Source organism: Alternaria ethzedia (genome assembly GCF_023757985.1).
Source record: "Alternaria ethzedia strain BMP 0044 chromosome Unknown scaffold_30, whole genome shotgun sequence".
NCBI lineage: Eukaryota > Fungi > Ascomycota > Dothideomycetes > Pleosporales > Pleosporaceae > Alternaria > Alternaria ethzedia.
This window is the reverse complement of record NW_026056223.1, coordinates 110,847-369,308: the sequence shown is the minus strand read 5'-3', so window position 1 is coordinate 369,308 and position 258,462 is coordinate 110,847. Positions and strand designations below refer to the sequence as shown.

Genomic DNA, 258,462 nt, shown 5'->3' with positions numbered 1-258,462 from the left:
CTATACTAGTTAATTACTAGTTAAAATCTAGTTCTTTTATTAGAATTAGAGCTTCTAATATAGTAAACTCTTTTATTCTAGAAAGTAAAGAATTATATATAACTTCTAGTAATATATATATTATAACTAGACCTCTAGAACTAATTTACTAAAGATACTATTATCTATACTAATTAACTATATTAAGCTAAAAAGAATTATTAGAATAATACTAAAAAGATATACTATAAAAAGCTTTAACTTAGTAATTTAGTTCTTCTATAGAACTCTATATAAAAGATTAATATATTTAGAAATAAAAAGCTTAACGCTAGATAGATAGATCTTTATTATATTTAATAACTATAGCTAGAGTAAGATATTTACTAGATTAAGAATCTTAATAGAACTTTACTTTTATATACTATTTCTAGTAAGAAGCTAAAGCGCTTTTACTAATAAATACTAAAAGATATTACTAAGTAATATTATAGCTAGATAAAGCTCTATAATCTATATAATTAGAAGAATACTAACGTTTCTACTAATATACTAGCTAGCTCTATTAATAATAATAAGAAGAATAGCTATAATACTTCTTTCTAACTATAACTTAAAAAAGAGAAGATAAGTAATACTTTAAAGCTTATTAATTAGCTAAGTATTCTTTTAAGACTTATTAGTTAGCTAAGTATAGTTATTACTAAGTATTTTATAAAAGAAGAATAGAAAGTATTTAGACTAGACTTTATTTCTTTTTTTAATTCTAATATATTATTAGTAGTAGATACTAGTAAAGAAAGAGCTTAGACTATAAAATAGCCTTTACTTAAAAAAGAAAAGAAAAAGCTTACTATAAACTCTCTTATCTAAAAGTTCTTAAAATTATATATAGTAGATAATTACTAAGTATTTAAAGTATACTTTTTTATTCTCTTTTTATTTCTTTTTTTTTATTATCTAGGTAGTGCGTATTAATAAAAATCTCTCTTTCTTTTTTTTTTCTTTATATTCTCTTTACTTAAAGAAACTATTCTCTAATAGTATAATATAGTACTTACTTTTTAATAAGTATAGATATAAGTATAACTTAAAAGTAGATAGTAGATATTATCTTCTAGATATTATAGTATTAGATAATAAAAAAAAATTATAAACTAATTCTATCTCTTTTATCTTTAAAGCTAAGAGTAATAGTATCTAGTATTTTAATTCTATACTATTAAAAAGAAAGTATTAAAGTAAAAATATCTATAGATATAGTAAAGAGTATAAGAGGTAGAGCTTAGTTAGTATTTTTATCTAAGACTTCTAGAAAGTAATAGGCTTCTAAAGAGTAAAGGCTATTAAGTAATAATATAGAATTTAGCTCTAATATAACTATATCTATATAAGAAAAGAATTTAGATAAATAGAAATCTAAAACTTATAATATCTATAGTATCTAGTATACTATTAACCTATATAAGACTAGCTAATTTTTTTTTTTTTTTTTTTATTAAAAAAGCTCTTTTTTCTTCTTACTCTATGCTTATAAAGAAAGTGTCTAACTCTTTCTATAGTTATATACTATACTAGATAATATATTATAAACTATAAAATAAGTAGTAATAAAGATAGAGTAGAAGCTACTACTAGAGCCTAAGGTAAACGCTACTCTAAGTACTTTCTACTTACTAGTAGTAGGTAGTATATATTTAGATACTTTTAGTAAAAGTTAAGAAAGTAGAGTATAAGTACTATAAGCTTTAAGATAAAGTAGAGAAGATAGCTTTTTTTCTTACTATTTTACTATATTCTATTTTATATTAGATTTCTATCTTCTATTAACTAGACTACTAAAGTATACTACTACCTAGTAATAACTATCTAGATATAGTCTACTCTTCTACTAGTTTCTACTATCTAGACTATTCTAAGCTTTTTAAGCTACTTAAATTAAAGCTTAGAATAGTATATTTTAGTTATATTAGTCTACTTCTAGTTAGGTCTCTAGAAAGTATTTACTACTAAATAGATAAAGACGTTTATATTCTACTACTATCTTAATATACTTAGAATTTCTAAAAAGGTATAGCTACTATAGCTACTATAAGTAACTATCTAGAAACTACTACTACTACTACTACTATTATAATAGGTATTTAAGTACCTATTAGATTAATTATGTACTTTCTCTTTTTTATACTAGTGTTTTACGCGCTTACCTATATATATTATACTACTTTTATCTAATCTTATAAGAGTAGTAATTATAATTCTAATTATCTAAATTTATTATTTCTAGCTTAATTTTCTCTATAGTTATAAGCCTAGCGCTTTAAAGTATAGATTTTATTCTTTTTATATAATAATAATACTATAAATAATATATTTAGACACTTCTCTAATCTTTATTTAAACTCTCTTTTTATAATAAGTAAAGTAACTAGCTATTACTAGCTCTCTACGTATTAACTATATACGCTTACTATAGTACTTTTATATTAACTACTTACGCCTATAGTAGCACTTCTCTCTAATAACTCTAAGTACGTTAGTAATATATATACTACTTACTACTTTACTTATATATAGCTATAAGTAACTATAGCCTCTTAGTAAGCTTAATACTTATTTTAATAAGTAGTGTAATTCTTAAGAGATACTTTACTTAGCTTAAGTAGTTTATATAGCTTAAATTTAATACACGCTCTCTAGAAGTATAGAAGAAAATTAATCTAGTAATATCTTTTTCTAGAAATAGCTTTTTTAAAGCTTTTAATTATTCTATCTATTTAGAGAGAGAAGCTAGTAAGTATAATAAGAAAGTACTCTAGAATAAGAAACTAGTAGTATAAAAGCTTAAATCTACTCTTCTAGTAAGTACCTAAAGTAGACTTAGAAAGCTTAAGAGGTAAGTTAATATAACTATTAATCTACTTCTACTACTTCTAGTGTAGATTAAGCTAGCTAAGAGCTAAGACTAGTCTCTTTATATAATTATAAAGTCTCTTAAGACATAACTATAGCTTTATAATAATATAACTAAAGAGTAGATTAGAGAGAACTACTATACTTACTTAGGTAAGGCTAAGCTAGTAAAGACTAACCTAGAGTAGTAGTACTATAAGTAGAATATACTTTATATACACGTAAAGGCTTATAAGCTTTCTAAAGTAAATAGTATACTTACTATCTATAACTTTCTTAATACGCTAATACTTAGAATAGCTATAGACTAAGTAATTTAGATAAAGCGTAATATAATTACTACTTAGGCGCTTAGTATAAAGATCTTTATACTTTCTTAGCTTAGAATTTTCTTTTTAGCGCTTATATAGTATTAGGTAGTCTACTCTAAGTTATATAAGATCTTTACTTCTATTAGAAAAGCTCTATCTACTAATAAGGCTAGCGCTAAGTCTAAGTTACTAAACTAAGCTAAGCCTACTATCTACTCTTACGCTACTCTAGAATCTTAAACCTACTACTAGCCTATTAAAAAGTGCTATAATATACTTACTACTATTAGAGCTAAGTAGAAGCGCCTTTAATAGCTCTTATAAGAGAATAAAAACGCTATTATTAAATACTTAGGTATAAAGTACTTTAGAAAGGCGCGTATAAAGCTTATTAGTAAGAGATACTTTATTCTAAGCTTCTTAGAAAGCTTATATAATAATAATAGGTACTCTAGAAGTATAGTTACTACGCTTCTTAATCTAGATATACTTTAGCTAACGCTAGGTATCTACTCTACTATAAACTATAACGCTTACTCTTTCTTAGCTAGTACTATTCTTAATAATAGAGTAGCTATCTACTTAGTTAACTACTTCTTTCTATTATTAGACTTTAAACTAGCTAAAACTCTTAAGATAGTTAAAGTAGATATATAGACTTTTTCTATTCTTAGTTATAGTACGCGCGTTTTAAAGAGCTTTATTAAGCTTATAAGTAGTAAACGCGTTAATCTTATACTTACTAGTATTATAGTTATAGAGCGCTTCTATATTAATATAGTCTTAGAAGCTTATCTTAACTAATCTAGAATCTAGTACCTAGATCTTAATAATACTCTTTATACTAGGTTACTAGTAAGAAGTACTATAGTAGCTACTTTATAGCGTAGGCTAAACTTTATATTTATAGAATATAAGCTAATTACTATTTATAATACTTCTATTATAAATATAATATCTAAAATAAGATCTAGCTTTACCTCTTAGCTACGTAGTAATTTAAAAGACTTTTAGTATACTTATACTAGTTACTTAGACTCTAAGACGCTTAAGATACTTATATATAATACTTAGAGAGTAAGAATTAAAAAGCCTATATATATATAGTGTAAGTTCTACGCTTTATCTTATATAAAGTAAGTTATTTCTTATTAGCTAAAGAAGTAAGCTCTTTAACTCTTTTAAAGAATTACGTAGAACTTTTTTAATATATCTAAAGAGCGCTTAGAAAAGAAGTAGATTTTACTTATTAAGAATAAGTATAGTAGTAAAGTCTATCTTTACCTACTCTTTTCTAAGAAGATAGAGAAAATAATAAGAGCTCTTAAGAAGTTTTAAGCGCTTATCTAGATTTATTATTATCTACTTATTATAAGAATTAGCTTTAATAATAACTCTTTAACTAATCTATAGCGTAGTAACTTACGCTATAAAGTATAGATAAGAAAGTATAGTATTACGCTAGAGCCTACTTCTTTTTATACTTATAAGCCTAATAGAGTAGCTAAAAGAGCTAGATAAGAGATTATTACTAAATAGATTAAGATAAAGAAAGAGGCTAATCTACCTAAGTACTTCTAGATAGAAGTAGTGCTTACTACTACTTAGCTCTATAATATAAGCCTCTTATATATCTATACTCTACGCTCTTCTAATAAGAAGTTAGAGTAGTAGTTTATAGAATACTTTAGATAGTATTAGCCTAAGCTTATAAGAAAAGCTTCTACTAATTTATAATCTAATTAGAGTAGTGTATACGTCTATAGATATTACGCTTATTTCTTAAATAAGAATAGAGTAGCTAAGCGTAAGCTAAAGAGCTTTAAAACACTACTTAGAGAATATATTAGTTATTTAGTAGACTATTAAGCTTCTAATATATACTATATATAAGTTCTATTACTAAGAGAAGTGTTTACTACGCGTAACGTAACGTTTAATAAGTAGCTCTTCTATAGTAGTAGAAAGTAGAAGCTTTCTAAGAAGAATACTTATATTATAGTTAATATTCTCTATAAGAATAAGTAAAAGAATATAGTAGAGGCTTATAATAAGCTTCTATTACTCTCTTAGTAAGATAATATAGATAATAGTAAGCTACTATCTAACTAAATAGATAAGCTACTTAATAGCCTATTAGAAGCTTATCTAGAAGAGTTAGATCTTATATAAGTAGATCTCTAGGCTAAAGAAATATAGAGAGTACGTATAAGGCTTACTAAACGCGCTATAGAACTACTATTACTAAAGGCTACACTAGAGCCTTTTAATATAATAAGTATTACTAAGTAGCTTAGTAATAGACATATTAATTCTAGTAAGTACTAGTCTATAGTAACTAGATTAGTAAGCTTATTAGGTGCGTAGAGAAATAACTTCTAAGATAATAGACTTCTATTACCTATAGTAATAAATGTTTCTTAAAATAGAGAAGTATCTAATAGCTTTCTACCTAATCTATAAAATCTACCTACTAAGCGTAAGTATATAAAAAAGGTCTATAGACTTTCTATACGTAGAAGTAAGTATTATTTAAGTAGTTATAATAATTATAATAATCTTAGAGAAGTAGATATCTACGTCTTACTATTTAACTCTAAGTAGCTTAATAACTTAGAGACTTACTATAGCGCTTCTAATTAGTTATTAAACTATACGCACATAATACTATACTATATTATTACTACTATAATTATAGATAAGTTTAATAAAGGCTAAGTCTATTAAAATAATCTTCTAGTACTTCTAATGCTTTAGAAGTACCTCTATAACTATTTCTATAGAAATAAGTTTAAGGTAGTAGCGCGTTAGAAGATTAATATACTACTTATAGCTAATATCTAAAAGAAAGTAGAGTATATAAGTAGTAAAGAATACTTTTTACTACTTAAGTAGGTCTTTACGTATAAAGTAGATAAGAATAGCTACTTTATAAAGTATAAAGTACGCTTTATAGTACGTAGAGATATATAGGCTAAGAATACGCTCTACTTAATCTATACTACTACGCTTACTACGTAATTCTTCTATCTAGTAATAGCTATTATTACTAAATTTAATATAGAGATCTAGTAGCTTAATATTATAGTAGCTTTCTTAAACGCTAAAGTAAGTAATAATAAACTAGTGTACTATAAGCTTCTAGATAGCTTTTAGAGAAAGAGCTACTACGCTAAGCTTAAGAAAGCTCTTTATAGTATACGTAAGAGCTCTCTTCTCTAGTATAATAACTTCTTAAATACTTTTTTAAAGCTTAGCCTATAAGCTAGTAAGAAGAAGCTTTATTTATACTATAATACTACTTAATAAGTCTTTATACTCTTCTACGTAGATAATATTCTACTTATATTTACTAAGTTATACTATCTAGAGGTAACTAAGCTACTTAGTAGAATTAAGAAAACCTATAAGATTAATAATAAAGAAGTAGTAAACTAGTTCTTAGAGGTGCGTATTATACGTAATTACTCTATAAGCACTATTTTACTACTTTATAATACCTACCTTAATAAGATTATAAAGAAGTTTAGTTTTAAAAATAGTAGCTACTTTTTAAAGATACTACTACTAGCTAGTAAGCTTCTAAAGTACTAAGAAAACACTTTAAAGTAGAAGATAAAGGCCTATTAAGAGCGTATTAGCTTAGTATTATACTCTACTATTATAATACACTCTAACGTTACGTATATAGTTTTCTAGCTCTTTTAGTTTCTAACTAATTCTTCTCTAGCTTACTTTAAAGTAGTAGAGTATCTTATTATATATCTATACTACTTATAATATAAGAGTATTATGTATAGTAAAGAGGTAAAATTAGATAAAGAGCTCTAGATCTATAGAGATATAAGCTTTATAAATAATACTAAGACACGCTACTTCTTTTATAGGTTTATTATAATACTCTTTAGAGGCCTAATTATATAGTAAGCTACTTACTAGTTAACTATTATAACCTTAACTACTAAGGCAAAGCTTTTTACTCTTAAAGCTATTACTAAAGAGACTATAGCTTTAAAGCGCTTATTTACTAAGCTTTAGCTACTAGTTACTAGCGTTTAGTAGATTTTCTATAATAATTAATAGACTATTAGACTTATAGTAGAAAGTAATAAAAGAATCTCTACTAAGCTCTGCTATATTAATATCTAGAATATATAGCTTTACTAAAAGTATAGTAAGAGCTCTTTTAAAGTGCTCTATAAGCCTACTATTAATATATTAGTAAATAGACTTACTAAGTACTTATCTAAGTAGAAGTTTAAGGCCTTTAAAAAGTAGCTAAATCTAAGATAGGTAGCTTATAAGAATACTAATTAAGGCTTATAGGCAAGTAATAAGTATAAAAAAGATTAGTAAGTCTAATTATATATTTATAAAGTAGTACTAGGCTCTACTCTAGGCGCTCTATAACTAGATAAAAGAATCTTACTTTCTCTTTAGATGCTTACTACCTCTCTATATAGCTAGCGTAAAGAAGCTTCTATTAAGCTACTATATACTCTAACTACCTAGTTTTACTAGTTAAAACTAGAGGTATAAGTAGAAAAGATACTTACTTAGAGCTCTTAACTTTACTAGAGGCTATTAAAGCTATATTATCTACTTTAGCTTTAGCTTCTATATAACTATAAGCTACTCTATACTACTTAGTCTATATTAGTAGAGTACTAATTCTATAGACTCTCTCTTTATTTAGAAGAAACTTAATAGCTATATATAGTTTATTTTATTTCTACTTACTTCTAAACTAAAGAAAGTAAATAAACTTAAGAGCTATTAGCTCTATAATTTTAGGCCTATAAATAGTTAGCGTAAGTAAATAGTAGTTTAGAAGCTTAAAGACTTATATAGAGTTATATAAGTACTTATAACTATACTACTTATACTAGATATTCTTTTTATCTACTTAGTTAAAGTAAAGTTCTTTACTATAACTAGTAAGCGCGCTTTAGACGTATCTAACATAGAGTATTACTTTTAGTAGATATAATAGAAGAAGAGTACTAATAAAGAGCTTAGGCTACTTCTTCTTTTCTTTTTATTCTTTGTGTACTACTACGCCTAAAGCTTACTTCTTTTTATTTTAAAAAGTAAAGGCCTCTTTAGTAGTAGTAGTAGTAGCAGCGTTATAGTAGGTGTAGGTAGCTTAGCTAGTAGCTATAGCTACTAGATACTATTAAACTTATTTTTACTACTTATTAGCTAAAGAATCTATATAAATAGCTATAGTAAGTGTTTACTAATAGGTTAGGCAGCTTATAAACTAATAAGCTATTAGCTTATAGTTAGACTACTTACTAGAAGTAGTAACTAGTACTATAAGTATCTAGAGTACTTTAGAGATAATCTTATAAGCTACTAAAGCTTTATATAGTAACTAGTAGGCGCTTTAGAGTAAGATAGAAGCTTCTAGAAAGTACTTATAGTTAGTATTTTAGTAATTATTAAAGCTAAAAATATTAGTAGGCGCTAGCCTTATTATTATTACGCGCGCCTAGGTGCGTATAGCTCTACTTAATTATATAACACTTACGTAAGTAGCGCGTAGCTAAAAAATAGATAACTTACATATAATATAGCTTACCTAAAGAGTATATTATAATAGGTGTTTAAGTACTTATTAAGTTAATTATATACTTTCTCTCTTTTATACTAGTGTTTTACGCGCTTATCTATATATATTACACTACTCTTATTTAATCTTATAAGAGTAGTAATTATAATTCTAATTACCTAAATTTATTATTTCTAGCTTAATTTCCTCTACATTTACTTTACTATAAGTAATACTAAAATAAAGTTTAACTAAAAACTTTTATTTACTAGAGTTTTAATAGACTCTAATTAACTAAGTAATACTTTTACTATTAGTAGCTTTACTAGCTTTAAGTAAAGCGCGTTATAAAGAAGTTCTAATTTCTAAAATACTAAGTCTAAAGTAATATAAGTAGCTAAGAAGAACTCTAGCTTTTCTATTTACTACTTTTTTTTAATTCTTAACTAGATAAGCTTTTAGAGTTTTTTTTAGACTTTAAATAGTCTTTTTAAAAGTATCTAGTTTTATTATACTTCTAATAAGTTATATTAGAGTTTTTTAAACTATTTTAGTTTAATTTAGCTAATTATAAGTTAGATTTTACTAAACTAGTTTTTTTAGCTTTTTTTTAAGTCTAAAAAAGCTTTAAAAAAAAGTTCTAGGCCTAATAGCTATAAGACCTTTTCTTATAAGCTAGATACTTAAAAAGTATAGTAGTACGCTTTATCTTACTTTAATAGTAGTAAGCTAAAGTATTAAGCTTAAAAACTATATTATAGTCTTTTTAGTCTTAAAGTAGAAGTTCTTTTTAAATATTAAAAAGAAGAGTGCTTATAAAGTTTATATAGCGCTACTTTTTTAAATAGTTATTTAGTTTACTTTAAAGCGTATTAAGATAGGCTAAGAGAAAGTTAAAATTCTAATTTAGCTTCTATTTAGTTTACTTAAGTCTATTATAAGCTATAAGACGCTATAATAACTTAGAACTAAGTATATTAAGTATAACTATCTTAAGTTCTTTCTAAGTAGATATTTAAGATATCTTAAGCCTTATATAGTTTTAGAAGTAGATATTTTAAGTAGAGTAAGTAGTTTTACTAAGAAATTTTATAATAAAGTTTACTTTTTAAGTACTTATTAGAAAGGTAAAAAGTACTTCTTTAAAAATAGCTTTATAATTATATACTTAGTAGTTATACTATAAGTAATTATATATAGTAAATATCTTTAAGTTCTTAGAGTATAGAGCTTCTAAATTTAACTAGAACTTATCTTTTATAGTTAAAGTATAGTAAGTAATATCTACTTTAAGAGCTAAGTAGTTATTTATAAGTATTTTATACTTTAATTCTTTAAGATAAGCTATATCTTAATAAGTGCGCTCTAATTATTTTTACTTATATAACTTCTTAAGTTTATAGGTTAAAGTAGCTTATTTATTTTTACTTTTAGTAGTAGTAGTTTATAAAAGCTTAGTTAGCTCTAAAATAAGCTCTAATAGCGCGTTACTATCTTTAATAATTAAAGCTAAGTTAGTAATACTTAAAGAGGCTTCTAATAAGTCTATAAGTTTCTTAGTAAGTAGTATTACTACCTTTAAAAATATAGAAGCTAATTTCTTCTAGTTATTATTTATTACGCGTAAAAATAGTATAGCTTACTTACTACTACGTTATATTACGCTAAAGAGACTTACTTTAGAGCTTATTATATCTAAATAGTATATATAAAAGTATTATAAAGTAGAGTAATTTAAATATTAAATAATAAGGTTAGTTAAATACTAGATATATAATATTAAACTATAATTAGGTATATTATTTTAAAAAAACTAGAGATAAATTACTACTAAGCTATAATAGTAATTTTAAGATATTTATAGCTAATACTAAGTTAGCCTAAGCTCTTTAGAGCTAGAACCTAACACTTTAGCTTTATACTTATAGTAGTAAGATTCTTAGAAACTAAATAAGTAAGTTAGAAAGACTATAAAAGTAAAGCTAAAGAGTTACTACTATAGCTTATAAAAGAATTAGATTATATAAGTAGAGCTAGTAGTAAACTAGTAGATATAGTAGAATAGTGTTAATTATCTAGTAGCTAGCTAGTACTATTAAGATAAGTATAACTACTAGTAGTACTACTACTTAGATTAATACTACTATTAGTAGAAACTCTAGCGCGCTACTATAACTAGTTCTTTTTATTTATAAGCTTAGTAATATAAGTCTAAAAATAAATATTAGAGTTACGTAATACTTTTATTTTATTATTAATAATTTTAATATAAATAGTATAGTTATTCTTTATCTTAGTTATATAAGTATACTTCTTAGTAAGTACTTTAAGATTAATATTAGTAGTAGCTTTAACTTAAGCCTTTACACGCTTAATATATATAGTAACTTCTTTCTTTTAAAGATAAGTATTATTATAAAGTTATTTAAGCTTCTTATTATAGATAATATAGTTATTTATAATATTAATAAAGTAGCTAAAAATAGCGTCTAAATATTTATTAATAGCTTTCTTAAGCTAGTTAGAAGTATAGATATTATAAAGATACTTCTCTTTACTATTCTTATAAATATTATAAAAGTAGACGTATATAGTATTAGTATTATTATTTTAGATAATAGAAAAAATAGTCTAGCTCTTAGACTTAAGTATAGTCTAAAGAAACTATTAGTATAAGTTATAATAGTGTTAAGTAGCGTAGTTATTAGTATTATTACTACTACTACTACTTTTACTATTACTATCTTTAAAGTATACTTTATAAGTATACTAATACTCTTAGAGAGTAGCTACGCGCTAGTAGTAGAAGCTAGTCTTCTTATTATTATTAAAGTTATTATTATTTTTAAAGTTACTAAAGCTATTATTAAAGCTCTAGTTAATATCTAGCTAAGTTTAAGTATTAGTAAAATTAATAGGCTTACTACTACTACTACTACTACTACTAGTAAAGTTCTTAGTATTCTAAACTATATCTTAGTAGCGTAAAGATATAAAATATAGAGCTACTATAACTAGTTAGTATTACGCGCTTATTAAGTAAGCTATAGTAACTTATTAGTGTTACGCACTAATATATTAGTTAATATTATTTATAACTATAATATAATTTATATATAAAATATTAGACTTATTTTAAAAAAAAGCTTATATAATATAAGAGATATAATTAAATAGATATATAATAGAATATAAGCTATTAAGTAGAATATAAAAATATAAAGACCTTTATATTCTAGAGCTAGCGCTAGTTTAACTTAATTAAGCTAGGCTAGTTATATAATAATATAATTAAGTAAGTATAGATAGAACTATAATAGTTATATAAAGTAATTAATAGTAAAGTTAGTAGTATAAAAATATTTTATTTAAGTTTTATTAAATTATTTAAAATTAAGTTTTTAGCTTATATAGTAGTACTAGTAAACTATATTATTATAGTAAGTATATAAAAGCTTAGCTTTAGCTTATATAATTTATACTATTATATAGTAGTAGTAAAATAAGTTATACTTAAATTAGTTTAAATTTATATAAAAAAGTTAATTTTAATATACTATAGTAGCTATATTTATAGTAGTTTATATAAGTAAAAATTTATAAGTAAAAGTTTTAGCTATTTATACTTTTTTTATAATAAGTAGTAGTAGTAATATAACTAATAGTTACTTTAAGTAGTATACTAGTTTTTAGTAAAGAGAGCTAATAATAACCTTAGTAATCTACCTTGTTAAGCGCTCTTTTTATAGCTATACGTGGGCATTGCGCGTCTCCGGACGTATATCATAGGGCAACCGTTCAAAGAGGCGACGTGAACATATCGCCTCTCACGATATATGCCAATAGAAAGCGGAAGACATGTCATCTATCTTGATTGTATGAGGGCAATCTGCATTTGCATGCTGTGCAAGATGGAGTCCTTCGAGTTGGCGCGACCTGCACCTGTGATTGGCTCCAATCCAGCAGTATGAGTATGCCTCACTCAGCCTCATGGTCTATCAGCATGCTTTATAATTATAGTATGGTCTGTCTCTGGCTGCCTCGAAATAACTCTTTCATTGTTGAGTAGCCTTACACCGGCGATATGGCCCCCATCGTCTTCGCTGTCCGCTCCGCAATTCTGCATGATGCGCCTTCTCGGAGCAAACGAGCCTTACCTGCGGCCAACGCTCCTGCAACCGTAATTGGCATCACTGTCTTAGTCACTTGCTGTGCCGTCGCTATTGGAGTAACATGCTGGCTATTCTGGTGGAAGAAAAGAAGGGGGAGCAAGACGCAGTCAAGCGTGTCCGAGCTTGGAGGGACAATTGTTCACGAGCTCAAAAGTGAATCGATCGGATCCCAGTCCGCATCTGAGCTCATACCCGAGCCTCAACCCGAGGTACACGAGCTAGCTGCAGCCTCAAGCTTAGCAGACGAGAAGGCTGCCCTACCACCTGAATACTCGGAACCACAACACTGCCAACACCCGGCCTTAAATAGAGCTCCGACGTCTCAGCCGACCACTTCGACAACACTTGACACTTCAAAGACCGAAAAGCGTAGTGCCATCGAGCGGATTCTTGGTATTAGCACGAGGTTTGGCTTAGAACGATCATCAATTTACGGAGGTAAGTCTGGCCATAATTACTCTCCAACGTCAGCTGATAAGATATTTGCAGCCCGACCAAGCCTATATATTGCTCCTGCAAATGTTTGGAACAGTAACAGTTCAGAAATCTTGCAGAATCATCCGCCTCAACAAGCTTATGTTGATCCACATGAAGTTGAGTTTCGCCCAAACCCCGTGATTTTCCCAACGTCGCGGCCCAGCCCATCGAACAAACCAGACGCGACTTCGCCTATCGAGGTGATCTCATCTATCGAGGGGCTTTCTCCGGAGACTGAGGTGCAAAGGCTCGGCGAGTACGTTACGTTCGATTTTGATCTGCCTCTACCAGAGACACAAATGTCTGATCACAACGAGCTCGATATGCGCCAGTCAACGCCTGATGGTAACAGAACGTACATCGATACCACACAAGAAGAAGTCACACCGCCGCGAAGTCACGATCTCGCAAAAGCTTATTCAGACGATGCGATGGAAATGCAAATTGACCATTCAAGGAGTCCCAGTACCCAACGGGAAACGATATTTGATGTAGTCTCGAGCGATTCTCCCAATCCACGAGCAGAAGAGCATGTTTCAGTATTTGTTCCAGCATCCACTCCCGACCTGGCACCACGCAAGAGAGTAGCAGGCCGTGACCTAAGCCGGTTAGAGACCAACAACTCAGAGCCCGAGTCATTCGACAACCGCGAGCGCACGGATATCGATCGGTCAAGGCAACGGCGGCGTCACCATCAACGTGCGTTGATGCCTAAAACGTCTTCACCACGGAGCGCGAATGTCACAGCAAGTCCGCAGTCCAGCAAGTCCACGCCTGGTTCTGCAAGAACAGACTTGAGTCTCGCTTCGACAGCCACACATATCCCCTCGCCAGGTTCATCGGTTATCACAACACCGTCAACAGGTGCTGACTCTCCCGCGACACCGTTCACCCCGTCAGACAACAAATTAATCTGCCGAGACTGTGGGCAAGTATTCAGCACTCCAGGCCAGCAAAAGTATGTAGCCTCCTTGGCTTCCCAGTCTCAAGACAACCTTCACTTCTCATTCAATCCATGCTAACTTCGTCCCTGCAGAAAACACTACAACCGCCAACATAATCTCCGCTACGTCTGCGACATCTCCAGCTGTTTGCGCCCTTTTGGGGTACGCGCCGATCTCGAACGCCACGAACATACAGTACATGAAGATTTATTCCGGTCCAACAAGCGCTCTTGGTGTACTGTACCCGGTTGTCCGACGCCGAACAAGGAGTGGAAGCGGAAGGACAATTTTACGAGACATGTGAGGAGCTGTGAGGCGAGGGCGGCCGGGATGGCAGGTATCTATAGAGGATATGGCAAAGGAAAAGAACGAGCTTTGGATGTGGAGTGAGGCTATCGGGCTGGATGTTTTCCAGTAAGTCATCAGTGAACTTGCATATTGACACCAATAAGAAAGGAAGTAGTTATATTTTAGGTGTACTATATTCTTCCCCAAATCCAAGAAAACCGCTCGTTGATCATCATCTTTCCTTTCTACCTTCAGACAACTGCGCATACAGCCGAATCCATGTCCGCATGCGCCGTACTACCCGAACCTCGTATTCCACACAAGCACGGGAAGCTACACGCAGCATCAAGTTTGGTACGCCTAAAGTCACTGTGGATATGATATGGCAAGGGTCAGCATGTGTAGCTTATCGTAAGCAGACTTCTGTAGCTATCCACAGGTCCATCCATGTTACTCACACACCACATGGCATCTCGCACAGCAGCCCGTAGTACAACGCTACACTAGACATTAACGACACCAAAACTCTTATCCCCAGGGTCAAGTGAAAGACTTGCTTTTGCGAAGCTATGCCAAACTCATAGTATGCTGCCTTAAAAAAGCAAACGTAACCCCCATGGGTGCCCGTCGATCAGCACCCGATCTACGATATCCTTCATGCACGACACCTTCAGCTTCTTCTAGAATCGCCACTGGGGCGTTCGAGGAAGTAGTCTTCCGTCCAATACTTTCATGGTTGGCAATCGGCAGATCGCCATGCACGGCACGTGCCGCACAGTTGGCTGATCTTGGGCTAGCTAGGGCTGAGAGTATGTGGAGTGTTGGGGGTTTACCCGATGATATCCCGGGTGGTTGTGGTTGTGGTTATGTGTCTTTCTTCTTCGCCCTCATTCTACCTCCTTCCTGTTCGATCGCCAGAACGAGTGAGATTTTGTGGGACTAGATGTCGATGATGCCTCGACTAGAGGACGTAGACACCGGCATGGAACATGCTTCTCTTTTGGTGACATGCATGAATGAGGCTGCATTCTGTTCGGTAGAAGCCACATCAAGATAGCTTCAGTGAGATTAGCGAAAGCCGTGTTGTAGTGAACACAAACCCCGTATACGAGCAAGCCAATAGACCTGGCACTATGCCTTCACACTCCGTTCAAAACACGGTGAGTCGCCACCGCCTTCCCTCGCCCCTCATAGACTCACGCTCTTCGCAGCGGATATGCTGGTAGTGTTTGGGTCTACGCGGGTCCATGCAGATCCGACTGCACTCGCTACACACCACTATCCCAAGTCTACAGTGCGTCCGTTCTCGCATGGAGAGTGTTCGAGACCAGAAGCCAGTCAAGTGACTGGCTCAGTAGTAAGAGAGCTCCAGGCTGTGAAAAAGAACACCATCTATTCCTTCCCTCATCTTCTGCACACATATGCCGTAGAACAACCAACGGCACCGTTAGCCTGTTCGTGGGCACACAAAACAACCATATCGCATGCTGCCTGAGTCTTGTGGGCTTCGCGCTCGAACTTGAAATCTTTTCGCGAGGGACTTTGGGTGTGTACATTGGTGGGCTGATAAGTTGATCATGGTGGTTGCTGCCTGAGTCTGGGTCTGGGCCCTCGTTCACATCGCATCACTTGTTCCGTCTTCCTCTGCCTACACCACTGCATCTCGGCTGCAAGACGACAATGCCTGCGCAGAACCGAGACGCCACTCCTGCCCTCAATGCATCAAACGCCATCCTTGAAACCATCGCTAGCTTGCTCTTCCTCGTTGCTGTTATTTCCTTCTTTGTATTCGTTGGGTATTTCTGCAGGCAGATACTTTTCCGCTGAATACCATCGATGCGACATGTAGGTAACGTCAGTCCCACACTTACTCTACGACATGAGTTCTAGGGGGTTGAAATCACTTGTAGACTACTTGTTGTGACACAGGAACCCTTGAGTCGTGGACTATGAGGTAAAGCTGCGTATTGTTGGTTCTTGACCTTTTACTCATCGAGTGTGGGTCAGGAAAGGTGGGGGTTTGTTGTTTATCAACTAATCTTTTCTTGCTTAGGTCTTCGTCGATGATGATTCGTTTATCCTACTTTCTCATCGGTACAGATAGGCTTGATGAAGGAGATTGCCTGGAGTTCCTGATGGACCAACCATCTGTGTTTGTGCTATTGTCTAGGAAACGATCGGCCCCTTCAGAGTACGTCGTCCTGATTTTGCCACCTATCGTCGGAGTGCGAGCGTGTTCTAGATTCTTAGGTAACTGTTACAAGGCTATCAAAGTGGTTGCCCATAGTTATTTACAGCAAGTCGTTGAAGACCCTTTTGACCTCGATGTATTGCTCAAAATGCGATGCCGTATGGTGGCGGATCGTTGTCGGGACGAGAATAGATCGCTCCCTATTCAAGGGGAAGACTAATCACCTGGTGATAGACTGTAGAAGCCTACGTTAATTCCTTGATCTACATGCTCCACCCCGGTACAAGCTGCAGAGATCTGTCCAATCTTTCCCTTGCATGGTGTACTCGTGATCACGTTGGCGGTGTGCTCCACTTATGAGAATATGGACAGGGTATGGGCGATCATTCCTTCAATACCGGCCTCGACTCTTTTCTGGCAGTTTTCCGGGGTATATGCAAGCCACAATCATCGATTCTTTTGCCCGTCAATACAGCGATCAGCACGATTTTTCCCGTGCTAGACTATGCATACTATTGTGGTACAGGAATTCATCTGCAACCCCTCCGAAATCGTACGTGCTGGGATATCCATAGCTGACGTGCATGAAGTGGAGGTATTGCACCTAAGCGATGTAGGGATGTAAAGACAGTTTTCGTCAGGCTTTTCAGCCACGTTAATGGCGACATAATCGACTCCCCAAATTTGGTTCTGGGGAGAAGGCTTCCAGCATCTCATCCGTGGCATGAGTCCAGACACTGCAGGACCACTCTGTGCGGGACGTTATTCAAACGCCACACACTCTTATATGTAGTCCGTGTCAACAGGCTCTGGTTCCGATGGCGCTAACAATAGGCAAAAGCACTGCTCGCAGGGCGAGCTCAGCTGGAATGTCGAAGATAAGTGCATCACATCCTGTGGGTGGTCGTGAGATGCATAATAGCGCTAGTACGAGACTGGAGTTTCCGGATGTGATGCATTCGGTAGTTAGCATTGCGGGATGTCGATCCAGCCAATGAAGGCAACGGGGGACCACCAAGGGGCTCTTGACGCCCGCCTGTTGCAGATTAATGGATCCTTGTGTTAAGCGAGAGTCGCAGAGGAGGTAGCTCATCGTGATCCTGATGTTCATGGTATTCGAGTTGGTTGTGCCGCCCGAGCGCATTTCTGTAGGGCTGACACCCAAGACACTGGATAGCAGCGATCGATAGCCGTAACACCACTGACTGGATAGACATTGGACTCCATCGCGGGTGTGAAACCAGCAACAAGGCCTTGGGAACGGGGAAGCTGTGGGTAGAATACCGTTGCTCGAAGATTGGCTGCCAACGCATAGGGGGCTGCGTCAGGAGTTTGCTGTGCCGCATGCAAGCAGGACGGGCGTCCGAAGGGTTGCCCTGGCATTAAGGTACCGACACGAGGTGTATGCGTCTAGGGAAATGAGCCACAACTGTAGCCGGATCCAAAGGTGATTTGGAGACAGCACTAGGGTGGGCGCACTGCAGCAATAGGGACTGACGAGGCTGAAGAAACCCACCTGGCTGCATGAAGCACGCAGTAGCCGCGTGGTTGTGTCCACACTGCTGCACGTTCGGAGGAAGCGGAAGTCTTCTAGAACGCGACCTCTTTAGCCTGGTGTGGGTGTAGTCAGCCGAAACTTTGTCCTTACGCGCACGCGAACAGACACGTGCAACTGCAGCGGAGTGCATCCGCGAAAGGGTCTGTTGTCTGTGCCACGGTTGATGAGGTGTCGTGCAACATTATGTCAGTGGGAGGAACTGTTCGGGCCGGAGCGGTGGTGGACAGGGATTTATGCATGTCGACTCAGAAGGTCCCGAGAACAAGAATGCCATGACAGTGAGGCCGTGGTGTTCGTCGCGAGGAGTGAGAAGTGAGAGTTAGTCCCGGAGAAGGCGCGAGGGGCCGCCAAGACTATTACGCCTAGGGCATAGAGGAGAGATTTGAAAGTTTATACAATGCGCCGCCGCTCTTCGTCGAGGTCTGCATGTGAGCACTGGCTCGTGCTATTCCCCGCCTGCATTGCTAGGGTGCACATATCTGATGAGCTTGGCGACTGTTTGTTCTCTTGGGCTTTTCGTCGAGGCTGCGCGAAGGATGCCAAAGCAATTCCGCTTGACGTGGAGTGGACTCGGCGGCTTGAGTACCCGCAGCTGGCTGGAGGCAGAGGTGGTCGCCCGTGGCACGGTTCTACGTTGTTACCTAGTAGAAGAAAGCGGGTCTAGAAAGAAGAAACTAGGAGACGCCAATCGGCGCCGGCTCCGCGAGGGCTCTGGGGTCTGTCAACGACGATGAAGGCTGTAGACAGGCTAACATCGGCGAGAAGGCCGTTTGCTGCCAGCGTCGACGAGATGGTTGCAGAAGGAAATTGTCACGAACGCCGGACAAATGCATCGCGTGCTATGACTGCGCTGCGTCCTTGTGGTTGAAGATGTGTTTCAGCACGTGTCCGAGCTTAGCTAGGTAGTGCAGATCAGACGGGAGCAGAGCAAGACGACGACGTCCGTCTCGCTCCACCCCGGAAACCTTGGGCTCAGATAGAGTGCCCGTCCCGTGACAGCTCCGCGTGGGAGGCCGGTGGATTGCACATGGCAGACGAGGGGGGGGATGTTGCGTGCTGCAGCTGTACCCCAATATGGGCAGCCCTAAATCTAGACATGCCATGGCGCTCGATTATCGTGCGGCCAGGCGTTGTGGTGTGGCTGGCACGCCATGACTCTAGGGAGCGTCGACGCTTAGCTCTGGGGGGGTTCGGTCGCCTTTGATAGCCACTCGTGTGAAAGCAAGGATGCGACTCAAACGTGTTACCCATGCTAGTTCCTGCCGACGCTAAGGGCCACGCCTGCGAAACGTGCCTCTTCAATCCTGTCGGGCCCTCCTTTCGACGTGCTGCTCACTGCCATCACGAGTCCGACACCTGTTGCTTCTGCCTTAATAATCCCCGACTACCCGCCCGCCCAAGCCTGCCATCCCTCACCGCCGCCCGCAACCACGGCCCCGTCCCCACCCGATCCCCCCGGCCAGCTTTCCCAGTCGCCTGATGCATTACTAGACACGCATTCCACTCTCCAGGCAGTCTGCCATAGAAGCATCCAATGGGTCAGAGCAACGGCAAGCCCGTCGTCTTTACCGACCAAGGTGCGTGCCATCGTCTGGCTTAAGAGAAGGGCGTCGAAGAGCATCCATGGACCACCAAGACTAACACCATCAGTAAACCTCAACCACTTCCGGCTGCTGCGAGTCGTCGGCAAGGGCGCATTCGGCAAGGTGCGCATTGTCGAGCGCAAAGACACGGGTCTCACCTTTGCGCTCAAGTACATACGCAAAGATGAAGGTTCGTCTCCATGCCCTGTGCATCCTCCCAGCCCTACTCGAGCTGACGTCGTGTCACAGTCGTACGCTCGGAAAGCGTCCGCAACATCATTCGCGAGCGGCGCATGCTCGAGCACCTGAACCACCCCTTCCTCTGCAACTTGCGCTACAGTTTCCAGGACATCGAATACCTGTACGTCATACCTACCAGCGATGAGTTAGCACGCGGCTGACAAGGGCAGATATATCGTGGTCGATCTAATGAATGGCGGTGACCTGCGCTTCCACATCTCGCGAAAGACATTTACAGAGGAGGCTGTGCGCTTCTGGATAGCCCAGCTAGGCTGCGCTGTGCGCTACATCCACCAGCAGGGCATCGTGCACAGGGATATCAAGCCAGACAACGTGCTGTTGGATTCCGAAGGTCATGTCCATCTGGCAGATTTCGTAAGCTCGGTCCTCATCATGTCTCCAGCCATTATTAACATGCCCAGAACGTCGCTTCCGACTTTGTCCCCACCAAGCCGCTGACGAGCAAGTCCGGCACGCTCGCCTATCTCGCGCCCGAGGTCTACGAAGGCAAAGGATACTCGTGCGAGGTCGACTGGTGGTCACTGGGCGTGCTCTTCTACGAGTGCATCTACAACAAGCGACCCTTCGAGGCTAGCAGCCACGACTCTCTCGCCGCCAAGATCTCCAAGGGAGAGCCCACATACCCCGTTACCAGTCCGCCCGTATCCATGCCCTGTCTACATGCCATCAGCTCGCTTTTGGAGAAGAACAGGTCAAAGCGCATCGGCGCCATCGGATTTGAGTCCTTCACCGACAACCCCTTCTTCCGTCCCATCGATTTCATCGCGTTAGAGCGCAAAGAGATCCCGCCCGTCTTTATCCCGTCGAGCGACAAGACCAACTTCGATGCCACCTACGATCTGGAGGAGCTGTTGTTGGAAGAAGCACCGCTTGAGGCAAGAGCGCGGAGACAGAAGCCTAGAGAGGCGCTCAAGGACGATGCCACCGAGCAGGAGATCAGGGCTGAAGAGCTGCACAGGATGATTGAGACCCTCTTCGAGCCCTTCAACTACACCACCGCTGGTGACCAACGAACGCCTGCCGCCGTCGCAGTCGTAGATCCTCAAGATTCCGTCGGCGGCTCAAGGACGAGCAATCAAAGCGCACCGGACCAACCTCCCACTCCATCAGTAGATCCCTGGGGTCGCCCAGTTGCGAACAATCCCCAGGACGCAGAACTCCATCCCACACGCTCCGCCGCTACTGGCCGATCGACGCAATCTCCCAACGGCAGCCCTCCCCTCGCAACCAACATACTGAACCAGACCGCCAACACCGGCTCACCCACCTCGCAACGCGGCGAGCACGTCGACTACTTCCCCAACGACGGCTCCGAAGTCCCCACTCCCTCCTTCTCCCGCCCGATGAACAACCGCCAGCGAGGCTCGCAACGCAGCATCAGCACCAGCGGAGGCGTACAGGTAGTTCTCAACGAGACCGGTTCTTGGACTGAGATGGCTAACCAAAGTTCCGCCCTCGTACAGAAAGATGCCCAAGCTGAGAAACCCTCCGGAATGCTCGGCTTCCTCAGTCGTAAAAAGGGCCGGGACAGGAGTCCCAAGGCGAAAGAGAGGGGTGTGCTGGGTAAAGAAGGCGCCAGAGTCATCATCAGCAATACTTGAGATGCCTGCTCTCCTTTCCACACCTTTTTCCGCCCACCTGCCTTCTTTCACGTCACGCCCACACAACACGCCCTTTCTTCCAACGAGTTCCCTTGCCGTAGATGATGTCTTCCCAGGAGACTTTCTTTTCCGAGGCCGATTTCTTCTCTCCTGCCCGGCGTTTTCTGGCGTGTTGTCTTGGACTTCACACATGCCAGTCCCTCCTACATCTTCAGCGATGACGCCTGGAACATTATGATCATCGCTTCCTCTCCTTATCCGACCGCATCGAAGTTGCATAGTTCCACCACCCTGAGAAAAAAGAGGTGTGCGCGAAACGGGCGTTGTAGGCATTTGTTATTTTTCCATAAGAGAGATCGAAGGACACATGGGGCAGCTGTTGCCCCGTAAGCACAACGAGCGAAGAACGAGATTAGGGTATAGATTGCGGAAGGCAAGAGAAGAGAAGGGACAGATGAGGCGTCGACTTTTTCCTCTTCCCGAAGAGAAAGGTCGCGCTGTTGTACATTTGGATGTGTGGGTATAGAGATGTCGGGACGCTGAATGCATGGGCTATGGGCAACGCTATGTGCCGCCGCTGCTGTCGCCGCTATGAGATCTTATGAGTGGAGGTTATGCTGGGGATGGATGTTGTATTCGATAATTGTGCGCGAAACGTTAAATACCCATATTCCTACTCTTCATATGCGCTTCTACTGGACTACATTCTTCGAGTGTAATGCTGGCTAAGGAGCAATGGACTGCGACAGATCTCTATGCTGCTCACAAGAGCCGTGCAATGGTTGCTTGTCTCATTCCTCCTTGATTTCACATTCCGCACGCTCTTTTCCCTTGCCTTTCCCAATCCGTTTGCGACATCGTCTCATGTGTCTGTTGAAGTTGTCTTTCCGTCTGTAAATCTTGTCAGGTGTCAAGCAACCAGGGATGGTGCAGTGATACGTCTCGTCGCCGCCGAGAAGTTGTTGGTGTACTTGTCGTTTATGACGTTTTAGATCCGCAGCTAGACCGAAAGAGATGTCCTGACATAGATCGCATGTGTAGCGGAGGTTGTGTGTACGGTTGTAGTGGTTTCTTCGAATAGATTAGTGAAGCAGTCCAATAAGGGGGCGGGCATGGGTAAACCCCAAGTACCTTCGGAGGCCTGATGTGCGGAATACTTTAGGACAGTCTGGACATGGGTACGGCAGTCTGACCCAGTCTTCGGTGTTCCTTTGTGGTGATTGCAGGACAAATGGCGAGGATCTCATTGCAAATGCAAGCTCAGGACAAAGCGTATTCCCTTCCACGCTTGTATGTTCGTGTTCTTGGTTGGGCGTAGTTGCGGCAGATCTCGTTGCAGTAAGCACCTCGAGAGCCTCGTCATGGTTACTTGGTATCGTAACATATGGTTCTGGAATCATTCCGTTATCACTGGGCAACCATGGAAGACTGTGCCTATCTATATGAGTTCCTGTCCAGCCAAAGTCATGCCAGAAATACTCACTGGTGGGCATCGTTATCTTGGTCTTTCTCGATCAGGCTTACAACACCATTGTCTTCTGAAGTTCGACTCAAGTTCAGGTCTGAGAGGCTACTCAAACTAGTTGTATTGTCGAGTGAGGAAGAGGATGACCCTGCGAGCGACGAAGTCCCAGTGCTTTCGCTGTCATCCATATGCGCTCCAATCGTCGTCTCGGCGTGCTCCGGAAGGACGGAATGCAATGATGGTGGTCGTTTTGCTAGATGAGCAAAAATGACGGGGTTCGGCTCGTATTCGAGATCCCAAGGGTTGACACCATTCTCTATATGTCTGTTGCGTCTGGATGTTCTTGATCCGCTTCCATATCCGATAGGATAAACAGCTAGAGGTTGTCCGTTGTGATGCACTGATAATGATATTGTCAGTACTCCACGATATCGTCCGCGACAGGGGGTGCTTACGTTCGTGATACCGCAGGAATTCCAGATACGAGTCTGCGTCTGGCTCTTGGAGAAGCTTTGGGTACAGATTGGCCTTTTTTGTTCGCTCCTGCATGTACTTTCCATTATTTGCGACTGTCGCATTTTCGACACATAGCCAGTTCTTTCTTCGAGAGAGACGTTGGCGCCATCGTATAATCGCAGCTACAGAAAAGATGAACACAGTAACAAGAATAGAAATGAAGAAGATAAGGGCTACAGTTGAAAATCCCATCTTAGCTACTTCAAACCTTGGAAGGTTTGAGGTCAACTACTAACTACACTTTCTGTTTTGAAAGGAGATATGAGCGGGAAAGACGATACTTGTAGGTTGCATCGTTTCGTAAAGCTGTGCGAGGCATACTGATATCGCTTGGCATGGCCACCTGCCCAATCATGCCTGCATGCCACCACAGACAACAGTGCAAACTAAGCGACATGCACGCCACAGCCGTCTGTGGTATATATCATAACTGGAACGGCGGCTATTGCCACACAGCTTTAGTTAGCATAAGGTATTGGGCATAAAGGAAGTGCTAGTACTATTGGCAGAGAAAGACCTTTTCTAGGTTGTCGATGTCGCGCTCTTCTCTGGAACGATGTCACCATCTTGCAGACAGGCGAAAGCATGTGTCGATTCCAATAAGTCACCTGTATGTAGAAACGAATCGTGAAAGATAGAGGACGCCCACGAATATTGTCGCGCATCGTTTCGTAGATTGCGAAAACCGCTTGTTGGATTCTTTCACCTAAATGTGTTGTTGATGGTACGAGGTTGGTGGTGTTGGCCGGGGGTCTGCTTCCGAGGAACCTTAACACGTCGCGACTGCCCAGCACCACTTTGAGCAATACACGATGCACTCAACCAGCAAATTGAGCCCCTCACGCCATGAACGGGGCAGAAACACGGATATACGGTGAATCGCATACGACGGGCCAGCTCCCCACGCCTTCCTCGACGCCCGAACCGGACGATGTGGCACCTCCGAGTGGCCGCCGCGCCCATGAAGCCAAAAGCGAGGAACCGCTGCAGAACATGACGAATGGCGCCAAAGCCGAGCCAAATAGCGCAATCAGCTCCAGTGCGCCGAGCAGGAGGCCCAGCGTGCACGAAGAGGCCATTCTCTCCGACACCAGCGAGAAGATACGGCCTATCAAGCGGCCTGGAGATGGGCGGCGGAGGAGCAGCGTGTCGGAGCACGAGAAGATTCTCAAGCTCAGTCCCCGCCAGATCCAGGAACTCACGAGCGAGCCTGCGAGCATACCTGTCCGAGCAGCCACACCGATTCTCGAAGATGAGCTGGAGGACGCCACACCGCTGGAAGATGGCGATGGCCAGGGCAGCAATAAGCTCTTGGGTGTTGTGCTGGAGCGGCCAGTGGAGCTGAATGGTGATTCGAGGAGAGAGAAGGGCTCAAGAGGGCGGGACGGGCCGCGAGAGAAGGAAGTCGTCCTGATCAAGACACCTGCAACCGAATTGCGCAACGGCCGCCCGGTGCTTTCCTCACGATCCGTCACTACGCCCTCGCTCCCACGAAGGACCACGTCAAGGTCGCGCTCCCGAACACATAACCAGACACAAGAGACAGAAGATCGGAGGCATGGCAGGCATATTCCTCCGCCATTGAGTCTGGACCACAGAGATGGCACGTCCAAGGGCCACGACCGACACAAGGAGGCTCGCGAGATACGTGAGCAGGTTTCCCCAACACCAATCGCTCTACCGCTGCCGCCAATGTCGATGCCTACCTTTCTTTCTCTAGAACTCTCCGCGAGCCGTCCCTCCCCGTTGTACATATACCGCCCAGCGACGACAGACTTTCCCTACGAAACATCCGAGATAAAGTACGAGCGCTTGCTCAACTTCCTGAGGATACCGCTGAAGATCGAGGGCATACTTGGGTTTGGAGCGCTGGCTTGTCTGGATGCATGGATGCACGTCTTGACGATTCTGCCCCTCCGCTTCCTGCTCGCCATTGCCATTCTGGTCAAATGGTGGGGCTCGGTCATCGTGAAGGAGTTTCGCGATCTTTGGGCTTTCGTGTACGATGGCCTTCCTCGTCTTTGGCAGCGCAGGAAGCAGACCGAAGGCCCTACGCCTTTACCAACACCCGCTGAGGAAGTACCCCCGTCCATGTCGCGGAAGCCATCATCCTCTGCCGTTCCCTCAGCCAATACCACAGCTAGGCAGAACCCTCAGATGTCTACGACTTTCAAGTTCCCAGACATGAACGAGCTCAGAGCGCGCCGGCCTCGAAACTCCCGATTCCGTCACCGCCGTACCAAGTCCACGCCTTCTACACTACAACCAAGCCACAAAGCAGACATATTGAAAGGTCTACTGGTCATTGCCAGCTGCTTCGTTCTGATGCGTTTCGATGCCAGTCGCATGTACCATGGCATTCGCGGACAGTCAGCCATCAAGCTCTATGTCATCTACAACGTCCTCGAGGTCTGTGATCGCCTGCTCTCAGCTGTCGGCCAGGATGTGCTGGAATGTCTGTTTTCTCGCGAGACGCTGGACCGTAATCCCGACGGCAGAAGTAAAGTCCTCCGTCCATTTGGAATGTTCGCACTTGCACTGGTATACACGGTCGCCCACGCTACAGCGCTGTTCTACCAAGTGATAACGCTGAACGTGGCCGTCAACTCCTATTCCAACGCACTACTGACGCTCTTGATGTCCAATCAATTCGTCGAAATCAAGGGTACGGTGTTCAAGAAGTTTGAAAAGGAGAACCTATTCCAGATTACCTGTGCAGACATCGTAGAGCGCTTCCAGCTTTGGCTCATGCTTCTCATCATCGCAATGCGCAACGTGGTTGAAGTGGGTGGCTTGAGTATCCAAAGCAGTGACACATCTTGGACGGCCATGTTCACTGGATCTGCCAATGCGTCTTCTGCGACCGCGTTCAAGGCTACGAGTATCATACCTATGAGTTTCACCATCTTTCCAAAGTACATCGCACAGGTACTCAATCCTTTCCTGCTGGTCTTGGGCAGTGAGATGTTTGTCGACTGGCTGAAGCATGCGTACATCACCAAGTTCAACCAGTACAAACCAGAGGTGTATAGCAAGTTTTTCGACGTTCTGGCAAAGGACTACTATTCTAATGTAAGCCGTGTAAGGCTAATATACTTTGCCAGCTAACACTTCACAGGCCTTTGCTGATGCAGACTTGACACGACGTCTTGGACTACCAGTCATACCACTATCCTGTCTTTTCATACGTGCTGCCATCCAAACCTATCACATGTTCATCGCGATGCACATGCCGCCACCTCTCCACACCACATCAACATCCCTCTCTTCCGACCCGACCTCCTCTCCCACAACGACCGCAGCACTAGCTCACATCGACCACGTCTTCCGCCGCGCCCTAGGCCGCTCCTCCTTCGGCGCTGGCATTCCCTCCCAAGCCTGGTACAACCCCCTCTCCTACACCCTCGACGACCTCATCGCCGGCTCAACCATGCTCATCGTCTTCCTCGTCGGCTACCTTATCTTCCTCGCTTTCAAACTCATTCTCGGCATGCTCCTCCTATCTGTAAGCCGCAAACGGTACCACGGTATGCAGGAACGAGAGAAGATGAATGTGGAGACTGGTGGTAAGAGAATCGGGGGATGGGGCGTTGTTGATGTAGACGAGGAGAAGAGAAAGGTGATTTACGACGATGATCCTGAGACGCTGAAGAGATTGAGGGAGAGAGATGAGAAGGGTAGAAAAAAGGAGCAGGAAGAAAGGGAGAGGGGGACGAGTTTTGGGCATGTCAGTCGGTATGCGATGGTTGCTAAGAGGATTTGGTGATGTAGGGTAACTGCATGTTGTATATTATCAACTGATCAACATATTATTCAAGACTTTCTCCCTACCTACACCAAGTCACTGCTGCTGAAGAGCACTTCGCAACGATACCTTGATCTGGGTGAGGGGCTGCTTACCAGCGGGAAGTCCTGCCGAGGTTAGATGATTGGTGCAGCACGCTAGCGGCATGACTTCCATCCGTAACGGCCGCAACGGCCGCAACATCCCCAATAACATATATACATCGATCAAAAGCTTCATCATTAGAGATCCGCCATCTTAAAATCAACGCACTTGATCAGCGTTGCCTGCTAACCCTTCAAACACCAATCTGACACTTTCGCCACACCCAACACACGTCAAACCTCTCCATCCTACCAAGATGACCAACCAACCCAACCCCCCACAAAAGCCCTTCATGGAGCAACTAGCCCTACGCCAAACAGGCGAGAATGAGTTCGAAATGATCAACCTACCACAGAAAATGGGAAATCCCCTGGACATTGCATACGGCGGCTACACCATCGCCGTAGCATGCAAAGCAGCGTGTCTCACGGTACCAGATGGCTACAACCTCTACTCCCTTCAAGGAAACTATCTAGGCCCAGCATACACCGACCGACCCCTCCGCGCCAGCGTACGAGTAGTACGCCAAACCCGGACCTTTGCAACGCGCCAGGTCGAAGTAAGCCAAACGACCACTCCCAAAGAAGGCCAAAAAGAAGAAAGCAGAATATGCCTCCTCGCAACCGCCGATTTCATAATCAGTTCGCCCACATCGCTGCTATCCTACTCCCAAACGCACACCCACCCCGACTGGCGTGACTGCCCCACGCCCGCCTCAGCCTTCACCTCGCTCGTGGAGAAAGGCACCGTCCCGCTCAAGCTAAAGCAAGCCCACGAAAAGAGCTTCAACCTAATCTCGCACTTCTACGACCAACGCCTCGTCCCCGACAGCGTCTTCACCCAGAACCTCTACGGCATCGCCGCCTCAGCACCGCACACCCAAGACGCGCTCGCGCCATCGGAGCGCAGCACCGCGGACTGGATCCGCAGCCGAGAACATCTTCCCACCGCTACCGATAACATGACTTCCCTGACCTTCCTCATGGATCTAGGCATTGCGTTCTTACCCCTGTCGTTCAATCATATGTGGTTTGGGGACGCGAGTGCGGTGTCTAGTTTGGATTTCTCCTTAAGGCTCTTTGTGGATACGGAAGAGTTAAAACTGGATGAGGGGTGGTTGCTGAGGGAGTTGAGGTGTAAGGTTGCGGGGGAGGGCAGGAGTTTTGGCGAGGGTTGGGTGTGGGATGAGGGGGGGAGGTGTGTGGCTAGTATGACTCAGCAGTGTATTTTGAGGCCGCTGGCGGAGAAGAAGGGGGAGGGGAAGGAGAAAGAGAAGGGGAAGTTGTGAGATGGGAAATGGGTTGGGGAGATTGTGTGTAAGTCGATTTCTTTTAGATCTATGGATGGATGTACTGTGCACATTTACGTCATGTGTTCTACACTCAATTTCCTTCAAGAAATCATGAAATAATGAACATTGGAAAGAACGACACGCCCATTACTCAAACGTGTGGCCGGTTGTCTCGATAAGCTCATCAGCACTACCCCAGGCCGTCCCGCAACGTTAGAGATATATCTGGAAGGCAATCGGGCCGACGGATCTGTGCGGAGGGAAGACGCAATAGTAAGCCGGACCCCTTCATGTCCCCGACTTTGAATGCTACGACGTATATAGATTCCTCACGTCCCGGTAGTCTTGGACACATACGGCGGGTTGATCCTGCATTCGCTGCCTGTCGAGATGCACTCAGCGGTTCGGGTAAGAATATCGCCATATCAATTCTTCGGTAGCGGTCTCGACGGGCTGCACAGCATGAGACCGGTGGGAATTAATGAACGCCTGAGTAAGGTTGCTACTGTTATATAGGCTCCAGTGTCGCACTCTTGGCCATCTTGTTGTATTCGCGATAAGTTGGGCAACGGCTGGCCACACTGACAATGTTGAATCACTGCCTGACGCCGTGCTGGAATGAAATCGTCAGATGGTTGAGGAATACCCGACGTCTGCAGATAAGAGGCCAAGTACTGACTGAACCTATCGCAAGTCCAGTAGCTCGATCGATGGCTTGATGACTGCCTAGATGACTGTGAGTGGCATAATATTACCGGGGCGTAACATGCCAACGCTGACCGGCACAAAGCAGTCGTAAGACGCACACCGTTTAAACGGCATACAACGAGCTCGAAAAAGCGCGCACAGTCAGCAGTACATACCAACAACATACCGCGCGCGCATTTGAGGTATATGTCAACAGACCAACCGGCGATCGGGAAGGCCAAGATCCGCTATCCTCGCCGTATCCCGGGGACCAACGATCTCACAGACCCTCTCGAGCGGCACGACGATAAGCAGCGGCAGTCAGCAGTGGAGAATCCAGAATCAGTATCGAGAAGCAACGGGACCCGGAAGCCTTTTGAACCAGCACCGTGCCGCGCACATGGCAGGTGTCAGGGTAGGGCTGAACGTCTTCCGGTCCCACGGAAGGCGCTACATCCGCCGCCGAATCGCGCTAGAAAGATGGTGCAAGCACAAACACCCGGGCAACCTTGAAAAGCCACCACAACACCACGAAACGGCAGGTCGAACCGGATGCAGAGCCAACACCGAGCAGATGGCCACGCAACCACTCCGGGGGCTGGATCCACTCTGCCTTCACCCTGAATCTCGCGATCTGCGATTTTCGTCCGCTGTGCTTGTGCGAGGGAGGGGTCTGGGGCTCTTTCGTTTGGGAGGGGCGTACCGGGGTGCGTTTGATTGGCGCGGTATGCAAGCATGCGCAGGGGAAACGGAGATGCACGACGTCAAGATGAGGTACAGTGTTGATGTGTTTGTTTCTGTCGGTTGCGAGCAGTGTTGCGATGGCGTGTGCAGCCCTCGATTGCCTGAGACAGTCGACTGTAAGACGTTCTTTTTCTCTAGGGTTTGGCGGGATTCGCTTTCTCTTTCGCTTATCGCAGAGGGCAAATGGGCTGCATGTGAGCTTGGCCAAGGCTTAGGGGCAGCCGCGGGCGTTGGTCGGACGAACTAGCTCGGATATGGTGCTGTGTACAGAGGACAGTGTACAGTACTCCGTGGGCGATGCAGGTTCCACCACTGTGGTTACCAGAGAGAGCATTCAAAGCCGCATGGCCGAACGGCGATCGACGACGACGGACGTAACTTTGTTCGGACCGTTCTTCGCGAAACGACAGTGGTGGATGTAGAATGAGTCGAAATCGCGTGGCCGTAGTGTGCTAGTCGTGATTGGCTGTTGGACCTTCTGGATACCGTATCCACGCCGTATCCGAGGCGTGACACTAGCGCACTCGATGCAAGCGAACCGGAGACGGGCAGGCAGGCCATCCGGCGCGCTGGTGCTCGCCAGCCAAGCCGTCAGTCCGCCGCCCGCTGGACCAAATCCTTTACTGGGGCGGCGCCTGGGTCCTCATTAGCAGTAGCTGCTGCTACCTTTATTATCATCTACCTCATCCCCCCGGCCTGGCCTTGTTGTCCCTGCCATACACACTCTACTACCTTTTAATACCTGTCCCTCTTTGCATTTCTCCTTCGCCTGACTAATCTCTGCCCCCAAGTGGCGATATCTCGCCCACCATGAGTCTAGTCGGCAATTTCACAACCAACATGGACCGCGAGGCTGTATCCGGCGGCGTTCCACCACCAGAGATGGGCGGCAGACAGCCTTCCCACTACAACGACAACGAGCAAGCAGAGTCAGATGCATCCACAATAGCAGCTGTCGAGGGCTCGCCACAAAGTCACAACAACCACACCGACCGCAAGGATGGATCTTACAACACACATGACGCCGACGAAATCGCCGAGGCTGCTCGGAGAGAAGAGGCCGTTCACCAATTGGCCCGCAGACTTACCTCGCAGAGTCAACAATCTGCAGCAAACCAAAATCCCTTCAACGCGGCACCCAATTCCGCTCTGGACCCCCATGGCGAGCACTTCAACGCACGAGCATGGACCAAGGCTATGCTGAACCTACAGCTGAATGACGAGAATGCGCCTCCTACACGAACTGCGGGTGTATCTTTCCGCGATCTCAACGTCCACGGTTTCGGAACCGACACCGATTACCAAAAGACTGTTGGCAACGTGTGGTTAGATGGACCTGCGCTTGTCAAGAAGATCATGGGTGACAAGGGCCGCAAGATCGACATTTTGCAGCACTGTGATGGTTTGGTCGAGGCTGGCGAGATGTTGGTCGTTCTTGGACCTCCTGGATCTGGTTGCTCGACTTTCCTCAAGACTATTACTGGAGAGACGCACGGCTTTGTCGTCGACTCAAGCTCGCACATCAACTACCAGGGTGTCAGCCCAGAGCTCATGAACAAGAACTACCGCGGTGAAGCCATCTACACTGCCGAAGTCGATGTTCATTTCCCCATGATGACTGTTGGAGAGACTCTTTACTTTGCTGCTCAAGCTCGTCGGCCAAGGAACATTCCAGGCGGCGTCAGTGTAAAGCAGTACGCCGAGCACCAGCGCGATGTCATCATGGCCTTGTATGGAATTTCTCACACCGTCAACACTCGCGTCGGTAACGACTTCCTTCGTGGTGTCTCTGGTGGAGAGCGGAAGCGTGTTACCATCGCCGAAGCCTCCCTCAGCAGAGCGCCACTGCAAGCGTGGGACAACTCCACCCGTGGTCTTGATTCCGCCAACGCCATCGAGTTCTGCAAGACCCTCCGCATGGAGACTGAGATCAACGGCACCACCGCCTGTGTCGCCATCTACCAGGCACCTCAGGCTGCCTACGACCTCTTCGACAAGGTACTTGTGCTCTACGAGGGTCGCCAAATCTTCTTCGGAAAGACCACCGACGCGAAGGCCTTCTTCGTCAACATGGGTTTCCTCTGCCCTGACCGTCAGACCGATGCCGATTTCTTGACTTCCATGACCAGTCCTTTGGAGCGTATTGTTCGCGAGGGCTTCGAGAACCGTGTCCCACGCACTCCGGATGAGTTCGCGCAGCGCTGGGCCGAGTCCGCAGAGCGAGCAGCTCTCCTGCAAGAGATCGAAGCCTACGAGCAAAAGTACCCCATTGGTGGCGAGGCTGGCCAGCGCTTCAAGGAATCGCGCCAGCTGCAGAAGGCCAAGGGTCAGCGCGAGAAGTCCCCATACACTCTCTCTTACATGCAGCAGGTTAAGCTTTGCTTGTGGCGAGGCTTCGTTCGCTTGAAGGCTGACCCCAGTATCACCATCACGCAACTCATCGCCAACTCCATCATGGGTCTTGTCATCTCGTCCGTCTTCTACAACCTCCAGCCTACCACTTCCAGTTTTTACTCTCGATCCGCCCTTCTCTTCTTCGCCATCCTGATGAACGCTTTCGGTTCCGCCCTCGAGATTCTGACCCTTTACGCTCAACGTCCCATTGTTGAAAAGCACTCTCGTTACGCCTTGTACCACCCGTCCGCTGAAGCCTTTGCCAGTATGTTGACCGACATGCCATACAAGATTGTCAACTCCATCACCTTCAACCTGGTCCTGTACTTCATGACGAACCTCCGACGAGAGCCCGGCAACTTCTTCTTCTTCGTCCTCATCTCCTTCACATTGACGCTCGTCATGTCTATGTTCTTCCGTTCCATCGCCTCTCTGTCCCGCTCTCTTGTCCAGGCTCTCGCACCCGCTGCCATCCTCATCCTGGGTCTCGTCATGTACACTGGTTTCGCTATCCCTCCCAGCTACATGCTGGGCTGGTCCAAGTGGATCCGCTACATCAACCCTGTCAGTTACGGTTTCGAGGCTCTCATGGTCAACGAGTTCCACAACAGGCAATTTGAGTGCAACGAGTTCATTCCTTTCGGCCCCGGCTACGAAGACGTTTCTGGTGTTCAACAAGCTTGCAGGACCATCGGCTCTGTTCCCGGACAGCCATTCGTTAGTGGTGATGCTTACATCAACTCGGCCTTCAACTACTACGCAAAGAACAAGTGGCGCAACTTCGGCATCATGTGGGTCTTCATGTTCGGTCTCATGGGTGTCTACCTCGCTGGTACTGAGTTCATCACCGCCAAGAAGTCCAAGGGCGAAGTCCTTGTCTTCCAGCGTAGCCACAAGCTCCCTGCGCCCAAGAGCAAGTCCGAAGAGGATCTGGAAGCCGCTCAACCTGCACGCAATGCCTCTGTTCAGAACAGCTCCGACGACATCGCCATCATCGAACGCCAAACCGCCATCTTCCAGTGGGAAGACGTCTGCTACGATATTACTATCAAGAAGGAGCCTCGCCGTATCCTCGACCACGTTGATGGATGGGTCAAGCCGGGTACTTTGACTGCGCTTATGGGTGTCTCTGGTGCTGGTAAAACGACTCTCTTGGATTGCTTGGCTACACGTACTACTATGGGTGTCATTACCGGTCAGATGCTGGTCGATGGCAAGCCTCGTGACGACTCTTTCCAGCGCAAGACAGGTATGTCTCCCTACTATCGCTAACATTCGGAACACACACTAACTTCGCATTCAGGTTACGCTCAGCAGCAAGATCTCCATCTCTCCACCTCGACCGTCCGTGAAGCCCTCACCTTCTCCGCCGTCCTCCGTCAACCCGCACACGTCTCTCGTCAAGAGAAGGTCGAATACGTCGAGGAGGTCATCAAGCTTCTGGAGATGACTGAATACGCTGATGCCATCGTCGGTGTCCCCGGTGAAGGTCTCAATGTTGAGCAGCGCAAGCGTCTTACTATCGGTGTGGAGCTGGCTGCTAAGCCCGCTCTTCTTCTCTTCTTGGACGAACCCACCTCTGGACTCGACTCGCAAACCTCTTGGGCTATTCTCGATCTCTTGGACAAGTTGAAGAAGAACGGTCAGGCTATTCTCTGCACCATCCACCAGCCTAGTGCCATGTTGTTCCAACGTTTCGATCGTCTTCTCTTCTTGGCCCGTGGTGGACGCACTGTCTACTATGGAGATGTCGGTGAAAACTCGCACGTCCTCGTCGACTACTTTGTTCGCAACGGTGGTCCTCCTTGCCCGCCTGCCGCCAACCCTGCTGAATGGATGTTGGAAGTCATTGGTGCCGCTCCCGGTTCGCACACAGACATCGACTGGCACCAGACCTGGCGCGACTCCGCCGAGTACCGTGAGGTCAAGCGCCATCTCGCCGAACTCAAGTCCGAACGCGGCCAAGCTGAGGCTCTTCAACGCACCATGTCTGCTCAGAAGCGAGAGGACAAGGCTGCTTACCGCGAGTTCGCCGCACCCTTTATGGTTCAACTTCGTGAGACCATGTCCCGTGTCTGGACCCAGTACTGGCGCACACCCTCGTACATCTACTCCAAGACCTTCCTCTGCACGCTCTCGGCCCTCTTCATCGGTTTCTCCCTCTTCCAGATGCCCAACACGCAGACTGGTCTCCAGAACCAAATGTTCGGTATCTTCATGTTGCTGACAATCTTCGGTCAATTGGTCCAACAGATCATGCCTCACTTCGTCACTCAGCGTGCTCTGTACGAGGTCCGCGAACGCCCCAGTAAGACCTACTCTTGGAAGGCCTTCATGATCTCCAACATCGCTGTCGAGCTCCCATGGAACTCGCTCATGGCCGTCATCATCTACTTCTGCTGGTACTACCCCATTGGCCTGTACAACAACGCAGCGCAAACTGACAAGGTCACCTACCGTGGTTTCCAATTCTTCCTCTTCGTCTGGATGTTCCTGATCTTCACGTCGACATTCACACACATGGTCATTGCTGGTATCGACTCCGCTGAGACTGGTGGCAACATTGCCAACTTGATGTTCTCGCTCTGCTTGATCTTCTGTGGTGTCCTTGCCCAGCCTTCCACCTTCCCCCGCTTCTGGATCTTCATGTACCGTGTCTCGCCCTTTACGTACATGGTGTCTGGATTGCTGTCTGTCGGCCTGGCCAACGCCAATGTGCAGTGCGCGCAGAACGAGTTGATCCACTTTGACCCTCGCGAAGGCGAAACCTGCGGTCAATACATCGAGGCCTGGAAAGCATCTGCCGGTGGTAAGATGACCAACCCCGAGGCCATGACCGACTGCAACTTCTGCGCTATCGAGGACACCAATGTTTTCCTCCGCAGCATCTCTTCCGACTACGGCGACGCTTGGCGCAACTTTGGGTAAGTCACTCCGATCCACATCCTCCCTTTCGAACCTGTTACTAACTCAACCTCGCAGTATCCTCTGGGTCTACGTCATCTTCAACATCGTCGCCGCCCTCGCCTTCTACTACCTCCTCCGCATGCCCAAGCCCAAGAAGGAGAAGAAGAACAAGAAGGAAGTCGGTGCCCACGCCGGCGCCGTCAAGGAACAGCACCTCGACCAGCCCTCGCACGTTGGCAGTAGCCTCAACTCCAACACCGAGCAACACGCCGAGAAGAACACCGAGACCGCGCGGTACGCTTCCATCACCGGAACTGCCACACCGCCGCAGCACGCAACCGAGATCTCAGAAAAAGCATAATCGTCCTTTATGACTCTGCTTTACTGCTTTTCGTACTTTCGTTTTTTTATGGGCGTTCTCGCTGCATGACGACATATTAGTTGTATACATGTTTTGGTGCGATGTTTTCTATACCTTTTCTCAAGACTTAGATCTACTGTTTCTCATACGCTCAAGCGCTGAGCACATATCTTATCAAGCATGTTTTGTTTCTTACATGTATGTACATACAACCTCACCTAATCCAACAATGGTCCGCTTGCCAGCTTGCGTACCATTACGTTGATATGACTAGAATGTTGAACTTGATGGTTTTTACTGGAAGTGTTTATGGTTGTGAGACTTCTGAAATGCCATGTATATCATGTTATGAAGACCAGCGGCATCTAGCCACCACTCTGATGTGACAACTACCCCCATCTACGCAACAGTATCACTCTCACTATGCGCCAACAGCCCCGCCCTCTCCCCCCTCTCACTCCCCACGCTCCTCCAAACCGGCTCCTCAGCCCTGCCCATCTCAATCCGCCGCGCAGCCACAAACCCCCAATGCCACGCCAACCCGCTCACAAAACCCACTGCATCATTCTTAAACGTCAGCAACGCCGCCACCGTAACAAGCATAACCATCCACCTCTCCTTCCTCTCCCTTTCATCCAACTCCTTGACCCGCTTGCCATCCCACGTCATATCCCTTTCCAGCACCCTCAAATCGCGGGCATCGGTATTAATACTCTCCCCCACCTTCGCTAGTTCCACGCCCGCAGCCAGAACCAGCACGCCCAAGAGCGCTTTGGGTATATCATGTAACGTGCTGATAATCGCATCCGCTTTCCAAAACGCAATAAGCCCGAGCATGAACTTGACTGCCCCCAGGAAAATTATACTGCTCCCGCTCCTAGCACCGAATCGGAACTGGCCGGCCAGTCCACCGGACCCGTGGCACGCGGGCATGGCGCCGAACCAGCAGCCGAGTAGATTGATAGCTGCGACTGAGATGCCTAGTTCTGTTACCGTGGGGGCGGCGGGGTAAGGTGGTGAGGGTAGGAGGTCAGATGAGAGTGCTGAGGCGGCGATGACGGAGTTGAGTAAGGTGAGCGGGAGTTGGCCTAGCGACGCTGTTGTTGTTGCTTCGAGGAAATCTTTGGCTGAGGGATGCAGGATGGGTATTGCGGCGTGTGGGACGGAGACTTCGTCGTTGGTTGGGGATGCGAAGGAGAGGAATATGCCGATTAGGAAGATTATCATCGCGTAGGGTACGCGGGGGTAGGGGAATGTGCATAGTAAGAGGGTGACTGCTGCGATGGCTATGAAGAGGTTGTCGCCCCACCATGGTCCCGTCCAGGTAAGCGAGGAAAGAAGTTTGGTCCCTGTGCTTAAGCATAGCGATAGGCCTGCTCCGACTTGAATACCTTTTACCACTGGAATGGGTGTAACGCGATTCGCCCAGTTAATTAATCCTGTGATGCTGAACACACCGACTAGGCCCGCGACCACTAGCCCTGCAGCTGCATTCTGTTCCAGCGTGAATTGGCGTGCGATTGCTACTGCTGCGATGGCTTTCATCGGTTGCACGGGTAGTGGGATGCCGAAGGCGAGGCCTGTGAGTACATTTGCTGCGCCGGTGAAGAGGAGGGTTGAGGGGAGCGATATCGAGTTTGTCAGGACCAGAGTTGTCATGAGCGGGAGCAGTGTGCCTAGATCGCCTAGCGAACCAGATAGTTCAGCCAAAGGTTGCGATTTTATCGTCTCGATGTTGTGCAGCTGGGTGCGGCGGAAGCGCCGCGTCGTGTTGCGGATTTGCTGGAGGAAAGACATGACTCGACACGCTGAAAGCTAGACGCTGGAAATGCAGGACTAAACGCGCAGGAAGGAAATACACAGAGAGACAGGCAAAAGGAGATCTAGGGTAAAGGGATCATGCTGGCAGAGGAAGTCTGTGTACATCGTGGGAGCGGTGGAAGCGGTGGACGCGCTCGATAAGCTCATGCGCGGGCGGAGCAAACGACGTCATTCAGCCTCAATCGAAAGGTCTCGTGAACCACCTCACCGCCTGGACGTACGACGCTACAATGCGTGTTTCCTGCGGCGGTGTCTTGAAACAGACATGTGCAGATGTACGTGCTCCGAGGGAATCGATGGGTGGGCTGGAAGTTACTGTAGAGGGTAGTTCGAGGGTTCCGGTGGCGTGCATGAGGGGGCACAGAGGGCACGACGGCGTTGGACGGTCATTGGGTGGATCTGTAGGCGTCGCGTGGAAAGGGCACGAAAGGGCAGCCGTGATCGATGGTTTTGCCAGAAGTTGCCCAACTTGGTGGTTTCGGGTGGTGAGCTTGCAGGGTACGACAACCCCGCTAGATTTTGTACGGCCTGTCAGTAATTAACAAGCGATCCATGGTGGTCGGGAAGTCGCCTAAGGCGGTGGCTTCGGCATGCAACGCGCATGGTAGGGCACCGTCGCACAGCTGTAATCGATGGTTCTTTCGAAGTTGCCTGATTGATGGAGTGGATCCCTTGTGCTAATCATCTTTCCGATGGGTCAGTAGGAGAAGGCGCCAGACAAGAGCACGGGTACCTGTATGTTTTACCTGCTGGGTTCGAGCATTCCAAGCACAAACTTTACCAGAAACAATCAGAGTTGGCGACATCTCTCGACATCATCTTTCCTGATGCGGTAGCCACATGCGCAGCTAAACAGTACCTGGAACGAGGATGTTTCTCTTGGCAGAGGTTAAGATTGCTCGTTTGATCAACTGGGAAACCGCTTGAACCCTGTGCAGACTCCGGTCCCACCCCAAGCTGCCAACACCAACGTCCATCCACATACGTGCCTCGCTCGAGCTGCGACGATGAAATTCCAGCGAATCAGTTCCACATATGCGGCTTTCATGTCGAATGTGGAGAAAATGCGCGTCCATATATTCCATGAGCTTCGGTATACATGGAAACTGCTTGCGTCGTCGTTCTTCAACACTTTGCATTCAGACCCTCTCGTACACCATTCCTTGATCTTTAGGAGATTCTGACGTCCCAGGAAGCAAAATGAGCCCATCAGCCATCAATACGGTCACTAGCGCTCTTGCCTCATCCACAACTCAAACATCAACCTCGCAAACACCGGCACTCTTCTCTCTCGCTGGGAAGACAATCGCCATCACAGGAGGTGGTCGCGGACTCGGAATTACCCTCGCATTCGCTGTCGTGGAAGCAGGCGGACATGCAGCCTGCCTAGACATCCTTCCAGAGCCAAGCGACACAGAATGGCAAGCCTTGACGAAGCTTGCTAAGCAACTCGGCACCACAGCTACATACCGTCGATGCGACGTTACTAGCGAAGCGGAAGTCACCCAAGTCCTTGATGAGATATCACGCGAGGCTGATGAGCAAGGCGCGCCACTCAACGGCATGGTCGCATGCGCAGGTATCCAACAAAGAGTGCCAGCGCTCGACTACGAAGCATCAGACTTTGAGCGCATGCTACGAGTGAACGTTGTTGGAGCGTTCATATCGGTCAAGAGAGCGGCGAGGATACTGAAGGACAAGGGCACCGGTGGCTCTATCGTGCTCATCGCTAGTATGTCGGGTCAGGTCGCCAATAGGGTGTGTATATTGCCTCCGTCTTGAAGCATTTGGTGGATCTAACAATAATCTCAGGGTCTTACATGCACAGCCTACAACGCCAGCAAATCAGCTGTACACCAAATGTGTCGCTCGCTAGCGCAAGAATGGGGCCAGTACGGTATTCGGGTGAACACGCTTTCGCCAGGTGTAAGTCTATTCGCATCCCACTATCTAGACATCATACTGATCGCATTGGCAGTACATCCGCACTGCAATGACCGACGAACTTCTCGCAGCAGACCCAGATGTAGAGAAGACGTGGATGGCTGGCGCACTACTTGGGAAGCTTGGAGTACCGGATGACTTCAAAGCACCAGCAGTGTTCTTGTTAGCAGAAGGGAGTCGATTCATGACTGGTGCCGACCTCAGAGTGGATGGCGGTCATTGCGCGTCTGCCTAAGTTTTGTGAGGTCGGTGTAATCTGCTCAGATTATTGTTGGCGGTAATGCTGATGTTTGGAGTGGACGACTCATGATCGTAGACCCGTGGTTCGCTATTACAATGTACGGTAGAACCCACTATGAGCAAGATCTCAAATACTTTAAGACTGCTTTCTTCCCTCACAATTCCTCCACTACAACACTTCTTACAAAATTCAAAACAGCCTTCACACAAAACAATTGAGTTCAAAGCAGCCATGTCCGACGACAACACCTTCACGTCATACGATCAGTCGTTCGACTGCCCACCTTCTTATTCTACGCATGAGCCTGCGGCATATACTGCATCAGACAACTTCTGCAGTACCGCTTCCCATCCACCAACACACAACACTCCCGATCACATCCACTCCCCTCCGCCCGCCCATTTCCCCGACGCCCACCATTCATCACACCACCATTCCGCACCCAGCGACCCAAACTACGACATCGAAGCCGCATCGTACATGGTGAACGCTAACAACACTACGAACATCGCTCTCTCCTCGCTGCAATCAAACACCGCAGAGGTCCAACGCACAACCCGCATACCAGCGGCCGAGGCCCCAGCCCATACGCGCAGCACTGCAATCACGACGCCGAAGCGGAAGCTGAATTCTGAGGAAGACGCCTGCTGCTGCTTCACTATCATTCTGGCCGTGGTGATCGTCGTTATCGTCTTGTCTGTAATCATTTTCAAAGCTAAGAAGGATCTGAAGAATGGGAAGGTTCAAGGTATAAGTGCGGATGGGAGACTGAGTGGTGACTGGGATGACTTGAACGCCTTGAACGATGCCCTGGATGGACTGTATAGGGGGAACTGGGGGCGTTGAATGGACTGCGAGTTACTTTGGTGGAGGTAGAATCTGGGAGGAGACGGGTTGTAGGAGGTAGAGATGCAGAAGGTGGTCTGTCTAGGTTGACATGTTACTTTCGATAACGACGGTCAGGTTACTGCAGCTTCAATTTTGCTTCAGAATTTTCCTGATTCCCGAAGTCTGTAGTTATAATCTCATTCCATTCGATACCAGACACACATCACATGCTTACACCGTCCCGGTGACTTTGATCGTTGAAATGCGTTTTAGGCGTCCATGTACTGCCTGTACGTCATCACGACCCCACATCCTAAAGGCACCCGACCAATGGCGGTTCTTTAGATGCATCTCAACCAACGCTCTATGAAGGATTTAGATCTAAGTTTACGCCCCGTTGTCAGCATCGTTATGAGTCTTGCGTCCCTTAAGAATTTGTGACAGCACGGCCGCTCACATGCTCAAGGCCAGCCACAGTCACATCCTCATCCTTACCTACCTAAGCAGGTAGTGCCTGACACCGGCGGTCTCACTCCAAACAAGCCAGGAAACTACATCATTCCTCAAGATGACAGGCGTGATGCTATTCTGCATCGCTGAGGAAGCGAAGCCTGCAAGACTTACCTCTTCTCAACCCCACCCCTCTCACAAAACTAACAACCTGTCCAGTTCGTCCACAAAGCCACCCACAACATGCCCTCCGACTTCTCCCCCTTCTACATCGCCTCCTCCAAAGCCAGTCCCAAGGTCCGCACCGACTACACCAAAAAGCCCTCCAGCCCCTCCTTCCCCTCCCCCTTCACCTCCACAGCAGAATGCAAAGACTGGCTCTTACACAACCAATACAGCGTAAACTTCATAAACCAAAATATCATGTTCGTCGCCGATGCACGTAGTGCCAAGGATGAAACTCTCCTGGCCTATACGTACTGTGAGAGGACTATGCGCTTGGGACCGAATCACGAATGGGTGCTTCCGCCAAAAGCGAAGACGTGGTATGAGTGGCGGATTAGGTATCGGGATGCGCTGATGTTTCAGGTTCATATGCAGGAGGGGGAGTTGAATGAGACGTGGTCATTGTTTTATTTGAGGGCGGAGGAGATTATGGATGAGGATGGGGTGGTGGACATGGAGAAGGCTACGAAGATTTGTTACGGAGACGCGGCATAGGTATGGAGCTGAAGCGCTTCGCGGTATGTGGTTTGTATGCCATTGCAGTGACCGTAGTCTTCGTGGATACTCTCATAGAATTTGCTTAGATTATTGTGTCTAAAGTCGCCAATGCGGTCAGCCCAGCTAGGCGACCATACGGCAGGTGTATACGGAGCGGACCAACGGCGCGATCGCACTCGAGTATGACGACGGCGTAGGATTTACTCCGCAAACTCTATATTCGTCATCCCCTCATTTCAAACTCTCCGCGCTCGTGTTTACTCCGGGATGCGATGATCAGTCCTACTAGGTCTGCTTAGTCCAGCTCTAGGCCGCGCTACAGTCGATGAATGCGACACCAGCAGCCCGATGGCTACCCAGGTATCAACGGTGTATGGAATGCCTTGGGCAACGACGAGGATTAAACTGAGCTGGAGGGTGGTTTGTCGTTCCCGACACTGCGATTGGTATGTAAGGTGACTCAATTTCAGGCCGCTAAACGGAAGATCCAACAACACGGAAATCGTGTAGCCGTGAAATACGGATAGAGCGATTGGTTAGCCAGCTTATTAAGCTTGTCGTTTCCGAACAATGCTATATCGTGACGTCTCCTATGCCAGGTGAGCGAGGCGCTCTAAAGAGCAAGATGCATATTGCATTTCCCCTAGCAGCCAATACATGTTGCTAGCGCAAGGGGTAGCCACATGGCACCTGGGCAGCGCTAGAAGCGAGGCGACGATCCCCGCGCCGTCGTTCAGCTCACGTAGTGCATATCGGTCACAACAATCGTTGTGCTTGTTGTTGTGGCGTCTGGATACTCAGCTCTCTTCATGGCGATGTAGTCAGCTTGAATCGCAGTCTGCGAACGCCGAGATGCTCGGTTCCGGTCAGGCGACGTTGACACAGGACATCGATCAGGCCGTCAACAATCTCCACAGCAGGCCTATGCAAAGTAGGAAGCCTTGCGACAATATCTATCCTCATAGATCCCCGCGGCGAGTTTCAGATGGACCACGGCCCGTGGCGCATCGGGAAAGCCGTGTTAATCCGCGCTCGAAATACTCCATGTGGATTGATTGTTACACCAGATCCGGCGACAGCACGACTGCGGCGCGGATAGCATGGCAAACCGCATCAAGCGCCATGAAACCTGAGATCGGGGCGTTCTAGATGTGGCCCAGTGGAGTCCCACAAGGCCAGAAGGCGCGTAATTGCTTTTGAGATGCTGCGAGGCGAGGTATCGTGGTGGCATGGTCTAGGGCTGCAGGGCGATTGGTGTAGCCACGTCGTTCGTGTACGACTCTTGAGATTAGTCTTCGAGATGGTGGTGTTCGAGGTAGGAAGAACAAACAAGTAGGCTAAGCATCCTCGATTAGTATTTATTGGGTCGTGATGGCGGCGAGTGTTTGCCGTGGGCGTAGACTACCCCAGCAGAAGGAACGTGCCAATTAGTGTACTCGTAGCGTTCATGCAAGGTCGTATGTATAGCAAGCGATGTGTTTGTTCCCCGGAGGTGGTGTGTAGAAAGCCGTTTGTTGGTGAATGTTGGGCAAGGGGCTCCTTGCGATATATTTGCGACCCCATGCAGTTTATCCCCAATGCCCTGGCTGCCGGGTTCGCTCCTGCATGTGAGGAGAAGCGACCCAACGATGACACGGGTGTCACCAACGTCAATATGGATGGTCGTGTTGCGCAATGGAGGACGAAGGCAGACGACATATGCAGGCGGAACAGCGCTGCAGGCAGTGGAAGGCTGACGGCATTCCAAGGACTCCACTTGGTGCTATCAGAACTTCATTAACGCGACTAGGCGAGTCTCCGTCAACCGTTGCATGGACTAGCTCCACCTTTATTTCCAACACGAGCGACCCATTCCGAAGATTGACAAGATTCCATTTGCAATCGACGAGGTGCGCCCGTGGTGTGCGTCTCGTCAGCTACGATAACAGAGATTCGGTCCTAGATACCCGCGGACAAGAGGCGACTTCCACAGGGCGTGGCTGCGGGCGCCGGCCGGCGACCTCCGAATAGCGCGTCCGCCCTGATACGCCAGGGCTGGCGTGGCTTCGAGGGGGAAAAGCATGTGTATGCGCCAAGATGAGGTGTCGCGAAAGGCGAGCTGCCGTGCCCGGGACTTCACTCTACGTTCCCCAGGCTTAGGCTGAGGGAAGCGGCCGGTCACCTTCACGCGCAGCACGCCGAGACAGCCTAGCTTGCCGCGAAGTGGAATCGCATGGGCCGCGCGACTAGTCCAACTAAAGCAGGGCTTGATCGGCCTGATATGGGTCATTGGTTCTTCGCGGGAGGTCGAACGCGACAGGGTTGGTCGTCGCCGCTGGTCCTTATCTTTTTGGTGCGGGATACACTTTCATTCACATCCGCCGTCCAGGCCCTGTGCTACGAACGCACCCTGACTTAAAAGACTCGCTTCGCCTTCACTGGTAAATCGAGCAGAGCTTGACGTCGATCCTCTCGCCGGTCTACTCCGCATCAACCGTACCTCTTCATCGCACACAACTCAACTCAATTTTGCGATTATCAACCGCGGTGCTGTTGAGAGAAAATTCTGCCACAATGTCGGGCTTTGTTCACAAGGTCAATGGCGCGGTCGCGCGCTCCGCCGTCGGACGGTACTTTCGCCTCGAGGGATCAGGGCATGTATGTATATCGCGTGTCGATAGTCGGTACATGCACTAACAGCCCTATAGCCCAAAGAGCGCAAGGGGAGCTACTTCTTCACTGAGTTCCGCGCGGGACTAGCCACCTTCTTCGCCATGGCTTATATCATCTCTGTTAACTGTATGTCCATTGCGGGATGTCGTTGACAGAACCGCATCTGATGACCATGTGTAGCATCCATCGTGTCAGACACTGGTGGTACTTGCGTGTGCCCAGGCCTCCCGGACGACCCCATTTGCGAGACCAACCCACAGTACGCCCTCTGTGTCCAGGAAGTCAGACGTGATCTGGTTACTGCGACCGCTGCCATCTCCGCTTTGACTACTTTCTGCATGGGCTTGTTCGCCAATCTGCCCATTGCCCTGGCTCCGGGTATGGGGCTGAACGCTTACTTTGCGTACACCGTAGTTGGTTTCCATGGTACAGGTACGTCGCACCAATGCGCCATTCCCCGTTCCCGTTTATGTATCCCCGTTATGCGGTTCCCTAATTGGGTCTGCTTACCGACGCCACGGGTCGTACCAGTTGATCTTCATGGAACGTTGCTAATTGCTTTTTAGGCATGGTCCCCTATGAGGTCGCTCTTACTGCTGTATTCGTCGAGGGTTTCGTCTTTGTTGGTCTTACTATGCTGGGTATCCGACAATGGCTTGCACGAGCTATTCCCGCTAGTATCAAGCTCGCCACCGGTGTCGGTATCGGACTGTACCTGACTATTATTGGTCTCGCCTACTCCGCTGGTATCGGTCTCATCACCGGTGCTCAATCGACCCCTCTCGAACTCGCCGGTTGCGTTGCTGCAGACCAGGTTGATGGCGTCTGCCCAGGAAGTGTCAAGATGAGGAGCCCAACCATGTGGATCGGTATCTTCTGTGGCGGTGTCTTGACCGTCATGCTTATGCTGTACCGCGTCAAGGGTGCCATCATCATCGGCATTCTCCTCGTTTCCATCATCTCGTGGCCTCGCCCAACAAGCGTCACCTACTTCCCGTACACCGAGACTGGCAACTCCGCTTTCGATTTCTTCAAGCAGGTCGTTACTTTCCACCCGATTGGCAAGATTCTTGCTGTTCAGCAGTGGAACATCTCGGAGCACGCTGGTCAATGGGGTCTAGCTTTCATTACCTTCCTCTACGTCGATATTCTGGACTGTAAGTTGCGCGTTAGACACTTTTTGAGCAATATGCTGACATCACTAGGCACTGGTACCCTCTACTCCATGGCTCGTTTCTGCGGTGTTATCGACGAGCGCACCCAGGACTTCGAAAACTCCTCCATCGCCTACTCCGTCGACGCTCTCGGTATCAGTATCGGATCGCTTATGGGATGCCCTCCAGTTACCGCCTACATCGAATCTGGTGCCGGTATCTCTGAAGGAGGCAAGACCGGTCTTACTGCCATGTTCTCTGGTATCTGCTTCTTCATCGCCATCTTCTTCGCTCCAATCTTCGCATCCATCCCTCCCTGGGCTACCGGGTGTACCCTGGTAATCGTCGGTTCACTCATGGCAACCTCGGCCAAGGACATCAACTGGCGCTACCTCGGCGATTCCATTCCCGCTTTCCTCACCATCGCCGTCATGCCCTTCACATACTCCATCGCCTACGGTTTGATCGCCGGTATCTGCTCGTACATTCTCATCAACGGCACCGTCTGGCTCGTCGAGCTGGCTTCTGGTGGTCGCATTGTACCTCCCAACAAGGACGAAAAGGAGCACTGGACTTGGCGTCTCGAGGGCGGCCTCCTCCCCCCGTGGGTTAAGAGGCTCGCCAGCGGAAAGAAGGACTTCTGGAGATCTGACCCGGAGACTATGGGTGTCTCAGAGCCGCATAGTGGAGGCAGCTCGGCTCACGATGACAAGGAGTTCGTCACCGATAAGCGTGCGTCGTAGACTGTGTCTGCTTTGATATTGAGATTGTATATGGGAGTTTGATAGTCATTTTGCGACCTTTTTGTATACATGGCGTTACCACGTCGAGGCGCCTTAATGCGCGCAGACGCGGGTAGTTTTCTTCGATTATACCCTCACTTGTATCTGATATAAATCGGATTTATTACAATGGTACACAAGACGTAACATCTTCATCCCTAGAATTTTCGCATGTGATCACATTTGGATCATGGAAAAGTGAGAACACGCCATGTTCCAAAGCCACCAGCGCACGACGTCTGACGTTTAGCCCATCTCGTACAAGGATATCCAGACTTGTCAGACATCGCTCTTGCAGCAGGCGCAACCTGAAGCCACATCGGCAGCGCCACATCCGAGTTACCGACTGAGGCAAGAACCTTGAGATGTCAATAACCGTTCAAGTATCGCTCTTTGGAACTACGTAGATTACTATCCGACTGCAACCACAACGTCCATGATGCACAGTCAACATACACTGCCTAGGCGGGCGCTGCGTGACACCGTACTTCAGACACGCTTGTTGTCCTTATCCTTGCCGCCCTCATCTTCCCCATCCTCAACCTCATCTTCCGCGAAGTCGCGCAACGCCAATCTGCCACTGGCCCTGCCCAATGGCTTGTTAGAGGCATACATATCGGCTGCAACACCGCCGGAGTTTCCACTTTTCTACTTTTGCAGACTTCGAGCGGGCTGGTCGTCGTCTTGCAGAGGCACTGTAGGCTGGGTGGGCGATTTCACGATGATGCTGCGTGTGGGTCCTACGGTAGCTGCTTCGACGTCTTCTCTTCCATGTCGTTGAGAGAGTTGTCTGTGATGTTGGTTGTTCCAAGTATAGATCCCTGGGGTACCTGACGGTCCAGTCTGTTCTCATGATGGATTCAGGCTCAACGTGGCAGGTACGCCTAGTAGAGAACCGTAGTGCATGACGCGAAAAGACTGTCATGTGTACGCCGAGGACCTCGTCTTGCGCGAGAGGTTATTTACGGCGCAGTCCTTGATATGATTGCTGGATACTGCAGACGCGACCGAGATCCAGAACGAAATCTGCAGAAGTCGAGTAGAGGGGTATGCCTGTGTAAAGTGAAATGGAGTGAAAATTTTCTGCCTCCTCGCATAGCAAACAAGTTGGTTGTTGTCCCATACGCAATGCTTGGCATCCAAACTCTGGTGTCTACATCGTTACATTTGCCCTCCCTTACACTTTTGCTGACGCAATACTGGAATTCCCACAAATATGGGTACAATTCAGACGAACATTTCTGATCCATGCGCAGCATTGAGGCTGTATCGGAAGAAATTCGAGGACGCAGAAGCGCTCTTCGACAGCGGCGATATAGCTGGCTGCATATTGGCAGCTCAGCGCAACATAACGTAAGTGGTAGCAACAAAACAACCACCACAATTAGTATTGCGACTAACTATTCCCAGCGACACAACTCTTCCGCCGTACTACATTATAAGAAACTGTATACTTCTCACGAGCGCTATGGATAACTGGGACGATGGCAATGACTGGAGGCTCGCAGCGGTAAGATCTCCAATGTACAGACTGGATTTGAGACATACGCTGACTTCGACCGTGTCGTATCAGGAGAGCTGTCACAGTAATACGGTACGGCGGGCAACGGAAATGAATGATGCCGATTCGCTCGCTGCCCTACAAGATCTCCGTGAGGAGCTTGACTGGTTGGCTGAGCAGCGAGACCAATATCTCCAGGAACACAGAGCATGGATGCTTGAACAAGAGGGAGAGGACGATGACGCCGAGACGGACTCGGAAGGAGATGGAGTTGAGTTGGACGACAGCAAGGAGGAGGCGGAGATGGAAGCCAAGGACGTTGAGTTAGGCGAGAGTAACGCGTTGATGGGAGGTGGGGACACTCAACACCTTCCGATCCGCGGACCACAAGCTCCCACGGCAAGCCTCGTAGTCAATCGAGAGGACGAGCGTTCTGCCATTCTTGCAGCGACCGCCTTCCTTTTCGAATGCCAGTCGTACATACCGGGGCATATGCAAGGTCAGTATACCCAGGCGGTCCTGGAACTTCAGGAAGCTGCCATGCGCACCATCAACAGCATGTCTTCCACAGCTTCCGCAGCTTAATGGTTTCAGGTATGTTGTACGTAAAGTGTTTTCATGGTAGTTCGCGAGCTATAGAACTTTGTCCACGTCGATCTCGTTGAGCTTGTGATAACTTGTCTTCCGCATTGGGTATAGCTTAAAGCCAAGCCACACATCGGCGCTGCCACATCGGAGGCTTGGAACCGAGTCGCCGATGCCTCGGAGCAAGAACCCCTCCCTCCATGTATCACAAGATACATCCAATCCGGTTCCGCAACATCACTACCGTTTGACTCCGCTCGCATTCTTCAATGAACTCTCGCATTGCCTCGCAGTATACATTCAGACTTACAGCATACATAAGAGGATCATTCTACAGCTTAGCATACCTCGAGGTTCCAGGCGCGGACATCCGGTGGCTTACGAGATCTACTTCTAAGCAAAGTGGTAGCGAGCTCTACGCTTTGCAAGCACGCGGAACGGTCAAGCTCCATACATTCTTCCTCGACACGACTACCTTAAGAGAGGACGACCCCAGGAGAAAGTAATTGGACCGAATTCATACTCCAACCATGCCTGCAGAACTCCAAAATGGGCTGCCTGCCCACGGTACCAATGGTGTCAACGGCAACGCGACGGAGCTTTCAAATCCCACACCCGCACACCCAGCCTTCGACTCGATACCAGATGTCATCCAAGCCTTCGGTACGTGCCTGCGAGCATCACCAGCTCCAACAGTCGTCCTACCCCTCACCCCACGCAACCCTTACTAACGCGCCTTCTAGCAAACGACGAATTCGTGATCGTCCTTGACTCACCCTCGCGCGAAAACGAAGGCGACCTGATAATCGCCGCCTCGGCCCTCACCCCCTCGAAAGCCTCCTTCATGATCCGCTACTCAAGTGGCTACATCTGCGCGCCCCTCCCCGTTTCCCGCGCCGCCGCCCTGCACCTCCCGCAAATGGTCGCCGACAACGCCGACCCCAACCGCACCGCCTACGCCGTCAGCATCGACTCATCCGACGCGTCCGTCACAACCGGCATCTCAGCCACAGACCGCAGCTTAACATGCCGCATGCTCGCCGACCCTAGCGCCAAAGCTAGTCACTTCAGGAGACCGGGTCATATATTGCCGTTGCAGGCGCGGGATGGTGGTGTGCGTGAAAGAAGGGGGCATACAGAGGCGGCGGTTGATCTGTGTCGGTTGGCGGGGAAGCAACCTGTTGGTGTTATTTGCGAGTTGATTACGGATGGCGACGAGGTGCCTGGTAAGCCGGAGTTGATTGGTGGGGGCATGATGAGGAGGGATGACTGCTTGGCTTTTGGCAAGAAGTGGGGGATCAAGGTGTGCACCATCGATGATATGGTGAGGTATATTGAGGAGAATGATGGGGTCCTGGGTACGACGTCATAGTTTGAGGCGGGCAAGGGACCGGGTAAGGGTGCGATTATGAGAGGAAGGAGACTGGTGAGGTGATCCTATTGGTACGTTGTACGTGGATGGTGTTGGCGCACTTTGAGGATACATGCGCTTTAGTCATGGCATGGAAGAAAACCTGATATTGTACTATTAGATACTCCAATCCAGCGCAAGCTTCTCTATCCGAAAGCCAGAAAATCAGTACACATGTCATTCTATACACTCCGACGAAAACGAGCTCCGCCCACGCTTATACCATGGAAAGCAAACACAACGTTCCCGCCCATCGCGAACAGCACAGTACGCGTCGAAGCCAAGCAAGCAAACCACCTCTCAGCTATACACTCCAGACGACAAGACCGCCCTCATCCCCTCCCCCCATAGAACTCCTCCAGCTTTCCCACCACCTCCTGCATAACCTCCTCCCTAACCGCAAAATTCACCCTCGCCCAACCCCCATCCTTCTCCACCCCATTGAACGCCCGCCCAGGCGCAACCTTGATCCCACCCCTACCTTCCAACTCCCTCCAGAAAGCGTTCTCCTCCTCTCCTGTCCTAGTCTTCTTTGCTAGTTTAGCAGCGAGGAAGGGGCCATGTGTCGGTACCACGATTTCGATGTCGTGGCGTCGGAGGAAGGAAGCGAGCATGTTGTAGGAAGTTGACAAGCGGGATGTGTTTAGAGTGAGAAGGGAGGGGAGAAGGGATGATGTAAGCAGGGAGGTTAGATAGATGGTCGAGAGGGAGGAGGGGTGTGTGGCTGTCAGTGCCAGGGAAGTGAGCAGAGGGGTGTTTTGTTGGGATACCACGCAACCCTGAAATACTCATATCAGCTCCTGGTCATTCCAGCCCGTGCAGTTTTGCGGGGACAAGAAGAGCGACTTACAACTTTCAGTCCACCCAATCCGAATAACCGACTTGCATCCCACACTACATGTACACGACTCGGATCGACCTTGACGGCTCCCTCCGGTACAAGCGGCTCAGTTAACGACAACGCGCTCACGAACGTCTCGCCATTTCTTTTCTTCTTAGCTCCTCCGCCCCCCTCCTTCCCATCTAATGCCATCAGCCCAGCCCCCTCATCAACAATCAAATGCAACCCCCTCTCCTGACAGAACTCCAGTAACTCCCGTAACGTTTCTCGGGGGTAGCATCGCGAGAGGGGGTTATTAGGGTTAGATAACAAGACAGCTTTAATCCGCGTTCTATATTCGGAGAAGTCGTAGGCGGCTTGCAGGGAGGGGACGAGGTAGTTGTCCCAGTGGATGTGGGTTGGCGGGATGACGGGGATGGGTGTTACGTTTGCTTTTTGCTTCAGTAAGAGCGAGAGGGTGGCTGTGGTTATATCAGTCAAAGAGGGCAATTTTGTAAGTGAGGGTTGGACGAAATTATGGATATGACCGAGGCTTGGTGTGGAAGGAATGCTTACGACAACTCGGACCAGGAACAAGCACACTATCCCCATCGTCGCATACAGCATGTATGACATTCTCAATCGCATCCGTAGTCCCAGCTGTAAGAACGACATGTTCAGCCCTCACAGCATGAACAGGCTTGAAATACGCATTGAAAAAGCCCGCAAGAGCATTCCTCAACCCTAAACCGCCGCCGCTAAGAGATTCCGTGGGGGACGTAAATGCCTATCGTAGATTCATGCCAAATTAGTACATGCGCAAAACTATACTTGTAGAAACGCATCCCGACGATCTTCGCAACCGAAATCGGAAACAAACATACCTCAACCGCCCCCACATCCCTCACAACATCCCCCAGAAACTTTTGTAATTCGGTATACAACACCTCATTCCCCCCACAACTAAGATCAATCGTATTCCCAAAAGGGTCAAACGACGCTGGTGCGGTATCCGAAAGCGCAGGCCCAAGCCCGTCGAGCGCGTTCCGCGCTCGTCGCGACAGTCCCGGGTCCATCATGGCTGAGACGGAGAGGTGGCGCGTGCTGCGCATTCAGTATGCAGGATGTAGTTTGGCGATGCGTGATGTAACAAGATTGAGGTGGAGTAGCTACAGCTGCTGCACTGTGGGGAAAAGCGACCCTGCAGCACGTCGCTGTCGCAGATAAAAAAACGTTGCGATCTCATTGTCCGGGGTGTGCTGCCAAGGGTGGTCGCTGCGGTCTGCGGCACAGTTATTTGTGAGGACCCAGGGGAGTGGTAACCTGGGGCTGACGCGACGCGTCTTGTTGGTTGGGCAGGCGGCCGGCGAGGGACGGGTCATAGCTTCGATACGATACGGTGACGGGATGTCGAAGAAGAGTAGGAAGAGAGGACAGAGTGAAGATTATAAGATCTATTGGATTCGCGATAATGAACACAAGCGTGTGGGGAATCTCTGAAGAAGGGAAGGAAGGGAAAAACGACGTCCTCCCCTCTGCACCAAGACCATGCAAGTCATAGAGCCTGCACGCGTGCTTTTCTCCCCGGTCTATCCTAAGCCTCATGCCCTGCCCTGCCTAACACTATTACACAAATGCATGCCCCAAGCCAGACCAACGCCGTTGAAGATGCTCACGGATAAATGCATGCAGAGCGCATGCAGGCACCCTATTTAAAGGAAAAACTAAATACCCTAGAGCCTATATTAAGATAAAAACTTATAAAGTTAGTAGCTTAACAGCGACGTAGGCTCCTAGGTGTTTAGTTTTTCCCTTGTATAGGGTGCAGGGTCCAAGATAAGCGATGAGCTACGAAGCCCTATGAACGCCCTCGAGAAAATCTGTGTGTGCCCGTCTCGATTTTGGGTGAAGCGCGGCAATTCGTTCGTGCAAGCGTAAAGACGACTGCTCGTCGAGAAAATGAGGTCGAATCGGCAAGTCGCTATTCTATTGCTGTGGCCGTCCGATACCTTGTTTAGCCTGAGGAATTGTAAGCTTCGTCGTTAAAAGTAAAACAAAGACGGCGATCTTCTTCAAAGTGTGAGGTGTCGGAACTAACCTTCATCATCTCAATCCTCTGCTTGAGATTTTGGGTAACCTCTGCTGCGCGCTTCCAGCTTTCCGCACCAGATGCTCCTGCGGAAGGTACCCGTTGAGCTGTTCCGTTCTCTGTTGGGCTCCTGCCATCACGCGACATCGACGACAGACCATCTGCTCGTGGACTTAGTTTTCCGCTCAAGTTACTGCCAGGGCGAGATAGAGAATCAAAGTTCTCCTTACCATCGCCGCCCGGGCTTCCTGGCCCACTGGCAAAACTCCTCTCTCGCCTTGGGTGCATGGCCCGACTGCCATAGCCGGAGTCACCGAAATGCGCGCCGTTGGTGTTACCAACTCCGTTATCAGTGTATATCTGGTCTCCGACGTCTGTAGCTGGCGGAGAATTTGAACGCGCCTGCCTAAGGAGTTCGCGCTTCAATCTATCAATCTCGCGGCGCTGGTTCTGTACTGTCTGCTCGGATGCTTCAAAGTCTGAGCGCGCACGGACGAGCTGCGTCTCCTTCGCCTTTATCGAGAGCACGTCGCGGGTGTGATCTTCGATGAGCTGAGCGTTCTGGTTCTGGAGCTCATGGATCTGCGAAGTAAGGTTTGTCCTTTCTCCACGCAAATCTTCATTCTGTCGCCGTACTCGTTCAACCTCTGCTCGTAGCTCATCAAGTTCCGCACGCTCCACCAAGCTGAGGCCGGTCGGCGCTTGTGGAGCTGGGGCGGCGACGGGTTCAGCAGCAGGCCTTCCTAGGGGACGACCTGCGAGACCACGTCCGGCACCAAACTTGGGCTGTGGTGGCGGTGCTTCTTCCTCGGGAGGAGGTGAAACAACAGATTTCCGTGGCGAAGGAGCTCCGAGACCTGGTTTTTTCAATCCACCGAGCCTTGATGGCGCAGCAAGACCGGGCTTGGCACCCAATTTGGACGCGGCGGGTCTTGAAGTCGGCTTCGGCTCGAGAGGTGCGGCGGGCTCTTCCACAGGCGGAGGCGGGGGTGCCTTTGCTGCAGGAGCCGGCTTCTTTGCGCCGCCCGGTGCTGGCCGTTTACCCATAGGCTTCTTAGTTGGTGCTGCGGCTGCAGGCTTGGGCGCTGGCGCAGCCTTTGGCTTGTATTTGGACTTGACTTCCGCAGCATCGAAGAACTCCTTGATCTTGGTCTTGCGGATCTCGTCAAGTCCGTCCAGATGAGCGTTCATGATGCGGTCTCCCATAATCTTCCACAACGTACCCAGCACCTCGGCACCAGCAGCTCGCTGTACCTCTTGAGATTCAGTAAGTAGTTTCGTAGAACTCTCTGCGATGGCCTTGGCTTGTTCCGGTGTTGGGGCTTCGCGGGTGTTCTTCAAGCATCGAACCAGGAATCGCGACGATTCAAGTTTGACCTGAGGATTCTTGTGCTTTAGAAACTCCAGAATCTCCTCCAAGCACTCTTGAAAGCTCGTGCATGCGAATGAGGCGTCCAGAGCAGCTCCAATGGCGTCAGTCACAGTCTGTTTCTTCTCCTTCAGGCGCTCCATCATTGCGTTCATGACGTCTTTGCGGTACTTGGCGAAGCTCTTCTTCAAGCCCTTGGCTAGAAGCTCGACACAGTTTGCGGCAGTTACAACACAGGCAATATTCGCATCCTTCAGGCAGGTCTTCGCAAAGCCGCGTACTAGCTCATCGAAAGGTCCTTCGGCGATCCTTGGGTGATCAAGAGCTTTTTGCGTGTCATCGAGCGCTTCTTTTCGGTCTTTCCATTTTGACGAGGCCAACTTCTCCGAAAAGTCCTTGGGAATCTTTGCGAAGACATCAACGGCTTCGTACTCGGGCTCAAGATCAATGGCGGCCTCCTCTTCCTCTTCCTCCTCTTCGACGTCTGGTGCAGCGGCAGCGGCTTCCTTGGCAGCCTGCTGTGAACGGAGCAGTCGCTCCTGTTTTGGCGAGGGCTCTTCCTTGACCTTTTCAAATAGCTTGTCGAGATCTTGCTGTTGGACAGGCTTCAGATCGTTCCAGAAGAGCGGCTTCATGGCCTCTTTTAGCCATCGGTAAAGTTCGACTGTCAACTCCTGCGCCTTGGCGCGAACGTTCTTGTCCGCATGGCCGTAACATTTCGGAAGCGCCTTGAGGACGGGCTTGGGCTCGATGGTTTTGCAGCCGTAGGCATGGTAAATTTGTGTAAGGGCGTCTAAAGTCGCGGCGATGACTTTGGGTTGCTTGTTCCCTAGTACTGGTAGGAGCTCTTCGATTACGGGGTCGGGCTTGTCGGTCTCGATGTATAGCATGAGCGCTTCGAGCGCCTTTGCCTTCGCTGCCGGTCGTGTCGAGGGTAGGCCCTTTTCGGCGATGACTGTGATGGTGTTTCCGCGTGACCTGAACGATGCGTTAGTAATGCGCCGCGCAAAGTTTTGCAAAGTACTTACCGTACGCAGCCCTCCCTTCCTGCTATCTCGAGGAAGGCGCACAGTGCGCCGAGACCTTCTTGTTGTGCCGCGACGTTGGAGTCGCCCGCAACACCTTTCCATACGCTCGCATCGTTTATGAACTGGCGCACAATGGGGTCTGATTCACTGGCGGCGAGACTGAACTCTTTGGCAGCGGCCTCGTATGCTTCTTTCCGCACCTTCCAGACCTTGTGTACGAAGCGATCTGGAAGCGGCAGAGAACTGAAATCTTCCTCCGCGGCGTCGGCCATGGCCTGTTATGGAATGTGATGGATGTAATGCGGGGTCTTCTAAGAAACCAGAAAAGCTAATAAAGAGTAAGTCGCGGAGTTCTGGAAGGTTGAAAGGCCTTTTAGCAAGTGGCGCAATAGTCCAAACACTGTGTAGACAACAGTGATATGCGCGCGGATGGGCGCGCGTGCAGTGGACCATGACTGATGCAGGAGGTAGGAGCGCGGAGACGTACCAGATGATGTCAGTAGACAATGTTGTCGATTGCTTTTTGTGAGACTGTTGGATCGCAAAGTCTCGGATAGCGATAACAGCGGAGTGTGAGGGGTCGAGTATGGTGTGGGCTGATGATGTAGAAAGTGCAAGTATGTTTTGGCGGGCGCTCCAGGGCTCGTTGTCCGGGCGAACAGCAGTGTTCCTTCCTAAACAGATCCCTGCACCACATGAATGCCCAACCCACCTACATCGTCCAGCACACACGCCACCTCCAACACACGCCCGCATTATTGCTTCGAGACAATCGCTATCCTCCCGCCGTCGCCATTCCGCTACCTCTAATTTCCGCCCAAGATACCCCACCCCTGCAGACATCCTCCGCTCACCGCAATTCCCCGCGCCCACCAAAAACCTCCACCTCGACCGCACACGACTACGCACCACGTCGCGATAGTGCATGGTCCCGTCTAGCGTCAATCGCGTATGACCTAGCCATTACGCCATGAGCGCGATATTGACAGACCGGCAAGCGGAAGAGCTGTGAGCATTGCAGACAGCAAGTGACTCGAGAGCCATGACTGACGACGAGCCAGGCACAAGGCCATAATCGCATATCTGGGCGTTATAAACGCGCCAAAGACGGCGGAAGCGTTCCGGGAAGAAGCCAACATAGCCGAGAGTTTCGACGATGCCACGCGGAAAAAGTACGAGGGGCTGCTGGAGAAGAAATGGACCAGTGTAGTGCGGCTGCAGAAGAAGGTACTTGCGCGTCAATACCTACAGTGAAATCATACGCTTACAGTCTCCAGGTTTTGGAACTCGAGCAACGCAACCAAAGCCTCCAGAGCGAGCTCGACTCCACAACGCCAACCTCACTCATCAGGAGAAACCAAGACCCCACCGCGTGGCTACCACGGGCTCCAGCACGACACACCCTCCAATCACATCGCTCTCCCATTACCTGCGTCGCCTTTCATCCCGTATTCTCGTCGCTCGCTTCAGGCTCGGAAGACACTACCATCAAGATCTGGGATTGGGAATTGGGTGAGCTGGAAAGGACGGTGAAGGGACACACAAAAGGAGTGCTGGATGTCGATTTTGGTGGTCCAAGAGGTGGCACACTGCTGGCTTCGTGCTCGAGCGACTTGACCATCAAGCTGTGGGATCCTTCGGACGAATACAAGAACATCAGGACGCTTCCTGGGCACGATCACTCCGTCTCTGCGATTCGGTTCGTTCCTAGTGGGGCCGCCGGATCTCCATCTTCAGGGAACCTACTAGTCTCTGCGTCCCGAGACAAGACACTGCGCATTTGGGACGTCACAACGGGTTACTGCGTCAAGACGATACGCGGGCATGCCGACTGGGTACGAGACGTAGCCCCTAGCTTTGACGGACGATGGCTTTTGTCTGCAGGAAACGATCAGACTGCTCGGCTATGGGACGCAAGCTCAGGAGAGCCCAAATGCACTTTCCTCGGTCATGAGCACGTTATCGAATGCGTTACAATCGCGCCTCCGGTATCGTACGCCAACCTTGCAGCACTTGCTGGACTCAAGAAACCACCACCACTCAGTAGTTCCGCCGAGTACGTTGCGACTGGATCAAGAGACAAGACCATAAAGATATGGGACGGACGGGGAACACTCATCAAAACACTTGCTGGCCATGACAATTGGATACGCTCGCTGGTCTTCCACCCAGGCGGCAAGTACTTGCTATCGGCTAGTGACGACAAGACAATCCGATGCTGGGACCTCACGCAGGAAGGCCGATGCGTCAAGACTGTTACCGACGCCCATGGGCACTTCGTAAGCTGTATGCGCTGGGCCCCCAACGTCATCAAGGACGTACCAGTCAACGGAGATGCCACTAACGGCGCAACCAACGGTGCCAGTAAGAAGAAAGAAGAGGAAGCAGCCAAAGCAGGTATACGTTGTGTTATTGCGACAGGCTGCGTTGACTTGAACGTTCGCATCTTTGCCTCATGAGAGACGACAGCTTCGCCACTTTTGTTCGCATCGTTGCCAGTACGTGTTCTGCATAGGAAGGTTGGATGTACAGACGAAGGGGCTTCCACACACGAGACTCCATGAGTTCCAGTTTTTACGACTTCATGTAAATACCCAAGTTACGCGCCATGATAGTCTCTCACGCGTCATAGTAAAGGCGCAGGTCGGAGAAGGGCATGCATGCATATCAGTTTGGCGTCAATATGGGTGGAAAGATCAAGGATAGAGCAGCAAGAGACATGCGATCAGTGTTTTCACCAAACATTCACAGAGCGAACTGAAATAAGTCGCAATGTCCCCGCGCCATGCCCAGTCATCACCATGTGATGCTACGATGTTCTTAGTATTGGAGGTGAGGCCCGTGTCTCCATGAGGCTGGGGGGTCCACCTTCGCGAGATGCTGGCTTAGTCACCAACGCGCTAGTGGAGCGGAAAAACTAGCGAGACCTCCGATAGCTTAACTTTTCTCTCAGCGGCCTACAACTTGTCTTCCTACACCATTACTGCTTCACACAGCAATGGCGCATCAACGATACAGCAAGCTTTGCTGTTGTGCGCACAAGATCTATGACTAACCGCCAGCACTAACAGCACTGCTTACAGCATGCGCTCACTTTTGTAAGTACAAGTACCCTACCCTCCATCCTGCGCTTTCATGATGATTCACAAAGCCAAAAACAAATTAGAGTCTTTGACCTCTAGGGGAATGAAACTCAAACTTTTGCACGTCAGTCTGATTGCGACTGCGCTCATCACGTTGTCTTCGACTTTTGCGACGAGAGCATCAAGCTAACCAGCTTCAGAGTTTCTTGATATGCACTTACATCACAAGCGCATTGCGCTTTCGCGCTCATGACTGCCACAGGTAGCTCCGCAGCTCTGCGATGTCACTGGTAAGTACATCTCCCCTCCACCTCCCCTCGTCCAATGATGATCAGATTGTGCTACGGCACGCTGGAAATTACCGACCAAGGCTTCTGCCGGTGCCGATAAACAATGGCTGTTTCTGATTTTGACCTTCAATTCCCTGCTCTTCTCAACATCGCTTGTAGCTCTCGCTAACATCTCGCGCGTTGCAGATACTATCATTCCGCGCCCCAAATGGTACGATTTCTCCCTCTCGAACCCTTCTCGAACACCATATGATGATTCCGCACTGGGCACCGACAATTCGTGACGGATACGCTCATTATGGCAGGCCTCAGAAACCTCGCCGACTGACCTCGCTCGCCAATACTGCACAATCATACAAGCGTCGCTGAGCTTCGGCTAACAACGCAATCAGTCTGTTCTCCAACAGCAGTCTGTAACATCCTCCATGGTAAGCGCACTCCTCTTGCTCACCTTCTGGGAAATGATGAACACTTGATGACGAGTCCGACGGGTTCGCCCGGTGAAGACTTAAAATCAAAATATCCATTCATGTCAACTGATCCCACTCCAATGCATACTATTTGCTTTCGCTTCACTGGTAGAAGCTTTTGCTAACTTGCTACCCAGATCCATCAGTGCTTGCCTCACTACAATCGGTACGCTCGCCGCCTATCTCCTTTCTCGATATGATGATACGACTTTATCAATGACAAGCATATGTCCAAGCTTCGGCGACGACGAGAACTGTCCTGTCTGATCCACACTATACTGTGTTGCACTATGAAGAAGGGATACAACAGCAACTGATCAGTTGCGTAGGATCTTCTACTCATGTTGCAAGCGTGATGCTATCCTCTATGGTAAGTCTTCATCCACAACCTCCACTTCCTTTACAAGATGAACATTCAATTTATCACGACGGTCTACCGAGCTACGGCAATGGTGATAACTGCCTGTGACAGGGCATGAGTCTGATCAACACCCTCGACTTGCACACATTGATTGCTTTTGGTGTATCAAACGCTAACAATGTGCTCAGATCTCAACCCTTTTCCATGATACTCGTGACCAGTAACGCCTTCATATGCCCTTGCGATGTCGCTTGGAGTCTTCCACACAATGTCTTGTAATTCCCGGGCGAATTCTCCGTAGTCCACCATGCCAGTAGCTCAGTACAATCCAATCGTAATGTCTCCACGAATCCTTGCCGTCAAGTGAATCTCTGCCTCCAAATCTAGCTTGATACCCAGGAGTAACGCCGCATCCTTGGGCTTGCCGTTGTCGTCCACTGGCCCCTTGATGATGTTGCCGGCCGGTCGGTTGAGTGTGGCTGAGGATGGGACAGGGCCAACCTTGGAAGTGGAAGACACCTTACGGCCACCGGAGGCTTGTCCATCGCTCTCAGTGTCGGAGCCGTAGGCTGTTGGGCGGATGGTGGAGTCGCTGATTGAGGTTAGCACATGTAAAACCCTTCGTACCAGTGTTGCTTACAGGGTAGACATTCTGATGGATGGTTGGAGATAACAAGAAGTCGATATTACGTATTAGGTAAGTGGTTCAAGTTGGACAGGCGCCGGGCCGTTGCTGGGTATTGGCGATGGTGGATGGTGAGGATGAGATGCAGGTCAACTGTACTGGCCTTGACGAAGTGCCATATCTCTGCCTTATAAGCAAAGTGGCCATTAGACAAGACAACAGCACACACCGTTCACCTTTGCCGTGAGTCGACGTCGCGCTGAACGCTCGAAACGGCTGTTGTGGCACTCCTGCGTCTCAAAGTCGCTGCCATCGTCCGAGTCTCGTACCAGCCTCACTACCCAAAGGGAATCAAGGGTCCAGACAAGACGATCAACCGCAGTCGCTTGAATGTTGTGGGGATGTGCTATGCCTGCCGGCGGGGCGGCTGTGACGATGAAACACACAGGGGCTGGTGAAGCTCAGGGCGACCGTCTCAGCTCGGACACTCTTGTTCTCAGTCGAGCGACCATCAGACCACCGGAGCTATCAAGCGATCCCGATTCTATGGAACCACGGTAATGCGCATAGACCATATCGAATCCCATCTGCAAGCGATAGCGAACATGGTGCATGTCCATGCCAACCTCCACCCGCAAACGCATCCCCGCGATGCAGCACACGCAAAATGGTCCTCTCAATCCTCATCGCCACAATCGTAGCCCCCGGTCTCCTCGGCTCCCAAGAAGCGATCCGGCAATCGCAATCCAAAGAGAAGCGCGAAGAACACCGTGCCCGCCGCTGCAACCTCATCGCCACATGCGTCAAGTCTTCGCATCGCAGCCGCGAAATCGACGGCCGGCAAGTCGTACTGAGAAACGGGAAGCTCTGGATCGATACCGGGACAGAAGATGGAAGTCCACTGGGTCATCCTTATGCTGGATATTACTTACCGTACCCGGATACGAGTTACGAGGGTCTTGTAACGACCATTACGGATGTGGCACCGATTATGAACTGGGTGTACGTTGATAGAGACACGGGAGAAGCGAAATACGGAGTGAGAGCTGATGCACAACCGCATCTCACAGGCCCATTCGATTGCACGCGTCAAGACCGACGGCTCACATTCGATGGCTGGGAGGGGTGGTGTGCAGTTGAACAAGCACCCGGGCTATGGGGCTTGTACTTTGATCTTGATGACGACGGCCTCAAATCTAGAGTTGCACCTGGTACGAGGGTACTAGAGATCGAACTCAGTCGCAAGGAAAAGAGGTGGAAGAAAGAGGCGGACGAGAGGATGGCGGATCAGACTACTAAGAGGGCTGTTGAGAGGGAGGAGGATGCGCCGGTTGAGAAGCCGTTAGGTGGGGAGAAGGTGGAGGTCAGACCGGGGGTCGGTGCTGCAGTGGGAGAGGGGAAGGAAGAGGGTTGGAGGCCGATGAAGATACCGAAGTCTATTTTTGAGGATCCGCCGCCGGTGGTGGAGAGTTTGGTTTTTCGATCAAGGACACCGCCGCCAGCGTATTCGCCTGCCGGAGGGGTTGATGAAGAAACCTTGGCTCCGACGAGAGGGCAAGATGATGCATCTGTTCGGATGGCTGGTGAGGGTCAGAATGACAGCCCACCAGTCATGGAAACTTCCCCGTCTCCTATCGTAACGAAACCGGTGCCAGCCGGAGCCCAGTCAACACTCGCTGAAGAGACTGGAAGCCCTTCACGTGAGGCGAACGTCCCACAGGTTCAACTACCGCCGACACTTATCGATGAGCTCGGAAGCACCCAGGAGAAATCAGACTCCACATCATCACCTGAAGAGCAATTCACATCTCCCGGCGAGAAGCGGACTACGCCCAAGCTGAACAGAAGCAGCGGCTCTCGAGCGCTAGCCCAAGCTCAGAAGTTCGAAGCCATGGCAGCAGCGCAAAAGTCTAGTCCTGAGGCTAGGCGACTATCGAGTGAACGCGGATCTCGTGCCAACAGTAACACGTCTTCTGTATACTCCAATGAAGATGCGTCACTGAGCGTGCCTGGAGTCAGTACACAGCCCCAAGATTCACCAACACCGGCCCCTCTAGCACTCGCCGTCTCCAAAGCGAAACAAGCAAAAGCACTGGCGACGCGGTCGCAGCCATCAGGAGCCACAATGTCTATATCCGACCCGTCAATCCAACGACCGGTAACACCTCCCCGCCAACGTGCACCCTCCATCCGCGAAGACCCAGCCATATCCGCAGCTCAATCTACATCAAACGGCAGACCGGTGATATCTCTACCCCGTCGACCATATCCAGATAGATCTAGTCCCCGCCCAAGCCCGAGTCCCTCATCACGACGATCAACTTCGCAGCAGTCGACACAAAGACTCACACCCGATCGCCGGCAAAGAGATCGATCCATCTCTGAACTCTCATCACCATCCTCTTCCAGAGCCGCTACATCTCATTCGTCACCGAGATCATCGTCTGCGGCGTTGGGGAGGCAGTCGCTTGCGAGGACTATGACGAGTGGGAAGGGGAACCAGGGGATGAGTGATAGGATTGGAGGGGGTCAGGGGAGGGGAAGTACGGGTGGAGTGGGTAGGAAAGCTGGTAGTAGTTCTGTGAGTAGGAAGGGTAGGGGAAATGCTGGTACCACTGGTGGAAGGAAGACTACGTCGGCGTTATTTAGGGAGATTGATGACTTGGTTGGCTTGGAGGACGAGAATGGGAAGACGAAGTGATGTAGCGTTGGAACACCATCACGAAGATGAAAGATAAAAATCAATACAAAGATTCCATCAGACATTACGGTATCTATCTTGAGGGTAGGTAGTGCTTGGTTGAGTAATCACGTTCCGTGTTGATGCCCGAAACCGATTAGGCGTCAATGCCACCTTCCATAATTCGCTCAGTGCCACCGACTTTCCTCATCTCTTTTACCACCTCACTTCTCACAGTCGCCAACATCCAGAACTCGAACGACAGTCAATCGAGATGTTACACTTTACTGCATACGACGGATCTGCCGGCTAAACCATCCGTTGCATGGCGTTGCGGACCGGCAAATGTGAAACTCGACCCACCACCGACCGACTCACTCATCGCAAATGCTTCAGGTTTCCGACACGTTTTGGCGAAATGTCACATGCCGTATTGATCACGCGATAACAAGGCGTCATGTAGCGAGAACTGTTTGATGGAGAATATGGTAATGTTAGGTGGCGCGGTAAAGTGATTGCTCGTTGCAAGCTGGGGTAACTACCTAGACATGCCTAACACTGACTGCTAACGACTGGAACTTGGCTGAGCCCTACATTTGATGGTATCATTTGCTTTTCTGTGGCATATAGTCCGTTTTCTTAATATTGTCGACTGACGCACGCGTGGCCGTTTCCGTACAGGACTGATCCGCAACTCCTACACGGCTTCTTTCTACTTTACTGAGTACCCACCATGGATGCATCGACACGGCTATACAAACGTCTGGGCGAGATACCAGAAGACCCAAACGACCCCGAAAGTCTGGACGATCTGATAGTCTGCGCATTCGGTGCTTTTGAGCGATACTACGTTTGCTGGAAGACAAAAGGAGGAGAATTTAGACAAGGTGCGCATACGTTATCCGATGAATGGGAATGTTCAATGCTGACACTTCAAAGATGGCCACGAACTCCCTCCCGCACTCAAAGACTGGCTCTACCCCACTAACGGCACTACACGAGATTTCGCATCCCTTCAAGTCGTCTTCGGCCGAGGCGAGGAATACTTCGCATCCGACAAGAACGGCAAGCTAGAGTACAAAGAGCCGGAACTGAAGAAGCCGGCGCCTACTGAGGATGAAGAGAAACTTGATCGACAGGCACTGAGACGATCGAGAACGGTGTCATTCTTGCGGCCATTGTCAGAGACGAGCATACGATCGGATGGCGGACTGAGCGATACAAATAGGAGTAAAAGATCGAGTTCAATCAGCTCGCAACGAGCGAGTCGGCCGCCGAGCTTGAGTTATACGAATTCGAGAACCAACTCGGACATTTCGCTGTTGGGGGAGACGATTGTTGAGGGGCAGATGAGGCAACCGGGACGACCTTCGTATATATCGCAGTGGACAGCTCTTGGGTCAGGTGTAGGCGATTCGGAGAAGATGGAGTCGTCGCAAAAGTCAGATCAGAGGACAGACACCGAGCCAGTGATAGAGCCAGACCGCGAGCCGGTGTCGACGAAGACGATATCTCCAGCACCAGTCGAGAGCACACCATTGCCACCATCATCACAGTCCGCCCTGAACCACGAACCCACGACATTACAACAGAGTCCTCCACCTCAATCAAGACCCACTTCAGAAACTCCCTCATGCACATGCAACTGCCACGCTACACCAAACCCCTCACCGACCCCGCAAAAACCCACCTACACTACCACCGCAACACAGACATCACCTCCCCCTACTCCTCTTCCCAGAGAAAACCCATCTTCATCCTATTGGCCATCACAAGCGAACTACACTGCCATACCTCAAGAGCCTTCCTACTACACAGACGAAGACTACGATACACCACCCGTTTTCATGGGGCGCATGTCGACGTACTTTAGCAAACCGGGGTACCAGTTGGGAGATAGCTTATTCAGTGGGTATCAGCCGATTGATTGGGGGAGTGGGTATGAAGAAGTGGAGGTGGAGGGGGATGGTTAGGGTGAAGAGAAGGCGAGCCGAGTACTTTATTGAAGGGAAAGGCTAAACACCGATGGGTCTACCATGACGCTACGTCTTCTTGTTTGCTGTTCTAGTGTAGGCTGCAGGCTTGTTCAGTGTCTTCCTTATATCAGGTATGAGGAGGGATGAAGGGGTTCAGTGTGTGTTGTGTACAATATTGATGCGCTTTTTTTTCCCTAATGTAGTATTGATATTCGACAGTCAACTTCTCGAATTGGTCGTTTGGGGACACTTTCCATTATCAATTGTTTCCACAACCTTCATTGGATGTTTGCCGTTGCCTCACAGAGATACGTATCGCTTTCCTCAGAGACGCATCTTCACTTCTTCTGATACATCACCTTCACGACACTCATCATCTGAATCAATCTCCTGTTCCTTTTCTACACACACGCGCACACTGGGTACACCACACCGCCAGTAAAACCGCTTTCAATGCATCGATACTCGACGAAGACCAAGCGTACACCCCTTTGTTTGCGCCATGCAGCTTACTTTTCCAGCATCGACACCGCCAGTCCCATCTATGCGACACCTACACGCGGTAAACGCGCCACCAATCCCGCCGTGCAACGTGCAACCAAAAGAAAGCTTGACCGTCACATTCCAGCGATCGACTCGCCAGCTGCATGCAGGGTGAAGCGGAAATTCTCCGCGCGTGCATGTGATTGATGACTTACATCCGAACCTTGCACCTCAGCATCGGAACAGAAGCATAACGTTGAACTAGTGTTCACAGCATATCCGGGGACTTGCTTAGCGACAGCTGATCCCCATGTCTACGCTCGGAAATGAGACGGTTATTAGCAACCGACCTCTTGGACGGGCGATGACGTCGCGTCTCGTGTTACTTGCAATCACAATCGCGAACTACCCTCACCTGGGTACTGTACGCGAAACGCAGCAATGCCAGCTGCCCGGGCATGTTCCGCCTCATTCTTTTCCTCACCAGTAGTTTGCACTCGATCCGCAGCGCAATAGATACTGTAAAAGCAGATGATTCCTCACCCCCACAACCCCCACAATACAGCCACGCGCGAACTCCAACTCGCAAAAAAAAACTGAATCATTGTCGGTGTTGGCGATCGCGATATCCAACTGGCTGTACTACCCAAAGGGGAAAAAGTCGGTGGAACGGTGGAACCTCGTTGTCTCTTCGCTTGCCTCTTGCCTCGGTTCAAAGAACGCGAAGGACAAACACGAGACGTTGACATCATTTTGAACGGGTGTCAGAGAGACGCCAGGGTCAAGGACAAGGGCAGTTTTTCAGGGTCCTGCCGAAAGGTCCGATAGAGAGCGTGTGCGACAGGTGCGACAGCAGACAGACAGCGATACCGACGGCCGATGCCGAAGGTAGGGGATTCAGGGATCGACGATCTTGCCTTGTCTGAAGGAAGGGTCCCTGAGGTTGACTGACGTACGTCTGCATTGATCTGAGAACCACCAGAACCCTCAAGATGGTGTTCCAACAGAGCGCGCTCGTCTTCTGACATTCTGGACGGGGTTACTAGCGCCAATAAGCTGGTTCTTCCACCAGACCCCGCAAAGTCCACGCAGTCTGCGAACGCCCGAAAACCCGCGGGAAAAGGTATCATGATGCAAGCGATGCGACGCATGGCGTCTAGACATTCCATACACCTTCACATATCGCTATGCCGCGACTCTCGAGAAGGAAGTTCAGTTCGCTAGGCGGGATTGTCCGCGGCTACATATGCGAAAGTCTATAGATGCATTGCATGCGTGCGTGATTTTCGCTATTGGAACGCTTGCTTCGTTACGAAGGCAAGAGAGAGGGTACCGCTGCGGTTGCAAGTTCGCGATGAGTGATTATCTCGAAAGCTCGGTTCGAGCGACCATTGTTAATAAGCTGAGCTACCTCTCTGTTCTCGTGAACAATAGCTACAACAACTTTTGTTCTTTATTATCTGTTGGGGCGATGAAAACGGCTGACTAGCACTATCGTGAGGAAGTATGCACCCGCCCCCATTACGAAAACGAGTGAGCACACCCAGCTTACCCGCATCTGGTTCGCCAGAACGCCCACTGCACACCTCCCACTCTGGCGGTTCGTAAAGAAGCGTAAAAGGGAGGCTGTGCACTGGGCATTGGCATGCACAACACACACAAACAGCGGTTCTTTGTTTGTGCTGTGCAGCGGGCGCCGGATTGTGAACGCATCCGCAAGCAGCAGCTCGTAAGTGGGATGACATGCTCGTGGTCATGCTGCTGATTTAGCTTTCCTGACGGTGCAGTGCGATGCGCCTAGCTAACTGACTGACTTTGCCGCGCTTGGAGCTACGACAAGGTGGTTGCGCAACGACTGAGATGTTTAGCCTTGATAGCCGATGCCACCGAGGCCGCCCCGGCACATGCTCTTGTGCAGTGCGTAGCATTGCGAGTGATCACGTCGATTCAATCGCTGCCGCCGCGAGCGCCTGGCGTAGCGCTCTCGTCGCGCATCCCGTGAGACGACGTAGTGGTGTTACATCTGTCGCCGATCATCGACGCACCTCATCGTCCTTTGGTGCAGGACGACCCCAACGTGGGATCTTGACAGAGCATGCGCGTCCAAAAGGTTAATCACGGTTTTGCTGGGAGATAGCCTATCCCTGTCGACCGATCAGAGGAAACTTGGAAGGTCAGCGAAAATCTCTGCGCTCCACGCTTCGCATGCAGGGCGTCTCATCTGGCCGCTTGAGGAATACGTCGTGTGGGCGAGGCGGGAACCCTGAAAAAATTGGATTGGCAGAGACGCTAATTGGTGGAGGAGGATGAAAGCGAACCTTGCGGCCGTGCGGCACGCCCTGCAGGCTGCGACTCAAGGACGTCACTTTGCGATGCTTGAGGGGTCCGTCGGGATGCCTCAATTGACAATGCGAGTTCACGAAGCACATGGAGACGCAGAATCATTTTACTTTCTTATTTCATTGTGGGCCAGACGTCAGAACGCCAAAGGCTCCGTCTATACTTTTGCGAAACCCCCACGGGCAAACCGCCCAAGCATTGAAATCACCACCCAAATCCATCCCATTGTATATACGTATGCTTGCTTGTTCAACACTCAAATGCAACAAACAGTGATGGCGGCGATCTATGTAGAACGGCCTCAAACGCACATGAAGCGAATGGTTCGGGCCAGGTCATAAAATATACACAGGCGACCGATAGTCAAAAGGGTAGTCATGAAGACTAAAAGAAGATATGAATAGAGATCGCCTAGGCGTTGGTATCATCGCGCACCAGCAGCGTCATCAATCATGGCGTCATCAAAAGCGACAGTAGCTGCAAGAGCTGGCTGTCCCTTCGCAGGCGTCTAAAACCAACCGTTGTTGGTGTAAGATAGATCAAAATTGTTCATCGCGTTGAAAGCACCATTGGTCTGATCTATAGGCCATGGGTCCATGGGAACAACATCTTCGAAATTGCTAGGCATCGAGAGGGCGGCTGTGTCGGCAAAGTCAGGCGAGGCGGTACTCGTCATAGTTGCTGGCGCAGCAGTCATGCTCTTGGCGTAGATAGGATCGAAGCCAAGCATGTTCGGCATGGGTGCCGTAGTGGCCATTGGCATGGGCGCGTTGACGGATTCACTCGGTACGGCAGTGCTAAAGCGATACGCAGGGGTATCTTCCCAGAAGAGCGACTCGCTGGCAGCCGACTGAGGGGCTTTGAAGTCCAAGTCACCGAAGAGGGCTGGCTCTCCAATTTCCGAGTGCGCAGACGACGCTACAGTAAGGCCGGGACCGCTGAGTTTGGACTCTCCGCTGTGTGAGATCGGCTGCGCCAAGTCGTCGTTGAACTTGCTAGGGTCCAGCGGGAGATCAGTAGCAGACCAGACGTGGTCAAAGCCAGCAGATGCTGTCAACCAGTCGCTATCCATATTGGGGAGGCAATCTTGCGATGGCGAAGTGGACAGGCTGCCCAGACCGAACGTACTGTTCACGGGTGTTACACTGTTGGCTATCCATGGCCACTGGTTCGAGAACGTGTCGCTGACGTTGCTGTTGGGAGACTCGCCGTCTTGTTGAAAGACGCCGGGCTGACTGCTGAACATCTCGTTGAAACCGAATGTGTCGAGGCTACCGCCGACGTTGGGAGTCGGCGACTTGTCGGCACAGCGCTGTGTAGAGCCGAACATGGTGTGGAAGTCGTTGTTCGATAACGAGAGCGTGTCCATGGAGCGGGTAGCGGGCGGTTCAGGCTTGCTGCGAGTACTCTTCTCTTGCGAGAGAGCGGAGAAGGCGGCATGGCCGTGTAGCGTATGCGGACGAGGAATCTTGTACGGAAGGCCAGAGACGTGGGCCGAGTTGTTGTTGCGATGGCAAGGCTTGTGGTGGCCGTTCGCGAAGACGGTCAAGTGGCTCTCCGAGTGCGTCGCAGTCAACTTGGGTTTCGCGCGAGCATCGTGGAGCGTCTGCCGGGTAGTGTCGATCTTGAGATCGATCTCTTCCTTCTTTGTGCCACACAAGCACTTGCCGCCGGAGTGGCACTGGCAGCGGTTGTCATGAGCTAGAGTAATGTCAGAGATGTCGGCGACGGCCAAGCCAGATGTGAGCTCACTCTTCGCGTCGCCTTTGTCTTTGTGCAAGTCCTTGTCCTTCTTGTCGCCACAATCACACTTGGCGTGATGAGACTTGGACTTGCGCGCACCGCGACAGTGCTCGCATTGCTTGACAGGACGACCCTTGGGGTTGATGTGGTGGAGATCCCGATCTTCAAGACGAAATTAGCACTGTAAGGTCGTGAAGCGTCGCACTGAGCGACATACCAGTGTGGTTGCAACCGCTCACACGGTGGCCCTTGATGCAGGACGAGCAAGCCCATTTCTCGCCATCGATAACAGGCATACCGGGGCGATAACGGCCGAGTGCGGTCGTCGCAGCTGGCTACGAGCAGCTGGGTAGGAGCGGTCCAGGGAGCCAACTGGCTAGAAGCGGCGAAAAATGACGAAATAATGCCACACGCGCGGTGTGAGCGTCTGGGTAAAGATACAGGGAAGAATAGTAGGATTCAAAAGAAGCTAGTTCAAACGCCAGAGGGTATCTTGGGCAATGGTATGGTATGCTGACTTGTAACCGTGAACGCCGGGGAATGAGACCGAGGACGACAGGATGGAGTGGAGAGTGGAGTGGGAGATCAAAGGGGAACCGAGCGCAAGAGGCGCTGGCCGAAAGCGTTAGACGGAGCTCCTTGGGAACGACCAGACCAGTATACTATGTGGTGTTGTGCGGGTGAGGTAGTGATGAGAGGGAAGAGAGCGAGCGGGAGGAACAGGTTAAGAGGAACGCACACGGCCCTGCGCGGCGTGTAATTGGCTGTGGGGCTTAGCGTCATCGGCAAGTGCGCTCAGACCTCGACGCTCGAAGCAAGCGCGATCAGCCATCATGACGGCGGCTCCTTTGGGCTAGCGCGGGAATCCCACACTTGCATGCAAGTGCAAGCGCAGGTGCAGGTGCGAGCCAGCAGCACCTTCTCACCGCATGAATCCTGCCATCCGCCAGCCCGCCGCCGTCGCGATCCACACCGGACGCCTACGACGCCTGCGACGGAGCCTGCTCCTGTGCTGCGCTGGCCTCGCCAGCCCGCCTCTAATCATGCGGGACTCCACGCACGGCATGTTTCATTGCGGACGCGATTCGCTTGTCGAGTCAGCATGTTTCCCTTACCGCGACGGCCGTAACTCGAAGCATCCGTCGCCCGTTGCCAAGTGGAGATCATCACTATTGTCTGCGTCGATAGCGTCCAGCACATATAGAACCGGAAGCAAGCCTATCCATTACTCTCAGGTACAGTGCCCGCTTGTATATCTCACATGAATCCTCCGGCCCAGGGAGCGCTAGCCCGTCGACTCGAATTTGATCTTTTGTGGGACAAATGGAATTTAGATCCAACAGAGCGTCTAGCCCTTGGGACCACTGGGCACAGCGTTGGCATAATGTTTTTGAAACGGGACCCCATGGCTTCTCCGTGGGGTATACTCTGTCGGTGTATTGCACCGCTCTTATACGGGAGATCCTGGTGATCTTACGCTTGACGCTGCAGCCAGCCGTCAAGTCGTTGATCGTCTCGTGGAACTCTGGTAGCGCTAATCTACGAGAGCCGGAGTAATTACAGCATCTGACATTGAACGACTTCGGATTCGGTATGCACTGGCCTTGTACATAATCGTGACCCGTGAACAGGTGTACGTATATCATATGATACGGTGATTCTCCAGACCGCGTACCCACCAATGGCTCGAAATTGTTGAACGTCTTGCTCAACGTGTCCAAGTGCACCGGGCACTTTTTATGGCGAGCTCATTGTAGTGTGTGGTAACCCAAGTAAGTCGGCACTAAAACCATCATCTGAACACCAATGGATCAGCGCATGATAGACAGGACGAGGTCAATATCGCGCAGCAGCAGTACAGTGGCAGCAGAAAAATATGGCTAATTCAGCAGTCTCTTGACGTCCATAATGCTATTCATCATCGGTTGCAGTGTGCGGGCATTTCTGATGATGGCTGTGCATGGTGCTCCCACTGGCCGCCCGGAGCGCGTACGGTGAAAAGATAATCCAACAGCGACGTCGTCACCGACCAGTTAGTAGCTTCCGATCCACGCTGCAAGCAGATAACATCTCCCATGTCTTAGGAAAACGACAACCACCATAATGTTGTTGTCACTCTCCCATTCATCCAAGGCCATGAGGACCTGTTCTCTCTTGCCATGGTTCACGCTAGCGCAAAAATCGCAAAGCTCGCACAACTCTCCTCGGCGGCCTCTTACACAACACGCTCCTCTCGCTTTCCAACACCAGAACCTCGCGCGCGATCGCGCAACAATACCGGACCGGTGCCCTGGATAACTCTCCACGACATTTCTACTCGCAATCTCGAATACGACGCGCTGAAAAATGGCTGGCTACGGAGACTCGGATACGCAAATGGGAGGAGGGCCAGGCCAATACGCGAACCAGAATGGCACACCACCGGCGCAGCAACACCAGTTGACTGATCCCGAATTGCGCCTTCAGGAGAACCTACAGCAGCTGCGCGACGGTGGAGACATGATGCATCCAGTCGGTCCCCAGCAGCCTCAGTACCAGCAGATGGCTCATATGGGACCTGCCATGGGCGCGCATCCGCATTTTGCAGGTCCAACGCGCCCGACGCATTCTCCACAGCAAATGGCGCAACATGTCATGAATATGGACGGACATCACGACCCGTACGATCCCAACGACCCGAATCGCAAACGCTCCAAAGTCTCACGCGCCTGCGACGAATGCCGAAGGAAGAAGGTATGCGATGCCTCCAATCCTGCACAACATGCGCTTACGCTGGGTAGATACGATGCGACGCGACCAGCGAGAACGGCCCAGAAGCCTGCTCTAGTTGCAAACGGACTGGCGCCCGCTGTCAGTTCAGTCGTCAGCCTATGAAGCGCGGCCCAAGCAAAGGGTATGTGGATTGTGTGCAGTTTGGCGAGTCTGCTAACAATTTCCAGCTACATCAAAGAACTTGCGGACCGCCTTAATTCGCTCGAAAGCCAGATTCACCATCCTCCGGCGCAGTCGCATAACTTCGATTTCGGAACGTTGGGCGATCAGCCGTTTCCCGATACTCAGAGCCCACCGCAGTTCAAGCGTCAGCGCACTCACTCCATGACAGACGGGTTCCACGAGGCTTTCAGCCGGCCCAACTGGTCCGCACAGGATCGCGGTAATGGTGGATCTGTGGACGCACATGGTCTGCCTGTATTAGGTGATCAAGACTCGTCGCTCAATGGCAACCGTCGTACCTCTTTTGGAGAAATGAGTTTGGGCGGGAGTCTTATCACAGGCTCTCATGAAGAGATTCTCAAAGCGTACGTATACCCGCACATGTGCATTTTGCCAGACACTAAACCATATCTCAGGTATTACAACATCATTCATCCCACGTTGCCTGTTCTGCCACATCACGAGTCACAACTAAACCGCCTTACAAACTGTCCGTCGAAGCTGCGAGAGACGTTCTTCCTCGTACTAGAAGGATGTATCCGGTCCATCGCCTCGAAGGCTCTGCCACCTATCGATATCAGTCTTAATCAGCTGTTACAACAGTGCTTTACTTCAGTCGACGCGGCAAACTATTGTCTTCATGACACGGATAGCTCACGACGGTTCTATAACCACTTGGTGTACTGCCAGTCACTAATTCTGCTTGCCGCAGCATCTGACAGGCCTGGCCCAAGCATTATAGGTAGTACTACTGGACTGCTCGCCCGTGTCTCAGCGTGCATTGCAGATGTCGGAATAAATGATGCCAGAACTTTGGCTGGACTGAAAGAACAAGATCTCGAAGTGTATCAGACAGCTCGCCGCGTATATTGGACTGCGTTGATCATAGACCGTTTCCACGCGTCTAGTCAATCGACGGACATGATGATTCGACGATACTCTGGAACACTTTCGCGAGACGATTACTCAGCCCTGGGTGAAGTCGCTTATTATCTCGCTCGTAAGTGCAAGCTCTTTCCATTGATGACTATCCGAGACTAATCTTCATCAGGTGTTGCCCTACTTGTTGGCCGCATAGCCTACGTCAATCGCGCAGGCAGTATCCCAAACGTAGATCCAGCAGCTCCATTCGCCTTTTCCGCGCTCAAACCCGGAACCACAGAGTCAGAGTACCTCAACGGAGCACTAGATGAAATCAAGCAGTCCATCGACCTGACCACCTTGACGAGTAACTCGCCCCCTCATCTGGCGCACCAGTATCTCAGAGTGTTCATCGCACGACTTTCAGGGCAGAATTTGCCATCAGCCGAGGTTCTCGAAGTCACCAAAGACTTGCTCAGCAACCTCATGAGCGGCGCCATCACTCCCTTGCACCACATCTTCGCCGCTCTAGTCGCCACATCCCTCACCGAACTAAACGACCGAGGCGAAATGAAACCAGAAGCAAGTGCAACCATCAAAGAGATGAGCGACGCTTTATCAAACGGCCAAATCATCCACCGCAGCTCCGACGGTCTGGGCTGGGAAACCGCAATCGGCGATCTCCTCCACAAGAAGAAGTCTTCCACACCTCCCTACACGGGTCCTGAGCAGGCCAGCCCCGCGCTAGAACCCAACATGGCCGGCCTGCAACATCTCGCTGCTGCCGCAGTGGGAGAACGGGAAGGAACGGGTGATAATAATCGGCCTGGTAGTTCTTCTCAGCAGAAGGTTGATAATGATCTTTCTGCTGCTATGGCGGCGGCGAATGAGGCGGCTAAGGCGCAGGCGACTGCTGTTGCGGCTCAGGATCTTTTTCATTAGATGTGGTGAGCGTGGTTGTGCGTGAGCGATGCTTGTCTTCTTTTTTGTAGTGGATATACCCCCGTTTAGCTTTGAGCTGGTATGATGGTCTGAAATGTAGGCTTGTATCATTTTGTAATGAGATTCGTTTGTCTACTTGCTCTGTTGAACCCAGGAATTGTGAGATGTTATGCCCCCATCATTACTACATCTCGGGGGGACACGCAGTGTTCCGCCTTATTCGTCTACAGCATCATTATCGACCTCATCAACCGATCCGCTTTCGTCTTCTTCGATCAAACCGTTCTCGCCTTCATCAACCATGATGACACCCATTTCTCGCCTACCCGCAGCATGTGCAGCCTCGTCCTCTTGCTTCAGTCGTTCCAGTACGATGTTGACCTCCGGTACTAGTACATCGTCGACAAAAGATAATAGATCGCCGTCATGCGAGTCGTACCGTGCGTCAAAGAGTAGTACCAAGTCTTCTAGGAGACGTGCGAGATAGGCGTCTTCTTCTTGGATGCGGCGCAACTCGTCTGGGGAGTATCGCGGTTGAGGCGTACGCTGAAGGTCAGGTTCGGCCACTTCGATGAGTGAGCCCATGAACTGACAGAGATCGCAGCAAGTGTGCCGAATGCCTAGCCAGGAAAAGATACATAGCCTGATGAAGTTGGTGATTATCCACCTATTCGCCGCATCCTTTGCCGCCTCTGCTACGCATTGCAAAAACTTGCGACACTTTTGATACCAATCTTGAGTGTTAACATGAACGCGCTGTAACCTTAGTAGACCCAATATCCCTCCCGGTATCATAATTCTTGTGCACAAGTACGGGGAGCTGGTAGTATTGAAGAAAGAAACAATGCTAGTACAGCCGTGTGTACTACAGCTGCATTCGCAATCGTCTGTGACCGCGTGTCGGAATGTGTTTGCAATTATATCGCAAAGATCGTCCAAAACCGCTAATTCACTGACTAGCATGAAGTGGGATACTTTTGCGCTAAGATAATGTAATGCGGTGATCTTTGACTCCGGCCAGCAATCGGTGATGTCCGCCCCTTTGCCTAGGAACCAGTCTATCATTTTGAAAAACTCGGGCATTTTCCCAAGACAAGTAAGATGTTTCGCCCAGGATGCGATTCCGAGGTGCAATGGCGAGCAAGCCACACCGTGGCAGCATTCTTTGTCTACTATAGCAACATCCTTGAAGCCAGCGTCGTACAGGAATTGTAAGATCTCCAACGTAGAATTTGGCAAAAATTTGGAATCGGCTTGTAGAAATACGTTATAGATCGCAGGGACGTTGTATATGTTGACTGAAGTCGGCCGAAGAGATGGCGGAATCTTGAGGCCTATTCTGTCAAGTGCATGCGTTGCACACGTGGCGTGGGCGTCAAGAACGCCTTTTGATCTTTCGACGCACTCGCATTCGATGCCAGATTTTTCTATCATCTGTAGAAGCTGGTGTCTCTGTTCGATCAGATGTGCGGCCACGATCTCCGCTATATCCACTTGAGAACCCGCCAATGCGTGTATAACGGCAAGTTCTAAACCTCCAATGTCTAGAAGACATTCTGCCGTAGCATTTTCGCGTACATCAAGCCAGAATTGCACCATATCTTGACTATGAGAGTCCACGGCCTCCAAGAGAAGTAAGGCACGCGACCATGCCGGAGGCGCACCTGATGTATAGCTCAAATGAGCATCGAGGAGGATCTGGCAGCCGCGTGTCCAGCCCATAAGAGTTGTCATATGATACAAGTTTGATGTCTCTCCTTTTTTCCACACTTGGTTAGAACTTTGCGTTTGAATCGCGCTCCTGAATTCCATTTCCGATCTTAGTAGCGCTGCCACAGTGGTGTCACTGAGGTCAAGAAAAGGATCTGGGAAACATGTGAACGAAGTTCCTACCCACGAACTATAATTTTGGTCAGAGTCAATAGCCGTGGATATTCTTAGGTCGTAACGCAGAAGATCGGACGCCAAGATCTTGAATCCAGATTTGGATGTGTGGTAGACGCGCGATTGTTGCAACAGGAGGTCCACGCATGTTCTGACCACATATGATTAGTCGTTTCGGGTTCCAGCATTGCGTCTTGCTTACCTTCCGCTGTCGTCAGTGTCCGATGCATCTGCGTAAGTCATGTAACTTAGAAGACGATCTAGAAACAATTGACAGGTTTTAACGCTTCTGGGGCTCATCATCATCGCCATTGTGTTGATACGTGCACAAAGGTACTGTCAGTATTTAGTAATGCCTCATGTAGTCAGAAGATGGGGGTAAAAAGCTCACGTGTAACAGTGTTTTCCCATCCTGCAAGCAGTCGTGAGGTGACGCTTGGCGTGTCTGAAATATCTTGTTCAGCTCCACAGGGTAGTCAAGGACTGGAAATGGATCAATGTTCCCCCGCATTATGGAATTGATCAGCTTGAATGCTGCTGAAGATTCTACAGTAACGATTCGACGGAACGAGAGGTTCGGCATGATCGAAAAAGTGCCACTTCCAATTGACAGTTGCATGAATAAACGGAGCTTTAGGCCAAGGACCAAGTAGCAAAGTATCATTCCAAATCCAATTGTCGTGTCATGGCCTCCAGTTGTCCAAAATTGGCAACTCGAATCGTGGTAGTACACTGCGTCCCGCGATACGACAAACGGTGACCGTGAGAATTGCTTCTTTTGTCGGCGCTTGCGGCATGTGCAGAAGGTGAAAGTCTTAGAATCCTCAATCCGTTTGGAGTGCATTGTTCTCATCCTCCGCTCAAGAGTTCGAAGACTCGTGGTCTCCTCTTCGAGGCTCACTGCAGACATGGGCAGTAGTGTATGGCAGAGCTCTTTATGTCGCGCCGTCGCGGGTGAACTCGGAAAGTGAACTCCGATTGGAGGATCCTGGGCAAGCAAATTATCATGCTGATCGACGAATGGCTGCATGAAACCTGACTGTCGTCGACTGGTGGCGAAATCTGTGCTTGACCTCCGGCTCAGCTCAAGAAAGTGACGAGTAGGGGGATTTCGAGCGCGTTGCTGCTGATCAAGAATCATTTGGGTATCCAGCGATAGTTGACCAAGCTGTCCTTGCACGGTCGCGAAGTTCCGTTGCCACTGATCCCTAGGAGCTGTTAGCTGACATGTCGTTGGCGCACCGGTGCAGCAATTACATCTCTAGTGCCTGTAATGCGATCTGCAGATTCTGTCGAATACTGCTCAAAGCATCTCTCCAGTACTTGATGTCGCTTTCTTTAAACGGATACGCCAGTCGCTTGATCACTTTCCGCGACTGCGTCGAAAACCTGCTAGAGTTCGTCGAAGGAGTATCATCCCCGACTTTCGACCTGATTGACTCTATGGAGAGTGCGCATTGCTGGATGATAGTTTTGACTAATGCGATAGGTGTGGTAGGGTCCATCCTGCTAGTGGCGGTCTCTAGATGCTCGAGGAGATCCACCAGTGTGTCCAATTCGCGGGTAATCTGTTCAGCCTTCTTTTTCGCATCTTTGACACCATTCGTATATTCGGAGAGTTTGTCGTACAACTGCAAGGAAAGCGATATGACACCAACGATGGTGCCGGCCACTTCGGCCATGGCGGGCGTACACAAAGATGGAAGGAGGGACGGAACGAAAGGCTGGAAAGTGGGCAGATGATAAGACTTTGTAAGAAGGCGCAGCACAGCAGTGCGCCTGCCGCAGATGGCGTCCACTCATCGGAGTCGGCAATGCGGGGATCAGCCCAGCCTTGCGACAATGTCAACCTTGCAGGCTTTCAGCCTGGCCTCAGCTACGTGTTCGCTTGATGAACCCGAGGGCGTTGGCGTAATTGATCCGCTTCGTTGAATGTCAACAGCTTGATCTTTAGGCAGATTGAAGTCACATACACGCGCTACAGCATCGGGTACATCGTTGAAGAGATTCATGCATTACCAACTCTTAACCCATCCCTAATAGGCCTTTAAGTCTAGCTACCTTCCCCAGGATAATACCCTTCAACCCTCCAGCACCCATAGTAGGCACCTCATCCACGCCCACAAAGCGCCTCACAAGCAAATTAAAGATATTGCCAAAGCCCAACGCCATAACCGTACTAGTCAAGATAATAACGTTATACGGCATACTGAAGTCCGGCGTTGGAAGAGGAAGAAGCAGCGAAGTAGTGCGCACATAGATACCCTTGTTATCTCCTGACTGCGGCGACAGAATACGGATAACAGCAGGTGCGACATCGAAGCCTCGATTCGCATCTGGCGGGTATTCCGTGTAGCGCAAGATCGCTTTCTCAAAGTCGTAAGTGAGTGTGAGGGTGGAGGCTGGTGGGATGACCATGCGTAGTTCGAGGTGGGTGCCGCGCTTGCGGTCGACGGCTGGACGGTAGTAGGTCTCTTTTATGGGGCTCTCATCCGTGGTGTCGACGTGGGCTTGGAGCGTGTGAAGGTATGGCTTCATGAACCAGGGTAGAGACTCTAAGTATACTATCTCGACAGCGTTGGTGGTGGACGGGTTCTTGATGACGGACTGGGTACTACCCCGTTCCTGACCGTGACCGTTTATGGATCTTGCCGCGAAGACTAGAGGATCGGGACGGACAAGACCGGTTTTCATTTTCTGCTCGGGTAGGACGAGGTCGAGGTCTTCGCCGACGGGGAGCTTGTAGCATCGGAGGGTGTCTGATGCCAGTCTAGACTCTGTGAACTCTCCTGTTGTCTTGACCTCGAGCTCGCGCTCCGGTGGCAAGTTGATGCAAACGTTATTCGCCTCTCCCTCAGCCTGATCTGCCAGCGGACAGGCCCCCCTGAGCGGTCTGCCGAAGACCTCCTCCAGTGTCCACGCGGGCTCGGTGCCCTTGTTCAGGGGATAGCAGGTATCGTGCCCGTTGTATGGCTTGGAGGTGTCGCATTCCATCTGGTTGATTGGTAGAGGTCGCGGGATAGGGTTGTCTCTGGGTCGCTTGGCTCGCGCAATGTCCAAGACCATGTCTACGCTTTGCTCCATCTCTATTGAGCAGCTTGAGCTACCCTCTTCGCACGTCGGGCGTACATCGATGGCCATGGTTTGGAATGAAGCGTCGAATAACTTGTGTCCGTCCAGTAGGCTGGATACACCGGCTTTACCCTTACAGGGTAGTAGCTTGAGAAAAGGTGTAAGGTTCTCCGTGCAGACGACTTCGTGGGGTAGCGTACCGTGGAGGAGGTGGAGGTTGGACGAATTACGGTGCTGACCTTCGGGGTCAAATGACATGACGGGCCGTATGGTTTTGGTGGCATCGATGAAGTTGATCGAGGCACAAAAGAGCCCTGACAGGGCGTTGGTAAGCTTTAGCCATCGTGCAAATGCTCTGCTATGATCAGCGTGAATCCTTCCTGTCATCCATAGAGAACGTACTCCTCCTCAGTATCAGCCTCTACCCAAGCCCACAACTCAACGCCAGTCCCTCCTTCTCTTGCGCCGTTCCAAGGCCGCTGTCCCCAATTCTCGGCATCCCATCTTCCAACACTGAACCTCAAATGTAATTCCCTCGTATGCGCATGTTGCAGAATCTGTCCAAAAGATCGCGGGAAGTATCGGAAGTTCTGTTGTTCGAATGCAGTCGCGCTTTCGTTGCTCCGGAAGTTGAAAGAGGCCAGAAGGGTGTTCTGGGGAAGGGGTCGCAGGAGGAGGCGCTCGCTGTAGTCGGCGCCCGCAGAGACGAAAGCGATCAAGGCATTGAGCAACACAAAGTAAAAAGACGAGAGCATCGCAGCATCGTAGCGCTTTCTACGCGAAATGTGAGCGGGAAGACTGACGATAGGCCCTTGGTGTTGGGGTTGCGGCGGACATGTGGAGTGAAGGCGCCCCACCGGTGATTGGTCACCCGGCCTGGATACTTGGCACTGCCGCGGTCGCGATTTCTTTTGGCTGTCACTCACCTTGCAGCTCTCCACATCACGACCCAACCGCGCATCCCTAATAAATACACATCATGGCCGCCGCAGAGACGCGCAGGCTGCTTGGTAGGTTCCCTCGAATCAGTATTACTAATACGACACCATGCTAACGCGACACAGAGCAGCTTATGGGCGAACAGCTCATGAGCGGAACCGACCAGCGCGCGCCCCAGCTAAACATCAACGACACCAAGGTCTGTCGCTCCTACCTCGTAGGCAACTGCCCCCACGACCTCTTCACCAACACCAAGAACGAACTGGGTCCCTGTTCCAAGGTGCACAACGAGGCGCTCCGGACCGAGTACCAGGAGGCAGACGCGGAACAGAAGCGCAAATGGGGATTCGAGTTTGACTACATGCGCGACATGCAGCATCACATTGACAGCTGTAATCGCAAGATAGACACTGCCCAGCGCCGCCTGGAGAAGACGCCTGAAGAGATCAGGCAGACCAACGCTCTTGTAAGTATCCCGGCCAGGGGACCTGCACTATCTGCTCACGCGCCACAGCTCAAAGCGATCAACGAACTGACCAAATCGATCGACGCCGGTATGCTCGAGATCCAAATCATGGGCGAGGAAGGCATGGTCAACATGGCCGTCCAAGAGTTCACCAAGGTCCGTTACAAGAAAGCTGAGAAGGAGGAGCGCGAGAGGGAGCTGCGTGCTCTGTCAGACACCGGAGGTCCGTCTGGTCACCAGAAGCTTCAAGTGTGCGACGTATGTGGTGCGTATCTCAGCCGTCTTGACAATGATCGGCGTCTAGCAGACCACTTTTACGGAAAGATGCATCTCGGCTACGCTCAAATGCGCAAGTCCTACGAAGCCCTGACCAAGGAGCTCAAGGACCGCCAGCCACCCCGCAATTCCTACGCTCCCTCCGGCGGCGACATGGACCGAGGCGGCGGTGGAGGTTGGGGAGGAGGTGGTGGTGGATACGGCGGCGGTGGCTTCCGTGGTGGACGAGGAGGTCGTCGCGGAGGCAGAAGAGGCGCTTGGTAAATATCCCCGGAATTTGGCGTTAAGGTGTGTCTATGCGATTCCCAAAAGGTTCGGCTTACAGCAGTATTGATGCGAAGACTACCGCGACTCGGCGGTACTTGTACAACAAATGGCGACTATGGAGGCCCTTTCGGGCGTATGAGCTTGAGACAGTCCAATCAGAACATGTACGCTTTTCTCCAACATGCACCTGACATGCTTCTAACCACCGTCAAGGAATTTCTGTGCCATCGCTGGCCAGTTGGGGGATATGGGATCTTCCCGCCTGTTATACACTGTCGCAGGTGAGTTGCGCTTTCGGTGGCATGTTTCTGCAATGTGACACGCAACATTTGGCCCTGGTCATGACATGTCTGATATGAACCGCTTATTCATTTCGTAAACTCACACCATAAGCCCGACTTTCCGGCCTATACGCATTTCGAGGTAAGTCGTAGAAGCATCGAATATACCCACTTGCTCTATGGTCAGCCGCATTCGTACCATGAGAAATTCGCGGATCTCGACATATCTCTGCATGCTCGTTGTCATGACCTTGGCCAGCTCGAATCTGGCCTCTTCGCATATATGTGGCTCGCTCAGCTCTTGATTGATTAGTATGTCAAATTGGGGTTTCGGTCATCCACAACGGATAAGTCGACGATTGCACGAGACAAACGATGTGTATATACACCAATGCATTCCTCTAGAGTTCTATATACAGTCCAAGGGGGTATTCGCTAGCCACCGTGGCTTAATGGGTATCGTTATTTGCGGGCATTCGCCCAACATCCTGTGCTCTCTTCAGAACATGTACTCGCGCCAAAGAAAAGCGCAATCCACACATCATCTTCCCCATCAACGTCTAAGCAGTGCCGTAGTTCCTGAAGTTCTCGCAGGGCAGATAGTTGTTCTCGATGAACGCCGAGCTAAACCTGATGCCATACGCGCACTCAAACTCCTGCTCGCTTTCAAGTGGGAAACCACTGACTTTGACGGTGCCCTTGACAGTCTCGATTTTGTTGGGACTTGTCGTCAAGCTGGTGTTGAAGAGACGGATCATGTTATCGCATTGCTTGCCGTCGCCGAACATGACCTGGTTGGTGACGTTCATGAAGAAACCCAGCGGGTACTTCTCTTCCGACGTGAGTGACAGCCGCGTGCTAATGGATGCGGCGCCAGCCTCAGCGCTCGTCGCCTCGAACGACGTCGTTCCAGGCTCCTTAGCGTCGGGAACCGCGCTGTACGCATCGCAAGCAGGCTCGAACAACGACGGGTAAGTCTTGATCCCGTAGTCCGCAGCACCCTTAAGAGCGATGACATTTTCAGCCGACATAACAAGCGAAGGCGTCCACTTGAAGGACGTGGCATTGTCGCCGAGGAGATCGAGGAATGGGAATTCGATGCCACCACGCTAGTCAAAGTTAGCACTACTACCGCGGATCACGATCTAAGGTTAGGCGCATTATCGTACCGAGAAGTCGGGTATTTGAAAGCCGAAAGCTTGTACGCCGTGGTCGTGGACTGCCTGGAGAAGGGCTGGGTACATTCCTTCCGGGAAGTCAGGGAGGAGATGGCGGTATGCGTGCTCCAGAATGCGGTATTGCGAGGGGATGAGACTGCGTGCGAGATCCAGTGAAATTGGTAGAACTGAGATTGTGCCGTTCAACGTTCCTGTCGCATTTGTTGGGTACTGTGACGCAATGGGGTTTGGCTGGTCAACCGTCTGGCAGACAGCCTGCTCGACAGCTTGTTGGATTTCATGGAGGACCGGAACCTGAGGACTCGCGTTCGTAGTACTCGCATAGCGAATAGCGAGCAGCGAAAGAAAGCTGAGGAGAAAGTACTGCCATTTCGAAATCGGAGCCGCCATCTTTGGTCGTTGTATCGAGAGGAAAGCGAGTACAGGATGGCACAAAAGCGCAAGGTCCAAACAGGTGCTTATCATGGTTGCTGAGATTGACCTCCGGGCCGACTTGACAAACACTAGACGGTCGAAGAGCTGATCATGTGAAAAGGTTGGTAGTACAGCAAAAGGCGCCAGCCCATTTGGCGTAATGAAGGACTTTTTTCAGCTACATAAAGGTAGTCTATACACACCGGCAACGCATGAATCCGCGCCACTAAAAGGGCGCCGCAAGGGTATCGAGTACTGGAACACAGATACCCGCAGCTGAGCGGGACGACTGACGCCGGGTGAATCAGGTACGTACCTGACCGCAACACTGTCTGCGCGAAAGCAACGGTGCTTTGGGCTGCTTGAACGGGCCAAGGCCAGAGTCAAAACGTGACTAGTGCCATGGAAGAGACAGTTTCCGAGACGCTGATCTGTCAGGTGGAGGCATGCTGCCGATGGGCTAGGGTAAGCCCTTGCGCATCGAAATGCTTAGGCCCGACTGCACTTGCTGGTTGAGTGCGCCCGCGCGTTGGGAGGGCGTGTATTGTTGCCGTTGGAATGGCGGGTGGTGCAGTGCGTGTGTCAAGGAGACAAGGTCGGAGTTTCATCGGCTTCGAGATGCTTGCGGGGCCGAGCGCGCACGTGCTTGCTAGGCTGGGTTCCGACTGGCGTGCGCAATGTATTCTCCGGTTCAAATCACTCTTTCCACCACGTTTCTGGCAATGTCTTCTTCCAAAGTTCTGAAGCACGCGTCGCATATATCGGTACGGCTTATTGCTCGCGCCGCAGATGAAGCAGTCGCGATGCCTTCTCGTTGACAGAGCAGTAACTAACGACATGCGAGAAGACTGTTCGCCAAACATCGTCCAGTCGCACGTTATCCGTACCCATCACCACTCTATACGGAACCTAAATCCATGGAACCCTTGCGCTGCATACGGTAGCGTTGTGGCGTTGCCTATGGCCCGTGAAACGGCGCGGACAAAGTTACAATCACAATCCTCCGGTGCTAAAGAATTCCCATATCCGGATCCACGGTCGGCCTCAATTACACTAAGGTAGCGTGCTACTCATTTCAAATTCAACCAGTTAGATCAAGACGACACACCTACGCAGCATTGAGATGTTGATTACTATAAGATTATACTAGCTATTGTCTCAAGAACCGATGCGTATACAAAATATCACACACTTCCGTGTCGGCCCCGCAAATACTGCTCTACCGTTGCATCGTCCATCTTGTCGATCTCAGCTGCCATCGACTTGTTTGCTGGCTGCTCCGAACTACTTCGGCTTGAAGGTTCAGAATCAGACGAGGAGGATGATGAGTTGCCGAAGCCCAAAGCCGCGTATACAGCCACCACTGAGTTTGCAAGGTTTGTCGCAGCACTCGTTGCTTGGCCGATGTAACTCTGATCCCCTTGTGTCTCGCCATCGACTTGAGCGGCTGTTCCAGACGCTGAACCTTCTTGACGGGTAGATTTTGCAGAAGATGGCGTACTATCGTTTTGTACGGGGCGAGGTGCAGGTTGCGAAGCCCGTCTTTCGGCCTCCTCAGCAGCGCAAACTTTCGTCAACTCCTCATGACCCGTCCGAGGAGGAGGTTGTGAAGCTCGTCTTTCAGCTTCTTCAGCAGCACGTACTCTCGTCAGCTCATCGTGGCCTGTCCGCTCTGGTTTCGGCTGATTGTCCACAGCCACAGCTGGCGGCACACTCTCCCTCCTCTTCTCTTTCTCTAACGTATCATCCAATTCTTTTCCAAACAGCAACTTGAAGAAAACCACAAGAAGTACCTCCTCCGTCTTCCGATTCCGAAGTACATATCTTAGATGATGCGTCTTCTCATCCACGTACTTGGCCACACTGATCGAGAATCCGGGGAGCCTCAACGAAAAGTTCGCAAAGTCAAGATGTGGGTTGAAGAAATCGGCATGGTACATGCGGCCCTTCTCGAACGTAAAGGCTGAGAGGGCTTGTTCATCGAGGTAATACTTCCGCCGCTTCTTCCATTTCGAAGGCATGGACGACGCTTTGCGCGCTTCTTTGCCACTCCCCGATGCACCTTCTTCGATCACATCATCACTTTCTTGGGTCAGACTTGAGATTTGGTCTTGTGCGGACACATCGTTCGTCCGATCTCCTATTCGGAAGGCAAAGAAACTTGATAGCGCAGGTCCGTAGAGATACGGCTCGTCAGAGTATGCATCTGAGTAAAGCCCGGGATCCAGCATACTCGTGGCGATCTTCATTGCGTACCTGAAACCTGGTGGAAGCTGGTGCTTGATCGAATGGCCGTAATCGAAGCCCATGACAAGATCGGAGCCAGGCATGTCATGCTTGGGAACGAATGAGTAGGCGATGGAGTATCTATCAGAGGTATGCTGTGGGTGATCAAAATAAGACGATGAAGCTGGCGAACCACGCGGTAGGCCGTGGTAGTCTTTGATTCGGACGCGTATCCATGCTTCAACTAGGTCACTCTCGACGTGTGTGGGCTCTGCGCCGTTGACTGATACCTGTTCGTGCTTTGAGGCATCGTAGGATGGTCCGGCCGTCACTAAAGATCATCAGCATTTCGTAAAATGATTCCAGTCCACTGCAACATACCTTGCAGGAGGTACTTGTCGCGTGCCTCTGGATCGACCACGTTGCCCGACATGCTGGTAGTAAAGTCCGACGATGAACTAGTGCAATAGCTATACTGGTCGATCGGGAAAGAAAGCCGGTCAAGTAGATCTGCCAGGTGGAGCGGCAGGTAAACTTATGTACCGTTGAATGCATCTTGTATTGAATGATCAGGCATCATCGTAGCTCATACATCAATCAAGCTCGAATGCGCGGCCCAGCGTTGGTGACGACCAAACGGTTCCACGAGTCCATGACGTTATGATCAGCCTTTGTCCAATCAGAAGATGTGGCTAAGCCGCTTGCGTGGCTGCTTCGTCCTTCGTTGTCAGCGAGCATCACGAACATCAAGAGCGAAGGTCGATGCGATAGCAATCAGTCACGATTCATACTACCTAGGTGCATACAACTTCAGGCCTGTGCAAGGAGCAGCTTACTCTTCTCTGCCAAGCTTTGTGCCAGCTGCGTCATCGGGATGTTCTGCAGAACATCGAACACGGAGCACTCCACCAACATCTCACGCGCAACCCAATTTCTCACCTCAACAGCCACCAGACTATCAACTCCATACGCGCTCAGCGGCCTACCGGCATCGATATCAGCCTCGGGTATCATCATCAGGCTCGCAAGACGCTGCACTATGGCAGCCGTGATGAGCTGCACGGCCTCTTCGTTTGCTGTGCCGCATCGCGTCAACTCCTCGCGCAACGAGATAGTCTGTCCAGCCTTGGACGATGAACCAGCTGCAACGTTGCGCAGTGCAGAAAATCGCGCGTCGGCCATCCAGTACCAGGCGTCGTCGTGCTCATTGAAGGGCAGACCGCACATGACTTGCCCTGGGTGCCGAGAGGGGCCCTCGATGGCTGTCGCTAGCAAACCATGAAGATCCGACGTGTGCATGACCTTGAGCCCCATGGCCTTGACGTGGTCGACATACTCGTCGTGTTCAGCCACGAACCCTACTGACAGAAGATAGCCGATGTCGATGGTCATCGCGGGTAGGCCCTGGTTGCGCCGGAATGCAGCAAATTCGTCTTGGAAGTTGTTGCCGCAGCCGTAATTGCCTTGTCCACGATGACCCATCACACCGGCTAGCGAAGACAGCATAACGAAGAAGTCCATATCGCGTGGCAGTAGCTCGTGCAGGTTCCAGGTACCGTGGACCTTAGGACTGACCGTTGTACGTACATGGTCGGCCGTCATCTTGTCGAAGAGGCAGTCTTGTAGGACCATGGCGCCAGTCGCACAGCCCTTGACAGGTGGCAAGCCCTTGGCCTTCAGGTCATCCAGGACTGCTTGCAGAGCGGCCTTGTTGCCAACGTCGCAATCGTACGCCAGCGGCGTAACGCTGTACGTCTTCTGCAGTTGCGCAGCGAATGCTTTGTTGTCTGTGCCGCTGGCTGCAGACCGAGAGAGGAACACCAGGTACTTCGCGCCCTTCTCTGCCAACCAACGCGCAATCTCACGCGTGATGCCACCAAGGCCGGCAATCACGTACGTCGCGTCAGACTGGACACGTACGCGTGGAATTCGAGGTACCGCACGGACCAAGTCTGCATCGTCAACGCGAACGACCACCTTGCCCATGTGCTTTCCTGCCTGCATATGACGGAAGGCCTTCTCGACTTCGGCCATGGTAAAGATCTGGAGTGGCGCAATGGGCTTGATCGCCCCCTCATGGATCATCCTCGCCGTGTCATGCCATAACGCCACTGCTCGCGGTGTCGGATTGTTCTCAAAGTCCAGCAGGTTGACACCAATATAGCTCTTGTTGTCCAACAAGGGCTTCATGTCAAGACCGGTGTTGGCGAAGAGATCCGCCTTTCCGATCTCCAAGAAACGACCGAATTTGGCCAAGCAGTCAGTCCATGATCGACGAAGAGCCTCGCCAGCCAGCGAGTTCAGTACCAGATCCACACCCTTGCCGCCCGTGGCACGGAGCACTCCCTTGACAAAGCTGGTGTCACGACTGCTGAAGATATGGTCCTCGGGGATTCCATACTGCTCCATGAGAAGCTGTTTCTTCGCGTCCGCGCCGACCGTAGCGAAAATCTCAGCACCTTTGGCTTGCGCGATCATGATGGCGGCTTGTCCGACACCGCCAGCAGCGGCATGAATCAAGATCTTCTCGCCAGACACAATACCACCTGCAGTCACTAGCGCGTAGTAGGCTGTGAGGAAGATGAGTGGCATTGAGGCAGCTTCCTCGAAGCTCATGCCAGAGGGAACGGGTATGGCACCCTTGGCTGGGAAGCGGACGTAGGTGGCGAAGGTATCGCAAGATGCAGTCATGACCTTATCGCCGACCTTGATGTCTGTGACAGCTGATCCGACACGAGTGACGACACCTGAGGCGTCAACACCGAGCTTGTTCTCAGCCAGGTTACCCAACGCCACGAGTACATCCTTGAAGTTGAGACCAACGGCCTTGACCTCAATCTCAATCCAATCCTCAGGTAATGGCGTGTGGTACGTCTCGTCTTCTTCCCACTGGAATGTATCGAGAAGACCGGGTGTCTTGATAGTCAGCTTGAGAGGACGTCCACAGCTTTTGAATGATATCATCTCGGGATCACCCTTGGCTTCATACTTGCGCAGAGAAGCATCGACTTCCATTGTTCGCTCTACGCGGGGTACGTAGACCATGTCACCACGCGCAGCGAACTCACCCTCGGTGCCGTCACCGCGGATGTGCTCATGAGCGACCTTGAGTGTGTTCTGTGCCGCTCTCTCGAAGTCAATGGTCGATGGCGCCTCCAGATCGAGACAGGCAAGGCGAACGCCGGCGTCTTCATTGCGAATGGCTCTGGCAAGCCCAACCATCAGACTCTTCATGGGAGATGGCGTGTCAAGAGTACCGCCACCTGTGATCCACAAAGCACCTTGGGACCAGAGAACAACTTCGCGCAATCTGCCCCAGTCGTCATCGGTAAGATTGGCGAGGACAGCGTCATCCCATTCAGCAAGACAAAGACAATACTTGCCCTCCACATGTGCTTTGGAGATGTCATTCCACTGGGCGATGCTTGTGTCATGGCCGGCAGAGGCGAATGCTCCCTGGATGGCAGAGGCAAGCCTGCCCGTCGCTTCAGTCCCAGTGGTAATGACCAAGCAAGAAGGCAGGCTAGGACTTGTAGTCTCGGGCTTAGTCGAAATGAGCAGCGAGACAGGCTCTTTGGAAGTTTCTCGATCACCGCGGATATCGACATCAACACCCGAGAATCCGGCCAACTTCAATGCGACGTTCCACTCTTCAGCATCCAAGAGTGGACCTCCCTTCCTCCCGTCCGCTTCTCCTAGCCACCAGCCGGGCAACGGCCCCATGATGAACCCGGAGAAGATGCGCTTGATGGTCACCTCGGACAAGACAAGACGGCCACCTGGCTTCAACAGCAACTTGCAATGCGCTAGTGTTTCCTGGATGCTCTTCGTCGCGTGAAGTACATTGGCGCAAACAATGAGGTCGAAGGACTCAGGACTGAACCCCTGCTCCGTAGGTGGGTTCTCGATGTTGAGCGTGCCGAACTGCATGATGGATGCATCCTTGTCGAATCGGTCTGCCGCCTTGGCAAGGAAACCAGGAGAGATGTCCGTAAAGTAATACTGAGCTGCCTTGGAGGTACCATCGGGGTTGCGCAAGCGTTCCAAGACATGGTACGTCGTACCACCCGTTCCGGCGCCGATTTCCAGGATGCGCAGTCCGGGTTGCTTGTCAGCGATCAGACCGACGTACTCTGCCACGTTGGTGTTGAAACTCGTACCGAAAGCGCCGCGGTAGAAGGAGTAAAGAAGGTCACCCTCAGTCATGCACTGCAGGGCTTCGACCTCGCGCGTAAAGATGCGAGAAAGATTCTGCCCAATACGGTCCACCATCTGCACCGTGATATCGCCGCTCTCCGACTTGATGATGCGTTTCCGGGCTGCCTGCATCTCGGTCTCGACATCTTCAGGAAGTGGAGGAAATTGCTTCACGGTGTCATGCATCCACTCCACGTAGGACTTCCAGAAGCCGTCCTGCGGAACATGTGCCTTGCCTGCTTCACTCTGAAACCAGTCAAGGCAGCGATAGATGTAAACAAGGCAGACAAACTCGAGGAGATCAAGGACCGAATCGTCGTCTCTACTCTTCAACGTGCGCTTGTAGACGAGTTCTTTGATCTGAGACGGCGACAAGAGATCAGCATCCACGTGCCAGTTCTGTGCGAAGCACGACGCGCGCGTCTCAAGCTGCTTCGATGCATTCTCGGTTGCACCAACAGATGCCAGTACAACGCCTTCCATGATGACGACAGGGTCGGTCATGGTTGCCTCGGACATCGTGATGCTGGAAGTCCAGGTTGTGTAGCTCAGCTTCTTCGCGGAAGAGCAGCCATGTAGCTCTGAACCAGCGGTGCTTGGGATCCTGGCTGAAACGAAGATGCGATCAAAAGATCTGGGAACGACCGCCTCGTTCAGTGCTTGATCGTCGCCAGATATACTGGGAAAGACAAGATGAAGGACCGAGTCCAGCGTGGCAGGGTGAACGACATAGGGGTATTCGAAGCCCTTAGGCATGACTGCCTTGGTATCAGGTACCTTGATGATGCCATAGCTGGAGCTAGGACCAGCATACAGCTCAGTCATGTTGCGGAAGGTCGGTCCGTATTGCATGCCGATCGTCTCGACTGTGTCGTATAAGAAGCTTCGTGCCGGCTTCTGGCAGATATCTCTAGCGTTGGAAAGTGACAACATGTAGCGCTCGTTTTCAAGCGCCAGTTCACGCTCCATCGACGGAGAGAAGGCTTTGAAGACGACGGAGACGAGGCCACGAGCATGAGCACTCCAAGAGTTCATCTCCTCACTCCACGAAGAGACAACAAACTCGTAAAGCGTGGACGACGGCGCGGCTCGTGTTCCAGTACGACGATTGTGTAGCTGCGTCATGACTTCAATACCCTTCTCCGTATCAGGTACGCGAAGCGCAGTATCGATGCTAACGTCGCGCAACTCGAAACCATACACTTCGTCGGCATTGGTCTCCTGCGCTAATTGGTGCGCCGCTTCAATAGCCATGACGAGCATGCCCGCACCTGGATACAGAATATCGCCCTGGACCTTGTGCTCACGGATCCATGGATTTTCGTTGCACCGGAGGAAGTTGCGCCATGTGTGCTCTGGCGTTCCAGTAAGGCGATAGCCGACAAGGTCGGTGCGTGGCGACTTGCGAAGGCGGTGTTGCCGGCTGAGGTGGGATTCGTCCCAGTACGCCTTATGGTTCCAGGCGTACGGAGCTAGGTCTACCAACATGCTGGTGTTGTCGGGAGAAACGTCATTGGCTTTGCTTAAATCGACTTTGCATCCATGCGCCCAGAGATGGCCCATGGCTTCCAACATAGTAGCAGCGCCATCGTGGTTGCGGCGAAGCAGATTAGTGTAGGTTGTATCAGCAGCACGGTTCGCACTGGCGAAGATGTCTAGGAGGTAGCTGCGCAAGGCAGAGTGAGGGCCGAGCTCGACGAAAAGGTTGGCGAAGGCCTTGCGCGACTTGCTCTCTTGAGGGTGGCTCAGAAGGGAGCGGGTAGCTGCGACAAAGTTGACAGGAGACACGAGGTTATCCACCCAGTAAGAGGGTTTCATCTGTGCAGGATCAATCAAACTTCCCGTTACCGAAGAAAACATGGGGACGGTCGCCGTGGAGCCATGTGGGATGCCCTCCAAAGCCCTCTCATATTGTTCGCGAGCTGACTCCATGTGGAACGAATGATATGCGACGTCCATGGGCAGTCGGGTGCACGGTATCTGCGCGTCCTTCAACTGCGTCTCCAGCTCACTAATGGCTGAAGCGTCGCCGGTGATGGTGCAGGCTTTGGTGGAGTTGAAGCATCCCACGACTGCTCGACCGCTCTTCAAGCCATTGAGATGATCCTGTACGCTATCGGCACTTGCAGAGACGGCCAACATGCCACCGTTCTTGGACACAGTCTTACTGACCTGGCCTCTCAACCAAGCAATCTTGATTGCCGCTTCTCGGTCGATGAAGCCAGCAGCGTACGCAGCCGCAATTTCACCGCTGGAATGGCCGAGAACAGCAACAGCTCTAACACCAAAGTCGCTCAAGAGGTCTACGAGCGCGACCTGGATAGCGGTACAAGCCGGCTGACTGTATTCAGTCTCACGTAGCTTGGACTCAGCCTCGCTGCGACTAAGCTCTTCACCAAGACTCCATGGGCAACCGAACGATTTGAGCATGGCCTCCGACTTCTGCATGCTCTCAGCAAAGGCCTTGTACGACGAAAGACCTCTCCCCATTGCATGCCACTGCGCGCCCTGGCCAGTGAAGACAAAGGCAATTCGTGGTATCGCAGAAGTGGAGGAACGGACCACTGGAGCAAGGCTCGTAAGCTTCTCTCGCAGGCCGCTGACGCTCGAGGCGACGGAATACGATTTCCAAGGCAACGCAGTCCTCTTGGAGCTCAGCGTGAATGCCAAGTCGTTGAGGAACGAAGGTACCGTGGATGTCTTCAAGGCCAGATAGTCTTGCAGGCGCTCGGCGTTGCGCTTGACTCCTTCTTGGTCGTTGGAAGACAGGACAAACAACCTCGATGTGGGATGAAGGTCGCGCAAGATCTCGCTCGAAACATCACTCGTGTTGTCGCTGCAGTCTCCGCTGGTCGTCTCAACAGTGCTTGCAGAGCTACTAGGACTATCACTGAGCTCAGCAACGCGCACGCTGCCTGGGCTGGGAAGGGGTGGTGTTGTCGCATGTCGACCTTTCAAGCCATGTCGTGACAGGAAAGATGCCGCGTCTTCAAGGATGACATGTGCATTCGCACCGCCAAAGCCGAAGCTGTTGACGCTTGCGCGGCGAGGACCGCTGTGTGGCCATGGCGTCAACTTGGAAGCTATCTTGACATTCTCCGGTAAATCAATGTCGGGATTGAGCTTCTCGAACCTGGAGGATATCAGTATATGCAGATTGAGAGCTTCAGCGATCTACTGACCAGAGATTCGGCAGGATCATGCCTCGCTCAACAGTCAACGCAGCCTTGATGATACCCGCTACACCAGCTGCGCCCTCGAGGTGACCAATGTTCGTCTTCACTGATCCGACGTATAGATCCGACAACCGGTTCTCGACTGATCCAATGGTTTTAAGGATAGCTCGGGCTTCGAGTGGATCGCCGGCTTGTGTACCCGTTCCGTGCGCTTCGACATATCCTGTCTCTGCTGGATCCACACCAGCCTGCCGGTATGCGGTTCGGATCAGTTCTTGTTGCGCCTCGCTGTTTGGCAACGAAATGCCTGGTGTGCGACCATCCTCGTTAGCGGCCGTGGCCAGCACGACTGCTCGGATGTTGTCGCCGTCGCGGATCGCTGCGTCTAGAGGCTACATACCGCCACTCGTCAGTCAAATTCCTCATACCGAAACCGCGGCGGAAGCGCTTAGTACACACCTTCAAAATTGTAACGCCGAATCCTTCTCCGCGCGCGAAGCCATTCGCGTCTGCATCCCACATCTTGCTCTTGCCTTCAGGCGACAGAATCTTGGCAGCGCCCAGGAGGATAGACATATCTGGTCCGAACATGAGATTAGCACCACCAACCACGCTCATCTCGGCTTCGCCTGTGCGGATGCTTTGGCAGGCTAGATGGAATGCTGTTAAACTTGATGAACAGGCCGTGTCGACTGTCAGCGAAGGCCCCCGCAGATTGTAGAACCACGACAGTCTGTTGGAGGCTAGAGATGCTGACATGCCAGTCGCGTCTGCAGAGAAGGCTTAGCTTGGCCCAGCACTATACCGACTCGATTACTTACGGTATATTGAAGGCCCTTCGTTATCACGAGCTTGCAGGTTAGGGAAGTCTGCTGTGAACGTTCCGATGTAGCAGGATGTTTGTGTGCCTGAGACTTGCTCCAAGGTCAAGCCGGCTATACGCAACGTCAGCTTCGTTAACATGTACCCAACGAACTGGAACGGCATACCGTTTTCGAAGCCCTCGTACGTGGCTTCCAGTAGAATGCGATGCGTCGGATCCATGGCCTTCGCCTCCTTCGGTGTGATGCTGAAGAAAGGAGCATCGAACACCTTGAAGTCTTGTTCCAGGAAGTGCGCATGTCTGTCGCAACAGCACATTAGTATGGTTAACGACATGAGCACGACAACAGATTGAGCCTACCTTTGTTGGATACTACCTAGCCGTTCTGGATCAGGATGGTAGAAAGCGTCGACGTTGTAACGGTCTTTGGGGATCTCGGTGCGTGCGCTGCGACCTTCTACGAGCATACGGTAGAAGGCTTCGGGGTCCCGAGCATCGCCTGGGCCCCGGAAAGAGATACCGATTATGGCGATTGGTTTGTTCATTGTGACAGCTTGAAGAAGAGGAAGGGGTATGAGAAGTAGTACAAAGCTGTACGATGTGGTGAATGTGAGGAGAACAATCGTAAAAGCCTGTTGTGAAGGCTACAGGTAAATAGCATCTCCAAAGGGTCTCATGAGACTCTCATCTATTAATGCTACAGTTTTCGCGTCGCAATGGCCCGATCACCATTCTCAAGCCCACGCATCTGCACTGCAATTAGGCAGGAGCGATATGAAGCCGATCAAACATCTCGACGAAACCATCCAATACCGCTGGGTTGTTTGAGCACGCAGCATGTTGTTTCCCCGATACAGGTGAACGTGTTCGACTATCTTCCCAAGATCTGAAGGCGACCGGGGTAACCGAAGCCACGACTCAGGTGTGTCTCCACTACTCTAAACAAGACTCCCCAAGACCTTTTCGACCCACCGAAGGCCCTTATAATCGGAGAATTATTAGCTTCGGCCTCAGATGTTTCCCCAGATCGTACTGCTGTTGTTCTCGCTTCGAAGTCCAGCGTGGGTCACGATGCGCCAGAGTACCCACTCCCTATTGCGCCCGCGATTTGGCCAGATTTCGGAGTTCTAGCAACATCTACAGGCCACTCTTCAGGCCCACGTGTACGCACGTGGCGTTTTACTGTTCAGCAGGGAGTTGGTATCGTATCTGCTAAGCTATCGAATATCTCAAAACGCTCAGAGGTACACCAAGGGTGTCGCCGCCATGTCCAAAGGCCCGCGCGTAAGCGCAGGCAGGATCATGTTGCTTAATACGGTTTTCATCAAACAAAATCGTGGGTAAGCTATGTCTACATTGGATGCTGCTCCAAATATCTACAGTAGGTACCTCATGACTCAACGAGTGGTTGGTACCATCGAAACGCATTGTCAGGGTCATATCTCTGCTTGAGAAGCCGTAGCTTTTCCAATCTCCAAGGCTCGTAGCCGTACAGTGCTTCGGGCGGGTCCTTGAAGGTCGCCGTGCCATTGCCATAGCTCACATACTGTTGCAAACGGCCGTATCCAGACGTCTCGACGAAGCGTTGCTTCCAGTAGTTGAGATGGTCCTCGAAAACCTTGCGGTCTTCCAGTCGCTTTGGTGTCGCATTCAGCATACTACATCCCATAAGTCAGAACTTGCTTCGTATAGAACCAATGCGGTACACTCACAGGAAATGATTTGAACCTCCGCGCCACGGAAAGGCTGTCGCATCGTCGGGGATCTCGCGAGCACGCTGGTCAGGCAGGCATTCGAACATGGCACTGAACCAACCGCGGTCCTCCCATTCCTCACTCATAGCTTTGACACTCTCAAAGAACTCGCGTGTCGTCTTGAGGTCGAACTTATCGACACAGGCGGCCCCCATCATCTTATAGGGGCCTCGGAGCCAGACTTCGGGATTGCAAAAGAGCTTGTTTATCTCTTTGTAGGTGGTGAACGGTAGCTCTGGCCATGACACGGACTTCCGCCCGGTGATCAAGACTGGGCCCAGGGACTCGAAGCGTTGCACATAGGGGTCTGCACCCGCAGCTGGACCAGACCAGACTAGGTTGATGAGAATGATGTGCTGGGCCTTGTTAGCAGCGTGGATGCCTTACTCGTTAAGCGACCTACTTTGCGACCGCTGCTCTGGCGCAACCATAGGACGAAGATTGCCAAATCAGCCGGCATAGTCTCATAGACGCTATTCAGCGTCTCAAACACCGCATCGCACTGATCCAATGTATACTCCAGATCCCAAGTATGGTGTATACCTCCGTGCGGCTGCGGATAGACCTGAAACGTGACCTCGACTGCAATGCCAAAATTGTGGCCTGCGCCACGAATCGCCCAGAACAATTCCGGATGCGAGTCCTTGGATGCAACCACTACGCTTCCATCGGCGAGCACGAGCTTGCAAGACACCATGTTGTCGTTTAGAAAGCCATATTTGCCTTGTAAACGGCCAAGCCCTGCACCAAACGCTACGCCAATAACACCAGTCGTAGGACACGACCCTACATCTACCAGCTTTGTAAGTACTTTCACTCTCAGCGAAGATGCTGTTACACTTACTGACTTCCATACCCAAATCATGCACGAAGCGCACGAACTCATCAGTGACCGCTCCACCACCGGCGGTAACATGCCGTTTCTCAGCGTCCCATCGCATGTGGTTGAGTGGGCGCATGTTGATACATATACCGTTCTTGAAATGTCTCATCGTGGTAGTGACTGCATGGTGGCCACCACGGGGTGTGAATGGAATACCCTTCTCCCGCGCATATTTGACGACCTCAACTACATCGTTTTCACAACCTGGCTCGACGATAGCGAGGTATGTTGGGCGCTCGTACTGAGTGAAGCGAAGGTTGCCCTTGTCGAAGCCCGTTTTGTCCATGTCGAACGGAAGATGAATTCGCGCTTCGCTGGAAAGCTTCTCTTGAAGCTCGGCACGGATTGTCTTTGCCGATGAGGCAAGCACGTCGTCGGAGCCATGTTGACTATCCATGTTTTTTGGTGATAAAGATGTCACCACGTGAACTGGCGATACCAAAGAGAGACGTCAAGACCGAAAAGAGATGGTGTTTCGTACAACGAGATGCTCAGCTACCCACAGACAACCAGCTCGTCATCACAGCCCATCTCTTCGACACATTGACAGGCCAGCAACCCAACGATACGGCGTGCTGGAGGCTACGCAAGAGGAACTGGCATACTTCTAGATCAACAGGGGTATAGAAATGCTCTATCTTACACTGCATTGCCGGGTAGTAATCACGAGTCATTTTTCTCCGTACCCGTGGTCAAGCTTTCACCATTCACCCCAAACACGTGGCCCAGCTGCACATAATCGTTTGCGCACTGCTGGAAAACCCATGTTTCCCGCCAGTATCCACAATCGCATACGCACAGCCGACTATCTGCAAGCCATTTCGGAGACAGGATCGGCCCGACAACCAAGGGCCGAATGAAAGTCCGGGTCACCTGAGCTCACCTTCGTGTCTTCACCGCGGAAAACTTCAGTCTCTTTAAACACCAACTGTAGCAGAGCGTGCGTAATTGAGGGGATGCAATTGGCTACTTCTGGTCTGCACCATCGGTCGGCAGGTGCGACGTTTGGCGATAGTAATGGAATTGGAGGTTTTTGCCAGATGCCGCATGGATCGAACACGTCGGGATAGATGCCTCCGGCATTGTGAGCATTCAATGGGGTGATGAGCTGGAGAAGACTGAGCTGTCCATCTCCCGGCTCTCGAACCGCTGGCTCTGAGTTTCGTCACAGTCTGGCAACTTCACAACATCATGGCCGCTGCTTTCATACCAGATAGCCTGTGGCAACAATTGCGCCAAGCACGACCACTGACATTGCGAAACATTACCGTCGGTATCTTCGTGCTCGTAAGTTCACGCAAGTCCCAACTTGGCTTCTGAATCATCTCACAAAGATTACCAGATCCTGCTTCACGTCTTCTTCAAGGTCGTATACAATCTCTACCTCAGCCCTCTAGCTGGCTATCCGGGGCCGAAGCTCTGGGCCATCTCTCGTCTACCATGGAATCGCGCAAACATGAAGGGACGGATCAGCTGGAAGATCCGCGAGCTTCACGACAAATACGGTCCTGTTGTGCGCATCGCTCCTGATGAGCTCTCTTACACGACTTCGGGAGCGTGGAAGAAGATATATGGACAACGAAACCCTGAGTTCGTGAAGGCTCTTGACGGTAGAGGTATCGCGCCTGCGAGTATAGGTGGCCAACGTAGCTTGATGACTGAGCATCAAGATCGACACTTGAGGTTGAGAAGAGCTATCGATCCGGCTTTCAGTCAGAGAGCGCTGTGAGTCTATTCATCGAAATCCAGGCATGGGGTGACAATACTGATCTCATGCTAGGCGCGAACAAGAAAGTTACTTCCAAGACCACTCGGATAACCTCGTCCAGAAGCTCAAGGAACGAAGCAAAGACGGACCCGTCGACATGACTACATGGTACAACCTCGTCGCATTCGATATCGTATCCGACCTGGCTTTCGGCGAACCATCAGGCTGCGTCAACAACCCCGAGCAACCATGGATCCAAGCTATCCTCGCTCGCGCAAAGGCTATCGTCTGGTTCCAGCTTGCCGTACAGTACGGCTTCATGGGTCTGCTCAATTGGATGACGCCGAAGTACGTCACCGAGTCAAGGAAGAAGCACATCGCGATGACGGAAGCCAAGTTGAAGGCGCGTGTCGAAGCCAAGAACCCTGGGAAGGATTTCATGTAAGCTCAATCGACGCATTACCCAGTCGAAACAATACTGACTCAGTGTCTGATCAGGTCCTACATCCTCGAGAACGACGAGAAGCTCAACCACCTTGAACTGGTCATGCTCTCCTCCAACTTCATCGTAGCCGGCAGTGGCACATCGGCAGGCGGTATGTCCGGCCTGACATACCTTCTCCTGCGCAACCCAGATAAACTCGAGAAGCTCAAGCAAGAGATACGTGGCCTGTTCAAAAGTCGCGCAGACATGACTCTTCAAGCAGTTACAAGCTGCAAGTACCTGCGCGCTTGCCTCAACGAGGGCATGCGTCTCTACCCACCAACTCCAGGCTCACTGCCACGCTTCGTTCCTGGAAAGGGCGAAATGATCGAGGGCAAATGGGTTCCGGGTGGTTATGCTGTTGCCGTTAATCAGCTGGCAGCCGGACACTCTGAGCGTAACTTCAAGAAGGCTCGTGAGTTCCATCCGGAGCGCTGGCTAGATGACGCACCCGAAGAGTTCAAGGATGATGACCGATCTGCTGTCCAGCCGTTTTCGTACGGTCAGAGGGCTTGTATCGGACGATCTATGGCTTACGCGGAGATGTCACTTACGATGGCGAAATTGGTACGGTTCTTTGATTGGGAACTGCATGATCCTGGTAACGACTGGTGGAACAAGCAGGGCACTTACTTGGTGTGGGAGAAGCTGCCTTTGATGGTCAAGCTGACGCCCGTGTCTGATTTGGATGAATAGCGGCAGCCGAAGATGAAGCCATGGAGGTGTTTCTGATGTATATATGCCTCGCGTATAGCGATGTAGATAGCGAGGTATCGAAAAAATAACCGCGGTGTTATCATGATGGGACATGCACCGCAAACGCAATGACTCGCTCCCGGCCATTCCCACAAGCAACGCCACGCGGGCGGTTTCCAGCTCAGAATCCAGAAGCTCGACTGGATAACCACCCCCTGCTTGGTGCTATGCACGTGGGTCAAGATTGGTGCGTCAGGATGAATAGCTCGCCAGCATACTTAAACCTAGAGTGGCGCACTTCTAGATCCACACAGCTTCAACACCAGAAGGTTCTCCACCAAAGATGCAAACACACCTTCTTCTCCTAGGCGCAGGCCTCCTCCTTTTAATCCATCTAACCAATGCCCTCATTTTCAAGCCCCTCCGCAACCACCTCAAAAGCCGCCATCTAGGATGCGGTCCCGTCCCCATCGAGCCCTACAACCTCCCCTTCGGCATCGACACCATCCGCCGCAGCCTCCTCGCCGACCGCGAGCAACGCACCCCCGACTTCGTCTTCTCGCGCTTCATGGCCATGAACCGGTACACATGGGCCATATCCCTGCTCGGCACCACCAACCTCATCACCGCCGAGCCACGCAACATCCAAGCGCTACTCGCCACGCAATTCGACGACTTCATCATGGGTACAGCACGACGCACGAATTTGAAACGGGCGCTCGGGCGCAGTATCTTTGCTGTTGATGGAGTGGCTTGGCATAGAGCGAGGGAGACTATGCGGCCGCTGTTTAGTAGGGAGAATGTGAGTCGGTCGGAGGTGTTGGAGGGGCATGTGGGGAGTTTGTTACGAGTTATTGAGGGGAAAGAGGGGGGGCTGAGGGTTGATGCGGAGGGGAGGGCGTGGTCTGCGCCTGTCAGTTTAGCGGCGTTGCTACCGAAGCTGACGATGGACTCGGCGACGGAGTTCTTTTTGGGAATGAGTACTGGATCGCTTGATAAGTTGCTTGATGAGCAGCGACAGGAGAAGGAAGGCGACGAGAATCATGAAGAAGACAGCTTCGACCACGCATTCGAGCGAATGTTGACCATCCTCGGAATTAGAATGCGCCTTCGCAGCTTCTACTGGCTCTACGGCAACACCGAGCTAAACAAATGCATCAACACTCTCCACGCCTTCGTCGACCGCGCCATCGACGCCGCAGATCAAGCGAGAAAACAAGGTTCCTCGTCTCTCCGCTACGACTTCCTCGAAACACTGCGATCGCGCTGTGCCGACCGCGCTGAAGTGCGCGAGCAAGTTCTCGGTCTGCTAGCCGCAGGTCGAGACACGACAGCATCACTTACATCATGGGTGTTCTACTGCTTAGTGCGGAACCCACGGGTGTACAAAAAGCTGCGAGAAACCATTCTCGCGGAATTTGGGTCTTACTCAAGTACCGTCGTTGGACAGAGTATCACGTTCGAGAAACTCAAGAGCTGCACGTATCTACAATATGTTCTGAACGAAACACTCCGATTACATTCGGTGGTACCGTTCAACTCCCGCTGCGCCATCCGCGACACCACCCTCCCCACCGGCGGCGGCCCCTCGGGCACCCTCCCCATCTTCGTCCCCGCAGGCACAGAAGTAAACTTCAGCACGCACGTCCTGCACCGCCGGAAAGATCTCTGGGGCGAAGACGCCGATGAATTCGTACCTGAACGCTGGGAGAAGAGGAGACCGGGGTCAACGTGGCAGTACGTCCCGTTCAACGGCGGGCCGCGTATTTGTATTGGGCAGCAGTTTGCGCTTACGGAGGCGGGGTATGTGATTGTGAGGTTGGTGCAGAGGTTTGATGTTATCGAGGGACTGGATGTGGATTTAGAGAGGGATTGGCATAATTTTACGGTAGTGTGCAGTCCCGGGAGCCCAATGAAGAGGGAAGAGGCGGTTTTGTGTAGCTTGAGGGTTGCTGTTGAGTAAACTGTGGTGGCTTTAGACGAGCTGTACTGGTGCGTCATTTCAATTGGTTGACTCAACTGTGGCTCAACTCTTGCATGGTGGTGCCAGTGTGAGTGTAGTCACGTGCTGTGTTCTCTCGACCTCTCCTAACTTAGAACCCCAACGCTCATGACAGAATGTACGCTGAGCCCTCGCTCTTTCCTCTTCCATCACCACTGACCTCGTAACGATGCCATGCAAGTCCCGAGTCAGTACAGCAACCAACGGCGACTAGGCCTCACTAACGAGGCCGGACCGAATGCGGGATCGAAGTACTAGTAGCGCCGAGAGCAGGGGCAGCGTGGGGTTACAATATCGTGGACTACAAGTGGAGTCGCATTCGAGATCAGACGCTCACGGTAAGTCGATCAGCCACGTGGAGATCCGTTTACTCCCATTGGCTCGTCGACTGCTGCATCTGCGACGATGGCAACGATGCCAGAACTGTCCTACGTACGAAGGAGAATCAGCAATCGAGATGGAAATGATTGGTCCGCCTTACTTGCGTGAAAGAAGATATCTGGCGATGCCACTACCTTGAGTGCGGCCATGAAGCTCATTGTTTGAGACTTGGGTAGAAGAACCAGAACGAGCGAACACCAAGCTCAACGCCGAGATGTTGTTCACTATAGCCCTTCTCATCTTCCTTAGTGTACGCCAACACCTTCAACACCATAAGGAACCTCCAACATCCTAACCGCGCACAGCCTGTACTTTACTTCCTCCTCCGCTCCCTCTACTACCTCACCCTCCACCCCCTTTCACGCTTTCCAGGCCCAAAACTCTGGGCCATCTCCCGCCTCCCCTGGCACTATGTCAACCTCCGCGGCGATCTCGCATGGCGCATCCGCGACATGCACATCTACTACAACAGCCCCGTGATACGCATCGCACCCGACGAGCTGTCCTACACCAGCAGCACAGCCTTGAAGAAGATCGACGGCTCACCTCCACCTCGCGAGTTTCTCAAGTGTCTGGACGGGCGTGGAATCGCTCCTGCGGTCGTGAATGGACGTCGTAGTATCGTTACCGAGACACCTGAGCGCCATGCCGTGCTCCGGCGTGCGCTTCAGCCAGCGTTCAGTGAGCGCGCATTGCGGGATCAAGAAGATTTTTTTCGGGACCACACTGATCGGCTTGTTGTTCAGTTACGGAAACCACAGTATCATGCTGTAGAGCAGAATATCCTCCGCTGGTTCAGCCTATTGAGTTTCGACATCATGAGCGACCTGGCCTTCGGACAACCCGCGGGCTGTCTCGACCGCGCCGATGAGCCCTGGCTTGACGTTATCGGATCGCGCGTCAAAAGCATTGTTTGGTATCAACTCGCTACGTACTACCATATCGAGTGGATACTCAAATGGACGGCACCCAAAGCGGCCATGGAGGCGCGGAAGCGGCATCAAACACTCACCCTCCAAAAGGTACAGCGACGGATTGATGAGGAGCGTGCTGGCACCCGAAAAGGGAAGAGACGGGATTTCATGAGCTACATCCTTGGTAACGAGAATGAGAATTTGAGTAACATGGATCTTTTTGGTATGGCGAGCGCGTTGATTGTGGCGGGCAGCAACACGACTACGTATACGATGAGCGCATTTGTCTTCTTCGTTTGTGGGCATTCGGACGCCTATAAGAAGGTTATTGCCGAGGTGCGGGGTAGGTTTGCGAGCGAAGAGGAGATTAGCATGGTTGCTGCTGGTGAGCTGGTTTACTTGAAGGCCTGCATCGAGGAGTCGATGCGTATATCGCCGCCTACGCCATCAGCTTTGCCGCGCTGGGTTCCAGAGGGTGGAGAGGAGATAGATGGAAAATGGGTACCGGGAGGTGTAAGTATTTGTTCGCGTCTCGGCCGTGGCGAGTTTGTACTGACTAGTCGACCAACAGACAGCTGTAGGCATGCACAATCTCGCAGCCTGTCACGCTCCATGGAACTGGTACCGGCCTCTTGACTTTATCCCAGAGAGGTGGCTGCAGACGAAAGATAGGGAGTTTGCTCGTGATGACCGAGGTGCATCTCGTCCTTTCTCCTATGGTAGACATGATTGCATTGGACAAACGTAAGATCTCTCTTTCCCTTTTCGGTATCGGTGGAACGATCGCTGACTTCATGGTTTTCCAGTATGGCTATGAATGAGATGAGACTGGCTTTGGCTAAGCTCTTCTGGAACTTTGACATCTCGCTCAGCCCAAACAGTGAGAAGTGGTGGATCACACAAAAGTCGTATTTGGTCTGGGAGAAGAAGCCGCTCATGGTCTCCATCAGGCCGAGGCGGTAGTCAGAACTTGATTGAGCATCTGTTGTATCAGCACGTAAATCTACAAGGCTATGCATACCGGCAGCGTCAGAACAGTGTACAGAACGCTTGCGTAGGCCTCATGACTGCCAAGTACGCCCTATACGGTGAATACGGTGAATACGGGTGATGATGTGTGTGCGTGTATCAGACCCGGACATCGTTGATTTACCTCATGTGATTCGACAGCAGAAAGCCTGTCTTTCCAATAACATTTTTACCAAGCCAGGATGTTGGTTGCGCGTGTTCCGTTGTACTCTTGGAGTGTAGACCAATTATGCGCGATGCGTTTGCAGTGGCACTTTACTCGGCCCGTTACACTTCGGCCCGAGCGTGTTGAAACTAGGATGGGGTCTACCGGTAGATCGTATTGATAGCAGTGGGCGCTCTTCGGCGCTCACATTCGAGTTAGACAGCGGCAAGTAAGATGGCCACTCCTTTGACCACGTGGTAGGCGGTCCAATAAATGAGTATGGAATGTTTACCACGGTCCACGGTGAGCAGCAACTTGGGATAGTCACCTCTCTGCCGAGCTTACAACGGTCGAGAAATATCACCTTCTGTCGTACTCCCGACCATCTTCTCTCGTCAGCCATTCTGCGTGACTGAAACCAGCTTTGGTCTGAGCCATGGCAACACCAACTTCCATTGCCGAACGCCCAAAGCGGGAGCTGAAGGTGCTTTCATTGGGGATGACGCGTACTGGTGAGTTCCTCCAACATTGGCTTTTGCTATTGTTACAGCCGTTGGGAGAAGCTGACTGAAGCGAGGGTAGGGTCGGCCTCCATCACTCAAGCTCTCGAGATTCTCGGATACCAAGGCGTGCACCACGGCATCCAGGCCATTAGTTCCCCAATTGAGTGGGAGTTCTTCAGCAAAGCATGCGATGCCTTTTACCCTTCGCTGCCGACCTATACAGGCGCACCATTCACACGCGCCGATTGGGACGTTATCTTTGGGCCTTATGAGGCCGTCACCGACATGAGCTCGTTCTTCGCGACGCAGCTCATAGAGGCCTATCCCGAGGCGAAGCTAATCTTGGTGGAACGTGATATCGACGAGTGGTACGACAGTATGGAGGCGGCCATCTTCAGCACGACATGGGGGCTTCGCGCTGATCTCGTGATCAACGTACTGGGACCGCTGTACGGTCTCAATGGCGGCAAGACGATTCGAAAGATCATGCTGGGCTTCTATGGTGTGCGTAATGTGCATGAGATGCGGCGGATTGCCAAGGATCGATATAGGAAACACTACGCGGAGATCCGTGCTGCGGTGCCTGCCGAGCGCTTGCTCGAGTTCCGCTTGGAGGATGGCTGGAAGCCGCTATGCGAATTCCTCGAGAAAGAGGTGCCAGAGGAGCCATTCCCTGTCAAGAACAAGAGAGACGAGCATGTGAAGCGGGTAAGGCAGAAGCAGGACATGTTTTTCAGACACGTTGCAACAAGGTTTGCCAAGAAGGCGATACCCTCCGCCTTGGGTGTCGGCGTTCTCGGTCTGGCTGTGTGGAAGAGCAGGTCTGGTGCGCGGTGGGCTGAGATACTGAGCACTTTCAGGGAGACTTTGGCAAGGGCCTGGTGACGGGTTCCGATGGTTGTGTCGGCGAAGCGGCTGATCGGCAGAGTGGGACAGGGGAACGGTCGCGAAGGTTCTCTTGGGCAGATCTCAAGCTATCCGGAATGGAGCATCAAACAACGCACTATGGTGTTTTTCGCACTTCTTGCTTTCAAAGAGGCCAGTTTTACCTACAGGCGAATCCTTTCACATGTGCAAGTATAGTGACTGGTCGTGCACGGTGGGCAGGGTGCTTTGATCCGTCCTTCTGCTAGGCAGCTGTGAAGATTCGAAGCAGCGTGTTCACACTCGTGGCAAAAAGATTGAGGAAACGTTGCATATCGACCAAGGAGTCATCGAGGTGGATGGTGTTGGCGGTGCGGTGGAGCCGGTGTCTCGTGTAGATCTGTCTGCCTAGCGACTGGAAGACTACCGAAAGGACACCTGGAACTTGGGACAGACAACGAGGGCCGTGTCCGAGATTACCGACGCAGCGACTCAGACTGGCTGGGGGGTTGCGCAGAGTGGAAACGGCGATTTTGCAATCCAGATGAGTTCATTCGCGACTTGAACGTCAAGATGGTAGAGGACCGAGGTTTGTAGATGTTCGCGTTCGCTTAGATGGAGGGGTAAATTGGCCTAGAGGCACGATAGCAGATAACGACGGAGCTGCGACTTCCCCATCGTCGTCTGCACAAGAAGCTACTGTGGCCTATGGGTCTGCATAGCGCGGAGTCACACCTGTTACACGGGCGCAGTGAAAGCCCAGTGCTAGCGAATTACACGTGTCCTGTAGCCAGCTGCGTCAAACGCAGGTGAAATTGAGGCTGATGCGGGCGGTTGGGGCAAAGTGAACGGGCCATGGGCGAGCAGCGCGCTAGACCGTTTGCGGAGCAAGATCCTCGAGATCGCAAGGTGTTCTTTCGAAATACTTCCACGACGTGTCCATATAACAGTAGCCGCCCACCGCTACTTGCCCTCCCTCCTCCACTCACCTTGCAACTGCAACCACCGCAACTCGCCTTTTGTTTCTTTCCCAGCGATACCCGGAGAGCCCCGTCTACTCCACACATTGCGAGCTCCCAGAGAGTTACGCCCGCACTTGCACCTGGCATCTAGGCCATACCCCCAGTCTTGACGACTACACACACATCACAATGGCACGAAGCTCGCGGGGCGCCAACCAGCGCTCAACATGGTCCATTGCCTTCTACCTCCTCCTCGTCCTTGTCGGCGGTCTGATGCTGGCTAAGACAGCACACGCCCAGGACCAGGAGCCCATCAAGGAGGACGCCAATGGTGTCTCCGGCCCCGTCATCGGTATCGATCTCGGAACCACCTACTCTTGTGTCGGTATTATGAAGAACGGAAAGGTTGAGATCATCACCAACGACCAGGGTAAGTCTGCGTGCTCGACCAACCCACACACCCAAACTGACATGTGTCCTCTCCAGGTAACCGTATCACACCTTCCTGGGTAGCCTTCACCGATGACGAGCGTCTTGTCGGAGACGCCGCCAAGAACCAGTTCGCCTCCAACCCCGAACGCACCATCTTCGATATCGTACGTACACTCCCGTATACCCTTGTTGGAAGGCTGGCATACTGACTGTGGAGTAGAAACGTCTCATCGGTCTCAAGTACAAGGAGAAGTCTGTCCAGAATGACATCAAACACTTCCCCTTCAAGGTCGTCAACAAGAGCGGTCAACCCAAGGTTTCCGTTGCGGTTCACGGCGAGGAGAAGACCTTCACCCCCGAGGAGGTCTCCGCCATGGTTCTGGGCAAGATGAAGGAGGTGGCCGAGAGCTATCTTGGCGAGCCTGTCAAGAACGCCGTCGTTACCGTTCCCGCCTACTTCAACGACGCTCAGCGTGCCGCCACCAAGGACGCCGGAACTATCGCTGGTCTCAATGTTCTCCGTGTTGTGAACGAGCCCACCGCTGCCGCTCTGGCTTACGGCCTCGACAAGGTAAGACATCAGCATCCTCCGTTGAAGCAACTCAGCTAACGCACCACAGACCGACCAGAAGGAACGCCAGGTTCTCGTCTACGATCTCGGTGGTGGTACTTTCGATGTATCCATCCTGACTATCGAATCCGGCGTTTTCGAGGTCCTGTCTACCGCTGGTGACACTCATCTCGGTGGTGAAGATTTTGACAACCGTGTCATCAACTACTTCACCAAGAAGTACAACAAGGAGAACGACGTCGACATCACCAAGGACTCCAAGACCATGTCCAAGTTGAAGCGCGAGGTTGAGAAGGCCAAGCGTACTCTCTCTTCCCAGAAGACCACCAAGATCGAGATTGAGTCTTTCTTCAAGGGCAAGGACTTCTCCGAGACCCTCACCCGCGCCAAGTTCGAGGAGCTCAACAACGACCTCTTCAAGAAGACCCTCAAGCCCGTTGAACAGGTTCTCAAGGACGCCAAGATGAAGAAGAGCGAAATCGACGACATTGTTCTCGTTGGAGGTTCCACTCGTATTCCCAAGGTCCAGGCCATGCTTGAGGAGTACTTCGGAAAGAAGGCCCGCAAGGATGTCAACCCCGATGAGGCTGTCGCTTACGGTGCTGCTGTTCAGGGTGGTATTCTCACCGGTGACGCCGCCACCGGCGACGTCGTTCTCATGGATGTCAACCCTCTTACCCTCGGTATTGAGACCACTGGCGGTGTCATGACCACCCTTATCAAGCGTGGTACTATCATCCCCACCAAGAAGAGCCAGATCTTCTCCACCGCCGCCGACAACCAGCCCGTAGTCTTGATCCAGGTATTCGAAGGAGAGCGAGCCATGACAAAGGACAAGTAAGTGTCTACCGCGCCATTGCATGTCCACTACAAAGATCGATTGGCTAACCTATGTCTGCAGCAACCAACTTGGAAAGTTCGAGCTTACCAACATCCCTCCCGCGCCCCGTGGTGTCCCCCAGATCGAGGTCACTTTCGAGCTCGATGCCAACGGTATTCTCAAGGTCGGCGCTATCGACAAGGGCACTGGTAAGGGTGAATCCATCACCATCACCAACGACAAGGGCCGTCTCAGCAAGGAAGACATTGAGCGCATGGTTGAGGAGGCTGAGAAGTACGCCGAGGAAGACAAGGCCAACCGCGAGCGCATTGAATCCCGCAACAAGCTCGAGAACTACGCCTACAGCCTCAAGAACCAGGTCAACGACGACGAGGGTCTTGGTGGCAAGATCGAGGAGGAGGACAAGGAGTCTCTCCTCGAGGCCGTCAAGGAGACCCAGGACTGGCTCGAGAGCAACGCCGCCGAGGCCGCCGCTGAGGACTTTGACGAGCAGTTCCAGAAGCTGTCCGACGTCGCCTACCCCATCACCTCCAAGCTCTACGGCGCTGGCGGCCCCGGTGGTGACGATGAGATGCCCGATGACCACGACGAGTTGTAGATGGTTGACTGTAGAGTCGCCATATGTGTTGCATCCTTCATGTCGTATTTTGGTTGCATTGGCACCCACGTGTATGAGTAGAAAAGCACTTTTCGCGCTGGGGATACAGCTTGCTTAGACGCACTCAGATATATGCGCAGTTTGCTTTACCAGTCATGGGCGTATTTACATGGAATGAAATACTTATGAGATCACTTCATCCTTTCAATGATGCCTGGTGTTGTTTGAATTCGTGTTGCATGCTGCTGCATACGTGGTAACAAGGTTATGCCCAACACACACCCTGCTACATCTCGTCACAAGTCTGTGGTCGAAGATAGGTGTGGACTGTACTGCATACCATGCAACTACCAGGCCAAAGACCGGAATGTGCTTCATCGTCATCAGTCGAGCGCGCGCCACAACGTGTTTGGATGGGAAGTGTCTTTTCGTGGCCTCTTCCGTAGGGGTGGCTGGATCATGATATATAAGAAAATACATTATCCTAACAAGACTCTGCTTCTCAGGACCTAACCGTATGTATACTGCAAACTGCGACCCAAAATCTAGCCCGTGTCTTCCTGTTTGACGGCCGCTTCTGGAAGGCTCCTGCCTCGTGGTTCTCGTATTGCATGTGCCGCTTTACCCAGCTTAGCCTGCCAGGACAAAGGTCCGGTGAGCTGGTGTACCAACGAAACCGAGGTTCTAGAGGAATGTTGAACATTCGATAGTGTCATGCCATGATCTCGTATCGTTCTTGTACTTGAGTGAGGGGTTTCCTTCGTTTCCATGTTTTCTTTTTGCTAACGTGCATCGTGTCTTTGTTGCTCCTTCCTTACTCATAGTCTGGGTGTCGCGCATGGAAGGAAGCTGGTCTAGGGCTCTGCTGATGTTCACGCCTATCATGTTACTCGATACTTGCTCTTCCCTTCTTTTTCCTTGTCATGCGGGGTTCTTTCGTTTGGTGCCGTGGTTGCGCTTTCCCATTGCGAGCGTTCTTACACTCAACATCTTTCCCAGCAGAACGTGGAACGCCAGGCATATCTTTTGTGCATCTGCCGGGATTACTGTGAGTGATTCACTCCAAGACAGTGTCGCGAGGTTTGATTCTTTGGGTCGGGTGTTGGCGCTTTCTTTCCACGCGCGTGGTGCGACTTCCTCCTTTTGACACCATGGCTGCCGCGCTCGAAACACTGTCGCCTGGTCGTTCCTACCTTCAGTCGGATTTTTTCTGGTCATCGCTCTTCGACTTTCGCTTGCCGTCGCTGGATCAATCCTACACCTCGCCCAGAGAAAACGATAACACACGCTGCGGATAAACCTCTAGGGCTGGCTAACCACCGTGCCACCGTCACCAACAATGCGGCACCCAGCCAAAGGCACGCGCAATACACACCAACAGACAGGTCGTTCGAAAACAGAATCGGGAGACGCGCGCAGTGTCGTCGCAGTCGATCGATCCACCGTCTGGTCGCCTTATCGCCTCGTTAAGCCAGCGCTATATTCTAATAGCCCAACGATGCATCGAAGCTGCGAACAGACTACGCGGCCTCTGATCACAGCGGCCTCCAAACCCTGGACCACGCAAGATTTGGATCGTGAAGCGATAATCGCTCCACTTGTGCAGCAATAACGGCTATACATACCTACCCCAGGCAATACGCTCCACGGCCGGAAATTTGCTTGCGAAGTCCTGGTTTCTGGCCCTGGTCTAGGAACGCAACAACCTTGGAGATAGCAGCAAACGTCATGTCTGAGCGTCAATATTGGAGAACCAGGATAGTCCCGAACGGGAACCACGCCGATCACGACACGCAATTAGACATGATGACGCGTGCAATATCGCGAGATTCACGTTGGATCTCAATCAGGCAGGAAAGGTGATGTAGTTTTTAAGGCTTTTGGAATTTGCGAGATACTAACAATAAACATTTACAAAATACACATAGACCGCTAAGAGCCGTGACGAGTAACGCGAATGGACCTGCGACCACTACCCAAAGTGCACGTGGGCATCTTGCCAGGCAACTAAGTCAAGATGACTGCCTAGGCAAGGAGACGTTCAGGTCGACAAGGTACAAAGGGGGAATATGGCGAAGAGTAATACACAAAATGACCCAAGGCGCAATCCAACTCCAAGCATGTTCATGTCGGAAGCGTTTAGGAGATGACAACCTTGACGGTCTCACCGTTCTGGCCCATGGAGCAACCACCACCGGTACCGGCCATGATTGGGTCGTAGCCACCACCGCCGCCACCGCTGGAGTTGCAGTTGAAGAGGTCGTAGTCGGAACCCTGCTCGCAGGTGTCCATGCCGTTCTTGCACTTGAAGACACAGGTGTTCATGTCGGAGACGCACTTGGAGCCCTTGGAGCTAATGCTGTCACCGTTCATGTTGATGTTACGCGAAACATCGAAAGCACCCGAGGCACCGAAGGTGACCTCCCACCAGGTGTTGTTGATTTGGAAGCCGTCATCCTTGTAGCCGGGGAAGACGGGGGCGCAAGCGGAGGGGACACCCTCCTTCCAGGAGAGCTCGAGGGACTTGCCGGCGGGGATCTTGACTGAGATGTCGGGCTGGTTGGCCTTGACAGACATGCCAGAGTAGCCGAGTGCCCTCCAGCAGAAGAGGAGCATGTCTTGATCGGAACGGTCGTTGATGAACTCAGCCTTCCACTTGCTGTCACCGCCAACCCAGATACCGTCCCACTGTGACTGCTTGTTCACACCCTTCTTGCAACCGAGCTCCTCGACCCAGTCCTGGACATCGTCGAAGATGGAGCTGACGAGTCCACCGATAGCGTCACCGACGTTGTCCAAAGCGTCGCCCAGGTCACCAAGAGGGTCGTTAGACTCTGCGGAAGTAGCGGCGGGCTTGGCGCTGGTGGTAGTGGGCTCCTGCTTGGTGGAGGAAGGCGTGGGCTCGGCCTGAGTCTTGTAGTCGGCAACCTCAGCGACCTTGGGGGCAGCCGCAGGAGCCGGAGTAGGAGTAGGGGTGGCGAAGACAGAGCTCCAGTCGACATCGCTCAGGTCGTATGCGACCTTGCTCCAGTCAACTTCGTTGGCAGCGCTGCGCTTGACCTCACTGCAAAAGAGTTAGCTTCCTGGTTTCGTTGTCAACTCGAAGGCATTACTTACGCTTGACGGCGGGCGTGGAAGCTGGCGTGACGGTTGTGGAGGTTGGCGGCAGCAGCCTGGCCAACGACGATGGTGCTCAGCACCGCGGCGGAAGAGTAACGCATCGTGAAGTTGCGTAAGGGTGATTGAGTGAGGTAAGCGCTTGTTATTTATACTGCGGACAGGTCGTAACGTCGTTCAACGGCGTGTCGTGATGCGCTGGTAGTGGTTGGTCAACGAGTAGTTGAGGTATGAGTAATGAGTGACTGGGTGAGCTAGCTAGCAGGCGCAAGACGGGCGTGAAAGAGTGAACGCGCGAATTTGCCTTTTCAAAAAGAGGGACAATAGGTGGATTATATGTTGGGGTGAAGGAGGAAAAGGGAAACAAGCGGCCAGGCACAAAGGTGAGTGGCCCTTCAGCCGGGCTGCCCCCATCTCATCTCCTGGGAGACAGAAATGGACTAGCGCGCTGCGGACTATCCCCGTTACTAATTTAGTCAGGGCCAATTGCACCGGATGTTGCACCCCTGGATAGCGCACGATCCTGACTTGGCTGGCGCTTCTCATTGGTGTGCCTGAGCCAGGCACAGTTGGCGCTCCGAGGTTTCAGCCGCTTTTGATCTCTCTTCGTCGCTTCATCGCCTGTCGCAGCCGCGTCCCCCTTGGCCAGACTCGCAAGCGGCAAGGAAGCAAAGAGTTGTCGCTCGACTTTCACAACGACAGTGCGCAATCCCAAGGCGCGGCACTCGACTCAGCACCCGCGGGCGACGTCGTGAAGGCCGCGCAATTGCGATCTACACAATGTGGAGCCCAAACAGCTGTGATTGGGGCAGCCGCCCGTGGATACTGACCCTCCAGATTCCAGAACGTTTTTCACACATCGGCGCCGCGTTGCCTGCGTGTTCCTGTCACACTCCGGCACGTGTTTTCACCCAACGAGTCTAGTCTCCGTCGCCCTGACGAGTCCACAACCTTCATCTATCACTGTCACTGCCGTGTGCAGACACAATGTACACTTCATTCAGCCGCGACAGTCTGTGAGCCGGACACGTCTTCCCCCTCGGCTATGCATGCGTAACTCTCCAACTCCGTCAGGGCATGCAGTCCTTCCGCAGGATCGTGACGCAACCGTCCACACGACGACTTTTCGCTTCGCCCATTTCCACATCTGCAGCCCACCTGCACCTGGGCAGGATTCTCTCCATTCACGGATCAGCAAGATGTGCCGATGCAACGTTTGTGGAGCCCCGGTGCCGTCAGCGGGACGATAAGGCTCTTTATCGCAACGTGGTAGCCGGTATATGCATGGTGAAAATCTGGAAGACTACCCACTGCTAGTACGGTGTACAGCGACACCGCCAGCCGTGACCAGAAAAGCCTCACACGACGTGGTGGGTCGCTGTTCGCTGGATCTTCCCTGTGACGCTCCTCCGAGCAGAAACGGACCGGTAAGCGAAAACCATGTGTACCGTCTGCTCACCGGCCGCTGGACCTTCTCTCATGCCCAGCGAGAGTAGTGACGCGGACATTTCTGTGCTTCCATCATCTGTCTTGGTTCTTTCATGGTTGTGCTGCGTGTCGCCCTCGACATTGTACATCTTGTCGAGCAACCTGCCCTTGCACAGAGCAACAACACAGCCTCTATGCGCCAACTGAGACATTGCGAAACCAAGAGCTACACAGAAACACTACTGCATGCGGACACCTTCTGTTCCTGCCGCCGTTCTCTAGGCGACACATATGCTCTCTGGTTCAGCCAGCCATACGATTACTATTATCTGCCGGACCGACAAGTCCTGCATTTGTCGCTCGAAACTTCCCATTGGCGGACATTACAACACTACCATCATGATTTTTCACACAAACCAATCATACGAAAAGCGCAACGTCCTGCGGAGCCGGCGAAGAAAAACTCATGCAAGACGTTCGCAAGTGTTGCCCGCTTATCGATACCTACTCGGAGCCGGGTTGGTGTGACATCACTAGGTGTAAGACTACCAACAAGCGGATGTGTTCTAGACAACTACAGGTAATTTCGCTTGTGGGAGGGATTTGTGGTGCTATGGAGCGGATTTACCAGTCATACCTCGAGGTTGTATGCTCGACTGGCTGCTAGATGATGGAAGAGTACTTCCTGGCAGAATTCTCTTTTTGCGACTACACATCCGTTGACAGGGTATAAGCGATCAGAGGTCGTGGAACCGCATGAGCGGGTGGAGATATCGGTCAGATCGGGCAGCAGGTATGCAACATGACGGACGTGGTATCTGCTTCGAATCGAGGTGGAAGTGGCCATATCGATCGTAGTGATGACTCAATCATGTCGCCATGAGGCGGAATGTTGGAATTGCGGAACTCAATGTCTGCCCTACGCACTTGCGTTGATTGCAAATAACGTCGTCCATAACAACAGCAACAACAACAATCTGCCATAGTCGCGGGGACCCATGTACCCACCCCTCAGCACCAGCGGTTCCCCCTCACAGGCACCCCTCACCCAACAATCCCAAACACAATCTCGCTACCACGCAAAAACTAAATGACCACCAAGAACGCCCCAACGTGTTCTTCTTTCTAAGCCGCCGAAACAAGTTCAAAGCCACCGAACGTTTCTGAGTACGCGCGTGCTAGTCTGTCAGAAAAAAGTCTGGATTGGCAGCGGGCGCGAAGTTGTGTTGGAGCGTGGTTCGGTCGGAGGATGAGTCGGCACCATTGCGCTGGTGCGGATGTGGTGCCTGTCGATCAAACGCGTTCTCGGTTGGTGCTGCGTGCGCAGCGCAGGAGATCAGGTTTGCCGATCTGAGTGCCGGGCGAGCGTTGGGTGTCGCGGCGTGAAAGGTTCGCGGCACCAACAGCACAACACAACACTGCACAACAGTCATGCCTGTTATCATGGCGACTATCTTATGCGCTGCATGCGACTGGTAATGTTGATGTTGTGCAAAGTGTTGCGACGTTGTGGCAGCGATGAGAAAGGCATCTGACATTTTCGACAATGCTGAGGCACAGCCCACAGCGTCGCCAGGCAGACACGTTACCCTACCACGACGTCCATCTCGCTCGCAACACCTGTCAAGCCATGTCATTCGGCCAACTAACCTCATACTACAGTTTCCGTTCAACTTAGTCACACGTGGCCGGTTGGTCAACGGACTCTAGAGAAGTCCTAACCTCGCAGTTCCCGTCCGTCGCTCGCGAGACGCGCACTGCCGACTCTCGGTCCCCGAGCTATCCACCCATCCACATGTTCGCAGAAGCGCGCAGAACAGCGTGGCTGAAACCGATTACCTGCATCTACGAGTAGTGTACCACGCGAGACCAACCCGCTCTCTTCGCTATCTTATCGTCCACGTTTCGCGCGGCGCGTGCCCGCCACTGGCACCGCCGTCACTAACTAGCAGAAACAAAAGAAAAGGGAAAATGTGAAACATGCATGGGAACATACATGCCAATCGTTCAGCTCATATGCGGCCCCCCAGTCGGTGTTCTACCCTTCCTCGTATTGAGTGTCGCGAAAACCTAAGTATGCAGGTTGGACGTCTCCCGGGCGCCGCGTGGCGTTGGGGGCCGCTGACAAGGTGAGTTTGTTGCTGGTATGTAAGACGGACGATGCGGCTAGGAGGAACGTTGATGTTGTAGCGCTGTTCAGGGTCTGAACAAATGGGTTTGGTGGTACACTTGCGCGGGTAACGGTACGCTTAAACAAGTTAGGAAGGAGTAGAGGCATGGACGGAGGTAGCTAGGTGTTAGAAGTATGATCGTTCGCTGTCAACCATGTAGGTCCTAGATGGTATAGAGATACGGGATGAGGGCGTAAGATGGCGGTGAGGGTTAGATCCGGCTGTTCTGTATCGTTTGCTGGGTTTAGGTATGTCGGTGTGCGTACAGGTAAGGCATGGATGGGTAAGAGTTTGCATTCCGTTTCTCTCTCCTGCCTTGAGGAGAGGGTAGGCAGACGGTGTGATCAATGTGTACTGATCACATGGTACGTTTGCTTGGAGATATGGTACAGTATGTACATATCGACATTTCCTTGCGGCTGCCTCACTACATGTCACCATCCATCCTCCATCTAGGTACCCCGCGAACGGAAACGCGCATCTCCTTTGCCGTGCGACCCAACACACCCAACCGCGTATATCAACCCTCGTGGGAACACTCATTCATATCGAGCAAGTCTATTGACATGAATGTAGATCACCAACCATCTCAACAGCCTCAACGTCCCTCAGAACCCCTCTCAACACGTAGATCAAGCATGTGACAGGAAGCTAATGCGCATATGAACGGTTGAACCCACAAACTCTGCAATTTCATCTACATCTGCAGCGGCATGAGCCGCTGCAATCTATACTAGGGTGTTCGGTAGACTTTTGCTTTTCCCGCGCACATGCTTTTTTCTTCCCACGAAAGCCGAGATACGGGTTCAACGGGTGTGTCAGATGTGATTTTTGGGTTTCATGGGGTGTTTGGTGATACATATACGAAGAAGAAGACATGCTTGAGATGGAGAGGCCATGGGGATGTGGTGGTGGGGTGGTGGGATCCTGGTCTGAAGTGAAACTGCACATCAGCGCTACTGATAGAATGCTTCGCCAGCTACTTTAGCATGTCTGAAATGCCCAGTGGTAGGTGTGTGGCGAGTGAACAACAGTAGAAACGAAAGCATCTCAAAGGTATGTGCCAGAGCAGTGGTAATCCATTGGTAGTAGTTCATAAAACGAGTGTAGTGCCAAAAGATTGTACCCAAGAAGTATAAGCTTTTGACAAGTAGTCGACGAACATCGACCCTGTCACCATCTCAGTAGCAACACTCTCCACATACTGCGATAAGTACAGTCAACCCCCTAACCCTGAGCCTCAGTGAGAATCAGCTTCAAGTCCTAAACGCACCCATTAGCACACTTCTCACTTCTCCCAATCCAAAACTTACACAGCCCCCATCAGCAGGAGCGCACTGCGTCCCACCAATACTAGCCAATTGACAATTGGAAACCTCGAAGCGATTATATATCTTGTCGCTCTTGCGGAATAGATCGATGGCAACGGAACCTTCCCCGTTCTGCTCGTAGACCCAAGTTGCCTGGTAGTCGTCATCCAGGTCTACATTACCCCCGTTCTTCATATCGAAGTTTTGCTTGCATGTGCCAGCAAAACCTACTGTTCCGTAGGCGCCCAGAGAATCTTGGTCGCCGACGATGAAATTGCAGACGGGGATGCAGCAGCCGCCGGGGCAGCCGCCGAAGGTGCCGCCGTCGTCGAGGCTCACTTGGGCCTTGGTCTGAGGTCGATGTTAGTCTTGCTTTGGTTTGGTGTGAGAGTATGGGGAAGAGGGGGTGTGTACCGTGGCGAGGAGGGCGAACAAGGTCAGACTGATGGATCGGATGGAAGGCATATTGGTGTTTCTTGTGGGTCTGATGGCTGTTGTTGATACTGTGAGTGATTTATGTTGCGAGGTTTGAAGCAGATACTTATATCCGTTCTACCATGTTTCAGTCGTCCGTTGTTCGTCAGTCTGTCTCCGAGCAACTGTTCGAGAGTCAAGGTATCTTGGCATTTCTCCACTGTAATCCCTGAACGGTGAGCGCGTACGGTAGTTTTGGGATAGGTCAGAGGGCGATTGCTTATAGTAGTCCTAAACCGAACAATAAGGCGATTGATTATGGTCATCTTTGGCTAGACGACGGGGCGACTGCTCATCATGTCTCGCTACTTCGGTTAATGTCGACTTCGTGTTTACTGTATGGACCATGAGCATTGCTTTACGCAATCTGCTAATTCACCAAGGGCTATAGTATGACATATTTTTGAGTCCCGTTGATCCTTGAGTATCGAATGGCAGCCAGGTTAGTCCTCAATCGATCGAGATAGCTGTGCTGAGATAAGAGAGACGCCATTCTAGAGCACCCTGTCGACTCTGATCGAATCGTAGCAGACTTGAAAGGTCCAATCGCAGCATGACTATACTACGAGCCTTCTCGGGCTTTGTGAGCGCTATGTCTCAATCACGCTAACTTCCTAGATCGAATGATCTGGACCCTGCACCGAAGTTTTGTTGTACAGGCGAAGCAGTTGTGGCGAAGTTGATCGCAGTGTCTTCCCTTAAGATCTTTGTATTTGCATAAGCCAGATAAATCGATACCACAAGTAATTAAGATAGCAGGACATGCCATGTGCTTGTCGTTGTATGGCCCCAAAATCGCATGCAGCCTCATCACGCGACAGCTCTTTCCCTCATTTTCTACGCTCCCTCAATTGACCTACATGGCCCAAAGCGGGCAGTACTTTGTATCCCATGACTTACAGTAACCGCCTTGTTCCACATAGTTAGTGCCTCCTTGTCCGTGAGCCTTTGTGTCCTTGGGTGGCCCTGATGGGGCGCACCAGACATTATGCCCCCGGCAATCGCCTTGTGGATCGCCAGCTGTGACGGTGCAAGCTGGCAGACAAGCCCCGACTTTGACAGGATAAATTTGGCCGGGGCAAGACAACTCCATGGAGCGACAGCGACAAGCATTATCCGTAGGGCATGGCGATATGATTTTACCTGCTGATCTTGTATGGGCAGGGTCGCCGTCGAAAATCTCAAACGTTGCGTTATCAGCGGACGGCGGCGGCGAGAAGTCATAGACTGCCAGTGAGGCGGCGGGTATGGCTGATGGGGGCAGTTTGGCCGAAGTCTTGTTGCGGGCCGTTGGATAACCTGTGGAATCCTGGACACAAAGCGTCGAGTCGTCCCATGCTGCACGAGCAGTGTGGTTCCAAAGTTGCGTCATATTATAGATCGTCTCAAGCGTGTAGTAGATACGACAATCGGCAGCCTGGTATTGGAACTGGAGGGGTGTGAGCTCCGTGCCGCGCACTTGGTTCCTGACTGTGAAACCGGCGTAATTGATCCACATTCCTGTATCCGTTCGGTTGGGCAGTTGTATAACTACTTCGGGCTTATTCACAGGCATATACTGCAATCCTTCGTCAAAATCGTAGTCGAGGGCGTCAGCAGAGTATGCGGCGGCGCCACGAGTGCCGCCGACTGCTTGCATGGGGCCGGGCTTGGGCTGACCACCAACGACGATGGTTTTGACTCCAGCTTCATAGGTCATGAACTCGACAAAGACAGCGCATGCAGAGGCGCACAAACCATCAGTGAGGATGACTATCTGTTCAGGAGCCCAAGGTGGTGAAGTGTTGGTTATGGGGTCGCTGGGATCGTAGCCATATGGGTAGTCGCCAAATGCGGAATAGTCGAAACTCTCATCGGACAAATTGTATTGTTGACTCCCCGAGAATGTGTCACCGTTGCTAATCTCTGGACCGTAAAACTCGTCCCAAGACGAGAAAGTTTTCCCAGTAGCGGCGTTGATGCGATTAGTGACGATCCACTCGCTCGACGCCCAATTGTAGTTTTCAGCCTGGTTCTGGCCTGACTGGTCCCACCAGTCTGTATAAGCCTCACCAAGATGATCGCTCAATTCATGACTGCGTTGGCGGCTTGCACCGTTGGGCTGAAGATTCGGAAAGAATTGTTTGAATGTATCGTACGCAAGAAACACGAGACCTCCAGAGTTCTGTTGCAGATCGATAATGACGCGGGAAGCCTGACTTTGTGATGCGTTGCCGATGAAGTCGCGAATCGCCTGCCGAAAGTTGGAGGCATCGATACCGTTCTGATAGAATGAGGGTATGCTAAGGATGGCGGTAGATGTACCATCTAACATATAGCTAGATACGATACCCCCGCCTACGACAGAAAGATCCGCTTGGACGGTCATGGGGTTATTCGGGTATGCGCCAAAGCTGTTCATGCACCAGTTTTGACTCGAAGAAGCCCCTTCATTGCAATAGCTTTCTAGTGCCGCTGTAAAGTTGAACGCACCATCGCTTTGGTCGGCTGGAGGAGGAACCTCGTCTTCGATGGCTGGCCACCACTGCTCGCCTTCACTATAACTGTCTGGCAAGAAGCCAAGAACGAAATAGTTGTAGAAGTCGCCGCCAGTGGTAAGAGGTCCTGTATCCTCACAACCGATGCAGATTGCCCACCAGACGGTTTCGACGACAGTGGTATTCTGGAGTGTAAAGTTTAGCGCATCAGAGAAGGCTCCATTCCCGGGGTAAAGCCTTGCCGATTGGAATGTACTTGGAATACCCTGGATGTTGAGCACAGGACTATTCATTATCGCATTCCAATCGGCATGTGGTTCCAAGAAGCCTTGTGAATTTTGGTTGGCAAAGCTTTCCAGGTATTCGATCACGTCGACCCCGTTGATATGAGTCACAGGTGACGCTTCGTATTCATCAATCGCCCAAGCTTCGTATAGGTCCTGATCAAGGTAGATGTCTGGCGCTTGTTTGCCGTCAATTGACGCACTTACAAGCCCATATGAGCCGACGAAGGAGAATGCCGACAGAGCCCCGGCATTGAGGATAACGTGTGTGTCATGAAGCTGATTGACCAGGAGCTGAATCTGTGCCTCAAACTCGTATTGGTTGTTGTAGGCAGCCGCAGTCACGTTCTGCTTGATCTGCTCCAAGGCTTGGTCGACGTCGAATGGTGCTCGTTGGTAGCCTGCGGGTGGCGCTTTGAGATATCCCAGTGTGGACTGGAACTGCAAGGTCATATTGTAGTAGTCGAGGAAGCGCATTGCGACGGCTGGATTGAAAGGAATGCTCTGCAAGCACTCGTACACCCATGATGCCTGGAATAGTGTATAATCTTGGCCATTGATTAGTCAAGGCGTTCTCCCCAATCATATAACATGGTACTGACTGTTGTTTACAGCGACAATAATATCTCCACACGCAGTAGAGAAAGCTTCCGAAGAAACTGTAGGAGGCTCAACTTGTCGAGGGGCGAAAGAGCCTTTCAGAGGGTTTGCCCATCCGTATGCCAACAGGCACGATATCGCCAGGCGCTTAACGAGAGACATGACGCGCGACCAAGAATCAGCAATCAAAGCGAGTTATCTTTTCGGTAGACAGAGTGGATCTTCTCAACTTTTGAACTTCGGTGACCACATCTTGTGTAGCTCTGTGAAGCTCACTAGTAGGGATCTGAATCGGTGGCGATGGCTTGCGCAGCCTCAACGGGAACTCCATGAAATTGAAATATTACAGGAACGGTAGGCCGCCAACGTTTGCTATCGAATGAATGAACGCTTGCTCCTACCAATGCACGAAGCCACCAATTCTCGCAGGCGCAGTGATAGGAAAGCTGCAGGGGGTAATTAGATCATGAGATAATTTAAGCCTTTCCCGGAATTGCGCTAGATGCTTGTCAGTCGATCTGTGGGTTCATGCGCGGAGTACAAAGCAGTCATCTTGCATTTCAGCCGCACTTGGCCCCTACATGGCCTTTTGGCCTATCCCACGCGGTTAAAGGAGTCGGTAGGCTGAAAAGATACACGTATCCCTGATTCGATATATCCAAGGTCGACGGGAAGCTGGCTACGAGTTTGCATAGCCCAGTCGCGAGCTGAAGGTCCAAACGGTAGATGAAAGCTGGGTGATAGAAGCCCCTCGCCCGTGCTGAAGTTCAATGAGCAAACAAAGCCCTGATTCGCACCTATAAAAATAATCGTGAGCGCAGCAGAGGCGCACGCTTAGTGTGGCGAAGGTTCGTCCAGTTGTGAGCGGAACTGTCTAGGGCAGGAGAAGGTTGAAGAAGGCAAAAGTTGGCAGTAGAGAAGAGGCAGCGAGTTCGCGAACTAGGCGGATGTTTACCTCGAACAAGAAAGTGCTATATACAGTCGACCAATGCAGCGTTACATTGTGCGACGTGCCGGCTGACATACAGGTTGTGTGGAGGTGGAGGACGCTGTGTATTTGTGGATTACGCGCCAGGCTAATTGACCGGTTGCATGACATAAGCCAAATGCACGGACATAGATGGAGCGGGGGCCGACCCACTGGAACCCGTCGTTCGTCCTGACTCCCAAAAGCAACACCTGCAGCCTTCAAACAACAGTTTGATGGATGGCAGCCTCCTTGCGAATGCATCTGCAATTTCGTGGCGCCTACGACAATGTCGGACGCCCCGGCTGGAGACGTTCCAGATCCTTTTGCGCCACAAACTCACGTACCACACTCAGCCTTGAGCCGAAACACGCTACATGGCAGCGAATATGATCCCACCATATTCAACAAGTTTTTCGCATCCCCAGCCTTCTGCGCATGGTCTTCGGGTAGTAAATCCTGGCAACTGCATTGCTATGGAGAGCCTGGGTGTGGCAAAGTGAGCTCCTAGTGATCTGGCAGAGGACAGTACTTACCATGATAGACGACTGTAGCTGCTTTCGCTGCCACTCGGCTGCCGTCTAGCATCAATGGGATCAACACGGCTGTCGCATCGGTATCCATCACTCAGCATGTGTGGTCGACATCCCTGGGGTTTATTGAAGACCTTTTCCAGCTCATATACTCTGAACTCGGTGCTGAACACAACGTGGAGTATGAAGCATATCAACTTGCGTGTTACTCCGGAAGTTCGGCAACTGAGCGGATACAAAAGCTGATCGAAGCCTTAAGTAGCTTCGCATCCAGTGCTTGCAAGTTTATCATTCTTGACGGATACGATCGCATCAACGAAGCATTACAGTCGATTGTCGATACACACTTATCCGCCTTGAAGCTTAGCGGCTTCAAGGTAATGATTACACGGAGAGTTCCAGTGTTCTCTGTATCTCGCAATAAAGATTGCGACGAATGCAAGCAGGATTACCTGGAGCTCTGGTGGGCATGTTCAAACTGTAACAAGTTCGATCTATGTTATGACTGTGAAAAGAAGGAACACCTGGAACACTCTCACATGTGCCCAGTGAATGGTTTCAAAGAAACTTATCAGTATGTCAGCGTCAAATTGGGGTACTTTAACATCGAGCGCCTGCTCGAAAAGAGACTGAGCATGCACTATCGCAACATCCAGCCAGAGGCCACGAACCGCATTGCTGAGTATCTCGAGGAGAAAGCTGGTGGCAACATAACAATTGCGTTGTTGTATCTGGAAGATGTTTTCACCCGGGACGAGATCGCTACTTTCAACACAGATCGGGTCGATGACAGGCTGCCCAGGGATGTCATTGCTTATTTCGACACCGAGATGAGCTTCATCGAGCGCAAGCCGGAACCAGAGCGTTTACCTCCGCTACATGCAATTGCTGCCGCTGCGCACCATTCGAATGGCATTTCCCTGGAAGAACTGGAACAGTGTATAAGTCTTGCTCAGAAAACTTGCGTGAGGGTAGATTATCCCAGATCTGTTGAAGACGTCTTTACTGCAGCAAATGGATGGCTTACAGATCTTTGCACCGTAGACCGAAAAGTAGACATATGCTGCAAACCCGCCTTCCCTTTGTATGTGAAAGAGAAGTACAATGATTCGTTGGAACGAGCGAGACGCCGAGTCGATTCGACAGCGGAGGGAAGACCTAGTGCTATCTTATCACATCAGTTCCAAGAGACATCCTCATCAGACCAAACACCTGATCTCTTGGGAAGCACATTCGACACATTGGCAAGCGAAAGGCCTCTGCCAACACCGCTCACGAGCCTCAAACATGGCCTTGGCATCCGCGAGCCGGAGGATACGTACGATCGGACTTTGTTCCTTGACAAGGACGAAGAACTAGTCCAATCGCCTCCTAGAATGAACAGCGCCGAGTATGTACCGAGTATGTCTCGGGGTATCTTTCAGGACCATGAGCCCAGAAGAAAGGTCACGCAAGCGGAAACGGCATCAAAACAGTCGCCAATGGGCGTATGTGACTTTTGCATCACCAGTGTGTTGGAGTCCGCTGCATCTTCCGGCCAACATCGAGCCTCAATAGATGGTGCAAATATCGCTTTGAGCCAATGCACATTTTGCACATCGCTCTACGCCAACATGGAGCACTTCCTATCGAACACTGAAGACTGGCCACTGTATCACTGGACCCTTCGAGCGCTGCCACGCGGCAGGGAGCTAAGAGGATCGATGATGCTGCGGTTTCGGTCTTCTCATCCGAAATTCACAACCAAGTCTTTCCGATTCCTACCAGGGACTGATCTACATGTGCCTGCGCCTGAGGATCTACCAGAAACAACAGATCCAGAACTCAGTGGAGGGACTCAGATCAACAAATGGATGGACACTTGTATGCGCGATCATCAAGACTGCAGCAAGGCCTGGCAAGACCAGCGATCCAGACCCTCCTTCTTACCGACACGACTTCTGGATATTGACACTGGAGATGACAATGTCATCCGCTTAGTAGATACCAAAACGACGAAAGTCAAGGGCCCCTACTGCACGTTGAGTCACGCTTGGGGACCACGAGAGAAGCCGTTCCTCACTACCACCGTGTGGAACATGGCGAAGCATCTGATCACAGGCATTACTCTAGACGAGCTTCCACGTAACTTCCAACACGCAATACATGTTACCCGCTTCTTGAAGGTGCGGTACATCTGGATTGACAGTCTCGCGATCGTGCAGGAACCCCTTGGTGACTTTGCAAAAGAAGCCGATCTCATGCACAGGGTGTATCGCTACTCGCATTGCAATATCGTTGCAGCGGACTCGAAGGATGCACACGGCGGTCTGTTCTGGGAACGCACACCTCACAAAATCCTTCCGGTCAGATACCAAGGTACTGATGCGCGTCATCATCTGGGGGGGAAGACTTGGACGATCGTTCCGGCAGATCTTTGGGAGAAAGAACTCTTAAGCTCCGCGATATATGGCCGTGCATGGGTCTTCCAAGGTAAGCAGAGCCCATCACCGCTCCATCCATTCTCCGCCACTAGGCTATCTCAACTCACCAGAAGCTGACCCTGAGCAATTTCCAGAACGCATTCTCTCTCCTCGCATCCTCCACTTCGCAAAGCATCAGATCTTCTGGGACTGTGGTACGCTCTCAGCCTGCGAGGTATTTCCAAGAGGCCTTCCATTCTCTCTCGATCACAAAGCGAGCACGGATCGACACTGGAGAGGACGACTAGCCAGAAGCACCGTCCCATCGAATGCCTTGATCGGTGTCATCGACAACGAAAGCTCCTACACGTTCTGGATGTCCGCAGTACAAAACTACACGGAATGCGAACTGACGAATCAAAGTGACAAGACGATCGCAATCTGGAGTATCGCAAAGTTGTTACGCGATTTCATGAACGAGCAATACGCTGTGGGTATGTGGTCTGAGGCGCTCGAGGAGCAACTGGCTTGGAGAGTGCGTGATACCAAATCATGTAAGAGGATGCCGGAGCTCGATGTCAACATCCCTAGCTGGTCATGGGCAAATATCAAGGGTGCTGTTGTGCCTCAACATCGACTGGCGATACGATCATACAAAGTCACGGATCATGCTGGCGCTATCATCAATTTTGCGGTCAAGGAAGACACTAGGCAAGGCGACAAGGAGCCTGTATTAGAAAGCAAAACATTGGCATTGAAGATACACATCAACATCGGGCGACTGATAGGAGTACAAGAGGACCAATACCGTCTCCAGTTCTCGAGCGAAACCTCTTGCGACATCATTGAACTAGATGTCTTCCTCGACACCCCATTAGCGACTACACGCATCGATCGAGATCACTGCGCATTCATCATCCTCGCCGCATCCGCCACTCCAAACACCCCCCACAACCCCCACTTACCCCAACCTCCTTCACCCGAAGCGCACCAGACATATTCCGGCGTGGGTCTTCTTCTCATCCCACATTCTACCTGGTTCGCCGAGCAGGAACAGCTGTACCAGGACTACAAAAGGGCACTAGCAGGCGCAGAACCGTCTCGAGAACAACAATGGCGGCTGGATGCCTTCGAGAAACTCATGTTGCAGCAGTCAGAGCGAGTCATGAAGATGGGAGGGAAGAATGGAAGCGTGTATCGGCGGATCGGATCGTTGCAGTTCCGCGATATGGATGAACGGGCTTTCAATGAGATGACGAATGATCAGCATCGGGAGGATATATGGTTGGAGTGAAGCGAAAATCTCGATATGAGTATGCACAAGTTTCCATTGCTTTCCACGAATTGCAAAAGAAGTGGGTATATAATACACGTATGCGCGCCTCTCCCAGCGCAGACAGTCCTCACTTTTGAGGGCGATGTAACCCAACCACGCTACCTATACATGTCTAAGCCAAAGCCTAGATCCCATCTCCTCATCCCCTCATCCATCACAAGAGACAAGCCTCTCTCCACATAACCAGATAAATCATTCCACCAAGTCATCCAACCAAAGTCCTCCAGGTGAACGCGTAAAATCAAAGAGCGAAAGGACGTCCGAGGCCAGCCATGCGGGTGGGGGGTATCTCGAAACCAAGCTAAAGAGCGAAAGTAGAAAACAGAACAAAGGTCGTTAAACATTCCCCTCACTCACACACATTGAAGTGGAGGAGAGAAGCGTCGTGCGTATGAATGTAAGAGTTGTAAGGAAAGAATGGGGGTTTGGGCGGCCTCAGGCACAAAGATGACAGATGGAGAGTAGAAGTGAACGCCGTGAGATGCATGAATGTGGTGGTTCCAAACGTTGTATAAAAAAAAAAGTGAAATGAGGGAGATCAGTAGTTGTAGCTATTGTCGTAGCCACGAGGCGCAGTGGGGGTGTAACTGCGTTGTTGCTGTTGTTGTTGTTGGGGTCCAGAGACGGGTGTGTAGCTACGTTGGGGGCCGGGACCCTGAGGTGTGTAGCTACGGGCAGGAGGGCCCTGAGCCCAACCTGGTTGTTGAATCGGTGCTGTTGCACTGCGCTGTTGTTGTTGAGGTGGAGCTGAGCCGTTCATGCCTCGGTTGGGGAAAGGTTGTGAGGCTTCGCGACGCTGAATTGCTGATTGCAGTGATGCTGGGACACCAGCTCGAGGTGGCGCGGTGCCAGATCGTGGAGGTGCGGTACCTGAGCGTGGTTGCGATGGTAGACCCATGGGTTGTGATGGGGCGGGTGAGCCAGCTCTTAACAAGCTGGGCATTTGAGGTGGCTGGTAGTCGGGCTGTCCATTTGAGTCCGAGAAGTAGTGCTGCGAGATATCTTCTGTGGGGTTGACATCGACAGGTGACAGCTCATACTCCGGGCCCATCTGAGGACCCCGGCTGTCGTAGGGGCTGAACTCTTGGTACGGTCGGTTGGGGTGAGCTTGTTGTGGTGTATTCCGCGCATCGAGGGGAGTTATGAGTTGAGGATCGTTCTCGTATCGCCCGTTGTTGTAGCTTGTATCCACAGGGGGCATGGGCCCACGTGGTGGGAGTGGGGACGCTCTGCCCTGTGACATTGGTGTGAAAGGTCGGTCGGACTGGTAAGGCAGGTTGTCTTGCTGGCCAAAGTACCCAGTGCCGTTACGGTCTAGAGGTGGCATTTGTGGTGCAGGCGAGGACCTGCCCATACCTCCTGCCTGGTTCAGCATTGGCGCGTTTGAAGCGAAGCTGGCAGTCGAGAAGTTTGTGAATTGTGCGTCCCTCTCTGGCATGCCAGGTCGCTCGTCTAGCGTGGGCAAAGACGGCTTGTTCATCAAGTTTCGGCCCGAGTTCATGGTGGTGAAGGTGTTCGAGGTGTTCGATCGCTCCGGGTTTGTTCTGTATGAAGGTGTGTTTGCGAGGGTATACGGCGGTAGTGTCGCGGTGGTCTGCATCGTATCGGATCGTTGCAGCGAGAAGACAGTCGATGTATCGTCATCGTCGCCTTCGAGCTTGGGTAGCGTAGGACGGGACTTGGAAGCGTCAAATTCGCCCTTCTTGATGGCCCTCTCCTCCTCCCTCTTCAGCTGCTGGTTCTGCTTCTCGATGGCCTTCTTGATCTTCTTGCCCACAATACGCTCCAGACGGGTCTCAACCTTGCGTCGGCAGTAGTTGGTAAGACTGCCATCGGCCTTGGGGATGTAGTGCCAGAGGAAGAAGAGGTACAAGATGCCAGCGATAATGAGACCCAGCGCAGCGATGACCCAGATGACGAGAGAGAACAACATGGTGAAGTAGATGACTGTTTCCTGCTTGTTGCCGGTCTCGACCATGAGCTTGATGTTCATGAAGAACTGCTCGAAGTTGGAGCGATCTTCTGACGCGTGCTCGCCGACGGGTATGAGCTGCGCTTGCATGACGGCGTATAAAGTCATGGCATTGAGGGCAATGCGAGGTCCCTGGGCGACAATGATGAGAAGAGCACTCTTGAACTGGAAGTATACGAAGAGAGCGATGTAGTTGGCACCCTTTTTACTCTTGGTCAACTCTGCGAAGACCAAGAAGCGGCGCCAGCCCTGGCCAGTCTTTGTGATGCGCATACTCTGCAGTATAGCAGCCAATGGCTCGAGGTAGCATTCGGTGACACTTCCTGTCCGCATGACGCGCAGAGCCCGGATCCATCGGTATGCGAGAAAGACGTAGGAGACGATGATGGTGATGGCGAAGATCCATTTGGCAATGTCGAAAGGCACGGTAGGCTTGACCTGGCTCGTCCATTTGTCAAATGCGAGTAGGTTAACGGCGGTGAAAGCGTCGGCGGCGTAGACGGCGCATGAGATGACGACGAGAATCCACAGCCAGGCGTAAGAGAAGGGTGCGAGGCAAGATGTAGACTTGAAATCGGACAAGTTCTAAGACAGTTAGCGATGCGCTTCCATATTCGCGCTCAAGTGCTTACGATATAAGTCCACTTCTGCTCCTCCGTCACCGTAGTTCCCTTTTCGCGGTCTCCGCAGCACCCCATGTTGGCGATTCGGTATTAGTCGGTATGTACGTATGTGTGTATGTAAGTATCCGCTCAGCGGTACGGTGGCCTGCAGTCCAGCTGTTCGTCTAAGGAGTGACTTGGTCGCTAGGACATGGGTTGGTTGTTGTAGCCAAAAGGAGGAGGCAATTTCGGTTGTCGAGTGAGTATTCGCGATATGGTGGTGACAGGCCGGCTGCTCACCACTAGCGAGCGAGGGAAAGAGCGACAGGGGCGGTAGTTTTGTTAAGCAGGCGGAGGATTGCGGCGGGTGGCCGGGGACGGAGGGCTTTCCAAAAAGGTGGGTGTTCGGAATGCTACCAGAGTGCCGTGCGCATGACAAGAGACGTGTGCGCGTGGGTGGAGCGTTGCGTGTTTGAGATGCGCAAGGCTTGAACAGCGGTGACAGCGGAAGAGGCGTGTCCGATGGCTGCGTACGTATATGTATAGCGACAACAGTGGTATTGTTGTTACTCGGGCTATTGTTGCTGGCTTTGCGCCGTGGTGAATGCGAAGACTATAGTTGGGGTGAACGAGTGGGTACGGGCGTCAGGGAGCGGCAGGCGCGAGGGGGTGTCGAGCGGCAGTCGCAAGGTGAACACAACACGAATGGAGTACAAGATACTATGACGCGAGCAAGTGAGTGAATCGCAGCGCAGGCGTCTACGTTTGTCGATGGAGCACAAAACGGCCACGAGTGGTGTCGAGGGAGCGTCAACAGGTGATACTCGGTCGCGTTCGAGGGCAGCGGCTGGCGGAGGGTTGAGGCTTGTCTGCCATTGGCCGGCGCCACATCCGTCCTTGTTTGGCCCCATGCTTCACCTTGCCCAAGATAGCAGCCCGCTAGCCTGTTCCTCTCATCATGCGCCGCAATCGCCGTGGGGTAAATTGCGATTCCATCTAACAAAGACCCTATCACCGCTTTGGCCGCCTCTACTTCGCCATGTAGACGATGGCCCCACTGCGAACTTGACCTCCAGAGAGGCTTCTCGCACCACCTGTGGCTGTGGCACAGGCGGTTGCAACAAAAGCGTATCATCCTGCTCTTCGGCGTGTTATGCCACACTCCCTGTCCGAGGCATGCATGCAAAGCTTCCAAAAGGGCGTTCGGCCTTGCCGGCAAGTTCCCACATAACGTCACGCGCAGAAGGACCGGTTACTTGGGAAGCATCGGGAACATCGGCTGCCTCAGCCTTGAAGCCTCAGCCCTCTCGAAACGAAACACGCGTGATGCGCATCATTGGGCTTCCTGACCAGGCAGGCGCCTTCGTCATGTCTGCATTGACGTCGCCTTGCTGGGTACAGATCGTCGGGCGATGGAGAGTGCCGATGCATCCGACTCCACTCGGCAGTCAAACTCTCCTTCAACGTGTATGCGAGCCCAAAACAGGAATTGGAAGGTTCATGCACAGACAACCAGTCAGCATTGATGTAATTGCTTACTCCCCTAGCTGTCGGGAATAAGATCCCAGAGTATTGCCGGTTCAAACTGCCCTACCATCCTCCTTGATTCATCTTCGGGTCGGAGTACCACATGTACCAGGGCCTTTGGACCCTCTGCTTGATCATAAGATCCTAGATGTAGCATTTCAGCCCTCCAAGTAGAGTTTTCGACTAATGTGTCATCAACTTTGGGCCAACGCGAAGGTCCAGTGTAATAATGCGGACGCTTGGTATCCTTCAATAATGGAATGCGTGAGAAAGAGGTCAGTCTCGAGAGACCTTGCACGTGGATGCTGGCGCGCATAGAACGATGGCGGAATAGATAATCTTCGCTCACTCCCAACGCGTTCATGTCGATGGAAATTTGGTCTCGATAGACGCTGTGCAAGTGCTCTAGCATATTGGTGTAGTCCTCAGCATTACGGATGGGGCCGTAGAGGAATATTGAGAGTTGCTGAAGGTTTGGTAGACATTTGTAAAAAGCCTTGCTTGCACACTCTAATCTCTCGGTATGGGTAGGAGACGGAATCATATCGAGCTCTGGTAGTGACGTTCCATACCAAGAGAACTTCCGGGTGCCGACGAAGTAATGTAAAGAGCGAATGAGAGCTATGTTGAACCGGGATCGTTCCCTACACAGTTCGACTAGCACGGTGGTATCGAGGAAGACAAACGTGTTTTCCTGATAAAGCATCGTCATCGTTTCCAGATATCTGATACGTCAGTCCGCGAGCTTCCGCAAGGTCGCTCTGTCTGATGACTTACGTGGTCGTGCAAGTCAGAGGCAAAGACATGGCGCCTGATTCCGCTTTAGCCATGGCTATGCTGGTCATGATCGAGACAGTTGCATTGGTGACACTCGTAGTGCCATGGCTGTCGAAGACACTAGACGTGACTTTGCCCCGCTTTCGATAGAGTACGATGAACTGTCCAGTCATGGCATACTCCCAGATCATGATCCGGATCTCAGCTGGTAGACTGAGAAGACGGCTCTTCTCCTGTGTGGGACGTTTGCGAGCGCGCAGCTCCAAAGGTTTGTACTTTCGCACCTTCTCCGCCTCCTTTTTCCGCCGTCTTTCTTCCATCATTTCGCCCAGCTCTTCACGAATTATGTTTGCGAGTCGAATTTTCTTGTCTAGAAAGCCCCTCATGCCGTGTGTCCAGAGCGCAGCCCGTGAATGCGCGCGGTGTTCTTGTTCTTCTCCCAGGCTTGGTACGATGGCCACGTCCTGCGCGTGGTGGGACTGCATGTTGATTAGTACGCGCAGGCAGTGGTATCTGGATTGGACCTCGGATTGGAAGTACTGTCCCGCACCAGTATCTTGGAGTGTGTAAGAGTCATAAATGACGATGTTGCAGAGTTCACACCTCCGCATGCGGCACGGTTGAGCCCTGTCCTGCAGGCAGCAACATGTAACTCGCTGCGACTGGACAGCCCGCCAGCTGACCGCACTTGCCACTCTTTGAACGGCAGCTTCCAAATCGTCGCATGCCCAACCATCCCATCGCATCTTCATTATGCAGATCGAGGTCAACAATCGGCCGAGGAGGACGGGTAAGGCAGCTCAATGGCGCAGAGGCGCCCGATTCTTCATCTGTCTTCCGTGGAATCTTGCGGCTTGCCTGTGCGTTCGCCTTTGGCCTAGCACCCCTCACAGTGTCACTCCGGAGAAAGTGACCCCAGAACCTCCATATATCCCGCTATCGCTGCGCAACGACTTGGCAAGCTCTCAGTCGCAGAGCAAGCTTTTGAATCTGCCCGCCGAGCTACGTTCTATCATCTGGAAACATCTGTTAGGCGAAAAGCACATCGCATTGTATTACAAGAACGGTAGAATCGCCTACGAGCTCCTGGAGGATGAGGGCCCTTTGGAGGTTGAAAACATTACACCGGCAGTTATCCAGGCAGTCCACATCGACTACGCTGCAAACCTGCACGGCAAGCGGGAGAAGACCAACGTGTTGGCGGTGCTCCAGTCATGCCAGCTAGTGTAAGAGAGACGGGCGCATGCTAAAATCCAGCCTTGCAACTAACAACGCTCCATCTAGTTACCGAGAAACCATCGATATGCTTTATGGATCGAACACCTTCGCGATGCTTCACAACACGGTTCTGATTGACTTCCGTCGGGCTGCTCTTGCATCGCACCTATCCCAAATTCGCTCATTGCACATTCACTTCCAGTTTCGCGAGCTTGTTCAGCGTCAATTTTTGTATGACGTAGCAGACGGCTTACCATCTCCATGGAGCACTGAGACTTTCAGTACATCAGGGTCAAGTCCTAGTATCGCCAGAGCCATTCAAAGTCTTCCGAACCTCGAACGCCTTTCCGTGTTCATCCAAGGTCCCTTGACGACAGAACTCACATACCATCGAATCCTTCGATCATTGAGGTCCATCCGACATGATATGAAGAGTTTGAACTTCATGATGGTCAGGTTCCCAAGACCGTTTCCCGATCACGGCTACCAGATGCGAACAACTCGGTGGCGCAATCAAGATCCCCGTGATCTGATAGAGCAAGTCCTGCGGTGGGAAGAAGAGCTGAACGGATTTCGCATCGTCCAGCCGACTGTAGAACTCGCACAGGACGTGTATGATATGGCGGACTCGGATATGGAAAGCGAATGGCGCGTAGGGAATATATACATGGAGTGTAACGGTGTTGAGAATGGATTCGCGACACGAAGCTACGCTGTGCTTCGGCCAGGGAAAGAGGCCGAAACGTACAGGCCTGATCTTGAAGCTCAGCCCAATTGCTATCTCAAGTATCCGAGGGTTCCAGTTATCGAGCATGAGGATCCGGATGACTTGTATGGGTCTGGGTATCGAGCGCTTAACTGGCCTCCGAGACTGGACGGGCAGGCTTGATGGTGCGCGACGCGTGCGTTGGTTGGGTAGTGCTCAAAGCTGCATAGGCTGTGTCACACATAGTGCTTACACGCACGAGAGAAAGCTTGACAAGACGCCATGGTTAACGAAGCTTTACGCTCCACGCTTGTCGCATAATTAGCAGGGTCGATACCAGCGTAAAAGACTTGGTATACTGAGTTGGGAAGTCGGTGAGACAGAATCGATTCCAGCACTAATGGCTTGGAGCGGTAGAGTTCGGCGGCGTGGCTTGGGCCGAGTTTGAGCCGCGTCGCAATGGCCAAGTAGCCGCCGGGTATATCACGATGCTTAGTAAGGCATGCAAGTATACCTTTCAAGTTTCTGAGACATGCTGTGTGAAGCTCAATAAGTAGCGAACAGGTGCAAATGCTAAGGTATTCCGAAGTAAGGGCGAACAAGCCTCAGGCTATATAGCGTACAGCATGACGGATGCACGCAGATCATGAGAAGGACTGATTATGTTACTCGGCTATCTCTGTCAGCACATGTCTAAGCTTCCTAGCAGACTCCTGACTGGCTCTACCAAAGTACAGCAAACCATCGCTCAGGTACGCGCGCCCTCAACAACACAGTCGACTACCCGACGCCTATCGGCGAATGCGACAACGTGCGTCTTACAAATCAGGACGCAGCGTAATGATGAGCTGCTAGCGACGAGCCATGCCGAACGAGGAAGGCGGGGCGCCAAAGATGCCCCACGGCTGGGGTTCTGTGGTAGCAATGTCCAAACATGCACGTCATGCCGGTACTTTCGAGAAGAATGGCAGGAGCGTATAAAGATGCCATTGTCCACCCACCCTCCTCTTTCTATATCCATTGAGCTTCCGACTCTCGACAAACACTCCTCACACTCCACACATCCGATTTTACATAGCAACAACCGCCATAATGGGAATCGAGGCTGATACCGACAAGCCGCACTCGCATCATGCGATCGCAAAGGACATCCCCGAAGATAAGAACAGCGAACAGGTTCCCAAGCACGATGAGCTGAGAAACAAGGCCGCCCCTGGGGTATGCTCACATCCAAACCCCATGCGTTCACCTAGCTGACCTATTCAGATTCCCTACTTCACTCCCGCACAAGAGCCCGTCGCCGGAACGGCCCTTGGCATGCTCGACGGCAGCGACAAGATCCCCAAGCTCTTCCAGCCCCTCAAGCTCCGCGGCATGACGATCCAGAACCGCCTCGCCCTCTCCCCTCTCTGCCAATACTCCGCCGAAGACGGTCACCAGACGAACTGGCACCTCACACACTTGGGCGGTATCATCCAGCGCGGTCCCGGTCTGACATTTGTCGAGGCCACCGCCGTACAAGCCGAAGGAAGAATCACACCCGAAGACTGCGGTCTCTGGAAAGATTCGCAAAAGGAGCCGCTGCGCAAGATTGTAGAATTCGCGCACTCTCAAGGCCAGAAAATCGGCATTCAACTCGCACACGCTGGCCGCAAAGCCAGCACCGTCGCCCCGTGGCTCAGCAAAGGCGACATCGCAACGAAGGAACTAAACGGCTGGCCCGACAACGTCTACGCGCCCTCCGCCATCGCCTTCAACGACAAGCACTGCACGCCCAAGGAGATGACAAAACAAGACATCGAAGCCTTCAAGCAAGCCTTCGTCGACGCCGTCAAGCGCGCCGTAGACATCGGTTTCGACACCATCGAAATCCACAACGCACACGGCTACCTGCTGCACACCTTCCTGTCTCCCGCGTCCAACCACCGCACCGACGAATACGGCGGCTCCTTCGAGAACCGCACGCGCCTTACCCTCGAACTCGTCGATCTCACCCGCAAGACTATTCCCAAGGACATGCCACTTGTTCTCCGCATCAGTGCAACAGACTGGCTCGACGAAGCCGGCATCGAGGGCTGGACCGTCGACCAGACCGTCAAACTCGCTGAGATACTCGCCGATCGGGGCGTAGACCTGCTCGACGTTTCATCCGGTGGTCTCCACGAGAAACAGCATATCCACGGCGGACCAGGTTACCAAGAGCCGTTCGCCAAGGCAGTCAAGGACAAGGTGGGAGACAAGATGGCGGTCGGCACCGTGGGCAGTATCACCGATGGCAAGCAAGCAAACGGGTATCTCGAGAACGACAACCTCGACGTTGCGTTCATCGGGCGCATGTTCCAGAAGAACCCTGGTTTCGTCTGGCAGTGTGCGGATGATCTTGGTGTTGAGGGACGCTGGGCGAATCAGATTCGATGGGGTTTCGGAGGCCGTGGCAAGAAGTAAGTCTTGCCTCTATTGTGTACTATCGGGGATGAAATGTGCTTGTGCAAGATGAAGGGGTCCTTTTACGTTAATGATGGATATATTCACAACATAGAAGAGAATCTAATAGATATTTTACTAGGGATCAAGTCGTTGACAAGAAGGCGTTTTCGAATGAAGCTGCTTTCCAGATGAACAAGAGCAAGTAAAGCGAAGCCATATTGAAGCCAACTAAGAAGCAATGTCTACCCTTACCACCACCACAATATCTACAGAAGAACCGAAAACACACTCATTACCACAACCTTACCCATCACTCATTCTCCTCCCTCCCAAAAACCCTCTTCCACAACAAAAACGCCTCAAGCGTCTGACTCGGATACCTCAACACCCCCCTCTCATTCTTCTCGTTCAGTCTAGCCAACTCCTCCACCTTAAATCTAACCTCCCTCCCCCCCTCAACCACCACACTCTCCTCCTCCATATACGGATACACATCCGCCTGCGTCCCCGGTATCCGGCGATCAGCCGTAGCAGTCAGGATACCAACGAGCGTCTTGATACCCAGTAGGCCCTGTAGGTTATCACCGAGTTGGGGGAACACGTTGTTTAGAGCACTAGTGATGGAGCGGGAGGTCCGTTGAATAGCGCTGAACAGCACGCCGCCGGGGGCGTAGGCGAGGACGTCGCCGTAGATGTCGCCGCTTCCTGTGCGTGCACTCGGTGCTGCACGCTCCTTTGGCAATGCTAACGAGGATTCGCCAAGCCGCGTGCTGAGAGTGGAGATGTGGTGCTCGGTATTAGGCATTAATGGGGTGGGGGAGTCGCCGTCTACGTCCCTGACTCCCTGTACTAACCACCGTAACACCGCATCGCTGAGCACCTCATTCGGATAGATAGTCCGCGAGAGGAGATTCGGAAGCCAGCCCAGCGCGTCTTCGATCCAGTTCGCGGGGCTTTGCCGCACGAAGCGGAAAGTCATGCGACCGACGTCGTAGTGGGTGCCTGGGAACCAGCGTTGGTTCACCACAGCCTTGTCCTTCTCCTCTTCGTCGTCTTCGTTGGGGTACACGAGACAAGGCTGGAAGATCCAGAGACGGTCGTGCAGACAGGGCGCGTGGTATACATGCTGTACGACGCTTGAAACGGTTTGATCGAAGAACTCGAACGGGGACCAGTCAAATCCTATCCCTGCATTCAGGCGCGGGATACCGAGTGCGCCCACTGTGTCTATGATACCCAGGAACCGGATTGGCCGTTTAACTTGCCAGACTCTGTCGCCGAGGCCTTTCCATCTCTGGCATTCTTCGCTTTTGGGGGCGTCGACAGGGAGGTTGCTGCGGTATGTGCGGAAGACTTCGTAGCAGAGGCGTTGGACTTCTGCGTCGGAGTACGATGGAAGTCGTTTTATGATGCCGCAGTTGTTTATCATGCCCGCTACACAACGCACGGTGAAGGCGCCGCGACTAAATCCAAACAACCAGATCTCATGCTCGGGCGTGTAGTTTTCGACGATGAAACGGTATACGGCTATGCACTCGTCGCTGATGGTGGAGGCGGTTGCGCCGTCCCAGATATATTGCAGAAAGGTCTTGTTAAGACCTACGCCTTCCTGGTATCCGGCGATGATGTCGGGGGTCGAGCTGCTGGTCGTTGTTTTGTGCGGTTTGATGTGGTGGACTTTTGCGGCTGTCTTGTCGTCCGTGGAGTATTGTACTTCGCCGACCATGTTGGCGAGTTGGCGGATGTTGCTTGGAGGCGCGTCTTCTACTTGGGTCTCGCGACCTACCCATGTTCCGTCGCAGAAGATGGCTAGGCGTTTACCTGGCCTCGTTGAAGTCGTGGAAGGCATGGCGAACAGTTGGTAAGGAAAAGTTGCGCGCAGCGCAGATCAGAAGGTTAACGAAAGGTGAGTTGATAAACCAAAGAAGCGCGTAGAGAGTTGATCAAAACGACGCGGTCGCGTGTGGATAAATAGCAGTCCCCTCGTCTTACTTGCTTATCTCTAGGCGTTTGTAGGCTGAAGAACAGTCGGTCAGGGGCTGAATTTGACAAAACCTCCAGCTGTGGTTGCCTTCTTTATTGGGTCTTTGGCGGTCTGCGCACCAGGGCTGAGCGCGTGCCAACCTTGGAGTCCGTTCAGCCTTACGTCGGTGTCACAAGCACAACATTAACCGGCGCGCGCGACAACGGGAAGTCCCGAAACAATGAGAGGAACGATGGAGGAACAGCTGATCAATAAAAAAATGTGGCTTTGGACGTGGCTGAGAATGATCGTAGGCCAGCCCTGGGGAGGTTCTGGATTGGTGTTCCTGGAAGGCTGCAGGGTGGCAGGTGCCATGACGTCATGGGCCAGAATAGCAAAAGGACTGGAGCCGCCGCCTGTATAACCCACAAAGCTCATCCAGCCCTACAGCAGATGAAGAGTGACCGTCTAAAGTGGGCGACGGATCACAGAGAATGAACCCTAGAGGACTGGAAGCATGTCATCTGGATTGATTAATGGTAAGTCTGCTAGATGCGTCTACACCTATTCTATCAGCTATCTAGGTATTCTTGACATGCTCAGAACGAATAGAGTGCGCCTTTGACCAAGATTGCGGTCTGGTTCTGAGTCGGACTGATCCTTGAGATTGTAGTTTGGTATACGGTATGATTGCGATAAATATTCATGACATGCCGTCCGCCCCCACATCATACAGTGGCGCTTTTTATATGCGAAATACTGTCCAATCGGACTGTGCAAGACTCTACGCCTCAATGCAGTAACTCATGCTCGAACCACTTCTACAGCTGAATCCCGTAATTTGCTCGCGTACGTTACCTAGGTCGTCTTGGAAGCCGCGTGCGCGACTTTGTCTACCCAAGGCTGAGCTGCATGCCGACTATATAGTCACTGGATGTGTCTACGTCTGGCCCATCCGCCATTCTTGACATCATTTCGCCTCTTCCTCAGCCTTGCAAGGTCCGCGACTCTTCGAACTCATCACACCTCGCAACTACCCTCCCACTCTCCGAAGCACCTCCTCGTATTAAAAGGCTACGTTACCTTTCTCTCGATATGACGAACCAGGACATAAGCATGGAAGGTCTTCTGGGCCGCGATCAAGCATGCAAAATTCGCCGCGACGATCGAGGCGTATGGAACTCCTTCCAAGCATGGCTCTGGTTCCCACTTCATCTTGGTCTTGGCGCAGCCTTCCTTTTAGTCATGTTTACTTCGGTCGATGGGCGCGCCTTCATGATCGCATCGACGTCGGGCTTTAGCCGTGATGGATCTGGACTCTACCAGGCGGAAGTCACTGCGCTGGTATCCGCAACACTCGTAGTCATTCGACTCATAGCGGCGGTGGGCTCGGCTCTCGTTACTTGGAGACTCGTCTTTGTTCTTCTTGAGAAGGCGGGCGTTACGCTGGTGGAACTTTGTCGTATGGTAGACTCGAGGATACCAATCATGCCGCGTTGGGACTCGGCTCAGCAAATGTTCTGGTGAGAGTGACTTGCACTAGTTGAGGCAGAGGCTGACTCCATGCGTACATCTTCTAGGTCCTTCTTCACGATCATAGTCATTGCCCTCATTTGGCCATCTTCTATAGCGGCACCCCTTGCGAACTCATCGATACAGTGGATACCTACCACGCGGATTATACCCTCACAAGTCCAAGATCTCGCAGCACCGCTCATCGAACCAAAGAAAGATTGGCGGGCGCTTTTGTACCAAGACAATCTCCTAGAGATCGCTTCCAAGGCTGCTGTCATGAGTATTAGAAGCCCAGACTTCGCAGGCGCTTTCAATCGCTCTCAGCCAGAATCCCCTAGGCGATTTCTATACCTGAACCCACAATTTCCTCGAGGTGGCCTTGGAAGCATGTCGATGCCAAACTTTAACGTTGTAGATGTTAAATGGGTACCTTGGCCAAACGAACTCGTGCTGAGCCAGCAGGATCCTCTCGCAAATAGAAGTATGATGGAAAAGACACCATTTACAAGGAGAGGAGGCTCGTTGGGTTTCTTGGAGTCCAGCAAGTGGCAAATTCAAAAATCGGACAAGTACGAAGCTGTTGTCTACGAGGGTAAAAAGGCCGTTCCTATCCTTGTGGGTACCATAGGGACAGATCAAGGAACCGAGGATTCCCAATGCCCAAACACTACCACAATCTTCGGAAACTTACCCACGACCCATCAGTTGAGCATCCGCTGGAATTATAATGACAGCTCGGCTGTGCTCGACTGTTGGTTACTTGCCGAGGTTACTTTGACAGCTGGGAAGGTTGACCAACAAGTTTGCGACATTACGCTTGTCGGTGGCACGGACGACATGCACACCGCAGTTCCATCCAATAGATCTCTAATCACAGAGCTTGATGTAAAGCCCGATCTTGCAGTACTACCAACTTTAGATCTGATGACGGATGTCTTGCGGAACCTAGTCCTCATGAACGTGGGCGGAGAATTCCGATACAATAATGTAGAAGGATACATTCAAGGGATGTTAACGACCGCGTACTACTCGACTCATTCCGCGCTACTATACCAGCTCGGAACTTCGAACGAAAATGCCTCGGCAGTACACCTGGAGTCAGTGGTCCGCGCCTCTATCAATCGAACACGACTCTATGGATGGTTCGCTATGAATGCACTTCTCTCGATCGCCGCCTTGATGCTGTGGATCGTTTGGAAGATTACCGGAGTTACATCGAAAGTCGTCCGTGAGCCAACTCTCGCGGCATTGACTATGAACTTGGATGCGATATCGCACGACAACCGCGACGGATTGTGTAATGCGGTTACCCTTAAGGGTAAGGATAAGAAGCTAGGCAGAATGGTTTGGGACAAGCATAGTGGCGTTCATTGTCGACGGGTGCGGTTCGTGACGGAAGAAAAGGCGAACGAGAACTTGTCGGCGTCCGCATCATTGATACCTCGTAAATAGCTTCAGATATAGAACCTCCTTTTGGTTTTAAGCAGCCAAGGAAGACAAGTCCCTCGTGTAAATAGATGAAGTCGGTATGTCTTGGAGCAATCCATGAAGGCCTAGCACCATCCCAGAAACCAGGCAGTGCGGCTGCTTGCTTGCGATGTATACTAGGCGCAGTGGGTCTGAAGTCAAACGTCTGCGATGTTTATCGAAGACACCCTTACGCTTCATTGCGCTGATGCGGGAGACGCGTTATGTGCCGGCTTCAAAGCTGAGCTCGTGTGTCGACCGCGCATCCACAGCAACGACCAGCTTCTGCCGCCTCTTATAAAATGCCATTCGTCGTGATGATTGCCTGCAATCGCGCGTCTTATCCCACTACCTCACCAATAGCCTCCCACATACCCCTCTGCACCCGTCTTCTGTCCTCCTCCCTCGCCCTCATACCGTCCTCCACAGTCTCTTCACCCCCATCACCCGACTTGTCTTCTCCGTCCACCCCACCAAATCCCGCAAGCACCTCCTTGACCTTCTCCCCCATCCGCCTCACACCCTCGACCTCCTCCCTCTTCTTGCGCACCTGCTCCTCCATCTTCGCAATGAGCGTCTGCCTCGCCTGATGCGGCCGGTACTCGTTGATAAGCGCATGCATGTTCGCAACCAGCGTCATAATATCCTTGAGTTTCTGGTCTTTTTGCTCTGACGTCGGGTTCGCAGCCACAATGCCCAGTAGCGATATGTAACTCATGAGTATGCTGCGCAGAAACCTGAAGAGGTAGTTCTGCCGGTCGAGAGACGCGGAGTTGTTCGCCGTAGGCTGTTGCGCGGACGGGTCGTCGGTCGTGGGCTCGGTGGAGGAGGAAGGGTAGAGTTGTTCGTATGTCCAGTCTGGGAAGACGTCTTGCCATTTCAGCTGCTCGGCTATGAAGTCCATGTTCTGCTGGAAGACATCTTTGCCTTTGGCCTTTTCTTTTGTACCGAAGACGTGGAATTCGGCATCGTCGGCGGGCGGTTCGGGTGGGATCAGGTAGCGGAGTTCGGTCGGTAGGGCGAGGATTTGCTCTGCGGTGAGCTTCGTCACTGGATATGAGGGCGAGGATTTCGTTTCGTCATCTTCGGGCGCAGCTTCCTTCTCAATTTCTTTGAGTCGCGTGAGGTTTTCGGTGGTGAAGTGCTTGTAGAAAGGCGGGGGGTCGGGGAAGAAGTTGAGCTTGATGTCTTCGTCATCAGGCGTTGGCGGTCGCTGAGGTTCGTCCATGGTCGCAATCGGAGTCTAAGCACTTGACAAGCTTCGGGACAATTGCATATGCTGGGGTTAGAGTAGGAAAGCTACGCGTGGAGCTGTCGCGATGCTGGACCCTTGCGCCAAAGTTAGCGCAAAGTCCGAGCTTGGACCATCACACTGCTGTCAGCGACTGCTACAACGGCACTCGCCATACACATATTGTGTCAAATGTCATGCCATACCGGGCCATAGCATGCCATGTCACGACACACTACAATTGAACGGCATTCACTGGCCTTCCAGTATACTCAGCATGCTCCACAGAATTCGCCGAACATACTCCGCTCCGCCCGTCCACGGGTAGTCCTAAAGAAGGCTGCATGACGCGGTAGTCCCCTCCCATTACAAATCCACTAGTACATCTTGCATCATAGCAGAAATGGATCTCAATCAGTCCAGTTTTATAAACGATGAGAACAATCTTCACCCATCTCACCAAATTCCGAAACTTACATACCAGACTCCCAAGTTCCCTTCACACACGCAACATGTCTACACAAAGAGCAGTAGTTCACGTCTCTGAAGGCGTATCTGAACTGCGCAATGACGTCCCAATCCCTAAGCTTCCGGCTGAAAATTGGCTGCTTGTCAAGACAAAGGCTGTAGCGCTAAACCCGACGGATTGGAAGAACATCGATAGGGCCGCGGCGCCGGGTGCTATTGCTGGATGCGATTATGCTGGTGAAGTCGAGGAAGTTGGCAGGGATGTAACACACTACAAGGTTGGAGACCGAATTGCTGGATTTGTTCGCGGAGGTAGATCCATCATTTACCATCATGAAAGCAGGTTATTAACACATCCCAGGCGACCCAGCCGACCACTCCAACGGCGCCTTCGCCGAGCACGTCAAAGCCAAGACCGGAATCAATCTCAAGATTCCCTCCAACATGTCCTTCGAAGATGCCGCCACTCTAGGCGTCGGCATTACAACCGTAGCTCAAGGCCTTTACCAAGAACTCGGCCTACCCTTCCCGCCTGCAAAGGTCCAATCACCAACACCCGTCCTCATCTATGGCGGCTCCACCGCAACTGGCACCCTCGCTATCCAGTACGCAAAGCACACTGGCTGCGAGGTCATTGCAACATCCTCACCGCATAACTTCGACCTCCTCCGCAAACTAGGCGCCGACCAGGTCTTTAACTACAAAGACGCCGATGTAGGCTCTAAGATCCGCGAAGCTACCAACGACAAGCTCAAGTTGGCATTCGACTGCATCGCCGAAGGAAACTCATTCGACATCACCGCTGCGGCTATTAGCTCCACGGGTGGTCACATGTCTGCTCTTCTACCTGTGAACAACTACCCGAGGAGCGATGTGAAGACCAAGTTCACGTTCGCTTACACGGCGCTGGGTGAAGCGTACAGCGAGAAGGTTGGCGCTAGTCAAGAGGACTACGAGTTTGGCGCTAGGTTCTGGAAGCAGGCTGAGGAGTGGTTTGGCCAAGGCAAGCTGAAGACGCATCCGATTGAGGTGAGGAGTGGGTTGGAGGGTGTGCCACAGGGGTTGCAGGATTTGAAGGATGGAAAGGTCTCGGGTGTTAAGCTTGTTTATAAGGTTGACTAGTGGGATATTGTATCATTATGAAGATCATGTACATTTTTGTCTAGTATTTGTGCCTGTTGCAGCCATTAGTCACGAATAAATCAGATGTACTGTCATGCATCATACCCAGGAACCCAGAGACCTCGATCGTTCTTGCCCAACAACCACTTGCGAAACACATCCTCTTGCAGCTATTGTTTGGGTTAGCAATGTCGACCTTGCTTTATTGAAGAGCAGTGACAGTAACAAGATGATGGCTTACATGCTCGAGGTTTTTACCCGTGACTAGACCTCGCTCGGAGTGGGACTCACGCCTGGTGAAGACACCATTAGTATCGCGGCCAAAACTGTGCGGGTGAGCAACTCACCCTTCATTCCGACTGGATGCCCAAGGCATATCTTTTAGAAAGCGCTTCGGCACCCTGTTAGATGCACACTTGATTCGATTACCGCTCGGTAACGTATACGTGCTGTACGTCGTTCGAGCAATCTCTGCTTGCTCAGCATCAACGAAATTGAGAACTATAAACCATTCCCCCGATGTCAGCTTGTTCATCTCAAAGCACTCCACATCAAAAGAATGAAACAGATTATAAACTTCCACTTGCAAGTCCCTGGCTTTTACGCCGCGAAAGTACCCCTGACAACTTTTCACAACTACTTGGCGGGCTGAACCAAATTAGTCAACGCTTATTTGCTTTCACAACGGAGGCAGAACGCACCCTCCTTAATCGGCCTAAATATATCGACCGGTGGGGACAGTAAAGGTGCACGCAACCGTATATTCTCGATGCCTGGCCCACTCGTAGCATACCAGCCCCACTCGAACTGATAGACTTTGGAGTCCAAGAATCCTTCATCAGGATAGGGCCAAACAAGGACTTTGGTGTCAAAAAGGAGTGCACCTTCGACCTTTGCGACGGCTCGGGCCGCATCCTCCACAGTAGGCATGACTGCGTAAACCCCTCTAGTCAACCCCTTCCAGGTATAGGTCGACAGAGTCATCCCCGGGTTCAAGCCATGATCCTCTAACAATCGCCGATAATCCTGCTCAATGGCAAACTTGGGTCCGCAGAGGTAGATCGTTCTAGTCTTCATTTCTTTCGTAATGTAATAGTCCCGGAGCTCACGCCGGTTGGAAAAGGGTAAAGGCTGATACACCTCCCTGGAGAAGATGGTGTGCTTCATACGAACTCCAGGAAGAAGACAGGGACTGGTACTTTTATGAAGCGGTACCGCATTGCATAGCGTGAAGGGTCTAGGCAAGCCGGGGGGCTTCCCACGCAGCAGTAATGTTCCGTGTTTAAACATTCCGTGGTCGGTATAGGTACAACGACATCAGCGATGCCGTGATAGCTCTTGCGCGAATGGCAGTTCCGACGATGCAACGTGGATAACACGGGAACGTGTACAGCGGGGTGTGAACGATGCAATGATTGGTTGAATCAAGATAGAGAAGCAAGCAAGCGCTTTAGAAGCGGAAAATTGGGCATCGAAAGAAAGGCAAAATCTGCACTGCAACTCGTACGTACAGCAAGTGTAGGTCAAGAAGGAGAGAGAGTTCCAGGAGTTCTCCGGAAAGCTAGACGGGGTGGGTGTCGAAGGAATGGACGATGGAGTTCTCCAGGGCTAGCACCTGGGCATGCGGCACGGTTGGCGCTAAACCCTTCTAATCTTAGCGCCATCTCTTTCCGCGGACTGGGCCCCGGGGAGCTGGAAAGCCAAGTAACCCTCCACCCCTCTTCTCCTGTCACCCCAAAGACTGCACCTTACAGTTCCGCATCGTCGCGTTGACTCCTCACGCACTGTATGTCATGCCAGGATCAACGACGTTCGACGTGCTGCATATCCCCACAACGGGCTAGCCTGTCCAGCGGGATGAAGTCGCGCTCGGCCAATCTCAGCTCATCCTCCCGGCACATGCGCATCGTGCATATGTCGCGGTTGACGATCAACAGGCACTCTTTTACACACTTACAATGCACTCTATGCGATTGGCCACAGCTGCTGTCAGAACTGTACTGAATGCACGATGCGGTAATGTTGGCGGCCGGAGTACTACGAAGGCGATGAAATTGCACGCGAAGCACGGCACGTTGAAGTGCGATGGAAGTACTTAAGCTTTCTGAAGTCTCGGGACTTTGAAAACTAAGAAGAGAGTCACCGAAGCTTCTTCGATCCTCGCAATGCTTTCGATTCTTCTTGCAGCGGCGCCTCTAGCCTCGCTCGTGTGTGCATCTTTCGATGGCAACCTGAACTACCACTCGCCTTCTCGCCGACACGAAGGCCTTGGCATCGATGTGCCGAAGGTCGCGAAGAGAAGCCTCATCAAGCGGGCGACTCCGTGGGATCCGGCTCAGCTAAGCTTCACGCACGGCGTCGCCTCTGGAGATCCTTATCCCGACTCTGTCATTCTCTGGACACGCATTGCGCCATCTCTCGAGAACGACAGATCGAACGTGACTGTTACGGGTAATGTAGCTTTCTATAACCACGAGACAGAGAAGTACATCAAGGCTTCGCCTAACCCTATCTGCGTGGACTACCGCGTTGGTACCGACGGCAACTTCTCCAGCATCGTCGATCAAGGCCAAGCATACACCACTTCCGACATCGACTTCACCGTCAAGGTAAGATCTAAGCCAGGGGTATGTCGGGTGATAAGCTAACTCTGGGAAGATTGAAGCAAAGAATCTGTCCCCATTCACCCAGTACTACTACCAGTTCAACGTTTGTGGTAGCTCCAACAAGAGCCCACTCGGCAGGACCAAGACCAGCCCGGACGAAGACGATGATGTTTCCAAAGTCGGTCTTGCAATCTTCTCCTGTTCCAACTGGCAGAACGGTTACTTCAACGCGTACGGCAATGCTGCCAGGAAAGACCAAGTTGACTTCTTCGTAAGTATGATGATTACGCGTATTTTTGACTCTGCTAATCTGGAGATGAAGGTTCACCTTGGTGATTACATCTATGAGTCCACCAAGGGCAAACTCGGCCAAGACCCGCGCGCCACGAACCCGTCGCGGGAGATTGTCACACTTTACGGTTCGTAAGCAACTGATCATTGGATCTGACAACTGCTAATTCGTCTCAAAGACTACCGAACGAGGATTGGCCAGTATCGCACTGATGACGACCTTCGCCTTGCTCACCAGAACTTTGCTTGGATTCCAACATGGGATGATCATGGTATGTTGCTTGGCATGGCACCCCTTTACTCAACTAACGGGCGGACAGAGGTTGCAAACAACGGTTATCGCGATGGATTTAGCGGCATGAACAACACTGAACAAAGTTTTAAGAAGTTCGGAGGAGTGAGCGTTGACTCCAGGAAGATGAACGCTGTTCGCGCCTACTTCGAGTGGATGCCGTACGTATCTCGCTTTGATCGTCCCTGATTTCGCTAATGAAGACGGCAGCATTCGCCAGGTTGACATGGATGATAACCTCCGCATCTGGCGCAACTTCAAGATGGGCAAACTCTTTGACCTGATCATGCTCGACACTCGCAACTACGATCGATCCATCACGACCCTGAATTGGAACGACGACTACATCGAGGATCTCAAGGATGACGCTGGCCGCTCGCTCTTGGGTAGCCGCCAGGAACACTGGTTCTACAACCAGCTGTCCGAGTCTCATGAACGCGGTGCTACCTGGAGGATCATTGGCAACCAGATCATCTTCTCCCGAATGAACAACAGCGCAGTGTACAGCAACGAGCTGAACGCCGATCAGTGGGACGGATACACCGCCAACCGCAACCGCACACTTCATCACCTTTACAGCAACGAGATCCCGAACACTGCGTTCTTGGCTGGCGATTCTCATGCCAACTGGGTGTCTGATCTTGTCTGGCTCGACGAGACCCCATATGACCAGGCGACTGGTGCTGGTGCCATCGGCGTCGAGTTCGCTGGCACGGCCGTTTCATCCAGCGGTTATGGCGCTGGTAGATCGATTGCAAACTCGAGCGACCGCTCCGCAGCTCTTGTGCGCGATAACCGGGAGCTTCAGTGGACTGAAGGCTACTATAGAGGGTACTACGAGCTGTTCATCTCTCCTGAGGAGCTCAATGCGCAGTACTACGGTAAGTCGATACATCATGACCTTTGCCATGCCTCACATGCTGACGTTGTCTAGGATCGCCATCCGTCGCATCTCGCAACCCTTTCGATATCAGCCTTGCGAACTTCACCGTCAAGGCTGGTGCCAACCATTTGGAGAGGACGAACGGAACTGTAGTTGCGACGGGCGGTCATGTTGAGAGTGGCGCGCTTCAACGTGGCCCTACCACTCCATCTAACCTGACGCTCAACACCGTCACTGGGGTCTGGAACGTTACTGGCTTTGATCAGATGTTCGTTACATACGCGTAAGAGGCTTCATGCAGGGCGAAAGGGCGGCCTGAGCTGCGGCTGTTAGGCCTCCAGTTCCACATCGATGTGCAGGACAGATTAATTGAAAAATCCATCGTGACACAAACAGTGATCTCGCTCATATCCCATATCTTAATATTGATCTCTTTCTAGAACTAATGATGAGCCTGCTGCCGCTGCGCAGATTGCGCCTGATCGGGCTAGGTGACAATGTGGGCATGCCCCTTGATCGACCGCGCGCAAGCAAGCCAACCCATTGGGCAAGGAGGCATACCCACCTGAATGGATTCCACGATGTAGGTGTCCCACCCAAGCTTAATCTGCGCGATTTCTTCGGTCGCCTGAATGGAGCCCCGATAGATGGGTGTCTACTCACAAAGCTCGTGCTGACAGGCGGTGGTGGCGCTTGCCCCGCTCAACGCAAATCGTCATGACGCATGCCTGTTTCCACCCTATAAGATAACAAGCACAGCGCGCATCGGCGGCATCCAATCCATCGGAAATTTATCGCGACAAGCTCCGTTCAGATCAACCAGCAATATGGCGTCCACGATGAGGGCCTGGCAGTACAACAGCACCAAAGGCGGCATCGAGAAGAACCTCCAGATCAATGAGGCCGCGCCACAACCAGTGCTTCATGATGAGCAGATTCTGGTCCAAGTTCACGCCATGGCGATCAATCCCGTCGACCACAAGGTCACGGAAGGCCCAATGCCTCTGCGGCTTGTAGGCTCCGATATCACCCCCGGTGCCGACTTTTGCGGCAAAGTCGCCAAAGTAGGCAAGAAAGTCGACGAGTACCAGATTGGCGAGTTCGTCTTTGGCGCAAAGGTTGGTGCGCTGACGGGAGGAAGCATGGCGCAATACGTAGCCGTGGATAGACAAATGCTGGCAAGGTTACCAGAAGGCGTGAAGGTCGAAGACGCAGCAGGCGTCGGCATCGTGGGGCTGACCGAGTAAGGCCGCGCAGCCTGAGAACACAGCTGAAAGCCATACTAACCCCATCTCCAGATACCAAGCCATCGCCCCAAACGTCAAGAGCGGCGACAAAGTGTTCATCAACGGCGGCTCAGGCGGGACCGGTGTGTACGGCATCCAAATCGCGAAAGCGCTGGGTTGCCACGTGACGACCACCTGCTCAACACCCAACGTCGACCTCTGCAAGAGCCTAGGCGCCGACGAAGTCATCGACTACAAAACCAGCGACGTGATCGAGACACTCTCCTCCAAAGGCCAGACTTATACCCTCGTCGTCGACAACATCGGCACACCACCCAACCTCTACAAAGCCGCATCCGCTTTCCTCACTCCAGCCGGCAAGTTTGTCCAAATCGGCGCGGGAATGAGCGTTGCTAGCATCAAGAATGTGGGGTCCAATATGCTATTACCTGGGTTTTTGGGTGGCGGCAAGAACAGCTATCAGTTGTTGATGGCGAAGCCGTCGTCGGATGCGCTGAGCCAGATTGGAGGATGGATGAAAGAGGGGAAGGTGAAGGCTGTGGTTGATGAGGTGTTCGAGTGGGAGGATGCGCCTAAGGCGTTTGAGAAGTTGAAGACGGGGAGGGCGAGGGGCAAGATTGTTGTTAGGGTGCCGTTGGATTTGGATAAGGCGAAGGAGAAGGTTGAGGGTGGGGATGCTTGAACGAATGTTTATGTTTAGTTTGTTGACGTAATCCAATGCTCGCTGAACCGTCTCGTTCTCCCCAAATTAGTACATTCTGCGAACAGGGTCATGACTAGACCGGACTCATTATTCACGCCGCCCGAATTTAAGTCAAGCCCAGTGTTTGCCTAAACCATAGTACGCATGCACCTACTTAGCTTGCGGCTCTGTCACGTTACACACTGAGCACACATCAACTGTACATCGCGATAAATCTATATAGATTAACACAATCGTCTGGAATATCTCTGTCGTTTCAACTTCTGCCACTACACTACCTGAACAACGGAGCATTCACGAAATGGCCCCGAAGGATCGACTCACCACGAAGGCTCAGGCAATTTCGCTGTAAGTTGGCGTGAGAGATACTCACAAACAGCATTAAAGAATCTGACAGTCTCGCAGCCTTGCACAGAAATTGCAGAAAGCCCAGAAGATGTAAGCAACTTTCTTTGATCTTTGTAGTAAGAAGCTGACTAAAGATTTGGAGAAGTGATACCACTGCCAGAGAGATCGAAGAGCGGCAAAAGCAGCTAGATGCACTTCGAACTACGCAAAGTGCGCTTGTACATGAGAAGCAGGGTTTGGAAACGTAAGTGCAGGGCCACTCGGCGTCATAAATCGATGACTGACATAACATTTATCCTTAGTAAGTATAAGAAGATAACCGATGACTGCTCGCGCGCATGGAATCGTCAATTTGCCGCACGCTTTTTGGAGTTAATCACCGCTCGGGAGCTGCGAGACGAAGTCTACCTCTACCTTATTGGCGACTCTCCGAGTGCCACCATCTATCCAATTGAGGTCCCTCTGCCGGCAAACACAATGAACGATCACTTCTTTCACCTTCAACCCATCGACCGTCGCGGACGGAGTCAACGCCGTGGTAACAACGATGAAATCGCACACTACTTTCGAGATAAGTTCGTGGGTGAGGAGTTCGCCGTGGAAATTGCCCAGCTCTTCCACCGTCATGCCATCTACAAGGTGAAACTTGTCAAGGACGTCGCCCAGTTCTTGAGAGATGGTCCTCTAATTGTTCATCCATCCTGTCAACCTAAACATTACATCCGAACGCTCAAAGTAACTGTGTCTATGGACATCGCCTGTTCCAATGAAGGGATCTGGTACAGCAAGGAAGAAGACAACTGGAAAAAGGAAGACTACGAGAGTCAGCTGAGCTGGCTCACGACCCTCAAGGGGCTTGATCAGGTATCAAAATTTACACTCAAGCTCAAGGTGAAAGTCCTACACTCGTCGACAGTTAGTAAATACAAAGCAGTGCTGCTTCCGCACATCCAAGAGCTTGTGGAAAAGGGTTGCAAGGTAACCGTACGGTACATCAGCGCGAACATGTACCAATACCCAACTGAGCGGGAAAAGATCATTTATGACAGTACCATGCTTCTCTCTACGCGTCAGCTGGAGAGCTTGGTCGCTGAAGCGTTTGTAAGTTGTCATCGGGATTAGCTTCGAGAAGTGTCTACTAACACTCCAGAAGGATGGCAACTAAGAAGCGGGAAGTGAGCGCTATAGGCATGTGTATTCAATGGGCCTACAGTGCGGCGGAATTGATCAGAAATCAGCGAGATCAGAAGGGGGTTAGCATCATTGCATCTTACATGGTATAGGGCTCGTGCGTGGCCTGTATATCATTGTCTCAAATGTAGTACCTCTTCAAAATTTACGTTCGGGTTCACATTGCCATCGTAGCTATACGTTAAAGGAAGCTATGCAATCAGCAACTGAATCGCATGCTCAAATAGTTGTTATAGTAGTAGAAATCCTTCATCTTATATATCCAATGCGTCCAAGTCGTGAGCAAGCAGCACATATATCGCTAGCCGCTTATGTTGAGACCTTTCTCGTACTGCCTCATACATCAACAGCGTTTCTACCTGATGCTGTCATGAGACGGCGGACGAGAGCATACCATGAGCATAGTCCTGAAGCAATCTCTCGATAATTGACTGCGTGGAAACTACACTGCTGTGTTGAGACGGAGCGACACGGATTGAGCTTCGACCATATCGATAGTCGCAATGTATGCAAGACAGGTTCTAGTTATGAGAAGTAAGCGTGTGAGATGTATCCATGAGGCTAGTTACTTACTAAGACACCAGTCTTGAGTCGGTGGCTTTTCTAGCGCGACCTCGGACGGGTAAAGTCACATTTCCAGCTAGAGTATATATCAGTGTTACGACGGGAATCACGTCGATATGACTGAACTTCCCCGTCAACCTTCACTCCGTGGTCTTGCAGATCATGCACAAAGGGAACCAGAGCTCGCTCAAAGCCTCTCGCTCCTGTAGGCGTCCAGGTGCGAATCAAGATATGCAGTTCGAGCTTGTTTAATTGCTTGATTTTGGCGATGGCAGCAAGCACTTTGACCTTTTTCTCGAAGGTATGGTTGGTAGCGACAGATTCCAAGTTCTGACGATCTCCTCCAGAGTTGCCCCTAAGATCGTACTGTCCCGTTCTGCGCCACCTGAGTTTGTCGACGTCCAGATGGGCTTGAAAGGAAAGCAGCACAGTTAGTGAGCGAACGAAGTCGAAAGCCCGGAGCGGAAGTGATGCCAGCGGCAGGCCATTTTCCAGAAACTCTTCCACATCGTTTGGGTGGTAGATACGGAATTGTGCGTGTCTGTGGAGTTCCTCCATGATCTCTTTCTGGAAGGAAGTGCCCATAAACTCACTCGTTAGATAATGAGGGATGGGATCGAGTTCGCTGTCGTTCCACGAGCCGAACGTCTGACTAGAGCAGAAGGAAACGCGCCAATCCTGTCCCAGGAGTGTTACTTCTACTGAATGAGGGAGAAGGTGATCGTAGATCATATCGCGTAACTCGCGAGGGAGCTTATCAAGAAGGCTTTGAGAGAAGCTTTGGCACCAAGATTGGCCGTATTCTCGAGCAGCAGTAGCCTCTTCACGACGCAGGGCCCTTTGGCGGCGCTTCAGCGAATGATATCTAGACTCGGCCTTCATCATCTCAAGTCGAGCGGTAGATGTGTTCGAATTGTTGGCGTCAGTTTTCTTAAGGGCTAACGCTAGCGCTCGTCGGTTTGCGTCCAAGAGCTCGGCAGCCATGTCCGGAATCGAGGACGGGGTCTCGTCCGCGCCTTCTTTCATCGAGAGATAGATGAATTTGGCGTAGGTGAATCGTCGATATTGAGGGTAATGGTCTAAGGTAGACGGGTCTCTGGGATGAGGGTGGCTAAGTACGGTTGACGGGAGATAACCGAGACATAAATCGCGCAGGGGACAGACCAGTGCTTAGGCAACAGCGAGTGATCGGAAGATTGGTACCCAGTGATCTGTGTTTACACGTCAATACCTAGAAGAATTGTCATGAGCTTGGACCAATGGCTGTCATTCCAGTGAATCTCTCGCTTTTTCGTGGAGTGGAAGACGGCCGTTACCCTATTCATTAAAACCACAGTATCGAATCGTTAGTGCAGCTTTCGCTACACGACAATGGAAAGCCTATATGTAAACAAGGTGTGTAGTCCAAGCAATAGCCCACAAAGGCTGGTACCGAGCTGTATAAGGGTCAGGAGATGGATTGTGACTGAACTACAGATGTCGGTCTAAGCCGCTGCTCTATCGAGATTGCACACTCGCGCAAGATCATATGTCCGACTAAAGTAAGAACGACGTGTATACAGCTGTCAGGGAAGCATGGTAAAGTTGCCTGCATGCCTGCGACGATGTCTGGGGAGGACGTGGGGATGAAACGCGTAGTGTAGCGACCCCCGACGCTTCCTTGGCGTCGCCTGTGAACTTCGACATTGTCGCATATCCTTTCAACCTCCCCAATCTCCAAAAGTAATGTGACACCACCGCGATGTCGTCCATACCGCGGCGCATCATCCTCATCGCATCGTCCGTCTCCCTCCTCCTCTTCATCGCAATCTCGCTAGCGACCGCCATCGAAGTACGCGCACCAACCACACCAGTGATACAGATCAACCTCGCGCAAGCTGCAAGAGTCGGAGATGGCGATGATATCGTCGCGGCGAAAGCGCTGTTGAACGGCACAGACTTCGATCGTGGCGATGTGTACAACGGCAGCAGCATCGTGTCCGGCGCGACGCTCGTACCCACCACGATGACCGAAACCCAGGACGGGATGATTGGCTTCACACCGGAACCACAAACGAGCGCTAGCTGGAGTGCTGAAGGTGTATTAGGGCCAATTCCTACGCCAAAACCGTCCGTCGCGCCTAAGCCTCGACCGCCCACAACCCCACAAATACCAATCCTCGCTCTTACATACTCCGGTGCAGGCGGCCCTAAGCACTGCCGCGGCGAACTCCTGCAGAAGACATACTTCCCGCCGCCCCTCGAAACGTGGAAGAACGGCACATGCATCACTCTTCCAAGCGAAGCGCGATGCGGCGTGTTTTATTCAAACAAAGGCGACAACTGCGAAGCGCAGCTATTCAACATGCCAGATTGCTATAACACGACACGGTCGTACGTAAACACGGTCGTTTTCATGCCCGAAGAAAGAGCAGTCGGTGCGCTTTGGAGCAGCATGTGGGTGCGATGTGGTGTCGACGTCCCTGAAGCCAAGATGCTTGACCCGAGTATTCTTGGTGGAGCGCTGAAGAAGCCTGGCGGAGGTTGAAGCTGTTACCGAACGTAAAGCTGCGCCAACACTATGCACATGGACTCCTTGTATCAAATCGAAAGCAGTGGCTATGCATAACCATCATAGCTTATGCCTCGTCCATTGCGTCATTGTCATCGTCGTCGTCGTCGTCTTCGTCTTCGTCTTCGTCTTCGTCTTCGTTTTCGTCTTCGTCTTCGTCGTCATCTTCGTCTTCGTCATCGTCGTCATCTTCATCTTCGTCTGTGGACCGGTCTGAATCATCGAATCCGTCTTCGGTGGTGCTGCGATCTGTCTCGGTATCATGATCCGTGCTATTGCCATCAATATGCAAATCTTCATATGGTCTTTCGAGAAAGCATTCTTCAATGGGCTCCGACCCGTCACACACGCGTACACGTACGACATCTGACGCGTCACAAATTTGAGGAAACAGTTCCCAACCCGTCTCGCACCAGCCACGGCGCTCTGACCTGCCACGATGGATCACATGTCGGTACCACGTCACGTTTGCAATCTTCAACTCTGCGATGCGAAAGTCCCCCGGGAACTTCCAAGTATCTGCTGGCATCGGCCGTTCGTCCCGATGGTAATCCAATTCGACATCCATGTCGCGCAATTCCAAGCACGGTAGTGGCCCTTGCCTGTGGCTGAATGCACGGACAATAGCAAGAATCTTCTCTCGAGGCTCGTGTACCTCTCGAGTGATGTACCTATAGCTGGTGAGCGCGAGCCGTCGAGGTTGAGTCTTTGCCAGAAGGTCCAGGTTTCCCTCCGGCCACGGCCCGACATTCCGTTCGCTGTTATTGTGGAACGTTGTGTATACGATCGTCAACGACTCGAGGACTGGCATGCGGGTCGAACTGGAAATGCCAGCGCCGTATCGTAGACATCCCAAGTCGAGGACGAGGTGTTGGAGATGGGGTAGTGGCTTCGCAAGGAACGGGGAGAGTTTTATTCGACCGCGGTACGATATCTCATACGGCGCTGAGACTCTGTGTGTTCCCCTGTAGTCGAATCCTAACAAAAGCGACCTAAGAGCTTCCGCGTGTCCGCTTTCGTGTATCGATGTGTAAAGTTTCTACATTCACGTGTTAGCCTCTATTTTGAGACTATCTGTGGAAACGATGGGTGATTTGACGTACTCCAAAGATGTCTATAGAGCGGAAGGGACCCTGCCTTCGTTCTGGAATAGTTTCATTGGCGACGTCTTTGTCATAAGAGTCACGGGGATCGTTTGGCTTAAAAGACTCAAAGATTGGGACACATCTAATGCTTTCCAAACGAGGCGCAATGCTGAGAATTGTCTTGAAAGCGTCCGCCAGATGGTCCTGTATCCAGACCACCCGGGATCGTTGTATGGGTGTTTTGGCTATCTTGGCACCGCCGATAGTGAGCTGTTTGAACGACTGCGACACCCAGGGAAGCTGCAACAATCGCGTCAAACGGCCCAGATGCTCCTCAGTGCATTGGAAGGGTACATCATGTAGGACCTCTAGGAACGCTTTTTTCAAAGCGTTATTGAGACCCCGACATGCTAGACGGGTGTTGTACACTGACTGGCAACTCCCCACCAGTATTCGCGGTATGACTGGTGCGACGGAATCGTTGTATGGAGCATATTCAATGAGATTCATTCCGATCATCTCGATGAGTTCGATCGGAAGATCAATTATGGTTCTGGGTGGCGCTGACGACATAATGAAAGTTGAGTGGGCGGCCTATCTCGACAATGGACAATTATGAGGCTGGAGTGATCAGATTCTGAGGGTTCGCGGAGCTATGGCGGGGATGCGCTGGGATTAGCAAGGGTAATTAGAGCTAGGCCATTCATGGATTAGCGGCTGCGCTACCATCCAGCCGACCTCGGGAAATCCTCTCGCCTCATACCTCCGCGATGGAGAGCACCAAGGTCGCGTCTTCGGGCACACCCATCATAGCGGTGAAATCTTATTCAGATCGATGAATTTTCGTCAGCCGATAACCGCGATCTGATATCAAAGCTCCCTTTGAGTCACCAAAACGTGCAGACGATGAAGCCAAGAACACCTGGACAAGTAAAGCCACAAACTATGATGGCGTACACAATCATTTAGCAACGAGATGCAAACTCAATACACTTTACTTCGGCATCAAAAAAAGTCTAAAAGACTCAGGCTTGACTGGATTACGGTCGTGGTGGTTACACAAGGCCATGACTGCAACGAGAAAGATGTGCTGCGCTGAGCAGCAGCAGAATGCGAAAACCAGAATCTAAGTCAACCTCATTCTCATCTTCACTTTCACTCTCACTGTCAGCTTCATCTCCAATGGCACTAGTCTCTTAAAGTGCCGCATCAAACGGACGAACGCTTCACCTACACAGATTTCCTGCCGCTTATTTTCTGCTACCCATGGACATCGCGCAGCTTAAAAGGTATGTCAAAATCCACGTCAGCAAAGCTAGCAACCCTTCGCAACGCCTTGGCTGCGCTACCAGACAAAGATGTCCTGCACAAATACCTCGGAAGGTCGACAACTGCTCCAAACCTACTTCGTGACGCTGTCCTCGTCGTCCTCCACCGCAAATGGTCAGCTCACCCACCGTATCGCCTCACCGAGCTTGGAATCACCACCTACGACCGATCTAGCATCAATCAAGGACAGCCTATAATGGCCGGCCCGCACGCAGAAGACTTGCTACGCAAAGTATGGTGTCTCCACCTCGTCATCCGCTCCACCGCGCACCTCGACGCTACAGCCACCGGTCTCGATCCTTTCCATTTCGGCACCACGGTCTATGTATCCCAAGAAGAAGCTCTTGTCCTGCTCGAGCACATCTGGCACCAGCCTATGGACGAGCAGAACGAGGACTCTGGCTACCGACCCATCATGTACATGTCCTTCGGCTCCAACGGCAGCATCAGCAGGGTACGCAAGACGGCGTTCGACTTCGACCCAACCCTTCTGGATACCACGGTAGCGAGTCTCGATGCGCAAATCATACCCCAGCAGTCTAAGATCACGCGCCACGCAGACGCAGACTTTGCATACCTCCTCAGACAGTTCAGCGTCCCGGTATAACACTCCGATAACAGCGGCAACGCAGCCATGTACGCCACCATCGTCGCTATCCTCTCAACCCTCCGCTTCGAGCTCTATGGGTCTCTACAGAATGCGAAGGCAAAGCCGGGGCGAGTGGGCCAGTCAAGTTCCAAGTCTGCGGCGTTTGTAGTGCAGAGTTTGATGAACTGGCCCACGCCGGCGCCGCCTGTCGGTGTGGAAGTCTTTTGCTGGAGGTGCGGGAGTGGTGAGCATGGGTTTTTGGAGTGTCACAATGCGGATCTGAAGTGTAGGAGGTGTGAATGTGCAGTGCAGGAGTGGAGGAGAAAGAATGCTGGGACGCATATGGAGGGGTCGTGTGCGTTTGGGCCTCGTTGAGCAGATGGAGCGGGCTGGTGTGGGAGCAGCTATGTGGATATCGTTAGTGTCACTACGAGTCGTTGATTCATGTAGCGGTGATGAAGGCAGAAGTTGGAAAAGGCTGGGGTCACGTCAACCAAAGAAAAGACTGTTCACAGGTCTGGAGCCTACATCAAGACACGAACATGCAAAGTAGGTGGCCCAAGGTTAAGGTAGGCTCCAAGGTGTTCAGCGTTTCTAATGTATGAGGTGGGGTCTGACTTGTACGCCAGTGTGATGATTTCATTCGTAGCTGCGTAGCTACCTGGGTGTTCTACCGGTAATCCTTTCAAAAGTTTCCTTGATCTCATCTCTCGCCTCTGTCCCCGTACACCTCCTCAATCTACTGCCCGCCGAACCCGTAGTCTCTCGGCGGTATCGGTAAGTACTGGTACATACACCTCGTCGTCTTGTGTGTGTTCCGCGCACCAAACAGCCTCTTGACGCCCGAATTGCTGCAAATCTGACAGGTCAGAGCAGTGTAGCAGGATTTGGCGAGATGACTCTTGTGATCGCATCGGATGCAGTACACGAGCTCTCCCCACGGAGGCGGCGACAACGACTGTCCCATCTCCATGACTCCAGCCACCACTTCTGACATACTGCGGCCCTGAACGATGGCGGGTGGCGAGCCGGGGACGTCTGGATACATCCAAGGCTTAAGGGTGAGTAAGACGGCGGCCATGAGCGTGGCGGCTGCGTCGTTGCCGGCGGTGTGGAGGTTGGGTACAACCATGTTGAAGTGAGCGAGAAGGTCTTTGAGTCCGATGAATGGCCCTCGCGGCGCTTTGATGCCCAGCTCTTGCGCCATAAGTTGCGTGTCGATGACCTTGACGATAGTACCGTAGCTGAGTAGATCGACGCCGAACGCGCGCTGCATGTGTTCGAATTCGTTCTCTACGGCGTGACCGACCAAGATGATGGGCTGCAGATCAGACCCGCCTCCATACTCCCGCGGTCGCACAAACGTGTTGATGAGGACCCGTTTCACCTCGTCCATGGTGACGAACTTGGTCTTGCCGAACACAAAGTTCTCGGGGTCTCCAGCGCCGGGGAACCTGTTGATGAGGTGCGCGTTCTCGATGATGCGGGCGTGCGCGACTTGGATGCTAGACAGGATGTTTTCTGCATGAATGGTTGGGGTCAGGCCCTTTTGCATGAGCTCAGCGATTCCGAGCTCGGTGGTGGGTTTGGGCTCTTTCTGCCACCACTCTGCGTCGATGCAGACGACGGCGGCCTCATTGAGTCGTTGGGGGGAGCCGACCGCGGGTATACCGCAGAAGTGGCCCAGGACTTCAAATGCGGAGGTGTTCTGGAGGGACTGCTGGAGATGGTCGTTTGGCGTCATGTAGTCCTGATTGGCGCTCATCTTTTCGGCTGACCGAAAGTCTCTCGGTTATGTGACGTAAAGCCCTGGGATGTGTTAGCCTGAAGATGTAGGTGCGCTGGAAGAACAGCCGCAAGTTCTTAGAGAGGTGCTTGGAGAGGTTATGGAAGGGGTGGTTGAAACCAGAGCACGTTAGGTTGTATCGCAAATGCGAATCAAGAGAATTTGGCTATTGTAGAGAAGTCGGCGTCACTTGCAGTTCGCGGAGTGCGCTAGAACCCGTGATATACCAAACAAGCTAAGTGTGGACCTCAGAAACGAAGTGAATGTGGCTCACTAGCGCCAGACTGGCTTCTTTCTTCGATGTCGTGAAAAAGACGTAGAGCTGAGTCGCAACGATCGATGAAGAGAACCTGGTCTCAGGTGATTACACATACGAATTTGTAGTGCGGCAGTAGAGTATGAAACATGACGTAGATGTCATGCATAGTCGTTACATGTACCTTCACGCGAGTTCGACACGTTGTACACGCCGTGGGCCATGACAAGTCGGCGTGATACCCTGCACTTGCACCAGTTACTACTGTCTCACATTACTATCATTCTCATGCCATTTTACGCACTCATCTAGCCATGCCCAGGCCCTCTTCACTTTGGTCGACTGTCGTAGTGAGAGAGGCACTATCTTGTTTCCCTGCTAGCTCTTCCTCACTGCCGTGTATGTTCGTCCAAAACGTATCCAACTCAGTCGGTGCCTTGGGTTTGGGACGTGTTGAAGCACTGCCCATGGTGCGCAGATTGGAGCTCCATCCACGGACTTCGTGAGTCGTTCTGCGGTTCGCGTTGATGAGGACGGCAAAGGAGGGGCAAAGCCCGATCAAAACGGCTTACATGTGTCAGTATTGAGCGACTAAACTAACGGAGTGGATCAAGCTTAAAGACCTATGGGAGACTTACCAACAGCTGTCTCGGCCATACTCCATACTGCAAGCCATGTACCATCCATCGTCTTGCCAGTCCTGATAGTCTGTGCAGTGACATTGGCAGCGCGTAGAGTGGCGATCAAGATGCAAAAGACTCCACTGGCAAATAAGACCATGATGGCAGTTTTCTGCGTGCGCGGCATCTGAAGGTTCCACGTGAGATGCAAAGGAAACGCGATGACTAGGGATGGTCAGTAGCGATTTCGAGGCGGGCGACTTGATGTGGAGGGTGCTTACGCATAATATTGGTGATCGTATCCGCACCGAATGAGTACCAGATGCTGACGAACTGCCTGACTTTGTTGTTGCAACCTCTAGACCCATCGAAAAAGCTGTCCAGTGATACGCAGGTTGTGAGGAAAGCTACATAGTTTCCAACGAGTGACTGTCTGTCCTGTCAGCACACAGTGGTCACCCTGTCAGAATATTGAGGGGAACTCACGACAGCCCAGAGAATGACAAGAAACCACCACATCCGATTGTACACTCTGGGTAGCCCAACAGTCAATTTCCTGTAGAGAAAAAGCAGCCCAAGCTTGACGGTCCATAAAATGGCCCAGAAGAACGTCAAGGCAGGAAAAATGAGTCTGCCAATGAGATAGATATGATAAGGTAGCTCGGGGTAGGGTGGTATCTGGCCTTCCGTTACCTCCTGCACCTTGACCCGTATAGGTGACAGGACAATGTAGAGTATACATTGCGCAAGGAAAAGCAGGTAGGCAAAGGCCATGCAGCAGTCTTGTGCAACTATTCTCCTCGGTCGCAGATACTGTAGCAAGCATCGGGCTATGATAGCCACTGACACTATGGAGATGGTCGTATAGCCGACTACCCGTACCGTTCTCTGTGGAAACGATGCGCTCGAGACTCCGCCGTTGGATTCGTGAGTAGAGAGAGTCATAACAGTAAATCTAAAGAATGAAAGGGTAGTGCCAACTGGATGGGCAACGTACTGGCGAGGAAGGGACGCCCAGGGTAGACAATGGGGTCTGTTGCTACAAACAGTGCATCCAGCATCAGGTATAAGAGTCGTCCGACATCCTGCTTGACCGCGCCAGCGGTACAGTGGATCTCAACGTACCAGAATCCTGGTGCATGGATTGCAGTCTCATGTCGCGGCAACTTTGATTGCAATAACAGGAAGGAAGAGGCACAGCTGACCGAACTTTCAGTGCGTGTCGCCGCGCCATATTTGGTGGATCCATGCTCTTAGCGTAGCAAAAGCTTGATGCGAGCTGTTCGTCCTAGATGCTCTCTGGGCGGCGTGTCGCACACATTGCTTTTTCATTTTCTGAATTTATAAGCGACAGTTAGAGGGCATGTATTCATCGGTGGACGTCTGCAAGCCTATCTCCCTGCCCTGACCTAACTCTAGATGTCAGGGGGCAACTTGTCGGCGTTGACAGGGCCGGGGCTATCGAATAGCTAATGAGGCTTGCCACGAGCTTACCGCCCGGGACAAGAGCTGGAAGCTGCACCTGCCTGATATACGCTAGTTGTAATCATATGATGCGAGTGTAGCGAAAGGATCGAATCCAGAGTACGGACAAGAAACTTGGTGGTGATGGACGATGGATTGAAGGATTCGTGGAGGACCGATGGCTAGGTTCACCCGCAGACCGTGCCGCAACGCCAAGCCGCGCTAGTGGCGGAGCACGGAACCGAGCCGTCCCAACCCGATTTCCATCTCTCTTTGCATCAACATTTGCAGTTCGATTGCTTGCCTCCCTTACAGAATGCGTCAACTAACTGTCTTGGATCCGACAATGGGCGGAAGAGATGCACTTTAGACGCGTATCGTTCCAAGCGCTCGACAAGACATCTCTCGAAGAAGAGGGGCTCAGTGCCCAAGATCAAAAGTGCAATCCCTTCAAAGTTAGCCAGGCATACAAGTCGCACCATCTAGGTACAGGATCCTGCAGGGACTGTGCTTGCTCCTTACTTCCGCGAGGCAATATGTGCGACTTGCATACTGTGGGCATCTCGGTTCGCGGCCTGCCGCCCGTCACCTGCAGAAGTAACGATCTGAACCTCGCGATTGGACAGTTTATATGATCTCACTAACACGCGCTGTACATCGCATAGAAAACGCGCAACGGCGTTTCTAGACCCGTAAGAGCCGTCTCGTTACTCGCCCTGGGGGCTCCGCGGGTTTGGATACGACTACAAAAGGCTTGTCTCCTGCGATCGATGGCCTGTCCCTTCACATATAGGCCGCAGAAGTTCCGATCTTAATCCCTTGGGTGCGCGGCTATTTACTTCAGCGGTCATGAAGCTTTTCCATCAACTATGCGTTTGCGCTCTTGCGGTGGCAGCTGGAGCATCAACTCAGGATGTCTTCGAGCCGGCTGACTTCAATGTGACGGAGGCTCTTATTGACAACGGCATCAACGTGTCTACCATCCCCGCCTTGGCTGGTCTGGCGGCCAGATCCTCCTTGAAGGGCTGCTCCATTGCCGTAGGTTTCATTTACCCAATCTTACCCATCTTCCGCTAATTAGCTTCGGAAAGTGCAACTCCCTCACGCTCGTTTTTGGAGTGGCCAAGGTATCCAGCGCTGCGCCAACAACGTACTGGTCTATACAGCAGCTCGAAGTCGAACCTCATTGCACGTTCAAGCCTAGTACCGCCCTAGATGTCTCGAGCCTAGTACTGATCGCACGTCTCACAACATGTCCCTTCGCAGTCAAAAGCGGAGGCCATGCGGCCTTTCCCGGCGCATCTAGCATTGAAGGTGGCATCACTGTCGATATGGTCAACCTGAACCAAAAGAAACTCTCTACGGATAAGAAGACTTTTACCGTCGGCCCTGGGAACCGATGGAAGGAGGTATACGACTACCTGACGCCCTACAATCTTGCCATTGTTGGTGGACGAGTAAGTCGAATGATCAAATTCAATACCTTGAGTTCGTTACTGATGCCAAATAGGCGGCATATGTCGGAGTCGGCGGACTCACGCTCGGCGGAGGTATCAGTCACCACACCAACGAGTACGGCTTAGCTTGTGACAACATTGCCTCATATGAGCTCGTCACCGCTTCGGGTATCATCCTTACTGTGAGCCAAAAGACTTTCCCAGACCTCTATTGGGCCCTTCGCGGCGGCGGCAACAACTTCGGCGTGATCACGGCGTTCAACTACGAAACCCTACCTCAAGGTCTTATGTTTGCGAGCAAACGCCAGTACAACGCAACTTACGCGCCTGCCCTGTTCGACGCGTTTGGAAACACAGTTGAGGCAGCTGAGACCGATACCAAGGCCGCCCACTTTGTTGCCGTCGCTTACTCTCGTGGCGTCAAGATTGCATCGACTGAGTACGAGTATTTCGAGCCGGTCGACCCAGCGAACCCACCCGCTATACTGAAGGAATACCTCGCATTGCCTCCACTCACCGACAACACCCGTAATTGCAGTCTGGCCGACACAACCCCTGGTCTCAGCCAAAGCATGCCAGACGGCTTCCGCACGACTATGTGGTCCCAGTCCTTCAAGTTAAACACAGAGTTGATGAAGCGTATGACAGACCATCTTTTCGAGATCGCGCCGGGTATCCCCGTTGGTTCGCCCAGTGTCACGTTTCAAGCCTTCAGCAAACCCGCCATTGCAGCCATGCAGAAAAAGGGCGGCAATGCGCTGGGTCTTCGGCCAGAAGACGGCCCTCTATTCCACGCCCTCTTCTACCTGTCTTGGACGGACGAGAAGGATGACAAGGTGGTCTTAAAAGCAGCGCAAGACTTCCTAAGCGCATCGGTTGCCATGGCGAAGGAGCTGGGTGCGTATAATGACTACATGTACATGCCGTATAGTAGTCCCTATCAGCCTGTTATCTCGGGCTACGGCGCGGAAAACGTGGCCAGGATGAATAAGGTGTCGAACAAGTACGACCCAAGTGGGGTGTTTCAGAACTTACAGCCTGGATATTTCAAGCTTGACGGCGCAGCGCCGTACGGCCAGGTTGTGTAAGAGCCTCATAGCATTTCACCGATGTACAAGAAGTGACATTGCGTGCCACGTCTTTCCAGTCGCGCAGCCCCAAGTGTTCGAGTGAAAGATCATCTACGGTCCATGCTAATGATATACAACTGCAACTGCTTTCAGCATCTTGTAGTGTCGCTGATCTGTGATGGACTAGATATCCCTATCAATATCGTCGCGGAAGATAAAACCGGCCTTGCCCAGTGTTGCTGACGCTGCAATTTGACTTACTCATGCGCAACTGCTACCTACGCCACTTTCCCTTTTGGTACATCTCACGTGGACAGTTCCCGAACTTCAAAACTTCGCCAACCCGAGTTCAGCGTTCTCATCACCCCGCATCACTTCCTCCATTCCTACTCGTACAACGACGGCAAGCCAACGAAAGTGCCACTGTGCGCAACTCGCATTACGCTATTAGGTGCCAAGATGGCGCGTGAACCGGAGCCGCTCGAGCGTGTGCGCGCGTTGGTTTGCGAGCCTTGCTGGGTAGATTGCTTCGACACGGAGGGGTTTGAGAAGCTGGGGCGTGGTGATATTGGCGAGTTCAAATACGACGTGAGTGTTGCACGCGGTCACTATGCTATGATTTGCATGTTACAAAGCGTTTGTGGGTCTCGAGTGCCACAATTACCCAGGATACCCAATGAATACAATGTAGGCTGACCCATTTTTTGAATTAGATCACCAGAGAGAACGTTCAAGCGGGTACCAAAACTGGATGCATGTGGTGTCGGTTCATCGAACGGGTCGTATATGGGCGTGAAATTCCTTCGGAGATCTGTGAAATCAGTTTGATCCATAACCCCGAAGATGTCATCACGCCAACAGGCAGCAACCTTTACGAGCTCCGATTTACGCGCAATTTCGAGTGGTTTCATTACATTGGAGACCTTGAATTCTTCACTGAATGCGATAACTTTGCCGCCCAACAAGTCACCGCTCGCGAAGTAGATGGAGACATGACGCCATCAAAAACATCTCCCCAGATTGCGAGATGGCTCAAGGAATGCGATCAACATGCATGCTGTCCCAAGCAAATCGATTCTCCTCTCCCCACACGTGTCATTGAAGTAGAGACAGCAAAGATCTATCACACGAACGGAGACTTCGGGAGATTTGTAGCATTGTCATATTGTTGGGGGTCTGGTTCGCAAATCCAGCTGCGGTCGGACACTATCAAGACACTGATGCAGCACATGGACTTCAACCATCTGCCTCAAACTATTAGGGATGCTATCCTTGTCACACGGTCACTGTCGATCCCTTATCTCTGGGTATGTTGGACACTTCCATCTGATCCAGAGTCATACTCAGTGTGTCTAACGAGGGTGCCCTAGGTCGATGCACTGTGCATAGTTCAAGATGACGCGGAAGACAAAGCCCGCGAGATTGGGTCCATGGCCCGGATATATAGCAATGCTTATATCACAATCTTGGCTTCCAATGCAAGCGACGCGGCTCACGGATTCCTAGCAAATCGTATCGAAGACAAAGCTCCTAACGCGCGGATACCGTTCCGAGTGGCGCTGAATAGATTTGGAAGCATCACCGCTCGGAAGTATGTATCTCGCTCGTCATATGAAAGGTCAAACAACCCACTGAGCACACGAGCATGGGCATTGCAAGAAGAGATGATGGCTAGCCGAATACTAAATTACACTGAGCATACTCTACAGTGGCGATGTGCATCAAACATGATGAATTTGAACGACTCATTGAATGTGGTCAAAAGGTATAACTCAATGACAAAGTTGATTTCTCAACTTAGCAAAGATCCAGAGGAAGCTCTTTCGGATTGGTCACGAATTGTTCAACGTTATTCGCATCGAAACATGTCCCTACAAAGCGACAAGTTGCCTGCCATCGCGGCTTTGGCGGAAAGGTTTGCCACAGTCCTGGGGCATTACTATGCGGGTCTCTGGCAATACGGTCTCATCAAACAGTTGTGTTGGGAACCCTCATCTTCTTCACGAGAACGCCGTGGCGACTTGTACAAAGCACCATCGTGGTCTTGGGCTTCAGCTGGCCATTTGTCCCTGGCGATAGCAAGTACAGTTGCAGCAGAGGACTGCTGCAAATTGTCATCGGTGAAGGTCCTCCGTAAGAACGTAGAAGTTCCTTATGGAGAAGTGGTCCACGCATCAATCAAAATCTGTGGAAAGATAATCATTGCAAGCGTTGAAACGTCAGCCCGGAGGAGGTTCCTGATGTGTACGCTTATCCATTCCGACACTGGGGTGACAGAACCACCATTAAAAATGTTCTACAAGACCTATTTTCACCACGACACCATTGGTGCAGTGCTGAGCCGGGGTACAGCATTTGAAGTAGACTTTTTCTGGGACTACGAAGAATTCCGCAGTGACCCTTTAACTATTCGTGAGTTCTCACCAACCCTAACAACTTCGGGCGAGCAACTCTAATCGGCGATGTTTGTCGGTTTAGTACTTCTGCCGTTACGACACTATTGGCGTACAGTGGATAATGATCGCGTGCAGATCTGCCAAGGTCTAGTTTTGATCCCCGCTGGGCCAGGGGTCGTACGAAGAATTGGCACATTTAAAGACTTCAACGAACACAGGATAAAAGACGTCGTTGAACAGGAGATCACAATCGTGTAACGAAACCACTTATGGATTCCGAAAGACACCAGCGAGAGGAAGCATACGGAAGCAGTCGGCAAAGGCGCGCGTGACATTGGGAGGCTAGGTAGTCGGCTACTGTCGAAGTTGGATAGCATGGATTATAGCTTCAATCAGTTAATTGTGGCTACGTAATTACTCATCGCTCAGGGATATCGTAGGGATTTAATCCTAAGTTTTCTTAAGTAGTAATCTAGACAATACACTCGATTTCATCTAGTCCGATCGTCTCTCCAGCTACATAGCAGATCAGAACATGAATACACCATCTGTCGCAACAGCGGTGCTGCATGAACAGTGCGCGGAGGAATGTGCCACGTAGGTCCGACTTGGTTACTCCGTGGACAGGAGCGGTGAGCGTGTATATCTGACAGCGAGTCAGATACACAACAATTGCGCCGAAAGGATGGAATCTTGTGCTGCATCGTAAAATGTCGCAGTAAGCAGAAGAAGCCCAGACTGCTTTGCAACTATACCAGCGCGTAGGCCGAAAGTAAGAAGGCTTCGTGAGAAAGAACCTATCCCAAACGCATTGCGCATCCCATTACATTCATCACAAGCATCGCAAAAAAGTCCCATCTTCCAAAAAGCTAAGAATGAGTATGATTTCGCTAGTTTCGCTATGCAGTGCAACTGAATGCTTTCGCTCTTTCTAAATGTAATAACACCCAAAAACACCCTCATCAATCAAACAACAACAAGTAACAAGAATAACGCCGCGATCCAGTTTTCCCAAGTCCAGTCGATTCGTATCATTAGTTCGTAGCAGGTGATTGCTGTTGATATCACATCCGTTCGTCGTTCCATTTCGCAGCGCCTCTGCTCTATTGACTCCTCCAGCGTTCATTACGTCCGCGGCGTGGTAGTCGTCGCATCTTCAAGACTCGTTCGTGGGGCTGGTGGGGTTGGAGAAGTTGGGTGTGGCAGGCGCGGAGTAAGTCTGGGTAATGGGTTCGCAGACGTTGCGGTGGGTCTTCCAGTCGGACTTTTGGCAGTTGCGGTCGCAGTAGTAGGCAGCCTTGCAGCGGGAGCAGCGGCGGCGTGCGGGTTCGCCGGAGCATGTTGTGCAAGCTGTTTGCATGTTAGCGTCAATCAAATTCCTAGCAACATGAAGGTTGACATCATGTGAAGTGGTGTTGTAGTGCCAGGCCAGTAAGGCGGCCGGCGATAATTGTGGGATAAAGTGGAGCGCCACATGCGCACTAATGCAGCCCAGCGAATCAAATCGGGTTCCTGCATCGCGCCACATGGGAGCTGGAGATAGGAGTCCAAACTTACGTTTGCTGTTGAATGCGCCGTTCAGACTTTCCGTGCTGGCCATCGGACGCAGGGAATGGAAGAGTTCGGGTCGGTTGAAAGCAGGGAGTGGTGAGGTCGTCGCTGGTGGTGTGGCTTGCGATGCGACAGAGCCGTCAGAGGACCGTCTCGGAATGTCTGGTTTGCAAAGTTAGTATGCATCGCAATAGCGATTTCAAAGTGCACAGTTGCAACTTCGAAAAGAACTCCAACATACCACTCTGCGCGCTATCCCTCCTGTCCATTATGGAATGTCGACCAGTGTTCACCGCTCCATTGCCATCGCCAAGACTGGACGTAAACACATTCAAACACACGCTTCGGGGTGGCATTTCTCCTTCTCTTTCTGTTTCGCAACGTCGTTTTCCTTTCAAGCAACAGGTCAAGGGCAAGGTGTTCTAGAAAAGAAAGAATTAGGAGAATAGAAGGGATGTCTGGTATTTCAAGCAAAAATGCGGTCGCTGCGCTCCTGCAAAGTTTCGCTGAAAAGCGGTGTGAGGTGTGGAAGCACAGATCGCAAACTAGCCCAGGAACAGGCTAAGGCTTACCGTTCCGCTGAAACGCGCGGTCATGTGTCTCAGCCTTGGGTATCAATTCACCGTATCATCTTGGAGATGGAGGTCTTCTCTTGCATCTTCTGTGCATTGTGTGGTTGTTGCAGTGCGCTGAGGCTTGCAAATGGTGGTTGTAGTTCACGTTGCGCGACTGAGTTCCGATCATCGCGGGATCTGCAAAAGAAATCTCCGACTGTCTGGAGCGCGATTGAGTTTGAAAAGCAAGCAGCTCGATGCACATCCCCATTAACGGAAACGGCGAGACCGCCAGGTTGTGGGGTAGTCAGCGGCTGACGGTCCCCGTGGAAGCTTTGCGTGTACATGTCAGCAACAAGCTGATCAGGTATTGAGTGTTCGCTGTTCATCTACAATCAACGCTGGCGCGACAGTAGTTGCTTTTGCCAAACGCAAGGGTGATGCCGGACGCGATGGCGATTGAGGACCCCTATTTCCAGCTTGACACTACTGGTCTGCCTGGAGATCGTCACAACGCCCGCATGTCGCGAAGTCAATTTCAGCTGACCTGGAGCTGCCGTTCACCGTGTTCGTTGTTCTCGAGAACAGGTTTGTGCTGATGAAAGGCCCAGCAACCGGTGAACTTGGTAAGCATTGCCGCTTACTACGGGAACAAGTCAGCTTCAAATCTGGACAAGATAAGAGAATCGCGAAGTATTGCCGGATTGATCGCCTCTATCGCCAGTGTCCAGTCGATTTAGTAAGCGCCATGTGCGAAACTCAAGTGGTACGTGAAGTCGCGCGGATGAAAGGGTGCGCACGTGACTGACCCGCTTCGCGTGGTCCCACAATCTTATCTGGACCCTCCTGCACTTGTCAGTTCAAATGCGGCTAGACGGTGTTATTAACCAGTTGAACCAGTACTGCATGCGGCTCCAGACTCTGAGATGCTAGCGTATATACACTTGCTAATGTCACGAGGTACGTTGGATGCGAAGACACATGTCAAGGCCATCTTTTAAGAGCATTAGGGAGCGAGAGGTCACGCCAGCCGACTGGATTATTGGGCACGCCAGCGTTCCGACGATATCCATCGCCTGGTACCTCAACCTCAGCTATGACGGCGACTTGTTGCCTAGTCTCTGGTAACGCAAATTCACCGAGGGCTTGATCCAGACCACGGCAGACCTACTCGTATCAGCTGATCACAAATAGCGGAAGATGCTTGGGCATGTTAGGAGAATGAAGCAGTGGAAGGATGTTCCGGCGACGTGCGCATCGAAGCTTGATTCTCGTAAGGCAACTGAGACAGTTCACAAGGAGCGACGGAGCGTTCCAACCTCCGAAGTACGACATGTGGAGACAAAGATGCCGTAATTCCTAGGCTTCGTAAGACGCCTCTGTGGCGCCATGGTATGGCGTATTTCTGGATATCGGATGCTAGTGGTTTCTGGTCGCCATGCATCGTAGCCTTGGGAGCGGGTCTTGGTATGGGATGGAAGAGCTTACGAGATGGGAGCATGACGACTGGAGTTTCTATCGTGTAACTAGCGGCATTGTGTGGCGGTGCAGAGCCGACGAACCGGTGTTTGCGGCTATCATGATGAGCGACATGGCGCTAGAAGCCATTAAATCTCCGGCCAAGGCCAGTGACTTGATCATGTGCCACTAGAAGATGCCTACAAGCGGGACTGGCAGTTTGATGGCTTGCTCCGACATACGGGGCGAGCCGACTGTCGAGTCGCAGTCGGAGTCATAGGAAAGCGCCAAGAGAGACACCGAGAAGTGCCAAACGGGGCACATTTGACTCACCATTAGCAAAATTGAGCGACAGCCAGGTGTGAAACTTGACTTCTCAGGGGCCTGTCCACGTGTTTCTCGCGATGAAACACTTGCGCTGTATACCAAAGGATACATTGGTAGCCAGGGCCTGCTCAGCTCGGTGGGGCGGGTGCGAACTGCTGTACCAACGCGCCGATAGTGAAAAGAGTCACCAGAGAGCCCAATTGACGAATGACGAGGTGTCAAACTCCGGTCAACCAGAATGAGAAGGGCTAATACATCGGTGGGTGCGTAGCGCTATGCACGTTGTTCGGCAAGCGTCGAGTAACAGGGTGTCTGATGAGTCTTTCGCAGACACGCAAACAATTTGCATGTTCGGCGCCCTCGACTGGCGCACATTGAAGGGCGTAGACCCTTTAGCACAGCCCTAGATGAGGTGTTGTGGGTCTTGTCGTGGTTGCAGCCGCCGGTCTGTAGCATGCCAGCCACGCAAAGTGCAATTTTGCAGCGATTCGCACAGTCGCACAAGGGCTTCAACAGCCACTCTGTGCTGTGCATTAGTTGACAGATGGGATGCGGGAAGTTGTGGCTATGCGCGAACCTGTGTAGCGGTGAGATTGTGGGAGTGCTGCGCAAATGAGAAATCGATGGTGGGGAGAAAACAAGTCTAGGCCGGATTGGGCGTGGCTGATGCCTCGAGAAACAGGCAGCGACCACCCGCCCACCCCTCAACACCCTGCGAACGCGGCCAGCGACATGAGGCGCAGCGTCGAATAATCAGACCCCATCTACGGAAGCGGCCGACCTCGTTGGAGAGACAGCATAGGTGTTCTCTCTGCCCGACTGGACACGTTGACGGGCGCCAGGAGTCGGTGCGGCGGGTGCTGGCACTGCTGGACCCATTCTCCGACAGCAGTGCGCGCAGCGACAGCTCACAATCGCCAATGACAGCGCCCTCGAGCAGCGGCCGTTGGCGGCCCTCTGACTGACGAAACATGCGTCTAGCGGCGGTTCCCAAGACATCGTCGTCATGCACGGATCGAGAGGAACATTTCAAGTCACCGCCCTCGCTAGCCGGCCATGGCCCCCCCAGTCTGGGCACTAGGAGCAGCTAACCTAGCCCTGCTGATGGGCGCAGGCAACCCTGGCCTAGCTCAGGCTTCCACCCACACCCTGGGCATGCGGCCTCTGTACAGAGACAAGACATATATTCCATGGCACCCGCACCCACCATGGCCCCTCCATTCATACCAACTCACTTCAGACGACGACGACCTGCTATCTACATAACAACCAGTCTTCGCCATCCCATAACGACCAAAGTCAACCAACGCTCAACAACACCACACCAATATCACCCTCCCACCCGGGAGTGACTTCGCTACCATTCCGTACCTTGGCAACAACGTCACAACGGCTTACCCCAAGTCCATCCTGAAGAACTCACCCCCTTCATCGCCCAAGATGCCTTCCGCACGCACAAACCAGCCTACCATCGTTCACTCGCGGCCTTCCACGGCCAAGAAGGAGCGCGTGGTCGGCTTCTACGAGGACCCAGTCGACTCTTTCTCCCGCCCCGTCAACACCGCTGAGAGCTGGGCCGCCTACCACTTCGAGATGCACGCCAGGAAGTGTGCTTACTGCCACAACCCCTACGAAGTCCACCGCAACCACGAGCAGCTCTGCGACGTCGGCCACAGTCTCGCTCAACAGGTCGCTCGCTACATCTACCAGAAGTCCGATGGAGCCACCTACTCAACTGTCGAGGAAGACAACAAGCTCGTCCGTGTAGAGATCCCCGCCGGCTACATCGAGGTCTGCAGCCTCCTCAAGGCCATTGAGCGCAGCATCCGTCACCGATCCCGCAAGCCATTCGTCTCCATGGACCGCAGCTACTACGTTGCCCCCCGCACAGCACCCGCCTCTCCCCGACGAAGCCACTCCGTCAAGGTTGAGCAAGAGCCAAAGACCAAGAAGTCATCATCACGACGCAACAGCGAAATCGTCGACTGGCCACAGCACTCCACCAGCCGGCCGAAGCGTCCACTCGCCGAGATCAGCAACACTCCCAACTCCAAGCGCGGGTCGCTCTACGAGGAGGAAGTGGCTAAGCAGCGCCGGGCTGCTAAGCACTACGCTGTCGAGGTCCGCGAGCCATCATCACGCGACATCCGCGAGCACCGGTCGTCTGGCTACTACCGATGAATGATGACTTGAAGACTTTCTTTGCGCCTTACGAACTACGACTTATTGAGTAATACGATACCCACAATACCATCTACGGCTACGAGGCCTAGCGGCCGCGCGGTCAATCGCTCCGATCCCACCACGACGACATCCGCGGGCGGACGCTGCAAAAGCTCCGCGCCGGTGCGCGCCACCGCCAAACACACGTTCATACATGCTTCATCGCACGCCTTGCTTATGCGTTGCTTATACATGCTATCGGGTGCTGGAGGAACGACGGTGGAATGATACCTGCAAAGGATCACAGTTGCATGCCTCCACCTTTGCGGTGTTTGAGGAGGGAATGGATGATGCGCTCCAGGGTAATGGACCCTGGATGATGCGCTCCAGGGTAATGGACCCTGGATGATGCGGAGGAAACTAGGAATGACGTTAATGGACTGAGACTAGAGGGTCTGGCTAGATAGCTAATAATGGAGACATCTCCTCATCACTCAACATCACTGTGCCATCATGAAGTGACTTTGCCCCATTACCCAAGAATAATACTAACATCATTTCTACAACAGTCTAGAATACCTTTGCGACAGACAACTACAAGATGCGCTCCGATAGCGCAAGTCTTGCTCCACACACACAGAATCCCACTGAACCACGCTACTCTGAAACAGTCACACACAAGACCTCTCGAACCAACAATGACTCCTACAAGACACACACCTCGGCTGCTCCCCTCTGGCTCTTCCCTTTGTTACGCCTGAGACACGACCAATCAGACCCCAGGGCAGCCAGCAACACCTTGTCTTATCTTCTAGCCAAGTTACGCATCATGTGGCCAGGAATATATTGATCGCCGGCGCCGGATACGAGTGCGTGAACACCCTCTCTAACCAAGATTTCCGCGCGTGTGTGCGAATGGACCCTGATGTCTGCCTGGCGTCGCAAGCTACCCTCCTTATCGCCCCGGCGAGGTAAGTGGGTTTCGATACACCCTCCTGGAGTGTCAAAGTGAGACTTGCATTTGCGCAACTGCTAGTGTTATTCCGTGGTTGCGCAAAGATGTCATTCCGTCTCGGTTGAATTCAAAGTGCAATACTGAGCCACAAAGCCACTTTCTGACATACATGACCTCAGCCCCGGAGTGAAACCAGGACGACATCATCGTCAGCTGGACTGGGGCCCTGGTCGGATGTTTCTGATGACAGTCGGGATGCTGGGGGTCGTTTGCCCATGACGTCTTATCGTCAAGGTTCACGACGGCAGAATTCTGATCTTCGTCAGGGAGGATTCCAAGGTTGCGATGCGGGGCAAATGATGGCAGACGTCAGGGTCCAGGCAGGAATCTTGGAATCTCACACGGGACGATGGGAGTCAAGGGTCTGCCAAGTTGGGGGCAGGTCGCGGAGGTACCGTGATCGGTGCTGTTCGAGAATACGTCTACTGTGATGGTTACCTTGGTAGGAGATTACTAAGAGTGGCCTGGATGGCTGGTAGCGATGGAATGTGGTGTTGCGGGGTACTTGCGCTGAACGGCAGCCGGCAGATAGGCAGCGGCCTCGCCGGCTGTGCTCGATCTTCAGCGCCGTCTGCCACAACCAGAACTCAATGGAAATTCTCGCCACTACCAAAAATACAACCCTGAATCCAACGGCGATATTGCCACAATTCGAAGGATCTCAATAGTAGGAGCCTCACGATAATAGCAACTGTCTCGCTTCTTCCCGCGACACGAAGATCGAACGAGAATGTACGAACGTTATTGCGCGTCCGCCGCAGAACGACCGAGTTACCAATATCGGACGTCACATGTCGTCAGCACACGTTTGTCATCGAGCGATGGTGGAAAGAGTAGACTGCAAACCTCAGGAGAGATGGGAATTGATGAGCTGCACTTCGCACTGTCCAGCCCAAAAGGCCCCGCCAACCCCTCATACTAGCCAGACCTGATAGCGACATCTACAATCCAGAACACTTCTCCATCTTTATCGCGCATTGACAACTGTCCCAATATCGCGGCAGCTATCTGTTCTGATCAAGGACGTTCCCGACTGCGCATCCCCAGAGACCGTGGGTGATGCCGGTAAGCCGCACTCGAGCCAGCCCCCAGCCCCACCTTGTCTATAATCAGGATGAGCTCGTAACTGGCCAGACGAGCACAACAACGACAGTTCAACGAATGCGCGACTCCATCATGGATAATTGTCGATTGCATATGATATGCATATTCTTATTCTCCAGTGGAGCAGGCCGCGACTCCATTGTCACCGGTCAATATGCAGCTAACCCTCTAGTCTTCGTCGTAGTAGGTGCAGCGCGCATGCATTGCAGCCTCACCGGTCAACCAGAACGAGTACCTGCACGAAACCCACAGCACGCCGGTCTCGAATCAACCATATCATCACTCTCCTGCATCGACGGAGCTGCCCGTGTCAGTGTTTCAGGACAAAAGCAGTGCGCAAGCTGTATTGCCAGCTCACCAGCTCCCCCGCATTTACCAGGAGCTGCCCTTTGCCCATCCGGCGAGGCTGGTCTTGCTGGCCAACGTGTCTAGCTGGATTCCCGTGTTCGTGTCGACTCACACAGAACAGCCGCCAGCGCCAATATTCTCCCTCGTCCGAACCCAACCTCATCCCAACCACCCGATCCGATATGCTTCCCCACAGTCCAATACTTTAGTATTTTCTAATGTAGTCCGGTGCAAATGTCAACGTGTCGACCTCGCTTGCTGGGGTCCTGCCCCCGAGGAGTCATAGCGGCCCTGCCCAACTGTGGACTTTGGTGGTCAATCTTCGCCTGCTATGGGGCAGTAGCCGAGTATTGATGGGTACGTCGCTGAGTTGGACAGGGCTACGCTGGTCGCAGGTACTGGCAGAAAAAGTGAAAGTGATTGGGCAATGGCGCGGTCGTCGAGGTAGGTGTTCGGTGGTCGATGCGTGGTGGTTTGTCGCATGTCCGCGTGTTGCGGATAGCTGTCGTTCGGTGGGTGGTGGTGGTGGGTGAGGCGCAGCACCGCGTTCACAGGGCTGAGCCATCAGATAGCCGTCCAAGGCGTCAAGCCACTACTTCGATGCATGACCACCGGTCAGAACACCATCGCACCTGATCCTACGGCTGATGAGAAATCGATAGCAAACACACGAAGCCGGCGCCCTCCGACACGCATTTGTAATGCGTAAGACCGACGCGCCCATCTCCCCATCGCAAAACGGCAAATGCGACAACCATCTCAAGACCTCCCGACCTCCCTGGGGGCCAAGTCTCGTATTGCCGCCTAGTCTCAGGTACCGCCGCCGCGCCAGCGCCAGCCTTATGGCCCCCATCCCATCGCGCCATCGCTTCCTTCCTTCCTCCCGTCGATTGCAAAAATAGCCCCCCGACGTTCAGGCGCCGCATGCTGCGCCGCCTCCATGTCTGTTTCGACATCAAACATTTTGCTGGGCCAATCGCAACAGGGTTTTCTGCCAGACATGGGTTCGGTTCCTGAGATGCGGAGGCGCCAGGTACGCGTGGTTAGGGTCGGTTTATTGGGTTGCGGTCGCTGGGGTGGAATGCGTGGGTGGTATGAGGATGGGGCTGGGGGGGTTGGGGGTTGAGACAAGAGAGGTGGAATGACGACGAAGACATTGATGATGGGAATGATGTGCGCGGTTGACTTGAATGCTGATGTGGACAGATTGCGAAGCTGTCGTTGGTGTTGATCCGGATGTTGGTAACGTGCGGATGCTACCTTGGGGCAGAAAGCTTTTCGTCCTTGTTCGATCACCATGCGGATTCGAACGTCTACGATTCCTTACTGCTGTGCCTGACATGTGAGAGGCGCCACGCTTGATGTAACAGAAAGATGACTGCGCTTAGTGACGACATAGGCTACGTGAGACGACCCTGGCGTGCGATGCGCGAAGCTCATACAATCCCACTTGCGGCGCTGCAAACGGCGTAGAGGACACCACTGGGCATGCAAGATCAATTAATACCTGCATCTAACGTCCAGCATTCAGCCGGCATGATGGCAAGCTGTGATGCTGCACCCCAACCTAGCACCATGTTGTGTCAGAGGCGCTAAGAGATGTTGTAGTTGCAATAAGTGCATGTCTACAAGACGTCCTCACTATGAACGGGCAGAACCCCTTAGACGCGCATTTCCAGGTCTTTGATTACGTTTCAACTCGACGATGCAAGAACGAATGTATTGTGTGTATGAATGTATGTTGTCTAAGTGAGTGTTGGACGCTTCTCTTTGGAGTGCGTATACCTGAGCGTCTCCTAGTCACGCCATCCCCTGCTTACCCCACAGCATCCTTCCGCAAGCCCCCCTGATCCTTGACCAGAACCGTGTTTTCTATGGCGGATGGTCTTAAGCAGCTTCGTCGACAGTAATGACACCATCGTTGTTCGCGTCATGCCTTTGTCAAGTCAACGCCACATCCAATAGCAATAAGAAGAATATTAACACTTACTCGTTAAACCACTTAACCCACACCTCACTATCTCCCTTGACCGCCATATACTCCAGATAGCGGTCCAGAGTGATACTGCCCGTACCTTCCGTATCAGCTTCCATGAAAGCCGTCGTGGTAGCGTCCGAACGATCAGCCAGGTCGAATGCCTCGGGGAGGTCCCGTTTCCTGTGACGACAGCCGCCTTTGCAGGCGCAGCAGAATATGTTGCATTTTCCGTATCCGCAGCATGGTGTACTTCGAGTGCCATCCGCACATCGGACGTCGTCGTCACCGTTGCAGCACGCGGCGGTAGCCAAGGGGAGGAGAACGGTGAGGCATGCGATCCAGGACAAGGACAACATCGTAACTTTGGGATTTCAGATTGTGGTTGGAGTAATGTGGGTATGATAACGAGGCTTTTGGTGTGCGGAGTGATTCTGATCTTTTGTGGTGGAAACCAAAGCTCAACGGCGAACGAAGAACTTTATACATCTTTCAGAGTGACAATTGCCGTCATGTTATTATGTTGAAGCGACAAGTCAGTCGCACAGGTAGCCCCACACAACACCTTTTCGTTCAAAGTAAATTGTGTTTAATTTGTTGCTTTGCAGCGACGACCCCAACAGTCAACATGATGGTACTTCATTTAGGCTGAGTTGTGTTTACTTTATGACATTGCAGTGACGACCTTAAGCAGTCAGCATGATGGTACTTCATCTGCAGTCTTCTATTGGTACCAAATGGAGACGTCGATAGATCTCTCCTACTGCCCGTTGTCCTGCAGTTCTTCTCACATGTCGCAGGTCTGACGTTCACTCGTATCATTGGAACAGCCTATGTCGTCACTGAGCGGGATGCATTGCTTCTCGGAGGTAAGACAACGTACATCCCATGCGTTCGGGTGCCGTTGTATACCTAGCAGCTTGCTGGGGGATCGTATTCCTGGTCTCCAAACAGAGAGCTACCACTTCTGCATCGATGCGTTGAGTGCCTTGTAATCTCATCCTCGCGATGACGATTTTGGTAGCTGAGGGGAGGTATTAAATTGGCAATAGTAATACGAAGAGACACAGATTTTAGGCTAAGACAGCTAAGCACTGTGCTCCGCCACTAGCGCTGTCTTAGTATTGCGGCACAGTCTGCGGGCAGGCGGGCCTGTCCGCATGTTCTCCAGGGAACTTTCAATTTGCATTCAAATCAGATTCCCACAGACAGTCGAAGTTGTATCCAGCGCAGAGGGGCAGGCGCACATCGTAATATCTTCGCAAGGAATGAAGGTATTCTGCCGGTGTTGGGGCTTCACCGTTGTTAGCTACCCGAATGGCCTCAGCCACACACGTGCAAACGCCGCAGAACCCAGACATATAGAGCATTGTCAGCTCGCTTCATGCGCGCTGTTCAAAGACTCGCACCAAGCGGTGCTTTCCCGTCAAGCTTGAAGTAACCTGGTTGCAGGTTCTGGAAAACTTGCATCGGGTCATACCTGTGCGATATAGCCCTTAGTCTCGCCATGTTCTCCTTTCCATACCCAGAAACCACAGGTTCATGACCGCTGCTGTACGGCATGTAGTAGTACTCATTATCGACACCTAACTCCCTAGCCATACCCTTGGACGTCTCAATATAGGACTGGGCAGCCTTCATCATCGTTGTGTCGTCGCTAGACTCGTTCCACGCCATATACACCAAGACATGAAAGAACGGGCCGTTCTCGGGGTACAACCCGAGGGCGTTACCACCTTTCTTTTGCATCGCTTGTAGCGCTGGCTTGGAAAACGCTTGGAATGCAATGTTCACGGAGACGGCAGGCAGACCAGGTGCCACCTCAAAGAATCTGTCGGTCATTTTTTGAATGAGCTCGGCACTCACTTTGAATGACGCAGAGCACATGGAGGTGCGAAAACCAGATGGCATATCGTCGCTTCGGTGTGGCGTTAGATCTTCGAGAGTACTGTTACTCGTCTTGTCTTGCATGAATGGAATGCTGAGATACTCCCTAGCGATTTCGGGAGGGTGCGAGAGGTCGACCGGGAGGAGGTATTCGAGTTCGGTAAATGCGAGCTGGTAAGTATCGTATGTTGTAAATGACACAACGTGTGCGAGCTTCGTATCTGCTTCGGCATTGTTGATGGCGTTCTCAAAAGCAGTGATCAATGCGGGAGTGGTGCTGGGGTCGTGGATACGCATGCCACCCCACATGGGTGGTTGCACGATAGTCTTAAAGTGGAAGGTTGTGACAATGCCGAAGTTGTTTCCACCACCGCGTAAGGCCCAGTATAGATCGGGATAGCGACTCGGAGACGCGTTGACGATAACGCCGGACGCGGTAACGACTTCGTAGGACGCGACATTGTCGCAGGCAAGACCGTATTCGTTTGTCAAGTCGCTGATGCCTCCACCTAGAGTCAGACCACCAACACCGACGCGTGCGGCCTAGAAGATGTAAGCGCACTTCATGAAGAGTAGCTTGGCGTCCGGAATGAACGTACTCGGCCACCGACTATCGTCAAGTTGTACGGTGTGAGATACCGGTATGCATCTACCCAGCGGTTACCTGGCCCAATAGCAACAGTCTTCTGGTCCGCAGACAGCTTGCGCACGGTGAAGTCTTTCAAGTCAACCGTAATACCTCCATGGATACTGGAAGCACCTGGAAACGCGGCATGCCCACCACTCTTTACCGCAAAGGGGCACTGGGTAAGGCGAGATATCAATACCAAGGATGACACCTCAAGAGTGGTATTGGGAGTAAAGGTGCAATACGGCACAACGACGGCTTGTTGGTTCGACCAGTATGCGGCATTCTGACCACGGACAGTCTTTTCTTTACCGAAAACGACTTCGAGCGAGCCACACTATCGCGGATGTTAGCTCATGCTGCAGTGAGGCACAGTGTCAAAACTTACTGCGATGGAGCAGGCGCTTGGAGACGATCGCATGGCCAGGCCCGCCAATTCAGGTATTGCGGAAACGTTGACTCCATTCTGGATGAGCGCTTCGGTCACATTGAAATTAGGTGCTTCGAACGTGTTTCGAGCCGACACCCTCACGGTGGCGGCAACGGTGCCACATGCTATCGCCGCGATGAGTTTCATGGTCGAGAGATAGGTGGAAAGGCTGAGATGGGATCAAGGACGTGGTTAGCTGGCCCTTTTACAGTGGAAACTTGACCGCAAATGTACGCTCATGCACGAGTGAGTAGGCAAAAAGTCCGCATGTGCTAACATTGGGCGAAGGGCTCCAAAGCGAGCTTCCGGTGGTGCATTAGTACGCGTTGAATGAGGTCTCGATCCTACTGAAAGGATCCCTTCCCCGGCTCTGGTAATTTGATAGCCGCTGGCCACGTTCGCAGCTCCCGACAGATGACGAAGATACATTGGTGCCTCCCGCGCGATGAACTTGTCGTACGCTTCCGAAGCATAATGGCAATGGAATTCCAATGGAGCAGCCATAAGGAGCCATGCAAGTCGAATGAACGATTGATGTAGAGATGAGTTGTGTGGGGCGAGGGAGCAGACACGGCAGGTGCGACCTCGGATGGGCGCGTCGGCTGAGGCCCGTGCCGCTTTGCCAAGGTGGCCCCGTCCTCGCGCGCATCATTGCAGTTTTCCCCCTTCAGGACTCAATCAAAACATCGTTCTTTGCGACGCGCCCGCAAGGTACTGGACTGTAAAACAAGCATCCTTATCGACAGGGTAAAACGGCGAAGCACATATGGCAGGTCACGGGTCGGGGCTTTGCGCGCACGCCGCGGCACTATGCTAGCACTCCTTACCTTCGCGGATGCATTCTTCCGCGGCATGAGCAAGTCACATTGTCGCGTCTGGACTATGGCTCTGCAACTCTATTGCACATACCGCTCTGGTAGCAGTGTCCAGATAGCTAACGGGAGAGCATTTAGAGAGAGTTTTGCGATATTTCGCTCACCTCTGAATTGCCAACAGCCGCTTCCAACATCTCGCTGAACATCAGGGGCTCACGGCCCTAGCATCTTGCCGTAACGATGCTACTTGTCAAGGAGCCAAGACAATTTTCACCAGAGATGACGAACAGAATGCATCGAGGTGTGGTGTACACAAGACAGCGCCTTTGATGAGGGCGGGCGGTACGGAGCGTCTGTCGACCAAGCTGAACACCAGCATCAACAAGGATTGTCTGGATCACTAATCACCTACCGGAACACAGGGCCATCGATTGGTCTCACTGCTGCAAGCAGAGCTCTACTTGAACACCAAGAAGCCCGTACCCAATGTATGAAGTAAAAGGATCGATCTAGTTCACGAGCAAAGCCCACAGCGCGCATGTCGCGTACATGCGTCTTATACACCAGCGACACACATCGAGATGCGAATCAACATCTTCCATTAGATACCTTATCTTCGCAGGGTTGCGCTACATAGCTCAGGCCCACGATGGCCAGGAACCCAGTCTTTACACCTGCTAGCCGAAGGTTGATCTCAAATAAGGCACACAGCGTCGCTTAGCTATCTATATGCACTCTGCCGGGCGTAACAGGGACGCAACATGAACACCTGGGCAACCACTCGTAAAGCTTTAATTCCCACAAGTTCGTCGCCGGATGCCGGTTTACCGTGCAACAAGTATGCGACGACAATGTTCGAAACTGGAAAGGGAGAGTGATGTACATTAACAGCAGGGCTTACAGCAAGATAAAGCATGTAAGCAGGATGTGATGGAAAGTACCAATGATACCGTACCACTCGTTCATCTTTCCGCTAAACGTGGGACGCATGAGCAGTATTGATTTTGGCATGCGAGAGCATAGCACGCTGTATCCAGGCCTGGGGTGATAAGATATGCCAGCGTTCCCTCGGATGTGCTATAAGAGACGGACAAGGAAGCTATCAAGGGCATATACACAGCAACTCATCCTCGGTGAACTCCAAACATCGACTTCTTTGTACCACTCAGTCTGTGTACACCATGTCTGTCATGGAGTGGACGTCGTCAGACATGGGTGAGAGCAAAGATGTCTCTACGCCTATCGACAATCATCCCACATCCAAATTCGTCGCAAACTCATCGACGGCCGCAAAGAAGATCCTGTACCATGCCCACACATTAGTCCTCTTCACGTGCGACAACCTCAAAGACGTGGTCATCCCTCCCGCAGTTTTCGGCGTGCTCGCCACTCTATCCGGCCCAGCTTTGGATTTACCACCCCAAGACGGTCTCGCGGTGTTGCGAAGAGTACCAACAACGTTGACATGGCTTTGGCTGATGCTATTGCCATGCTGCCTGCAAAATCAGCGTCATGAATCCTCGCTCCAAGAAGACACAATCAACAAGCCCTGGCGTCCAATCCCAACAGGAAGGATCAACACAGCGCAGACTACAATCCTGATGATTGCTGCGTACCTGGCACTTGCACTTGTCAGTTACCAGTTCAACGTAGTGCTAATCTACGTCGCATGGGTTGTCTTCAACACCTTGTACCACGATATGGGCGGAAGCGACTACAGCGGCATCTCGCGCAATGCCATCTGTGCTCTTGGCCTCATCTGCCCTTTCAGCGGCGCCCTGAGCATTGCCCTCGGCCCGGATACTACGATGAGCTACGCAGCATGGCAATGGATCTTTCTGGTCACACTTGGTATCATCGGCACAACGATTCATGCCCAAGACTTTCGCGACGAAGCCGGCGATCGAGCCCGTGGCCGGCGTACCATCCCAATTGAGTTGGGTAGAAGACGTGCGCTGTGGTCTGTTGTGGTGGCCGTCGTTTTCTGGACATTTTATGCACCGCTAGTCTTCTTGGGTACTCGCTGAGAGGCGGCGGTAGTTTCGGTCTGTCTTGGTGGGCTTTTGGTGGGTACGACTATGCGAGCAGTCGGTATACAGGATGGAGGGTTGGATCGACAGATGTACAAGCTGTGGTGTTTTTGGATGTGCTCTTTTGGCGGACTACCGCTCTTGGCTACTGTTTTCCCTCTGCGAACATAGTCAGGGTCTTGCCGGGCGCCGATACGAGGCATCCTCTACTTCGCACGTGCAACACCACCACCGAATGCAATGCTCATCGAAGCGTCGGTCTCATCTCGAAGCTGCAGTGACAGATCGTCTCTTCATGTTTGCGAAATGCAGTGAATAGGAACATTTGCATCGCCTCCAAAGGGCAGGCAGCTGTATCGCGGCAATCTCCAGCGCGAGGCGGGGAAGGGCCGAGTGACCTAAAGCGGCAACGTTATGCGGCTCCGCACCTCAAGTCCACAATACCATCAGTATTGCGTGCGGTCGCACCACATATTAGGGCGGTTCTTTCTTGATCGGTTGCGCAGTCCCGTGAGGGGGTGATAGTCTCGATGTGGAACGCAGACCCGTATATAGTGTGCGCCTAGGTACCTGAGTATCTGCGACTTTGTCACCCTCCAGATAACCTCAAACAACCACCTCTTATTCCAAGTAAATCATCGATAAATTAGTGTTCATAATGCCGTCCATCCATCCCGCCATCGACAACGGTATCAAGAAGGGCGACCCCAACTTCTCCGGCGGCAAGCTCTACTGCCATTGCCCCACCAAGAAGGTCGAAGTTACCCTCGCTGGCAACGTCGCGCACAACCACGCCTGCGGCTGCTCGAAATGCTGGAAGCCAAAGGGCGCGCTCTTCTCCGTTGTTGGCGTTATCTCTAAAGACAACGTCTCCGTGACTGCCAACGGCGACAAGCTGCACATCATCGACGAATCAGCGGCCATCCAGCGCAATGCCTGCAAGCAATGCGGCGTCCACCTCTTCGGTCGCATCGTCGTCGACCATCCATTCAAGGGCCTTGACTTCGTCCACGTTGAACTCAGTGACAAGAAGGGATGGCAGGAGCCGCAGTTCGCCGCCTTCGTCAGCAGCATCATCGAGCAGGGTTTCAACCCAAAGGAGATGGACGCCGTGCGAGAGAAGTTCAGGAAGGAGGGTCTGCAGACATATGATGTGCTTAGCCCAGCGTTGATGGATCTCATCGCCACGTACACGGCGCAAAAGAGCGGGAAGCTGTCTTCGAAGTTGTAGGGTTGGGTTGCATGGTTTGGCGTTCCTGGTGTGGGCGGTGGGGATGATGTATTAGTAGATGACGGGGAAGACTTAGAGCTCGGCTTGGTCTCATAGATGTTCAAGAAAATCGTGCACCCGAAATACTGGCAAGTGCAGGATGTTTGGTGTTATATTGCATGCGACTGAGCACCGTGATCGCGCGCTAAACCTCTCCACAGCACGAGACACGCATTGCTGATTATGGTCATGATATCAGGTGAAGACAGTTTAAATGATCGAGCTGTGAAATGGTATAAACGTTCGTTAACTACTGGGTATCTACAAAGCCGCACACTCCTGCTGCGTAAGCGCATTCGCATTAATAAACTCCACCTTGCTCTCCCCAACCTCAATATCAAACGTAGGATCAAGGCCCCTCTCACTCAGAACCGTCGTCGCAGTGTAATACACATACTCCGCAGTCTCCTTGCCCGCGGGGCTCATCTCGACAATCGTTGGTGTAAGACGAGGAATAACAAGGCCCTGGACCTTGGTCTTCTTCGAGACGTTGAGCTGTGGTGTAGCACCGGTTTGGAGGAGGGCCTTGGAAACGGCTGCGGTGATGGTCATCTTCCATTCGCCTGTTGTGGTGTCCTTGGCTGTGCATGATTGCGCTTCTTGGTAGAGGACGTCGGGGTTGATGGGGTAGCTGCCTGTGCCGCCGTTGTCGTAGGTCTCGTCGTTGACGCGGATGGTGAAGGAGTCGAAGGCATCGGTGGCGTTGAGTGTCTGGGTGAATTCGAACCACTGGAACACTTCGTCTAGGTATCCAGAGGACGTTCCTAACTTGTAGGTAGCGCGGTTGGCGACGATCTCGGCGGGCGTGCTGCCGTTGCGCGAGACTGGGATGAGGGAAGCTGTGAGTGTGTTGCCGTCGCGGCCGGTGACTGGTGTGGTTCGGACACGAAGACGTCCTGTTAACTCGACTGCTCCGTCCTTGAGTTGGTATGTTGTGATGTAAGGACGGATATCGGCTGGCTCCATGGGCTCCGTTAGTGTGACATCTCCTGGCACGAGGTGGATAAGTTTCTCGAATGCAGCTTCACACTGCGACTTGAAGTAGGCCTTGTCTGCAAGCTTGCGCATAGTCGCGTTGTCGTCGGCAAGGAAGATGCGCTTGTCGGAGTTCAACGTGTTGTTGGCGTTGACGACCAATGGGTTCGCTGTCGAGTTGTTGAGGTACTCCGTTACCACAGCGTTGTCCATCTCTCCGCTGGTTGTATCGAAAGTCGCCTTGTTCTCGGCGGCAACGGGACCGGAGACGATCTCCGGGTGATCGACTGAGTGAACACCACCGATGCTGTGACCACAAGCAATCAAAGTGATCATCTCCTTCTCTGTCAAACTGGCAGTTTCAAATCTCTTCCTTGTAGTGTCGAGGTCGGTGTGCGCTTCCGGTACGCCTTTGATACCAGCCTCTGCCGCGTCCTTGCGGCCCAGTCGTAGAGGCACGCGCATGTCAGCGCAACGAGCCACAGACATGACCAATGACAAGGCCAAAACGTCGGCTGCGGAGCTTCGGATGTTGACTGAACTGGCCATATCGGATAAGGTGTTGTTCAACGCGGCACCAAGATTCTCTGTTCTATCGAGTTCGTATTGAATCGAGGCGTCCAAGCCTCCGATCCCAGTTGAGGCATCGTGGGTGACGGCGTCGTGGAAGTTCGTTCGCACCCATTCTGCGGCCTTTTGGATGCCTGGTTGGCGAGCGCCGAATGAGCAGGTCTGGACCTCTGTTGTTGTGTAAGTTGCAGGAGGGATAAAATAGGGAGTATGGGTACGTACGATCTGAGAGTTCTCCATTCCTGATGTACCCAGATTGCAGATACAGTAGGTCATCGAGCTGGTCGTACTTGCTGGGCCAGACGTATGCTTGACAACTCGGCGCAAGCAGCGCGAGGCTGATTAATTGGTGTCTCCTCATAATTAATATGTTTGGATGTTCTAACGAAGGACTAAACGAATGTCGAATGATAATGGTGAAAACCGTTGTGCCGAGCAGCGGTATATAAGGCCTCTAGAATGCGCAATGCTATTAAAGGGTATCGGTACGGGGCTTCTTAAACGGCGCATGATCAATGCGCATACGGGAAAGGCTGCCATAGTGCCCGTTCCAGCGACTAAGTTCGCGTTCAGGATACGATGTAGGATGGTGTGGGGTTGCGGTTACTCTCACCGAAGAGCTAAGGACAGCTTCGTCTAGAAAACGATCTTAGACCGATTGTCATCTAATTTTGGCATCACGAACCCCATGCATGATTGGTATTTTCTTCTAGCCAATTGGTCCTGAAAATCTCCGGGTCGTGCACGCGACATGGAGTGATCTGGGTTCGCCTTCTCTCGGCGGAATTGCCGACGGACACAGGTACCCAGTAATTTGGCGGAGCTGTCTACGAGTAGACACAGCACAATCTGTTCAACACCACAACGACGACTGGACGGCGTGGGTGTTTATTGTTGTTCCTTTTCAGTATGTTTGCGACTACGCAAGAATGATCCATCGTGTATTATGCGATGAAGGTCGTTGAATGGGGTACCGCGCGCGCCTGACTTCCGGAAAGGGGCAACATCCTCAACCGAGGCATGATGGCCAGCAAGGCTATGCATGCGACGTCCCCATTGTTCTCTGCGTTTGCTTATCGTACGAGGAGCGCACTAGTCCGACGTTTTTGGCGAAGACTGTTCGGCGGATATCAGCGTGCATGTGCATTGTTGTTCCTTCGATGTTTGACAGCTTCCGGCAGGTGCGACAACTGACAGCTGAAGCCTGGCATTTTGATCGCGTGGAGTCGCAAGTGATTGTAATGCGAAAAGAAGAAGCGTCGCTAGTTTGGGTACCTTCTTCGGCGGTGGAGAGATGCCGGTGGTAGAATGGAAGCCCGAAGGTTTGATTGAAGTTGGTGGGAGCTCTGAGTGGAAAGACGCCGGTGTTCGGCTTGGCAGAATGAGCTGAGTAAGCAAATTTCTCCCTCCTCCTCCGGGTCTGTCATCTGCCCACAATGAAGAGGCAAGAATGATCGAATAATCGAAACATTGCTGTATCTGTCTGTATGCATTCACAGTCGATTGTTCCAGCTTCCACTCGATTCCGACGCCTCCTGGCACTGAAGGTGTGAAGAGCGCAAAGAGCTCGCCTGACAGCAAGCCAAATTGGACATCGATGGAACATTCATGATTCATTGTTTAGAGACAAACATCAAACAATTTTTTCACTTATGTACATCGTCCGACCTGACGTCTCACCACCAAATCGGATGGGTGTAGAACTCAGCCTTCGCCCCTTGTAGGATTTACCCTGAATATATCATATATATTGACCTTCGACTGCTACACTGATCACCCGGGACGAATGCATGGCATCGGGTACGCAGTATATACCAATTCCTTCCAGAAAAGCGTAAATCGCACGACATCCATTCCCGCGATGCGTCTAGGCTATCGCTTTCACCAGTGCGAGCGCGAGGTAAACCGCAGGCGTTTTGATTCGGGTGAAAGTCGAGATGTGAGCTTCTGTGTGGTAACTCCTCATTCATACCGATGGATGGCGACCTTGTTCAGTCACACGTCTCTCCCCGACACCATATAATCCCGCGAGCTCCTATACGATCACGTCTCTCTACACCAACCGGCGACTCTCTACGGCCCAAGCAAGGTATTGCAACCGCAACCAAGACCCTCTCCATCGACGTCAACCATGCAGCTCCCATCCGACGCGCAACGTTCACGGTCTCCGACCCCCGAACCAGTTATCGACGAAGTGATCAGCGAGATCTGCAGTTTATGGGGCATACGCTCCGTGCAACAAGCACTTCCAAATAACCTCAGCTATAAACACACCGCTGACATTACGATATGGGGCGAGGAATTTCTGGTCCTCCTTTTGGATCTAGCAGGGCTTACCGAGGGGAAGCTGGACGAAGTACAGGCAAGGATCCAGAAGCGTATTGATCAAGGGCGGAACACAAAGCTCAGTCGCGACACTTGCACTACGCGAGAGGATATACTGGCGCTGATCAAGTATTATGTGAGGAAATCCCGTGGAAAGAATCCCGAACGGGACGACACCGATGAAGTTTACATGCCTCCGGTGCCGAAGAAAGAACGCCGTTATAACCCATAGGTCCAGAAGCGAGTCTGGTTCGACTAGCATTCTTACCTGTTGACTTGGCTTCGGTAGTGTGAATGCCACGATTTTGAGCAGGCGTTCATGATACCCGTCAATGGTGCGCTTCTCTTGAGATGAAAGAGACGAGTCCCTCACGTAACAGCAATGGGCTGATGGTGGTAAGGATTGAGCCTAAGAAAGGCTTACTGATGTTGGAAAGGAAAAGAGGAGATTGAGATACCCAATCAAGAAAAAAATACAAGAGCGACTTGCCCGAGTGAACCTGCAACGTGACGTAGCGTGACCCAAGCTCTTTCTCGTAGCAACCTAGTAGAGTGTCGACAATTGCCTGATACTGCGTGTCGGCTGGAAAGCAGCGTTTTATCGATCGTATTGATGTCACCGCAGTACATGTGAGTGAGGTGAGGTAACTCTTCTAGATTCCTGCCTGACAAGCGTCAGGGTGCCCCAGCATGTGTGCCTGTCTATAAGCGATCTGGGAGTATGAAGTTAGACCAGCACGCCGGAGAGTCGTCCGGGACGCGTAAGTCGCCTGAACGTAAGCTCTGTGACATCGGATTGTTGTTGCGTGCTCGAGAACAGGTTGCGAGGTCGCCGGACCGAACGCGGTGCGTACCAAGATGCGATTGTCCTAAGTCGATAGGGGAAAGTGTTGGAAAAGTCGAGGTGCAGATGTGGGGTAGTTATGGAGATCGTGAGCTAGCAGCGCCAAGGACCTCGGCTCAGATCCTCAGAGCCAGCCGCCCCTCAACAATCACAGGCAAGCGGCACACCATCGTCATCGCGTTATAAGTTCCTAGTCCCGCAATGGAGCTCTCTTCATCTCTGTCGACGCTGCCACGAGCGCAATGGTGGACCTCACGCAACACCCCGTAAAGGCCGTCTATGGGCTGGGCGCCCTGGGCTTCGAGCTCGTGCGCTTCCCTATCATCCTCATCAAGTTCCTCGTTCTCGGTCGCCAGCATCCTAGCTGGACTCTTCGACAGGCTATCACCGTGCATGCCTTCTTCTCTGGTCTATGGCACGTGTCAAAGGTGCAGGTTCCTACGCCGCTACCCCTGACACCGGAGCAAGAGAAGGAGCGCTTCGTAGTCATCAAGCCGGCGAAGAACGATGCATACAAGGGGCCATTGAGAAGCAATAAGGATGTTGTGCCTGTGGAAATCGGGGCGACGTGGTTTCCTGCGCCATTGACTACGGGCAGTGATAAGAACACCAAGGTCGTTCTTCACATACACGGCGGAGCTTTCGTCACTGGTAAGCAAACAGCTTCTACCATGGTTGAGATCCTCGAAAGCTAACTCTATCCAGGAGATGGAAGAACAGCAGCCAGTGGCCCAATGGCCAAGAAACTCCTCAAACACACACCAGCCACGCACGTATTCTGCCCGCAATACCGTCTCTCCACCCTGCCCGTCTCGAAGACGTCGAACCCGTTCCCCGCCGCCCTCCAAGACAGCCTGACATCATACCTATACCTGCTGAACGAGCTCAATATCTCCCCGAAGAACATTGTCCTCTCTGGAGACTCAGCAGGCGGCAACCTCGCCATCGCGCTCCTCCGCTACATCACCGACTACGGCTCCGAACTCGGTCTACCCGCCCCCTCCTCCGCGCTCCTCTGGTCACCGTGGACTAACCCCGCCGATACCTCCGGCTCCTACGTCCATGACAACCGCAACTACGCTACAGACTACATCTCCCCACCTTTCACGGCGTGGGGCACAACCGCGTATGCGGGCGAGGGTGGGGACAAGGTGCTGTCGCAGCCTTATGTGTCGCAGAAGAACCGGACGTTCAAGACTGAGGTGCCCATGTTTGTGAACACGGGCAGCGGAGAGGTGCTATACTTTGATATCGTGGAGTGGGCGGAGAAGATGAAGGAGGCGGGTAATGATCTTCAGTTGGATATTGAAGAGAATGTACCACATGACATCCTTCTGCTGGGCCATCTCCTAGGGTTTAATCAGGAGGCTGGGAATATGGCTAAGCGGGCGGGCGAGTGGTTGAGGGGGAGAGTATAGGAAGAAGAAACATTCGCATCGACGGGAACATGAGACTGGCTTATCGCATGGACTGTCTCGTATACTGTTTGTCTAGGCCATGGCTTGATGCCGTGCGCACATAATGAACTACTCAATCTGGGCGTGTCGCCGGCTCAGAGAACGTGCCGTCTTGTTCTTACTTTTCGCAATGTGCCTCGCCGTTGGGGTGGCAGGCGCACCTGGCCATCGCCAAGCACCACAGCTCCTGACTTCCAATCGTCACCCACCAAATCCGCCACATTTCACCGGAATGACGCTACATGCAACCATCTCTCTGCTTTATCGAACTGCGCGCAGCATGACGTCCCACCACTGTGGTTGTCCATCGAATCATGGGCCGCCACAGATCAGCACAGCCCTCAGCCTGATGATGGCGGAGCAAAGGACTACTTAGCCGCTGCACCGCTTCAGTCTACAAGATCAAGGTTGGCCGTGTCTCGCTCGGCCACAGTTTCATAATTCAATTCGGAAAAGTTAGGACTAGAATGGCGGAAAGTCTTGCTGCAATTGGTCTTGCCGGCAATATCATTCAATTCATTTCCTTCAGCTTCGCCCTCTTGTCGAAAACTAAGGAGTTGCACCAGTCCGCATCGGGCGTATTGAACGAGCATGTCGACCTCAACATCGTATCCCAGGACATAAGGCATTACACTAGTAAAATCAATTCAACCAGCTCAGTTACGCAACTCGATGACGTTGCGCGCCGCTGCGATCTCGTCGCCAGGGAACTCCTAGACGCAATTGCCGAACTTCAGCACAGACAGCATGTGTCGAGTTCTGGGAAAGTTGCGAAGAGATGGCTGAGCTTTCGGACAGCTTTGAAGGGTCTGTGGGGAAAAGCGCACATCGAAGAACTAAAGGCACGGTTGAAACTGCTCAGAGACCAGGTAACGATGCACCTAGTCTCTGGCACACAGTAAGGTCACTTGGCAGCATTACATTTGCATGTTTACCAACTAAACATCTAGTGACAACCAAATCCAGCTCATGACCCTGTTACGAGACTGGACAAACCAGAACATGCAGGCAAGCTACAAGTTCACTGCACAGATCCAGAGACTGGATGATCAGCTTCAAGCTGCTCAGAGGCGCATCTCAGATCTTCAGGGTAATGCCTTCTGGAAGAGACTCCATGATGACTTTTCTCGGTTCTCTTCGAAGGTTCATCAGGTGTCTCAATCTCACATGATCATCGCAAGTCTCCGCTACGAAAGCATGCATATTCGACAGAGCGCCATCAAAGATGCGCATCAAAAGACCTTTGCCTGGATGTACAGTGGATATGCCTATGACGCATCTGGCCCACGGGTCGATACAGGGTTCGCGCAATGGCTTCAGTGTGACAATGGAATATACTGGATTACGGGAAAGCCGGGTAAGTCGTAGTGGCTATCAGTGTAGCAAGCTGATTGCTGAACAATAGACCAGGTTCTGGGAAGTCAACCTTGATGAAGTACCTGTACGACAACGACGAGACGATCCGAAATCTTCGCATATGGTCTGGAAATGCTCCGTTGGTCAGAGCATGCTTCTACTTTTGGAAACCGGGTCAACAGATGCAGAAGTCCCTGGAAGGACTTCTCCAGACACTTCTTTACCACATACTCCATGCATGCCCTGAGCTGGCTCCAGAACTCTGCCCTGAAAGATGGAATGCTGAATCTCAACCCCAGTATCAGTCTCATGGCAGCACTGCGCCAAGGTTATGGACCCTTTCCGAGCTGCGACGATCGTTTGCCCTGTTTCGAGCACAAAATACTGTCATCACCAAGTTCTATTTCCATGTAGACGGCCTCGACGAGTATTATGGGGACAGTTGGGAAGTGATTGAGACATTAAAGAACCTTTCCACTGCTCCGAACGTCAAGTTATGTCTTTCCAGTAGACCGTGGCTTCCTTTCGAAGATTCCTTCAAAAACGCCAAATCTATTCTGGTACAAGATCTCACAAGACACGACATCGAATTGTTCGCACGGGAAAACCTGCTATCTCATGGTCCGCATATGAGACATGAGCCGACTCTCTTTGAGCATCTCATACAGAATATTTCACTCCGTGCACAAGGGGTCTTCCTCTGGGTCCGCTTGGTGGTCAAATCTCTCCGCAGCGGCATCGATAACGATGACCCAATTTCCATATTACAAGAGCGCTTGCGAGTAATACCGTCAGATCTGGAACACTTCTTCGAGCAAATAATATGTTCAGTCGAGGAAGTATATCGAAGTCGGATGGCCGGTACATTTCTCGCTGCTATGGGAAGCCCTTCCCAATTGAAGCTGATACATCATTACTTCCTGGAACGAGGAAATCCTACCTTCGGGTTCAATATTCCCAGCAAGATATGGCAAGATTTCGACATACAGAACCGTGCCGTCCAAACCGAAAGGCGGCTTACCGGGCGGTTCCGGGGTCTTTTGGAGGCTGTTCCTACGGGCGTCATCAATGCTCATACTCGAGTCGACTTTATGCACCGTACTCTGAGTGATTTCCTTGCTGGCAAAAGTATGAGAGACAAACTTCAGTCCTGGGCCCCCGAAAACTTCAATGTCTTCACCAACATAAGCCACGCTCTGATCGCCGAATCGAAATTCATCGAAACTCGTCCCTCGCCGTCAGCTTTCAGACTGGCCATAGAATTGGCTAGTAAGGGCGCTTTTGAGACAGGCAATGTAGCTCATTGCTATGAGGTTATCAACCAATCAGAGCTAGGAAATGAGCGCATGAGGCCGCTCCACTCGAGATGCGGATTGAATTGTTACATCCTTCGATTCGCGGCTTCAATCGGGCACACAGAGTACTTGAAGTATCGAATGGACAGGGACGGTGCTGAATTGGATCTCAATCGTATCCTAACTCATGCAGTTTCATGCCCAGTCGATCCAGCCGAAACATACGAGTCCTGTCTACCAGTCGCGTTTATACAGTATCGCACTTCTACTCCGGGCAACGTCTCTTCAGCCACATCATCCCCGAGCGCCATTGGATATGCCCCATTACCATCATTGGTGAAAGCACTGTTTGAACAGGGTGCCGACCCGAATGCCGTTGTAGATGGTACATCTAGCTGGATGACTCTAGTAGACGAGGCAGCAATGCTATTAGAAGGGGAACACAAAGAGCAATGCTGGGCCGTCATTGAATTGTTCCTTGAAACGGGCGTCGACGTGAACATGGCGACTGAGTACTGGATCGAGATGCTGGATCGCATGGATTCCAAATCGGAAGGCAGCCTGCGAGACGCTCTAAGATATTTCAAGTGCCTCCTCAGACACGGATTGGATCCAAATACAAAAAGCCTTCTGCAGATTCTAACTCAGACCTCTCACCATATATCTGGGACCTCTTTGAATATCCGGCACGAACTATTGCATGAGTTCCTCCGAGCCGGCGCTGACATTTCCATGATATACAAGGATACAATCCGCCATGGTTGGCTCCAGGTTGTGTGTCAAGAGATACGCCACAGCATAACCTTGGCTCCACTCTCTACGCGAACCACACAGTACCGAATCTTTCTCGAACACGGGCTGGATCCGAACATGACGACGTGCAGCGGCCTCACAGTGTGGAAAGCCCTTCTTTGCGCTATAGATCACGGCATAAGTCAAGGTCTACGCGACCACCAGACTGCTCATGATATAATTCTCATGTCTCTGCAGTACGGGGCTGATCCTCATATCAGTACAATCTTACGAATCATGTCATGGATGAAGACCATTCAGGCCGTACTGTCTGGTAACAGCGTTGATGATATCGAACAAGCGCTGAAACGGGAAATAGACCAGAGAAAATGCCGAGCACAGTCGCGGCCCCACCTTGAATCGAGGTTTTACAGTCCCTCTGGGATAGAGAATCTTGGACAATCGAGCATCCCCCCCGCTGTCATTCAACATAATACGCGACAGGCCAGAAAACGGGATCGAACGGAAATGTCTCATCATACGCAGGCTCGCTATTCAAAACGCGTTTGCATCACTTGTGACGGTCGAGGTACCGCAGTACCCATATCTAGCTAGATACAAATATTGGCTCAGATTGGGAAGTTCTGCCATCCCGACTGAACATAGTCACGGTCTCCTTAGTATTAATGGCGAATGAGGATGTGAGGGTGTCGGTATGCATGAGCGCGCCGTGAAAAAAAGTCTGTTGCATATTCGAAGATATATCAGAACATTAATCTCCAGCTCTTGTAGGCATTCATGCCGTGGAGGCAGGTCATATTAGTCATTTATCGATGGCCGTCCTTTCTGGCTCTAGTTCTGACATGACGTCACATCATTATGAGAACATGGATGCGGCACAGCCTTAACAACCGTCACCGCATTCACGATTATTTTCTTCTAGTCAGAAATCTTTTGGAGTTCGTTGTCAGCCTCATGATCACTCTCGTTATCGTTACACGTTTGTCTCTCGATTATCGATCAGGCCTGCATTGCACACATCACGAAGCGCGCGCTCATCATGACAAGTATAGACACACCTAGCAACGGCCTATCCCTCCGCTTTGAGGCGGAGGAGCTAGACACAAACGACAAATTCCAGTTGAACCGCAAACAACGTCGTGACCTCGGCCACCTCATAATTACAACTTCAGAGACAGAGCGCCCGATTACTCTATTTTGCAATGGTCTCACCGTTGTTGGTAGGGGGCGAAACACTGTCCTACAGGCATTACGATCTGGACTTTTCGAACTCGTGCAATCTGGCAAGGAAGATGCAGGTGTTATCGTGCTGCCATCTTTCACGTCACCTAAGAAAGGCCAGTACAACATACTCTCAACGTCATTCCCACAGTATCGGGAAGTATCGATTAGTGTGTTGACAGAAACAACACATGTTTTGTGGAGAGAGGTCTTGCAGCCCGGGCGTACGTACGGTTTACGGCTGGCTGAGAAAGCTGGCGAAGTGTTCGCGTGTTATACCGATGGATTGGAAGGCGGAGCTGAGGTCTCTCCATCAGCGCAGAAGCTGCCCGTTCATCGTGAGGGAGGGGGCACATACTACTTCACCGTCCACGACGACCCGGCGCCTCCCAAACTTTTCGCCAGACTGGAGATGCCCAGCAAAGCTTACCTCAACGGTCCAGATCCCTTCACCCTCATCATCGAATACACAACCGACAGCGACGAGCCCTTCGTGTTCGATAAATCACGCTCTCCACTTTCAGTCACCACACTATGCACCGGAGCAAACCTGCACTGCATCGACCAACTGATTGATTGCCGAGACAACGATACCGGGGAGAAAGTTGAATGGGGTGCCGTCTTCGTCTGCTACGATTACGATCCCCATCCGGTATTTCCGGACGATGGTGACTATGTCGAGATCTCAGCGAATAGACCGTGGCGGTTCGAGTGTACTTTGGAAGAACTCGGCAACGAGAAAGAATATGTTCGCAGTATGGAAGGGCTTAAGGCTGATCGTACGTATAAGGCTCAAGTTGGTGGGCCTTCGGGCTTTAGACGGTGGCAGTACGGAAAGAAAGGGGATTTGTTGGCTGGGACGCGAGAAGAAAAGATGAAGAGGTGGGAGGTAGATATGGAGAGGTTGGGGTATTTGGACGTGGAAAAGATTGAGGAGGACCTCTACTTTGAGACTGTTGCATGAGTAAGCGAACAGTATCCTTGCGACATGCGAAGATTATTGTGAATTTGGACGTTGAAACTCGTGATATGTTCTTACTTGAAAGCCTATGCCTTAAGACTATCAGCATACTCCCTATATATCTGCTCGCAACTCTCGTCAAACAACAACCCCATCCTCGTTGCATTACCAAACTCCGCAGTCTGCGGCCAGCTATCCAGCAGCCTCTTCGCTTCCTCATCCACCTCCTCCCGCAACAAACTCAGCTTCTCCTTTCCAACCACCGCCTCGAACGCCGCATACATATCTCCAAGCGTGACACTAATTCCTGGCATGTACACCGCGCGGATGTGCGAGGGCATAGCATCCGAAGGCGCCTTCATGACGCGCACAAAGTTCTCGATCATGACGCGTGGTGAGCAGATCATCTGGCGTGCTGAACGGTCGCTGATGGGGACGACGCATTCTAGCCCGGCTAGCGGTTCGCGGAGTAGGCCGCTTAGGAATGCTGCTGCTGATCGCGAAGGCGCACCTGGGCGGACAACGACGGTGGGTAGGCGCACGGAGAAGGCGTCGATTAGGCCACGGCGATTAAGGTCATCGATATGCTTCTCCATGATGGCCTTGTGCGTGCCGTAAACGCCTATTGGCGTCGCGGGCGTATCATCTGTGATCGGTCCTGTTGCCGTGTAAGGCGGTCCGTAAACAGCCTGGGTAGAAGCGTAGACAATGCGGGGTTTAGTCGCTTGTTGTAGTTTTGAGATGGATGTAAGAACGGAAAGCGTGGCGTCTAGGTTGACTTTGGTGGAAAGCGCGGGGTTCTCTTCGCAGCCGACGGACATAATGCCGTGGAAGAGGAAGATTGCTGACCATTGTGGGCGCATGGAAAGGAGTTTGTCGATGTCTGATTGCGAGGTCAGGTCTCCAGCTGTGAGCTCTAGGTTGGTTGCCGACTCTGAGATGCCGGCTGGCCGTTGGGGTGTGCGCAGGTCGGTCAGGACGATGTTGTTTGAGGAATCTTTTGCCAACTTGGCGGCGAGCATAGGGCCCAAAAAGCCGGCGCCGCCGGTGATGAGGATGTTGTTCGACATTTTTGGTGGTTTGCTCTTCAAAACTCTTGGATCAGGTTTGTGGTGATCAGGACTTCGATTCTGGGGCTCACGATCTCGGATGGAGAGCTATGCAATGCGAAGAAGAAGCAGAGGGTATATTGCTGGCACGAGAAAAAAGTGCGCGATGATAATGCGATGAAGATGCAGCCAGCTGAACATATATACGTGACAGTGTTGCGGGGATCGAGGCGAGTCATGCTCGTCTCGAGGCAGACCTGCTCGCTACGAGCCACAACCCAGATGCGCTAGCCCCAGAGCCTCCGGGAGCCGCATCTTTAGCCTGGGGAACCCCACATAGTGGTCTTTTATGGCCGCTCAGCCATATACAAGCAGGATGCCGGCGGTTTAGAAGTAGCTCTGTGGATGACTGCTTGAGAATCTCCACTGTGGTATGTTTTCGCCAGCCTTTTTGCCCATATGCCAATCATTAGCGGCGCTCCGCAGGGCTTGACGCGCCCGCGGAAGAATTCGTTGCGTGGATGCTTTACCCCTCTCGTTCCTTTTGCTGTGAAGCAGGATCTATAGGTATGAACGTTGAGTTGACTAATAATACGAACTATTCTGTTGCAGCAACATCAAGTCAATACGGCATACATTGCGCTCACGAGAAGAAGTCAATGACAAGCGCATTGAACATCTCCGGCTTCTCCCAATAACACCAATGGCCACCCCAGTCTACCGTCACTCCCTTCGCGAGTCCCTCCTTTTCGCCTCCGTTGACCAGCTCCACCACCTTGAGTGGTCCCGCAGCCGGAAAACAGCCACTTCGGCTACTTGCTACGACCAGTACCTTCGTTTCACTACCGCTCTCTGGGCCGAAAGCATGAGCGATAGGATGTCGCCAGTCGTTCGCTGTATGGTCAGCCATTAGCTTCCCATACCACCATCCATCGCCTTTTAGAGCCTCAGCCAAGAAGAACGCTTCGTCATCTTCCCACTGTGCCGAGTCCGACTGAGGGTCTCGGGGTCGCGGATGAGATCTGTAGCCCAAGCACGCTGCGATAGTACCAAGGTGCGCCTCCTTCGGGTTCGCAATCAGCGTCTTTTGCATCGCGTTCAGCGCTTCTAGATTATTGCATCCTAGATTGCCGAACTCAGAACCCCAATCCTCAAGATAATTCTGCAGTGGAGCTTGGTCCACGAAAACCATGTGCGAGAATGCGCCAGTCGTGAACAATTCGCTGTAGCTCCATAGGATAGCAGCACCTAGGCTCGTGCCTATGGCTTTGATGGTACCGTCGCGGAAACCGAAAAACTCGATCAAGTTCTTGAGATCCATTGCTAGGCGTGCCACGTTATAACCGGCTTTTGGTTTACCGGAGTCGCCGTGGCCGCGCAAATCGGGAATGATGACATGATGAGCTTTTGCGAGTGCGGCAACGTTGCGCTTGAAGACTGCGCCTGAACCCGTGAAGCCGTGCAGCTAGCGACCAATGTCAGGCCTGGTGGCGGTACGCGCTCGATGGCGGGGAGCTCACCAAGATCAAGGGAGCGGCACCGGGAGAGCCATATGTCTCGTAGTGCAGATGAATACCATCGTTGGCTGTTATATCCGGCATTTCGGAAGGTCGACACAGCGGGGTGAGTCAATAAGATGAAGGTATGCATAGAGCGTAGAAAGTGTTCGCGATACTTAGTAAGCGCGATCCTGTCGCAATGAAGTTTAGCGTCCGAAAGGCTCGGGCTTGTCGGCGCGTACCTTCCAAGGTAAGCGCGCGTCATCACAACACTCCAACGCCCACCCACAACCATCGCGGTCTACAATCTTCCTCGCACGTCCACCTGTCTTCGTAGCGACTGCTTCTTAATTCATCTTCATGCTCTGAGACGGCTCAGCGCTGGCGATCCGGCCCCATCTAACACACATTCCGTGACAATCGCACGGCAGAGAAGTTCACCGTACCTATCAGGAGATTGTTCCCGTACCCGCACGATGTTTCCCTACAGACTACCTTGTCGTAAACGCCTCCAAATCTTCCTGTGCCATGTAATCTCGAGGCATTCACACGTACTCATGCTCACGTCTGCACTTCACATCACATAATTTGGTATCATCTGTCCTTTAACACGGGGACGCAAATACCCTATCGATCAGAAGCGGCTGCCTTCTTCACTTCCATTCGAAACGGATCAAGCCTGGTCGATCCTAGCTTTCAGCGATAAATTCGAAGACAGACGCTATCATACCCGGCTACTTTACTGACAAGAGCGCAAGCTTCACCCCGATGGCCATTGGAAGTACAGCAAACCTGCGACCGTTACATCAAGTTATCATATGACAAAGAAAGGTCGCACTGCTGCCTTGAGCTGCTTCTGCTGCGTCGAATGATATGTTTGTGTTGACTTCCTTCGTCTCGCTCCCACGCGCAACGCACAGGGTAGGTGGTACAGGGAACACAAGCTCTTGTGTTGACCATAGTTCTCTTTTCGAGAGGACCTAATTAAATGGGTACATATGAATTTCGGAAGTTGTGAGTCGCTCGTCCTCGTAGCGTCACCGCATTACCATAGGACGAAGATTACAGGGAACACAAGGGCGTTCTTGCCTAGTAATAGGCAACCCTCCCCCCAATCAAGTTGGACTACTCGCGAGTACACGTGATAACGTGTCATCTTCAAGCTCTTTCGACTTTTGCATATAAAACGCGCTCTTGCCTTTTACTCACAAACTCTACGTACACAGACTGCAGATATGGCTAGCAACGACCGTGACGACGCTCAGGCGGCTGATAACAATCCGATTGAGCCTATCGTTAAGGCTCTCCAGGATATACTTACACATTCCACGTACGCGTGCGGCGGCTCTCTCAGCAGCCCGGATGACGGCAACATCCGCCCTAGCTCGGCGATCACCATCCGCTGGGACTCTTCAAGCGCCATCGAAAAATTAATCCTACCTCTCCAAGTCGGCAGTAAGGGTGAAGTGGATGGTTCACTTACGAAGCTCCTCGAAGGCACTGAGCCTGCTGGATTCGGATACAAGGGCAAGGACATCATCGACGAGTCGTATCGCAAGGCCTCCAAGCTCGACACCTCTGCCTTCTCCACCAACTTCTGTCCCTATGAGACCGGCATCATCGATGTTGTTGCGCAAGCGTTACTTCCACTGTCTCCGGATCAGTCACAGGGTGTTCGAGCAGAGCTCTACAAGTTGAATGTGCGCGCCTTATCGCTTCCTCCCATTCCAATGATCGAGACATGCTGACAGTCAACTCAGGTATACGGAGCACCGTCAGGTCTGTTCAAGCCACACGTCGATACGCCACGTTCCGAGATGCAATTCGGCTCACTCGTCGTCTGTCTGCCGTGCGCTCACGAAGGAGGCCAGCTCGTTGTCCGCCACAAAGGCCATACCACTACGTTCGATTGGTCTGGCGACGCCAACGTTGCACAGTGGGCAGCTTTCTACAGCGACTGTGAGCATGAGGTCCTCGAAGTCACTGCGGGTCATCGCATAACCCTTACATACAACCTCTTCGTGCGCCGAGGTCTTGGCGAGCTTGCAGGACACGCCAATGCGCTCGACGTCAAGCAGCTGCCACTCTATCGTGAGGTTATGAACGTTTTGGACAGCCCGGACTTCATGACTCAGGGTTCGTGATAACCTACATTACTCTTGGAACATCACTGACATCATTCCAGGCGGTTATCTCGGAAAGTACTGCGATCATGCATATGCCCACGCCACCAAGGAGGGTTCGAAGGCTCTACCTGCCCTACTCAAAGGCTCAGATTTCATGGCATATGAGGTATTCCGCTCGCTGGGCATCAAGACGCGCGTTCGACCCGTACTTTTGACATCGGATAATGAAGAAGACAAACGAAAGGACAGGTCGGAGAAGCATACCGATGAAGATGACGACCAAAAGCACCTGCAATTCGCGCGTATCGGCAAGAAGCTCTCAGCCCCCGTCATGTCAAGCATTGGTGGCTGCGAGGATGACAGTTGGAGTAAAATCTACGCCAAATATCCCCATAATCGGCGCCAGATACGATGGTTGAATCGTGCTACTACAACTAATCTGCAGTTTGGCTTCCTTGCGGTGAGTAATCTTACGCACACGCACTTAAACCTCTGCTGACTTTCTTAAACAGTACGGCAATCAAGCAGAGATCAACTATTCCTATAGCTCATGTGCTCTCATCTTCGAGATACCTGCTTACCAAGAGCGGTGCAAGGTACCTCACCCCACCGGGCTCGCCCGGCGCACGGACTGACGCATATATAGAGCAACCTAGTGAAGTAGCGGAAAACGTTCTGCGTCTTCGAAAGTTCGGATTATAGATGGAAGGTCTTCGCTAGGGTCAGATCAGTAGTATGTGTTGTCAAGGTCGTTTCGACTTTGAGAATCCTTGTGGGATAGACTGGTGCGCTTAATCTCGCAGCGCTCTAGCCATCCTACAGATCCCCAATAACACATATGTCGCATGATGTCATGTTTCTCCTTCCACGCTTCTAACCTTTGCCAACTCCGCGTGATGACCGAGACGTGCTGAACAATGTGATTGTCAAACAATGCATGTTCAGTCACACTGTCATTCCTTTCACTCTTACTTTGTCTCAACGCACGGACGCCATTGTTCACACTATTACATCACTTCCACGCTCACGGTACTAGTGTCTAATACAGCGCGCGGCACTCGTAGTAGTCGATACCTTACCGCGTCCAGCGTACGCTCAACCTGCGAGCGCTCCACCCCAAGTTATCTTACCCGCGCAACACCATCGCCCGCAGTCCGAAACTACTGGACAAGGCTCATCACATTCGCTCTACTCCCCTGTATAATCGCCCGCTTTATTGCGCGTATCCGCTCTTCTTGAACCGAAGTTATCGCTCTGGTCTTGAACGCTGTAACATACTATTGCTTATACTATTGTCATTAATATATGTAAGTCAGAACTTACGCCGGTGGTGTGAAGCACCCCTGACAGTACTTAGTCGCACTCTCACTGCGAACCGCAAATATGGCTCCTGCCAAGGACGCTGCCGGCGACGTCGCGTGCAAGAAGAACAAGGGCCTGAAGAACCACAAGAAGGCGCAGAAAGAGAAGGCGCTGGCGAAGCGCACCGCCGCCGCCGAGAAGATTACCGCGAATAAGGTTTCGTATGCGCCGGTCGCTACCATCGTTATCCATAAGACTGCTCCCGTGCAGGAAGACGTTATTGGAAATGCAGTATCGGCGCCCATGGTAAAGGCTTCTGCGCAGGTTACCGTGGAGTCGTCCGATCTCTCTCTCGACGAGTTGGCCACTCAAGAGAAGGCCGTCACCAATGTCGAGGCTTCTACTGGGACTCACACTACCACCGGTATCAAGACCGCCACGCCGCAACCGCACCTCTGCACACATTTGCCCGTCGTTGTATTCGAAGACGCCCCTACTGGCTCCAAGAACAACGCTGCAACCAAGGTCGGCAGCACCCCAACCAAACTCGAGCAAGAGCCCAAAACTATATCTTATCCCAAGACCGCTCCCTCTCCTCCAACACTCAACTCTGCACAAGTCAGCCTACTCAAGACTGCTCCTTCCCCTCCAAAACACACCACTACCCAAGCAAGCATGCTCAACCCCACCGCCCCAGCATTCCTCTTCGGAAAGATCGTAGTCGCCCAAACCCCACCGGCCAAAATCACCCTCACAAAGGAAGACCTCGCACCGGGATGGCTTACCGAAAACGCAAAAGCGTTTGAAAAGGCATATGGTGTTGCCGCCCTGCGCAAGGCTCTAGAAGCAGCGCTGTACGAGAATATGGAGACGCCGCGCCAGAGGCTGATTCGCTGCAAGTACAGGGTTCCTGTTGACGCCGAGTTCCATTGGGATGAGCCGGCGTATGATTTGGAGGGGGCGTTGGCCTTGATTAGCAAGCCAGTCCGCAAGTGTTTTGACGACAATGGCTTTGAGATCACGCCGATAAAGACTGGGCTGACTGAAGCCGATTTGACGATGCCATCAGCTCTCGACAAATTGTTCGCAAAAGTCAAGGCTGAAGGCATCTCCAAGATCAGCGCTCCCATCTCCACGGGTTACAAATCCCCCATCCCCGGTGCTGCATCCACAAAGCCGCCAATTCCGTCTCGCACCCTAGCGTCCATCGAAGCTGAAATGCGTCTCGCCGCCCCCAAACGCCCTTCCCACGCACCCTCGTTCGCAGACCCCGGTATCGTAAAGTACACCTTCCACGGCCAGGATTTCGACAACGTCGGCAACCCGCTCACGGAAACCGTGAGCCAAAAGGTACTTGGCTGGCTTGAAGACCAACCAACGGATCCACCGGAACTCTCACCGGGTTCTTCGCGGCAGCAGAGCCGCGAGGCTTCGCCGCTTGAGCCTGGGGAGGAAATCGCGCCTCTGACCTTCGATTCCAAGCCGCCTTCGTCGGAGGGAGGACAGGTTTGGCCCGCGCAGGAGAGCCTGCCCTGGGATGGCCTGCAAGATGGGTATGCTTACGGATCCGGTGTCCCGGTGTACCCGTACATTGCTTCTGTCGTTCGAGTCTCTGAAGCCCTTCCTGGTTCATGCGGAGAACCCGAGTAGCTGTTGTGCGGATTTTCGTTATCTATCAATGCGTCTGTAATATTACTGGCTGGATAGCCTTGTATATCATTTCTACGACTTAGCAACGGCGTCTATGGGCTGGTGGAAATCGAACAGGTCTGGAGCATACATTGACGTTGGGTCATCTACTCTGCATCTTTCTATCTTGATGTAGGCTTCATGGTGTTCGGAACTTTTCCTTGATCGGGGTGGCTGGAATACATCTCAAGAGTTGAGTCGTCACGCTGTTCGCATGTAGCCTCGTACAGAAACTACCAAGTAGGATATGGCGGATGTTGGTTGATAGGGTCGAGCTTCTCTTCCGAGCTTATGCGGAGAATCGCAGTGGCTCCTGTGCTTTCCTGCTTCTTTCTTATCAAGTGTTTGTATCTTTAGCGGTTGGATCGTCTCATGTCTCCCTTGTATGACTAGCGATGGCGTTCGTGGGTTGCTGGAATCTGTTATTCGGAGCTGAGTATCTTCATATTGCGGTCTATTCTGTCGGTACGAGATTAGTATAATATTAATGCCTGACGTCTACATTGCGTTCGTATCTAGCATGTTGCTGTTCGTGGGCTTAGTGTAGGCTGCAAGACACCTATTCAATACTGCCGTGTATGAGGATGTAGGAAGCAGCGAGTACGCTTCGGAGTTGGTGCTACTGAACCATGGACGTGGGGCTGGAAGGACTCATCGGGTCTAGACTGCAGGTGCGGGGAGCTGTTGCCGCACGGACTTGGGTGCCAGGGTTCCTGCAAGTAATTCGGCCAGCCGCAACGACCCAAGACTCCTCACATCGCTAACTCATATCGCTCCAACCCCATACTTCGTTCTAGATACTATTTCTAGCACTACTCGTTTCTAGTCAACATGCTCAAATCAAAATGGGCTACCCAGCCTGACGAGGCGGAGCAGTCAGGAGCGCCCGAGGTCACCGTCGCTCAACCAGAACCAGCGCCAGCACAGGTATGTCGACTTATACACTCCTTGCCCCTGACCTCTCCCCCGTATAGGAGAGTAGTCACATGCTTCATATAAACGACTGACCCCCACCAGGTCGACAGCACGTCCTACGACCCCGCTTTCGACGACCCGTCAATAGATCCATTCGCTCAAACAGCAAGTACAGACGACCTGTTCTTCGATGACGACATCACACCTATCGCCGAGCCAGTCGTCGAGCAGAACCCCATCGAGCTGCAAGCTTCCGCCCCCGAGTTCGTTCCCGAGGAAGTACAACCGCCGACCGCACCGCAGGCGCACCTCGCACCCCATGCGCCTCGTGAGCCAAGAAACGCCGATAGAGGAGGTCGCGGCCGTGGTCGAGGAAGGGGTCGTGGACGAGGCCGCGGTGGGCACAACACCGACATTCGACTAGAAGAAAACGGCAAGAAGGCACCTGAGGCTCCGAAGGAAGCTGCGCCGACCGCGGCTGCCACTACCGATGTCGCAGACAACTCAGCCCCGCCTTCTGCACCCACCGAGCCCAAGGAGAAGACCACACACGCCGTCCGCGGAGACAGAGGCCTGACTGGCGGCCCTGCACGCACGCGCCTGACAGAAGAGGAGCTCAACACGAAGCTGGCCAACATGCGCATTAAGAATGAAGCCCGTCAGAGCGCCCATGCTCGCGCCGAGGCCGACAAGGGCAACTTCGAGGCACGTGAAGCAGTCATGCAGAAGCAGGATATAGAGCGAAAGAAGGCTCTCGCGGAGAAGCAGAAGGCAGAGCGCCAGAGTCGCCAACAGATGATGGGCGAACGCGAGAAGAACCGCCAGCGCAAGCTCAACGCTCAAGGGGGCAGGGAGTGGGACTTTGAGAAAGAAGATGGCTTCTCTGGCACCGGAGACGAGAAGCGACGAGGCGCTGCACGTGGCGCGCATGGTGGCATCGCACCCTCGAGACCGGTTGACAACGGATACAACGGAGGCGAAGATTACCATGAGCCTGTCGGACAGTCTAGCCGCGGACGAGGCAGAGGTAGAGGCCGTGGCAGCAGGGGCGGCCGTGGCGACTACCGAGGATCCGATGAGAGGCCGGCGAACACTCGGGAGAAGCGCGACAACGTCCCGCCCTCGGCATCAGACTTCCCAGAACTACCCTCTCCGAAGGGCAAGGCACCTGCAGAGGAGAAGGTGAAGGAGAAGGTGAAAGACACAGACGATTTCGGCCTGCCATCGCCCATGGAGAAGGGACGCAGCTGGGCTGACGAGGTCGGCTCGTAGGAAGAGCAAGAAGAGCAAGAGCAGGAAGAAGCGCAAAGCTGGGTGACTCGATTACAGGAGCGCCATCGGAGACAGCATGTGGCAAGCCTGTGGCTGAAGCGTCCGATCGAATACACTCACAACAAGCGGCCTGGCTCGCATCCCGCCTTTATGTCTGATGCGGAATTTGCGGCACTGCCAGACTGGAAGGATGTGCAGTACAACAGGGCCTACAATACCGCATACCATCCGTCGCCTCTCAGCTCAATGTCGCCTCTCAGCTCGATTACTGATTAGCTGTCAGCAACACATGCAGCAACGTCTCCGCCTGGCTTCTCCGCAACCCCACACTTCGTAGCATCCTTAGACAATTCATCGCAAGTCGAAAGTGGTCCAGCAACTGTCGTCGAAGCTCTCTCATCGTCAGCCGCCCCGCATACCCCGGGAACACGTGTCAACTCATCGCATCTACCAGGAGCATATGTCAGCCCGTCGCAATTGAACAGTGGTCAAACAACGCTCGTTGAACATTCGCCTGCGGCTGCAGTTGTTCCCCCCGTGGTTTCACGACTCAGGTCAACACTGCAGCAGCTTCGCCTTCTATCTTCAGCGTCGGCTGTAATATTGAGGGACCAGCGGAGATATGCTGAAGTTGTTGAAATCGAAGGCCCGATAAGCCAGTCAGGCTCAATCGATTATGACATCTGCAGCTGTTCCGAGAGCGAGTCCGACGACCTTCACTTTGGAGATGGCCTTCCCCCACGAAACCCCACGCTGTCTACAATAGCGAGAACCCGAGACGGTCAAAGTCGCGCATGGATAGTCACACCAGGTCGCCTGCCGGCATCAGAAACTGCACGAGCGTATTTCAGCCATAGAGGCATCGCTCCTCAATACTCTCACTACGTCCAAACAGAGCCCTCTCGAGACGACATGCTGTTCATGCGTGGTGGAGCTGACTCAGAAGACCAGCTAGGCGCCCACAATGGCTCATCCCATACACTTCTCGATCCGAATGAGCGTCCCAGGAGCCTTCATGAGTCCTCAGCCTCATCGCTCGCACCTCCAGATCGCACTGAAAGCCGCAAGTCCGGTGATTCGAGGTTCACCGAGCTCATGAACGAGGATGGTAGTCGTCTGTATGCAGAAAGTTTGCGTCGTTCTGGGAGTCAAGAGTTGGGGGAAACTGAGGAAGTAGCTTCACCTTCACCTTCGCTAGCGCCAACAGCACCACCAACTCCTTCGAATCGCACAGCACAGCCCGTACCGGCGGCGCACCAGATCACTCGTTTACCACCATTGTCGTCCCAGCGCCCGGCTAATCTGGTGGTTCCTCACGTACCGGCGCGTGCACGTGATCCGAATGCAAAGAGATGGTATGTAGGCTGCGACCCTGACGGCTGTTGTTATCTATGTGATGTGGATACTGAATGTAGCTGTTCGGAGGCTCTCGTTACTACTTGCTTGGGGTTCTGCCCTATGCAGTGATGGGATATGGGGGTTTGGTAGTAGATAATATATGAGTCTGGCGGCTACGTTGCTGTGTTTGATGTAATTGTGAAGATGTTGATGTGTATGTAGCTATCAGGGTGTAGTGTGGATGTGTGGGTAGGATGTAAGCCAGGCGGTGACGTTGCGGCGTTTAGTGGGTATATTGAGAGGATTGATACGATGTATCCGCCACGGTACGCCTTACTGGATACATTGACACATGAGCTAGACGACGACGATGTTACGGTGTTTAGTCTTCATACGACGTGGAATTATACAACGTATCCGCCACAGTACACCTTACTAGATACATTCACACATAAGCTACATGACAACATCACAGTATCTAGTATACATACTATACAGAATCATCCCCCGTATCCGCTCCGCCACAACTCACCAGATCCACACATACACTCGCTAGACAGCGACCTTGTTGCGCTTCGTGCATGAACCTCGCGAAATCAGACAACCGTATCCGCCACGCGTAACTCCACCGCACCTGTCTGTACATAAGCCCGACGGTAACATCGTCGTGTTACGCATGCACGTGACGATGGTATCGCACATGTATCCGTCCGGCTGTAGCGTAACTACCATTCAGAGGTATAGCTACGCACTTCACGTACGTGGATGAGATAGAAGCTAGACTGCCGGGCAACGTCGTAGCGTTTTGCCTTGTGTTTGAGATTGTGAATGGCATGTGTATTCGCTAGGCGGAAGGATATCTAATAATGCGAACTAGAACTAACATCTTGTTCTTATTAGCTACTAACCTGTTTATCCAAACATCTTCTCCCTAGATCTAAAGAAGACGTGAGCCAGACGGCGACGAGCAGCGTTTACTCTTACATTGTGTTTGGAATCGCACGACGCAGGTACTGGACTCTGGTACATATCCCGCGGTTGACGTATAATCCCGGGGGGAAAACACAGCCTGTCTACGTCAAGGTATCTAATAGCAATGCGTTTGACAAAAGGTATGGAACAGAGAGATCTACTACGGGGACAGGAACTACAATAGTAGCTAGACAACGTATGCTTCAACATTCCGATCAAGCACGCATTAGGGGTTATAAGGCAACTACAAACGGCAGATTGGTATCCACGTTGAAACGAGAACATGAACGTCTTACATTTGCACAATATATGATCAAATTAACCCCATAGCGTAATCATACCAGCCTACATTCAAGAGACCGGAATCGAGAGAGACAACTACATCATCACTCCCTCCTCATCTCTCAATCGCCATCCCTCTCCTTCATTCCCCCTCTCCACCACCCTCATCATCAGGTAAAGCCAAACCGAGACAAAAAACGCCATCCATGCATCCCAAACCGAATTATCCCAACCCCACATCTTCAAAACATGCTACACCAATGCTTCCCCAAGGAACCAAGATACGCCTAGTCATCGCTATCATACTCGTCGTCCTCAGCGAGCAGCGCAGGGTACTGGCGTCTTCTAAGATCCTGTTCAAGCCCGCCATCGCTTTCAGGATCGACGTAGCCGCCCCCGCCTACAAGCGACAGAAGGACCGGGAGGAGGATGAGAGCATGTGTTGAAGCCCAAAGAACGAGGGCGACCCAGACGCGGAAGTAGTATATCTCGAAGATCTGAGTCGTTGTTAGTAAGGGGGAACGGAAGGGAAAGCGGGAATCTTGATATGACATACCTTACTCCTCGTGAAAGCCAAGACACCCACGCCGAGGATCTTGGTGATGGTGATGCCGCTGATGACGCTGCTTGCGACGTTGACCATGGCAGTCCAAGCGCGGGCGTCACGGCCGCGGAAGCGGTGTCTTGGTGCTTTTTCCATGGTGGCGCGGCTGGGGAAGGTGAAAGCACGGGCAATGTGTGCGGTGAACTCGACGCTGATGCCGACGCAGATGATGAGGTTGACGAGGGAAACAGCATTAAGAGACACGCCGAGGACAGCCATGGAGCCGATGATGGCAGAGACTGTCATGCCGACTACGAGGGTGACGACGAGACCGGTGGCTAGGGAGCCGAGCATGATGGTGGTGATGACGAGGACGGCGGCGAGGGCGGAGCCGATGAGGGCGCCGGCGAGACGGACGATGCTCGTGTATTGGTCGAAGAAGATGTAGAACTTGGAGTAGGGGAAGACCTCTGTGTCGACATCCTTGGAGATCTCTTTCGAAATGCGACGTGCGGCCGTGTAGGCAGAGATGAAGTCGCTCTGCGAGCGGAGAGGCGTGTGCGAAGTGCGGAAGTGCGATGCGGGGATGGTGAGGTGCTTCGAGTCGATGACTAGAGCGTCAGAGTAAGCTGCCTTTCCACCTAGCGGGCAGTCTTCTGTAGTCGGTGCGTTGATCCAGAGTTGAAGGTAGTGGATGAACTCCTCGCCTTCGGGCATGCCCGACAAAGTCATGTTCCAAGGTGGTTGACGACCCTGGAAACACGGCTTGCCCTTGTCGTCGACGCAGCACTTCTCGTTCTCGGGGTTGAGCCAGAGGAAGAAGTCATCGAGCCAGTTGGCGGCTGAAGCTGCGAGATGAGAGACCTCAGGTCGCTTGCGCTCTGCTTCGATGATGTTGGCCAAGCTCTCTCGGTCGCAGGTGGAGAAGCGTCCACAAAGCTCCTTTTGAGGCTTCCGTTCGGTAACGTTCAGCTCCTTGGTGACAAAGTAGACTGGCGGGCCGACATCTAGGTAGTCGTAAAGATCGTTGAAGTAAGGAATGAGATAAGAATCGCTGGGGATAGCAATGCGTTGATCAAGGCCTAGCTCCACGCTTGGGAAGAGGGCGAGACCAGCCGTGAAGATTCCAAAGAATAGCGCAATGATGCCGACCTTCGTCTTCTTTCCCAATATCGCCGGAGCATAGGTCTTGCGGATGAATCGCTGAAGTGCGCCTTCCTCGCCAGCGCCGTATCCCATGCCACCGTTGAGATAGCCAGGATCAGCTCGACCAACACGAACACACGGGAAGCAGTCAGCTCGGTTGTTTTCCACACGTTGCTGGTTCAGGGCAAGGACAGCAATGAACATGGTGACTTGAAGGATAGCGTTGATGAAGACAGCGCCTGCAGCATACGCGGCGAAGTTTCGTACGGCAGGCATCCCTACGGCACACCCAAGAGCGAATGCGGTGGTTTCTGTGAGCGCAGAGAGCAGGATAGAAGGACCCATGCGTCCAAGTGCACGTGATACACGTTCTGGAATGCTGCCTTCGGGGTGGCTGATGTTGATGCGCTCAAACTCGTGCACAATGAGGAAAATGTTGTCAACACCAACAGCCAGAACAAGGAACGGAATGACCTCTGCGATAATCAGAGTGACTTTGATACCGGCTGCCGAGAACAATCCGACCGATGCAGACACAGACATGAGCACAATCAAGATGCCGACAGTACCGAGCATGAACTTGGACTGTACGAATGCGTTCGCTGGGTTGCGGAGAACAGATTTTACGGTGAGCGTGGTAGATCCCAGAGCCAGGGATGCATACAAGAACATGATGATGTAGCTGATGACCACGATCTTGGCATCCGTGTTGGTGCTCTTACTCAACTCCTGCTCAAGACTGACCTCCGTGTTGAAACTCAGTCGGAGACCTCTCTTGTGAGCTTCATCGGATACGAACTTGAGGTAGTTCTTCATCTCGTTCTCAAAGTCCATGGCGCGCTGTTCTTCTGGGGTGCCCTTGGGGAAATTCTGCACAACCCATGTAACGACGAGCGCTTTGGCGTCCAGAACGGTCTCGTTGACGCCGCCAAAGAGAAGATGAGGGTCGAGCGGCTGCTGGAAGGTTGGCAAGCACTGAGAAGGATTGTCGACACATTGCAGTAGGTCGTCTTGCCAGCTGTCGGGAGAGACATTGGCAAAGTCGCCTTGGAAATATCCAGTCACAGACTGAACAACACAGTCGTCGCCTACTGGCTTGAAGCAGACCTTGTCGAGAGTCACGCCGTGCTCGTAAGACTTGAGACGCTGGATCTGGTTCTCTACGCCAAACCACCAGTCCAAAGTCTCGTAACTGAGAACGGGTCCGGCTTCTCCGTGCGTATCGTTGACAAGGAAAGCCTGTTCAGCACGGAAGAAGGGGCCGAATTGCTCATCGAAGAAGGTCTTCTCTTGCGCGGCGGCGGAATCAGGAGAGACCCATAGATTGACAGGGTCGGTTTCGATCTGGAAGCGCAGCCATCCCAAACTCATCAGGCCAACCACGATGACGCTGGTGACGATGGTAATGGCAGGGAAGCGAGCGCAGATGTAGCCAAGACGGCTAAACATGCGATCGCACCACGTGTTGATGAAGTAGTGTTTAGTGGGGCGATCCAACATGCCAACGTTGTGTACGATATCGCCCTCGTCCTCATCGTCGCTAGGACTCGTGTCCTGCAGCAGGCGCATACGCTCGGTCTTGTGTTTCGAGTGATTCTTGTAAGCGACATGTCCTGCGACAGCAGTGCAGAGCAAGCCGAGGAAGAAGGAGTAGATGATGATGACGGCGAAGGATAAGCAGGGCAGCAGACCAACGTGGCATTGCTTCTCCTCTTGCACTTCTGGCAGTTCAGTGCACGATCCACCACAGTCGAGGCAGGCGCAACGATACTTCTCGTCGTCAGTGTCGCATGGGTAGGCGTGCTTATTCATGGCATCCATTCCAGGGAACTCGTCTTCGCTGGGCCGAGGAAAGTTGATCTGGAAGGGAGACCCCAAAAACTTCTTGTCGCCCAGGAACTTGAGGAATTGTGTATAGTTCTTCGCGCCACCTCCAATAAAGTCCATAGCCTTGCCGTTTGTCGCGCCGAATTTGACATCCTTGCAGCTGTCGTAGAAGGTTGACGCGTACTTGTCGGATACCAGGTTGTCTAATTCGGTGACTAGGTACTTGTCTCCTTTGGGCTCGGTTTGCGTTACGTTGATGAAGGTGGATTGGTCGGGAGAGCAGGTGAATGTGCAGAAGAGGTTGTAGAAGTTCTCCTTGCAGGCAGGGCATGCGTTGATGATGGGTGTGGCGCGGTCGAGGTTCGTCTTGAGAGCGTCGAGTTGGTCTTCGTCGCAGCAAATGTCAGTGTCTGACCACTGACTGCCGCAGATGTCGACCAGCTTCTTCCGCACGTCGCTGTCCGGCGTCTTGGCCGGGCCGTTGTCAGGGCAGGGCAGCTCTGACCCGAAGAAAGTCTGCTTTCCGCATTGTCCGCGGATTGCGCACCTTCCCTTCTCGTGTTTCGACGTCAGATCCGGCCCTGCGAGAGCTGACCCGGTGAGGATGGAGAGCAGGCCAAACGTCATGGCCTTCCATCCTCGCGTGCTTGGCTGCACCATCTTGTGCGATGCGCCTGAGCGCTGGGACCGATCGCGACGCGGTTTCGTATGAAAGACTAGGTGCGATCGGATATGGAAGAGTGCGAAGGAACCGACGATGTAAGGGCGATGGTAGACGATGGGTGGTGAGGACTACACGTTCGAGCCGAGGTGGCGGGCGAAGCTGTCGGGAGCTATGTACGAGGCAAGCGCGATCCAGGAGCGTCTAGCACTCGCGCGCTGTTATGAAGCTAGTGAATGAATGCGCACGGAATGGGATGGCGTTGTAAGGGGACAGCTCGCTGTGGAGAGTGTTGGTGTTGTGGTGAGGCGTGGGCGCACAGGCAGCCGCAAGTGTCTGGGGTGCAGACGTCACTGCTCCAGCTTGGATAAATGGCGCGCGCCGGCCCAGGAACAGGCAGCTTGGGCCCCTTGTCACGCGTCTCAGCCACCCAACACCAATCCACATGCTCGAGGTTATCACAGTCTTCACCACATTGAAGTTCAGGGCAGTCTGTGTATTGAACATTCATTCATGCGCATGGTATCGTAAATCCGTGTCTATATCCTATCCTACCATCCCATGCCTAAATCCATCACGTGTGTCTTTCGACGGGTATCCCTCTCTTTTAGCAAAACGAAACCTTCCTACTTGCGCAGATGCTGCACCAGCTCAACAAGCTGCGAGCGCGTCTCGTCCTCGAGCTGGTCTTCAGGCGGGCCGAGAACCTTCTCGAACACAGGCATCAGCGTAGATGTGAGCTGCTGCACCGTGGGCTCGTTGAGTTGGTAGAGCTTGACAATCATGCCGAACACAGGCTTGTTCTCCTCGTAGTCCTCGCGCAGAGGCAGGAGTTGCACCAGGCGGGGCAGTACCTCGGCAATGGGAAGCTTGCTAGGGTGCTTCGCGATGAATCTGCTGACGCAGCCAGCCGTGTTGTCAAGAAGACGTGCTTGGTCCTGAGCATCGAGCAGAGGCTCGAGCTTGGAGAAGATGGTAGGCAATGACTTGAGGATCTCGTCGTCATTGGTCGTCTTCTCGCACAGGAGGCCAATACCGTAGACAGCGTTGGACTTGGTCTCTGGGTCCTCGTCTGAGAGGCGGTGGAGGAAGAGCTTCAGCATGCTAGTGGTGTAAGGAGTGCAGGCGGCACCCATGTTGCCGACACACTCAGCAATGGCGCCAACGGCAGCGCTGCGCTCAGTGGATTCCTGGCTGCTGGCGTACTTGACGATTGGCTTTTCGAACATCTTCCACAGTTCAGCGAACTGCTCGCCAAGTGCGACAGAGAGGCAAGTGACGGCCTCAAGGGCTGTCTCAATCACGAGCCAGTCGTACTCGGAGGATTCATCCATGATCTCCTCCTCAGCCTCGTCGCCGAGATCTTGCTGGCAAGGGTGACGCTTGGTGATGACAGCAAGCAGGTGCTGGCAAAGATCAGGTACAACGGTGCCGTTGTCGGTCAACAAGATAGCCGGTCCGCAGACCTTGAGCGTAGCCGCGACATCACGGTTGATGTCGGTGACAGTGCCACTGGAGAACGTTAGCCAGATTCTCAGGTATACATTATGTATAGGTAGTAGTGTTGAGAGTTGCTCAGTCGTGATTTCGCTTTCACCTCAAGTGCACTTTGGCATCGGAGTGAGCTGGGATTAACGACAGTTGTGTCATCTTTGCAACGTGTGTCAGAAAAGAATATGGAAGGTACCTACCGGTCCATCTCGTCTTGCCAGATGGTCATGGTGGCAGTCATGACGAGGTTACCCAGCTTCTTCAGCTCATCGGGAATGTCCACCTTGAGAGGAAGACCAGGCTGCCACTTGGCCATACCATCGCCCTCGGCCATGCCGAAGAGGCAGGCAAAGGTGCGCCAGAGCGTACTGATAGCAGCCTTGCGGATGCCCTCGTAGGAGTGGTCGACAAGTTCGAGCAGCTTGGTGACAGTCGACTCCATGTAAGGGATGAATTCACGGCGGGTGTGGGTGATGATGTCTCCGAAGACTTCAGCCGCAATCTCCTTCTCCATGGCAACTGCGCTGACGCCCTCGAGGTCATCCCAGTCATCGTCGTCATCGCCGGCCATGAGAGCTTCGTTCAGGTCGCTGTCATCGTCGTCGTCATCGCTAGCAGCTGCGACCTTGATCTTTTGCCCCTGGATGGTGACTTCTTGGCCGGCCAGGTCTGCCGCCTCCTCACCGAACTCGAGATCAAGGTTGGTCTCCTCCTGCTCAAGGCAGTCGTTGAGTCCCTTAACGATACCGGCAAGATACTTGGCGAAGCCCTCCTCGTAGACCTTGGCTAGGACACTCCAGAGAATGTAGCTGGTCTCCCTGAGACGGGGGTGGTCCAAGTGCAGAGCTTCCTCGGAGGCCTCCATTAGTGGCATAACGTATGGCTCGAAAGGCTCAGGGCCGACAGCGGACGCAATCTTGGCCATGGAATCGCAAGTGACACCGCGGAGATCGAGCTCGTCTTGGCTGTCCTTGATCCTTACGTATGGCGAAAGCTCTTGCATGGTCTGGGCGAAGAAGGGGATGAAGGCCGTCTCAGCGGCAGAGGCGATGGAGCCAACGGCACCGATAGCTGCGCTCTTCACCTTGAGGTCTTCGTGGTGGAAGAGCTTGCTGAAGCGTGGGATGAGTTCAGGCACGTACTTGCCAGCGTCCTCTGGCTCGAGACCCTCGATGAGAGAATCGATAGCATGGCAGCTACCACGGACAATAGAAAGGTTGCGCTCGTCATCCGAACCCTGCATGTTGTTGGCGGCGAGGTCGAAGTTTTTGATCATGGCGGGGATCAGGCGGGCGTGCTCCTTGCCAACGTCCTCGGCCAGGTCATCAGCCAAGCGAGCGACACCGTTGAGAGCGGCAGCTCGGACCTTGAGCTCAGGGTCCTCCAACAAGTGCAGGACCATGGGCATGATCTCGTTGAGCTGGGTAGCAATGAAGTCAGGCGCGCCCTCGACACACATGCCAAGAGCCAGAATACCGGCTTGACGGTAGTCGGGGTTCTGCGACTGGAAGTAGTTGCCAAGGTTCTTGAGAAGAGGAATGACAACTTGGCTGGGAGGTAGGCTTGAGGCAAGGATATCGAGAAGTCCAAGAGCGGAACGGGCAGGAGTGACATCCTCCTCCTCGCTGGAGAGATCACCGAGCTCGGTGACGATGTGGAGAGCCTTCAAGGTCATCTCCTCACCAATCCTCAGACCCTGCACCTTGAGCTTCCTGTAGCGAACGCATTGCATGAGGAACGCGAGCGCCTGGGAACGGTAGTCGTCTTCGACGTTGGTGCTTGACGCAAGCTCGAGCATGAAGCGGACGAGATCGCCAAAGTGCTTTGCGAGAAGCGCGGACTCGCAGCCAAGAAGGGTCTGGAAGACCTCGAAAGCTTGCATGGCGCGGTCCTCGTCACCCTCGTCGACAGTAGTCTTCAGAACGTTGACCATGCCAGGGATGGACTCCTGGAAAAGAGCAAGCTCCTTGGGGCTCTCGTCAGGCTCAAGCAACATAGCTAAGCGGCTGAGACCAAGCATGGTGTTGATCCTGACTTCAACGCTCTGGGGGTCTTGGATGGTGGAGCTGAACAGCTTGTACAGATCGGCTTGCTTGCCGGGGAACGAGTCGCCCGCTGACTCAAGCGTGGTGAAGATGATGTAGGTACCGACTTCACGGTGGCGCGCCTCGTTGCTGGTGGCAGCCTGCTGGAGGTAGCCGGGTAGGTCAGCCCACTCGCCATCTTCGAAGTCTTGCGACGCGATAGCCGAGATGACGCGGGCAGCAGAGTGCCGTGTGAGAGTCACGTCCTCGTTCAGTGTGAACTGGAACAGCTGGTTGCGGAGAGAGTTCTTCTGGTCCGCAGGCAGGTTGGCCCAGTGCTTCGTCACCAGCTTCCTAGCCTCGACGGCCGCCAGTTGGCGGAGTTGAGGCTTGGGGTGGCCGCAGAGGATCTGAAGGAGGGCATTGAGAGAGGCGGGGGAGTTGTAGTAGTTCTTGTTGAGGGTAGAGGTAGCGGATTTGACACGCTCGGTGTCGGCTGGAGAAAGTCAGTCCAGGTTCTGTGGTAGAGCGGGGTTGGGTAACATACGCTCCATGAGGCCCTCGAGCAGCTGGACAAACTGTTGCTCGTCCATGGCGATGCTCTCACGGTGTGGTTGTGTGTAAAGCAAGGCTGTGGTGATCTATCGCGGGGCAGCGAAGACCTTTGATATTTACAGTTGTGAAAAGAGCGCCGCTCGATAGAAGAAGGTGGGATTTCAACTTTTTTAGTGGGTCCAAAAATTAGGGTCCAAAAGTTAGGTAAGCCGGTTCACCGACCAATGGCAAACGAGCGCGGCAAACTCGAGAAGCAAACGCTGCAGGAGCACGTAGCAGCGCGGAAAGCCTTCGGTGGGGACTCTCCTTTCGGTGTCCCTGTTGGCTAGTGGTCGTAGAGTCTGACCTGGTGCGTTGGTAGACTGCGCTGGGGATCGACTGTGCGAGCTGGCAGAGGTTTTTGAGCTCGAGCATTGAAGCTGCTTCGTCGAGAGATCGAAGAAAAACCCGATGGAGGAAGTAGTGTGTCAAATGCCATCATCTGAAGTTGGTGACAGCTCTTCAGGTAGCTAGGAGACGCGGCCGCGATGGCTGGCAGTGATGCCATGTGCATGCCAGGAGGTAATGCAGAGGGAAGCCATCTTTTCAGAAGCTTGCATAACAAGAACGAGATGGAGAAACAGCGATACCATGAGGAAACAAAGCTCAATGGATGGAGGAAGCTGGGGGAGCTGGAGATGTAGAGGTTCCAGACAGCTCCAACGCGACTTGATAGGACGCGCTAGGCCAGGGTCTGTGCGGCGGAAAGCTGTTAGCAAAAACAGAAGGAGCAACGGCAGACCAGACAACTCGCCGCTGCCATCACTAAAGAGGAGGCTCTTCCACTACATTCTCTCTTACTCCGAAATTGTAATACCCCACCCCATCTCCGCCGCCCACCCCAGCCATCTGCATACCTCACCAGGACACGTTGCTCGACCCCTCCGCCTCCGACTCCATGGCTTCAGTATGTCTGGCAATTGCCGCTCCAGTCTGACAACATGTGACATCGATACTGACCTCATCCAGCAAGCTCCCAACCAGCCGCGCCCTTACCCAGGCAACTACCTCCCTAATGGCGGCGCTCCCGGTGGTCCCTCAGGCCCAGCGCCCGGAGCTGTCCCGCTGCTCCCCAACCAGGGCCGCGTGATCCAGCAGGGAAGCGTACGAGTGCTGTGCATTGCAGATGTCCGAGGTGAGGGCGATAACAACACCAGAACATCAGCTTCATCGCTAACATCAGTCAGGAAACCTGCAATCGCTAAACCAGCTCGCCGCCGACGCCCGCGCAAACTACATCATCCACACCGGCGACTTTGGCTTCTACGACGACCGCTCGCTCGATCGCATCGCCGAGAAGACTCTCAAGCACGTGGCACAGTACTCACCGCTGTTGTCAGATGCAGTTAAGCGCTCTATTGCCACAGCCCCTCCGCAACCGCCTATCAAGGAGCGCTTCGCACGGGAGCACCTGCCACTCTCAGAACTGCCCCTCTTCCTCAACAAGACATACACCCTGAACGTCCCAGTATACACCGTATGGGGTGCTTGCGAGGATGTTCAGGTCCTGGAGAAGCTGCGATCGGGCGAGTACAAGGTGGACAACCTGCACATCATCGATGAGGCGCATTCGCGGCTGCTCGATGTAGGTGGCGTCAAGCTGCGCCTGCTCGGTCTTGGTGGCGCTGTCGTCATGCACAAGCTCTTCGACAACGGCGAGGGCAGGACGACCATTGCAGGCGGACAGGGCACCATGTGGACTACCCTGCTACAGATGGGCGAACTGGTCGACACGGCCAACCGCGTATACGATCCGACCGAAACCCGCATATTCGTCACCCACGCATCTCCCGCTCGCGAAGGCCTGCTCAACCAGCTATCCGTCACGCTCAAGGCCGACTTCTCCGTCTCCGCTGGTCTGCATTTCCGCTACGGTAGCTCCTACAACGAGTTCAGTGTCAACCCCACCCTCGACCACTACCGCGGAAAGCTCGCTGCATCCAAGGCCTCCTTCAACGATGTTTGGGATACAGTCAAGACTGAAGTCGAGCCCGCGGTCGCTGACAGCGAATCCCAGCAACGCCTGCTGGCACTGGCACTTGACATAGTAAACAAGATGCCAACTGTAGCCAACGGCGGCAACCCATTCGGTGGCCCTGCTCCTGGTCCTCAGAGCGGCCAAATCGACGAGAGCGCTTTCAAGAACATGTGGAACTTTAACCTTGCGGATGCTGCTTACGGTTGGCTCGTACTGGATATTGACAATGGTAGAATCGGTACTGAGATGAGGGCCCAAGGTTTCAACTTCGCTCACCGAGGCGGAAAGGTTGCACCTGGCCAGACTCAGCCCGCAGCTGCAAACACTAGCACTGGTCCCCCAGCTGCCGTGAACCCCAGCCCCTCCGCCCAGCCATCGCCTGCCCCAGGTCGTTCAGCCGGACCACCAGCGAACGCTCCTCAGCAGCCCCGCCCTGCCGTTGCGACCCCACCGGTTCCTCAACAGCAGAAGCAGAATGCCGGCCAGGCTGCACGGACCGGACCCTCGCCCGCCCCTGCTGCTGCACCCAAGGAGTCCGTCAAGGCCGCTACACCCCAGCCTCCGGCCAACAACACAGCAGCAAATGCTGCTGAAAAGTCCATTCCAAGCGAGGTCAAGCCCAATGGCACCGGCGCGCCGGAGAAGGCTACATCTCCCGCTCCCCGGGAACCCGTCGAGCGCAAGGAGAGCAAGGGTCTCTTTATCGCCGGTGTAAAGGATGAGGAAGAAGCCAAGGGTCTGCTCGCAGAGGAAGACAGGTCCAAGGTCGAGAAGATGGAGAAGATCAAGCACTTCTTCGTCGCCCACTTCGCCACCTCGCAGGACATGCACGGTGCGCTTCGTCGCGTTGCGGACGATGTCAGGAACGCTAGGGGCGGCCCAGACAACAAGACCGTCAAGGTGTACAACGAGCGCGGCCCTGGTCCCAACCAGCCTAGGTACGGAGCCGGCAGCTGGCAAGCCAGCACCCGTGGTGGCGTCTCAGGCGGTGGCTACCGAAGTGGAGGTGCCTCAGACAGCGAGGGTGGTCGCGGCGGTCGCGGAGGCCGTGGCGGTGCTTCTCGTGGTGGACGAGGTGGCGAGCGAGGCGCACGCGGAGGCCGCGGAGGAAGGGGATCATTCAGAGGTGGTGAAGGTGCTCCCGCAGCATCAGCAGGAGGCGAGTCATAAACACTGCCCGACCGCACCTCCACATCCTCACCGACTCTGATACCCCTTCTTTCTTCTTCGGTTCCGTGCTAATGGCTGCCCATAGCAAACATGACGCGGTCTGTTCCAGGCGAGTTCGTCTCTGGCGACATCCGCAACCATGTGCTCTAGCTTTTATCATGTTTTCTGGGAGCGATTTTCCATACCTTCTTCGTAGCGGGCGTGGGTTGTGCGGGTTTTCCTTTTCAGTCCCTGTTTAGATGGGACCAGGATGGGTGGATCGGCGCTTTATGTGGTCCTTGGCTTCCATGTTTTGGATCGCTGGGGCAAGGCTTTCGATGAAGTATGGTATCTATGTACTGTAATCACAAAACATTAAGAAATATGTTGTGAGCAATCGTCTTCGGTCTGTTCATGTTCTTGGTGCATCACAAGTAAGGAAAAGCTTGAACACTCTGGAGCCTACCTTTACGTTCGGTAATCTATTTTGTATGTTTCGACGTTGGTGTAGGCTGCAGCCCTGTTCAAACTTGTCCTGTATGAGGTGGCTGTGTCGTATATCGTCTTTGGGCTGTACCTTGGTTGCGGCGTATCGTCTAGTCTAAACTCAGCGTGACTGCCACATCTTAACCAAGGTACGTTAATTCATCAGTTAATGTGGTATATATCAGAGAACACCAAGTGCTGCCCTCGACTTCTATTCTCATTTTTAAAATCTTCCAGCCTACTACCTGGTACCCACTTTTCCCTCTTCTATCATCGCCGCTCTCAATACCATCAAGGTTATAAAGACCGCTTCAAACATGCCAAAATCCAACATCATGCAAGGCAAGCCAAATCCGCAGCCAACACTCCCCGCAGACGAACCCGCACCAGTCTTCGATTCCTTCAATTCCCTTCCTACAGAACTCCAATCCCGCATCATAAAATACGCTTGGAACAACGCCATACACGCATCACCACGCCATCTCCACGCCGACATAAAATTTCGCCGGCCCAATTCCGCAGCCTCTGTACTGGCAGCAAGCATTCCCTGCTCAGTACATTACCGAGTCCACGCCTCTGTCAACCGAGACATCACCTTGCACCTAACCAGCAAGTTCTTCTCCGCCGAGTGCAAATTCCTCGCCGCGCCGCTCCACCTCCACCTCCCTGTTTCCAACTCAGAGGATGGAAGCGGATCCGGCGTGACCAAACCCCTCCTCTTCATCCCAGACACAGATACCCTACACATCAACATCAAAGGCGAAATAACTTACAAACAAACCGTCCTCTCCGCTTTTGCCATCCTACCAAAACCCCTCCGGGAGATGGTCAAACATATCGACATCGACTATACAGACGCACAGGATATGCTCGAGCTCTGCTTACAGCTAGGCCCGAAGGGCAGTCTTACGAGCTTGATCGCCGGGCTCGGAGCGCCGGAATTGGAGACTGTGACGATCTCGGTGTGTAGCTTAATCGTGGAAGGGAATCAAAGGATGGGGTTTTTGACGATGCCTGGGAGGGAGGAGAAGGGGCTGGAGATGAGGGTTAAGGCAGTGGATGTACGGGAGGGGTTGACATTTTGGGAGAGGATTATGAGATGAATGGGGTGGTGACTACCTCCTACAAGGGAGAAACTGAAACCCCTAGAGCCGACGTTGACGTTAGGTTCCCTACTTTGCATGTTTTCATGTTAATGTAGGCTATAGGGTGTTTAATTTTTCTCTTTTATAAGAGATTGTTGAGTCGTTGCTACGCCCACGTTTAGGCATTCCATCAACGTATTCCTGCTCTTTACAGTACAGGTAACGATGCAATTGTCAAAGACGCGCGAATTCACATGTCTGGAACGCCATGGAAAGGCGACGTGGCTGGAGAGTGGGTCGCTTATATAACCGTCTGATGCGCCGAGGTCTGTCCCATCCGCATGCCACCATCGATGTCACCAAGCCAACCACATCTTGACATGCAGCCGCCATAGCTCTTCCGCATGATGCCCGCGCTTATACAAGACATTAGGCGTTTGCGACCCGGTCCCTGAAGCCCGCCTACAAAAACTTCGCGTTTGCCACATTTCATCCACCAATGGCGACGCGACGTGTCCGCGGTAGATCGACGGCAGATACTCCTAAGCCTCTCCAACATCGTAGCGCCGATGGATGATGCTTGTTGAGACACGACTACCGCGACTCTGGCGAAGGCGAACCAATGCATGACGCAGAAGTCTGTAAGGTGGACCGTCGGACATTGTTGATGCGCGGAGGCGGCTGCCAAACATGGAGATGGTGCCGTCTGGGGCTCGGTGACGTCTCCGACCCCTCCATCCCACCTCCGACAACTTTTTCCCCAGACAATGCTTAAAGGTCCAGAACATCCGCATCTAAACAGTCACAAACTCTTTACTTTTTCTTCTTGATACCCCAACTTCACCAATTGCAATCATGTCTCTCGGAAGGAAGGTTACTCTCAACACTGGCGCTGCCATTCCGTGAGTACCCAAACAAACACCCCGCAGACATACGTAACAATTGCTAAACTTTCCAGCCAACTTGGTTTCGGCACATGGCAAGCTGAGCCTGGTCAGGTCGGCGCTGCCGTCCTCGAGGCCCTCAAGGCTGGCTACCGCCACCTTGATCTCGCCAAGGTCTACGGCAACCAGAAGGAGATCGCCCAGGCCCTCAAGAAGGCTTTCGGCGGCGAGGTCCCCAACCTCAAGCGTGAGGACGTCTTCATCACATCTAAGCTGTGGAACTCGCAGCACCGACCCAAGGACGTGCCCGGCGCTCTCGACGACTGCCTGGCTGAGCTTGGCCTCGACTACCTAGACCTTTACCTCGTCCACTTCCCCGTCGCTTTCGACGAGCGCGGCGATGTCCACAACAACCTCTTCCCTCTCGAGGGCGAGGACGTCAAGATGCTCGACGACGTCTCCATCGTCGACACATGGAAGGCCATGACACAGCTGCCCAAGGAGAAGGCGCGCGCTGTCGGTGTCTCCAACCACACCAAGGAGCACCTCCAGGCCATCATCGACGGCACCGGTGTCACCCCCGCTGCCAACCAGATCGAGCGCCACCCCCGTCTCCTCCAGCCAGAGCTCATCCAGTACTGCAAGGAGAAGAACATCCACATCACCGAGTACTCAGTAAGCCCTTCCTCCTTTCCCAACCCCAATCTCAATACCTACTAACACCGCCCTCCAGGCCTTCGGCAACAACATGGTCGGCGAGCCCCTCCTCGTCCAGCACCCCACCATCAAGGAGATCGCCACCCGCATCAACGCCTCCCCCGCACAAGTCATCCTCGCCTGGGCCCAGGTCGGCGGCCACTCCGTCATCCCCAAGTCCGTCACCGCATCCCGCATCCAAGAGAACTTCAAGGAGGTTGATCTGTCGGAAGACGACTTTGCAAAGGTCGAGGAGATTGGCAAGAAGGAGCCGCGTCGCTTCAACATTCCTTACACGGCTAACAAGCCGAGGTGGCCGGTTAACATCTTTGGTGAGCCTGAGGAGAAGGACGCGCCGCATAAGGTTGTTATCAAGGTCTAGACGCGATTGATGATTTGATCGGTTGTAGACTAGTATGAAAAAGTAATAGAATAAATGAACAATACCCCCATTCATGTATTTTGTGTTGTGGAGTCAATTGCTCTACTTGTGCATACTCACTCGAAGCCATCACGTTTCGTTCTCATGCCCATGTACAGCTACTGCTCCAGAAACGTAGCTTGCCTGCTCTTTGGAAATCTCTAATAGGGATGTCGCAGCCTTATCTCTCATGAATACTTTACTACTGTGTGTTTGTTAGACAAGAGTCAATTGGAACGACTAGATTCAGGTGCTTTGTATACCTATTCATCTTTTGAATTTATGGCATTCATGCATCTAGTCTAACAAGACTGTGCATGCATGATATTCTATAGAAATTCGAGCACGACAAGAGCGACAAGATGTAGACTTGCTGGAAATCTACATCAGTGCAGCGGATGCACGTCGATATAGTTCTCATAATCAGGGTTATAATTCAACAAAACAGCCATAACACCATTTACAGCTAATGCAATCGGATCATCACAAGACGAGCGCAAACACAGTATGGTTATCGGGGCTTGAGCGCGATGACCCGAAAGTGCACCTGCAGGGATGAGCACGCGGGCGGGCTAGACTAGGCGGCATGACGTAGTGAGGGTCTGGAAGAACAACGCGCTTCACTGCGCTGCATTTGCGCACTTCACGTCTGCACTGCATGTTACTTCATATTGAACTATCTGCTTTCTCCATGGGATGTGTGATAGTATTCAACACAAGACCTTGAACATACCTTCCTCATTCTGGTGCTCTGGACCCTGGTCGAGCCTTGTTGAGCCTATTACGACGCGATTAATCACTTTCTGCCCTCAAACGTCTCGTTACCGTCCTTGAGATTCCCAGTCACTTGCTCTTCGGTCTTTCCGTTTGCCTGCGTACCATGAGGACGAACACATTCTCACGGGGCTTTATGGGCCCAACATGCTCTGCGTCATTCATCTATAATCACTTGCTCACCTACACCACTACACCACTACACCTGCCGCGACAGCGATAGAACAACCCGTGGAAGCAACACTGCAGCAGTCAAAGACCCTTATCTACTCGGTAATCTGACACGCGAACGTCAGAAGAACTTTCAGGGTACCACTGCACCTCTCTACACACACGCACCATCTCGATTCTTAGCAGCACATTCACTTCGGATTTTCGTCATCGCTTATATTCGTAGACAGACTTAGATTTTACAACACCAAGACTTTCGCAAATACAATCCAAAGCCCCACAATCCCGCCCACACTGCGCAACCGTCGCGATGCCTCTGAATAATGGCGCCAAAGCAGCGAACGAGCACCTCATCTTCGTCAAGAACGTCCCCGGCTACATCGAGACAGACGAGTTAAAGAAAATGTACGAAAGCTACAATCCGACAAGCCTTAAGAACGTCTACCCGAATAGCAATGTCACCACAATCGTCGTCGGCTTCCGCACCAAAGCCGAAGCAGCGCGAGCTCAAGAGGAAACAGACCAGACGCGCATAGCAAACGTCATTCTCAAAGTGGAAATGTACAATCAGCGGCAGTCGGTGAGATACCTGAGGGATCAAGGGCAAGCGAGTCGGCCGCTGGGAATGGCGGAGCAGGACGAACCAGGATACTTCGACGAGCCAGCACAAGAAGACGCACCGGTCTTCACGCCACCGCTAGAACCATACGTTGCAAGAGATCCCGCGGCGGCGCCACAGGGTACCACGTGGGCTGACATCGCTGGCAATCGAGCTGCTCCGGTCAAGCACACGACCAAGCTAGAAGGAACGGACAGCCCAGCGACCGTACCATCCACACCCAACTTCACACCTCGCATGCCAATAGCCGTCCCACAGAAGCTCCCGCCCGGTCAACCGCAACCAGGTAGCTCACCACCCCCAGCGGCCGTCTCACTAGGACACAGTACTCCTGAAGCCCTGCCCATCCCGCCGGCTATCAGCGCCATTAGCACCGACAGCGGCAGCGAGACCAGCGATGAGACCGAAGAGCGCGACAGGATGATTAGCGATATCGCGATCTGGCAAGCGACTGCACAATGGGCGACCGAGACAGGCGGATACCAATCGCCAGGTCAGGAAGTAGAGCCTCTCGATACTACAGCGCGGATTCGGCAACGACATTGTCGGGACTGTGTGTTTTGTCAGATGCGGAATCGCTCTTAGGGGGAGGATGAAGAGCGAAAAGACAATGATCAACATATAGAGTCTGTTTCGGGGATGGGAGAGGTGCCGGTGTCTTGCGTCGGGTAGACTTTGGAGGGATTGGAGATACTTAGAATCCGCCTTGGGCAACATCTGATGAAATCTTTGGACTTTTGCTAGACTAGTCGCGGTAGCCGGAGAATCAGAAGCTCGTGAGACAGTCTTTTCCTGGGTATGTGATTTCGGTGATGAATAAACAAAAGTGAGCCAACACGATAGGATAACGAATGCTTGCGGGGGAACAAACACGCGTCGCGCATCTGGCAGCTGCGACGCGACGGATGCGCGGGTTAGCTTTGTCAACGTCATTGTGGCTTCCGTCCGCGTTAGCGCACCTGCATGTGGGCAGGGGCTTCTTGCCTGGTCCGCCATCCTCAAACCGTCAACCTCCATCTTTTCCATCATCACTTTCATCACAGTCACTCATCGCAACACCTGTGTTGTTACCACCCGTTTATGTGTAAGCTTGTAATCTGTTAAGCCCTACACACCCGTGCTATACCCATGTCGCAATGCAAATGCATGCTGAATGAAATCGACCTTCCCGAAGGACCAGACCGCAGTTTGAGTCAACGACGCACTCTATTCATTGTGAATGGAATCGCTGACATGAAACTCAGGGACGTCCTACTGGCCCCTCTAGCTGGGCTTCTCAGCCCGCTTGCGCGATGTTACCGACCATAATCTAGTGCCAAAATGTCCACTAGATCATGCCAGCAGCAGGCGCCACCTGGTTCCAGTTGCAGCCCTCCGGTGGGTTCTTGAGAATCCGAGAGACAACGAACTGGTGCAACATGTTCACATCCTGCACATCTTGCAGGCCACGGATTCCAGAGTCTAACAAGAGAAACCTTTTCCAAAGCTCCTTGTACTCGCGGACGTGCATGGGTGTCCTCGCATCTGGCTCCATGGCTTTAAGTTTCTCGCGATATTTCTCGGCCGAGCTACGGGCCAAGTCCGCATCGACGACATCACTGTAACAACGAAGTCGTGCATCAAACGCCAACGCCTTTAGGTTTGCGATAATCGTTTGTCCGATGGTCTTAGGCTTCAGTGAGCGTATCGCTGCGATTTCCTCTTCGGTCAAGGGTTCGTCATCCCAAGTCAACTCTTCAACTGGGTTGGATAGCCCGGAAACGATCGACGAGGGAGCATACAGCTCAAGAGCCAGCGATGAGGTCTTTTCTATGTCGCAGCTCATGCCAACATCTTCCAAAGCGCTCGGTCGGTGAGACGCGCGGATCATCTGCTTCTCATGTATTGGAGCCTCCGTAGCGCCGAGGACGGATCCGGCAGGTAGTGATGAGGATATCTGGTCGCCAACCAAGCTCATGCAGCTTTCAACTGTGGTACGGTTGATGAAGTTCTCCTGGGTTTTTGAAGCGATGAGTGCATCTTTCATGTACTCGGGCATGCCCGCGACCGCTTTACCACATGCTGGATCCACGGAAGCCACATCACGTGTGCCTAGCGGATGGTGATCAGCAATGGCGGGCTCCGCAGCGACAGGGTTGATCGAGTCCATATCAATATGCTCTGCTTCGGCAGCTAGCCCCCTTTTGGAGATGAGCTCCGAGCACGCCCTTATAAAAATGATCGCGGACGCCGGTTCCAGAGCGCCGTAGATGTCCATGTCTTTAGTAGCATGGATGGTTCTTGACTCGTCCAGGTTGATGACTGATATTTCGTTGCCTGCCTTCGGATCTCTGCACCATCCGACCTTGACGACAGGGTGGCCATGAGCGTTCGAATTGCTAATCCCCTCCGGATACAATACTCGCAAGTACTGCTCGCGCTGAGCTGCGGTCAAGTTCGCATCGCTCGGCTTGTCTTGTCGAGTCATCCTCCTGCAGTCAAAGGTCCATGTCTCTTTGTTCACTGAGAAGACGATCCAGGGCGCGGACTTGAACAGGTAAAAACCGTCGGGGGTGGGGAAATATCTGGAATCATCGGGTCTAGCATGAGGGTTGGTGGTCTTCTCTGAGTAGATCTCCCTGATTATCGTACCGGACTTGATCTTGTTGAACTCCTCTTCCACGGCCTTCTCCTTGATCTTGGTCCAGCCCGGGACTAATTGCATCTCTTGGCGGACTGCTTTCGCGAGGGACTTTCCGTCTACTTTGGATGGTTCAGCTTGGTTGACGATCTTATCGCGTGTGGTACGACCGGCGGGGTGCCTAGCAGCAGTACTTGTAGCCGGTGGATGTACAGTGCGCCCTGGAGTCGACACCGTATAACGGCCAAGCCTCGCCGGTGTGTGACCGTGGTTTGCTTGCGGGAGACCTACTCGACTGTTAGCGCTGTCACATTCACAAGAGATTCGATTACTCACGAAGCACATCTTCTCGAAATAGCCGATGGGTTTGATGGGCTTGGTAGGCCGGTCGCCTATGCGGCTGACCTCTCTTCGTCTTCTTTTCTCTAGGCATGTCGAGACGACGCGCTCTGGTTTTTTCGATGCAAGTGGATGATATCGTTGGCTTATTGGAGGAAGCGTCAGCAACCCGCCAACTGGGTCGTCGACACTTTGGGCGCAAAAGACTAGCAAATCGCTCAACGCGTAGTTGAGCTGAGTCGGAGGACCGATGCGGGCTGAGTGGTTTGCGACCGCTGTTGCTAATCTTTGGAGACTAGGGCGCTGAATTGGACTAGGCGTATGCATTCATTGCGTACAAAAACAATGGCCAAAGCGCGTTCGACCGCAAATGCGAATTTCCATAACACGTGCGAAATCAACAGCTCAGTGAAAGCTCAGGCAGAGCTTGCATAACGGGATCGTGTTTCGAGCTTTCGAGCTTTCGACCTCCTTACACCAACATCGCGTTCAGTCTGGATTCACACGCGGGCACATCTCGTCTCGAACGGAGACTATATAAGATCACGCTGTGGCCAAACCCTTACGTACTTGTTCAGTCTTCCCAGCCGTACTTCCCTGGATTTTGATACGACAGGGACAAGTTTTCGCATCAAGCTGACATCTAGTGGTTGTGACAACACTGGAATATAGCGATGAAACAGTACATGCACTAAAATGACAGCTGCCGCGAACATGCGAACTAATTACGAAGTATGAGCCACGAGCGTCTGCACTGCGGACAGCTCGTCTTATCATGAGCCCTCCCGGGCATCCTGAAGAGAGTAAATTTTGGCGCTTACCAACGACGCAAACAAACCGAGTCTAGCGGCTTACTCACCACTCATGTGCATCAATCTAAGCTCATGAAGCTGTCTTCCGGCGTCAACAATGAGTTCCAACCCCTTACTTGGAAACAAAGAACCATGCATGTCGTTGAAAGATATCAACAAAGCCACTAGGCTATTCGTGGGACGGCCTTTGTCTCCGAATTCCCGATACACAAAGTAATTCGCTGAACTTCAGCCCGATGCTACCCTGGCCCAACTCGCGCATTCTAGGCAGTAACGTGTTTTCGGAAATTAAACACTTTGCACTCCTGAGATTCCAATGTCCGCATCAAACGGCGATCAAGTGTCGAACACGCAGTCGAATCACCCTGAGACAGAAAACCCTCCACCGCATAGTCCACATTCGGAGAGCACAGAAGACCAAAATGCCATCCCAAGGACAGTCGAACCATTGCCAGAGGGATCCAGACTTTGGCCGGTCGCAGAGCGGGATGAAATGTCCAGTGAAAGTTACAAAGCAGGCTCGGCCACCTTGATTGAGGTTCCTGTCGACGGCAAGCCAGTCATGGCGCTTCTTCTCTCGCACGAATTGGGCCAACGAATGTTTAAATCTGTGGAGCTACAACTCGAATTTGGAGCACTCGAAGATCGGTCTAAAGAGGAGATCCCAGCGATTGATCACAAAATATTTCACCTCCAACAGATAGTCGATTCCACAAAGTCGGGTCTAGCAAGTGTCGAACGCATCCAACTTGGCTTAGTGAAGCAGCAAGACCCTAAAGTTGTCGCAATGCAATCAAAGGCACGAGAGGAACTACTCAAGGATGAGGAGGAGCTATCGCTGCTCCAAGAGGAAAAGGCAGAGCTAGAGCGCAAGGTTCACGACGCGAACGAGGAATGGTATAAATTGGCGTGGAATGTATGTGTTCACCACCATATTGCTTTCATCAAAGCAGGATTCAAAGGAGAAGATGGGGACAGCGAAGATGGAGAAACATCGAGCGCGGAGTCTGAACCAGGTGAAGAAGCCAGTGGCGCAAAGGAGTCGGAAAGGAAATCTAGTCCAACGGCAGCGAAAGATGCACTGCAGCCGGTGGCTGGAAACGAGATGGCTATGGTGCTGTACACCGGTAACAAAGCAAAGCAGGATACCACAACCCGGAATGCGGACGTTCCCCAAAGCAAGCCCCCTGATCTCACCATGACTCGATTCACAGCAGAGGATGAGATAAGACTCAAACTCCTCGCAGCAAAGAAGGCTTTTAGCGAAGCTGACCACGCACACGATAAACACCGAAAATGCTACGAACTTACATTCCTTAGATACTGCGCACAGTACCCGACCAAACCCGAGGCTGAACTTGCCGCTCAATTTCCCCGCTTCTTCATCAAAAAGGGACAAGAGCTCATAAACGCATTACGTGTTGCGGAGAAAGCATACCATGAGGCAGAGAAACGCGCCATGGATGTGAACGTTTTCACCATTCCGGACGAACTTATCGAAGCAAACGTTAACCCATATTTGGATATCGATGATCTGGAGGCGATGATGAAGCCATGGAATGATAAAGACCGGGCGCGCATTTACAATTGGCGGCATGTCGAGGCGGGTGTTCTTACTCCGCCGTCTATTCATACGATAGATACGTTCTATGATGCGAGCTCCAGTGACGATGAAAGCAGCAATGACAGCGTTGTAAGCGCGCAAGACGTTGGAGTCCAGAGAATAGAAGCCGCTCAACCGTCAGCACCATCCGCGAACAACAACGTCGACACCAACGTAGCAACACCAGCGCAAGATGAACCCGGGCCTCGTTCTGAGGAGGATGATATCCCAGAGGGAGTAGTCGTATTGAGCAAGCCCAATGCAAGTCAGAACTCCTACTCGTCTACCGAATTAGCGTCTACGATAGATGGCGCAGCTCCAGCTTCTTCCTCTGGGGTGGAAAAGCGTAAGTTCTGGGGCCAGGTACAAGGACATGACAGCTTTAGTGTTGCCGATATGCGGATCAAACGACAAAAGATAGATAGATGGCAGCGGGATTGCGCGCGGTGGAGGGCTAGTAATCTACATTTCGAATGAGAGATACTGTCTCTTTTATTTCATCGTACCTTGGCTCTTGACAACCTGTGATATCTGCATTAGCTCACCTACAGTGCTTTGAAACGATGCGCTGTCGGGCGCAACGTTCCGAGTGAAGATGAAAGCACCGGGTCAGGTTACGCTTTGCCTTTCTGGGTTAGTGCAGATCCATGATTGGGCGAGGTCCCGACTTTCTCTCACAAACACGCAGGTACCTATTGCGACCTTGCGACCTTGCGACCTTGCGACCTCTCCTCCCCATCCATCGAATTCATAGGCAACGCCACGACGCTGATCTAGTCATGCCTCTGTCCAATTTCCAGATACCCGATACCGTTGAGGGCCTGCAAGCGGCTCTTAGCAACGTCGATGAAAAGTGAGCAACCCGACATCTAATAAATGAACGACTGACTGACGTTGGCCACCAGCATACACAGTACTGAAGACAAGGAGCGCGAACAAGCCCGCTTAGTAGATGATGATCTACGATTGCTGGGCGCGAAACGTCTTGCCATACGCATGTAAGCTATACAAGATTGGAGAGTCATAATCATGCATACTGATAATTACAGACTCTTGTTGTCGAAGAGAGACCAGCAGTTTCGAGAGGCTATACAGGAACTACCGAATGCGGTCTTGGAGAAACTGCCACGCGAGCTCCGAGATATGATCTACACTGAGCTGTACCGCGGAAGTCAGGACGAACCGTACGAGATTGTCGACAACAACTCTAAGCACCCATACGACCCCTTGTACGAGTTTGCGCCTATGGTCGGAGCATATGAGCCGCCATATTGGATGCTGGAACGTGAGGTCGGCCCTGAGTTCGCGCGCGAAGCTGTGGAGATTTGGTACAAGTGCGCAGATCTTTTGGTCGACATAAAGCTCCTACAACCACTATTGCAAGACGACGATGGCGTCTTGTATGACAGCTGGTCGCCTTCGGTCCGGACATGCGGTTTCCTTAGGAAGCTGGACGTCGCCATCGGCCCCGCGTCATCACCGTTACACACAGGAGAAAGTAGGCCATCAAGTCGAGCAGTACACATCCGACAGATATGTCGGTCACTCTCTACCTTGTTGGAAGAATCAAGTGTTGCACGGAAGGAGGGGTTCAGGCTGCACATTGCCTTTCAATGGGATATGTCCGACGATTGGTCCGACTACCTGAAGGCAGCCTGCCCAGTGGTTTATCGTTTGAAGACTCAAGGCTTCGTGGTTTCAGGTCGCCAAAATTATGGAGAGTATATTCGACACAAGTGCTACGAAGCCGGCTGTTCGTGCGAGTGCTGGCGACTTGGAGACATTGAGTGGTACAGTAGCGGTATCGATGATTGGTTCGACTGCTCGGAGGAGGAGTGTATGGAGAGGATAGAAGAGGAGAGAAAAAGACACTGTAATGAGTAAGCGTCAGTGATAGGAAACAACGCACGGAAAGTGTATTTGGAACATGAAGCCAGCCGGTAATCGGGATGGCTGGTGCTCGGGCTTTTCATTGTCACATGAACTGGAGTTCATCCGCATCTAGACGCCATGTTAGAACCATAAGGCCTAGTAAACACCCTGTTGTGCCGATCATTGTGACATCGTTGCAGCTAGCTCACGAACCGAATGCGCGCGTTGCTTGAAATGTCGGCAACGGCGCGTCTAGGCGCGTGTATCGTGAGCTGAATATGAGGGATTAGGCGCGAGACCCCAAATGCGCGTTATGGAAAGACAATCATCTTCAGTGAAGCGGGCGAAGGCACGGGAAGTGAAATTCCGTTGACGCGTCCAGGAGAGACTTGGTCACGCCCGTTCAAGATCAACATTACGGCCCTCTTATACTGGCCAATGGCGCTGCCCATCCTCTCGCAACAGGGGTATCGGCCCCCGCAATTGCCGCCCTCATCTTCGCCACCCAAACATCAACACGGGCTTGATAAGGCATGTCGCATCCCGCGAGTCCCTGCATAACATCCTTCCTGCGGCTATATCTTTTGCTTTGCAAAGTAACAGCGAATAAACATGCCCAAGTTCTTTAAACGCATCTTCAGCGATGCTTTGTTCCGGAAAGAGCCGGACGTCAGCGACATGCAGCGATCGCGGCGCGTGCTGGTGAGGAGCTCGGGAGGTATGCCGGAGGAACAGACGAACTGGAGAACATCGTTTTTCGATATTCAGGTTCAGGATGAGGAGCGCCGTGCGTTGAGGGATGGGGCAAGTGTAACCGGTAGCGACATGCATGCCGCCGAACGACCTATTCTAGCACCGAGCCATGAACAAATACCAACGCGCAAGCCGAGTCGCGCTCGGAGGAGACTCAGCAAGAGGCATCGAAGACCTGCTTGAAGTGTTGTTGGAGGTATGTATGTTCCATGCGACGTCAAGTGCTCGATGCTGATACGTCTCTCCAGAAGTTCATCGCGGCGTCGTTACGACCACATGCTGGCATGATGGAAGTACGACAATATGGAGCTGAAAGGAGGCATGTAGTCTTGCACGACCAATGCGATGGACCGTGCCATGATGGAAATGGCTATGATAGTAGCATTCCTGACGCAGCCTGGCAGGCCAGACGCACGGCAATGGGTACAGATCAAAGGATTTCCACATCATTCTGTTCCTGATGAAATCTTTCAACTTCGTCGTTTAGCTAGTACATTCGCTGTTGGCTCGCAACGACACCCTTCTTGGGATAAGACGAAGGAATAATATAATCGGGGCTCGTCACGTGTTTTGCCCCTCTACGAGGCTTGGCTTGTCAGCCATTCAAGTTTTACGGAATGGATACGTATTACTGAACATCAAACGCCGTCTAATTCTCCCATTTTATCTTCAGTTCTTCTACATCCATCACCTTCTTTCGTTATCTCGCTATCGACACCTTTGCAGCGCCAGCTGCTATCAATTACCTTCTCTCGGCATTCGAGAATTGACCAGCCTAACAGCAAGAAAAACTCCTCGATCACCATTATGGCCATCATCTTGCGCGGTATCTCTAACTAGATCTGGCTGATCCGCTAACGTTTGCGCTGGCGAGGTTTTCTGCAACTGCTATACGACTTTTCGCTGTTGAGAAAGACTTGTCGAACAACTTGAATCTCGACATAGGCTGAGCTGCATGCTTGAAGCGTCAAGGATATGCGAATATATACGCCCCTTCTCTGCCTTCTCTGCATCTCGTCGCATAGCGACGCGGTTGAACAGTCGTGCAAATGTGTGAGTGAAGATTACGCATCCACTGAGTACGGCTGATGTATTATCAGACGCCTGGTGATGCTTGTTGGCCTACTATCAATGAATGGAGCGACCTCAACACGACACTTGACGGCGCACTTATCCGCAGCGTTCCACCGGGAGCAGTCTGTTACCCGTCGAGGCCGGAGTTCGATCGAGAAGTCTGTGACTACGTGGCGTCGCAGTGGTTTAACTCATCATATCACGCTGCGCATCCCGTCAGTATCGACTACCCCATATGGGCAAACGACTCTTGCAATCCGATTTTTCCAAATGGAACTAGCATCACCGGTAACCCACATGCTGAAGTGCAGGGATGTAATATCGGCAACTACCCCGCCTACGTAGTGAATGCTACCACTGCTTCTCAAGTCAGCACAGCTTTGGTTTGGGCAAGTTCGAGGAATATTCGCGTTGTCGTGAAGGCGACTGGTCACTCATATCAAGGTCGCAGCACCGGTCATGGCAGCCTAAGTATATGGACGCACCATATGCACGGCATCGATTACGTCGCGTCGTTTAGTCCAGCGTCTTGCCCTTCCGAGAGTCCATTGACCGCTGTGCGTGTTTCAGCCGGCCACACGAACATTGATGTACAAGAAGAAGTAGCTCAGCATGGAATGGCGATTGTAACAGGTGCCAACCCCAGCGTCGGGCTCATTGGGTGGCTCACAGGCGGTGGTCATGGACCGCTTTCGACAAGCTACGGGATGGGGGCCGACAACTTGCTTGAGGCCACCATTGTCACACCGAATGGTGAAGTCGTCCTCGCGAACCCATGTCAGAACCAAGACTTGTTCTTTGCTATACGAGGCGGAGGTGGCGGCACATTCGGCATCATCACTGAAGTCGTCGTTCGCACTTTTCCAACCCCAAGAACTACTGCACATACCTTCCAAGTCCGCTTAAAAGACCTAGGCAGAAGCGCGGATTTCTATAAGTTCTTGGGATACCTGCACGCTGAGATGCAGCGGCTGAAAGAAGGCGGCATGCAAGGGTATTACCTGGTTGTGGGACCGCCTATTGTTCCCACTCTATCATTCTCCTGGACATTCTTACTTTACAACGCTCCAAGCGGAGCGGTTGAGCTACTCATGGAACCTATTGAAGCATATCTGCAGGAGCGGAGGCAGGCTTTTGAATGGCAGTCGATATTATCGCACACGGATACGTACCTGGAGATGCACAAAGCCAATTTCACGAACGAGCAAGTCGCAAATGGTGGCTCGGCATATGGGTCAAGATTGCTCAGTGCCGAGAGTCTGGCGAACCCACACCTGACGGCGATCGTATTTTCGAAGATCGGCCCAACCAATGATGCCTTTGAGCCAAATGTAAAGGACCTCAGCTCTGGTTGACATCTGTGATCTTGGCTAACATACCCATAGGGACCAGTAAAGAACCCACTTCTCATCGGCCACATAATCGGTGCACCGAACAAACCAGCTTACTACCCTCTTCAAAGCAGTCTTAACCCTGCATGGCGGAACACTCTCACGCACCTTATCGTCGCATCGCCGTTCGGTGACACCGCATTCCAGGCCACCATCGATCATGTATATTCGGATATCACACGCAGAAAAACCGAGGCACTGCGGCAACTCAGCCCCGACACTGGCGCATACTTCAACGAAGGGGATAGCTATGAGCCGGAATGGCAGCAAGCGTTTTGGGGCGAGCGGTATTGGATATTGAGGGGAGTGAAGAGGAGGGCCGATCCAAAGAACGTACTTTGGTGCCGCAGATGCGTTGGGAGTGAGGCATTGGTGGAGACCAAGGATGGGCGGTTGTGTGAGGTGAATGCGGAGAGTCACGACGAGCTCTGAGGCAGACCAGCTGTAGCATTGGTGGCGTCAAGCTGTAGAAATCTGGACTTGTGATTAATCTGCATCTATTTCTCATGTTCTGGATCGCTGATCTTGAGGTGTTCCCCTCAAAGTGTTGTCCAGTTGGAGACAATCTGGACGCCGGAGATGAATTTATTTCCGGGCCGAGATAGAGCCGCAGGCTACTTAGTCATCAATGACATTGGAACATCGAACGCGCCCCCCTGTCTCCTACGCGAACGCGGTCTACAACATCGCTCAAGCAACCGTACTGCCTACTACCATTGCTACCGATGCAAGCCTATATGTCTTGCCTGAGCGGCTCCACGCATCTTCACGAGTTTACCTTAGTTAGGCCCGGCCTTTGACCTCACAACGCGTCCACTCACCTCCCGAATCGACCTCCCATACTCGCTGCTCGATTGCCAGACACAACGTACACTGTCAGGTCATGTGGTCTAGGTGATCATGAGGTTAGAAAACTAGGCATAATCGGCAAGCTATTAGCCGGGTGCATGGCGACTTTGGGAATCCCCTAGACTCGACGCGTCGCATAGAAAGCTTGCGCGACTGCTCCACGCGTACAATGTCAAGCTGGCAATTGGTCAGGGATATGCCTTGGTGCCTCTTTGAACAACACAGAGGCAAAGGGACCCAGGATAAGAAGCCAGCAGCACATCGCAAGCCGGTGGTTGGTCGGAGAACACCGCTTTGACGCGGAGCAAGACGGTGCCAAGACATACACACGCCCAATCTCCAACCTCTTTTGAAAAGATGGTACGTGGTTATCTTCACCGCTCGTTTATGTCCGGGTCTTCTCTTTAGAGAAACGTACGTACAGGCATATCAGGGAGATACCCTTCTGAAGACATGCTGGTCGATGAGTCAATGTCTGCGATCATGAGTCGTGGTAGACATGATCATTCAAGGTGCTTTAGACTGCAATGGCGCAGTTTGCAATCGGGCATTGTATCCAGGTTGTCTGGGTGTGTTTCGCGGTGTATGACTTCCAGCAGGCATCGTTACATCAGGCTTAACCCATTGAGATTTGGTTGTTGAACACGGACTCCTCTGAGGCCTTACCCACAGACCGTCATCGTACATGAACACGCTTCTAGATTGACTCCACTCTGTTCTCCCAGCCTTCTCTCGGATCCTCGCCTCCAGTCTTTTCATCCTTTCAACGGCTATTCACGTGAAAGACCAGAACGCCGTCCGAGCTGACTAGCAACTGAGGGTGTATTGCAAACCTAGAAAGCACTGCCTCTCTCATGCACAGGCCTTGGAATTCCCCCACAGTGCTAATAACACATCGCCATCATCCGACTTTTCCCGCCTTGCGGCCAACTAATAGGGCTAGCTGCACGTTACAGAAGCCCCGCGAGAGCCACTTTCTACTCGCACTCGGGTTTTCTGGATCTGATAATGTGGCGCCGTCGCTCATTGTCATGCCAGTGGCCGGTAATCGGGCTAGGTTATTTTCCTTCGCTCGCTTAGATGTTGAGCATGAAGCTAATGACGCACGCTGCTGCGCACGCAATTGACAAGTGCGGACTCTCTTCCGAACTAATGGCTCAACTACTTGCAGCATGATAGTGCTTGTTCATTTTCCTCTCCGCCGATGTTGTTGTTGTTTACGTCAAAGTGTTGTGGGCGCGTAGGGAAACGACGTTTCGTCAAGCGCTGGGTCGCGATGACGGCCGCAACGGGGTTGTCGCACAAAGTGTGCTATCCCTCTGGTTCCATAGGCTCTACTGCTATTTCTTTGTTGTTCTCGTTTCCTTGTTCCCCACACTTACACTGGTGGGTTTGAGCTTACCGTGCATGTCATGTCGGCCCTTTTGCTACGGTTTCGTCACCGCTCATTCGGTTGAAGGACGATGCGACCAACGCACCTTACACCCCGATCGTGTGGGCATATCCTTGTCGTGGTAGTAACTCCTGCCAATTGGATCAATGCGGCGATTTTTGCCTTTGTTATAGGTGTAGCTTTGCGAGCATCATACTGCTTCAGCATTATGTCGCCGGCGGCCATTTATCTGATGCGGATAGGCCACTAATTTGGAGTAAGGTGCGATGTCGTAGGTCACTTTCGCCCCACATACCTAGCTTGTATGTCTCCAATTGCTGGTACCGAGTGTCATGTTCAGTGCGTGCAACGTTCAGCCGCTTTTGGTCGACCATATCAGCAGTAACTGCCGCCATCTGAAACTGAGAAACGCATGGAGGCTCGCCTGAGCATACCCCTCTTTCTGCGTCATCAGGCAAAGGTAGGTTCTCGAATACTCGTCTGCGTATGCCTTGTTGCCGGCGCTTTCCTTGTGGGAGCCACGTGCACGGCATATAGCCTTTGGCAGCCCCAATCACTGCTTGTTGATGTTTTTCCGGATCAGCACATTGTTGTCCGGCCATATCAGCGACCCAACACGGTTACGATAGCCAGATTCATGCGTAACACCATCCTTCCGCATCCTTCGCATGAACAACACATCGTCGCTAAAGTTCTGCTTTCTTTGTCTCTTGTCAGTGTCTGCACGCCTTCATCGGTCTGACAGGCTGCTCGTATAGTGGCCAGCCAAAGGATGTCCACGGCATCAGCCAGACCATGAGCTTGTCCCCTGATCCCTCCTCCTTTGTGCATATGCGGCTAGAGGTTGGTTGCATGCAACAGTTTCCCGTGCTCGAGCGAAACCTGCCAGTGCCATGCACATGCTCTCGGTGGTCAAGCGAAGACAAGGCAGGGCTTTCAGCCTGAGGTCCCGCCACTTCGGTCTTTTCACGTTTTGCACGGGGTGGCCGCCATCTACTGCCACACTTGCTTCAGGTATTTGTCGTAGCGTATCCGTCATGTCATGCTTCACTCTGTCTCCGTCATCGAATACCTTGCTTTGACTAAGACGTGTGACCCGTGGAGTGATTTGTGATGTCCTCCCAGGCAATCTTTCGTCATCCAGTCTGCGCTGGTCTCGGCATACATGAACGTTCTCATCCGCCTTGACCAACCATATTCTTCTTACGCGGGGACATGTAACCTAGCTGGCCAGAACGACTTGACCCACTGTGAAGCGGCGCCCACCAATCCGCCTCCACACAGCTTAGCCTCGTCATGCACAAAGAGCGCCGGTGACCGCAGCTCCGGCCCACACAAGCACAGCACTCGCTCGTCTCGGGATCAAAATTGCGTGCGACTTGCCATCTAGTTCCATCGCTGCCCATGTACTCGCGGCGTACCCAGCATCGCCTTGCTCTCACATGACGAGAAGTATGCGCGGAGTGCCGCGTAGCAAATTCCAACGTCGAGCCTTGATGAGACTGAGGTTTGCGTACTCAAGGAGCGCAATTCTGGGCATTTTTACATGCCAGGACCATAAGAGGCCAAGTCACAGCGTCAGAGAAACCCAAAAGAGGTGGAATCAGCAACGGGTCGATTGATTGCGCAACTATTTGCAAGGTTACTTATGGTCGCAGCAGTGGCCGCAGTTGTCATGTTAATTGTGATGGCTGGTGTGTGGTTCCGTGCACGACGCAAGTCCGTCGTTGGGCCGGATGACACCACAAGGACACCTCGCTTTCTGCATCACTCGATGTACGCTCACTTTGCCGCACTCATGCCATGGATGCCCAGAACACAGTTGAAGAAGATGGTTATGATTTTACAGCTCAATCTAACTGAGAGCAAGCAATTGGCTCGGTAATGTGGAATTGTTGCCTTGTTCGACGGCAAGGCAGACTGGTTGAGTCGACTTACGAAAGCACACTGCATCATGTTGCCACTGCATTGACTACACAATATAGCTCAAGCCTTGTTTGCCATCCTTTTGGGCTCACCGGTAAAGACGGTTCTAGTGAAGAAAACCTTCCCATAGGCCCGGTGGAGGCATCCCTCGCTGAGTATGAGCGGAAAGGCAGGCGAGCCAACGCGGATGTGTTCGTAAAAGCTATGACAGATGGCGAGACAACGCCAGGGATACGGCATCTCCTTTGCTCAACCATATACCGCTCGCCACGTCAGAGGATCTCCGATGGGGCATGCTTTGGCTGGTTCTAGTGTGTGTCCGGGGGCCCAGATGATTACCGTGATATGCGATGGCGGCTTAGGTTCCGCATTAACTTCACGCCATCCTGTTATCTAGGATAGGAATGCCTGTCAGCGTGCAGGGCCTAGTCAGTCAACAACGGACCGGCCACGGGCATAGTCAGCCGTTGAGTGGGGATATCGATCAGCTGAATGAAGGACCCAGTCCGTGCTATGCAACATGCATGCGGATGTTGCTAGCGTTCCATCCCAGTGGCGATGCTGGGTGACCAGGTGCGAAGGCGAAGACGCATGTCTGCAGCAGAACAAGATAAGGTGACTGGCCAACAGCGTTTCGAGTCCATAGTGGAAAGACCGGCATGTTGTGTGTCAGCCAAGCGGTAAAGGTGAGGATCTCTAGTGGACGCAAAAAACAGCCGAGCACCATCGGTGAAGCTCAGTGATGCTACACAGGTTGATTAGCGTGACCACAAACGGAAAATTTGGGGTCGAGCATGTAGCGTAGGAAATGAGAAATGCCCGAAGTACCGTGACCACATGGCGTACTAGTGCGTAAGGAGACAGCGATGCCCAACCGCAGGCGACGATACTGCTTATTCTCCAGGGCCTGGTCAGTGCATCTTGTAACGGTTGACCATAGCTCGAGGTGAAGGGAGTGGAACCTAGAGACTCTCAAGGTTGGCCCGTGTATTGCCTGGTGGCATTTTCACTGAGGTACCAATAGCGGGAGCCATTGGCCAATCGCTTACTGGACCCAGGAAAATATTCTTGAACCGGACTGTAACTCGGCATACACCAAGCAGCACGTGATCGTATCTCGGTTCACGAATGCTCCATCTCATATGGCATGAGAGGCCCGGATTGCTCGACAAGGACACACCATAACGACCCCAAGCGCCAACTAAGGCGTCTTGACAAGGAACATGCGGGATTTTCGCATCTGGAACAAAGGGTTACGTGGTTGAGGAAGCCACGACACGTTGATCCCCTAGCAAATGTGATAACTGTCTGCAGCTGGAAACGCCGGCACGGCCTAGGGTATCATTTCAGCCCGTCTCCGCATTACTCTAGCGTCAGAGTAAGAGGGATCCGTGAATCGTAGCGATATCGTTGGATGGAACCGGGTGGGGTGCTACCACGTCGATGAAAGGATAGGCCACGGCATCAATTTATGGCCTGACAGCGAAGCGGGCTCGGGTTCGATGGATGGCCGGCGAGGCCGGCGAGAGGAGTTCGTTTCGAAGGATAAATAGCGGTACGCTGCTGCCAGAATATCAGTCTCTTCACACTCAGTCCAAAGATCTCTTCCAGTCATTGACCATAGACTCTGATCCTCAGCCATCTTTTGCAACACCGGGCTTGACCAACAACACCTTTCTTGGGTATAGACCATAGCCGTCTTTGCCAAAGCCCTCCTACCATCCAACCATTCTGTATGTGTCTTTGAGGCTCAAGGTTGAGGTGACCCCTGAGCTGACCCACTTCCAGGAACGCGATCGCTGGCCCTATCAAAAAGGTCCAGTGTTTGAACCAGCAGTAACAGGTAGGTGTTCGAGTGCTGATATCCAAGCGGTTCGTGAACAAGACTAACGTGTTACCGAACATCAGACGTCCAAGCTCTTCCAGCCTGAAACATGTGCTTCTACGACCAACACAGGTTCGTCTGCGGCGACTGGAAGTGGGGCCACTTCCGACAGCACTGCGCCAAGGAGTACCGAATCGGCGAGACGTGTGGCATGAAGCTCATCATGCAGACAATTCCTACGGGAACATACTGCAAGCTCTGTGAGAAGATCAACACCAAGATGCGCCGCCGAGCCGCTGAGGTGGACCGCATCGGGCGCTGGCAGCGAGAGCCTCACAAGTTCGGTGCTTCGATCGAGAAGTCGATGGAGATGATTCGCAGTCTGGATGGAGAGATCAATGAGCTGTCTTGCGAGCGCAACCGTAGACTGCAAGCAGTCTACTGAGGTTACAGCGGTCATGGCGCGGGCGTCTGCGGTTTCGTTTCATGTATACCGCTTCGGTATTTTCTTTCAGTTTGAGGCCATTCATTTTTTGGGTCCAGAGGCGGAATGATGCACGCAGAGCTGGCATTGAGCGATGGCATACGGAACAGGGAAGGCCGGGCGTTACCTCTTACAGTCGCTTCTTTCTATTCCTGAGATCCTCAGTATTTAATGATGCAATGTCAATTTCCAGTTTGTATGATTGGTTGCGTCCTGGATTGTGGTGATCGTAGCCGCTGTGCTTGAATTGGGGGCTGAAGCTGTCCAATCCGTGACCGTCGCGTAGCCGCGAATAGAAGTGGAGAGCTCATGGTGCACGGCCCGGCGAGAGACAGTACGGCGCTTTCCCCTCAGTCAGGGAAGGCTGGTCGGGTGTTCGGGCGAAGAATTTGCGCCATGCAGCAAGGTCGACCATCGTGAGATGAAGCGGGCGGAGGGTCGGATTCGGTGGTGTTGTTGTGTCGGAGGACGACTGGTGGGGTAAATTTCGCAGCTTGGCAGACACGTGACGACGCTAGGGCTCACTCGGATGGCGTGAGCGGGTAGTGCCGATAATGCCCCGGTCTTAGTTGCCTATCCCATAGTGTCAGCTGGTCGGCCTGCACTCACTCTGTCATCTTGTGTGCTCTTTCTTCCACGTCTTTGGCCTGGCGTGTGTTGCCTATGGACACCACGACGTGTTCGTTCGTCCGTAAAGCTCTACTGACAGCAACCCGCATGGCCCACGGTCGGTCGTTCCCCCTGTGTGGCCGAGCTCATGCGGCGCAGATATGTGTGCGTTCTGGGTTATCGAGGGAAAGGTGCGTGAACCGATGCGTTGATCAGGTGGGTATATGCAGTGGTCTGCGAGTACTTCGCTCACTTTGTCGGCGTCGCTCTGATGATCATCTGTTCTCGCGGGCGATCTGTCGTGTTCCGTGTGTTCCATCGTGCTTTTCGTGCGGGCTGCACGATGTTCTTTCTCGTTCTTCCAGTTGAGAAAAATGCTTTCGAGGTCAGCTAAGCTATACAGTGGTCGTAGTAGGTTGCAACAGTCTCAAGAGCCAGGAAGGAAGGTTAGAAGAGTCGACTTACGTGGCGAACGCTAAGTGGCCTGAATAGCGGCCGATCGCCTTCATACGTCTTCAAGGCTCGACTCCACCACATTTCCTCTCCGCCATCCGCTCCCCGTATCGTTATCCAGACTTGGTGACTCACCACCCGATGTGTGTTCGTGCGAAGGAGAGCGCGGATCGTCCAGACAAGAGGATCAAGAGCGTATGGGGCTACCCAAGGTTCTTGAGTATGTCGCGACCGAAACCCTACCACGGCGAGTAGGTTTAAGCGCTCGTGACATACGACAGGTTATCACTCGTGTACTACCGCTCCTCCCTCGGGCTGAAAGACGCGGTTAGGTGGACACCTGAGGGGCATACGTTCAGCTCGACGACCAATGAGCCAGCTCGACGTGTTGTCAGCAGGACCACTCAGACATGGTTCGTACATGACTTACGACAGAAGGCATGTCTAAAAGCCGCACTTTGGATGTATTGGGCTGCAGTTGAATTTGTGTGCATAGCCGGAACACATGTAAAGCACCGGTTCGACCAATGATATCGCGAGACTGCACTTTTGGATATGCTGGGCAACCAACCCAGTACTTCTCTCATCTCGCTACAGTTCGGTAGTGGGCGACTAACTAAGTTGCATGTACTGGCGATACGTACCGCTTGACGCTCATTCATCCTGCTCTTTTCGTCGTCGCTACAAGCCTTGCGCATAGCGACTTTACCCTTTTGGGTCGATCTTGCTTGCCATAGCGCTCCCGCATATTATCTGCATATCGGAACGGACGCACTACGTGTCCCGCACCAATCATGACAACATCGAGGTTCACAGTTGGATCCTGCTTTCAAGTGCTTTCAACGTTTTCTTGTCTTATCGTCGCAGCAATTGTGCCCGTCGACAGTCTACACCCAACGTCCAGGCTGCCCTCCCAAGATCTGTGTTACCAAAAACAGGTGTAGACTAGTATTCACGGCGACAAAGGATGTATTGCGTTCGATGCAAGGCCTGTCATAGCCTATGCAGACCTTGTAGGACATGCGAATGTGGTACGTTCTTCGCCAAGGGCTTGACCAATCACAGTCCAGAAGCGGCATTCTGCCTCGATCGCATGCCGCCGACTTCGCCCAACGAAAACCTTGGACAGCCACGAAGTATGGCACGCTAGACTGCTTCCATGATCGTTAAGATTACCTTGATTTTCTGTACATGATGCAGTAACTCGGAGATTGCAGCTTTCCCAAAACGGGTTGTTACTCCAGGTATTGTCGACGGTTTTGTGCCCAATAGCGCGCGCTCCCACCCCCACCGGCGGCTCGTCTCGCAGCGAACGTCTAGGATGGCCCTTGCTGGTCGGCGAAGGTGTTCGAATACCCCACGTAGGCCTCACAAGAAAGGTAAGATCATCTAACTTGAGAATAGTATCAGAGGTTCGTCGTGTGGCAGCTGGACCAAGCGCCTGCAGGGGACGCGAACCAAATTTGGAACACCCCGGCTACTTTACAATCCATTCCTACTGCATCGCTCTAGGGAAGCTTGATACCGGGCGCAGTGCTACAACTACGCCCTCGATGAGTCTCGTACCTTATGAGTATACACTCATAGAGTCTACCTAGATACGTTAATCAGCCCGTGATTAACTGCCTTGGCAACCTGCGAAGAAAGAAGCCCTTGGCCACACCTTCCACCTAAAGGGCTCTGTAACTTTAATAAAACCTTTATAACCTACTTTAAGAATATTAGCCTAGAGTATACTACAAAATACAAGAAAGTCTATTCGCATTCTAACACTAGGTGCGAGATATATAGGTGTATTAAATTGTTATTGTAAAAGCTAAGGTGCTAACTACTAAGAAAGAAGAGCTTATATACCTATAAGATAATTATATAATAGCTTTTCTACCTAGTAAGAGAGTATTATAGACTAAACTCTTTAAGACTATAAAGACCTAGTAATTTAGTATATAAAGTAGAGGCTATATAAAGAACTTTTTTACTAGAGTAGCGCGTATAAATAAACTAAATATAAAATAAAATAAGTAAAACCTATATTATATCTTTTCTATCTATAACGTAAAAAATAAACTACTTATAGTAGCTTAGACTAAGCTAAGATAAAGAGGCCTTCTTTAGTATATAAAGCTAGTAGCTATATAATACTATTAAACTAATATAGAAGTATTAGTAATTATACCTTTTGCGTAAGAAGAAATAATAAAATAAGAATATATAGTCTATTATAAAAGTTAGTATACTAGAAAAAGAATCTAGAGAGATAACTATTCTATAGAGAAACTATTATAAAGAATAGGCTAGCGTAAGAAGACTTTTAGTAAATAAAGAATTGTATAAAAGTTCTAAAAGCTAGAAAAGTAATAAGTTAGAGCTACTTACTTTAATAAGATTAATTACTTTACTAGATACTTATAATAATATAAATATATAGATAGTATTAAAGTAAAAATGTATAATAAAAACTTTTGTTAGAGAGCTAAGATAGCTATTAGATACTAAACTTATAAGTAATAAGAAGTAGTTTACTAGATATTTACGTTGTTATTAGTGTAGAAGTAGTATAAGAGTAATATCTAAGATTTAAAACTATAGCCTTATAGAGCGCGTATATATATTATATTACTAGAATAGAGTACTTTAAGATTAGTTAAATAGATTGTTATTAGAGTTATTTACTTTATTATTTATAGTAGCAAGAGCGTAATTATTAAGTAGAAATCTAGTAATATTATTAATAATCTAATCTTTCTTAATATTCTCTTTAAGCTCTTCTACTAGTAAGTTAACCTACTCTTTAGTAGAGAGGTTATTAATAAGGTCTTCTTTAGTAATATTACCTAGTAAAGTATAGTAGTTGTTTATCTAAGATAGAGCTTTTTCTCTAGTAGACTTAGTACTTATAATAGTGCCTTTACGTTAACTATATATTAAAGTATCTCTAATAGTCTTATTTATAAAAAGAAGCTATTACTTAATATTATATATGTGTTATTCTTTTATAGTTTAAATAAACTTATTACTAACTTCTTTATTATATCTACTATAGGTTTTATTAAAATTATCTTCTATAGTAGAGTTATAGCTTAGTAAGCGCGCTTATCTCTTACGTAGTAAAGGTTAATTAATTAGAGCCTTACGCTTAGATATAATAGTAGATTTTAAAGTAGTTTTAGGCTTTAGTAGAAGTATTCTAGTAGACTTCTTTTAAGGCTTAACTTTAGTAGTCTCTTTCTTCTTAATATTACTATTAAAACTTTTATAGCTATTAAGTAGTTCTCTATTAGATAGCCTAGTATTCTTAATATTCTTAATAGTAGAAGTCTTAGAGTAATAGATTTAAAACTTCTTCTTAACTAGTTTAGAGAACTAGTTCTAGTTCTTTCTTACCTTTACTTACTACTTAACTTTTTCTTTAGTAAGGTAGATCTTACTAATAAATTAGCTCTTTAGAATAAGTTCTAGACTAGTTTATATAGCGTTATACCTCTATAGACTCTTATAGTTAGTGCTTTTAATCTAGAACTCTACTTTCTATAGGCGTAAAGTACTATAGATATTAGGTTTAAAACGCTTATTACGCTAAAGGCTATAGTAGTTCTTTAGATAGAAGTAATCTTATTTAAGTCTATAGTTAGTTCTTACTTTTAGATTACTTTTCTTTCTTCTTTTTAGTACTTTTATCTAAAAGCAAGGCGTCTAATAAGTTAGATAGAAGAATTAATTACTAGAATTATAGGTAGTTATTTCTACTCTAAGGCTCTTTATATAGTAGAAAGTATAGGCTTAAATAAAATCTTTTACTTTGTATAAGTCTAGATTATTTAGAAAAATTACCTAAAAAAGTATTTAGTATGTATTAGAGTTAATAAGCGTATAGAACTTCTTTCTAGACTTTCTATCTAGATCTTTCTCTATAAGGTAGAAGACCTTAGTATTTATTAGTAGAAAAGTCTTAGTAATAGCTTTATACTTCTTTAATTTACTTATAATATCTTCTTATACTTTCTAGTCTTTCTTCTAGTTATATAGTGTAGGTATATAGATTATAAGCTTTTATACTTTCTAGTAAAAAGTAATATTATTAGAGCTTATACCTTTTTCTAGGTCTAAAAGGTCTTTACCTAGTGCGAAGATCTAGTAATCTTACGCTTATAGTATCTCTATAACTTACTTATTATATATAGTACTACTATTAGTAAGAGTTGTATTAAATAAGTTTTTAGCTATTATACTAACTTTATTCTTAATCTTAGAGAATAAGTAGGCTTTTATAGCCTTCTTACTACTTACTATTAGTAAGGTATTATTCTAATATATAGTAGTAAAATTCTTAATCTTCTTAAATATTTAGTAGTTAAATTACTAACTAATAATAAGGTTTAGATCTTAAATACTAATTCTAGTAGGTATACTACTACGCTTACTTTTAGTATATACTACCTTCTATAGACTAGTAATATAGTACTTAATTATTATAGCTATATTATAGTAGTACTACTATATAGTTTTATTAACTAGAGTATAAATATTATAAAGCGTGTGCGTAATAAAAGCAACTATAGTAGAAGTATAATCTTACTAGTCTTTCTAGCTAAAATTATCTACTATATTATATACTACTAGGTTATATTAATATTTAAAGTAAAAAGATAGCTAAACTAAAGTTAATAGCGCTTTACGGCTACTATTTACTATACTAGTAAGAGCTAGATTTTATAAGCTTGCCTAGTTTATAGGCGTAGCTACCTTATTATAGCTATTTTAAGATTCTATAGAGAATTAGCCTTATAGTAGACTTTAAGTTACTATAAGTAAAGCTATATTTAAAGTAGAGTATATAAAAGAGCTTCTAGAGTCTTTTAGGCTATAGAGAAAGTTAAAGTTAAACTTAATATTAGACTTAGTAAAAGAGCTATAGACTCTATTAGTCTATAGATATAAAGTTAAGTTATATATTTTAGAGCTTATAGAGTCTAGAACCTAGTAGTTCTCTTATAATACCTAGAGGCTAATATAAGAGATAAGACTTTAGTTATAGTGCGTAGAGGTAAATTATAGTAGATATAGTAGTTAAAAATAAGGTCTACGTGTGTTTAACTACTATAAGTAAGAAAGTAGAAAAGAGATAAGTATAAGAAGGCTAGTAGAAAAGGTAGAAAGGTTTGCTTTAAGTACTTTATAAAGTAGATAAAGGTAAGAGAAGACTATAGAAGCTATAGTTATAGTAGAAAATACACGTTCTCTTACTACCTTAGTAGATTTAGAGTTAGAAAAAGTTATATTATAGTAAAAGATACTTTATAGATATAGTAATAAGCTAGTAAAAAGTTATAAAGTATATTATATATTAGCTATATATATAGACGTTACTAGGTAGGTAGCTAATCTAATATACTTATAGAAAGCGTAAAGTACTTAAAGCTCTAGTAAGATATAAGAAGACTACTATTATAATATTAAGAGAAAAAGCTCTCTAAGTAAGCTACTAGATAACTTAGTAGTAGTAGATAACTAGAGATATAAGAAAGAAGACTTAACTAGATCTTTATATTATATAGAGAAAAACTAAGAATAGAAATACTAAGAGAAAGTAAGTAACGCTAGTATAATAAAGAAAATAAGGCTATAAGAGAAAATTACTAAAAGAAAGAATAAATACTAAAAAAATAGAAAACTAAGTAGTAGTAGAGCGCTCTACTAACTATAGAGTAGCTCTCTATCTCTTAGAAGAGAGTACTACTAGAGCTTAAGAAAGTCTCTTCTTAGTAATATCTAAAGCTTAGTTATACCTTAAGTAGTTACTAGAGTCTAGAAGTACTACTAGAGCTTATTAAAGTTCTTTCTTATTAATATCTAAGACTTAGTTATACCTTAAGTTATTACTAAAGTCTAGAAGAGGTGCTACTAAAGCTTAATAAAGTCTCTTCTTAGTAATATCTAAGGCTTAGTTATACTCTAAGTAGTTACTAGAGTCTTAAGAAAATAGTTAGAACTTAAGGTCTTTCTATACTTTAGTAACGCTAGAATTATATTAGGTTTTAATACCTCTCTAATTAAGTTATTCTATAAGTTATAGATTATATTATTATTAAGAGAGAGAAAGTATATAGATAATAGAAGTAGTGCTATTATTATTATAGAAAGTATTAGTAGTAGATAATATAGAGGCTAAGTCTTAAGTAGCGTTATTTTCTAGAGAATCTAGTAGAGAACTCTAAATATAGTAGTTATAGGTAGTCTTTTATACCTTCTAACTATAAATATAATTCTACTTATAAATTTTCTATTTAGTAAAAGAGAATTTAGTATTATAGTCTTTCTTAAGTTTACTTACGTTCTAAAGCTAAGATAAGGTAAGCTATCTATTATAAGTTATAGAATAGTTCTACTATTTAATAAAGTACTTATATTAGCTAGTAACCTAATAGATGTATTACTTAAGTATTTACTTAATTAGCTTAAGTTTAGACTTCTATAAGATAGCAACTTTATAGAGAATAGAAAAAGAGTAATACTAAAGGTCTTGTTCTTAGGTATAATAAGGTTTAAGCTAAGTAGCGTTAATAATATTATATATTCTTAAGTTAGGTAGATACTTAATATAAAAAGCATTTTTACTAATTTTTTTAAGTACTTTAAAAGAGCTATAGCGTTATAAACTAAGTTTTTATATAAGATTACTCTTTATCTAGTATCTATAGTAGAGAATAAAAGTAGTATAGTTACTAGGCTTAAGATTAATAGCTTAGTAGAAGTAATTATAAACGTCTTTCTACGTAACTCTAGTAAAGTTAAGAGCCTCTTCTACTTCTTTTTAGTAATATAACTAAAGTAGCTTAAAGTCTTACTTAGTAAAAGTATACCTTATATTAGTAAGATTAATCTCTTATAAGAGGTTAAATTCTATAAGGTATTTATAAGAAGTATAGCTAGTTAAAGCGTTTTTACTAGTATTTATTATAAACTATATATATATAATTACTTAGGTCTAGTTCTTATTAGAGTTTACTATAATAAAAAAGTGTATAGTAATAGCTACTATTTAGTTAGTACGCTTAGACTAGCTATTAGCTTCTAGATAGTAGGCTATAGTTATTATAAGCTTTATACTTATTACTTTATATTATCTAGCTATAAAACTCTTAATAAACTTTAGATTATAGTTACTAATAATAATGCGTTATATACTCTAACTAGTAAGGTAGTTTATACGCGTAATAGCTACTAACTATTCTATACTTATCTAGATATCTTTACTAAAAATAATATTTATTATCTTAGAGGTATAGTAAGTTTTGCTTAAGAACGTATTATACTTATTACTAGTCTCTAGTAAGTGCGTAATAATATCTATATAGATAATCTTAAAAGGTTATATATTTCTATTAATTAGTTTAAGTAATTTATATAAGTAGTAGTATATAGTCTATATAACCTTATAGAAAGAGTAGAACCTTATATATAGTTTAAGATTCTTAGTAAGCTTATAGATAAAAAAAGAAGACTTTACGCGTATATATATTCTATTAAAACTCTAATAGTATATATTATTATAGGCTTAGCAAAAGATCTCTATAGTAAGTGCTTTAGAAATATAAAAATATTTAGTACTATTAATTTAGTTCTAATAGTATAGAAGCCTATTCTTATAAAGAAATCTAAGGCTACGTATTAGGCGTAGCTTATCTTTATTATCTTATTATTTACTAGATACTACTATAAGTACTTATAACTATAGAGTATCTATCTAGTACGTAAGCTTTAGGTAGTTCTTAAACTTATTACTTATCTTAATAATTAGAGTATAAAAGACGTAAGCTATATCTTTAAGCGTATTAGTTTATAGGTTAGAATCTAGTATAGTATTAGATATAAGTCTAGATAAGGCGTTAGAGACTAGATATAATTTACTAGGCCTATACTAGATATTAAGCTTATACTACTAGAGGTAAAGAGAAGCTTTTATAAGATAAAGGTTTAAGCTTTTAAGTAACTCTATTATAGTAAAGTACTATTAACGTATAATAGTAGTAATAGCTGCGTAATTAGTAAAGATATATATTTTTAGAGTAGTTTAGATTATATATAAGAGCTTTCTAACTACCTAGTAAAGACCTACTATCTTAAGTTTAGTAGAGTAGTATTATCTCTCTAGTTCTAATAGATATTTAGAGAGAAATATAATTAGCTATATAGATTCTCTTATAAAGTTAACTAAACGCTTTAACTAAGTAGTAGGTAAAGAGGCATTATCTTAATAGCTATCTAGTACCTCTAAGTTAACTATAAGAGGTTCTAGATTATCTACTATATAATATACTATAAAGGTAAAACTATACTCTTTAGAGGCGTCTACGTTAATATATAGAGTTTGTAGGTAGTTTTAGTAAATTAACTTAATAATAGAGTTCTATAATAACTAGACGTTGTTAAATATAATATAAACTAGACTATTTACTAGAATTATAGCCTATACTATAGTAATAGCTCTCTCTTAACTCTTCTTTTTAGAAGTAAATTACATAAGCTTAGTCTTAAGAGTAGTAAGTAGTTTAGTAATCTAGATAAGATAGAGTATTCTATTATTAAGAAAACTAATTACGCTAATATACTTCTTTATATTCTTAGCGTGCTAGAGAAAAGAGAGGTTTTGTAGCGCGTAGATGCGCTTCTCTATTAAGGTAATACTAAATATATCTACCTACTACCTAAGAAGCTTAATAGTTAGATATCTAATAAAATATTTATCTAGTATAAGAGTTATACTATACTTATTAATCTAGTAGAAAAAGGTATTAAAGTATTTAATATATTTGTTAAACGTTTTTAAGTAAATAATAAAGTTATTAATATAGGCCTTTACGTAATCTACTATATTATAGAGTATATTATTACTAATTCTCTATATATAGGCTACTAAGTTTTTAAAGCCTATAGTATATATATTAAGTATCTTAGCGCTATAGTAAGTATTTACTATAAACTTATATTAGTCTTTCTTATAAACTTAGAATTAATAGAAATAGCTAAAACTATTAACTACTATAATATAGTATACACTATAGACTTAGCTAAGAATATTCTTCTAGGTAGTAAGAGAATAATAGTTCTTAATTACCTAGTAATTAATATTATGTATATTAAGAATAGGTTACTTCTTTTTCTTAAGTGCCTTAATACTATTCTTCTTTTTAACTACTTTTCTCTTAATAATAAAAATAGAAATAGAGAAGAAACCTATCTTTATAGCGTGCTCTATCTTGTTATAGTCTATAAGCTTATTAAACGTAGTATTAATAATTTTCTAGTCTTCTAGTCTAGTAAAGTATATCTTAGATAGTATATTTTACTTTTACTAGCTATCTCTAAGGTTAATTAGTATCTATTAATCTTCTAGAATCTAGGTAAAGCTACCTTAATTAATCTAAATCTTAGAGTATTACTTAGCTACTAAAAGTAGAGTAAATACTTTTGCTAGTTCTCTATATACTATAATTTCTACGTCTAACTTTATCTTAAATCTTATCTCTATTCTTAGTAATATATTAAGGTCTAGTATAGTAGTAAAAGTGTAATCTTTTTAGTCTAAGGCGTATACGCTATTAATATTAAGTAGTATAGCTAGGCCTAAAGGCGCTTATTAGTAGAGTTTTACTAGGTTATAAGTATTATTATAGATAATTACTTCTATTAAGCGTAAGTTAAGTAGTATTACGTATAGTTATATAGCGTAAGAAAGCTTCTTTAGAACCTTAAGTATATAATTATACTTTAGAGAGAGTAGATATAAAGCGTATACCTTTACTTTTATAGTAGAATTTAGAGAGATTATAATAGTCTTAAGAGTTATAAGTTTCTATATCTTATAAGTAGTATTATCTTTAGATTTAATAATAAGTAGAGTAGTTACTTCTTTATATATTAGTTAAACTATAACTTAAGTAGTAATATTAAGATAGACTTCTTATAGAATAAAAGTATCTATACTAAGAAGTATATTAGATCTAAGTTTAGAGGTAATATAGGCGCGTACTTTCTAAAGAGTAAATATATACTTACTAGGTACTATAGTAGAGAGCACGTATAGAGTAATATATATAATTTATAAAGTAGTATAATTACCTAGTCTAGCTTCTATATATTAGATTAGAGTTAGTAGTTATTTCTACTTTATATTTAGAAAATTTACTTTAATAAAGCCTTTGTCTACTAACGTAATAGCAGCGCTAGTATTAGAGTAGATAATAAGGTTTAGCTCTTCTCTTAATAACTTTACGTAAAGTTTAAGCTTATACTAATTCTAGAGCGTTATTAAGCCTTTAATAGGTAGAAAGGTAGTTAACTTAATAATTTAAATTACTTTAGTAATTTAGGCTTTACTAATAGACTTTATCTATAGAAAGATCTTTAGCTTCTTAACTTTATCTAAGTTAAGAAGTGTTATAGTAAAAACTTCTATAATAAGGTAGTGTTACAGAACGTACCTCTAGATACTTCTTAAGAGTATAGTACGTAATTATACTAGTATAGATTAAGATAAGCTTTTAGAAGCTTTGCTACTTAAGAGAGCTTTCTAAGTAAGCTTATAATATAATAATTTATCTTCTATTTATTTTTATACTTCTAGACGTAATAGTTATAAGCCTAGCGCTTTAAGAAGATAATATAGTTCTATATTTATATGCTTAAGACGCAAGGCGTTTAATAGAGTATAGTAATACTAATTTTATTACTAATCTTTGCGCTTCTATAAAAGCACTACTCTATTACTTATAATAAGTAACTCTATAATAATCTCTATAAAAGCTTTTACGCTTACTAACTTAGTATATTAGCCTAAGTAGTTTACCTAGTTTAAATTCTATGCTCTAAGTAGAGAAATTTAGGCTAACGTTAACTCTAACACTAAAATAGCTACTTCTATCTAGATAAGCGTTCTAACTACTCTAGAGCTAGTAGTAATTATATAGAACACTTTAGTTAATAAGCTCTACGCTAATAAGTATAACTTATCTATTATAAAGTATAAAGTATAAGTAATAGAATAGTAGTTAAAGAGCGCTTATATTAGGTATCTTTAGAACTAGATTAATTAGACTATTAGCCTAAAGCTTCTAGCTTCTACTATACTCTCTATCTCTATAGAGAAAAAGGCTATATTATAAGTACTTATTAAATACCTTAAGTCTACGCTTTCTCTAGAGAAGAACTACACTAAGAATCTTATACACTTATAGTATAGAGTATATCTCTAGAAAGCGTAATAAGAACGTGTTAACGCTAAGCACTAGTAATAGAAATACTTCTATATTCTAGCCTAAGCTAAAGTATATAAACTTACTAAAGTTAATAATACGCTTACTATCTAGAACTATTTAGAAGTAATTAGCGTTAGGCTTACTCTAGAATAAGAGCGCTTTATATAGTAGAACTTTATTAAAGCTCTTACTATTAGTAGAACTTAAGTTACTCTTAAATAAGTATTAAAGATTTTTACTACACTAATCTAAAAGTATACTACTTACTCTACTAGTAGAGGTAGTATGTTTGCTATTATAGAAGCACTATAATAAGCTTTTAGTAAAAATAACTTATTCTAGAAGTCTAAAAAGAATTACCTATATAGATAGTATTATAAGTAGTCTACTACTATATATAAGCGTTTAGAAATAGCACTTATAGGTAAACCTCTAAAGCTTTCTAATAAAGCTAAGGCTAAGATTACTACTAAGCTTAAAGACTTAAAGTATAATAGCCTATAGAAAGCTCTTAACAAGAAGAGATAGACTACTCTATAGTAAGTATAGATTAAGAGCCTAAACTCTATCTACCTAGAGTTAATTTAGGTAATACTTATTAACTTTACTCTTATTATAAGTTAGCTAAGTATTAGTAGTGTATACTCTACTATAGACTTTAACGTCTACCTACTTTTTATAAGTACTATCTTAGATAATAAAGTAGTAGTATATTTTATTAATAATATATCTTTGCTTAAGCTAAAGACTTTTATAAGAGTATATAAATTTTGTACTATAGAAGTAGAAAGCTTCTTCTTCTAAGTGCTTAAATATAGTATATAAAGAATTAGAAACGCTTTAACTAGAAAAAGAGGACTATATATAAAGAACTTTATTCTAATAAGTGTAGCGCTTATAAAGAGTTTCTATATTAATATTATCTTAGAAGTAGCTCTTAATAAAGCTAGACTATAGTATCTAGAGTTAGACTTAACGCTTTGTATAGAAACGCTTACTAATAACTTTATACTAGTAAAGCTTAAGAGAGAGCATAAGCTTACATTTATTAAATATAATTCTTTATAGTTTTACCTAACTATAATAAGTGTAACTAATAACTAGCGCTTATAATAATTCTAGAAAAGTCTTTCTTAGTCTAATTTAGAGAAGCTTTAGCATATAAGAGTAGACTACCTAGGTCTAGAAGCGCTCTAAGCTCTTATTAAGAATATATATAATATACGTATTAAGAGAATAAGCTAAAGTAAGTATAAGTATTACGCTATTACTTATATAAAGTAGTATATCTCTAGGTAACTATGTAAGAAAGCTCTAAGACCTTATTAGAGGATTTTATAAAATCTTTTTAACTTTTCTACTAGTTATAATAAAGAGCTCTAGATTATAGTACTTAAAGATAATTATAGTAGTAAGATCTATTAATATACTCTCTAAGCTAAAACGCTTATAAAGATTATAAGAGTCTTTTATAACTTTATAAGCTTTCTTATAGCTTAGTATAAGCTTAATATCTATATTATTATCTAAGATAATAATATTATAACACTACTCTAGAGAGGCAAGTTATACTTTAAGATATAGGCTAAAGAGTAGAGTATTATTATAGAGCGTACCTCTATCTATATCTATAAACTAAATAAAAGAGTAGAGAGAGTAGGTTAGAAAATAATTACTAAGTCTATTAAGATAAGAGTTAGTGTAAATCTCTCTAAAAAGCTCTAGCTAGATATTATAGAAGTAGCAACCTAGCTATATAATATAAGTCTATTATATACTTATAATCTCTTAGTACCTAACACTATGCTTAACGCATAGTATATAGAGCATAGTAAGAAGGTCTATACTATTATAGCTAACCTTTACTTAGATTAAAGTACTGTCTATATCTATAGCTATAGAGCTTACCTACTTAATAGAGAGTAAGTAGCTAGATAAGATAAGCGCGACTTTAAAGTTATACTAAGAGACTATATTAGATACCTAGTAGAATATAAAGCGTCTAATATTTATAGAATATAGGTTCTAAAGCTTAATTAAATAATTATAATAAGAAACGTAAGCTTTAATAAAGAGCTTTTCTATAAGAGTAGCGCTAAAGGTAGCTAGAAGTACTTAGTAGAAGAGCTTACGTATATTATTAATCTTCTATATAAGAATAAGCTATATAACGTAGAAGAAGCGTATAAAGATATCTTTAACTAGCTCTACGCTGTAGTAAGTAAAATATAAGACTAGTATACTTCTAAAAACTCTATCTAGAAGCTAGAAGGTAGTATATTATAGCTTACTATTAAATAGGCTAGCTAGCCTAATTAATAAGTAGTATATAATACATCTTCTATATAGGTAGAAAGCTTAGCTAGCTAACTACTAGAAATTTATGCAGACTCTTAAGAGTATACTAGTCTATTTACTCTAGAATAAATACTAGAGTCTAGAGTATACTAGACTATAAAGTCTAGTTAGAAGTATAATAGTAGCGCCTAGAAAGTGCACTAAACTAGAAAAGAGCGCCTACTAGTACTAAATAATAAATAGCTTTCTAATATAGAGAGCTTTTATTAGAATAAGGTATATAGTGCTTATTAGAATAGAGTGCCTCTAAGTATACTATATTTCTACGCACGCTCTATGTTTAGAACTTCTCTAGAATAAAGTAAAATAGAACTACTACCTACTTCTAGACTAATACGCTAAAGGCGTAATTATAGAGAACTAACGTAGTTAAGCTCTAGAATTAGAGAGTAACGCAAAGAACTAGAAGTAGAAGAACTAAGAGTTTATGCGCTATATAATCTATAGAATAGTATACAAAATAATAATCTTCTAAATAGTTTTCTCTAATACTTATATAAAGTAGAAGAAGACTATAGAGAGCTTATAACTATTTACTTAATTATAGTAGCTATAATCTTAGGTAATATACTTTTATAGAAGTATAAGCTATCTAAATATATATACTATAATTAACTACTACTACTTCTAAAGAAGTATAAAGATCTTAGTAACTATATATATAGAAAGCTCTTCTATAAGGCTTATAATAAGAAAATTAATACACTCTATTAAGTAGATACCTAGAAGAAGATTAAGCGCTTCTTAGTATAAGAGCGCCTACTTCTACTAAAGTAGGTATTTATATATAAGGTTAATTAGAATAGCTACTTTATTAAGTGTAAAGCTTACGTAGTAGTAAGAGAAGATTTATAAGTAATTAATTCTATATACTCTACGTATATAGTAACACTTACCTTACGCTCTTTTAGAATAGTAATAGTAATAGTAGCTAAGTTTAACCTAGAGATTCTCTAGTTTAATATTATAAGAGCATTTCTTTATGCGCACTAAAAGCACTAGCTAGTTATAGTATATAATATACTAGATAGCTTTAAGAAGCCTAGTAAGTGTATAAAGCTTAAGCGTGCTCTTTATAGACTAAAGAACTCTCTACTACTCTAGTATAAAGAGCTCTTATGTATAGTAAAGAAAGCAGGTCTTATTACTTCTAAAGAAGAGTCTTATCTCTTCTTTAATAAATAAAGAAAGATTCTTCTACTCTTCTATATTAATAATATACTACTTATATATTACTATAATGCTTATTAAGGAGCTTTGTAAGTAGCTAATATAATAAAAGTAGTATATAACCTAGAAGAGAAAGGCCTAGTTAAATAGTTTCTAGAAGTAAAAGTATTGCGTAATTACGCTGCTTATACTATAACGCTTATATATAATAAGTATTTAGATAAGCTTACTAAGAAGTTTAACTTAGAAAGCACTTCTTTAAGTCTTACTATACTACTTCTAAGCTAAGAGCTTATAAAGTTAATAGGTAAAGTAGATAAGAAAGTAGTTAAAAACTACTAAGAGCGTGTTAGATTACTACTCTATATAGCTATTATACTATAGTCTAATATAGTATACGCTGTCTTAAAGCTTTTACACTTTCTTATAAATCTAAGTAAAGAGTATATAGAAGTAGTTAACTAAGTAATTATATACTTATATAAGACTTACTATTAGGCTATCTACTATAGAGCGTACTCTAGAGTAAAGCTTATAATTTGCAGTAACGCTTCTTTTATAGATAATCTAGAGACTAGGCGCTCTTTATAAAGCTACCTTATTATACTCTTTAGAGATACTATTATTTAGAAAGTAGTATAATAAGTAACTATAATAACTTTAACTATAGAAGTAGAGCTTCTTACCTTTAAGTATATTAGTAAAGAAGTAATAGCTCTTAAGAAGCTATTTTAGAAGCTTACGCTTACCTTAGAAGTAGCGTAGATAATTTTCTATAATAACTAGTAGACTATACACTTAGTAGTTAGCGCTAATAAGTGTATAATAATACGCTTTAGATATATTAATATCTAAAACATATAGCTAAGGTAAGAGTATACTAAAGAGTTTTTTAGAGTTAAGTACCTAAAGACTAAGAGTATCTCTCTCGGGCCTTAGAGACAGAGCCTACTGCGTTATATCTTATAACATTATACTGTGTTACAAATAACAAATAAACAAACTTTTAAGCTATTAAAACTAAGCCTAAACTTGAACGCTGCTTGCTGCCTGCCTGCCTGCACTTCTCTTTCTTACACATTTATAACAAAGACTTGCAATTCTATATTAACTTGTTTATTACTACTAATAATATATAGATAATACCTAGTAGTTACTGCTGTATTGCACGCAGTTCTTCTTAAAAGCGAGCGCTGCTGCTGCTGCTTCTATTGCAGTCGCAATTGCTCGAACGTTTAAGGAAATTCTAGAATTAGTAATAGTAATAAGTCTGCAGTGCTACAAAAGAGCTATATATTCTCTGCTCTAATACGCTAGTCTAAATATTCTAGAACAACTCTAAAGACGCCTATACTTCTCTACTAGCTACTCTAATACGTTAACCCGACTACAAACGCTTCTAAAGTCTTTTAGTTCTGTTGCGTATTCTATTGTAAGCTTGTTAATAAAGCTAGCAGTACTGCTCTGTTGTCTAAATTGTCTGCCTTATTTAAATTGCTAGCCTAGTTGTAGGTTTGTAGTTGTTGTTATTAATTATAAGCTTATTTAGAGACCTTAAGTAGCGGAGAGACCTTAAGTAGCTTAGCTATCTAGAATAGTACTAATAGTATCTAGTTACAGCATTAAGAAGCGTATAATATATGTTTTACAAAGTTAGTCTGCGCAGGCAAGAGCTAGCTATGCTGTCTAGCGTAGTTAAGGGCTAGCTAACGTTAGTACTGCGTCTTAGAGTACTCTATATACTTAGAAGAGCTACTACTACTGCCTGTTAAGTTCTTAAAGAGACTGCTAAGAATATAGATCTTTACACTAAGGATCTTATCTTTAACGCAGCGTTTAAGCTCTCTGTTAATATTAAACCTAGGTTAGAGGTTAGAGAAGTAAAGCTTTACCTTCTTTAAGACCTGCGTACAGCTCTTAATATCTTTAATATAGTTAAGAAGGTTAATCTTCTTTAACTTGTATTCTAAGATAACTAATAGAGAAGCTGTCTTAAAGAGAGGGTAGATTAGGAGGTGTATAGAGAGAAAGTCTAACATGTTGTTGTTATTCTTGTTGTTGTAGGTTAGTGTTTTAAGAGATAGATATAAAGGTAAATCTAGAAGATGTGTAGAATAAAGAGAATAAGAAAAGAAGAAGCTAAATAGCAGACTTTTTTACTTTTTAACTATAGGCGAGAGTCTAGTGTGCTATAAGACTCTTCTTTGCAGACTCTTTTTACAAGACTCTTCTGTCTACTTAGAATGCCTGTTGCGCATTAGGTTTAGAGTTATAAACTACTGTGCGTTACTGCCTTGCCTACTGTACAGC

At 50.2% G+C, this 258,462-nt stretch overlaps 69 protein-coding genes across 69 annotated transcripts; 43 read left to right on the top strand and 26 right to left on the bottom strand.

Moving 5' to 3' along the window:
• Positions 1–19,921: 19,921 nt before the first annotated feature.
• Positions 19,922–21,832, top strand: J4E87_008961 (uncharacterized protein; the record flags this gene model as incomplete). The annotated part of the gene is made up of 5 exons (XM_049380544.1): positions 19,922–19,964; positions 20,038–20,160; positions 20,220–20,331; positions 20,381–20,585; positions 20,633–21,832. 5 exons carry the CDS (start codon positions 19,922–19,924, stop codon positions 21,830–21,832), a joined length of 1,683 nt encoding a protein of 560 aa, XP_049229819.1.
• Positions 21,833–24,659: 2,827 nt separating this feature from the next.
• J4E87_008960 (uncharacterized protein) lies at positions 24,660–27,579 on the top strand (the record flags this gene model as incomplete). The annotated part of the gene is made up of 2 exons (XM_049380543.1): positions 24,660–26,885; positions 26,932–27,579. 2 exons carry the CDS (start codon positions 24,660–24,662, stop codon positions 27,577–27,579), a joined length of 2,874 nt encoding a protein of 957 aa, XP_049229818.1.
• Positions 27,580–27,958: 379 nt separating this feature from the next.
• J4E87_008959 (uncharacterized protein) lies at positions 27,959–28,990 on the top strand (the record flags this gene model as incomplete). Its single annotated transcript, XM_049380542.1, has 1 exon — positions 27,959–28,990. One exon carries the CDS (start codon positions 27,959–27,961, stop codon positions 28,988–28,990), a length of 1,032 nt encoding a protein of 343 aa, XP_049229817.1.
• A 2,244-nt stretch (positions 28,991–31,234) lies between these two features.
• J4E87_008958 (uncharacterized protein) lies at positions 31,235–36,086 on the top strand (the record flags this gene model as incomplete). The annotated part of the gene is made up of 3 exons (XM_049380541.1): positions 31,235–34,067; positions 34,122–35,742; positions 35,801–36,086. 3 exons carry the CDS (start codon positions 31,235–31,237, stop codon positions 36,084–36,086), a joined length of 4,740 nt encoding a protein of 1,579 aa, XP_049229816.1.
• Positions 36,087–39,107: 3,021 nt separating this feature from the next.
• J4E87_008957 (uncharacterized protein) lies at positions 39,108–40,086 on the top strand (the record flags this gene model as incomplete). Its single annotated transcript, XM_049380540.1, has 3 exons — positions 39,108–39,665; positions 39,720–39,833; positions 39,886–40,086. The coding sequence occupies 3 exons, from the start codon at positions 39,108–39,110 to the stop codon at positions 40,084–40,086; spliced, it is 873 nt and encodes a 290-aa protein (XP_049229815.1).
• Positions 40,087–40,323: 237 nt separating this feature from the next.
• J4E87_008956 (uncharacterized protein) lies at positions 40,324–40,938 on the top strand (the record flags this gene model as incomplete). The annotated part of the gene is made up of 1 exon (XM_049380539.1): positions 40,324–40,938. One exon carries the CDS (start codon positions 40,324–40,326, stop codon positions 40,936–40,938), a length of 615 nt encoding a protein of 204 aa, XP_049229814.1.
• Positions 40,939–41,488: 550 nt separating this feature from the next.
• On the top strand, positions 41,489–42,090 carry J4E87_008955 (uncharacterized protein; the record flags this gene model as incomplete). The annotated part of the gene is made up of 2 exons (XM_049380538.1): positions 41,489–41,497; positions 41,590–42,090. 2 exons carry the CDS (start codon positions 41,489–41,491, stop codon positions 42,088–42,090), a joined length of 510 nt encoding a protein of 169 aa, XP_049229813.1.
• A 2,556-nt stretch (positions 42,091–44,646) lies between these two features.
• Positions 44,647–46,642, top strand: J4E87_008954 (uncharacterized protein; the record flags this gene model as incomplete). Its single annotated transcript, XM_049380537.1, has 5 exons — positions 44,647–44,730; positions 44,781–44,871; positions 44,926–45,177; positions 45,312–45,902; positions 45,951–46,642. 5 exons carry the CDS (start codon positions 44,647–44,649, stop codon positions 46,640–46,642), a joined length of 1,710 nt encoding a protein of 569 aa, XP_049229812.1.
• A 1,255-nt stretch (positions 46,643–47,897) lies between these two features.
• On the top strand, positions 47,898–48,767 carry J4E87_008953 (uncharacterized protein; the record flags this gene model as incomplete). Its single annotated transcript, XM_049380536.1, has 4 exons — positions 47,898–47,901; positions 47,938–48,034; positions 48,092–48,191; positions 48,255–48,767. 4 exons carry the CDS (start codon positions 47,898–47,900, stop codon positions 48,765–48,767), a joined length of 714 nt encoding a protein of 237 aa, XP_049229811.1.
• A 530-nt stretch (positions 48,768–49,297) lies between these two features.
• RIB3 (3,4-dihydroxy 2-butanone 4-phosphate synthase) lies at positions 49,298–50,139 on the top strand (the record flags this gene model as incomplete). Its single annotated transcript, XM_049380535.1, has 2 exons — positions 49,298–49,430; positions 49,511–50,139. 2 exons carry the CDS (start codon positions 49,298–49,300, stop codon positions 50,137–50,139), a joined length of 762 nt encoding a protein of 253 aa, XP_049229810.1.
• Positions 50,140–52,984: 2,845 nt separating this feature from the next.
• On the bottom strand, positions 52,985–55,756 carry J4E87_008951 (uncharacterized protein; the record flags this gene model as incomplete). The annotated part of the gene is made up of 3 exons (XM_049380534.1): positions 52,985–53,017; positions 53,097–55,434; positions 55,485–55,756. The coding sequence occupies 3 exons, from the start codon at positions 55,754–55,756 to the stop codon at positions 52,985–52,987; spliced, it is 2,643 nt and encodes an 880-aa protein (XP_049229809.1).
• A 653-nt stretch (positions 55,757–56,409) lies between these two features.
• PAC1 (protein with putative role during mitosis) lies at positions 56,410–57,943 on the top strand (the record flags this gene model as incomplete). The annotated part of the gene is made up of 3 exons (XM_049380533.1): positions 56,410–56,417; positions 56,546–56,711; positions 56,762–57,943. 3 exons carry the CDS (start codon positions 56,410–56,412, stop codon positions 57,941–57,943), a joined length of 1,356 nt encoding a protein of 451 aa, XP_049229808.1.
• Positions 57,944–60,006: 2,063 nt separating this feature from the next.
• Positions 60,007–60,339, bottom strand: J4E87_008949 (uncharacterized protein; the record flags this gene model as incomplete). Its single annotated transcript, XM_049380532.1, has 2 exons — positions 60,007–60,280; positions 60,329–60,339. 2 exons carry the CDS (start codon positions 60,337–60,339, stop codon positions 60,007–60,009), a joined length of 285 nt encoding a protein of 94 aa, XP_049229807.1.
• Positions 60,340–60,980: 641 nt separating this feature from the next.
• J4E87_008948 (uncharacterized protein) lies at positions 60,981–62,827 on the top strand (the record flags this gene model as incomplete). Its single annotated transcript, XM_049380531.1, has 2 exons — positions 60,981–62,555; positions 62,723–62,827. The coding sequence occupies 2 exons, from the start codon at positions 60,981–60,983 to the stop codon at positions 62,825–62,827; spliced, it is 1,680 nt and encodes a 559-aa protein (XP_049229806.1).
• An 899-nt stretch (positions 62,828–63,726) lies between these two features.
• J4E87_008947 (uncharacterized protein) lies at positions 63,727–64,866 on the top strand (the record flags this gene model as incomplete). The annotated part of the gene is made up of 3 exons (XM_049380530.1): positions 63,727–63,880; positions 63,933–64,155; positions 64,476–64,866. The coding sequence occupies 3 exons, from the start codon at positions 63,727–63,729 to the stop codon at positions 64,864–64,866; spliced, it is 768 nt and encodes a 255-aa protein (XP_049229805.1).
• A 3,434-nt stretch (positions 64,867–68,300) lies between these two features.
• On the bottom strand, positions 68,301–69,831 carry J4E87_008946 (uncharacterized protein; the record flags this gene model as incomplete). The annotated part of the gene is made up of 3 exons (XM_049380529.1): positions 68,301–69,493; positions 69,545–69,697; positions 69,753–69,831. The coding sequence occupies 3 exons, from the start codon at positions 69,829–69,831 to the stop codon at positions 68,301–68,303; spliced, it is 1,425 nt and encodes a 474-aa protein (XP_049229804.1).
• Positions 69,832–71,881: 2,050 nt separating this feature from the next.
• On the top strand, positions 71,882–74,272 carry J4E87_008945 (uncharacterized protein; the record flags this gene model as incomplete). The annotated part of the gene is made up of 5 exons (XM_049380528.1): positions 71,882–72,268; positions 72,316–72,428; positions 72,475–72,834; positions 72,886–73,469; positions 73,521–74,272. 5 exons carry the CDS (start codon positions 71,882–71,884, stop codon positions 74,270–74,272), a joined length of 2,196 nt encoding a protein of 731 aa, XP_049229803.1.
• A 216-nt stretch (positions 74,273–74,488) lies between these two features.
• J4E87_008944 (uncharacterized protein) lies at positions 74,489–75,067 on the bottom strand (the record flags this gene model as incomplete). The annotated part of the gene is made up of 1 exon (XM_049380527.1): positions 74,489–75,067. The coding sequence occupies one exon, from the start codon at positions 75,065–75,067 to the stop codon at positions 74,489–74,491; it is 579 nt and encodes a 192-aa protein (XP_049229802.1).
• Positions 75,068–77,409: 2,342 nt separating this feature from the next.
• On the bottom strand, positions 77,410–77,838 carry J4E87_008943 (uncharacterized protein; the record flags this gene model as incomplete). Its single annotated transcript, XM_049380526.1, has 2 exons — positions 77,410–77,787; positions 77,830–77,838. 2 exons carry the CDS (start codon positions 77,836–77,838, stop codon positions 77,410–77,412), a joined length of 387 nt encoding a protein of 128 aa, XP_049229801.1.
• Positions 77,839–78,181: 343 nt separating this feature from the next.
• Positions 78,182–79,983, bottom strand: J4E87_008942 (uncharacterized protein; the record flags this gene model as incomplete). Its single annotated transcript, XM_049380525.1, has 2 exons — positions 78,182–79,583; positions 79,631–79,983. The coding sequence occupies 2 exons, from the start codon at positions 79,981–79,983 to the stop codon at positions 78,182–78,184; spliced, it is 1,755 nt and encodes a 584-aa protein (XP_049229800.1).
• Positions 79,984–80,207: 224 nt separating this feature from the next.
• Positions 80,208–81,173, top strand: J4E87_008941 (uncharacterized protein; the record flags this gene model as incomplete). The annotated part of the gene is made up of 3 exons (XM_049380524.1): positions 80,208–80,238; positions 80,293–80,633; positions 80,682–81,173. The coding sequence occupies 3 exons, from the start codon at positions 80,208–80,210 to the stop codon at positions 81,171–81,173; spliced, it is 864 nt and encodes a 287-aa protein (XP_049229799.1).
• Positions 81,174–82,017: 844 nt separating this feature from the next.
• On the bottom strand, positions 82,018–83,453 carry J4E87_008940 (uncharacterized protein; the record flags this gene model as incomplete). Its single annotated transcript, XM_049380523.1, has 3 exons — positions 82,018–82,566; positions 82,627–82,998; positions 83,445–83,453. The coding sequence occupies 3 exons, from the start codon at positions 83,451–83,453 to the stop codon at positions 82,018–82,020; spliced, it is 930 nt and encodes a 309-aa protein (XP_049229798.1).
• Positions 83,454–84,233: 780 nt separating this feature from the next.
• J4E87_008939 (uncharacterized protein) lies at positions 84,234–85,929 on the bottom strand (the record flags this gene model as incomplete). The annotated part of the gene is made up of 3 exons (XM_049380522.1): positions 84,234–85,606; positions 85,657–85,733; positions 85,922–85,929. The coding sequence occupies 3 exons, from the start codon at positions 85,927–85,929 to the stop codon at positions 84,234–84,236; spliced, it is 1,458 nt and encodes a 485-aa protein (XP_049229797.1).
• A 156-nt stretch (positions 85,930–86,085) lies between these two features.
• ALT5 (Type I Iterative PKS) lies at positions 86,086–94,016 on the bottom strand (the record flags this gene model as incomplete). The annotated part of the gene is made up of 6 exons (XM_049380521.1): positions 86,086–92,605; positions 92,655–93,040; positions 93,108–93,418; positions 93,470–93,583; positions 93,638–93,771; positions 93,832–94,016. The coding sequence occupies 6 exons, from the start codon at positions 94,014–94,016 to the stop codon at positions 86,086–86,088; spliced, it is 7,650 nt and encodes a 2,549-aa protein (XP_049229796.1).
• Positions 94,017–94,861: 845 nt separating this feature from the next.
• Positions 94,862–96,505, bottom strand: ALT4 (FAD-linked oxidoreductase alt4; the record flags this gene model as incomplete). The annotated part of the gene is made up of 4 exons (XM_049380520.1): positions 94,862–95,129; positions 95,184–95,581; positions 95,629–95,978; positions 96,070–96,505. 4 exons carry the CDS (start codon positions 96,503–96,505, stop codon positions 94,862–94,864), a joined length of 1,452 nt encoding a protein of 483 aa, XP_049229795.1.
• A 794-nt stretch (positions 96,506–97,299) lies between these two features.
• On the top strand, positions 97,300–98,996 carry ALT3 (Cytochrome P450 monooxygenase alt3; the record flags this gene model as incomplete). The annotated part of the gene is made up of 4 exons (XM_049380519.1): positions 97,300–97,395; positions 97,451–97,833; positions 97,889–98,257; positions 98,315–98,996. 4 exons carry the CDS (start codon positions 97,300–97,302, stop codon positions 98,994–98,996), a joined length of 1,530 nt encoding a protein of 509 aa, XP_049229794.1.
• A 343-nt stretch (positions 98,997–99,339) lies between these two features.
• J4E87_008935 (uncharacterized protein) lies at positions 99,340–103,256 on the top strand (the record flags this gene model as incomplete). Its single annotated transcript, XM_049380518.1, has 6 exons — positions 99,340–100,799; positions 101,260–101,336; positions 101,565–101,629; positions 101,685–102,806; positions 102,865–103,037; positions 103,100–103,256. The coding sequence occupies 6 exons, from the start codon at positions 99,340–99,342 to the stop codon at positions 103,254–103,256; spliced, it is 3,054 nt and encodes a 1,017-aa protein (XP_049229793.1).
• A 647-nt stretch (positions 103,257–103,903) lies between these two features.
• On the top strand, positions 103,904–104,855 carry J4E87_008934 (uncharacterized protein; the record flags this gene model as incomplete). Its single annotated transcript, XM_049380517.1, has 2 exons — positions 103,904–103,979; positions 104,050–104,855. The coding sequence occupies 2 exons, from the start codon at positions 103,904–103,906 to the stop codon at positions 104,853–104,855; spliced, it is 882 nt and encodes a 293-aa protein (XP_049229792.1).
• A 1,130-nt stretch (positions 104,856–105,985) lies between these two features.
• J4E87_008933 (uncharacterized protein) lies at positions 105,986–108,238 on the top strand (the record flags this gene model as incomplete). Its single annotated transcript, XM_049380516.1, has 5 exons — positions 105,986–106,226; positions 106,283–106,392; positions 106,449–106,799; positions 106,849–107,636; positions 107,701–108,238. 5 exons carry the CDS (start codon positions 105,986–105,988, stop codon positions 108,236–108,238), a joined length of 2,028 nt encoding a protein of 675 aa, XP_049229791.1.
• A 2,139-nt stretch (positions 108,239–110,377) lies between these two features.
• On the bottom strand, positions 110,378–111,459 carry J4E87_008932 (uncharacterized protein; the record flags this gene model as incomplete). The annotated part of the gene is made up of 3 exons (XM_049380515.1): positions 110,378–111,302; positions 111,352–111,376; positions 111,456–111,459. The coding sequence occupies 3 exons, from the start codon at positions 111,457–111,459 to the stop codon at positions 110,378–110,380; spliced, it is 954 nt and encodes a 317-aa protein (XP_049229790.1).
• A 4,722-nt stretch (positions 111,460–116,181) lies between these two features.
• On the bottom strand, positions 116,182–116,729 carry J4E87_008931 (uncharacterized protein; the record flags this gene model as incomplete). The annotated part of the gene is made up of 3 exons (XM_049380514.1): positions 116,182–116,217; positions 116,268–116,615; positions 116,679–116,729. The coding sequence occupies 3 exons, from the start codon at positions 116,727–116,729 to the stop codon at positions 116,182–116,184; spliced, it is 435 nt and encodes a 144-aa protein (XP_049229789.1).
• An 865-nt stretch (positions 116,730–117,594) lies between these two features.
• On the bottom strand, positions 117,595–119,976 carry J4E87_008930 (uncharacterized protein; the record flags this gene model as incomplete). The annotated part of the gene is made up of 2 exons (XM_049380513.1): positions 117,595–117,758; positions 117,882–119,976. The coding sequence occupies 2 exons, from the start codon at positions 119,974–119,976 to the stop codon at positions 117,595–117,597; spliced, it is 2,259 nt and encodes a 752-aa protein (XP_049229788.1).
• Positions 119,977–122,138: 2,162 nt separating this feature from the next.
• J4E87_008929 (uncharacterized protein) lies at positions 122,139–125,295 on the top strand (the record flags this gene model as incomplete). The annotated part of the gene is made up of 2 exons (XM_049380512.1): positions 122,139–124,071; positions 124,157–125,295. The coding sequence occupies 2 exons, from the start codon at positions 122,139–122,141 to the stop codon at positions 125,293–125,295; spliced, it is 3,072 nt and encodes a 1,023-aa protein (XP_049229787.1).
• Positions 125,296–125,875: 580 nt separating this feature from the next.
• J4E87_008928 (uncharacterized protein) lies at positions 125,876–128,007 on the bottom strand (the record flags this gene model as incomplete). The annotated part of the gene is given in 3 exon segments (XM_049380511.1): positions 125,876–127,894; positions 127,955–127,991; positions 128,003–128,007. 3 exon segments carry the CDS (start codon positions 128,005–128,007, stop codon positions 125,876–125,878), a joined length of 2,061 nt encoding a protein of 686 aa, XP_049229786.1.
• Positions 128,008–130,211: 2,204 nt separating this feature from the next.
• Positions 130,212–130,826, bottom strand: J4E87_008927 (uncharacterized protein; the record flags this gene model as incomplete). Its single annotated transcript, XM_049380510.1, has 2 exons — positions 130,212–130,728; positions 130,819–130,826. 2 exons carry the CDS (start codon positions 130,824–130,826, stop codon positions 130,212–130,214), a joined length of 525 nt encoding a protein of 174 aa, XP_049229785.1.
• A 2,405-nt stretch (positions 130,827–133,231) lies between these two features.
• J4E87_008926 (uncharacterized protein) lies at positions 133,232–134,584 on the top strand (the record flags this gene model as incomplete). The annotated part of the gene is made up of 2 exons (XM_049380509.1): positions 133,232–133,357; positions 133,406–134,584. 2 exons carry the CDS (start codon positions 133,232–133,234, stop codon positions 134,582–134,584), a joined length of 1,305 nt encoding a protein of 434 aa, XP_049229784.1.
• Positions 134,585–134,876: 292 nt separating this feature from the next.
• J4E87_008925 (uncharacterized protein) lies at positions 134,877–136,415 on the bottom strand (the record flags this gene model as incomplete). Its single annotated transcript, XM_049380508.1, has 1 exon — positions 134,877–136,415. One exon carries the CDS (start codon positions 136,413–136,415, stop codon positions 134,877–134,879), a length of 1,539 nt encoding a protein of 512 aa, XP_049229783.1.
• Positions 136,416–139,851: 3,436 nt separating this feature from the next.
• On the bottom strand, positions 139,852–140,739 carry J4E87_008924 (uncharacterized protein; the record flags this gene model as incomplete). The annotated part of the gene is made up of 1 exon (XM_049380507.1): positions 139,852–140,739. One exon carries the CDS (start codon positions 140,737–140,739, stop codon positions 139,852–139,854), a length of 888 nt encoding a protein of 295 aa, XP_049229782.1.
• A 515-nt stretch (positions 140,740–141,254) lies between these two features.
• J4E87_008923 (uncharacterized protein) lies at positions 141,255–142,332 on the top strand (the record flags this gene model as incomplete). The annotated part of the gene is made up of 2 exons (XM_049380506.1): positions 141,255–141,522; positions 141,572–142,332. 2 exons carry the CDS (start codon positions 141,255–141,257, stop codon positions 142,330–142,332), a joined length of 1,029 nt encoding a protein of 342 aa, XP_049229781.1.
• Positions 142,333–144,497: 2,165 nt separating this feature from the next.
• On the top strand, positions 144,498–146,691 carry J4E87_008922 (uncharacterized protein; the record flags this gene model as incomplete). The annotated part of the gene is made up of 6 exons (XM_049380505.1): positions 144,498–144,941; positions 144,991–145,357; positions 145,409–145,501; positions 145,550–145,682; positions 145,732–146,402; positions 146,456–146,691. The coding sequence occupies 6 exons, from the start codon at positions 144,498–144,500 to the stop codon at positions 146,689–146,691; spliced, it is 1,944 nt and encodes a 647-aa protein (XP_049229780.1).
• A 540-nt stretch (positions 146,692–147,231) lies between these two features.
• On the top strand, positions 147,232–148,333 carry J4E87_008921 (uncharacterized protein; the record flags this gene model as incomplete). The annotated part of the gene is made up of 2 exons (XM_049380504.1): positions 147,232–147,647; positions 147,703–148,333. 2 exons carry the CDS (start codon positions 147,232–147,234, stop codon positions 148,331–148,333), a joined length of 1,047 nt encoding a protein of 348 aa, XP_049229779.1.
• A 322-nt stretch (positions 148,334–148,655) lies between these two features.
• On the top strand, positions 148,656–149,867 carry J4E87_008920 (uncharacterized protein; the record flags this gene model as incomplete). Its single annotated transcript, XM_049380503.1, has 5 exons — positions 148,656–148,702; positions 148,760–148,792; positions 148,845–148,946; positions 149,005–149,803; positions 149,853–149,867. The coding sequence occupies 5 exons, from the start codon at positions 148,656–148,658 to the stop codon at positions 149,865–149,867; spliced, it is 996 nt and encodes a 331-aa protein (XP_049229778.1).
• A 2,331-nt stretch (positions 149,868–152,198) lies between these two features.
• J4E87_008919 (uncharacterized protein) lies at positions 152,199–152,984 on the top strand (the record flags this gene model as incomplete). Its single annotated transcript, XM_049380502.1, has 1 exon — positions 152,199–152,984. The coding sequence occupies one exon, from the start codon at positions 152,199–152,201 to the stop codon at positions 152,982–152,984; it is 786 nt and encodes a 261-aa protein (XP_049229777.1).
• Positions 152,985–153,075: 91 nt separating this feature from the next.
• Positions 153,076–153,374, bottom strand: J4E87_008918 (uncharacterized protein; the record flags this gene model as incomplete). Its single annotated transcript, XM_049380501.1, has 2 exons — positions 153,076–153,280; positions 153,370–153,374. 2 exons carry the CDS (start codon positions 153,372–153,374, stop codon positions 153,076–153,078), a joined length of 210 nt encoding a protein of 69 aa, XP_049229776.1.
• Positions 153,375–155,384: 2,010 nt separating this feature from the next.
• On the top strand, positions 155,385–156,029 carry J4E87_008917 (uncharacterized protein; the record flags this gene model as incomplete). Its single annotated transcript, XM_049380500.1, has 1 exon — positions 155,385–156,029. One exon carries the CDS (start codon positions 155,385–155,387, stop codon positions 156,027–156,029), a length of 645 nt encoding a protein of 214 aa, XP_049229775.1.
• Positions 156,030–156,750: 721 nt separating this feature from the next.
• On the bottom strand, positions 156,751–157,776 carry J4E87_008916 (uncharacterized protein; the record flags this gene model as incomplete). Its single annotated transcript, XM_049380499.1, has 1 exon — positions 156,751–157,776. One exon carries the CDS (start codon positions 157,774–157,776, stop codon positions 156,751–156,753), a length of 1,026 nt encoding a protein of 341 aa, XP_049229774.1.
• A 3,210-nt stretch (positions 157,777–160,986) lies between these two features.
• Positions 160,987–162,682, top strand: J4E87_008915 (uncharacterized protein; the record flags this gene model as incomplete). The annotated part of the gene is made up of 3 exons (XM_049380498.1): positions 160,987–161,175; positions 161,229–161,594; positions 161,648–162,682. 3 exons carry the CDS (start codon positions 160,987–160,989, stop codon positions 162,680–162,682), a joined length of 1,590 nt encoding a protein of 529 aa, XP_049229773.1.
• Positions 162,683–170,390: 7,708 nt separating this feature from the next.
• J4E87_008914 (uncharacterized protein) lies at positions 170,391–171,131 on the top strand (the record flags this gene model as incomplete). The annotated part of the gene is made up of 1 exon (XM_049380497.1): positions 170,391–171,131. The coding sequence occupies one exon, from the start codon at positions 170,391–170,393 to the stop codon at positions 171,129–171,131; it is 741 nt and encodes a 246-aa protein (XP_049229772.1).
• A 5,819-nt stretch (positions 171,132–176,950) lies between these two features.
• On the bottom strand, positions 176,951–178,647 carry J4E87_008913 (uncharacterized protein; the record flags this gene model as incomplete). The annotated part of the gene is made up of 3 exons (XM_049380496.1): positions 176,951–177,985; positions 178,042–178,407; positions 178,459–178,647. 3 exons carry the CDS (start codon positions 178,645–178,647, stop codon positions 176,951–176,953), a joined length of 1,590 nt encoding a protein of 529 aa, XP_049229771.1.
• Positions 178,648–180,496: 1,849 nt separating this feature from the next.
• J4E87_008912 (uncharacterized protein) lies at positions 180,497–181,342 on the top strand (the record flags this gene model as incomplete). The annotated part of the gene is made up of 1 exon (XM_049380495.1): positions 180,497–181,342. One exon carries the CDS (start codon positions 180,497–180,499, stop codon positions 181,340–181,342), a length of 846 nt encoding a protein of 281 aa, XP_049229770.1.
• A 661-nt stretch (positions 181,343–182,003) lies between these two features.
• Positions 182,004–182,576, top strand: J4E87_008911 (uncharacterized protein; the record flags this gene model as incomplete). Its single annotated transcript, XM_049380494.1, has 1 exon — positions 182,004–182,576. One exon carries the CDS (start codon positions 182,004–182,006, stop codon positions 182,574–182,576), a length of 573 nt encoding a protein of 190 aa, XP_049229769.1.
• Positions 182,577–182,876: 300 nt separating this feature from the next.
• On the bottom strand, positions 182,877–184,521 carry J4E87_008910 (uncharacterized protein; the record flags this gene model as incomplete). The annotated part of the gene is made up of 2 exons (XM_049380493.1): positions 182,877–184,330; positions 184,383–184,521. 2 exons carry the CDS (start codon positions 184,519–184,521, stop codon positions 182,877–182,879), a joined length of 1,593 nt encoding a protein of 530 aa, XP_049229768.1.
• Positions 184,522–187,571: 3,050 nt separating this feature from the next.
• J4E87_008909 (uncharacterized protein) lies at positions 187,572–188,747 on the top strand (the record flags this gene model as incomplete). Its single annotated transcript, XM_049380492.1, has 2 exons — positions 187,572–187,980; positions 188,035–188,747. The coding sequence occupies 2 exons, from the start codon at positions 187,572–187,574 to the stop codon at positions 188,745–188,747; spliced, it is 1,122 nt and encodes a 373-aa protein (XP_049229767.1).
• A 506-nt stretch (positions 188,748–189,253) lies between these two features.
• Positions 189,254–190,217, top strand: J4E87_008908 (uncharacterized protein; the record flags this gene model as incomplete). The annotated part of the gene is made up of 3 exons (XM_049380491.1): positions 189,254–189,684; positions 189,737–190,143; positions 190,192–190,217. 3 exons carry the CDS (start codon positions 189,254–189,256, stop codon positions 190,215–190,217), a joined length of 864 nt encoding a protein of 287 aa, XP_049229766.1.
• Positions 190,218–193,229: 3,012 nt separating this feature from the next.
• Positions 193,230–194,375, top strand: J4E87_008907 (uncharacterized protein; the record flags this gene model as incomplete). The annotated part of the gene is made up of 1 exon (XM_049380490.1): positions 193,230–194,375. One exon carries the CDS (start codon positions 193,230–193,232, stop codon positions 194,373–194,375), a length of 1,146 nt encoding a protein of 381 aa, XP_049229765.1.
• Positions 194,376–194,458: 83 nt separating this feature from the next.
• On the bottom strand, positions 194,459–195,442 carry J4E87_008906 (uncharacterized protein; the record flags this gene model as incomplete). The annotated part of the gene is made up of 1 exon (XM_049380489.1): positions 194,459–195,442. One exon carries the CDS (start codon positions 195,440–195,442, stop codon positions 194,459–194,461), a length of 984 nt encoding a protein of 327 aa, XP_049229764.1.
• Positions 195,443–196,064: 622 nt separating this feature from the next.
• On the bottom strand, positions 196,065–197,022 carry J4E87_008905 (uncharacterized protein; the record flags this gene model as incomplete). The annotated part of the gene is made up of 2 exons (XM_049380488.1): positions 196,065–196,886; positions 196,942–197,022. 2 exons carry the CDS (start codon positions 197,020–197,022, stop codon positions 196,065–196,067), a joined length of 903 nt encoding a protein of 300 aa, XP_049229763.1.
• Positions 197,023–198,155: 1,133 nt separating this feature from the next.
• Positions 198,156–199,710, top strand: J4E87_008904 (uncharacterized protein; the record flags this gene model as incomplete). The annotated part of the gene is made up of 5 exons (XM_049380487.1): positions 198,156–198,620; positions 198,681–199,056; positions 199,106–199,506; positions 199,559–199,642; positions 199,693–199,710. The coding sequence occupies 5 exons, from the start codon at positions 198,156–198,158 to the stop codon at positions 199,708–199,710; spliced, it is 1,344 nt and encodes a 447-aa protein (XP_049229762.1).
• Positions 199,711–200,429: 719 nt separating this feature from the next.
• Positions 200,430–201,998, top strand: J4E87_008903 (uncharacterized protein; the record flags this gene model as incomplete). Its single annotated transcript, XM_049380486.1, has 1 exon — positions 200,430–201,998. One exon carries the CDS (start codon positions 200,430–200,432, stop codon positions 201,996–201,998), a length of 1,569 nt encoding a protein of 522 aa, XP_049229761.1.
• Positions 201,999–202,868: 870 nt separating this feature from the next.
• Positions 202,869–204,224, top strand: J4E87_008902 (uncharacterized protein; the record flags this gene model as incomplete). The annotated part of the gene is made up of 2 exons (XM_049380485.1): positions 202,869–202,964; positions 203,055–204,224. 2 exons carry the CDS (start codon positions 202,869–202,871, stop codon positions 204,222–204,224), a joined length of 1,266 nt encoding a protein of 421 aa, XP_049229760.1.
• Positions 204,225–207,103: 2,879 nt separating this feature from the next.
• J4E87_008901 (uncharacterized protein) lies at positions 207,104–210,993 on the bottom strand (the record flags this gene model as incomplete). The annotated part of the gene is made up of 2 exons (XM_049380484.1): positions 207,104–207,313; positions 207,373–210,993. 2 exons carry the CDS (start codon positions 210,991–210,993, stop codon positions 207,104–207,106), a joined length of 3,831 nt encoding a protein of 1,276 aa, XP_049229759.1.
• A 627-nt stretch (positions 210,994–211,620) lies between these two features.
• On the bottom strand, positions 211,621–215,102 carry J4E87_008900 (uncharacterized protein; the record flags this gene model as incomplete). Its single annotated transcript, XM_049380483.1, has 3 exons — positions 211,621–212,506; positions 212,686–215,005; positions 215,057–215,102. The coding sequence occupies 3 exons, from the start codon at positions 215,100–215,102 to the stop codon at positions 211,621–211,623; spliced, it is 3,252 nt and encodes a 1,083-aa protein (XP_049229758.1).
• Positions 215,103–216,001: 899 nt separating this feature from the next.
• J4E87_008899 (uncharacterized protein) lies at positions 216,002–218,251 on the top strand (the record flags this gene model as incomplete). The annotated part of the gene is made up of 3 exons (XM_049380482.1): positions 216,002–216,010; positions 216,073–216,238; positions 216,291–218,251. 3 exons carry the CDS (start codon positions 216,002–216,004, stop codon positions 218,249–218,251), a joined length of 2,136 nt encoding a protein of 711 aa, XP_049229757.1.
• Positions 218,252–220,656: 2,405 nt separating this feature from the next.
• On the top strand, positions 220,657–221,763 carry GLD1_2 (mitochondrial glycerol dehydrogenase Gld1; the record flags this gene model as incomplete). The annotated part of the gene is made up of 3 exons (XM_049380481.1): positions 220,657–220,703; positions 220,760–221,360; positions 221,419–221,763. 3 exons carry the CDS (start codon positions 220,657–220,659, stop codon positions 221,761–221,763), a joined length of 993 nt encoding a protein of 330 aa, XP_049229756.1.
• Positions 221,764–223,057: 1,294 nt separating this feature from the next.
• On the top strand, positions 223,058–223,951 carry J4E87_008897 (uncharacterized protein; the record flags this gene model as incomplete). The annotated part of the gene is made up of 1 exon (XM_049380480.1): positions 223,058–223,951. One exon carries the CDS (start codon positions 223,058–223,060, stop codon positions 223,949–223,951), a length of 894 nt encoding a protein of 297 aa, XP_049229755.1.
• Positions 223,952–224,693: 742 nt separating this feature from the next.
• J4E87_008896 (uncharacterized protein) lies at positions 224,694–226,331 on the bottom strand (the record flags this gene model as incomplete). The annotated part of the gene is made up of 2 exons (XM_049380479.1): positions 224,694–226,136; positions 226,323–226,331. 2 exons carry the CDS (start codon positions 226,329–226,331, stop codon positions 224,694–224,696), a joined length of 1,452 nt encoding a protein of 483 aa, XP_049229754.1.
• A 1,299-nt stretch (positions 226,332–227,630) lies between these two features.
• On the top strand, positions 227,631–230,624 carry J4E87_008895 (uncharacterized protein; the record flags this gene model as incomplete). Its single annotated transcript, XM_049380478.1, is given in 5 exon segments — positions 227,631–227,637; positions 227,656–229,086; positions 229,518–229,593; positions 229,646–229,738; positions 229,790–230,624. The coding sequence occupies 5 exon segments, from the start codon at positions 227,631–227,633 to the stop codon at positions 230,622–230,624; spliced, it is 2,442 nt and encodes an 813-aa protein (XP_049229753.1).
• Positions 230,625–233,056: 2,432 nt separating this feature from the next.
• On the top strand, positions 233,057–233,794 carry J4E87_008894 (uncharacterized protein; the record flags this gene model as incomplete). Its single annotated transcript, XM_049380477.1, has 1 exon — positions 233,057–233,794. One exon carries the CDS (start codon positions 233,057–233,059, stop codon positions 233,792–233,794), a length of 738 nt encoding a protein of 245 aa, XP_049229752.1.
• Positions 233,795–239,932: 6,138 nt separating this feature from the next.
• Positions 239,933–240,268, top strand: J4E87_008893 (uncharacterized protein; the record flags this gene model as incomplete). Its single annotated transcript, XM_049380476.1, has 1 exon — positions 239,933–240,268. One exon carries the CDS (start codon positions 239,933–239,935, stop codon positions 240,266–240,268), a length of 336 nt encoding a protein of 111 aa, XP_049229751.1.
• Between the last annotated feature and the right edge of the window lie 18,194 nt (positions 240,269–258,462).